The sequence below is a fragment of the Drosophila simulans genome, chromosome 3L (genome assembly GCF_016746395.2).
Source record: "Drosophila simulans strain w501 chromosome 3L, Prin_Dsim_3.1, whole genome shotgun sequence".
Lineage (NCBI taxonomy): Eukaryota > Metazoa > Arthropoda > Insecta > Diptera > Drosophilidae > Drosophila > Drosophila simulans.
In genome coordinates this window covers 2,280,987-2,522,570 of record NC_052522.2, presented here as the reverse complement: position 1 = coordinate 2,522,570, position 241,584 = coordinate 2,280,987, and the positions used below count along the sequence as shown (strand labels likewise).

General features: G+C 43.3%; 17 protein-coding genes and 2 long non-coding RNA genes across 65 annotated transcripts; 12 read left to right on the top strand and 7 right to left on the bottom strand.

Moving 5' to 3' along the window:
• The first annotated feature begins 7,435 nt into the window (after nt 1-7,435).
• Nucleotides 7,436-43,327, top strand: LOC6736500. Of its 18 annotated transcripts, none has more exons than XM_039293733.2 (16): nt 7,436-7,749; nt 12,513-14,020; nt 22,942-24,061; nt 34,248-34,268; nt 34,372-34,858; nt 34,916-35,345; nt 35,409-35,761; nt 35,822-36,021; nt 36,081-36,258; nt 36,395-36,403; nt 36,630-36,683; nt 36,795-37,395; nt 37,974-38,781; nt 39,058-39,194; nt 39,647-39,915; nt 39,981-43,327. In XM_039293733.2, exons 2-16 carry the CDS (start codon nt 12,520-12,522, stop codon nt 40,245-40,247), a joined length of 6,435 nt encoding a protein of 2,144 aa, XP_039149667.1. In that variant the 5' UTR covers nt 7,436-7,749; nt 12,513-12,519; the 3' UTR covers nt 40,248-43,327. The 18 variants fall into 18 exon arrangements, with proteins under 18 accessions (XP_039149667.1, XP_039149668.1, XP_039149670.1 ...); XM_039293734.2 differs by having other exon boundaries at nt 36,072-36,258; nt 37,992-38,781; XM_039293736.2 differs by having other exon boundaries at nt 36,072-36,258; nt 39,689-39,915.
• On the top strand, nt 21,642-22,846 carry LOC27208200. The gene has a single exon (XM_016183812.3). The coding sequence runs from the start codon at nt 21,730-21,732 to the stop codon at nt 22,795-22,797; it is 1,068 nt and encodes a 355-aa protein (XP_016030071.1). The 5' UTR covers nt 21,642-21,729; the 3' UTR covers nt 22,798-22,846.
• Nucleotides 43,328-44,905: 1,578 nt separating the features above from the next.
• On the top strand, nt 44,906-49,153 carry LOC6736499 (purine nucleoside phosphorylase). 6 transcript variants are annotated; one of them, XM_002083333.4, is made up of 5 exons: nt 44,906-45,397; nt 45,814-45,942; nt 47,400-47,471; nt 48,064-48,835; nt 48,903-49,153. In XM_002083333.4, the coding sequence occupies exons 1-5, from the start codon at nt 45,267-45,269 to the stop codon at nt 48,987-48,989; spliced, it is 1,191 nt and encodes a 396-aa protein (XP_002083369.1). In that variant the 5' UTR covers nt 44,906-45,266; the 3' UTR covers nt 48,990-49,153. The 6 variants fall into 6 exon arrangements, with proteins under 6 accessions (XP_002083369.1, XP_016030052.1, XP_016030049.1 ...); XM_016170387.3 differs by lacking the exon at nt 45,814-45,942; XM_016170384.3 differs by lacking the exon at nt 47,400-47,471.
• Nucleotides 49,154-49,594: 441 nt separating this feature from the next.
• LOC6736492 (supervillin) lies at nt 49,595-160,405 on the bottom strand. Of its 22 annotated transcripts, none has more exons than XM_039293719.2 (19): nt 159,781-160,405; nt 132,663-136,704; nt 103,188-104,772; nt 99,602-99,933; nt 96,501-97,022; nt 95,625-96,073; nt 95,379-95,478; nt 93,367-94,969; nt 88,573-89,135; nt 87,446-87,568; nt 83,219-83,693; nt 63,968-64,241; nt 63,614-63,769; nt 53,645-53,786; nt 53,074-53,584; nt 52,852-53,009; nt 50,778-52,796; nt 50,468-50,715; nt 49,595-50,408 (listed from the first exon to the last, which is right to left on the bottom strand). In XM_039293719.2, exons 2-19 carry the CDS (start codon nt 136,537-136,539, stop codon nt 50,169-50,171), a joined length of 13,377 nt encoding a protein of 4,458 aa, XP_039149653.1. In that variant the 5' UTR covers nt 136,540-136,704; nt 159,781-160,405; the 3' UTR covers nt 49,595-50,168. The 22 variants fall into 22 exon arrangements, with proteins under 22 accessions (XP_039149653.1, XP_039149651.1, XP_039149652.1 ...); XM_039293717.2 differs by lacking the exon at nt 159,781-160,405 and adding an exon at nt 150,489-151,325; XM_039293718.2 differs by lacking the exon at nt 159,781-160,405 and adding an exon at nt 150,489-151,325 and having other exon boundaries at nt 96,501-97,019.
• Nucleotides 56,156-59,823, bottom strand: LOC6736497. Of its 3 annotated transcripts, none has more exons than XM_016170699.3 (2): nt 59,809-59,823; nt 56,156-57,788 (listed from the first exon to the last, which is right to left on the bottom strand). In XM_016170699.3, the coding sequence occupies exon 2, from the start codon at nt 57,643-57,645 to the stop codon at nt 56,698-56,700; it is 948 nt and encodes a 315-aa protein (XP_016030046.1). In that variant the 5' UTR covers nt 57,646-57,788; nt 59,809-59,823; the 3' UTR covers nt 56,156-56,697. The 3 variants fall into 3 exon arrangements, with proteins under 3 accessions (XP_016030046.1, XP_016030048.1, XP_016030047.1); XM_016170701.3 differs by lacking the exon at nt 59,809-59,823 and adding an exon at nt 58,306-58,615; XM_016170700.3 differs by lacking the exon at nt 59,809-59,823 and adding an exon at nt 57,919-58,271.
• Nucleotides 59,279-62,445, top strand: LOC27208729. Its single transcript, XR_001601015.2, has 3 exons — nt 59,279-59,575; nt 59,700-61,542; nt 61,613-62,445. It is a non-coding gene; the product is annotated as an uncharacterized LOC27208729 (long non-coding RNA).
• On the top strand, nt 70,131-72,539 carry LOC6736495 (probable cytochrome P450 4d20). The gene is made up of 5 exons (XM_002083329.4): nt 70,131-70,645; nt 70,715-71,101; nt 71,277-71,346; nt 71,409-71,605; nt 71,672-72,539. The coding sequence occupies exons 1-5, from the start codon at nt 70,483-70,485 to the stop codon at nt 72,379-72,381; spliced, it is 1,527 nt and encodes a 508-aa protein (XP_002083365.1). The 5' UTR covers nt 70,131-70,482; the 3' UTR covers nt 72,382-72,539.
• On the top strand, nt 73,147-74,133 carry LOC6736494. Its single transcript, XM_002083328.3, has 2 exons — nt 73,147-73,609; nt 73,675-74,133. Exons 1-2 carry the CDS (start codon nt 73,196-73,198, stop codon nt 74,023-74,025), a joined length of 765 nt encoding a protein of 254 aa, XP_002083364.2. The 5' UTR covers nt 73,147-73,195; the 3' UTR covers nt 74,026-74,133.
• On the top strand, nt 122,758-127,346 carry LOC27207748. The gene is made up of 3 exons (XR_001600540.3): nt 122,758-122,986; nt 123,083-123,260; nt 126,931-127,346. It is a non-coding gene; the product is annotated as an uncharacterized LOC27207748 (long non-coding RNA).
• On the top strand, nt 148,240-148,979 carry LOC6736490. The gene is made up of 2 exons (XM_016170389.3): nt 148,240-148,773; nt 148,830-148,979. The coding sequence occupies exons 1-2, from the start codon at nt 148,306-148,308 to the stop codon at nt 148,977-148,979; spliced, it is 618 nt and encodes a 205-aa protein (XP_016030045.1). The 5' UTR covers nt 148,240-148,305.
• Nucleotides 149,001-149,647, top strand: LOC27206260. Its single transcript, XM_002083323.4, has 2 exons — nt 149,001-149,350; nt 149,412-149,647. Exons 1-2 carry the CDS (start codon nt 149,066-149,068, stop codon nt 149,526-149,528), a joined length of 402 nt encoding a protein of 133 aa, XP_002083359.1. The 5' UTR covers nt 149,001-149,065; the 3' UTR covers nt 149,529-149,647.
• On the bottom strand, nt 149,597-150,028 carry LOC27206662 (mitotic-spindle organizing protein 1). Its single transcript, XM_016182464.3, has one exon. It carries the CDS (start codon nt 149,909-149,911, stop codon nt 149,663-149,665), a length of 249 nt encoding a protein of 82 aa, XP_016030043.1. The 5' UTR covers nt 149,912-150,028; the 3' UTR covers nt 149,597-149,662.
• Nucleotides 160,406-161,597: 1,192 nt separating the features above from the next.
• Nucleotides 161,598-162,713, top strand: LOC6736488 (uncharacterized protein C7orf50 homolog). Its single transcript, XM_002083322.4, has 2 exons — nt 161,598-161,914; nt 161,970-162,713. The coding sequence occupies exons 1-2, from the start codon at nt 161,758-161,760 to the stop codon at nt 162,644-162,646; spliced, it is 834 nt and encodes a 277-aa protein (XP_002083358.1). The 5' UTR covers nt 161,598-161,757; the 3' UTR covers nt 162,647-162,713.
• On the bottom strand, nt 162,697-165,508 carry LOC6736486 (nucleolar MIF4G domain-containing protein 1 homolog). Of its 2 annotated transcripts, XM_039293747.2 has the most exons (3): nt 165,411-165,503; nt 164,515-165,285; nt 162,697-164,461 (listed from the first exon to the last, which is right to left on the bottom strand). In XM_039293747.2, the coding sequence occupies exons 2-3, from the start codon at nt 165,068-165,070 to the stop codon at nt 162,777-162,779; spliced, it is 2,241 nt and encodes a 746-aa protein (XP_039149681.1). In that variant the 5' UTR covers nt 165,071-165,285; nt 165,411-165,503; the 3' UTR covers nt 162,697-162,776. The 2 variants fall into 2 exon arrangements, with proteins under 2 accessions (XP_039149681.1, XP_002083356.2); XM_002083320.4 differs by having other exon boundaries at nt 164,515-165,508.
• Nucleotides 165,509-165,675: 167 nt separating this feature from the next.
• Nucleotides 165,676-166,373, top strand: LOC6736484 (39S ribosomal protein L23, mitochondrial). The gene is made up of 2 exons (XM_002083318.4): nt 165,676-166,075; nt 166,137-166,373. The coding sequence occupies exons 1-2, from the start codon at nt 165,782-165,784 to the stop codon at nt 166,293-166,295; spliced, it is 453 nt and encodes a 150-aa protein (XP_002083354.1). The 5' UTR covers nt 165,676-165,781; the 3' UTR covers nt 166,296-166,373.
• Nucleotides 166,325-167,011, bottom strand: LOC6736483 (thioredoxin, mitochondrial). Its single transcript, XM_002083317.4, has 2 exons — nt 166,738-167,011; nt 166,325-166,675 (listed from the first exon to the last, which is right to left on the bottom strand). Exons 1-2 carry the CDS (start codon nt 166,917-166,919, stop codon nt 166,429-166,431), a joined length of 429 nt encoding a protein of 142 aa, XP_002083353.1. The 5' UTR covers nt 166,920-167,011; the 3' UTR covers nt 166,325-166,428.
• Nucleotides 167,012-167,233: 222 nt separating this feature from the next.
• LOC6736482 (E3 ubiquitin-protein ligase MARCHF6) lies at nt 167,234-171,282 on the top strand. The gene is made up of 3 exons (XM_016170392.3): nt 167,234-169,088; nt 169,147-170,556; nt 170,733-171,282. The coding sequence occupies exons 1-2, from the start codon at nt 167,532-167,534 to the stop codon at nt 170,542-170,544; spliced, it is 2,955 nt and encodes a 984-aa protein (XP_016030018.1). The 5' UTR covers nt 167,234-167,531; the 3' UTR covers nt 170,545-170,556; nt 170,733-171,282.
• A 5,076-nt stretch (nt 171,283-176,358) lies between these two features.
• Nucleotides 176,359-178,600, bottom strand: LOC27209216 (P protein). Its single transcript, XM_016184686.3, has one exon. It carries the CDS (start codon nt 178,491-178,493, stop codon nt 176,421-176,423), a length of 2,073 nt encoding a protein of 690 aa, XP_016030017.1. The 5' UTR covers nt 178,494-178,600; the 3' UTR covers nt 176,359-176,420.
• A 22,589-nt stretch (nt 178,601-201,189) lies between these two features.
• Nucleotides 201,190-224,514, bottom strand: LOC6736481 (G-protein coupled receptor dmsr-1). The gene is made up of 5 exons (XM_016170675.3): nt 223,998-224,514; nt 223,597-223,781; nt 208,070-208,298; nt 203,236-204,338; nt 201,190-203,135 (listed from the first exon to the last, which is right to left on the bottom strand). The coding sequence occupies exons 3-5, from the start codon at nt 208,135-208,137 to the stop codon at nt 202,870-202,872; spliced, it is 1,437 nt and encodes a 478-aa protein (XP_016030016.2). The 5' UTR covers nt 208,138-208,298; nt 223,597-223,781; nt 223,998-224,514; the 3' UTR covers nt 201,190-202,869.
• Nucleotides 224,515-241,584: the final 17,070 nt, after the last annotated feature.

Sequence of the window (241,584 nt, the reverse complement as noted above, 5' to 3'; positions counted from 1 at the left end):
GTCTACTTAAGGTTGAGTCAACTTTGATTCTGCCTTTCTTTCTTGGCTTTGTCTCGGCCGTCCTGTGGCATTTGTAGTTGTCACGCCTGCTGCCCACAGACTGCAGTCTCAGTCTGCATTCTCCAGCTGCAATCCATCTATCCGTACAGGGGGAGAAATTTCTATATATCTTTTTAAATTCGCATTTTAAATCTTTTTGTAAGAAGGACCTGCCATAAATGACCTATAATACATACGAATCTCAAGTTTCATATCAATCCCAGTGCTGGATTTTTTGCCGTGCATCTGCACGTTTCGGTTGCAACTTCAAGTTCTACATCGGTGTGGCACTTTATCTTGACAGTGACAGGCGACGCGTGGCCATAAATCAATAATTTGCCCCAAGCAGAAGACACCCTGCGAAACCTGGGATGTGACAGGAATCAAAAGCTGAAATGGACGAGAAGGGATTCTGTGGATCGAAGCTTATTTTGAGTCACTGCTGCGGGCTGAATGCAAATTGGAACATTTGGGATTGTCAGCCAGATGCAATTGGGATAACTAAATGGGGATAAGAGCGAGGGAATCATTTGATTTGAGGGATACGAAATACTGAAGATAATTGGATATTATAAGGGCTTGTTGACACAAAGTATTAATAAGCAGCAAAGGAAATGCTATCCATATTTAAAAGAACATAAATCATATTGGCTTGTCACGCTCATTTAAATGTTGTGCATCCGCTAGCCCGAAATTTATTTAAATCAAGAACAATTCGTTTTAAAGTTCCTTGAACTTGTTTTTGCGCCCCACTGCAGTGGCCATTAAAAATGTGTGTCCACTCAGCGGTTATGACAGTGCTCCACATTCGAAGGCAGTTGTGTAGAACCATATGCAAATATATGTATATTCAAATATGTATCTTTCAGTGGTCAGATACATTCTATCAGCTCAATGCTAATGTTTGCATTACGGCAGGATCCAATTAAAAGCAAACAAACAATTGACGAGTGACAATTTAAATGGGCACTCTCACTCGGATAAATAAGCATTAATTAAATCGCAAGAGGAGTTAAACTTTTACACATTCAAGCGAGCAAACAAAGGCACAAAACCTACGCAGTCTGAAGTAAAAAAGCGATGATGACGGCACAAAGTTCATGTGAAACTAATCGATGAATGGCAGATGAATTAGAACCTGATAAGTGGAAGTGCGCCGCTGTGCCGTGGAGATAATGCTAGTGTTGTGCGAAAATTGGAATTTAATTGGTGTGAATCAGCTGATAAGCCAACGCAACCCCATCCCCCACCCAATCCAACCCATTCCAACCCAATCCAAGTTCAGTTCTAGACATCGTGACTGTCACGAGGATTGCACAAGTCGGGGGAATGGAATCGCAGCTGGGCCACACGTAAATTACCCACTTTGCGGCGGCTTGGAAATGCAGAATTTTTCCATTTTGCGTCTCAAATGTTTGACTGCACTTGACTCTCGAGTGGGAAAACAGCAGACATGGGGTAGGGAAAATGTGGAAATTGTGGGTGACTGACTGAGTAGTTTACTATCCAGCCAACTTGGCAATTGCAACAGCTTTGCCTTTTTGCACTCTAAGCGGATTTGCTGGATTTGCTTTCCATATATTCCCAGCCGTGTGTTTGTTTTGTTTAGTGGGGGAGAATGGAAAAAAAGTGTGGCAAAAAACGCAAACTGCATTGCAAATGAATGGAAAACTTCGTCTCTAGTCTCCCCTGCCTTTAAATATTATGAAATATTCTGCACCGTGTGTGCAAAACCTTAAAAGTTCAAAGTCGCCAAATGCTGAACTTTGAATGGGGTGCCAAAATGGTTTCAGTTTTGTGGGCGGGTGGGTGTGAAATGGAATGGAGCTGCTTGAACTTGCAGACGAAAGCGATTACGACAGGAGATTTGTGTAAATATTTGTTGGCCAACGGAAATTGGGCTTAAAGGATAGAAAAGTGATGACATTTGTGGCTGGGAGCAGCTCTTTGCCTAACATCTGATGATAAGTCTGATGATTAGAATAGTTCTGGAAATGAAAAGTGAAATAGAACCATATGTACGTACATATACATTTCATTGATTGAAAAAACTAATTGAGGGAAACCTAATACTCCCACAATATTTACAGCCATGTGTGTTTTCCCATTGAGCTTAGTAGTCCAAACAAAAAATCGTATACATTTTCCATTCGCATATCAGCTTTCATCTGCACCTTGTGATACCTTGATTGTCGCGTAGTCAAAACCTCCATTAGCCAAATTACACTTTCCGCATTGGTGAAGAATACTTGCCATATCTCCACTAAAGATAGAAACCACCAGCTATTTTTGCTATCTCAGCAATCGTGCATTACACGGCACTTATAGGAAACTGCAAGTGATCTTTGTCACATTTAACACGAAAAAGACACAAAAATTGAGGTTGGTGTAATTATTGTTTTTACTTTTTATGGATTGTTCAACTTTTGCTTTTTTTAGGGCCAGGCGTTAAACTCCATTTGGCCACGCTTTAACTGGTTTTGTGTGTGTTTATTCGTAATGTACTTTGTACTTTTTTACTCTGTTGACATTGTCACGCTCTCACCTGCCACGAAGGGGGAGTTTGGGAGCTTCGACCCTCGGAACGATCTTAGTTCCGACGGCTCCGTTCCACGGTTTATTTATTTCACTTATTTATTTTCGTTTTCAGCCATTCGCTTTCATCTGGCGACGGGTGAAAGGGGTTAAGAGCGAGCGGCTTGGCGACCAGCTGTCTGCCACGCATTCGTCGTCATTTATCAAAAACGTCAGGAGGATGGAAAAGCAGGGGGAGCAGGTGCACTTCTGGGGGAGATCACAGTCCCCAAGACCTTTGGTCATGGCCATGGAGTCTAGTTTTTGTCACAGTATTTGTTACGAGTTTTTAATTTGCTTTACTTATGAGTTTTAAAATCGTGTTAATCGAGTTTTGTTGATTGCAACTTTTAGTCGGTATTATTTATGAAGCTTTTAATTTGGAAATTGCAATTACATGGCATTATGTTCGACTTTCTTGGGCTGAGACATGAAGATTTCGTCCAATTTTATGATGTTAGATGGTTGTCCTTATTCCCACTTTTAACAAAGCCTTTAATTTACATCAAGCTATTGGACACCTCGTTTTGGGGCTTGCGGTTGTAATCCTTTTTGCGCCTTTGGGTTGCCACTTTTTTGGGTCATTCTATACCCAAGTTGATTCAATTTCTCAGTTGACATTTCATTTCATTTCGTTTCGTTTGCTGAGTCGGATATTGACCGTTGTCAAGTGGAGGCTTAAAACACGAGTTCCGTTTGGTTGTGGCTTGGATTCTTTTTCTATGGAAAGCCCTGCCATCTACGGACGTGTCCTTTTAAGTCTTTATGGTTAGGCTTTGCTGTTGTCTCTGTTGGCTGGAAACTGTCATTGCACTGAAAAATTTAAAATCTAAATTGTATTTCAACATAAATTTCAACATAAATATTATTAGAACCTATACCTAAACCTTAAGTACTCGCAACAATTTGATTTATCTACAATTATGTTGCAAGATTAATTTTTTTCAGTGCAACTTTGTTCATCTCTCTTCTTCACAATTAAAAATTCTTTGTGCACTGGCCACGATTCGCACTCTGGCGGAGATTGAGATTGACTTGTCCCAACATGGAAGGCATGAGAAAATGTGTGCTCCTCCTCTCGGGGATTCACTCGTCCATCAGGTGGGTCAGTCCATGTGGCATAGAAGGCATATGGTAAATGGAGAAAAGGGGCGGGGTCGGTCACGCAAGGCGGCAGTTAGAGGAAACCCTATTAATGTCAAGTTCATTGCCACAATCCATCATTTGAAGAGTGAGAGCGGGGAAGGGGGGAGGCAGTGGATGGATGGATGGCAGCACTTTGCTGCTGGTGGATTTATTATTATGGGCAATATTGTGCAAGCTGCAACATTTCATTAACTTGGCCGGCTGCGATGGAAACTTGTTTGCAGAGAGTTCCGTCTTTGCTGGCGGATTTGTCCAAGTTGGCCGAACTTGATATTGGCCAGACTTGATTTGGAACTGAATATTGGGCTTATCTGGCGATAAGAGCGCGTGATTTAGGCCCCAATCAATAATTGTCGTCCAATAAAATATTTATTCTGTATGTATAATTTGGTGTATCTTATCTGGGAGCCACGTGCTGCCGCGATGGCAAGTCAAATTCAATTTGACAGCGTCGAATGTGCAATTAAAATTGACATGCAACTTGTACTTAGCTGCGCTCCTTGCAACTCACTTTGCAGAGCCTGGAAAAGCAATTTTCCGCAGCGACAATAAATTATGAGCTTGTCTAGTGGAAGAAAGTGGTGGAAAGGCCGGGAGACGCGGGGTGGAGCACAGGACTTGTGAAAGTTGTTAGAGGCCTTATTTTATCACCGCCACTTTGCATGTTCATCTACTTTATGTACGGGTAACGCCCTGAAATGGTTTACCTATACCTTTTCTGTAGCTATTTTAATGCTGCATTTCTTACGGGATTTTCAATTACTTTAATGGCTTTCGTAGCTATTCCAATTGTAATTGCAACTCCTGGCTTATGACGATTATCTACTTGGCCAGCCATAATTATTATTAACCCATGACGGTGGGGTATTTGGCAATTAAAATGGCCGTCCCGCCTCCATTTAATGTAACACTTACATGCTTCACTGCGCGGGTAATTTACCAACATTTTTGCTCAATTTATTTCGCATGCCTAACTTATTGTTATTATCATTCCGATTTTCGCACTGCGCACTGCAAAATGTCTTGCCAACGCGCACTAACGTGGCTAAAAACGGCTTATTGCGGGCTTAACTGTGAATTAGAAATACTTTTCCCGATTGCCGTCAAGCTGCGATGATGGGGCATGCAATCTGATAATTCAGCTGATTATGAGGCGGAAAATGTGTGGAATGTCTTGGGAGAATCGGAAATTGAGAAGCACTTAACAGATAAGTTATATAGAACGAATTCTAGCGCTGGGAATTAGTTAGTTTAAGAGTGAATAGTACTTTAAAGATCCGCAGATCGGTATTGTTATGAACTCTTGTTTATGTGCAAGGGTTTTTCTCTTCTCTATCGACTGTAGTTTCTAAACGACCTTTCAACAAACATCAAAAAGCCACCCACCTGGCTCACTTGACTGCCCATTTAATCCGTTTGGAAACAAGAAGAGGAAGGCTTCTAACATTTTCCCACCGGCTGTCACTTTTTATTGGTCTATCCGGAGTTCGGTGGAGCAGACATCCCACCTAAAACTTGGTAACTCGGCAACTTGGCTCTTAATAAGGCAAGACAGCATCGGCGAGAACTTTTCTGGTTCGAAACCAATTTCTGGCATTACATGGCCTCCACGGCGGCGGAGTCAAGCTGCTCATCTGTGTTTTAGTTTTAGCCTGGCTTTCAGTTTTAGCTATGGATTGGGCAGCTGCTTCTGCTTCTGGCTCTGCACCGTAAAAGGTCATGAAAAAGTTGTTTACTTCTTCCTCCACAGACAGACCTCGGCCTGAGCTTATGAGGCCATAAAAAGCCAAAAGAATGGGGAGTGCGATGGGGGAAAAGACCAACACCTAGCCGGGTTCGTAATAAAACTAAAACACGACATGTAGCTAACATGGATGTGTTTTACACGAGAAACTTCAAACGAAAAAGGCCAGCGCTTTTGTTAATTTGCTTTTGTATTTAGCAAGTCTTGTAAGAGTTACAGTGGAAATCTTGATCAAGGCATGTCGATCGGCCTTGATGCGATGAGCACTCGAAGAGAAACAACCTCTTGACGCATTTTTGTGATTGAAAGTTATGACATCTAATAATTATAATCAAGCCAGCGAGCTGTTTTCGCTGTTTCGCCGACACGATTTATACGCATCTCGATAGCCAACTTGGTAATAATCACATATGGCTCGAACCGACATCAAACCGTTATGAGCCGACGCAACCGCACAGACCTCTTTTCCTGATTCACTCCCAGCGCCAATAAACCCGGCCAGCTAATGACATAGGCTTTTGGCCGAGAGAAATCTGATTGATTGTAATTAGAGGCACCGCAAGACAGCAGATTCTAATGCCAACTTATTGGCACTTTCAGCCAGCATCTAGTTTATGAATCGCAAATGTCAAGCGGCAGTTGACGGAATTGCGTGTTGATTATGAGGAGGATGTTGCAAATGGGTTTTGAAAAGCAGGCAACTTGGCCAGAACGACTTCGTTCACTGTGCTTGTAAACCTAATTAAGGTGTCATATATTCTATAAATATTTGCACATCTCACTGAATAAATTGGCTATAATCAATATAAATTATTTGCCTTCCTTCCGCGACTTTCCCTTTCCATTCCACACTCTCTTACAACTAATATATAGTTAGCAAATTATGCTCTTGAGGCTATTATCTGGTATCTGCCACAACTTTGCGACCTGCCTCAAGTAACTCTGTTAGCACGACTCGTATTTCAGTTGTATTTCTTCGTTTTGTTTAGCCATTTGATTACACCCACAACGATTTTCTCACGCACCATAAACGAGTGAAATTGTTTAACAACAATAAATTAGACAATTACAATGCGCTGAATGATTTTCAGCTGAAGTTGTAGGCGTCAGCAAAAGGCAGAGGAAATTTATGAGCTTACCTTGGGTCCAAAGACCCCCGAAAATAGAGTTTGTAGGGGGCAAATTAAGACGACACTTTGATTACCTTACCCTCCAAAGCTAATAACATTGTTATTGTTGACTGATGACTGCTGACGACTCCAGCTACTGGAAACACGCTGTCTGTTTATCAATTGGCCGGACTTTCTCCCCGGTTTTTGGTTTCAGTCGATTGGGCGCTCGTCTTGAACTGTTGCGTTGTGTTTTTGTGTTTTCTCCCCTTTCCAGTTGCTGCAGCTCCAAATGAAACTAATTGCTTCCGTTGGCAACATTTCACCTTCAGTTTTCCGGCGAGAAACCCTACGGCAAATCCCTCGAAGGAGAGCCCAAACTAATTTCGTGTGCCCCGGAGGGGCAACTTAAAAATGTGGCAATTCTATTGGGTTTCGTTGGCCAGCTTTCGGCTGTTTTTCGGTTCATTGAACCTGCAAGTGCACAGAGAAAAATATTATAATATAAAATAGGTATCTTATAAAATCATATTAAATGTGATTAAAAGCAGTATGAGATATGAATGATTCTTAAATAAGACCCATGTACCTACAACGCTTTAAAATAAATTGTAATTTTAAGCAGTGAACTAGTACAACTGTTTACCATGCATCACTTAAGTTTCCCATTTCTGTTAACTGCATTTTCGCTCTCCTAACTCTTGTTTGCGTTTGTTTCTCCGATTGTTTTTTTCAGAAATTTGCATTTTCATCTTGCGCAAAAGGCAAACCAAACAAACAAAAAATGCTGACACCGATGAGGCCAGCGGTGGGTTGATTGGCTGACAACCACGACGACGTCCACGGACGAGAAGAAACAGCTAGACACGCTTCAGTGCATCGAGTGGGAGGAAGTGGAAGTGGAAGTGGATTTGGAGTTGGCAGTGGGGAGCCGGAGCAGGCTCCACTTGAGTTGAAAAAAAAAACTGCAGAAAAAGCGCACTACAAACATCCCGCCACAATGACAAATGTTTGGAGCGGAGCCAGGCTTTAGGTGTAGAGCAGGTTTAATCAAACAACAAAGGAAGAGCCGAGGAGGCCAGCGAGGAGAAGGAGGAAGGAGGACACCACATAGCACCTGAATTGGCCAGGAGAAAGGTGAGTCAACTTTTGGCTATCGCCGGGCAATAAATCCAAGTGCCCAGCGGGTTTATGGCGAGATTAATGCAACTGTGGAGTGCTCGTAAATTTCAATTACACATCCCATATATTAGTTTTAGGAAATAATTACACCTTGACTAACATAAAAACACATTTATGAACAATAAAAGTCAAATATTTAAAGATTACATTATTTATTTTAATAGTTTTTACCGCTTTTTTACCATAAACTAGACTTTATGCATGGCCCAACTTATAGCTGATGAAGCATAATCCCATCTGACAACTCGTATGCTTAGTATATGGAACATTTGTTCCATAAGCCGTGGCAAGTCCCCTTCCCAAAGCTGCCACAACTGTTTTTTAGAAGCCCATCATCTCCCAGTTAGGCCATAAAAAACTCGCTAGCACATACACACGTAGCGAATCCTTAGCCAAGTTTGTAGATCCCTGGGCTCCTTAATTATGCACACATGAGACTCATTCGGGGAAAACGCGAGGACGATGGCGCCACGTTGAGGTCTAGTTTATTTGGACACCACTCGAGGGTAGCAACAAGAGTTTGGCAAAATATTAAAAATAACTTTCTGAATATATTCATAATTTAATAATAAGCAATTACAGGATAGGTAACTTCTTGGGTGAACTTCCGATCGACTTCCATTTTTAGATGAACTTTTTTTTAATCCCAAATCTGCATTTTAATGTAAATATTTTAAGAATCCCCTCAGTACAATGTGGAGCATATGGAGTAGGTTGCTACCTGAGGTGGAGTGTATGCAAATGCTGTGCCAGCATCCTGGGAATGCTTAAGAATAGTGACTCGCCAAGCCGGCGACGACAGTGTCCTCCACCCGATTCCAGGCCACTGACTCACTGGCAGTCATTTGTCAGGCTTATAAAAGTCAATCGGTTCGATTATGCAAATGGATCCCGGATCGATGTGTGAGGCTCTAAACACTTTGGAGCGCTGAGGACGTATCTCAATTGGTTCTGGTCTGGGATCTGTGGAGTGCGGTGATGGAGCTGCTCGTCTGGTTATTCAATTTGGCAGGGCGCATCCTTTGAAGACTCGTTCGGTGGGGCATGCATTTTTGCTCTTGCACGTAGGCACAATCCAGTTTGGATGCGGAATTTCAGAAGTGGGAGACTGCCGGAGTGGGATCGCGAAACCCACTCTTGGGGGCCACCTCGTGCAGACTTGCCAACTTGTTTTCCCACCGTTTAATTGGCATAATTTGTCTAACAAGACCAGCGAACCACAGACAACACACAATATACACACAACATCGAGAACAACTCGTTTCGCATTCATCGCCGCTGCGGTAGCAAGGCGACCGTATCAAAACATCTTGAATTGTTGTGTTCTCGTTTAATAAGTGAATGTTGTTGGCTGTTTTTTTTTATATATTTCTCTGTTCCTTCGTTAGTTGTGTTACTAACCAGGCCTACGCGGAAAATGGCCTGGTCTACAGGTCTGTAAGTCTGTGTGCCAGACAGTTGTCACGACCAGCGAAGGTTGGGCTTCGAATCCAAATGAAAGAAATACAACTTGTTAAGCACACAAAAGCTGGAGAATAATACTAGGAACTACGGCGACTCTTTGTGAAGTAGCGTCCAAGGTTGATCTTTGAATCAAGAGTCATAGATGTAACTAAAATGCTGACACAGAAAATGTGGAAAAAATACATGAATGAACTTATATCTTACATCATTACAAAAGTTATTCCAAAGGAAGTGTTTTTTTGGCAGACAAAACATGAGCTTTGAATTCTTTTTAATTTAGTTATTTACTTAGGTACAATGTATGAATGATCTATATAACTTTGTTATAAGAGGTTGTCCTCTTGTTAACCCCGATCTGATTGCTCAGAGCAGTGACTTTGGTTCCCGACATTATCATCATCACCATGTCGTCATCATTACTGCTGTTCCGATTCCTTTATTCATATCATATTAAGAATCATTTCCCTGGCGCCAAGCTTTAATTCGTGTGAACTGGTGGGCAACTCCAAGACCTCCCAGCGGGGCTTCCCATCTCGCCTTCGCCTAGTATATGGTATGGCTTGGTGGAGTACCATCCACGGATCCACAGAGCGCGTAGGTAGGTGGCTTCACTAATTGCTACCAATCTTTTGTGCCCGCCACTTCACTCCACTTGCACCCGGTGTGCCACTGCCATTCACAATGGGGCCATCATTTCATTGTTGACATTGTTTTCTTGTTCACGCTCAAGAGACTGAATGTTGACGCAATTATAACACATGGCGTCGTCGCTGGCTACCTGCTGCTCACCTGGGCCGGCCTCCTCCTGGTGCCAGTCCCTCCTCCTCCTCCATCATCTCGCCGGGATCACGTGTTTGAGCTAACGAGTGCAATTTAACATTTTGCCGACTGCAATTAACATTTATGCAAAAATTAGAGAGACAGGGGTAAACTAGTTTTTTGTCATTTGCAAGGCGTAAATTGCAAATTATGATCGTTATCGTTATGATCGGGGGCATTTAGCGCTGATTACAGTGCTCTAATGGGGTGTCTTAATCCGTATTTATGCTAATGATAATGGTGACAGTTGTGCTGAGAACGAGGGTGCGGCAGAATGGATTCTCCGTCGTTTTTATAATGCAAATTACTCGGAAACTGTAATAGATATTATGGTTCACAGTTGGGAATGGTGTGCATCTTTTAAGAGTAAAACTAAATAGTTTTAAAAGGCATATTGAACCATTAGGGGATATTATAATCGATAATTCTCTGCTTATCATATATAGAAACTATATGGGCTATTCATCATCTTGCATTCACCCTTGAAAGCCCTCAATGGGAGATCTTGCCATGAACTGTGTGCTTAAATTGCGATGCCAAAAAGCCAAGGACAAGGAGCCATGGAGGGACCCCATGGGGTTGTTATAAATAGCAGTGTAGTCTGCCAAACGAGCAGCCAATACCACCCCAAAAGCTGCAGGGATTGTGCACTTGAGTAGCTTGCTGGTCGTGTCCATGTCGATGTCCTTTCACGTCCTTGCCTCTCTGGCCACTGGCAGCGCCATTCATTTATAATGAGGGTGGATGGTTGTGGATAAATGGAGAGGAACTGTCATTAAATCAATATCAGCTCGGCAGCCAAATAAATCTGCGAGCTCTTTAAACATTTACCACGAATATTATGCACTGAGTGCAACGTCGTTTTCCCCCGGGAAGGAGCAACGCGGCGGATGCGTAATATTTTAAGTGAAGCCTTTACGATTCAACTCATCCGCCATGTGGTACGGGTGATTTTGAATGATCCAACGACGGACGAGATCATCGGCTATATTTATCTCGCCGTAATCTTTATCTTATCCACCTTATTCCATCCTTATTCGCGGTCACATGCATTGTGCATTTCGATTAGATTAGATTAGTGCCCATCCGTCGCCATTGTCTCGTGTTTCGGGCTCTGACTTTTGCGTCGCTTCCATATTTACAAGACACAAGACCCCGGGCAGATATTTGCATAGTGCGGCCGACTGTTCAGATCCGACCTTTGTCTCGGTTTCGGTCGCTCCTCCTAATTGTGTGGACATGGGTGTGAGTTCACTATCGGGCCATTTGTTTACCTCTTCGCTCGTGTTTGCTCTTTTCCAGCTAGTTAGGCGCGTATTCTTATTGACTTTGCGATAAGTTTCGACTGTCTGCTGCGTTAAGATAGTCTGTGTGGCACAAACTGCGCTTTTTTCGCCTACCGCGCTCTGACACACAGAAAATACACAGAGAATTATGATTATAAAGAAGTTAGTTATGTTTAGGCGTCTTAATTAGGTCTGGGTGGGGTAATGTTTATAAAATTAGTTTGGCTCATTAGCGGAGATTAGTAGGTTTAAAATTCTACGAGCAGGGTTAGATAGCTCTACTTTATTAGCAGTTATGAAGTTGTGTTTAATCTTTTGTAAAATCCCACTACAGATTGTTATAAACCATTCTTCATAGGAATATTTCCCATTGCCAGTAGGGCATCTTGCGGCGCCAACCTAGCCCAACTCGTAAATCAATACCGCCCGAGCCGATAACGGTAACCACTACCCTATCACCTACACCTCATCGCATAGCTTTCAATGTCGCACCGACATTCCCCGCTCTCCGGGGCTCTCCGTGTCTCTCGCGGCCTCTCTTCGCCTTTCTGCAAAGAAAGCCCCAGTTGGATACCATATGGCAATGCCGTCTCTTTCTCGCCGAAGCACCAACAACTGAAATTTGTTCACTTTTTCAAAGACTTTCACACATCCAACACCTGGGAACTCAGCTGGAAGACGAGGGAGCAGGGACCGGATATTAGGGGGCCCATCCATATCAATGGAACCTTAATTGTGTTTGATGTGCAGAAAATAACAAACATACGCATGACAAAGGAATAATCATAGAAATCAGCAGAAAGTGAAGGTGAAAATCGCCGCGAAAGTCAGTCAAATCGATGAGCAAGAAAATGGCAAAGGTAAAACTGCAATAAGCGTTATAGTTACCCATCGATTTTATCAGTTTGTCCATTAGGGTGCGGCTGGGTTGAATTTGTATCATAGATAACTGAATCTCTTAATAAACAAGACTTCCGATAGTAAAGGAAAAACACCGGAATACGCACCAAACATTGTTTTATAAGATAATTTTTTTTATTTTCTGGCAAGTTGTTTTCACCAGAGAAACGTTGCATTAAATTGTAATATTGGATAACGAATGATCGAACCTATCTATTCTAAACAAAATTTTCTTTGAATTCTTTGCAGTTTAATCATGGAGAAACCGATGCACCATGCACCCGCACCCGTGGGTAAGGTGAGCCAGATAGCCAACATCTTCCAGCGCAAGCCCATCGAGATCCAGCCGGTGGAGCAGCTAAGCGCTGTGGCTGCCGCCCACGCCGCTGCCGCCGCCGCCGCTGCTGCTGCCCACCACGCCCACGTCCAAGGAGCTCCGGCGGTGCGAACGGAATCCCACTCCGCCAGGTTCAATAACGCCCGGGCTCTGTTCGAGAAATTGGGCGTGGAGTCCAACTCGAATGTGAGTTCTCGACTGTTGAGAAGTGGATCGCGGGAGGACAACTTATGTGACGGCTCGGATCGCTCGTCATCACGCTCCTCCGATCGCTCGCAGTCGCCGCCCAAGCGGAGGACTCCGTTTCCCTCCGGGGTATCACTCGTTCACAACAACAACAATGCCGCCATTGTGGCCCAGAACGGAGTACCACCAGAGCAACGCTTGAGCAACAGCAAATTTATTGTGGAACCAGCGGCGCAAGTGGTCCCCACCTCGGTGGTCAAGTACCCGCAGCACAATATATCCCGATTGAAGTCGGAGGAGCCATCGCCTGTTCCACCACCGGCCAGCGGGTCAGTGAGTGCTCTGTTCGCCAGTTCAGGCGGTGACAAGCCGGAGAAACCGGAGCGGAAGTTCAATTCACGGGAGCTGATCGAGAAGCAGAAGAAGTGGACCTCCCATTTTACCAAGACCAAAACAACTCGGACGCACAGCGATCTAAACCGCTGCGATATCATACGTACAGTGCCCGGAACCGGACTGATCATGGATAGCGAAAAGGTGGCCAAACCGGCAATGGAACCGCCACAACCTCCACCAAATGCCAGTCCCAATCCGCCAATGCGAGCGCAGGCTCCGCCAGAAATCAAGCCAAGGAGCGGGAAGATTGGCAGTCCGGTCAAGTCGCCACCATTGCCGCCCATTCCGGCGGTCAAGCCAAAGAACGTGAGTCCGGTAAAGTTCAATCCGGACAGGGTGCGTCAGTCGCCGACTAAAACTGCGGATAATTCTCCGCCTCCACCTCCGGCCAAATCGGCAGCTGTGCTTCAGCGATCCCTGATGCAGGAGCAGCAGGAGCTGCTAAGGAACTCCTGCGATCAGGGAGTAGCTCCCATTCCGCCGGAGAAGCCGCGCAAGAAGTCCGTAGATCTCATCGAGGATACTCTGCCCTTGACCAATTGCTCCACGCCCTCATCCTGCGCCTCGCCCACCAGCTCGTACTTAATGCAGCCGGCCAAGAGGGGATCACTGGACGGCGGATCCGGAAACGGACAGTATCCCGGCAATGGACTCAGTGGCAGCACCAATTCGGCCACCTCTGGCTCACCGGTGGCCAGTGCCTCCTCGGGACCTTCGTCCCCAGTTCACACTGAAGATGAAAAGCAGGAGAACGAGTCCACGGAGAAGTCGGAGATGGAGTACTACCACGGAGGCAACTACAACAGTGTTCCCAGGCGACGACGCAGCGAAAATGAAGGTGAGCTTCTTTACAAAGATAATATAAAGCATTCCACGCAAAACAAATTATTCACAAACATTTTTGGTAGACAAAAATGCATACAAAAGCAAAACAATTTCTCAGGAAAGTACTAAAAAGCCAAACAAAAACCCCGCTGATAACGTTGATAAGGTGACAGGCCAGAATATTTTCATGAATCATCATGGAGCTGATAGTATTTAGATTAAATGTGTAAATAGATAGGGGCTTGCTAAAAGGGCTTTCCAATCTTATTATACGCCTTGTCTACGGACATCAAAGTCAGGCTAATCCAAGGAAGTTCTAGTTTCCATGTTGCTCCATTTTGTTGTGGTCTTTTCCTTCCTTTCTGGCCATAATTGATAGCCTTGTGAATCAGGAACCAGAAGCAACTCGTCTCAGGGCATTCTCGAACTTCCTTTATTGCGAAGTTTTGAACTTTGCTGGCTTGAGTTCAAACACCTTCCAGACATTCTTGTTTAGGTGTGTGTTTGTGTGTGTGCTGAACTGCCAGGTCGACTTCATTGTGCAGTGGCCTCCTGTTGTCCTCCACTGGCCCCCAGCTCATCCCCAGCCATTCCATTTCATTGCATCCCACATTCATTACAAGTTTTTCTAAGCGGTGTACAAATCGTGACTTGCGCGCCGCCCCAACTCCGCCCTTCCACCGCCCAAGACCCTTCCTTGTCCTCCTGACACCACCTCTTCAAACTCGACTCTGTTGCTGTTTCTACACTGGGAGAAAATAGAGTAACCTTATGAACTGCAGTGAATGGAACTTACTTTTAAACCATGTGCCATGTGCCTTTTAAAAAGTTACCTTTATTTTTCTGCGTGTGCTCTGGAGGCAAATTCCAATATGGGTCAAACACAGCAGGCATATCAAATGCAGCCCCCAACGACAACGGCTCGACAACATTCCAAACGCTGCTGCCCGCCGCCCGCCGCCATCCGAGCATTCCGCTGCCCTGTTCCCTGGTGCACTTCATCCTCCTCCTCGAGTGCAATGCTCACAATCTGTCGTCGCCCATCTTCATGGTCCGAGGCTCGTTGGCGTTTGGCGGATTTTGTTGGGATTCCCGCCCCCTCTTGGGGTCTTCTTCTTGGGACTCTGCTCTTCTAGCGACTCCGCACATAAAATTGTATTAATGCCAGATTAGGAATTCAATGATGCGTTGCTCCTCTGCCTTCTCGTCCGCCATCCCAAACCATCCCATCCTGCTGCTGATTACAGAATTGGAATTTGCACGCCGCACTTCCTCCAGCAGCCTCAGTTCTCAATCTCAGTTCGATTCTCATCCCGAAGATACCACATTTCGATGCTCTTTCGGGGGAGTTTTATGACTGGCGAATCAAGATGGCATTATAATGAAAAAGCGAATAAGTAGGATATATTGAAATTTTGATCATTTCTGACTTAAATAAAATGCAGTTGATATTACAATGGATGTTAATTACATCATTGTTGGCAACATGCCCGATTTATATATACAAATATAGCATATAGTTGGCAAATTAACATATTTTGCTTGCTAATTATCTGATACTTGGCTGTATAATAATATAGTATAGTAAAAAAAACATAAGCACTTTGGCACTTAAAGTACCCTATAATATTTGGTTTGTAAGGGTATTTAAATTTTTTGTAAAGTCATGTTGTTTCCACTGTCTGCTTTACTCCACGAGTTGTAGCTTCTGCCGATTATTGGTTATCTGGCGATGCGAACTGGGGTCTGGAAGTCTTTTTAATTCATAAATGGCAGTGTTGTGTGGTTCATGAAGGGGGCGTGGCGCACCTTGATTTATTGATTTAATGGCTGCGGAGGGCGCAATGGAATTAAGTGGATTGGATTATGTGCTCAAGTTGGGGTAGGTTGTGTCTGCAATTGCCTAGTATGTAGTATGTATGTTTGAAGTTCCAGTTTTTCTTCTCTTTGAATGGAGTGTCTGTCGTTTTTGCCCATTTCCCTGTACTCGCCTATTCCCGTGCTCTTTTAGTAGACCAAACGCAATTTTTACAGCATTTTCTTGTCAAATCGCTGACACAGCACCCGTCATTTGCTTAGCGCCATCTAAATGCAAATGGGAATTTGCTCTATAAACATCATATCTACAGTGAAGACACAGTAAGCTGAAAATGTGTCAACTTTTGATATAATTTTATTTAAACCTTAAGGTAGTAACTAGTAACTAGTTTCTCAAACTCGATGAAAGGAACGTTTTCAACTAATATTTTTAAATGAATCACTGTACCTTTGGCCATACCCTTAACGAGTGTCAGACTCGAGACATGACGAGCACACATGAATGGGGCACGGACTCATTGGGGCTAAAATGGGGGATCGGGGGCGAAGTGAAGAGAAATAGAAACATAGAGTCGAACGGAAGGCCTAGGCTTCTGTGCTGCATGGCACATTTTGAATGGCCTGCGTCCGCCTGTCACATTCAAGAGTTTATAAATAACGCGGAAAATACTACTCAAATACAACTGCGACGCCAACGAGAAGAGATGGGTGCTTTCAGGTGGGGGAAAGTCCCAAACTGTGCACTAAAAGAAACTTAAAGGAAACTAAACTTCCTTAGTATTATTGATAAAGCATATTCTTGATTGCTTAGCACCAAAACACTAAGTTCTCATAATTACAGAAGCCGAGCAACTCTACAGTTTTTTCTTTTAGTGCACAATGTCTGCCGCCGTCTGTCAGTAAATTATGCCTGCCAAAAGTTGCCTGTGCTCCACTTTATATATCAGCACAATGAAACATGATGGGCACAAATGTTTTATCATTATATATTGGTTAATCCCAAACGGAAGGTTTTATTTATCACAAATTAAAAGCCGCTCAAATATAGACAATATGTTACGAATAGTAGACTGGTAGAAAAGAGGGGGCTCGGCTGCATTTGTGTGTGTGTGCCGCCAACGCAAACAAAACGAAAACAATGAAGACAGCGCACACAATTTCCAACAAACGATGTACGCTTTTATTCACAAAGAGCACTAATGCCGACAAATAAATGGTGTCTTTATCGCTTAGAAGTTCCTTCTATTGAAAGTCATCATTATTATAATTCTTTTTCAAATGTTATTGCTTAAAGTCCCTTTAGTGTTAACTACTGTTTTTTGCTCGGTGTATTTTGCCAGAAGAGGGTTCCTGTCTTCGCTAAAGTCACTGCAGCCCTAGTATTGGCACTGGTGGTTCGAGTCTCAGCTACATTCGTGCTCTCTTAGTTTGCTTATACACCAGAGCTTAGTCTGCCGAACAACAGATGGCGCCAGTAGCAAAACTGCTTGCACTGCTTATGACAACTGTCGATAGAATTCTTGTTTTATTTCAAAGTATAAATAAAAAGCATTAACAACTGACTTAAAACTATTCAACTGACAATAGCAAAAAAAACCAGTTAGTTGAGAATATAGTTATAATATATATGTTGTGAATTTTATAGAGCAATTTACCGCAAGAGTTCAATGATCCAATGTCTTAATGGAAGGCGCGTGGGCTTTTCGACAGCCACTTGCAGACGTTTCCCCTCGCTTTTCCTCTCCTTTGTTTGCCTACTTTGACCACCCAGCATCTTCGCATTTTTCTCATTTATGTTGTAGTTTTTTTTCACGGTTTTCCGTCACTTCTTTTCACGCCAAACTGATGACGTCCATTGCGAAAATGTGCTGAAATATGTTCACATCGAGAAAATCATCAACGCGACATTTCGCAAGAGAGAAAACTCTTTGGAAATCGCCACAAACGCAGTGTGATGTCCAAATTGTCAACTACACTGAAGGAAATTGTGTTAATTTTCCTGCAGATAATTAATTTGATTTGCAGCTCTTTTTTGTTTGAACCATAAAGCCATAAAAGGTTTATTTTTGATGGTTCCAAAAAGATATACAGCAAATTTCCTACTCTGTCGTTTTCAGCTATTTTCTTTAAATTTTATTATTAGATATCACTAGTCGAAAAATCTGTCTCGACACTTGACTGATTCTCTCGGATTTCTGGCCTTTCCCAACATTTCATTTTGCGGATTTTGAAATCTGGCAGCTTGACAAGCGGCGACCCTCGAGAAGAATGTGTTCGAAAGCCACTCGGAATACCCTGTAACTTGGCTGCCTCATGTCTGGCCCCAAAAAACGCACGGCGGAGAGAGAATGATGCGCCGATCGGTCGATCTCGGCTATATGCTCATTTTCCACGCTCTTTTCTTCGCGGCGATGCTGAAAAAGCGAAAATTTTCTGCGGTCGTTCTTCAGTTGATGTCGCGTTGATAAGCGGGCAAGAACTTTCGCAATAAAATCGAAAAAAGAATTCGAACGCGTAATCGGAAGAATTCCCAAAACAAAATAATTCAAAATATAGTCTATAGTACAGTGAAGATAATCCGAAGCCGTGCAAATCAAAACAAATTATTTGCCGCACGTTGCCCCGAGGCAAATAGAAAATCGAAATATATAGTAACCATGAGCTAGGGGCGTGATTGTTGTGGGTTTGTTCGATTTTCGAGGGGCACGTGAGGTGTCAGATTTGGCTTTTTTGTCCCCCTGGCTGATAACAGATCCTCGCCTTCGGAGTCTGGAATTGTCTTGAATGGAGCGGAGAGCTCTGGCTTTTTCTTGTCACCGTCGTTTTGATCAGTTGACAATTTGAACCGCGCCGGGAAAGTGCTTTCATTGAATGGCGATCCTCTTTTTGAATCAGATCTAAGTGTGGAGGTATTCATTCACTTGCAACTTTACACATTGCGTAATTGATTTGAACTGAAATTAAATTGCAAACTGCCCGAGTGACCCTAATATATATTTAAAAAGAGTTAATTGATGGCGGGCAGAAAATACAGATGTAGAGAAAAATGTGCAAAAAGAACGCAAAAGATGCAAGCATCTGCCAGCTGTAAAGTATCTTCTGGATATCGAAAATTATGGAAGCCTTTCTTTGTTTCGCCGGAGGTTCAGCGAACTGCATTTTGTTGTGGCGACAAACAAAATATTCAAAAAATTCATTCACATTTGTGGGAAGTTTTTCTTGGCATGGCAACAGCCACCAGAGAACGTTTAAACTTTTCCTATACTTTTTTTCCCATTTTTCTCGCACTCTTCCGCTGCTTTTTCTCCTTTCGCCGAGTTTATTTTCAAATTTGAAATTGTATGCCACAACAAAAATGTTTGCGATTGTCATGTGTTTGCAGTTTTCGCCATTCAGAGGTTGTAAAATATTTCAGTGTTGCCTTTTGTTCCCTCAGTTTGCCTGTTGCTGCTGGACAGAAATAAGGAATGTGGCCAAAAGATATTCTCCGACTTGCATTGAGATATTTTCCTTGGGCTAAAAAGTGTCCTCAAGTATTTAAAATCAATTTCGGTTTTAAATGCATTGAAATATTTTCTTCGTTTCCATTTGAATTTTATTTTGTCGTAATTCAGTTTATTTAAGTTATAGTCAGTGAATCACTGAAATAGTTTTCTGTCAATAAAAACTTTTAGATATAAATCAAAATATATTATTAAGAGGCTGTGACTATTTAAGAATTTTTATATTTTTTCGAAACTTGTTCATATGTCACAAACGAAGCATTTAAATTTGCAACTAACAGAATTTTATCTTCCATGGAAATTTGAAATATTTGTGCATTCGTTCAGATTGCTGTTTATTTTTGCTTTAATGAATTCCCAGGAGTTTAGCCTGCTCAGCTATTTTGCAGGACATGCAGAAGATCTTTGTGTCCTCTTTTTAGCCACAGAGATTTAAGACTCTCCTTTGTTTTGGTCTCGTTTGTGTTTTCATTATGCATATCTGCATTGTCAGGACTTTTGCAAGTTGACCCAACAAGTACACAAGCGCCGACTTTCTATATCACCCAGCCAGCCCACACACTGCAGCTGCCTTTCTTTCCGGGGATTCCCCTTCTTATCTGTGGGTTTTTGGCACATTTTGACAGCAACTTCCGTTTTTTGTCTTGACATTTCTTCTGGCGTCTCTTGCAAAATCTTCCTTTTCCCTGTTTTTGGCTTCTCTAATTTGCCGTTGCTTTGCTGTGGTTCCTCAAACAATTATTTTTGCATTTTACTAGTCAAATTTTTTCATGGTTTTAGTGGTCGTTCCTCAAAGTGAAAAGCAAGTGCCTACATTTTTTCACCCATTTTTTTTTTAGAAACTCAAATCGATTTTTTGCCTTTGATTCATTGAAAGCGTTCGTTGAATATGTATATATGTAGTTGCATTTTTTCTATTCATTCATTTTCAATTACTGGGAAAGTTATTTATAAACCTTGATTTATTGAAAACTTTTTCCCATTTCGTTTACCCCCTTTTCTGATTTGCCATTTGTTACTTCTCATTAATTGTCTTTTGTTTGCTTTTATTCTTTTTTTTATTCTCGTGCCATTTTTTTTGCAAAGCATTTATTTTTGGCCCGGTTTTTCATTAATTTTCGCATCTCATTATACAACGCACACACAGAGCGAACAAAAGTGTGATTTTCCCCTTCGATTTTTCATCGATTTCAATTGCGTTTGTTTACGCCTCCCCCACTCAACGGCCGACCTTCGGAATTTGGCTTGAATTTTCATCAAGTTTATTTACTTGAACCGAAACAGAAATCACACATACGCCGCATTGGCCCTCGCCAGCTGCTCTCGCTCGTCCCGCCCCCGAAACTGACCTCAGTTCCCCGTTTGCATTAAGTATTCATGCTGGTCTTAATTAAAAGCGCACGCATGTCTAATTGGCATTAAGCATACGCCAGGGTGCACTTGACCAGATCCAGCACGCTGGCCAATTCCGGCCCCTGTGGTCGGTCAACTGGCAGCACCCGAAATCCTAGCTTTGCTATCATGTCTTCGACAGGCCCTCTTCGCTGGCAAATAATAGCAGGTTTATTGGGGCAAGGGACATATACATGGTTACTATATCAGAACCCGTGGCAACGTATTCGTTTTCAATCTTAGCTAATTTACCATATTTTTATACTTATTAATCACAAGATGTGTGTCTCAGAACATTGAAAAGTGGTAGTGAATTGAATAAAAAATGTGTCTCAGTTTGCGAAAACTTTGTCAAGCCTGTCGAGGTGGGTACTAGTAAAAAGAAAAACGTGTCTGCATAAAAACTATAGTTAAACACAAATATTTAAAATAACTCGAAACTTTTATACGTCTGCGCCCAAGATAATTGGCAAACTTACAAAACTTCTAAGACATTCCACTGTCAATTGGAAAATGCCTACACGTTTTACCAAAAAAAAAAACGAAATGTATATGTATGTGTCGCATGTCTGCTCCATCTCCCCACTAAAGATCCCCAAAGGTCCAATTCAGAGATGTATATACACATACGTGTATTTGGAGGCGGCTATATTTATGCCTTCCGTTGACAGCTTTAGCATCAGCACCTACACACGAAAATAGTCTGCAAAGTCCCAAAATACAGAAATGTGTATATGAAAGTTGCGATTAGCTCTGATCCATTAAGGCATTCGTGTTCCCCGGCAAATTTGTGCATAAATAAATAAATTAGGAACGCGGACGATTAATTAAACAATTCATTGAAAGTGTCACAATATTTAGCGGTGAATCAACTATCTATGTTTTAAAGATCAGGAATGTGCAAACTATTTTAGTATCGAAGGAACCTAGGAGAATCTCTGCCCTTGACATTTTTGGATTGTTAGATCAAAACAAAATTAAATACACACCCTAATAACACAAATGAATTATGCCAGATTCGAAAGTAGCGAGTAATAGAAGGAAGAGTAATAGCCATGCCAGCCTGCTCCTAACCACATCCTCCACTCATGTGCAGCACGCGGAAAGTGGCCCTCGAGGTAGCGCCAGGACGCCGGATGAGAACGACCAAAATAGCTCGCTGCTCTCCAATGACTTTGTCCTGATGCTGGACTGCTCGCCAAGTCCACAGGATGTGTTCTGCGAAAATACGCCGGAGTTCAGGACTTCGTGGCTGTGGCTCAACAAACTGACCACCATGCATTGCCACACCCTCTACGAGCTGCGCATGCGCAACGCGTACATGAGTCACTTCAGTGTTTGCCTGAACCAAAGGCGACTGACTGGCGTTTTCGAGCAGCCTCCGCCGGCGGAGTTGGCTTGGGTCGACTTCTCGGAGAAGCCAAAGGCTCAGCAGTGCCCAAACCTGACTGAAATGCAGCGTTCCTGCGATCTGAATCAATCCCCTCTAGCCGCAGTGACCTCCTCCTCTTCGTCATGCGACTGCAGCGGTAAACGGTCGACATCTGAGTACTGGGACACCTTCTCGAATTGTGCTCGTCCTTCCGGCGGGACTATTGAATCCATTTCAAAACCACAACTGCAGACAAGGCGACGGCTCCTCCCTTCCGTTCCCACGACCAGTGATAACGATGTGCGTCAGCTTTACAAAAACCAAAAAGCGAATTTTCGTTCAAACCAATCTTCTACCTCTGCCACGCAATCGTTCACCAGTCGATCTCAATCTTCGCCGTCTAAATTTTCACTCAGAAATCACAAGCCAAACGCTTTTCAAAATTCCGATAGTCAGAAGTCACCCGAAGATGTTCGAAAACGTATGATCGATTTGATGGAACTTATTAGGATGGAACTGCGTGGTGAACCGATTCTGGATAAAAAAGACATTTTGGAGGAGGAGTTGAAAAGATATAGGAATTTCTTCGAGCTTCATTTGCAGGATGGTGTGAACTTTGACCCGCATTCCAACTCGGGGCGTGTTCATGTGCTTCTCAACATGCAAAAAGATCTGATAAGGATGCTCAAAGAGGATTTGGCATAATGACATATGTTTCAGAATAAGTTTCATAATAAAAGATACCATTTTGTAATTTTTTTAAAGTTAAATCTTTTGGGATATTTAAAGCCTTGGTAGTTTTCAAATATAATCTATGTATATATTAATGGTTAATTATTGATCTTCCAGGTCGCAAATCTGTGGACGAAACTTCGCCATCGACCAACAACTCCCAGCAGCAGCAGCAACATTCCATTCCGGGCTCCGCCACCGGATCTCCTCAGCGAGTGGCCAACAAGCGCAGCAGCATCACGGTGAACATGCCAGCCGCCGGTCTTGGCCAGCGTCCCCCGAGCATTATATCGACGACCAGCCAGGACGAGGGTGGCTTCAATGAGTCCATGCCCGAACTGAAGGCCAAGCTGCAGCCCGCCTACGACCAGACGGAGGAGCAGCCGCACAGCCTGAACTACGTGGACGTGGGCTATCGCCTGAATCCCGACGGAAGCGAAAGTCGCGAGGTTTACGGATCGGAGGCTGAACTATACGACACCGCCAAGGTGACCGATATGCAGCGCAAGTTCCACGGAGCCAATGGTTTCGGCCAGGAATCGAGCACGGTCTACGCCATTATCAAGACGGATGTGCAGGAGTCCCAGCCAGTGGCTCCCTCAAGAGGCGTTCTCATCCAGTCGCCCAATTCTTCCAGCGTGGAGGGATCTCCCCTGCATCGCGGGTCGTATAGTTCCCCACCCGTGGGAGTGGTTTCACCTATAAGGCGGCGCAACAGCAGCAACCAGGATCAGAGTGTGGGTGGTGGAGGCAGTGCCAAGTCCACGCCCCAATGTTCTCCCGCCCGTTCGGCCTTGGTGAAGGGCATTGCCCCCATTGCTTCCATCGATGCGCACGAAGAGGAGGAACTAGATCTCGTAGAGGAGGACGAGCACCTCGCCGTTGAGTATGTGGAGGTGCTGGAACTCCAGCAGGACGAAGAGGAGGAAGAGGCTCCGGTCCTTCCCGAGCGACGAGCTCCAGCTCAAGGCTCTCTGGAGCTTCAGGACTTGGAGTATGCCGATACCAGCGCTGGCGAGGATGAGGAGGACATCATAAACCATCTAAAGGACGGCGATGTATTAGATGTGGAACTAATCGACGATGTCGTGGATGAGGTGATCAAGGTTCATGTGAATCATAGTGTGGCCACTGCTCCTCCGATTCAAGCTGCTACTCCAGCTGCGGCGATTCCACGGGAGGATAGCCTGCCGGATGACATGACCGCCGCCGAGGCCGAAAGATTGTTGAGCTCTAGGTAAGTCACTTCAAAGGAATTTATTTTATTGTCTGTAATTTAGGCATGTGTCTTGTTTCTTTTATGTATTGTAATGTTTACTTTGTATGTACTCAAAGACTAGCATGTTACTCTTATAGTTTTATCATGTCAATTAATATAATTTACTTATCAGTGTAATTTGATTATCCTCATTATTTATTTCTACATAATGTGCATTTATGTATTACCTAGTTATTGTGTAGTTTATTGTAGTCGAAGCATTTTCTTAGATTTCTCACATTTTCTGCCAATATTCATCATTGGAAGCTAAGCTATTCCTAGTTAATCAGCATAAGTACCCAAATAAAATAGCAACATTTACCTTTGCCCATTCTGTTGATGCTAAGTAACCATCTCATTAGCATTTTATGTATTAGCCAATAATTAATCTAGAAATCCAAGTATTTCGTAGCAGGCGGTATGCAGTTTCCCTGCATTTTCTTGGCCCTGCTTGAACTTTATTCACTCGCTCACATATTGAGCAAATATTTACTTTGCACCACCACCCACGTCTCCTCTCCTCTGCCAGGTTACTATTCATCATCAGCTTAGTCACCTTTCAGCGCCGGCTTTGTTGTAATTGTAAGCTAATCTGTCGCTTGTCAACTGCTGATGCACTCGCCATCCGGAGTCTGTTCCGCCCGGAAGTGTTGACTCCGGCGGAGTTAAAGTTGCAGTAGCAGTTGCAGTTGCAGTGTGAGTGCACGTGAATACTCGCTTTGGTGCAGCTGAGCTGCATGCTGATGGCCTAAGCTGATGCCACTTTAAACTGCCAAACTCTTTTAACTATTACCAACTCTAATCCAGTCAACTGGTCCTAGTCGTTGGTATTAGCTGAGGTAGTGGATTTGTGACCATATTCGATACTGGATTTCTAGAACTTGAAAGATTGAAATACATAGATGCTGTAGCTATTCATGCAGTATAATGTTTTAACCCTCAACCCTTTGAAAGAAAGCAGTCCAATACTGAGATCTTCGCATGTGAACCCAGAATGCTCGAGTTCAAACACGGCGGTTAAACGTTTAAGTTTATCTAGATTTTCGCAGTCATTTATTCTCGGCCTGGCTTTCTGCGATTCAAACGATTCGTGGCTGCTCCCAGAATTGACTTGCCATTGATTTATTGTCTACTGGCAGGGGAACCTGAGCTCCAACGCACCTCCAACCCGTCCAATCTCCACCTCCTGCAAGCTATTGCACATATTTAAATGCAATTTTCAAACGATTTCCCAGCAAGTTGTTCCCATTGCAATCGTTATAGTTTTTGTGCTTGCTATTTTGCGCTTATTTGCGTTCAAGTTTGCGTTCGGTCTTCGACGCTTTTGTTTCGGGGCAATTTATTATGAGCCATTACCAGGAAGAGGAATTACGTATCCTTGGCTTGGCTTTTTCGCCACCTCGTCGTGGAATTTTCACGTTTCGCACGCAAATAAGCAATTTCGTTTTAGCCGCGGAAAAAATTACACTTAACCGTAGTTTCTTTGGCAATATGTGTGCTGCGCTGCATACGTCAATTAGTCGACCGTTTTTTGGCCCTTTATTTATGAACGCTTGCCGTGTGACGACGAGCTCAACTTGGAATGGAGTGGAAACCAACGAACAAACGACCGAGGCTTTCCCGTCGCTTTTCCACTCGTTTTTCTCTCGTTGTGCTCGTCGCCGCCGCTCGCCTGCACTTTCCACTCATTTTCCGCTCCTGCGTGTCCTGTGCAGTTTTGTCCTGCATTCGCGGAGCCACTCGAATCACATGCCCGCCGCTCGTTCATCCTGTCGCATGGCTGGAAAATCGTAACGCTGCCGAAATAAGAATAGGAAAACGCAGAACGGCAAACGGGAAATTCCGCGCGCGAAACGAAATCCGTTTTGGCTGGCAAAAATAAAGTGGCAAAGGCGTAAAAACGCACGAAATGTGAGGCAATCTCTCGCCGAACATCGTTTTAATTAACATTTTCGTGCTCGGGCGCAGGAAATAAGTTTTAATTAAACTTTAAGTCGTCCCGAGTTGCCAGTGGAACTGCAGCTGGAGGAGCAGGAGGAACTGCTGTAGTGTCAACACAGTGCGCCCGCCGTTTGGTAGGTGAAAAATATTATTATCAATATTTAATGTTCGCCATCGCTGGCACTTTTCTGCCTGCTGATGACATCTTGCCGCCGTTCCGATGACGATGATGATGATGATGACGAACGGATCCCATTGCGAGGATATATCCGGTTATGACTGGCATTATCAGTGCCTTGTTGGCCTTTAATTAGACGTCTGTCGTGTTGGAGAGTCGCACACATGCGTCGTAAGTCTCGTTAGTGGCCAGTTTTCAATTTTCCGACTTCGGTGTGTCAATAGGCAGGCGTACTTACGGCTAACCAGAGCGATGTCTACTTACCCCCTTCACCAATTGGTCCAATTGGCCAGTTTCCGTAGTTTTCCCATCGCATGCATTAATGGCAATTGGTCCTGGCCCTCTCCTGCCTATGATTTGTTTGCCAACAGGACGCTTTTGTGGTTTGACATGCTCGTGTATTTCAAGGATATTCGGAATGAGGCTTTTGCGGTTAATTTGGCACTCGGAGTCGATTAGCCTAATCACTGAATATCACATTTAATTACGAACAAACAGTTTGATTGATACACAGTTTATTTGCAGAGTTACTCTTTGTGATAATCTAAATAGTTACACAAAGGCTTTCACATCGATATAAAATTAATATTTGATTATATGGTATGTTATTTAATAAAATTGTCATGCGTTTGACTGCGTATTATGTTAATCAAAATTTGATTAGATTCATTTGCCAAATAGTCATTACTACTTAAACTAAGTGTTAGGGTAAATCAACAAAACCTTTGAAACATTTCTCTTACTAAGAACAACTAATTTGAATATATCACCATTTGACAACTTCACTTGCCACCCATTTTCCTGATTAAACATTTTAATGAGTTTTTTGCTGATTATGCATCCCGTCTCCTTTGGCCGTGCATTCCATTTAGTTTATTCAAATGAAATTTGTGTTAAGTGTATTCGAGCGCAATCACAAAAACCAACAAACGGGGAATCCCAGCGCTCCATCCCATCTCCTCCATCATCGTCACATCCTGGACGACATTGCCAAAGGCATCAACAGGGCGACAAGTGCTAATCGCTCATTTGGCATTCAATATGCTGGCTTTTCCCCGCCCGAATCTCTGGGTTTTCCCCCTTGGCTTTTTCGGTGGCGGTGGAAAAATCTCGGGAAAATGCAGAGCGGGTGGGGAAATGCATTTCAGTCAAGTTTGCCTTTGGTCTTCGCTGCGCTTTTAAGCTTATTTAAATTGCGGTGGCGACTTAAGCCACAGGGGGTGTGGGCGGGTGGTTTTTGGGATAGAGGATGGAGCTGCCTGAGTGGGTGGCTGGGAAATGAATGGTGGGCTATAAGTGCATTGTGCAAGTGGTTTCTGTGCTTAGTTAAATTGTACGAGTGTCTGCTTTTACGTTCAAGTGACAGCAGCAGGAAATGAGTTAATGTGGGATCGGATAAGTCAAGGATTTGTCCTGGAAATAAAAAGCAGTAAATGCCAGTAAATAGACTGAGATGACATGACATGACATTGTGGCATTGCTTCCACATACCGAAATAAAATGTAACCAATTGATTTAATCCCCCAAAGAGAAGTGGTGCAGTAAACTCAAAAGTTTTCCACCCAGTTGTTATGGCATACTTTTCTGCACAATTTCCCCCTTCAAAGGGAAAATGCTCCCCAACTATGGGACCCTCATGCTTTCGAGAGTCCTTTGTGTAAAGTACAATCTCCCCATGATTATCGCCTGTACAATTAACATAACTTCAGGGCTAGAAAAATGATTTTATCAGGCGCACGGAACTTTCGGATGAACTGAAATAAATTGCATAATTTCAGCCTGGAAAAAAGAAACAATTCGCCTGCGAGCGGCAAAAGTGCAAGTTGGTCAACTAATTGAAAAACTTCACGCCCCCTGGGAATGCTTTTCGAAATGCAAAATTGAAATTCATTTGCAGTTGGCAAGGGAAATCGCACATACGCAGCGTTGTCGCAAGTGGCAATTGCTTAACTCTCTGATCTCGCCTTTTTGGCATACAACTCTCTCTCTGGCACTGGCTCTTTCGACTAGCCCGCAATTTACATAAATTGCAGCAGCGACAGCAGTTACGGCCATGTGTTGATGATGTCCTTGTCGTCCTTGGCCAAAAGTCGTGGCCAGAGGAGCAGCAAGGACCGGGACCAGCTGCAAGTCCAACTCTCATTTATCTTTCGGCCAAATGTTTGGGGCTCAACAGGAGCAACTCTTTGTGCCTCCCTTTTCCTTCTCTTTTTTTTTTTTTGGCAGCCTGCCCAGCTGAGCTCGCTGTCCCCAAAACGTTTGTCCTTGACACAAGGCCTGTTCTCCGCCTCCACCTCCTCCTGCTCCTCTTGAATCCTTTTTCTGGGAGGCAAGTGGGCCAAATTTTCGGGCAATTTGCTGGTCAATTGTGGGCCATTTTCGGCATTGGCCTGTGTAATTGTGGAGTACTTTCAACTGCACTCCAAACAATCATCCTATAGTTCAGCATAGTTTGAATAGTAGGAAATTCAAAACGATAGGAGTCCTGAAAACACTGAAAACACTGAAATGCAAATGCCTTCATTTCCTTGCTGACTCTTAAAACCCTTAACTATTTTGTAGATGATTTTAATAAAGCTTTTTGCTTTTTCTCGAAGTGTCCTTGTTGCAGCGGCATGTAGAACTGAAACAGATTGCAGGATTAACTTTCTTAGCGGCTGCTACTTCTCTTGCCGCCGTTTTTGGATGACTCTAGCTGTTGGCCATTTTCTAGTTAACTTGGCCCTTTGCTCTCAACATTTTTTCCGCTCCCCGTTCGCTGGCGACTTTCCTCTTTTCACGCTTTCTCAATAATTTTTTTGTATTCGGCGGTTTTAACTTTGCCTTCTATTTTCATTTCGGTTAGTTTCTGCCTTTTTTCTCCTGGTTAGCTTGAACTTTTGCTTTTGACTGCATTTAAAAAAAGTTTTTGGTTTCGCGTTTTTAGTGCTAGTATTTCTTTCGCTTTTATTATTGTTGCCCCCGCTTTGCTGGGGCGTTGTAAACTTATTTGTGTGCTTGGCTTATCGCACGCCCCTGTCCTGCCCACTTTTGTTTTTTATATTTTTAGTGTTTTTATTTCCACCCCCTGCGCCACCCGCTCAAATGCAACCAAAATGGCAACAAAGTGGGTGGCACTGGGCGGCGAGAGGAAGTGTGCAGCAAGTGCAACGCAAAAGTTTCGAAGGCAACTTGGAAATGGAGCACGAATGACGCTTTGGCCCATTTGTTGGTATTTATTTCAATAGTTCTTGAGATACTCTACGCTTAGAAGGGAAGCCCAGGGAAGTGGTGACTATCTGAGGGGGTTTAAGTGATTACAATAATATTTTATACAAATCAAAATAATTACAAATGAGAGTTGAGATAAATTATAGTTGAAACTTATTCAATGAAAAGTAAATTCGTGATTATAAAACTACTTAATTCAAAATAACTCGTTTACCCTATTAACAAGAGAAATTTCTCTCAAAAGTCCGGCATTCAAAGGCTTGGAAATCATTGTGAAAGTCCCGAGGGTCTTTTCCCAGCGACTTGTGACTGCGATTGTTGCTGTACCTCCATTAGTCGCCTCCAGCGATTCCTTCAACGTCGGTCCACTAATGCTGCCCCCCATCCGATATGAAAGCAGCTCTTCAGAGGCGACTTTATGGGTGGTGGGACGCACCTTTAGCACTTTGTTTTGTCCTGCTGACTGTTGTCCTGCTGTCTTGCAGTCCCTGGATCCTGAGTTCCCGGAGTCCTGGTGACTGTTTACCCAGTTGCTCGCATAAGTTTCAGTTTGAGGCAAATACTGCAATTTATAGCCGTTGCGTGCGATGTGTGACGTTCCTGCTAATTCGGTGGGTAAAGCCGGGGTGATAAAGATAAATAGGTGAAGAGCCCGGGTGTTTTTATTTGCCACGTTGATTGCCTGCAAGTGGGAATGCATTCACTTTGCTCGGGTAAAGTTTCTGCAAAAGTTTGCATTTTAGTAGCAAGTTATGGAATTTTTATCCTCCAAACGGGAGTTTTTTTCCCTCCCAGCGTTGAGAGGGCGGGCGAGTTGTGCCCAAATTATATTTAAAACAGTTTTTATATTCATATTTGTGTATGCAGAGCACTTAAGTTGTTGGCATCTGGCACACCGCGCCCTGCAAAAAAAAAAAGAAAGAAAAATTGAGGCAAATAATGTAGGCAGGTAACTTTCGCTTCGAGCTGATTAAAGGAAGCAAAGTTTTTCATTTTGCCGTAGATTCATCGAGCGTTTAATTACCTCAATTTCCTGCACAATCTACCAATGAATGGGCAAATGCAAAACGTTGCTGCTGGATGCTGGAACAGTTTATCGCATTGTTGCCACTTGAGTCGAATGGGTTTCCAATTGAACGTTGCTCATACGCCATGTTGATACTGTTGACATTGTTGTTTCCATTTTCTTGTTCATATGCGGGCCAACACACAGCCGCCCACACTCGTCCTGGAATATAATTGTTGCCAAGTTGTCATTTTCAACATTGTCATCGTGCTCGCTGCTCACTGCTCCGGCTCCTTCCACTCCACTCCACTCCCCCTGATGTCCTTTGTCATCCTGTTATCATCCTGCGTTTGTGATTTTTCTTGCTGCATACTTTGGTGCGCACGCAGTAAATATTGTTCCCGCCTGATTGTTGTTTCTGCCGGAGTTCTGTAGCTGCTGTGGAATTTGTGCTCTTCCCGTACGTGTTCGCCATGATAAAATGGGGTTTTTCAATTTTCATAGTTGCCCTGGCGAATGCGATTCGCTTTGTCCCGCCCGCCTCTGTGCATTCAAATTGATATTGTGTATATGATTGAGAGCTAAACGGGTTAACCTCTGATGTGTTGGCCCAATTTATGCAGATAAATCCGAAACGATAATGGCACCAAACAATTGAAAAGTCAGCCGCAGAGGTTTTTCCATGCATATGCGCAATAAGTGTACAGAAATATAACCATTCTCTTTAAAAGAATACCATTATATTCGTTTGTCCTAAAAGTATCTTATCGCCACTATGATACGGCTTAAACAAAAGCCAATTTGATAACCGCACCCACTGCAAACACTAGCCAATTTGGGATGTATTTCTCCCCTTGAACACGCACATCGTCACATTATCCTCGTCATAGCTCACCTTGACTTGGTTTTGGCCGAGTGCGGGTTCAGCCAGGCCAACAACTTTCTCAGTGTTCTCCACTCCGCCAAAGACAAGTGTCTTTGAAAAGTGCTGGCAAACTGGACGAATGCAGGATGGAGTCTAGTCCAACGCCTCCCAAATCGAGCCAACTGCTATTAATAAACGAAAATGCTCGTTGTAAAACTCACGAATGACTAAACATAAATTCTGTTAAATTTATCACAACAATGGAGGGCTAACCAAGTCAGACACATGACGTCATTGTGGGCCAGGGCCACAGCCAGGAGCAGCACATGGAAAACTCACTCGGAGAGCGATTCTCCACAGGGAAAACGAACGAGGCGACGGCCCGCTCTTGAGTGAGTTTAATCCGCTCTCGGTTTGTGGGGCAAGGCTTTTGCATTGCGGTTTCCCGCTGGCCGTTGTTATTTAAATTAATTATAAATGTATGACGAAACAATGAGCAGACTGACCTTGTTTGCGGCTCTCTGTGCAAACGCCTTTTAATGGCACTTGCCATATGTCTGTTGCTTTTTCCTAATCAACTTGTGCTCCAATAAATAGGAAAGGAAAAGTGTTGGAGCGCACACCCTTCCCTTTCTGCGTTTTCCGGCTTTTCCGCCTTTGTTTACTCGGCACAAACGGAGAATTCCAAGCGTCGCATAATTGCATTTGTCTTTCGCATTTTATTTTCGCCGCAAGTACAATGGGCAAAAGGAGTAGTTTCGTGGAGAGAGCTCTTTTGTTAAAGAAATTGAGAAGTAGTCTTTCAAAATGTAAACCAGAGTGATAGATTATTTAAATTTTATTATTTAGCTTACACTATACATTTTTAAATGTCCTTAAAGTTTGATGCCCATTGCCGGACTTTTTTCCGCTCGTAATTATTTTCCCGCTGCCGTCGATGATGAAACTTTGTCATCGCTGTTTCGCGCGTCGCACGCGGCGTATGCGTAATATTTTGTTATGCATGCAACTGCGTTCGCTTTGGGCAACCTGCAGAGGTGTGGTTAAAAAAGGATTGGGGGTGTCCCACATTCCCCAGCAATTAAAAACGGTAGCGTGTTATTTTTATTTTAATTAAAAAGCCATAACTCTATGCTAATTCCTTTTCGTTTTTCCTGGCTGAGGGAATCATTTGGAAAGAGAGGAGTAAGCCCTCCTCGGACTAAATCCGTCCACCTCCACTGGCAAACCCCTCCCATAAGCCGCTTAGTTAGCCGCTGGAATAAGTTTGCAGTTTTTGTTTGGGCCATTTCAATTGTTTTTGTTGATTGTTAGTTTTGTCCAAGTGGTCACGAAATAGAGAGAACTATAGAGATTTCGCTTGCAAATCGCTGGCTAATTGTTTTATAGCATTTTATTGGATTGCATTGGGGCTATCGAAACATCCGAATTGTTTTTCAATGGACCACCGTTTTCAATCGAAACCACCGTCAACTGTTGGCAATATCGTTGAATTTTAGGCCATTTGCAATATGTTTTTGAAGCCAAGCTAATTACAGTTTGCTGCGCTGCGTGTTAAAATGCCAATTGCAATTGCAATTACATAAATGCACTGCAACTCCGCTGGAAAACTCATTTAAATGCATGGTGTATCTGTGTGTCAGCACCTGGGGGGGAAAATGGAAAAGTGGAAAAGCGGAAAAGTGCCCACTTTGGGCCGTTGCTCCACTGTTTGTTGTTGCCTCACTGTCTGCCACTTGGCTCTCATTATCAACAACATAATCAACCACTTGCAACTACTAAGGCTCTGTGTGTTAGTTTCAATGATTAGCCGTGCTCTGAATGCACAGGAAAAAACTATTTCCAATTAAACTTGTCCCTAATACTTAACATTTTAGAATAATATCTTATAGAAAGCGTTATTTATTCATAGAAATACTTAATGATATACCCACAAGTTCACCTTACAATTCTTTTCTTGAATGTATTTTTTTTTTGATAAACAAAGGATATTGCTTTTCCTCCTTCAATTTCTCCCTGTGTGTGGGCTCGTCCTCGTTGTCGTTGTCGCTGGCAATTGTTGGCAGTAATTAACAAACACTGCGATGGGTAGATATCCACCTTACACGTGACGTCACGCACAAGTGAGAGTGACAAACACTTAAACGTTAAATGCACCCAGCTAACTGAACTGAGCTGAGCCGAGCTGACAACTGTCTGCCTGTGCTACCTGTTTTCCTCACTTCAGGTGCCATTGCGTGTGCAACACGGCGTATGCGACATAACTTTTCACCCGATTTTCCACCCAACTCGCTTGGGGCTACGTGCCCGTGTAAGCGTGCATGTTTAATTTGGCATTGCGTACTTTGCGGCGCTGGCTGCAGTTTCTATCAGTCGTCAGTTTTACTATTTTATTACGTGCAATTAAAGGGCGTCTTGTTATTAATTTAAGGTGAAATGACGGAAAATTATCAGCTTAGAACTAACTTCTATTGGCCGTGCTCAAGAATTCAGCTAAACACACACAATGCCATCGAAGTTGTCAAAGAATTAGCTAGTTAAGGTATTAAGTTTTAAGATAGCTACAATTGAAACGAGTTTGAGGTGACCAATTGGTAATTGGATGCGAAAAATGGAAGCGGTTGCCTGGGAACTGGGAACCCAACCGCTGGATGGTGTGAATTAAAAGTGCATTACATTTTAATTGCACGCACTTGTCGACCGTTGGGCTCTCCACTTAATTACTGTTATTATATGCACTTTAATTTTATTTACACGCTCGTTGCGTTCGCAACGTTTATAAATCTTTAAGCGCCACATAGTTATAGTATGCATTTATTTGTATTATTTAAAATGATTTGCATGTTTTCATTAATTTTTCATAATTTTGCATTTCTCACTTTGTTTAATTTCATTTATTTATCGTAAATTGCCTGTTTCTGTTGTGCTTGTGTCCTGTCCTGCATCCTGTATCCTGTCTGCGTAGCATTTTGGAAAACAAAATCAGGTTGGTCCTGTCTTTTCTGTGCATTCGTCGCCTTAAATTCATCTTGATCCGCAGAGGAACTTTGCTAAAACTATGTTTTTGTTCTTGTTCTGATCCGCAACAGACAACAGTCGCTGCTGTCGGACGAACAGGCCAAGGAAGTCGAGCAAATACTCAACGCCGCCCCCAGCGTGGGCGTGGCAGTTGCTACCGTTGTTGCCACAGCAACATCGCCGACCAGCATCAAGAATCTCATTGAGGATTTGCCCGGGCAATCGGCAGGCGCCGCCAGCGAGGAGCAGGACATTCAAATCGCAGCTGTCCCAGCGATTGTCGAGGAGGACGAGGACGAAGAGGAGGAGTTCCCAGAGGACGACGAGGAGGACCACGCCAGGGCCGATTTCAACGGCGGTGACGCTGACGGCGATTCTGATGACGTTGAAGCCGTGGACATTGTGGGCTATGGCCATGCATCCACAGCTCTGAATGCCACCTTCGTCAAGGCCGACAGCACAGAGACAGAGACCACCACCACCACTCCTTCGACGGCCACCACAGCCACCACTCGCCACGACGACGACGAGCCCGAGTGGCTAAGGGATGTCCTAGAGGTAGCTCATATCAGGCTTACACTAGAAATGTATAATACCACAATTGTCTCCCTTTAGGCACCCAAGCGCAGCCTAGAGAACTTGCTAATCACCTCCGCCACTTCGTCCAGAGGACCTGGTCAGCGTGAAGAGCTGGAAAACGGCTACGATCTACATGAGAAACATTCCGATCTCAATCAAACGTATATTACTGGTGGCGAATCACTGCACGAGTCGATAGTTTCGGTGGAGTCCACGCAATCAGATGCCACACTCAATCAGACCACGACCATCGACGACAGTATCATCTCCAGCAAGCACAATTCCACCTACTCCCTGGCAGATGCCGAACAGGCGACCAGCTCTACGGTTTTGAGCACTGGGGTTACCGAACTCGACGACAGTCAGTACTACATCCCAGAATATCCGCCAGTGAGGAGCAAGGAGGTACTTGTAGAGGCCGGAGTCCACTACTTCGAAGATGGCAACTTCTGGATGGAAGTGCCTGGTGAGTTGGTCATTCTTTTCTATGATGCCTTCAGCGAATTATTTCTTTTCTATTATTTTTCAGGTCTCTTAGACTTTGACGACGACGACTGTTCTTATCCGCCCATCACTGTACGCAAGAATCCCAAGGTTCGCTTTAGTTCCGGACCCATCCACGTGTACTCGACTTTCTCCGTAAACGACTACGATCGCCGGAATGAAGATGTTGATCCGGTGGCCGCTTCGGCGGAATACGAGCTCGAAAAGCGCGTGGAGAAGATGCACGTCTTCCCCGTGGAATTGATGAAGGGTCCCGAGGGTCTGGGTCTCAGTATAATTGGCATGGGCGTTGGCGCCGATGCAGGCTTAGAGAAACTAGGAATCTTTGTGAAAACCATTACCGATAACGGGGCAGCAGCCAGAGACGGTCGCATTCAGGTGGGCGTTGGTCTAACCATTAAGTCAGTAAGGAAGTAACCATTTTTCTCTGATCTCCAGGTCAACGATCAGATAATTGAGGTGGACGGCAAGAGTCTCGTGGGCGTTACACAGGCATATGCAGCATCAGTTCTGCGCAATACTTCCGGTCTAGTCAAATTCCAAATCGGACGCGAGCGCGATCCTGAAAACTCTGAGGTAGCCCAGCTCATACGACTGAGTTTGCAGGCCGATCGCGAAAAAGAGGAGCGCTTGAAGCGGTTAGTCAGTTAGGGATACGGCTAGTCAACAAATATTAATTGAACTAAAGTTATTTCAGCCAACAAGAGGAGTACCTGCGCCGCACTCTCGACTATTCCGAGGACTCCACTCAGCCGGTTTCGGCCAACTCGAGTGTCTGCGAGGGACCCTCGAGTCCCGTCCAAGTGGAACATCCGATGGAGGTGGAGGCCACCCACTCGCAGGAGGTAGAGTCGCTCAAGCGGCTGCTACAGGAGGTAAGGATTCTAGGGCGTCCTGGGACCGCCAATCCCGACGAGATCTCTCTTACAGCCGTGCTTAACTTGTGTGTTTGTGTGTTCTCTTCTCTCTCCTTTTGCTGAATTTCAAAATTGTGTGGATATTGAAATGCAGCACAAAGCGGTAATTGGATTTGAAAATATCATTGAAAACAAAATTTTAGATACTCAAAAAATTGTAGAGCACATTCTTAAAACACTTTGATACCTATTTAGTTTTTTTACGTTAACTAACTCGTTGATATGTTTGTTTTAGGTTTGAAGAATGCGTTAAATAATCAATTGTATTTAGTTGTTGCTAGTTTTTAGTATACTTATTATTTTCCCATTATTTGTTTTTATTTTCGCAGAGCGAAATGGGTTGCCTGGTTAAAGAGGAGATTATTCAAAATCTTAAACGAAAGGTTTGTTTTCAGTTATTTTATTTATTATCCTAACATCATCTCATCCATCAATTGCACAACCTTTTTTAAGAGTAAAGTACGGCATACTAATATTTTTTTACACATTCCCAGCTGGTCAAGCTCGAGACGACGGGAAATGAGAACGAGCTGCTTAGCGAGCGACTACGGCAAAGCGAGCGGGAGCTGGGCAACATCCGGAAGGAGGCGGCCAACCTGCAGAACATGCTCCAGCAGTCGCAGGGTCAGTATATGGCGCTGGACAAGAAGTACAACAAGGCCAAGCGGCTGGTCAGGGAGTACCAGCAGCGGGAGCTGGACATGTGCCATCGCGAGGAGTTCTACCAGCAGCTGCTCCAGGAGAAGGACACCGAGTACAATGCGCTGGTGAAGAAGCTGAAGGATCGTGTGATTAATCTGGAGCACGAGCTGCAGGAGACGCAGCGCAAGGCTGGTTTCCCTGTGGGCCTGCCCTACGATAGTGCCACTCTGAAGCTGACGCCCCAGATGATGCGTAAGACTCCGCCAAAGCCCCTCTTCCACAAGCTCGAGACGGAGCTGTCGGATACGGAGATATCCGATCTCTCACCCGACGGCGATGGCGTTAAGACAGCCACTGTGGAGCGTAAGGTTCCGGTCAAGGACGAACTGGATGCGGCAGTGCCGCAGCACGAGCTGCTGGATAACTCGGTTAACAAGACCAAAATCGATCTGGGTGAGTCACCACCATTAGATATTTTCTTATCAAAAAGCACCTTTTACTCATTAACTACAAGAATGTCATGGGTTTTAAAGAAAGTATGCTTTGAATATCACAAATGCACTGTCGTTAAGGATATTCTTTTTTACCTTTAATCCAAATGATTACTTATTCAATGCTCAAGTTTAGAACCATGATAATCCTGTTTTAAGTGAGCGTTCCGTTCTTTGTGCTTTGAGCTTTGAACTGCACCTGAGCTAAAGATTCGACCACTGCTCCTCCTCTTCATTTCCCTTTGCTACTTTCTTCTTTTGTGCTCCGTCATTGTCATTCTGTGCTAATTGTTATTCTCTTTCTTTCCATTTCTCTCGATTTTATTTGATCTCTGTGTGCCGTCTGTTCACGTTCGTTATATCGTTGTTCATGTTTGTATTACGTTCTTTGCTCGTTGTGTTCTTGTGACTGCCACGCCTACACGCTGCGCCCTCATTTTGCCCAACTTCAACAATTCGAAAAAACCAAAATCAATTCGAACAACACCAAATCAAACCAAATTCGCACCCTGCCAATTGAAATCGGTTTTAAAACAAAAGCCTCCCGTGGTGGTTTAGCCAACCGCCAGTTGCCCTCAGCAAATGGAAACAGTAGCACATCGAATGGAGCCGCTGTCGATCTGGGCCAGCTTTCGAATGGGAACCTGCTCAAGCGCAGCCGGAGCAACAGTCGCAGCTCGGACTGCACGCTGGATGACACGGATGAGGAGGAGGAGCGAGAGGGATCGGCATTGAACCTGGCAGGGGCTCCTGTCGCCCATGAAACCATCAGCCTTTCCAATGGCAACTCGCATCTGCTGGCCAACGTGAATAATCTGCTGCAGCACCATCCGCCAGCAATGGCCACTGTGGTCGCTACTCCCTCAAATGGCCACCTGGGCACCACCACGCCCATTCTGTTGAACTCCACCTCCTCCGCCTCGTCTAGTTCGTCCAACCAGTCGACGGCACGTGAGGCACAGATCAACCAGCTGTATGCCCAGGTGCACAAGGATCCCAGCAAGCAGCAACATCAGCAGCAACAACAGCAGCAGGCTCAGGCCGTGACCACCAGTATTCCAAGCATTTTCAAGAACGCTTTGGGTTCTCCGGCGGACAACGGGCTCAACGACTTTCATCGCGGCAGCATGACCACCTTTGGAACGGGTCCAGCCACCAGCAGCAATCGTGATCTCAACAGCTCGTACGACTCCATCCTGGGCTCCAACGATAAGCTAGCGGAGAACGATCCTGCAGAGAGTTGGATGTATCCCAGCAGGAGGCGAGTGGCACCAAATGGCAGCAAAGTCCCACTGCCAGGATCCAGCTTTACTGATCAACTCAACCAGGCGCTGTCCGATCGAGAGAGGTGGGTTATGGCTCCATAGAGAGTTGGTGGGACAAAGAGTATTATGTCCTCGAATGAGGTTTCCTTAGAACCGGAGACTATTAGTTACTTTAATGATCTACTTAGTTACTTATTGTGTTCTCAGCCAGGATACAAAACAATTTATTTCCCACCGATTTTTCCAAAACAAATTTTACAATTATTATGAAAAGCTTAAAATCTGTTAGAGGGGAAAACTAGCAAATGGAATTAATAATAAATTATGAACTCTGTTATACGGTTGCTCGTGCTTTGCAGGCGACTCGGCGATGGATCCTCGCGACATTCCAGCGACGATTACACGGAGATTAACAAGAGCCAGAGCGCCGCGGCCATCAACTGCAAGACGCTGATCAACGAGATCCGCCAGGCGGTGAACGAAGCACAGCCCAAAGGTGAACTATGACCATCCAACCAACCAACTAGACCAGCACAATCCTCCGATTCTCTCTAGCAAGACCGTAGACTAACCCGTAGATCGATCCCAATCCCCAAGAGAGCAAAATACGTATCATGATCATCATCTCATTTCATACAGATCTGTACATATGTTTACTGTTCAAAAGACTTACTTAACTAATCCAACACCGTTGTTTCGTTATAACCATTTTTAATATGCGAAGGTTTTGAGAGTTCATTGCAGCTGTTATCCGTTTACATTACTCGCATTTCCCCATATGTATATCTCTATAAATATCTATGAATGTCTAAGCTAACCCGTTCAACCGATACCATGTGCTCTGCGTCGCAATGCCAATGGATCCAGTGCGATCTTACTAACTCTGACTTTTCTATCTCTCCGCTTCTTTCTCCCTCGACTAACCCATAACCCGCAATCGTTCCAAAGTTAAACAAGTCGTTCCACAATCACTCTCCCCGCCCGGCACAGTGCCCTGGCAGCAGCAGCACCACCAGCAAATCCAGCAGCAGCCGTCCGCCCACACCACCGGTCCTCCGTCGCCCACCAGCATGTCCTCGGGATGCTCCTCGCCCGGATACTCCCCCAGCCGCACCCTGGACCTGTCCGGTTCCAGCTCTAGTTTCTCCGATCGCAAGGCGATGGCAGCTGGGTACACCTACAAGGGTGGCCCCGTTCACGAATGGACCAAGGATCAGGTACGTCCAAGGATACTACATTACTCTGCCATATCTTCTTTAATGACTCCTTAACGGCACACCAGGTGGGACACTGGCTGATGGGCATCGAGCTGGAGCGTTACATCCCCGTCTTCAAGGAGAACAACGTGGAGGGCGGAGCTCTTCTTACCCTGGACTCAAAGGACTTCAAAACCTTGGGTGTCTGTGGCGACGACAAGCATCGGCTGAAGAAGCGTCTTAAGGACCTGAAGGCCAACATCGAGAAGGAGCGCAAGGACATGGAGAGGGAGCGAAGGGAGCGCGAGAAGGCCATACGCAAGGCCGAGAAGAAGGCGGCCAAAAAGAAGTAGTTGAATTCTAGTTGATAAGCATCAAAGTAGCCAAAAACCAAAAGCATACGCAGTATATATTGTAGTCTATATACATACATGCATACACAACACACACAAGGAAAACACGCGCGTATATATAAACATATATCTATTCGGTTATATATTTATATGCATGTAATGATAATATAATTTATTTGTACAACATACATCTATTATACATACGTACTACATTTTAACCTATCGAACCTAATGGCAACTAGACGTAATTATTCTAAAGGAATGAAAAGCAAGAAAAGCAGCAAGTAGCAGATCAGGGTCAGGAGTGGTAGTGTAGCAGTAGATCTCGGTTAGAAATGACCCCGAATCCCACACTCAAACCGGGCCCAACATCCAACCGATGGCACTCAGACTTCCCCGACTAAAAATCGAACTCACAACCAAAAGAAGAAGCTAAGTAACTAACAAGAAGGCGTTGGGCTGACTGATTTTATGATTAATTTAAAAAGAAAAACAAACAAAAGGAATTCTTTTTTAAAGCCAACCAAAACCAAAATGAACCATTTGAATTGGAGTTGCAAACAAAAGCATAGAACACTTAAGGAATTCGCTGAACAGACTTGAACGGTGTAAGAGCTGCTTCAAATAAAATACGGAATATAAGGTTAATATTGTAATAACGTTTAAGTTAATGCAAGGCAGCACCCAAGGGAGTGTCTCGTTTTTCTAATTATTAATCTGTGTAATTTAATGACTAGCGCATATTCAATAATATTCAATTCTAGATATACATATACATATGTGTGTGTGCAACAGTTAGTTGTCAAGACATTTACGAAACGTACTGTACTATCCCCTAAAAATTAATGCTAAAGTATTGTACTGTATGCTATGCCTGAAAGTCATTTAAGTACTTAAGTAGAGAAGCTAGTGGAAGTGTGTGTTTTCTGTTACCAATCGGGCTGCCAGGAAACTAACTAACTAACTGAGATGCAGTCGGTTACTTTTTCGAGCAGCTTCAGCAGCCAAATCAATGCAAAATGTCCACCCAAATTTGTTAAGCAGCCAAAAAGAAAAAGGAAGCAAGCTTCAAGAGCGATTTCTATTCGTTAGCAAGTATGTCTGTGTGAATGGGCGTGATTGTAGCTTTAATTTCAATTTACTTTTTGTATAAATATTTATGGAACCTTTAGTATTCGTATTTCATATTCTTAGTTGTTTGTATTTACTTCGTGTACTTGTGTTGTGTACGTAGTTTTATTTACCTTATAATTTCGAAATGTTGCAATAAAACCGCATACATATGCCGGTGTATGTATAACAAACCAAGGCTCCTTCTACTTATCAGATAGCATCTGGTTAAACAATTCCACTCCCTGTGAATGCAACACCCCCTAATCGAGGGCCACAACAATCCAACCGACTTTGATTTATCGAGGAAAACCAAATTTAGCAACTAGTCCTTGGTTGATTACCAATTAGCATATAATACTTATCAACATACGTATATACGAATACTCTCTTCTCTCTATCACTCTGTCTCTATTTGACTTTAAGACCCCGGCCGCGGCCAGGAGGAGACTCCATCCCACTGGAATGGAGGATCCTGTGGACCTGACGGCCGGCAGCGCATAATCACCGCATGTGTCTCACTCGTCTCGTCGCAAGTCCTTAATATAGCTTTTGAAAAGCTCGCCTCTAAACAGTGCCACCAACGAAAACAAAAGAAAATCAACCGTTATTACTTACGAAAAAACGATAAAAACACCTTTAAAAACGAATAACTAAATCAGTAAATTCAGAGGCGGCTCGCCTGCGATTTTGAACGCAAGCTTCCGCTTTTTTTTGGGCATCCGGCCTTTCGAAAAACCGGTTTCAGGATCGCAAGCGTGCCGTATTCCAAGATAATTGTTATTTTTTTGAATATGTACCTCGGTTAAAGTTTATTTTTGGGTAATTGTTTGTAAGCGTTTTTTACACCATAAATAACACCATCAAAAAAGAAAAGAAAAATGCAAAAAAAAAAAATCTATCAATCAAAAACCAGTTTAAAATTCGTAAAATTAATGATACAAGTAATTTAGCTGTTGCCCCGAAATTCTCAAAGAGTAGGGGCCAGTCGCATAACATAAAAAACGAAATGTTTGAGCCTACGGAACACATTCGTGCCTTTTTCATTGCGAAAAACCGTCCCAGAACCAGAATAACCGATCGGAGGATACGAATACCATCTATTCGGGTCTCTAGTGGATACTATCAACTTCCGAAATCGTAGAGCCCGGAATCCTCTGTCACGAATACGTTGAAACATTTAAATCCCGCAAATGCCTTAAATCAAGAAAATTATATTACCCCATTAGATATCCAACATTACTCAGTTCGCTTGTAGGTTTTGAAGCATTTTCGAAATAATTATTTTAGTTCTCCGTTTGCAAACAAAGTTGCCTGGATTTTGTGGCCCCGACACGTAGAGGTGTGAATTTATCTGGAGTTTCCACAAACCATTTCTCTCTTTTGAAATATTCCGAAAACCTTGTTAATTTCATTATGTTTTCCCAACCGAATGTACTTCGTATTTGATTTGGTCGTTGTTTTGTTTCGTCCTATCAGTTCGGTTTCTATATTGGTTTGTTCAAATCTAGTTTGTGTTTCTTGAGTGTACTGTTTATATTTGCAATAAAATTAAGGCGGTCCCAGCAGATAATTAAATCTTGGGCCAATCCCCAATGAGGTGGAATTAAAAAGATGTTTATACAACTATACAAAATAATCTATTCGTCGATTGGCCAGCTTGCTTCAATCTCTGTTGCCATTTTATTGATACTTTCACGCATATAAATTGGAAATTAGATTACCCTTCCCTCAAATTATAAAAACAGAATTGGTCAGCGCAAAAAGTATTGTGAGGGTTCATAGAAGAAACACTACACTTAGCAATTAATGCGACTAGCCAATTATTATTGATGACAGCACTGCAATTAGCTAAACAAGTAAATTGAAAAGTAAAAATCGCAACCAAATCTCTCAAATCATGGAAAATAATAAATCTCAAAATCAGTGCTAATAAATATACTCTGAAATAAACCTAAATATGAAATGAATTTCTTGTTTACTCGCCTGACAATCTCTTATCTGTAATCCTGTTCAAAAACAACATCTTAATGGGTTTGTTGTACTGCACAAGCCGGGAAAATGGGAAAGTCAGTCGGAAATCGAACATAGGAAGATATATGCATGCTTCATGGGAAGAGGCCACCAACAGATACAAAATTCGAAGCCTGAGTGTCGAATCTTCCACGGAAACATGAATGGAACATTTTTGAGCATTCGTGGGGTTTTTCTTATCATCTGGGAATTTTCCACTCACTTATGTTGCCTGCATCTTGCGCAGAGGTCAGTTTTTATGGTCTCTAACTAATGTTTCGATTTTGGTTGTATTAAATATGATTATACAGAGTATTCAAACCTCGTCTTCCTTTCCATTGAAATATAGTTCTCACGGAATCTTGTTTTGATTTAATTTCTGCCTACGGTTGATAAGTGAAATTGAAAAATACTTTCACGAACAGAGAACCTAGCAACATATATTTGTACTATTTTTCCGATTCCGAAATTGATTATTAGCTGAAAACAGCAAGTGTCTAGTAAGAGTAATGGCATTTTCCTTCATAAGCTTAGCTGTAATTTTTTAACTGTCTGGGTATTCAAATAATATTGTGCATCTGACGCTGATTGCACTTTTGCGTAATGCTATCAAAGTTGTGCCCCGGAATAACACTATGCTATTGCCATCAACGTCACTGCGACTAAGCGCACAAGAGAAATTTGCGACCCCCATGAATTGATAAGCTCTTTCATATTGCATCCTTATCAGTGTTGATATTATTTTCCAACTTTTTTCACATCGTAGGCCTATTGTTTTGCTAAAGAGCTCATTATTAGGTTAAGTACTTACGGGTGCGACTGGGATCTGCTTGGCAAATCTCTTATCGCGGTGATGAATGGGTTGCTGGGTGATTCAAAAGCCAATCCCTATTACAACAGACCAAATCGTGTTGATCCCAAGGTGTCTGATGACCTGGTAAAACTTTCCGACTAGCCGACTGATAAGCCAAGTCAGAGGTTAGTGTACGAATTATAGAAAATTCTCGGCAAGTGGCATGTTTTTCAAATGGATTTAAAAATAGAATCACTGATTATATTGTTTGGCGAATACTTTGCCTCTTAAAACAATCGACAAATGACAATATTTCTCCATAAAGTTGACTTAATTCACTTTTGCTTCCCAGGTGTTTCTCTAAGAACTACACCATATCATATCAGAAGTCCATAAAAACCTTATCGTGAACACTTTTGCGAAATCATTTATGGTCCTCGGTTACGTTTCTTATCGAATGTGTAACTAAAAGAGTTGTTTTCCTTCTGCGCCACACACTTTCTTTCAAATATTTAAATTCGCTCAATTCAATTAGTTAGGAGCAACGATTCCGGCAGTATACGCGCTAAACGATTTTAAATTGAATGCTGAACAACCAGCGCCGGCAGAGGCTCGGCAGAGCGTCGCTCTGCATCCCCAGAGATTCCGATTTCGATTCCGAACCCAAATCCGAAGCCGAATCAGAGCCAGAAACAGAATCTTTTCCTGAAGCCGTGCGACGTCGACTGCGTCGGAGCTCCAGTTTATAAACCCTCGTCCACCAGTCGGCAGCGTTCACTTTACAATCAGCGGTCGAGCAGGCAACAAACGTGAAGAAAGTGCACATAGTACCACACCAAATAGTATATGTATACCATATCATCGAGTTCTGGACGCGGCCATAAAATATCATTTGTGAAACGTAACGAGATTACAAAAGGAATTCCAGTTCCAGATTTCTAAATTAGTTTTGATTCGCGAAATAGAAAACGTGCACAGTCGATTTTATCATAACTTGAAGCGCGAAAGTCACATTTGCATAACCAGAAGAAGCGCGTCCGAGGCGATTATATAATTGCAGTGTATTTCGATTGAGCGAGAGCATCTCCAACTCCAGCTGCACAATGACGGGTTACAAGGTGGCCAATGGCAATGGACACAGCAATGGAAACGGAAGCACGAAGGGAGCAAATGGAACCAACGGACACAGCAATGGACACAAGTCGGCGGACTACACCGCCCAGGAGAATCCCACGTAAGTGGGGAGAGTTGTTGGTTCGAAGTTCGAAGGGACATAAAAAGGGGGTATTATATCGGAGGCGCTCACGCCAGCGGCTCGTTAACTACAATCAGCTTTAATTGAAACTTCCAATAGTTCTGGCTTCAATGCTTCGCGGCTTCGCCTTAACCCCACTGCGCCACCTGTCCTTCTGCACGCCTCTCTCCCCCTTCCTTCCATGCTAAAGCTTGTGTGACCCGCTTTTCAAGGGGCCGAATCGATATGGCCTTGGCTATCCAGTAGGCCCTGCCAGTAGCCTCACTCTATGCCTGAATCAGTCATTTAGGAAACTCGCTCCGGCCTACAGGAAACCAAGTTCAGGCACAGACCCCAACCAAAATTCGCTGCCTAGTGCGTAGTTCTAAGGGCTAAGACTTCCAACCAACCCGCAGAATGTGCTCCCGCGACTGTTGCTCCGGACCAGGTGGCTCCCACCGAGGCAACACCTGCGCGGACAAGAAGGGCGCCAAGTCCGGCAGTATCACTGGCGAGAAGATCATACCCACTCCACAGAGCCTGCTGTAAGTTGATTTTGGTGTCCAATTAGGCCAATCCTTAGCTGTCAGTGTGGTTCATTCGTTTCGATACCCCAAAACTATATCCCTCGGCCCCAAAATGTGTAACACCGATTGCTGTTCGAATCCCAAAGGCAAGGCTGGCACCAAAACCGCCATCAATAGTACGGATTCGTCAGATATCATACCAACTCCAGAAAGTCTGCTGTAAGTCCAAACTTTGTTTACTTCGGGCAACCTAAATCAAAATTCAAGTGACGGAGCTGAATCCTGTCCTTGATCTTTCTGCCGCTATCAAGAAATGAACTCAACTTAGATCTCTTGAATTTGAATTAAGACATTCCAGTATTCCAGGCTTATCAATTTTCGTCAGTCGACGCTGGCTACTCATTAAAATCCCATATGAAGAATCTCTAATCTGCATATGATTATATGGAGTGGTTTCGCCTAGGTAGAAATACACAGTAGAAAACGTATATGTATTCGAAATAGTCAAGTGTTCAGGAAATATTTTTTTAATTAACCTATTTCCTCATTATTGTAGAGTTAATATTTTTAGAGCACGTTTTTAGCAGCTGGACGCTCTTTAGAGTGCCTTGTTTTAATTAGTTATATTTTCTCTATGTACCAAACATTTTGCTGATTAAAGCCAAGATTGCCAGCTGCTTATGTAAGTGTTTAATGGCCAAGTTAACTGGGAAATCGGCTCCCGCTGATTGGCTGCGCAAAACGGGTGTGTTCCCTGATCTTGACATAGGCCTCCACTTCGTAATCTTTGCCTCAGATACGGGTAATTGGCCAATGGTTCGATAAAGAACGCAACTAAAACATGTTGCCGCATTGATTAATTTCGAAACTTGTTTCCATTCCGTTGGAATCACAATGCTGAATATTGATGAAGCGGCGAAAACGCCGCGTCGCGTGTTCAGATCGAATTTCCATAAATGTCTGGCTACCAAAAGACCAATTTATTAAGGAATTGTGGCTAAAGTTCCCAATTAGTGTTAGTTATGCGTGATTATAGGTTCCCGTCTTAATGACGCACTTTATGTTTACTGTTTGGAGGCCAGCTTTTGTTTTTTCCATGTAATACTGATAATGCTCAGCATCATCGTCATCCCCGGCTTATCAAATCATTTGAACTGATCCGAAAACAAACACGTGGGAGGTCACGAGTTCAGTTCTGGTAACAACATCTTAACATAACTCGACTTGCAGTTCAAGTTCGAGCAACTTAACCCAGAACCAGCTGAATTCTTTATGGATCTAATAGCATTTAATTGCTGTTTTCGAGTTACTCGATAATAGCAAGCGAGGCAAGCAGTCATGACAATGTTACCACATTCTTTTGATTGCCAAGAAAGACCATAAATGATAGGGGGTCCTTATCTGGGTGCCTTCATATCCGTTTATCACACACCTTTGCCAACCTACTCAGCAACAAATCTTTTCCACAATTGCAGCGGAAATGGAAAAATCCAATGCGAGCTAACGCACGAAGAGCTACGAGCCCTTCGGGTTCTCAACGAAGACACGTTTGTAGACCAATTCTTCTGAGTTCTGTTTCTCTGTGTTCAATCGTCATTTACCTTATTATTAAAATACATGTATTCACAGTACTGTGATTGGCATAAGGCTGTTAAGAATCTTCAAGAAGACACTTTCAGTTCTTCAAAGTTATTCTTATCCATAAATTTTGTATTTGTCCTTTTCAAGAATATCTATGTAATTCGATATGTGTCCATGATCTCTAAAAAGTTTTTAGTCTTCTGAGTTCTCACTGTATATTATTTGTGTTGTTTTCTTATCATATCATCGAACTGATTGTACATAAATGAATTATTTGTTTTGATAAAACTTCGATTGGTAACTGAATCTAATTATATTCCTGTGTGGAACTTCATCAATTGGCAAATGTATCTTATTTGTTCCCTCTGGGAACTCCATTCTTCATTTCATTGTTTACCATCGTGGCGAGTAGATGAAAAGAATCTCTGGCCTGTTAAAATGTACCCATTTATTGCAGTTCACTCGTATATTTTTTCCACTTTTATTCGTTCAAAGATCACACTGCAATACTCACCCAAACAAGATGTAAAACTAATTCCCCATTCTGGTTTTCGACAGGTATCCCTATGAGGTCATCGAGGAGATCGCCGACTTCATTACCAAGGGCTCCGGCATGCGCCCCAAGATCGGCATCATCTGCGGCTCTGGGCTCGGCTCCTTGGCCGACATTATCCAGGACCCGAAGATCTTCGAGTATGAGAAGATCCCCAACTTCCCGGTATCCACAGTTGAGGGCCATGCCGGACGACTGGTGGTCGGCACACTCGAGGGCGCCACTGTGATGGCGATGCAGGGCAGATTCCACTTCTACGAGGGCTATCCGCTGGCTAAGTGCTCCATGCCGGTGCGCGTGATGAAGCTGTGCGGAGTGGAGTACCTGTTCGCCACCAATGCGGCGGGAGGAATCAACCCACGGTTCGCGGTGGGCGACATCATGCTGATGCATGACCATGTCAACATGCTGGGCTTTGCCGGCAACTCTCCGCTCCAGGGACCCAATGACCCACGCTTCGGACCCCGCTTTCCCGCCCTGGTGAACTCGTACAACAAGGACTTGATCAACAAGGCCATCGAGATTGGCAAGGCCATGGGCATCGAGTCCAACATCCACGTCGGCGTCTACTCCTGCCTGGGTGGTCCCAACTACGAGACCATCGCCGAGTTGAAGGCTCTGCGCATGATGGGCGTGGATGCGGTGGGCATGTCCACCGTCCATGAGGTCATCACTGCACGGCACTGCGACATGAAGGTGTTTGCCTTTAGCCTCATCACGAATAAGTGCGCCACCGAGTACAGCGATAAGAAGGACGATGAGGCCAACCACGATGAGGTGGGTTCCTAGAGTCCTACTAGTTAATTAAATCAAGCCACTAACTTTCAAATTTATTACCATCTAGGTTATGGCTGTGGCCAAGAACAGGCAAAAGGCCTGCTGCGAACTGGTCTCCCGACTCATCCGGGAAATCCACATGGCATCCGCTTAGGTAGCGAAGCGAAGAAGAAGTAGCGTTGGATTCTAAATTTAAAAATAGTTAATTCTCTGAGCTCGCATCTAAGACTCACATGACACGGATTGTCCAAAATCTTACAGTATAGGCTTAGGGAATAGTTTAACTAAATTATGTAAAATAAACTAGCTATATCACAATTTTAGCACATTTTCTTTGTTGTTGGGTAAACATTTATAAAAGTCTACGATTTGATGACATACTTCTGGGCGGCGAAGGCGAATCAGTAATTTCAGAAGGCGGCTAGGGTCAACTTGCTCCCACCACAAACTTTTGTTTTCCCGGCGTGAAGATCGCGAAATTGGGCACAACGTGCTCAGTTTTGGCCAACTTTCGGCAACTTCATAGATATCTCACCAGGCGAATCTTAAGATGTTTACGGAGTTATTGTATACTTTTGGGTGAGTACTATTCTATAAAACGAACCAATATTTGCACACTTTTAGCTGCATAGAACAAACTCTACACGCAGTATGACAAAAATACCAGGCAAACAGAAATTCCAGAACAGATCAGAAGAAATTCAAGGTGATCGATTGATTCCCCAGTCTCCCAAACTACAAAACAAAATCAAGGGAAAGTTAAAATATAATGAAATGTTATTTAATAAAAATTAAATATGCGCAATAATTTTTAACATATAAACACAAATACATAGTTATAAAATTAGGAAATAAAGCTAACATTAAAATGATTTCGAATTGAAAACAATGACATAACGAGAGAGCTCGTTGGTTTTTTGGTGTTTGCAGAGATTGAACAAATGCAATTTCGTTAAATCGATAAAATATTAAATAAAATAATGGTAAAACAACTCAACTTAATATTATGTACAGGTATACGATATAATAGAACTCGAAACTCCGCACAGCTACCGAATGAAGCGAGTTGAAATTTATTGCCTGGCATCGTGCACTTGCATAGTAGTCGTTACATATATAAAGGCTATGTAATATGTGTAAAATAGAGAGTACATAGGGATATGCGCACGTGTGTATATGCTATACTAAATAGGCCTATAGAATACGATATTTCAGATCTGTCTGTGTCCGTTGCAAAAGCATCGCCGCCTACAAAATGTGCTTATAAAAGTGCTTGGTTTGTGTTTTGTGATTGTGTTCAAGTCTATAAAGTTGCATTGTGCCTGCCTCTCTCCTAGAACAGCCCTCGCTCCTTCTTCAGCTTGGTCTGTTTCCAGATGGGCAGCTGCTCGAATTCCGCCCGGCTGCATCCCAGTGCAGCCTGGAAGTCCTCCGCATTAAGGTAGACCTCCAGGCGGGTGGGCTCCACACCTTCGGGCAGCGGTCGGGCTTTCAGAACTTCCAGGGGATACTCGGTCTGCGTCATTTGTGCCAGCATTGTGCCGATCGATATGGAAGCATCAGTTCGCCCATCCTGCAGGGGGAACAAAAACAATAAGCACACTGCATTTGATTTGCTGCTTCCCAACTTACCTCTTCGTTGATTTCCCTTACATCCGGACGTTCTGTCCAATCGGGAAATAGCGCCTTGAAGGCCAGTGGCTCCAGGCCTGCCCACACCACCTGGCCTTTGATGCCATGGAAGGGCTCTTTCTCGTTCTCGCCGTGCTTGGCACGCCAATAGTCAACGGCTGTCTCGAGGGCAGCACGTCTCTCTGAGATCCAGCGATTTACTCCAGCGCGATTGTCGTTGGTGGGACTGCTTCGCTCATCGGTGTTTACTAAAAGTAAAGTAAAAAGGTTAATTACTATCCAAACACATCGTTGACTATACAGTACGTACTCTTAACATCTTCCAGAGGCCACCATCCCATCCAGAGCCACAACTCATCGCCGTCGTCCAGCAAAAAGATAGTCGGCTGCCTTGCATTGTACAGCTGAGACTGGCTGAAGGGATACGGACTGTGCAGATCCTGGCAGCGCAGCGGATCGCTCAGTTCGAGCGCTTTGAAAACACCCTGGGTGCTGGAGAAGTTGAAGATCCTTATTTGGTAATCGAAGGACTTGGTGGCCTTAAGCAGGCTGCCATATTCATTTCTTTCATCCTTCAATCCCAAGGCCTTCTTGCACTGATCGTCTTCGGAACCCTCCTCCACCTCAGTTAGGTTGGCAGTTTCGGCGCTGAAGAGATCTTTAGGCACCGTCTTGATCAGATCCTGAGCAACCCCTACAGCCACATTACGCGTATGAGGAGCACTCTTCGATCCATGCCAGACAATCACATTTCCCTCACTGCCGTGAATTAACAGCATGGAGCTGCGTGATCGCAAATGGCTGGACTGGCAGACGACTTCCTTGATGATGGTCTCCTCGCTGACGTTGCCCTGCAGTTGGTAGAGTCTCCACTCGCTGTGCCTCTCCAGACATTGCTCCTTGCGTCCACGATGTTGCCACATTTGCCGGAACAGACGTACGAAGGCTGTGCACTCATCTCCCTGCGACACCCGCATTTGTGCACCTTTCTCCTTGTCCAACTCCACAGTCAGCAAAGCAGCGGCACCCTTTTCGTTGGCACTAGAGTCCTGTCCTTGCCAGGTGAAATAGACACACCTGTCCCGACCCACTGTGCTCCTGTTCGACACCTTGCCACTGAGTTCGCGAACCGTGACCGAAATCTGATAGATCCAGCGCACTATATAGCTCTCCGCCGAGTAGAAGTGACCGTAGTCGTTGCGATTATTGGCCGCATCAAAGTTGAACTCGTGAATCTGCCATTTGTCCGTTGACTTGGTGATCACATCGAAGTGTCGCATAGTGTCCGTATCGTAGTAGAAATTGCCACGCCCCAAGTTGGCCTGCTCGAGCACCAGATTTGGTTCCTGGTAGGGTTCTCCTTTGTGCAAAGCGGTGCCGTTTAAAGCACGCACCATATGCACTCCGTTTGAAAGGTAATCCTTCTCTAGATCCTCGCGTTCTATCTCTGGCCAGTCACTGAACTTCTCCTTGAATAGCACCGTCTCCATGTTCTGGGTGATCTTGCCGAGAACACACCAATCTGGACGCTGAGCGCACCTTTTGGCATACTTAGTGTTCTCACGACGACCCACTATGCCGACATAGTTGAGGGGATTCAAGTAGCAGTCGGCATAATCTGCCGAATTCTCAGCACCAAAGTGTTCCTGGGCCAATCTCATGGCAGCTCGCTTGGCATCCGAAGGTGCATTCTTGCCATTCCACACATACAATTCGCTGCCAAAGTCAAAGACCAAAACTTTACGCGTGTCCAACATGTCCACCTTGGGGATGCAGCCCCAGAATTTCTCCAACGGAATGAGCGCCTCATCCTGGTACTCGTAGATCTTGTTAGTCTCGATCAGGCTGCTTTCGAACACGTCGTCTTCATCCGCATGACCGCATTCGGCAATATCTGATTGATCATCCTCTTTTTTGCCCAAAAGCTGCCAGAACTGACGCCACTGGCGCTCCTTTAAATACTTTCCATCGGTCAGGATCACCTCCTGGGTAGCGGTGCATCCGAGATCCTTGTTTTCCACAATGGCAGCGCAGATCTTCTTGCTCCGGGAGATCTCAATTACGTTGGCGAAGGATCCAACGTAGCGGAAAAGCTGCGATCCGGCCACCAGGATGAAGCAATCACCACGGTTCAGGGAGGTGTGCACGGGTTCCACCAGTCGGGTTTGGACATGGGTGCGCCCCTTAACATGAAGTAACATCACTGGCTTGTGGGGTAGCCACATCTGCTGCAGTGGAATTGACGAGGAGCGCAGTGCCACCGACTTGAAGTCCTCGACGGAGGCCAATCCGGCTATAGCCTCTGCAGCCAAGTTGGCATTATGACCATCTGTGGAATCAATAACATTAGTTGGGCTTTTAATTTGGCTGTTGGCTTCACTTACATGACTCCAGCTTAAGGCGCCGTAGTTCTCGCTCAGCTATGCCCGACCTCATTTCTGTGTACTCGGAGCTAATGTCATCACGAGCAGCTAAACTCTTGAGAGGATTGCGTGCAGCCCGTCGACCCTTGGGCCCCTGTATGTGTCGCTTGCTTACCAAGCTGTATTAAAAGGAAATTTATATTTTGAATTTGGAATTCACTCTCTCTGAAATTTGAAATTTACCGCTCAGTAGGCTTGATGTCATCGAAGGCGCTGATCTCCAGCTCAACGTTCTCCTCCTTCTTCGGCTTGGAGGAGAAGAAGTTCTCGAAAGTTTCCTTGTCGTCCAACCGGTGCACCTGAATCCTGGCTCCCACATTGGTGGGTGCTGCGGCACTCTTGTTGTTGGCCAGCTCCTTGTTCTGCTTGGCATTCTGGGGGGAGTTGCGCTCTCCATCGGACTCCGAGCTGCTGCTGTTGGAGCGACTCAGGCTGGTGGGTCCCTCCTCCTCGGGATTCACGCTCAAGCTGCGGAGTGCGCTCTTGCTGGTGCTATTGGTGCTGGTGCTAGAGGTGACCATCATGGAGGGGCTCTTGGCCAGACCAAGCTGCGGCTGATTGGCGCTGCGCACCTCCAGCATGGGACACTTTTTGGCCGCATCATTGGCAGATCGCTCGAATTGAAGCTCCACGGGGGATTGGGCCTTCTTTTGCAGTCGACCGGCGACTGTGAACTTCTTGGCATCGGTTTGCTCTACATGGTGTACATTTCATTAGTATTACACTCTGTTTTTCACTGGCTATAAGCACTTACCTATGCGCTGCTTCCAGTTCTCCGAGTTGCACTTGAGTTTGCTCAAACGATCGGAGACCTTGCCGCCCTCCAAGCTGGTGGGTATCAAAGGTGATGGGGGCAGTGGTTTGTCCGACAGCGAGTGGGCCAAAGATAGCGATTCCTGAAAAACAAGAGTTAGACGAGATCGTGATTACATTCACTTTCCAAAAATTTGGGACCACCCACGCTCTAAGCCCCAAATATGAACGCGTTTATAAAGAAATTAACCAAGTTTTAATAGCCTCCAATATATGGTCAACAATCTCGCGGCCTTATCGGCTGGGTTGTTCCCAATTCCAATGAGTCACGGGCCACAACGCTTCTGTTTGCCAAAGGTTTTTGGATTGAGGAAAAAGCTTTTACCAGTTTTACTTTTTCCATGCCTGCGATTTAATAGCTTGTTTGTTTATTATTAGCGATTGGCGATTTTCCAGCTGCTGCGTCGCATTTCCCTGGCACACCTCGAAATCTGAAGGCCTCTACAGCCAAGTACGCTCCATTAGTGACCCGCAATGGATGCGCCAAAGTATCGGGAACTCGACTCGAGTGTCGTTTGCTTTGCTGCCGGCCAGCACAATGCCAATCTGGCGACTGCCAATCGCCGCTTGGCTAATTGCGCACCTTCGCCGAAGCTCCAGAGCTCTAGACCCGCGCCACTGGAGAGCTCCGGCGGGAGACAGTGCGCGTCATTCGATTAGATAAGGCTGCACTGCGAAATATCGGGCTGGGCTAGGGTCGAATTTGGTATAGGTTAGTACCAGAGCATCAGGATCTGTGTAAAAATGTTTTCTGATCATAATATTCTTGTCATTGTAGAATGAGTGCAATTATAACATTTTATTATATTTGTACTAGTTTTTGCAGTTGCAAAATAAACTTTTATGATGGACAGTCCATAATGTACAATGTATGTAGTTCTTTCTCCTGGTGTTCTGTACTCTCAATTCAGTGGAAAGATAAGAACCGAATAGCTGCCGATATGGAACGCGGTGTTCACTCGACTTCCCTGCACTATTGATTTGTTTACATTCTGAAACTGGCAGTGTCTAGCGAAAAGTTAATTCATGTGTTTACACGGGCATCAGCATAAGTTATGGCGTGACTGAAATATCGATAAAGATATAAAACAAGCGTATCTTATCTGACCAAAACTGTGTCTTTGGGTGAAGTTCATAATCGCATTATCTTGTTTAATGTTGTCAAATCTGTGTTTGATTTGCTTATGCAATGTTTAGGAATGTTTGCGTATGTTTGTTCGCTGGTCTTTAGCCTTATTTGTGCGCCCCTGTCAGTAATTGTGCTCTACAATAAATTATGATAATTTAAAGCCTGAATGTCAAACGCTGCAATCGAAGAGACAAAAATAGTAGCCAGCCTTGAGGACCCTCTTAACTCTTTCGCCACAACGACGTATTTCTCTTGAATTTCAGCGTGTGTCATACGAACCTCTCGGAATGAATCATCCCGTACATAAATTGATAAAACAAATAATGGAACTCGAAGTGGGCAAGAGCAGGGGGCTAATGAACAAGGAAAACAAAGCGGCGGGACAACAATTTGATTAACGAACGATGCGATTGAAACCGAAAGGTAGAATTCTTCCGCTAGAGGAGAGCCCAAAAGTGATGTGACCACATCAACCAGAAAGGTATGACGCCACAGAATCTCAGCCAATAAAGGCCAATTTACAATATTTTATTGGCCGTTGTGCTTATTTGCGTCGCTGTATTTGGTTTTCGCATGAGATGAAAAATAGATATATTCAGCAAAACTACAGAAAATGTTAAAATTAGCATATGAACATATTTATTTTTCTCTGCTTTTGGTGGAATTTGGCAACCGGTAAAACTAAGCCAAGCCAAATCAAACCAAATCGAATCGCTGCCAATTAGGCCAAGTTGAGGTTGCCAATTGCTTGATGGTCAAGATCAAGTGCGGAATGCGTGGGCATCTGGCTAATTTTGTGGCTTCGCTGTGGAGAAATAAACTGGAAAATTTCCCGGAACTCGTGTATCTGTAGAGCTGCTTAATCTAAAGTTCCCTGGGTGCGGCCACATCAACTGGAGAGCAGCATAATGGGATTGATAAGGTCGCCCGGCTGCGGATTTATTGTTCGTTCTTGTTTGTTCAATGGAAGGAATGTTCCAAGGTTCAATGGAACTCACATCCCCAGAGACCTTTCACCGTAGGGTATCTGGTGTATCTTCTGCTGTTGCTCGTCGACATTATAAATCCCCATCGAATCAATCAAAAGCCACAGCAACGAAATTACCTCACATCACAATCGTTTTGCGGTGAATACTTTTCCCATCTCCCAATTTATAATTAATGATCGCTCCAACGTTTTGATTTGCGTCAATTTATTTGACAAATTGTGTTTGGGGCCAAGACACGCTTGGATGGTCTTGCTAGACTTGCCAAACTGAAAAATAAATTAGCTGGCAGCTGTGCCGGGCTAAAAAGGTGCAAGAAATAACTAGATGGTCAACGTTCATCTAAAATTGTTCGCATGCCCAAGCAGCTGTGCATACGAAAATATACAGTGTTTTCTCTTTATTAAGAATATACGACAATAAGGTGTGTGCGCTGCATTTGATACAGTTCTCATTTATAACATATAGTACATTTAACGATAAGTAATACTACCATACAAATTCATGTTTATTCATAAGTTAATACGTACAATCAGCATATTAGTTTAGCAGTACTGTTCTCTGTGAATGAGATGCTTCGCAATTTGAATTCGGTTTCCAGACACAACAAACGTTTTTATACAATTGATTGGGATTCTAAGTACAGGCTTCGATGCCAATTGCGATTTGGGTTGGAAAGTCTTGACTTTGAGTTGCTTAAGTTTCCGTCGATTAAACAAACAAAATGCGGGCGGTTTCCTGTGGATTTGGGACTTGGCAAGGTCTCCGGTGGCTTTGTTACCTGGACAAATGCCTGGATGGGATGGGAGTTCACCTGGTGGTTCCATCTGACCCTGGGGGATGGCACTATAGAACGTTCCTTCAATCCCTCCGTGCTCCTCATCTGGTTTCGTTGATGTACGTGGTCTCTTCGATACACGAGGCCTGCTCTTCGTTGAGGAGATCGGTGATGGAGTAGGCGGAGAGGGGGCGAGAGAACCTCCGCTCGGAGAGAATATCATCGATGCTGGTCACCGGCGACAGGCACTGGCAGTCCGGGCAGTCTTCCGGCTCCTCGGCACACCGGGCGATCACCTGGAATATGTCCTCCATGCTGGTCTGCAGGCACAGGGAAGGCGGCTTCCTCAGGAGAACCGGAGAGCGGGAGTGCTCCGGTTCCGGGGAACTGGAAAGCGGGGAGGCCGTAGATGGCGTGGCAGAGGTACCACGAGTTCGTCTTGGAACCGGCACTGCCACGGGCTCCCAATCGCTGTGGCCGGATGACTTCTTGGAGGGCTCCTCCTCCAGTTCCTGCCACAGGTGCATCGACTGCTCGATGTGCTGCAGCTGGGCCGAGAGCTGACTGGAGATGCTGGTTTTCCGCGAGGCGCAGGGCGTCGAGTCCCTGGACTCATCGCTTGCTCCGAACATCCTGATCTCGGGAAGCGTTATGGGCGCAACTCGGCTCACCTGGCGCGTGTTGCCCGTCTCAAACATCCTGGCTATCTTGGTGACGTTGCTCCGCTTCACGGGAGCTGGACTTGGAGGTGGTAGCTCCGCTTTGGGAGCCACCTGCTGACGCTTGGGATACACCCGGGTTACTGGCTTCCTGGCCTTGGGTTTCACCTTTCCGGCGACCTGCTCCTGGCCCAGGACGTGGCAGCATAGCTCTGGGCCGTAGCAGCGGTGGAACATGTTCCTGTTGGCCTCGTAGTCCGCGTCCGCGAAGCGTTTCATCCGGATGAGGGACTTGGGCAGCAGGGTGACTACCACGTACGAGACGAGGAGGTAAGGTAGCCATTCCGCATACTTCCAGGCGGTTTCCACGTATTCCGTGTAGTCCGTCATGCTCGCTTTGTTATCACAAATTGCAATTCGATTTGCTTGGCGGGTATTTATTAACTTTTACCTCGCTTTTCCGCTGATATCGTTTATTTCACTTTTTTTATATTGTCGATAAGGGCAAAGTTTTATTATGACATCACATCACTCTGCAAGGGGATTGGTTAAATAATGGGATATTTAATTTATTTTCACGGCTGGCAGAACGGAACACATTGCAAAATATTTACTTGGAGTTTTTATTTATTTAGCAATGTCTTCCGTGACTGGTTTATTTACTTAATTCGCGTTTTTCTTTTTGTGTCCACACAAATATATGCATGTATGTTCTCTTTATTGGTGAGAGTTCTGGAAATTATTCAGATTTTGTTGGACGTTCAGTTTTTAAAGTGTTTTCAAGAGCTGGTCATTACACTTCGCAGATTTTGGTTCTTTCTTTTCAAATATTTTTAGGTATTTATGTATTATTTTCTTGTTTAAATGTTTATTCAAGCTTTGTTTTGAGTTTTGCAATGTTTTGTACCACTTCAGCTCGAGTTCAATTTGTTTTGAATAAAAAGAGCTTGGTAAGACATTTATAAAATTATGAGTGACACTCAAAACATTGCAAACTCGCATTCAAAAGTTTCGTAGTTTTAAGGATTACATCCTCACACACCCACACACCTTTCTTCAAGTGGTGTCCACTGCGCTTTGCACTTTGCGACTGCAGCTTGCATTAATATTTATATTTATATTTTCATTAGTGCGTATTTTTATCTTGGCCCGACATCTGATATCCCGAGCTTTATTTATTTATTTATTTAGTTGCAATTTAGTTTTTTGCGAGCTGTTTCGGATCGGATTCTTTTGTTTCTTCAGCCGCTTTTTGTATTCCGTTGCGCCTCGCGGTCGTTCTCCTCTCTTCGGCTCCTCTTTTCGAACTCAGACGTGAACGCGAATGCCGATGCGAAATTCAGCGGTGCGATACGAAACTGCTCCCCAAAGCGGGGAGCTTTTGCTCTCTCGCTCGCTCGGCTGCTCTCTTTGGCGAGCGCAGTCGCCTTGCGCTCGCTCTTCAAGAGAGCAAACCTGCTGCACTTGCGCAGAATTCTTCTTGGCAATCTGATGATGCTGTTGCGCTGTTGTTGTTGTTCGGTCTGCAATTGTTGTTGTTGTTGTTCTGGTTGGGTCTGCTTGGGTCAAGTAGTTGGTCATGTCTGATAAGAGCGTGCGCGTGCGAGGGAGCCAGCGAATGGGCAACTTTCATTTCAAAGAAGTTCTTTCAGCAAACCTTAACCCTTTGCGAATCTTGTACTAAATAATATAATTTTTGTATTTTAAGTTAATATTTATTGTAATTTAATATGATTATAGTTCGCACTCATATTTTTTTATTTTAATAGCATGTTATGTTTTTAATGTTTTTTTTAGGAATATATCTCTCTTGCAAGATTATTGTAAATATTTGCAGGGGTTTCCACATTTCCACTGCGCTCTGTATCATCTTGGGTGCTATTTGCCTGGTTTATCAGAGACGCGACATATGCAAACAGCTCACGTAGGTAAATAAACCAAATATAGAAAGGCACGATCAACAACAACAAGCGGAGCAACTGGGGTGCCTCTTTGTGATTTATGGGAATTAATTGCTAATTGTTGATTTTGCCCCCTTAGAAATTTGTGTCATCTTTCAGTAAAATCTTCCCATCTAATATAGACATTTGCATCGCGACTAGATGTGAAAACAGATGCGCTTTTTTGATTTCAGAACACATTTTGTGTCGAGCAAAGTGAAATACTTATTTCTGAATCATTTGCGTGGGTTCTGGTTCTGTTTCCGAATCTTTTCTACGCGATTTGTAATGGCCAAAGAGATTGCGGTCACTTCGGAGATTTCATGTCAAATCTTATTTTATTTTGACAGTCGCACTTTGAGAAAGTTTTGTATTTGCAGGTGGGTGGGTAGTCTTTTATGTATTTGTGCCCATTTGTGCACACAAGTGGAATAGCCAGCCTTGAAACACTTTGGTATTTATATATCGCTTTTCATAATTTCATATTTCACTTTTTCTTTTCAGCCGCTGCCAAGCGAATGCGAACCAAAAAAAATAGATAAGTAAAAACAGTGCCATTCGCTTCCTGTTGCATTCGACAGTTTATGCAACTCAGGAAACCACTTCGCATTACTTTTTATGCAACTCGCAGCGGGCCTCCAGTTTTATTTTTATTTTTAGTTGCCGCTTATCAATTTTAATGTCAATTGAAACCGGCAGCGGGTAATAATGCATACTAATAACAATAGCAACAAAGTCTGGCGAATCGAGAGCTTAAATCAAACTCGAATTGCCGCTGCGAAGTGCGAACCACTCGCTTCCAAGTCGCGATTCAAACTGCCTCGTAAATTTACAGACCGCCGAAGTCGGGAACTCGGAAACTCGGGATCGCATCGTAGCGCATTGGATCGGATTCTTCAAAAGCCGGGTCTTCGAGGAAAACGAAGCTGCGAGTCTCCGATGACGAGGAGAAAGACGAAGCTGCGAAGACGTCAGCTTAGAAGGGTTTTTAAATTAAACTAAGCGTTGTAAACAAGATCATTGTGGGCATGCCGTAAAAAAGGGTAAAATATAAAAAGGGTGAATTTAAAATGACAAATATCAGCTATAAAACTGAACAAGTATTCGTTCTTTGTAATTATTTCTCAATTCTTATTTCGAAATTCATTATTGTTTAAGTCTTACTTTTACATTTTACCAAAACTTAAAACGATCATCTGTATACACACACATTTTCTGTACACTTCGTGACTGGAATGTGACCACATAAAAAGGGACAACGAAATTTTTGGGCTGGGCCCACATCTGCCCAAGCTGATGAGATGAATCACCAGAAAAGAAGAATTCAACCAAGAAGGCCTAACGCGAAATTCATTTAGTCGCACTAAAAATAAACCAATGCAAGTTCAGCAACTTGAGGCACAATGATGTAATTGTCTAAAAATTCAATAGCTGCCAAGAAACTAAGAAAAAAGGTAGAGGATCGAGAGCAGCAAGCCACCTTATCTCGAGAAGTAATGAATCACACACAGAAGCAATAAAAGTAATCAGCAATAAGCAGGCATTCTTGCAGCTCGTAGATACATCAGCCAGATACAGATACAGCAGCAGATATATATATATATACAGATACAGATACAAACGGGGAAAACAGAGGGTCGCAGTTGATTTTAGAAGTTTATGAACAGCTCGGGCTACTGCTGTTTTTCTGCCCCTTTCCGCCGCTGTTGTCACTACAGCGAGGAGGGCATGGACTAATGAACAAGTACAGCAGCAACATCAACAGCACCGCAGCAACATTGCGGCATTGCAGCAACATCGCAGCAGCAACAATGATAATGAAGTAGACTGCGGCGAGCTGCAGCAGAAAACTGCAAGTATATCAAATTTACAAAACAATTTACAACAGCATGAGGCGAGGCCTGCAGCTGGAAGATGAGCACGTTCAAGATCTCCAGCCGGAGATCAAATGCTGTGGACCCTGCGAAGCCCCTAAAACAACAACTTCTGCCAGTTAGAAGCAGTCCAAAAGCAACCTTCGGTCGCCTCCTTTTCCATCTTTATTTCTTCGCTTTGTAATTGTTGCTACAGTTAGGGAAAAACGTAAGTAAACTTCTTAAAAACATATATTTCCAAGAGGCAAGTGTTTGGTTTAATCAAAAAGTTGAAGATCAGACGAATTTATTTGAAAGATAATTGCTATAGTTTAGAGACTTACTGCCTACAGCTTAGGAACCAAACGTATATTTTTGAGTTACATTTTTTCTCGGAGTGTCTGGTCTGGCTGCTGTAGCTGCTCTTGGTTTGCTTTCCCAGATGCTGCGCTTGCCACAGCCCACAAGGCAAGTTTGGAAAATTATGGCAAAATGTAAGTTGGCAGTTGCCTCCAAATTGTGAAGGCAGGAGCAGAAAACTAGACACTGTCTATATATTTTTAGCTGCCCTCTTGGAACCGAAACTCCTGGATGCTGGATGCAAGATGCTGGATGCTAGATGCTGGATGCTAGTTGCTGTATTCTGGATGCGGCACTCTGGCGGGCCCTTCATTACTATGCGCATTTTCATTTGCTCCGCTCGTTTGCTCACTCGCTTTCTGCGATCGCGGCCTGATAAATTGTGCTAAATTACAAAGATTTCTTTCTGCCTTGACACGCGCTTGGGGACTGCGTCAAAGAGTTGGGCAGACTAATTGCGCATACGCCACCTGGGACGTCTGCCAAACAGCGCATGAATTCGAGTGTCTCGCGTCCATCAGAGCAGGGAAAACAGAAATTCATCTTAATTATTAATAAATTGTACTATAATGGGCGTCAAGTGTCGTGGGGCGGAAAATGAGGGTAGAACTTTGGGTGGGGAACAAGCGAAATGGGCACTCCCTTTCAGATGATGTATCTTCTCTAAATATACGCTCTGCACATTGACCTTGTCCTGTCGCCAAGCACACAGAAAATAATACTTTGCAGTTTGTAAAACAATGTAATGCAAGTAAAATTCTCGCAAGAGGAACCCACACAATTCTTTCTCTCAGTGCACTGAGCCACCATGAAAATAGGGAACCCAAAACAGTAACAGCTGTAGCAACCACAACAATAACAAAAGCGACAGCACTTGAAAACTCATTTGGCCTGAGAGTGGGGAATATAATATGCATTTTGTTTGGTGTGTGGGTCAGAAGATCGCTCTGACACGATTTCCTCACAATTTCTCCACCCAACAGACGATGGGATGGTGGGCACCATATATATACACATATAAACTCGTATAAGGAGGCGGAGTCCCAGTAATTAAGTGTGATTACTTCGGCGACTACTTTGGGGAAAGGCGCGAAAAGGGCGGGCGAAGACTACCCGCATAATTATGAACCAGAAGTAACCGTTTACCAGAGAGAGAGTTCACTAAACTTCATGTCTCGCCAAAAGCTAGCGGCAATTTTCAATGGATCGGCTAATTGACAGTCCAAACGGAATCGGATTTTAAACCAGGTCTGATAGCAGCAGCCGCAAAGTGCCCATGCCCATAAATAATAAGGCAAAAGCAGGCGAAGCTCTTGAGTTGGCTAGTGAAAACAGCAAACTTGCCAAACTTGCACTTCCCCCAAAAAAAGGTGCAAAAGTTCGTTTTCGTTTGAAAATCAATGCAAAGTTGGACCATGGTCACCCTGAAAGTATGCAACATTTCTTACGAGATTCGAACCGCCGTGTGTTGGCGCTATGCCCGAAAGTATGCAACGTTTTTGTGTATACTACATGTAGTATACACGACGTATACGTAATGTAAATTTATCAAGTACGACAGACAAACTGCAATGTAAAACTTAAAATAAACATTAAAATTCTTAATTACTTAGCAATATATTATAATGTATTATAATGCGAATGAAGATGCCAGTGATTCATTTTCTTATCGAATATTTCATTTTCGTAACCGTGAGACATTTTACAGGTATTTAGGTTCGGTAAGTATAGAATGGCCTTCTGTAGCATTATGATCCATTCTGATTATTCATAATACACGCAATTCGCAGAAAGACCTTATCGCGATACCCACTTCATTTACGTCACTTCCCTCCTCGGATGTAAGTCACACACATCATCCAGATAACACCCCCAGCCTCATCCTCATCCCTCCGCGATCGGTATCACTTGCACTTTTCGCATTATTATGTCATTGCCGTCAGGTTTAACGCTCAGTTGGCATTGCACGAACAACGGGCACATTGCAGAAATTGCATAGAAAAGTGCAACAACGTTAATAAACAAAACGATTAGCAATAAGGAAACCATTTTCACGCAATTGCGATCGAGATCGAGATCGGATTCGTTGCGGTCCACAGCAGACCACCGCATGCATTGCAACTTAACCTATCTTCCAGATACCATATACACTACATACTCCATATTCAAGATTGCAGATACCAGATACAAGTGGTGGGTACTCACGTTTACGAAGTTTTCACGGTGCACATCGTCGACTTCGTCGCGCTTCGAGATGCGCTTCTTCCAGTCGTCCTCGCCACTTTTGTGGAGTGCCGCCAAACGCTCCGCAATGGAGCCGGTCTTCGAAATCACCAAAGAGCGCTGATCGGGGCCCATGACCTGGATAAATGGATAATCGATAATGGATGGTTGGCATCAGCTCACACGTGAATCGGTTCAATTGACACTGGGTCAGATACAATTAGGGGGGTTCTTTGTTGAAATTATCCAAGGGAATTGATTCGTTCTTGACTCTTTGGGATTTTTCTACTTAACATCTAACCTCTTCCGTCTTCTTCAGATGGATACTAGACTCACCTCGGTTGATGATCGTTGAACGCCTTGAAGAAACTGCGGCAGAGCCGTTGGGTGCGATGAGTCTCCCGAAGCTTCTGCCTGCTCCTGGCCGAGATCCTTCTTATCTGGCGATTCCTTGGCGGAGGATGTGGTGCTGCTGCTACTGGTGTCCTCCTCCTTGGCTACATGACGCAACTTAACGAAGCCGCCGCCGAGGGGAAGGGGTGGTAGCTGGGGGCCAAGGCCGATGGGTGCTGATATGCCCGAGTGACTCTTGCTTTTCGCAACGATATTGCTGCAAGAGAGAGAAACAGACGATAGACCGTTAAAAAAGTGCGCATAAAGTGTGGCAATTAAGGTGCGAATCCACGAGATATGAGATAAAGAGCTTCGAGTGCAGATACGAATGCATGCAGGAATGGCTGAAAACGTGCGTTTTCCTCAATGGACTCCACAATCCGTTCCCATTTTCCCCATCTTAATAGGAAACTCGTGACATGGCATTTTCCCGGCCACTAATGAACGAGTGGAGCTGCCTTATTCGAACGTCCCTCTTCGAATAGAATGCACAGGAAGCGATCGACAGTCAGTCGGCCTTTTATTTCTGCTGAGATGTTTGCCCTCCTCTGCAGCCAAACCAAACCAACTTTCTCCTTTAATAGGGGACCATCCATGGACCATGGATTTTATTAGGCGCTGGGCAGCGATTTTCCTCGCAGTTGGCAATGGTATTTTCTTCTGCAAATGGTCATCGGATCGGTTATTGTTATGGCTGGGTCTCATTTTTATTGGCCGTCAGACGTTGACGTTAAAAAGCCGCGGGCGGCTAATGAGACAAGTTGATTGCTTGGCTCGGGGGATTATCCTCTTAGCCATTCAGTTTCCTTGTACCAACTGACATTTTAAAGCATGTAAGACGGTGGAAGTTGGGGCAAACATATTATTCTGCATTATTCATAAGCTCCCGGTTTATGAATTTATTGGAATTATGTTTTGCCAATAAAACAAATTTCAAATACTTGTTGAGGGACAACACAATTCATTATTATGCTCGCTAGAAATGGCATAGAATTCCACTGGAATCGTTATTATTTCCCGCACATTTCATTCAGCACTTCCATTGATCAAAAGCTGGGCTTTGTCTCAGAAAAACAAGATTCTATCTGTATCGAATGCAAACCGCCTTGTATTCACTTTTTTTTTTTAGCAGCACCGTTAAGAACGACTCGGAGATTTTTCATAAACTTCTGAGCAGACGGTTATTAGTCACCGGACACGATTCGGTACATTTTGATTTCTGGATTCTGGCCGCCTTGAGAAATATCTCAAAGCGTGAGTCAAAGTCGCGCGGAAAACAAAACCCCAACGAAATGGGCCCGGCATTTATATATGTCACGGATTATTCGGAACGACAGGCGGCATTCAGAAACCGCTAAGAACTCGTTTGGTTTTCGATTTGGCAATGGCCATGCTAAAGGAAAAACAAGGCGCACTCACATTTGGGAAATCTCTGCACGTGTTTTCCTTACTACGAGAGGCACTGGAAAAGCGATTGAAAAGCGAACTGCACGCGACGAGCGAACCAAGACGAATGAGCAGGCAGCATGGATTGGGTCCCAGTACACTTAGGTATCTGAGTTCCAATCCCGACGAGGCTCGCCACCTGCGAACCTACGGCAGGTAAACAAACAGCAAAACTGCTGACAGCTAAATTGCATATTAATTTGGAAAATTTTTGACAGACCCGCGACAGGCAAACGCTGACCAGGTGCTTGGTTTTCGGACCTCATCTACCTAAAATGTCGGACAAAGTGTCCACTGTTTGCTGATCGTGTGTAAATCCGTTGAAGAGTAACAGGATGACTATATCAGGAGCGTTTTAGCACCTTACATTTTATTATCTTACTTCAGGAAACCGAAGAAGTTTTGGAAATATTTCCTATGCAGTCAGGAGGACATCAAATCAAATGTAATATCTCAAGAATCTCAGAATTAATAGCACTGAAACTGTATCTCTAAGCTAGAGTCTCCAACTGAAATCCAAACGAAACTAAAACTCGATTTCAATTACCATGCATAACCGCATGGAAAATGGCATTGGTAAAGTTCAAAGTTTAGCCACAACCGCTGAGACGTGAAATCAAAGTAAAAGCCTGGCTAATGGAATAATGGCAGAAATTGCAGACGCGGTGGAGTGAGATTGGGATTGGGGAATATCTGCTGGCCAGGAGCCATAGGTCAGAGGGCAGACACGCGAGTGGCTCCTCCCGGGCTTGAACTTCTCCTGTTTCCACAGTCGATAGCTATAGTTTTTAGTGCAGTAATTGCCCTTTGGAAAGCGTTTAGCGAGCAATTAGTTTGAGTGCCAAACTCCTGGGTGCGGTGAATGGACATGCTGAGCCACACCCTGAAGATACATACAGGCGATACCACCTCCATTCCACACGACTGACGGACAGCTCAGGGAGCTCAGGTTCCACGGAACTGAGACGCTTCTGCATATAATTAGAAGCCATTCCGGGGATCGTTGATCAGCAGTCCACTTGCTCGCTCAGCTCACTCGCGTTTTGTAATTGAATTACCCAGTGCGGTAATTAAAATTGAAATTTCTTTGGCCAAAAGTGAATGTGAACCGAGACTGAGAGTGATCACGCGATCAGTTTGGCAATGCGGCAGCGGTTTATGGCGACTTAATGATATAACAAAATGAATTGTTTTATAAACTATTTGGCGCGGCATAAAAAATGGCACGCCATCCAGCCATCGCTTTACGAGGCCCTCACACGGAATGATCTCTAATGGAGTTGTAAGCCCACAGATTCCCTCAAGGTGTTGAAAATGTATGCAAAAATACCTCATATAGCTCATATAAATGATGTGAAGAGTGCCTGCTGCACTCCCGATCACGATCAATGCCAACTCCCCGGTTCCTAGAGGGTCTCTGTCATTGTCTCTATGTCAAGTACCCGGTTCGAGATAAACGATTTAAAGGCAACCATAAATCAACGGCCGTGGCAACTGTTGAGTTTGAGCGGTTTTTTAGCAAGGTTGCAGCCGCAGTTGAGGCTGAATAAGTATAAATAATAATATCTCACAGCTAATAATACTAAAACATGATATATTCCCAACAGAAGTATCTGACTTGATGGCAAACCGCAAAATGATATCAGGCAGGCCATCGAGGTGGATCGTGTGGCGGCACTTAGAAAAATCTACAACAATAATTTTAATTGTATTCGACTTATTTTAAGAAAATAAACACAAATATTTGTCTAAGATATATGACCATGGGACTATTTACAATTGCTATGAGTCTAAAGTGATCTTAAGAAGAAGAAGGCACACTTTTTTCCCAGTGCAGCCATATGAAACTCAGGTGAATTGCCGGTAATGCATCGCGTCATATAAATCATCAGGTAAGCAGAAATTGACTTATGCAATGAATTATGGCAGAAAGCGAATGGGACTCACAAAAGTCCCAAGAGCAGCGATTTTGGCAGCCGAAAGAGTGACAATTATCCACGAAGGCGCCAAGCTCCAAGTTGATGAGAGCAATGAAAGGCAATGAAGATCCGGACAATGCGCGGAGATCTCAGAGATCCGAGATCCAAGATCGGAGATCCCAGATCCCATAGTTGGCCATATTCAAGATCGCGTCGGGTTGACTTTCCCACGCCGCAGATTGCCCGCTTTTCAAGTCCGGAGGAGAGCAGTTGAAGGCGGCGGTAATGATGCAAAATTACGACGTCAACATGGGCTTACAGCTTTTTCGCTTTTTGCTTGGCTCTTTTGTCTTTTGTCTGGCCATTCGACATTTCATTAGGCCGGCCCAGTGGAAGGTTTAAAAGTAGTTACCAACTCGCGGGCCTTTTGTTCAGCAGTTTTGCTTATGCGCCCAGATGAAAAACTTGCTTAATTGTTACTCAGAGTTAAAAGCTACAAACAATTTCACCTCAAGTTCAAGGTGTCGCGACTTTTTGGTTGCTTTGTGAAATCGAAATTTGGCAATGGACTGCACTTATCTTAGCGAAAAGTTGTTTACCTCATCATTCGCACTTGGCAGATTTTCCCTTGCAATAGATGTATTTTATATTCCATACTTTGTTAAAACTTAAAACTTTATAGTTTTTTGACCTTCAACCTTTCTGGGGTTAACGCTTGTCAACATTTGCCTCCGCAACTTTGTTGCGGAACTCCTGCAATCAGCTGCTTTTGTTTTTCCACGAGCAGGCGCAGTACCCCAGACACGTGCTGTCGGCAGAAGCAACCCTCGAGTGAGCAGCCCCTGTCCACCACCCATCATCCAACGCCCAGAGCCCCACCCACTGGGGGATCCCCAGACGTGTTATTCTTTTGGTTCCTCGGTTTGCCGGTTGCCGAGACAACGCCGAAAATGCGTTAAAACAAAACTCAGCCCGGCTCTTTGTTCGATGCCAATGGCCATGGATGGGGGTGTTGAGTCCGGGGGAGATTGGGTGGATTTTTTGGAGTTTGGGGGCATGGGTAAATGGCAGTTGAGTGACTCCGTGTGTTGACTGCAGCGGAAGCAGGAAACATGCGTTTTTTGGGCAGGCCAGACAAAGGAGTTTCCTCGAATCCCACTTACAGCTGGTTAAGATCTGGGATGCAGCTCTATATGAATCCCATTAGGGCGGGGAAATCCATATTTCACTGGGATTGACCGTACTACGTGCCTGTCACGGCTTTTTCCCGGTCTTGCAGATGGGCGTGCACTTATTGATTGAGTTTTCCTATATATTCTCCCCAACTCTGGGACCCGCATAATTACCTCTATTACTCCACCATGAAATTCTTGCTTCAGTTTCCCTGGGAATAAAGTGAGTCGACGTTTTTCAGATGGTCTACAATTTGGCCGACTGTTTGCTTTTCTTTCTACTTATATCTGGTATCTTCTATAGAACAGATATATATATATATTTGATGTGACGCTCCCATTTACCGTTCCGCTGGCGTCAGAGGAACCGCGTCATCGTCGCGGAAAAAGGTAAACTTCTTTCGGTCTTTTCGACGTTTTGATAACTTGTTTTGTTTTCTGGCCAGGCCCACGACCATGTCGGCGGAACATGTGCGGATGTCATCCGAGTGCCTTAATTGACCGCCAAGTGAATGTACTTGCTACGACTGTCTCCGGTGTTCCGCCGACTTGTGCCCGTCCACATCGTAATATCGCAATGGTTCCGAACCCATGCCCCCATCCCGGTCTTCTACTTCAACTCCAATGAACTCTGCCGCCAAGTTCAACGAGTTAACCGGGAACAACGGCAACCAGAACTACGAGCAGCAATCGCAGTCCATTCAACTGAAGACCTCATACACTCGGATAAAATAGCATTTGGTAAACAAACGAATTTATATATATTATCAACTTTGAAAACAAATTAAATAGATTAGGATTGATAATGTTTTCAATTACACAGTCCCTAAGCTATTTTTATATCAACAAGAGATAAATATTTTTTATTTCGATTTGTTATTATTACTGCCCGTTTTTCCGAGTGCAGTCTTGAGGTCTGGCCTCGTGTGTTGTCGCCTCGCTCCGATTGTCACAGCTGTTTTTTCTGGCGGGAATGGTGGGATGAGCTGAGGAGCTGGAGGGCTTGGACTGGTGGCTTGTCAAGTGCCTTGTTCTGCTCATCGGAAGATGCTACCGTTTCCTGGGTGCCCTGCATGTCGCCAAGTCGCGAATTTGCTATTTTCGAGGGGTTGGTCTGGTGCATAAATTTACCTTTAATTACCAGAGAGAATTGAGGTGTGAGCCTTTTACTCGATCGGCAACTTCACACACTGCTGTTCTCATTTTAAAATTGTTTAGCTTGGGGTTAAAAAGCTCAGTAATTGCGTTTAGATTACGAGGCAAAACAGCAACTGAGCTGCATTTTTAGTAGGCAGCAATGTCCAATGACAAGTACCAGAATCAAACGAAAAAGTAGACCCCTTTTTGCAATGACTTTATTAATAATTGAGATTATAATTACTTTAGTAACTACCTAGCAAAACTGGTATTTTAGCACACATTTAAACGTACATATACCAATAACTCAAGCTACTCATTTTATTCACTATATCGATCGCTCACTGTATACTTACACTTTACACTTTCAATATCAGCACTTGTTCACTCGACTTGGTCACTTTGACTATCTGTCAGAGCAAAAAGGCCGTTTTGAATGCGAATCGCATACCGCGACTTGCAACACTCGGACTCATAATCAAAACACGACTCATATGTTTCAACCAAAACCAGTTCCCCGGAGAGGAACGTGCTGAGAGCCGGAGAATCCGATTATACAGAGAATATACTATACGTATAGTTTTAAAAACTGAACTGAAATTGCGCTTGGCTGGTCAAGCGGCCGGTTATCATCGCTCGGCCCAAACAGTTGATCTACAAAAGCTGCGGCATCAACAACGCAAAAAGTGAAACCGAATTAAAACAGCCAACTCTGAACGGATTCGACTCCAATCCGCGGATTTAATCACCCCCAAAAGGTCATCACAACAGTAGCCACAGTAGCATGTGGCTGACCTTGATCACGGGAGCTCTGATCTTGCTCCTCACCTGGGACTTTGGACGCAAGCGGCAACGAGTCCTCGCCTTCGAGAAGTCCGAGATCCCAGGACCAATTTCCATTCCGATCCTGGGCTGCGGTGTCCAGGCTCTGCACTTGGGAGCGGAGAGTGAGTTCTATCGATCACAAGAATACTACTAATATTAAAAAAAAAAACTAACACCTTGAACCCTTTCAGACATTATCGGATGGGTGGGGGAAAAGTTCGACAAATATGGCAAGACCTTTCGTTTTTGGATCTTGGGCGAGTCCCTGATCTACACGAAGGACCTGCAGTACTTTGAGACCATCTTGAGTAGCACCACTCTCCTGGAAAAGGGTCAACTCTACGAGTATCTGCGACCCTTCCTAAACGACGGACTTCTCGTTAGCACGGGTCGAAAATGGCACGCCAGAAGGAAGATTTTCACCCACGCATTCCACTTCAAGGTCCTTGAACACTATGTGGAGATCATGGATCGACATAGTGGCGTTATGGCGGATAATCTGAGGAAGGTGGCCGATGGCAAGACAGCGGTGGATATGCTCAAGTATGTGTCGCTGGCAGCTCTTGACGTGATAACAGGTGAGTCGAGATGAGATTAGGATAATTTAAAATGTCAATTAAAATAAATTAAACTTGACTTTTAAATAAGTCGCACCTGAATTCTGGGAATGGGTTCTGTTTACTGGGCATGTATAATTTACTACACTAAAATACATGCTTATATTTAGTATTGACTTATTCAATCTTTTCGCAGAGGCTGCCATGGGTGTACAGGTGAATGCCCAGAACGACCCCGATTTTCCCTACATCAAGGCGCTGAAGAGGTGGGCATTACATATAATAAACTGAAACTCGCTAAGACTTTCCCCACTTCCACTCCCTTTAGTGTGGTCTATATCCAACCGGATCGCATGTTCAGGTTCTCGAGGCGCTACAACTGGCTGTTCCCGCTGGCGGCACCTTTGCTGCACCGCCAACTGCTGAGCGATATCCGCGTCATGCACGACTTCACCGACAAGGTCATCAGCGAGCGGCGAGAAACCGTGCGGCGGGCTAAGGCCGACGGCACCTACCGACCGCTGAGTGGGTGCACTGACTCACCAGGAAGTCACATGCCATCACTGCTGACTTTTGTCTAATCTCTTGCAGGTCTGGGCGATGCCGAGATCGGTAGCAAGTCGCAGATGGCTCTGCTGGACATCCTGCTGCAGTCGAGCATCAACAATCAGCCCCTGTCCGATGCGGACATACGCGAGGAGGTCGACACCTTCATGTTCGAGGGCGACGACACCACCAGCAGTGGTGTGTCCCACGCCCTCTACGCCATCGCCAGGCATCCCGAGGTTCAGCAGCGCATCTACGAGGAGTTGCAGCGCGTCCTGGGCCCGGATGCATCCGCTTCAGTGACCCAAGCCCAGCTACAGGACCTGAAGTATCTGGACTGCGTGATCAAGGAAACCATGCGACTGTATCCGCCAGTGCCTGCCATTGGTAGGCACGCGCAGAAGGAGCTGAAGATCGGAGACAAGACCATTCCCGCCAACACAAGCATCTACCTAGTTCTCTACTACGCCCATCGGGATCCGACCTACTTCCCAGATCCCCTCAGCTTCAAGCCGGAGCGATTCTTGGAGGACCAAGAGCAAGGCCACGATACCTTTGCCTATGTGCCCTTCAGTGCGGGACCCAAGAACTGCATTGGCCAGAAGTTTGCCGTTCTGGAAATGAAGGTCCTGATCAGCAAGGTCCTCAGGTTCTATGAACTGCTGCCCCTTGGAGAGGAGCTCAAGCCCATGTTGAACTTCATCCTGCGCTCAGCTTCGGGCATAAATGTGGGTCTAAAGCCCAGGAAGTCGTAGAACTATTAAAGTTTTCAATTGCATTGGGGTTTCGGTTAAAGGTAACTGGGATGTTCGTGATACTTAGCATGTAAGCATTATTATCTAATCATTAAATACTTGTAACGCTGTTGATTTATTGCTAAATAAGCTGATATTAACACTTCTTTCAAACACAACCGTATTTTATTGATGATCCGTAGAATTGATATTAGCTTAATAACTCAGGGGTGAAAACTATTAATAGTTTTTAAATAAATCACTTACTCATCCGACTTTCATTACAACCCCTTAATCGCAATGCGACTCGCCGAGCTTATTGTTTCAATATTTGCGATGTTTATAAAATTAGGCCCCCAAACAAAGGGTATTTGAACAGCGGATGAGCGTGGCGCGCCATAAAGAATCCCGAGTTTATCAACGTAATATACTGTATTTACCTAGGGCCAATATTAACCAGCTACTTAGAAAGCGTTCACACCGTGGAAAGTTATTCGCGGCCATTGTGAAGTGCTCTCCAGCGTCATATAAAATATGAATCGGAGCTGTAAATGGAAAATGAAATGCACTGCACGGAAGCAGTAAATTCTCTGAGATCCCATTTCAATCAAGCCAGCAGCCTGGTGTTTATCTATGGTTTATCATTGGCCAAAAGATAATGCGCCAAGGCAATAGAAAAGTTTTGCAAAACAGATAAGAGCATCGCGAAAGGAAATCACATAACATTCTTATCATCGCGCCTGTCAGCCGCATCGGGTTTGCATATAAAAGAGCTCTCCGCCGGAGGCAGTGCGTCAAAAGAGCTTCTGTCTCCGGTGAATGGTGAATATCTGCAATGTGTCCCGAGATGTCGTCCGTGAAAGTGCTGGCCTCGCTGGCCGTGATCGGTTTATTGGTTTTGTCTCCTGCGGAGGGTATCAGCCGACCATTGCCTCCATACGTGGGTCTGCCCACCCAGGATGGCCTCACGCGTCTGTTCCTTAATTCACGGGTCACGCAGACAGATCCCTTCGCCTCGGTGGCATGTTTCGGTGGCTACATCGGTGAATCCAACCTGATCGCGGAGCTGTACAGTGCCAACTACACCAAGTGCTACAATGCGGCGGCGGACTCCAGGAAGGGTATCGATGCCGACTTCCTGGCCACTCGCAGGACTATCCGACTTTCATCCGAAAGAGTTTGCAGCGAGCTCAGGGCTTGCAACAATATTAACACAACCCTCGCATCCTTCCAATGTCATGCCAATGTGGTAAGTGGACCCCCTTTAAACTATGAAACAAACTTGCACCTACTGTAAATTCCCGACCATTTCAGGGCTCCAACAACACTGTGTCCACCTACAGCATCTCGGGTAACGCCTCCGAGTCGGCCAGCGTGCTGGAGGAACGCTACCGAGTGGTGGATCTGCGCCACGGCCAGTGCTGCCAGAGGGCGGAGCGGCACTACGTGGAGTCCACTGCCAGGAACTACAACTATCTGCAGGCCTGTCTGGATGGCCGCGCTAAGCCGAAGCCCATGCCCAAGCCCACATCCACGACCTCCACATCGACCACCACCACCACCACTACCACGACCACCGAGGCACCCACCGAACCACCAACCACCACCGAGGCCCCTTTAAACGTCGAGGATCAGTTCAAGCAGCTTTTGAATTTGTTAAACTAATGCCCACCAAAGTGTACAACTTTCTGAAGGAGAAGCTTCGCAATTAAAGACAGGGCAGTCGCCAAGCAAACAATCCTTGGGCAAACATTTGCCCAACTCGAAATTCAACCCTCTGGCAAATAAATTAACCCTGCAAAAAGGGGTTGAAGGATTGAGTTTCGCAAATGGCAAAGAAGAAGGAATTAGCAAAATATTTAGACTAGGAAAAGGAATATCCTGGCAATTTGCTTGTGTCAGTGGAAGGGCTTTAAAATTGTTGACCTTTAACTAATTTCTAAGTGCAAGCTATTGCTGTGCGGTTTTCAGAAACTCATGAAACGCATCTCGCTCGCCTATAAATGACCATAAGTTTAGAGCATGATTGATGAGATCCGAAGAAAAGATTTGCAGCCCCAGGCTTTTCCGATTTCGACACCTCAAGGCGGAAACGCTTTGATTAATGATACCGTATAAAGAAATTATTTGAGCCAATAATGAGCCAAATGCGAAATAATTCGACAAGATCTTGAGATGGCAGAGCTAGACAAAGGCGAAATTATTATGCCATTTATGGCAATGAAAATCAAAGTGGAGGAGCACACAGAGCTGGCCAAACTGGAGAATGGCCATAAGCCATTGAAGCTGGCCGCTCTTTGGTGCCAATCCCCATACCCAATCCCCAGTCCGCGATCCCCTGCCCTTTTTACCAATCAAAAGAACACGTTTGGCTTTTATGGCTTTCGGGTTTTTGTTTTTTTTTATGCTTCTTTCCCTTTTAAGTCGATGGCCAAGTCGGCTTTTCTCTGTGAATGCCTCCGCCTTCTAGGGCTTGAGTAGCAGAAAGAAAAGAACGAGATTCAGGGGAAGACAAAGACATGGCCATAGACGAAACACCTGTTGGGCCCAGAGCAAGTGGCTCATTTATTAGCACAATTGGCGTGGCATTCGACGCTGGACGCTTTTTATGGACCGGCCAGCAGAACCGCGGAGCAGTATGCCACTTATGTGCAATTCCCGGAATGCGATTACGTCAATCTGGATGCGTTTTACTGCAGACAAAGGGGAGTGGCTGGCTATCTGGCTGGTGGGTTTCTAATTTACTTTTGCTGCGAAACTAATTAAAATGCAACTTGTAGTTGGGTGTTTACGACGTGGCCCCTGATAATTGCCGGTGAAAATCCCAAGGAATGCTCAAGGGGTGTGGCGATTATGCTACGTAGACTAAGGTGATAAAGATTGCAATTTATAAGCCACTACCACAACTTAGTTAATTAATTTAAGCACTGCATTGAAACTTAATTGATTTGACCAAGCACCGGCCACCATTACTCAACTGCACAAATTTCCCGCACCGGCTTTCATCCGATACGACCGATGTTGAAATGCGAGGAATTAATCACCTACTCATGTGAGCTGCAGAACGCCATTCCTAACCCACATTGACGGCACAATTTACGCGCTTCATTGAGCTTCGCCTGAGACTCTAGACTCTGGACCCACTCAGCCATGGCGAAAATTGTACAAAAATAAACAAACACAAATGCCGCACGAAAATCTGAGGCTTGTCAACGTTATGCATAACCAAACGAAACGAGTTTTCCTCGTCCGAAAACGTGAACTTTTCGTTTTCATTGGGCCACCGGCTGAAAATTGGGGGAAATGTGTTAATGCAACGTGAGAGCGCCAGTGAAAAATGCTCAATAAATATTTGCGAGTGTTTTGCATAAATAAATGAAAATTGCTTATGCCAAAAACGAAGCGAACTGACAGCCTGGCCAATTAAGGAAAAGTTGCAAGTGCGATGGCGGCATCGTTGTCGCCAAAAACAAAAGCCACGAAAACATGTGGCAGTCAGTAAATGAGGTGTCGAATCAATTAGATCCTGTATGAACTATAACTTTTAAGATTTAAATGCAATGCTTAAAATGCCCAAGAAGTTGAAGGCTTTAAGAACATGCCGTTTATATCTATGTATCCTTTAGATATTATTATCATAATGTGCTCATTATCTCAATATACCCTGGCTATCCGTCTGTTTACAGGGTATTTAACCAACTGTACGTAAAACTAGTTTGCCTGGAGCTGAAAAAACCAACAACTGAAAGCGCAGAAAAGGAAATCGTCGCCCGTCGTCATCGAAGTTGTGGTTGTTGTTGCTGCTGTTGCTGCCTTTTAAGGCTTTTTGGCGTGTTGCGCATGCGCCGTGTATGCTATCAATTTCAACGCAGCTGTATGGGTGTGTGTATCTATGTGTCGGTGTATTCGGGTCATTCGCATTTTCACATTTTAAGGCGTAAGTTGTTTTTGGTTTTGCATGTTGATTTTCTTAAGATTTCTGCCTTGCAGCCTGGCCTGCACTTGCCGCCTTTTGCTGTTGCTGTAGCTGCCAGTTGCACGTTGCAAGTTGCAACTTTTACTGTCAGTGAACACACAGGGAGCACGCCCCGCCCCCTTTTCCTGCTGTCTTGGCCAAGTTTGTGGGGCCGCCTGTTAATGGGTAATGGCATGTTGTTGCTGCCCGATGAAGCGATTTTTGCTTTGTTTGTTACTTAATTGCGCCAAAGTCATTAATAATCGATTAACAATTTATGGCGAGAGGATGCTGATGATGATGGCCGATGGACGGCTTCAAATCGCAGGAAACTGGGGAAGGAAGTGCTCGGGCCTTCCTTTTTGATTTAAAGAGAGTATGTTATTTAGAAGATTAAAAGGCTATCAACAGACGCATTTTATGGAGACATCATTTAATGCCAGAGACTTATTAGATTTGCTACTTTTCCCACTTTCGAGGATATTCATTTTCAAAAGTTGCTTCAAACTTCTCGATAAATCAATGGAAATATTTGTTTTTGTGACTTTTATAGCGCTCACTTATCGACATATGGAAGTTCGTCTGCGAATGTCAGCTGTCTCGCTTTTCAGCGTAGAAGCCTAAGCACCGAGCAACAGGTGTCTAATTGATTGACTGACAAGCGACAGTCGACAACCGACAGCCAAGATGGTTTGATTGGGGGTCTGGGAGTTGGATGGGAGCTGCAGATCCAGGTGGAGTTGGATGTGCAAATGGAAATGGCAATGCACTGACAGCCAGGGCCAAACAATGCAATTCAATATATCAAAGGAAACCAGCTCATTGTTTGTCACTCTGTCGCCCAGAAATCGATAGTACGCGATAGCAAGTGGCCTGAATGCTGCGCACATCAAGGAAACCGAGGCTGCAGTACATGCCACGTAGTACGTACGGAGGAAATTGAATAGGCAGGCACACGAAGATGCTGCGCCAAACCGAAGGACTGAAATAATAAATGCCCAATGATGATATCTATGACAGGCCAGACAGACAAAGGAGCCAAGCCAGCAGGCCCAGCACAAAGAGTTGCTTTCAGCTGCTGGAAGATGGAGTCCGCAATCGAGGGCAGTGGGCAGGGGATGGGGCACCTCCACTTTGCATTCGCTGGAAGCTGCACACAGAGAAAATCGAGATTGCAATGAGAGTGCATGAAGTTCCAAACTGACAGTCGCATCTTATAGATACAATTTGATCACGCAAATACAGATATATCCATCAGAATTTAACAAAATTCATGAATATCATTTATTTTAGGAATTAAGCTCTTCTTTCGATGAAAAATCGCGTGATTAATCTCCCAAGAATACCACAAATATTTTTCCAAGTATGAGGACCAGCTGCAGTTGCAGATTTATGAGCGCTTGTCAGACAACAAAAGTAGCGAATGCGAGTCCACGAATCCACATTGCTGGGCAGAACTTTGTCCGAAATGAGTTCATTGTACGGGGACGCGAAGGAGGTGGCATTCCTCCCCAGAACGTCCTCCTTGAATGCCCCGGCTAATGAGTTGTCAACTGGCCTGATGAGTTTTATTTGCCAGCCAGACAGGCCAGGCAAACATAACGTGCAAATAGTGAGGAGCCCCGCGGATTTGCATATTATCCTGGCGGGTTTGTTGACTTCGCGAGTGTCAAAGTCAATGTCGGAAAAACTCCGTCTGGGACTGTTGAAGTGACAGTTTAAGTGCATCTATTACGTCTCCTGCGCCCTAAAAATATAAAATATGCGCCCACAAAGCGGCGACTCACGTTTCCGCTTCTGGCCATAAAACCGAATAGATTTATGACCATGGCCACTATGGTGGCGTCCAAGCATAAAAGGATGTGATGCGCTGGCCGAAAAATGACTCATGAAATGTGCAACTAACTGCCTGGAAATCCGAGGCATAGCGAATGGAGAATGCCATTGAGTAGCTATTTATTTGTGAATTCTAAATGGGCTTACAGACTATCGAGTACCATAAGCTAGAAACATTAAAAAGCTATCATTCAACACAGTACAATTTTTATTTATTTCCAATACTCGAATCTCCTCGAGAAACTGCTCGTTTCGACAGCGTTTCTATCGCCTCCAACTGTTGGTAATTAGTCCTCATTAAAGTCATATTAAGTCAGCTAAATCCACGAAACCAATTTTTGGGTTTCGTCATTTCCTGCCAGTGAATTTTCTAGTTCGGTTTTTTGCTAGTTGTTTTTTTGAGTAATTCGAAACCAATTGCGAAATCCTCGAGTTTTTGGAGCACACGAGCCATAAATTAGCTGGCCCAAAAAACTGAGGGGGCATTGATGGGGTATTTAATGAGCTGCGAGTGTGGGAGATGTGTTTCATAATGCACTCGATCAAGGGTTTATCTCCCCAGTAAATCCAATTAAACGATAGTTGGACAATCAACGCCACAGGCCAATTTGCCCCAAAAGCACTTGGCCAGACAAATTGAGGAAGCGGAGCATTTGAAACTGACAGTAACAGCCAGCGGTAGATACATTTTCGATACAGAAACACACAGATACAAAGATACACAGATACGACAGCTGTGCAAAGCGTAGTCAAAAGGCCAGAGAGGGAAGCAGCTAAGCAAACAGGGTATAAACCGAAAGGAGTCAATGTACCAGAGCCCAGCGATTGTGTAATATTTTAGACAACTTTGGGAAGGCAAATGCGATTGGATCGGGAATTGGTTGGTCGCAGGACCAGGACCCATAAAACTTTCCCGGACGCGAACAACTTCATCAATCGACGCTGTTGCTGTTGCTGCTCAGATTTTTCCAATAAAAATAATATTTATAGCCCCGTGGAGGGGGAGCAGAACAAACCGAAGCGAAAACATAATTAATGGATCAGTGCCTTGGAATTATGTGAGTTTAATGGTTGTGTAATCTGGAAATGCATTCTCCAGCACGCAGCGCAGCATCCAATAACATGCCCCCAAATGGAAATGTTTCTCCACTCGATTCGGGGGCGGGGATATCGGCTATACTATATGCTATATGGCTATGGGATGCCATTATATCGGATCAGTTCAGCCGCAAAGCTTTCCGTTTGATAATGCACCATTCGATCACGCGGCGACGGCGGTGGCGGCATTTTTCAATTAAAGCCAGTCGATCGAAGTCGCCATATGCACTCAGGCAAATGGCTTTTAAGCATAGATATCTGAAGGCAGATCTTTTGTTTAAAAGCAAATTACATATCGGTCCGGAGAAGATTATCCATAACAACATAGGGTCTTATGGTATGATTTCTACCATGAATTACTGTCTATAGAGCTTACTGCTTTATGTTTAATATATTTATATGATTATTTCTTTGTTCACTGGGCGAGGCCCCTTAGTTTTTCCAGCTCAACGAACTGGCTTCTCCCGCAGAACTTTTGTTTCAATCCGCCTCGCTTATTTGCTTTGGCTCATTAGCGTTTGGACTCACGTTTTTCCTATACACCGACGTGATCGGGCATTGCTATCTCCATCTCTATCCCTCGGCTAGTTGCCCTCTCTTTCTTCGTTGTGGGTGTTGTGCATGTGGATTTGGGGTAATGGTGATGCACATCCACTTCCAACACTTTCCCATGTGTAGCATGGAAGTGAAATTAACCCCAAGTGCCCCTCGACTATCATAAAAATCCGAGGCGATAAGCAGCACTCGACTGTCTATTTATGGCCAATCTACTGTTTGTTTACAAATGAGCACTTTGCCATAAAAAGGGAAAACGAAGAGGCGACTTCTTATCTAGGTAAACTGCATAGGCATATTTTCCAAGTGTGGAGAAACCTTCCTCAATTACTTTTCCGAGTATTTCGCCCTGTTGAAATATCAAACAGAGCTAATAAAGTTGCTACTAAACAAATGTCAATATTCCTTGAACAAATTTGATATCCAATAGGTATTTATTTGTTTTTCAGATCCCAGGTACTGACCAGTTGTATAATCATAAGTGTTGAAATTTGAGTCTAATCGGTTTCCCTGGAAGCAGTGACTGCACTATTTTCACTGGCGATTAACTATTATTTAATTGGTTATGGGCAGACACGCTCGTCATTAAAACACTAATCAAAATAAAACAAATTGCAAACTAATTTCGTTTTCATTTCTCGCCCATCAAATGGAACCGCCAAAAGAAATTCGCCACGGGCCAAAACGAACGAGAAAAAAAGGTGAATAAAAGTACAAATTATGCAAATTCATTGAAAACGAAAGGCATTCTCCAACAACTTAAACATTTGATTCGCTCCGCATTTGATTATTCATTAGCTACGATTTTATTGGATTACCTGTTTTGTGGGGGAGTTCATCGGCGAACTGAAATTATGCAATACAACTCAGAAATGTTTGAATGAACAAATATAGAGTTAAAATAAATTGCTGGAGGTAAAACTCTTATAATTTTGATTGATTTCATTTTTCGAACGTGTCTGCTTTGGATATTTATGCAAAAACTGGCCTGAATTTGGGACCTTGAACTCAGAGACAATAGACACCAAACACTTGATAATTAAAATCGACTAAGTCAACAAAATTTGGCTAAAATTGCTCAAGCGAGTCGAACTCTAAAAACTGGAAAGAAATAAAACCAAAACAAAAGCATCGGCTGCAAACATTTTTTCGTACAGATCGACAGAGAGAGAAAAACAATAGCGAATCCGAGTGCAAGCAAACACGAAAACAACAACAATGTCTGGACAAGAAGCTTAACAACAACAACAAATCTGTGGCGATAGGGCGATACACTGAAAAAATAAGCTGGCCGTTAGAGAACCCCAAAGTAATATACTAAATCCATTGAATTCTTAAACTTTAATGGAATTTCCCCAAACTGATAAAGAAGTAAGTTTTCAATAAAAACATTGGTACATTTAAATTCTTGCATTTAGTAGGCATTTAGTAATCTAAAAATCCATTACTTATAAATTTACTTTACTTCAATAGCACAATACTTCTTCATTACTTTTTAGCCCCAACTTTTTTCAGTGCATTGAAGTCTGCAGAGGTTTCGGTGAATCAGCAAAATGTTTGAATGGAAACAAAACAACGATTTTACAGTTTTTTTCGGCTGTTCGACTGCAGGTAAGACAAGGAGAACGGGAGTTGGAGCGAGACGGAACCTGGCAGATGCAGCCCTTGCGAAAAATAAAGGAACTTCTGGTTTTTGTGAGAATCCTCTCTCTCCAATTTGTACAAACCTTTAAGGGACTGCAATAAAAGCCGCTGTTTCCGCTGCAATTTGCACTTGCACTTTCAATTGCCAGCAATTGTTTTAATTAAGAAGCAAAACCTTCATTTTGCTCGTTGCAACGATGAATTTCAATTTATAATTTTTACAACCGGCACAAAAACGCGCGCGTTTGCAAAAGGTAAACAACTAAAACGTAAAACACGTATTTGCACTGAAACCTAATAAAATCGTTGTACATTTACTACAGAATATATTCCATCATATTTGTGCGGCACTAATATCCGTAACTTTTGTTGTAATGTTTCATAAACAAAACCCGCGTCGCAAACAGCTGTGCGTCGTTGCTTCTTCTTCTTTCGCGACGCTTAAAAACGACCGTTCGGGGCGAAAACTGTTTAAAAATCGCGCTGAATTCCGGTTTTTGCCTGTTTATATACGGCACAGAGTGACCAGTTCCACTGAGGCGGATAATGCTGCCATATTATTTTTGCACACAGCTACTCTAATTCTCTCTTAAGTACATTTCCTTACTCTCTTTCTGTTATGTTGTACGAGATAAAAGCGCCAGTGCGGCAGAAGTTGGAAACTTGGGTCGATGGTTTGAAACTACGGAATTACCAGTAATGTTAAGGTTGACATTCTGCTGGGTAACATTCAAAGTACAGCTTTTGTTAAAAGAGTGAAAGACTGTTATAAGGGAATAGCAAAATCGATTCGTATCGTTATCGATATCAAGTTTGAAGCAAAAGAGGAATTATCAATTTGCCATTTGAAAGTTTGGCGCGAAACGACAACTTATAATACTTCAAACTTTTGGGAAATATAAGCAATAGATTATATTAAACTCCATGCTGTTATTAAACATTCAGTTAGTAAGAAAGAACAGTTAGTGGCCAAACAAAACTACAGTTAATTAGGATTTCCGTCAACTTTATTAATGTTTCTTTTTATTTGATTTATCGGCTTTTTCGCATCACGTAAAAATATATAATGTGGCAATAATATATCGTTTAAACAAGTTTTCGATAAAATATATTATTTCTTGTGTATATATCAGTTAATTTGTTTTTGCACAAACGGTAGTAAGCAATGCAAGTTTAAACTTAGTTTCTAATTTTTTACAAAATGTCTGGGCTGAAGAAGCTTGTAAAGGGGTGCTGCTGCATGAGCAACACTTGCTGCTGCTGCTGCATGAGCAACACTTGCTGCTGCTGCTGCTGTTGGCCTTGTTGCTGCGGCGGATGCGGCTGATGTTGCTGTGGCCGCTGGCCAAGTGGCCAGTAGTAGCTCCTTGCCACGGGCTGCACTCTGACTAGGAATCTTTTGTTCGAGTGCGGAAAATCGGTTAAATCGAAAGCAAAAGTCTCTTCGGCAAACGAACACAGGGTGTGGAGTGTGGCGGAGACATATACAAATGTTCAATACAAAGTGATGAACGTCTAACTAATGTAAATTTCATCTCAACTCGACAATAATTGTAAATATTTAGTTTTACTTTTGGGAACCAGTCTTGAGGAGCACACACATTTGATGCATGTGTGTTGCTGTCTAAACGTTATGTCTACATATACGATTATAAAACCACGATGCCGCGGAACGTCGCACACTTACAGCAGGTTAGTAATAGCTATGGGTTAGTGCACTAACACACGGAGCACTGGACGAGGAGGAGCAGGACCAGGACCAGGACTCACCCATCTGGCTGATTCTGCTGCTGCGACTGCTGCTGTTGCTGCCGGCGACGTCTGGCCACAGCGCTGTTCTTGATTATGGCCTCGATCTCGCGGCCCCCCGAACTCTCGCCTTCGGATGCCGAGGCACAATTCCCGGCTGCATCGTCACGGGCCAGCGATCGAGGTTGTCCCAAAGTGGAGAGATTCCGCACCAGGTTCACGGCATCATCGTGCTTCGGCGTGGAGTTCTCCTTGGAAACGTTCCTCAGGATCTGGGCTAGATTCCTCTGTGGATTGTCCACCTCATCACTGGCTGGTCTAGTGGCATCTGCCGAGGTGGCAGACTTGCGGAGATTGGAAACGGTCGCATGTGTGGAGCGTTTGAGCCGGTTCTTCAGCTCGGCGTTGAGGTCCACGGGCATTAAGCCGCGTCCCATACCCAGCACTGGCATTCCCGTCTTAAGAATGCTCTTAAGTGGTTCGGTGCTGGGTTTTCCTATAAAATATTAATTTTCACAAATTAATTCATGTTAAATTGGCCAAATAATGACGTTTGTGAAGTCAGTACGAATGCAGCAAATCAATCCTTAAAAGCAGGCAAAAATCATAAATAACATGCTCAGTCACTGCTTATTTACAAATTTGAGAAGCGAAGAGAAAGGCTCGAGGCCACAAACATGCTCAAACACGATAAAGTACTTACTCAGCATTTGAATTTTACCTAATAGTGTGTACCTCCCATTCTTTAGCACATTTCTTGTATTTATTTTCTTGGTGTAACAACTTCCATTAATTAAATATTACAATAATAATAATAAATGTAATACATACTCATCATAATATAATTCCGTTTAAGGTACAATTCGTTTTTAAATGTAAATAAAAAGTAGTGTATTATGTATAAATAAGCACAAAGCTGTTTCGCATAATAATAATATAGGATAAAGGTAAACTGGAAGGCTTTGCTGGCCAGACATAATATACGAGCCGTTGGGAATAAAACTGTCTCTCGGTTTAAATACATTTCTAACATACATAGGTTTATTTTCATTTATTACTTCGTTTTCGCTTGACATATCTGTGGAATTTTCGTTTCGTTCAGTTTGTTTTCATTATTGGGATTACTGTGAGACAACTAGAAACTTAATAGCTTGGAATCGGGATCGGACGCATCTATCACACTGAGCGCGGACCCACACGAAGAGAGCGATATTTGTGTTTGTGTTTGGGACTTCGGGGATTTGGAAAAATTGGGAAATTTTGAATGCTCGGCCAAAATAGACAATTTTTCAGCCCAGTAACTCGCCGTACAACAGCTTGAAGTTCCTGCCAGCGGCCCGGAGTTCGTCGGGCGTGACCTCAATGTCCTCGATGCTGGAAATAGCGGCCTTCCGCCGGCCGACGGGCGAATGTGCTCTCTTGGGACTTGGCATGGCTGTGGGACTGGTGCAGCCGCTGGAATAGTGATCCATGGACAGGGGTCGCGTCCTCTTGAGCAGCTCCCGCCGTTTGGAAACCACGGTAGTGATCTGCGGTAGTTTCACGTGCGCATTGGTGGCCTCAACTTGGCTGGGTGGCAGCGATTGGGTTTTATGCAGGGTGGTCGTGCTGTTGCAGGTCTCCTTGACACCAAAGTACTTGGCAAAGCGATCGTCCACATTGGGCGATCGCATTCCTACGGTCACGGAGGTGATCTCGGTGGTGTGTCGCCGATTGACGGGCTGTGGTTGCGGCTGCTGTTGTTGCACCAGTCGGCTGATTTTCCTCCGCATCTCGGACACCCTGGGCGGAGCGCGATCCTCGTCTTGCGACTGCTGGTGCTGCAGATGTTCCTGCTCATTGGAGGCGCAGTTCTCCTTGCCCGAATCGGAGCCACTGTCGCTGGTTCCGTTCGCTAGCTTCTCGATATGTGGTTTATCCTGCTGCTTTTCTATGAAGGGAGACTTAACCTTGCCAATGGTGCGCGAATGAACGGACAGGCTAACGGGCTCCAGGCTCTGCAGCTTGACCATGCAAGAGTTGCTCCAGCTGGTGCTCCCACTTCTACTACTGCTGTTATTGTTGCGATCACCGCGGAAGGTATCGGGCAGGACTAGCTTTCCCACAGTCCGTATGCTGATGCGTAGGGGCGAGGTGGACGGCGGCGGATCGGTGGCGGACCTGGTCAGCACGTGGAAGCCATTGTGCTGGGGAGACTCCCTCTGGACTGGCTCCTTCTTCCTCAGCTTGACCTCATCCTGGACCACCTGCTCCTTGACCTCCTCCTGCTCGGGCTCGATGATGCTCTCCAGCGTGAGACTAGATGGCTCCTTGTCGTGGGGAATCGGAGAGTAGTCCATGGGCGTGGGCGTCACACTGACACTGCTGGCGGATGTGCTGCTCCTGGGAGTGGTGCGATCGCCGGGCGGACTCCTCGAGTAGCTGCTGGTGCGACTGCGGTACCTACCACCGGCACTGGCACTTCCACCTCCTCCGCCGCTCTCGCACAGATTGCTGAAGAAGGCCAGCCGCTCAGCCAGCGACAGGGATGAGGGTTCTATATGGGGTTTGGTTTAGGGATTAGTTTTTGCTAGAGTTAATCCTTGTGGTCTTTGCACCACTTACGCATTGCATTTGCACAGTCTGCTCGAACTCTCTGTCACTAGTTGGAAGTTTATTAAAGTCTAAATATTCATTGCTGCTGCTCTGGCTGCCTGTGGTTTCTTTCAGATGCGGCGACTTACAAGACTCAATGACTAGCTGCGCATTCGGTTATATCCGCTGCCCACACTCAAATGCTGTCGCTGCCGCTGCTGCGATAATGCTATACATTTCCCGCACCACACTATCATTTGCAGCTGCCTTTATCAGGCCCTAGACAAAGTGACCGACCGACCGACCATCACAAAAGATGATTTGTTCCCCCGCATAACTGAATCATAGAAAGTTTGTCTGCCGTTTGCAAAGCAATTTCTATAATTCGCCACTTTTTGCGCCATTTACGCTTTTTGCTTTGTCCACCACACACACACAACTGCCATCTTCTCGATTTTCATTTTCATCTGTAACTTTCGATATTGGTTCTTCCACAGCGCTTTCAATTGATATGAACTTTCTTTGTAAGCGTCTGAGTGACATGTTATGTGTGGGTTGTTCGACTGATAAACGCAAAGAAATTATGGAAAATTTAGTGAACATTACTTATGAGCTCTTTCGAGCTTAAAGAAATCATAAATACAATATAAGTACAAGTAAAGTTTGAACCACTCTTCTGAGTTATGTATGTGGATAATTAAAAATTAGCTTATTGATTGCTAATATTTCTTTGTTAAAGGCCCTTAAACATTTGTGCATGCTAATTATATATCAAGGTCAACGCCATTCCACCTTATCGGCAATACATTTTACTGCCTGTTTTTAGGCCAAACCACAAAGAACATGACGCAAGCTCACATCTCTCGGCCATAAAGCATACCGATAAGTGATATGAAGGAGGCTCACCCATTTTCAAGTGTGTCAGGAGTTGTGGTGGATGACTTTCAAGGAAGAAAACGCCATTCGGGTAGGCGTAAAAAATGTTGTTAATTAAGACCGTTAAATTATGAACGCTTAATTAACTGCGCTAAAGAGCCCGATGGAAATGTGGCAAATAAATATGTAAAAATAAATCACGCGCGTCTTAGATTACATAAAAATACAGTTGTGGGGCATAAATTATTATTAGTTTTCTCATGCGGCAACAACAACAGCAATAAAACAAGTCAAAACAGCAACAGTAACGAGGAGTTAATTCATTTGTTAGAGAACTCAAACTGGCGTAAATAATGAAAAACTCGTAAATGAAAACCCAATGTACGCACATGCATGGAAAACCGAACTAGTGTACAAATTTCTTTTGCATTTTTCCATTTCTTTCATTGCGCAATTTGGCGTGGCTGCTTTTTTTGCATCCCAAAGTCGGCATTGTTTATTTTTTATCGGCCAATGCGAATTTGTTCGAGTTAATTATGAATTAGTCTCAGGCGAGTCAATAAAAACTATATGAAATTATAGAAAACACAGACACAGTAAGCAACAACAATAAGTATTTTGTACATGTTTATCATTCCAAATGAGCATCGTGCAAATCAAACGTAAAAGATAAAATGGCCAAGTTGAGGAGGAGGAGTTGAAAGCCGGAAAAGCTGGAGTATATCTCTATGTTCCCAGCTTATCTGAGTTATCAGTCTCCTCCCTTAAGAATCGATTAATATCCATATAGTTACTCACCGAATTCCGCATCTATCGTTGCATTTGGGGTGGACTGCTCGTCACTCTGCATGGAGTTGCCGGCTGCACTTGAAGACACCTCCGCCGATGACGCTGGTGGAGATTGACGGGTGGTGGAGGTTCCTGAAATGTATGATTTGATTACAATGGTTGTACTGTGCCGCTTGATGGTGGTAGGCATATCTAAGTTAATAAATTAAATGTTGTATCCCAAAAGTGTTGCACAAACAAGAATAAGAAAATTGTTATGTGCTTTCTCTTCGAGTGTACTACTAATAACGTTCAAATTTTGGCATAGTTCTCCAGGCGGGCCTGGTTACTATTACATGACTTCGATACGGGCTCGATAACGAAAGTCTAATCTAAAGTGACCTGCACCACAAACCCCCGACTAGCCCCCTTCCTGTGTCCCATTCACCTGGTCACAAATGTTGCGCAACACGCAAGCCTCAATTAGTTGCTGATTGCCGGAGACGGCGACTTTCCGAAGTGCGGGTGAGTGTGAGGCAAGTGACACACATTTTACAGCTTATTAACTTGGCCAACAACCATGAGAGGCCTGCCGTAACAACACCGAGCTAATGGCAAAATCTGGCAAGCACTCTGGAGTGGGCTCTACACACATTGACCAGCAGTGGGGGCCCTAACTAATTAATATTCGCAAAGGTATGGCTTTTGATGGGGCTCTCAAATGTTTAGGTGTTTGCTTAGTGTCATCCAAAGTGGCCCATAAAATAGAATTGTCATAAATTATTTACTAACTAACTCCAATCGTTAAGCTCTATCTATTTATTTTCCTATCAACTAACTTCCTTCGCTACAATACTGCTAACTCCACAGAAAAGCACTGTGGCCCTAGCCCAACTCCAGCTCTCATCTACTCCCATTCTGGCCACTGTGGTCTTGGCCTTCTTGTTCCGGTCGGTTTGCGACATGGGGCAACCAAGTTCGCGGTGCCACCGGTTCACTTAGCGGTCGCTGCTCGTCTGCTTTATTGCTTCATGCTAATTTCTGCGAAGCCAGCGAATGACGACGATAATGGCGGTGCTGATAGGTGGGTGAATGGCATCCCGACCCACAAACTCCCCATCAGCAGACCTTTGCTATTATTTGGCTACTATACTAACCCGTTGCCCGTTGGTTGCGCGACTGCTCCTGCAATTGCTGGAACATATTGGCCCTGGCCCGAACGCTGTTGCTCCGCGTGAGGCCGCTGGCCGGTGTCATGGTGGTTGCGGTGGTCGCGGAGGTTGAGTTGGCAGATGCGGAAGCGGCTGTCTCGTCGCTCAGCGACTGGATGGCCGAGTCCTCCTCCAGAGCGGACATCTCAAAGATGTGCTCGCTGTCCGTGCCGATGGATAGGGTTAGCTGCTCGCTGAGATTGATGCTGTCGTTCACCGAGTTCTGGCGTGCCAAAGCGGAGCCACCAGTAGCCTGACCGGCCAGGTGGACAACTCGCGGCGACTGCAGCGGTTGGGTGGAGCTGCGGGCCAGGCGGAACGAGGATCCCGCTCCCGAGTTCGTCGACGAGGATAGCAGCAGTGGCGCGGGCACGTGGCTGAGTGGCTGTCCGGTGATCGGGGAAATCAGCGGTGGGTGCGGTGCGTGGGTCAAGCGGATGTCCAGCGGCTTGGTGGGCTTGAAGGCCGATGTGGCCGAGATGTCGAAGGGCGCGGAGTTGGCTTTGAAGCTGTAATAGAAGAATATATACAAATCAATAAGCGCAGGTCAACGATGGTTTTGGTTTCATGTTTTAATATCATGTTTTAATATGTCAATTTTATAATTTATGGAGAAATATTTGTATAGCATATACATTGTTTGTTTTCCCCCGGCGCAGAAATTTACATAACAACAGGCTTAATACACTGTGAATCTCTTTGTGAACATTCATCTCTATCATTCTCCCTCGGACATAATTATAGGCAATTTTGGCCAACTTAATTGTGTTTTGGTGGTGAAACTTTGGCGCTGCCGGCTGCTGCTGTTGTGGATTCACTGCGCGCCTCCAGGGGAGCGAAGGTAAAAGTTTACAAGCCCGTCGATGGCCAGAAGAATTAGCCAAACGGTTTCGGCAATAAAAAGCCAGCAGTGAAAGGTAATTGAATTGATGATAAGAGGAATAAAAGCTAAATATATGTAATGCCGATTGTGTGTATTTATCCACACACAGGCTCTCTGCTGCATAAACTTGCAAGTTGATCACCCTCCAAAGGCCTCTTGAACATTTTCTTTCTATATTTAGTACCTCACCTACAACTTGTTCGACTCTCGACTTTTTCCGATATTTGTTTTGTTTATCAGGCCTATTTTCCACGCCTGGCGCACATCGAATGTTGAAAAGAGGAAGCGGAAAATAACAAAAAGACTAAAAATATACAACATTTTAATGCAACAACTGGCTAATTGGATTTCAACTGAGGGCGATGGAGGCAAAAACGGTCCGTGAGAATTCTCTCGTTGGAATTTCGAACACTTCGAGGCTCAAAAAAAAATAATGATTTGCGGCAACAGTTGTCGAGAATTATAGCAAATATATACGACTGTAGATTTCGAGTGATCTAATCGAAGAGCAGCGGCGGTGCTATTTGGCCAAAATATATAAAAAACTGCTCTCGGATTTTGCCAATCTAGCGGATACACAAACCGCAGACATTTGGCGGAATATTTCACGGGCAAAAAACACACATTTAGCACGCAAATTATTGCAGACACTGGCATTGCTATATAATTTAAATATATTTCGCAAATTTGGCAATTTGTGGCACTCGAATGTTGGAATTTTCATTTGGCTGCACGACTGCACACTTTCATGGAATTTATTTTTAGCGCATTACGAAATATATACATTTCGAGAGCGAGAAAACTAGCGATTCGTGGCACACATCTTCTCACTGAATTTCCACGGATTTTCCCAAATTTCATTTTATTGACTACCTTTTTCAATTCACACGCGGTTAGCGAGCTCGTCTACCGGCAACTGGCCAAGAATTTCCGAAGGGAACGTGGTTCTCCTTCCACTAAGCACACACATGCGACTATAGGGTATAGTTACTCCCTACTATCTGGTTCTGCACCTGATAACGCGAAGACCGAACCGAACCGCCGCGATTTGGATGATAAATTTATCAGTTAGTTTCGATTTCTTCTGCACACACTATTCACTGTTTATTTTCCTATCTACGAGGCGGGGAATTTATAGTTTTCCGATACTCAAATTCGAGTTCTTTACGTAAAATACAATTTATATTTCAGCGCTGCTTCGGATACGTGAAAAGTGAAAAAGCGATCGCGAGCAACTGAGCGCAAAAATTGTACAAACAAAACGCCGAGCTGAAGAGCAGAGAACGTCGGCAGAGGAAAGTGGTGGGGAGGTGCTGCTCTGCCGCAGTCGACGTCGCTGTCGGCAAATTTAAATTATTTTCAGCTTTATTTTCTTGCCTTTTTTATTGCCCGTGCTTTATATTTATTTTGGTATGGTATTTTCCTTCTTTTCCGCCGTCTGTCTGGGAAATGTCTTCGTTGGTTTTTCCTTTGCGGTGCATTTTCTTTGACTCTTTCGTTTGGGGAAAGAGAAATCTTCGGCAAGGCAAAGAGCAAAGCAAATATAATACAGCTATAATACTAAAAACTGGACATCATTCAAAGTACAATCTAATATGACTAATAATCGTGCTTAAAAATGGCAAGGCATAAATAACTTCACTCTTAACTGCAACATAAAAGTGCATTGTTTTTGGCCCTGCCATTATGCATAATACTCATTTAAAGAATTTGTGAATGGACCGACCGTCTGAGGTGTGACATACATGATTTATTTATAGAAAATGCAGACATGCAGACAATTTCTCAATGGGCGCATAAAATAATTATTTCCCCATAGGGAAACCTGCATAGATCTCGCCGCAAAGTTCGTTTTTTTGACATGTTTACGATTGGGCTATTAATGTGATTCTTTTTTAGCCGTAAAACCGAAAGGCAAAGTCTCGTTTGTGGCTGACTAACTGTTACTTTTTCGTTGGCTATCTTATCGGGAGATTAGGAAAGATACAGCATAACTTCGAATTGGACATTTATGAGCTGTATCGATTTAATCGGCCAACACATGTCAGCGTGCACTTTTTTACTATCTCAATGCTCAATGATTACGATTCGAATTTTTTTCGCTTTTGCTTTGGACATTTTTTTGAGATTGATTTTGAGTTTTCTTGTTACCGTTTTCTAATATACGCCTCAAACATTTTTTCGCTCTGACGTCGCTGCAGCAATAACATGGAACGACTGCCGCCCTTCCGGGGAATCCTCCTGGTCCAAAGGTGCAGACACGGAAATTCGAGATAGAAGATACAAAAGTATCTGTATCTGAACGCGTTCGCCCGCTGCAAACTACTGAATGCAACTGGCGAATATGGACAGCATAAATTTCACGGCACGAAGCGTCGGCAAAAGTGCAAAAGATATTGACAATACCGTTCGCTGAATGCAAATGTGACAGCCAGCGAGAGTGTGAAACAAAAACAAAAGCCTTCCAGAACAACCTGGCTTATGCTGTTATTGTTGGTTGATTTCGCTGTATTGTTGCTTTTTTGAGGGAAGGGAGTGCCAGAGTGGAACAAAGGCCCCCCAAAACACAAAACAACAATAACAATAATAACAGCCAAACACTCACTCACCAACAAGCACATAAAATGCTGACATAAAAACACAGTTAAACAAGAACGGGCAACTTTGAGGCGGCGCAGGTGGAAGTGGCAAAGGAAGTGGAAGAGGTGCCACTCTATCTTCTAGTCAAAATTCTAAAATGCTTTTAGCAAAGAAACTGGGTTTACGAGCACGACATTGGCCAATCCGCGATTCGCAGAAATTGCCCATTTCAGGTGGGAATTCGTGGCCAACAAGTTGGTAAGAGCTAATTGTTTGCGAACGATGGTAAGATAGTACTTGATGGTATCTCATTTTGGTTCTAGAAAGACTAGGAACAAATATTTCCGCACATATGAGCATATTTCTTTCTATGGATGCTCTTCCAAACTCGCGAATCCAATCGACCTTCGATAATCGCTGGCCATTACTAACCTTTATTTGTATTTCGCACAACGCCGTGTTCTTGTTGGCCTCAATAGTTGCGCAGGTAATTAGGCAAGCAATAAGCTGCTTAAGTGACACTAGCAACAGCCAGTCGGGCCAATAAAAACTAAAAGGCGGCAAAGAAAAGTGAATGATATGACAGCGGATCGAATTGAGGTCAGCAGCCATGGAGGATTTCAATGGCTTGCTCGCCAACGAAACTTGTTGACATTTGGATGCGGAGCAATGGGAAAGCAATTAAACTATTGCCAAAATATCCGCGGGCGAAATGTGTTGAAGTTTCCATCAGAATCGGCTAGTTTATGGCTACGTGTTTACCGGAGTATGTCCACAGTAAAGTTAATTAAGCCGATCATGACTGGATTATAATGTCGGCTATGGCGCATGAATGGCCAAACAACTGGTACATTTTCCAGTTGACAATGAGGCGGGGTTGTGGGCACCATGATGGTATAAATATTTATAGGCTCGGCCAAGTGCCAGCCAGAAATGTGCTCGGCGGACCAAAAATAGCAATGAATGCGAGTATATAGACAAATATTGCTCCACGCAAACACAGATACGGATACGGATTGGGATTCGGATTCGGGGGCTGGAATTCTTGGGACCAACGAAGCGTGAACTGGCGTTCGCTGCAGAATCAGTTGACAGCTTGACGGGCCACACGACGTATGCGCAATTTGTGAGCGAGAATGTGGCAATTTGAATGGAAATTCTGGAAAATACTGTCCCGACAAGGATATTTATGAAGTTTTTCATATCATCCATATTCATAGTTTTTCATAAAGTGTAATACTCCTAAAACGGAGCAGTAGCAATTAGTTTTGACTTACAAGCTCATCTCCTCGTTGGTCACGGGTTGCGTTTTGTACCGCTCCCTCTGCAAATCCCTGCGCAGCACACTTGGCTTGAGAACCCTTGGGGTGGTGGGTGCTCCTCGCTCCGCTGACGTTGCCTGCAGTGGCGATTCCCAGCTGCTGTTGGCCCCACCCGCCGCACGGGAAGTGGGCGTCGATAGCATCTCCATGCGCTTGATCCGCTCCGCCACCGATATACTTGTTGGTGTGGTCACGAAGTCCACCGGGGTGCTGGGAGCAGCCTGCGAGGTGGCGATGGCATCCAGTGCAGCTGCCAAATCCATGCCAGGCTGGACATCTTGACGTTCCAACGAACGGGTGCGCCTCTTTAGCAAACTCGGAGAAGTGGTGGACTCCTCCAAATCATGCAAGGCTGAACCGAGCGACCGACGCTTGGACGGCGAGTCTGTCTTTAGGATTGACGAAAGGGAATCGTTGACCTCGTTTTCCAAGCCACTCAAATCGAACTCCTCTCGACTGCTTTTACGAGAGCTCTTCAATATAGGACGTATTTCGTGTTCATCAGCCTCGCCAAAGGATTTCTTTTTGAGTATGGGCTTTGGCGGACGCACAGCCTCCTCGCTGGAGGTGCTCTCCTGCTTTAGGATCGGTCGTATCTCATGCTCCTCACCATCATCGAAGGTGATTCCATCATGGGCAGCCAGTTCAGCAGCAGCCAAAGTTACAGCTTGCGATATAGAAACATGCTTGTGGCATCCTCCGTCCGAAGGTGTTGATAGCGAGTCCTTCTTCTTCAGGATACTGTGTGGCTGGCTCTCCGTGGCCGAAGGGCAGCCGTCGCTCTTGCTGCTGTCGTAGCTGCTCTGCTTGAGGATTCCATGAGCCTGGGCCGGACTCAGTCCAGTGCCCGCTTCCTCCAGGGAATTCCTCCTGGCCGACTTAATGAGAATACTACGTTCGTCGGGTGAATGCGAACGGGAGTAGTAGCGCGATTCATCTAGACTCGATCTCTTCTTGAGTATTCCCTGCCGTTTGCAGCGGCCAGCTCCAGCCAAAGGATGATCCACCACGCTAGAAGAGAAGGTCACCGGCGAGGGATTGCTTGAAGCACTGGAGTTGCACTCGCCAAGTCCAAGTTCCTTCTTCTTCAGTATGGATACAATTTGGTTTGGGGCAGGTGGTGAATTCTGGCTTGTTGCCCCCAAAGCAGCTCCTCCCTCATCCGTGCTCTTCCTGCGCATTATGGCTGACATTTTCTGGTTATCATCCACCGAATGCTGTTGCATCTGCGCCTCCGATTGCTCAGCAATCTTCTTGATCTCGGCCAGATCGGTTTTGGTCCTTTCATTGAACTTCTGGGTGACGTTGCGAGCTGCAGGAGTATGAAGTGGTCGTGGTGCAGGCAGCACAGCAGTCATGGTGCGTACCGGAACCACCGGATGACGAACGGTTGGTATGAACTGGAGATGGGGTTCGGATATGGAGTTGGTTGACTCGCTGCAGGAACTCTTCTGCGGCGTTAGCAAATCTCTCAGGGCGTCATCATCGCCCGGAACCAGGGGACGAGCCATTCCCAGTTCACGACGTCGGCGTCGGCGTGTCGAAGATGCAACCTCATCTGCAAGAGAAGATCAGGAATTAGTAACCACTCGTTGGATCTCATGAGCTAAATAAGCAGATTCTGGACATAACACGTGCATAACAATAAGTAGGGACTCAGCACAGCTTGGATTTTAACATATTTTACACAAGTTCTTTCGGTGAAAAAGCTTTCTGGACGCAGCACAAAATGATTTAAGTGAATGTGTTGAAAGTGGTATTTAAAATACGTATTATTCTGAGGCGATGGTTGCCACATGACGCTCGAAGATCGAATGAATCATAATGAGGTCTCTCCTCTTTGCTGCGGACTCATTGGAATGCTTATTCAAGCTTGAAGGCGTTCCAAATTTGGTGCCCTGCTGATCATCTCCCCTTGCTGTTTGCTGTCGCTGCACTGCATCCGTTGCTGTTTCCAGCCAACTTACCGCCATCCTTGGTGGCTTCCTCGGTCAACGAACGATTCAAATTCGATTTCCGTTTGGCCGACTTGTCGCGATCTCCCAAACGGCGTGGTGACACTTCGGGCTGTAAAATATAGATGGATTAATATAAGCAATTAACAAGAATTAAATTTCAGGAGATAAACCACTTTAGAAGGTTAAGAAGGTTTCCAACTGGACTCTTTAACCTGTAATGTGGTTTACTTCATGAAAATTCCAGTTTCCGCTTACTGTTCGCTTTTGCTTTTGCACGGGACTTAATTGCAGATTAGCCAAGTGGTCACGTCGGCCATTCTCCGTGTCCTCGGTGCTCATCGTGGAGCTACGTGGTCGCATCCTCAGAGTGCATTCCGCCGTAGCCTTGGGCGGACTGACTGCTCCACCCGTGAAGTGCAGCTCGCTGAGACTCTGCTTCATGGAGATGCCCGAACTTACGGCAACCAGAGGCTGTCGCCTTTGTGTGGGCGGTGTGTCCACAGGATGGGAGGCAGATCTCGCGGGGACTCTGTTCGCAGTGGCTGACGCGACTGGCTCCGAAGTGAATCCACTGGCACCTGGCGACTTGGGCGATAGCTCCGAGTTGCTAAGACGACGTTGTGCTTGGACTCCTCCGTTGCTGGAGGCTCTTGGCGAAACGGGCGAACTGTAGCGATGGCGCTGCTCCTCTTCCTTCTTTTTATCTGCGGGTTGGGTTAGAAGAAGGGGAAACACACACGATATTGAGGATGATGAAATGCAGGCGTGGCAACACAGAGAAACACGTACAACCATTCTCTACAATAACTATTACGAGTTTCAACCGACAGTTGGTAATAAGATGAATTGAAATCTGATATTGTTATTAAATAAAATGTAATCTTAAAAATTGTTATTATAGACACTTTCATATATAAAATCGATTATAAAGATATGAAGTGATTTTAAACCTTTGTTTATTGAGGTTTGGTTGCATGAGAAAGTTTGTGTGTTACCAGAAAACATAAGTGCACACAAAACAAACTACAGTGGTTAGGCTACGGGGGTAATGGATTTGGACAGATGGAAAACCTGATGACCTCCACCAATTCGGGGATGAAGATGGACTGGTAGGAGGAGGAGGAGACTCACCAAGCGCGGCGGCGCGCAGACGACTCGCCTTGGTGGTGCGAACCGCTGGCGAGGATTGGGGCGAGGTGGTCGAGGAGGAGCAGCTGCCGCCGCTCAGGAGCGGACTGGCAATGGCCTGCGGAGGCGCAATGGTGGACTGGCACTGGCTGCCGAGGAGCAGCGGCGACAGCGGATTCTTGCGACGCTTGACGGGCGAACCAGCAGCAGATGTTGCTGCCGTGCCGCTGGATGTTGCTGCTGCTGCTGCTGCTGCAATGGACGTTGCTGCTGCAGATGCGGCTGTCTTAAGCACAATTAACGGGGCTTTGTTGGCATTAGCTAGGGGCGGCATGGGCGTGGCGTGTTGCTGTTTGCTATTGTTGTTGCAAGTGCTTTTGCTGCTGCTGCTGTTGCTGCTGATGGTGTTGTTGCTGCTGCTGCTGTTGCGTTGTCGCGCGTTGCAGTTGTTGTTGGTGCTGTGGCTGTGGCTGTAGGTGCAATTAATACTGCATTTGCCAGCTTTTCCTCGACTTTGGCTGTCTGCTGTAGCATTTTGATGTGTTTTTTTGTTGTTGTCATTTTTTAGGAGGGTAAAATGCGTGGAGTTTTAGTGAGACATTAAAGCTTATGATTGCTGCTTGTTGTGGTTGCTGCTGTTGCTGTTGTTTTGGTTTTGGATTGCATAATGCAAATATGGGTGTCTGGGGGAAAAACTCGGCTCCAATCTAATGGCTAGCTGGCTAAGATTGATTGGTGTGGTGACAAACACGAAATAGTTGCGAAAGTCTCTGGGACAAAAGAAATGCATTAGGCGCCAAACGAAAGTTTTCGAGTCGATCTCAGGTCATTAGGTCTCTATTTAACGATGATGTATTAGCTTTGCTGACTTTATTGGACATTAAACTGACAGAGCCAGCGATTAGATTATCGTCCAGCGATTAGATTTCGTTCACAAATAAACCAGAATTTATGACTCGCTGAAGAGCTCTGAGTGTGGGAACTTTGTGTAATGGTTTCGAATCGAAAATACCATAAAAAGTATTATCTCAAGTCTGGGCATCGAATTGATGAGGAATCTGTGATTTCCCCATAGATTCTTTGCAAACAAAACAGCTGGAAGCTCTGTAATCCATTTCAACTTTGATGTTTTGGCCCCCAAAGTGGTGGCTTATGTAAAACCCCAAAGATTTCATAATCCACCCAGAAGACGGGCCAAAAGAAAGGGGCGAAAAACATTTTTCGGCAAATCATCTGCCAGCATCTCCGGGTTCCGCCCGTTCATTGCCTTCTGCTGGCTGTCAGAGATCAGTGAACGCTCTAAACTTTCGGGGCGATCGTTGGCCCTCTAGACAGCTCGCGAAAATCAAATTAATTCCACATAAAATGAATCAAAAATTGCCAAATTGGTAAATATTGAAATCAATACGCGCAGTGGCAAAACAAAGGCCGAAAACAATTGAAACGAAATCGATACGGCTGAGCGATCGATCATAGCCATCATCAGCATCATAGTTGTTTATTGATTTTTTAGCAGCTGCGCGTTCGTTCTGTGTGGTCGCAAATGCTTACTAAATCTATTCGATTAAACGGAAACTTCCCATAACCATCGGATCTATGTCAACGATCTTCGGGCGGACTTTCTCAATCCGTTATGCCAGACGCACAGAGACGACTGTCAAAAATTTATGAAACCCTTGTCCAGCCATTGATAATAAACCCGGTTCCGATCCGATCCGTCCGATCCATTCATTGATAAATAAAATGAAAATTGGGCACAGCTCTCGTCGTCGAAGAGCGGTCTGGTTGGGTTTTGGGTTTTGTTTGGGGTCTATTAGCAATTTTATGGCATCTTTCATTTGCCTAAGTTGCGTGAAGACTGGGCATCGATTTTATCAAATGACAAACAATTTTATTCATTTATACAGAGGGAAGGTTTGCGAAAAGCATTTCTGGGGAAACACTGACACTCATAATGCGAATAAAAATTGCGCAAATTATCTTCTTATATAATAATTCGGAATGTTAGACTTTTCTGACATTCGAGAAACCTCGGCAGTCAAAACATTTTGGAATTGATTCGACGACTTGAATCGAGTTGCTCAATTGCAATTTGATTTAAATGTTTTGACCGAAGGCCTCATGAGCCAAATTAACATTTGTCTAGAAAACGTTTTCGCTTGATTGGCAAGCCGACAAAAATCTAATTTAGTTTAAATTGCTTTTAAGTGTTCCAAGCAAAAGAAACAGAAACGAAGCAACACGGCGACTCGCCTCTTCCGATGATGGAGTTTTTGGCTTTATTTTTCGGCTAATTTGCAGAAAACGTTGACAGGCCCACGGTTCAGGGCTGAATCGGCATGGGGCGGGCTAATTACCGAACTTTGGTTGGGAAAGTTTCCCCAAAGAACTAATGAATTTGTAATGTTCGCAAAGTGGGCTAAGCGAAGGTAAATTGAAGTGTGAGATCAGAAAACGATCAAGGCAAATAATAGCCAGCCAGCGGAGAAGAAATGATTTGTATCTATTGTGATACTAAGGGTTCAATGTAAGAAGATCGTAATATTGTAATCCAACAACTGATGCATCATTAGTCATATGTAAACCTTGAAAAATTGATGACTGGGAATGATGAAAGGCTTAAAAATCATTACATAGACCAAAAATGGCTGGTCTAATTTTATGATCTACTGAACTGTGTAATTAACCTGTACCAATCTAAGCAGTAATTAAGAAGGAAATTTCGATTATATAACTACAATTTGATTGGTGTTGATCTACAAATTTATAATGATAAATGGAGCTCAAGACGTAATTTGATATTAATATCCCAAATAAGTTGCTGTGTATATATAAAAGGTAAATGGGATTCTCCTCCTAACAATGAAATTCGAACAGGATGCGTGGAGTAAGCGGGAAGAGAGTTTCCCAAGGATAATAAAGAACTCTGCCAAGGCCATGAATGGAAAACTGTTTTTTGGAAGCAAAGGATCAGTAAGCGGGGTAGCAAGGACATAACAAAACGCTCATGGACGAACTGGAACTCGAAACACAAACAGGCAACACAGAGACGTCACGCAAGCAACAACGAAACACAGATACAGATTAGAGACTCAAGGACTCACCTGAGTGGGCAGATGCAGTGGGGCAGGAGCCCAGGACGATGTCTTCTGGCTGCGGTGGCTCGACGGTTAGAGCCTTAGGAACTTCAACTGGAGGATCTCGCTGCTGGTCATGGGTCATCACAGTGGTGGCTGCCGTCTCATAAGCGGAGCTATTCCCGTTCGCCGACGAGGATGGTGGATCGGTGGCGGCAGGAGCACCACCTGGCTTATTCCGTCTGCGGGTCGGTGAGGGTGAACTGCTGGAGGAGTCGTCACTGCGATGCAGCGGCGGAGGTGGGGAGTGTCCGGCGGAGCTCTGGCGACTGGCGGAACGCGTGGTGCGCGTTATGAATCTGCGGAGGCGGTTGGATTACGTTATTATATTTGCTGGCTCGAACTCCCCACATAAGCGGTTTCTAAATTAATTTAGTTACACGGAAATAAACACGCGACGCTGCAGCAGAAGTATCAGAACACCGAAACAAAATACAGTCGCTGTGAAACGAGATATCCATTCGACAAATCGCAGATACAAAGATACAACTCTCGAGAGTTCCGCTAAATGCGGCACGGCTAGACGGCAGCAAACACGCTCGGCAACTGCCGCCGGCTCGCCCAGCAAACACAGTGGAAACCCACGGAGCTGCTTTTTTGTCGGTTATTTGTTTTTGTTGGTTTTCGTTGTTGTTGCTGTTTTTTTTATTATTTGGGTTTTGCCGCTTGGTATCTTGCAGATACACAGAGAACAGCAACAAAGTCACTCCGCCGAGCAGCGAATTCACTCAAAAGCGAAAAGAGAGCGCTGCAAAATTCGCACATTTGCGCCAGGTAGCAGCGGTATTTGTCAGATACAAGATATATCTGTATATGCACAAGCCGTGGCTCTATCTCCCGACCGTCAAAGAACAAAGCGTAACAAGTCTGTTATTGTTATGGATTGGTGTGACTATTGCACGCATGCGCAAAAGGCGGTGCGCAGGTAGCTAGCCAAGAGTATCTCAAGCGGAGTATCTCGAGCAAAGTATCTCAACGTCTGTAAATGATAGCCACATTTAGCTGAGCCACTTCCTCATCCTCGGCTGACAATGCATCTTTTGCCCATATCTGTTTAGCGAGCGAGTGAAGAATTTTGCAGCTTGTCGCAGACATTCAATCAAGCGCAAGACTTCGTCTAGCTGCCCGTTTTGTCTGTCAGTTTGTCGGTTTGTCTATCTGTGAGTTTGCTTGTATTTCCTTTGGTTTTTGGTCAGGTAGACAGGCTGCACATTTAAATGTCGCGACGCATCAATGTCACTCTTTTTGCTTTGTGTACTTTATGATGTCTCGTGCCTGGCAGTCTTACGGATACACAGATACAATATCTTTCAGTCCGTCCTTGTAGAGAGGTAGGGCATGATTATATCGATCGTCAACACGGGAAAGTCTCCCGAGGGAGTGATATTCTAGTATCGCGAAAGTAGGTTAGGGGATTAACCCAAAGAAAAATAATATGTCTGACTTTAGGATAATATTTGTATAAGGAAGTCCCACGATAATTGTTATGAAAACTGGGATAGTTGGGTTGAGTTACACGACTTTGCGGGCTTAGGATGTCTGCTTCATTAGAATGCGTAGTCAGATACTTGGAAAGAGGAAGTGGGAAGCTTAAAATGAAATCACAGAAATAACCCGTTTAACTGAAAGGGAATTGGGTTGAATTTAATTGTTTTCTAGATTTCGATACCGCAATTTCAGCAATCAACATTTGGGCTGGACTTCTTGGAACGTCTTTTTCAAGGGTATTCCCCGGGCCCTCAATCTCCGCTGTGATCATCATTACGATCTTCGTCTGCCATGCGCACAGTTTTATATTCTTGATGCTTGACTTTGCCCGTTCGTCAAATGGAAATTTCCATAAATTGTATAAATTGCTAAAGACACATATGACGTATCAGCTACTGGATGTCCGAGAACTTTCCAACCCGTTGGAAAATCTCAGGGGAAAAAGGAAAAGTGATAATAACCAGTTCGTGGATGCTGTTTTTTTTCATCCATTTTGGTGGCTTCACGTTTTTTGGGAGTCGCCACAGCTGCGATGAAAGCGAAACCAGGACTAGACCATCGACGATCTGGGCCAGGCTAACTGGCAATCTGGCCACCAACTGGCTGGCTATTAAACGGATACCCAAGCAGACGCAGCAGGTGATCGGATGACGGTGTTGACACCGCAAACGGCCCAAACGGGGCCCCAGATAAATTCCACACTTAATTGCTGTGCATTCAAATTTTTCCTCGTCGAGATTCTACATTGAATGCATTTTTAGAAAATTGTCTCTTTGGCTCTTTTCTTCTCTTCCCCAATCTTCATTTCTTTAATGCTGCGCGTGTTTTTTATGAGGCATTTTTGTAGCGAAAGCCCATTGGAAAAACTTGTCGCTAGTTTCGGGTTTGGCTGTAAAACAGGTGCTTTCTACGCCGGATTTCTTTCGGCGGATCCAAGGAGGATGAGGAGGAGGAGGAGGTGGTGGGTCCGAGGTTGGGGGTCATTTTCGGAGACAGCGACAACAGCGTCAATGTGCCATTCGCTTTGATATATCACATTATAATTGATGGAACCAAACACCGGCCGCCGCTGCGAATTGCACTCCACGCACTGACGCGATTGTCGAAGATGTCGCCGCCGCGATACGATACGATCCCAAACCGAAGCCCAAAGACCATTCCCAATCCCAATCGCAATCTCAACCCCAAGACAATGAACCACGTAACACCCGACGGAAAAGAGGCGAACAATACATGGATTTCATTTGTTAACAAGCCCCCTGCCTCTGTGAATCTCGATTTGTTTGGGGGCCCGGCTTAAAGAGGGCCGCCAAGTCGCATTGTATAACGCGACGTCGAACAATACGAGTGAAGATGGCATATGGATCTCAACAAGAAAGAGGTGGCCCACAATACATGCAATTTGTTTTGATTGTGCGCCAAGGATTATGGCGGTACAGGTGCAGCCTTAAAACGGATTAGACTCTCAGAAGTGGAGAGAGTTTAGCTTGGAACTTAGTTCCAGCTTTAATAAAATTATACACACAACCAAAATCGCATTACATTTGCTGTTTAATCAGCCACAACTTCCGAGAACACAACGCTTTCACCCTCAACGGTAATCAGCTTGATGACCCTCGAGTAATTCCAATCAAAGCACACACAATCACAGTGGCGGTTAAAAAAATAGCACGAAAAGAAAATAATGTGATTTGGAAAAACACTTTTGTACTATAGTGGTACTCTGGTTAGAAAGAAAGTGAGTTTAGAAAAATACCTTTTAGTTTACAAAAAACAAACAAATTATATATCTTATAATATATGTATTATAAATTGCTATTTTTTTAGCCCCCGCTGTTCATCGATGCGTAATTAACCGACTTGGAATAACTAAACATGGTGGGGGGGCTTCGATACCCAACAACACCTGCCTGTAATCAGGACAACCTTTCCTCGGCTAACGACTGGCGAAAAGGAAGCTAATTATGCGCGTAATTGCCCCCGCAACAGATAGAGATACATTTAGGGACTTGTGATGTTTTTGGGGAGGTGGATTCCATGCGGGGATGGGGTCCCTCCGGCTTACCTGCGCGCGTTGGTGGCCTGGTGGTGCTGATGGTGATGAGACTTGGGTTCTACTGGCAATGATTGATGTGCATGCTGATGATCGGTTTGATGGTCGGCCTCGGGATCAGATTGATCGTAGCCATTCGCGCCGTTCAATAGATGTGCCCCCAAGCTGACCCCCTGGCTCCAGCGTTCCAGGGTATCGTAGACATCCCCCTGATCGAACTGGGTGGTGCTGTCGCACTCCTCAATATCCAGGTCGTGATCGTCAAGAGTGTTTCGGATGGCAGACAGAGGAATCTTGGGCGGTTCCACAAACAATCGATTGGTATTCACAGGCTCCCCAGCATCGTAGCTCTGTACTTCCTTGGAGGCGGATGCACTGATATTGCGGACCGATGGCTCCAGGCTCCTGGCCAGTCGCAGATTCAGTCGGTTGGAGGACGACTCCAGGGAGACATCACCCGAGAGTCCTTCCTCGGGTGGCAGAGAGGTGGCCTTGGCATTAAGATTGGTCACCTTGCGACTGGAGTGGAGATTCCGCAGGCATCCCTCTTCATCGCTGCTGCTGCCCGCGGGCAACTCCTTGGATGCTCCTAGCACAAGATGTGTCTGGTGTCCAAGCTGCTCTAGCTGTTGTTGCTGCTGCTGCTGCTGCTTGGGATTGCCACTGCTGCCGCCCGAGTTGCCGCTGCTCATCGGGGGATTGAGGTAGTGATGGTGGAGGGGCCAAAAGGTCGCCAGCTTGTCGGTTGTGGCCTTAGGCTGCTCCTGATCCTTTTTCTTCTCCTGCTCGGTGCTGCTGCTGCTGCTGCTGCTGTTTTCCAGGTTCTTCTCCTTGCATATTATGTCATAGAGGGCGCTAATCGGACGCGATTCACTGCGCACGCGCACCGCTCGACGGGATCGACTGTGGAATCGCTGCTTGTGCCGGCTGTTGCGACCGGATCCGCTGGGATTTACTACGGTTGGTGGTGGACTAGCCTGCTCTACGGGGTTACAACTACTGATGGTGGCGGTGCTGGTGGATGTGATGGGGGAGTGACTGGCGACAACGGGTGGCTGCTCACCACCTTCGTGGCCGATTGGAGGTTCACCTTTGGTAGGGCTCGCAGATCCCTGAGAGTATCTGAAGAAGCGTCCCTCGCTGCCGGTTCTCTGCTGGCTCCGACGGAGTCTTGAGTGGCTGTCGCTGGACGCAGAGTCGCCACGAAAAAATGTTCCCCTGGCCGGATTGCTTATGGGCAGCGGTGGGTCCTTCGTGGCCGTGGAGCTCTTTGGAAACGATCGCTGTTCCACCAGCTGGGTGCTCGGAGTACTGTATACACTTCGATAGTTCTCGTTCAAGGCGCCCACATCCGATGCGTTCGGCGTGTGGATCCTCAGCTGGAGATCCGTGTAGTAAGCGGGCGTGGTGTGGTGGTGGAAGTGCGGATGCTGACCACGATACGACTGGACTGGAGCGCTCTTCTGTGAACTGGAATCCTCCGAGTCCTTGGTGGTCTGCTGCTGCGGTGGCTTCTGTTTCAAGGGCTCAGGTGGCTGGCAGCTGGTCTTGGCAGTGGCAGGTGCTGTGGATAAGTCACTTGAGGCCGCAATGGTTTCTGCGAATGAAAGGGGAGAAAAAAATCGTGAGTCAGAGTGGGCCAAATGAAAAGTAATGTTAACTCAATTCCCCCAATGGCATTTCCGCTTAATGCAGCAAGATGTCGCCCAACTGGGGATTATTACACTTAGAAACAGGGAATTAAAGAAACAGTTGTGAAAAGTATGCAATGATTTAATTCCATAGCCTTTTAGATTCAAAATATGATGGTGCACTTTCATTACATTCTTTTAAATGTGTCTTACTTATTTTCATATTTTATTTTTTTGAGTGTACAGTTCCCCCTTCGCTTTCCATCCGTGTGTTTGCTTTTCTAATTCACTTTTCCCGCACCGCACTTGGCGCGTAAAAAAGCAAATCTTGGCAGCAATTAAATTGCACCTGAGCACTCGGATTAATATATTGCATGCTCTACAGCCAACCCAGAACGCCCCCTCATCTTGGGCCGCCCCATGCCCACCCACTAAACACCTACAACCGTGTCAAGGTGAGGTGAGGGTTGCCTGCTTTTTATAGCCAAGCATCTGCTCTGCTCTGGCAATGAGTGCAGTTTCTGCTGGCCGCGTACTTTTGGCAGTGACTGTGCATGTAAATGCAAATCTCATTTGACAACTGCCAAGGCATGAGCGATTAGTTATGCTCTGTGTGAGTGGGGTAAAAATTGGTAGAACAGGGCCAAATTAATCTCATAAGTGCGGAGGGAACTCAAACGAAAAATTTGGTTATTTCGTTACGGAAAGTAATGCACGTTGTTATTTCATATAACCAACTTATTTGACAGCTGCTGCGCACATTTCAAATGCCAAGTGCCCAAATGGAATTTTACGAATGTGCTCGAATAAAATACCGGCCTTTTTGGCCAAATGCTGAGCAAATGCAAGAGCTCGGCGAATTTTTTGTGCCTAATTTATTATGACAGGCAGTCGAAAATGAGGAAAAATTATACAAATACAATTAACAGGCAAACAAGAGAGAGTGGGGAGTGATCTGTGGGATATATTTGGCCAGCAATTACGAATGCCCAGTGAAATTCAAATATTGAAACAGTTAGCACATCTCAAGAGAGCAAATAGTAGTATAGTAGTAAGATCGCATATCTTATCAGACGATGAGAGCAAACAGCCACAAAGCAAAAGTCAATTTGTCGATCGGAAAAAATAGAAATACACAAAAGAATGCAAAACATGGCTAGCAATTAAGTCAACAATAATCACAAAGTTATAAAAAATTATATATTTCGCATTGTTTGTAAATATTCAATTCAAGTAAATTGAAACCATTTATAATTAAGAACCGATATCAACAATGTATTTTATTCTACAAAAAAGTACACACAAATATTTGTAATTCAATTTGGAAAAAGCAGGAAAAGCAGACGAGTGTAGGCGAGATTGTGTCATAGCTTCAACTCTACCCAATAAACCGCCCTTTAATTCCAATCAGAAATTAAAGGGCTTGTTTAACCCCTATGCTGTCACATCCCACGCTCAATTAAAAAAGTAAAACAACATGTTGCCAAGCGCCATTCTTTTTCGGTTCTCTTAATAATTGTAATGTTTTTCTTTCGTTTTTTCGTTTAAACGAATTTCTTTCTGAATTTAATTTAGCAAAATCGCATGGGATTCCTAGTCGCGTCTATTTTTTATCACCTGCGAAACTTTTCTGTGCCAAGTCAAGTGCAAGAATACATTATAATTGGCAGTTGTAGAGCAAACCGTATAAAGACGACAAATCTGGTGGGAGCTGCGCACGTGTTAAGCTATTTTCCGAGAATCGCAAATGCCATGGGGTGAAAAAACTGCATACGTAGTTCGGTATATTGAAAGTATTGGTTACAATGTAAGGCGGATGTTTCGTAGATATTTGACATAAACAAATATGGAGTTTATGCGAAAAATTAAGAACATTTTCCCCCGACTGTGAAACAAGGAATGTATATAAAAGAATGAATATTGAACGCAAAGATAAACACAAGAATTGCACACCTCTCGTGCTTATCTCGCTAGCCAATTTCCTTTCCGGGAAAAAACAGAAATAATTGAAAGCAAATATTCGCGCTTTGGTTTTTGTTTTGCCAACACGCCACAAAGATGTGAAATGTTTAAAAACAACAAGTCCGAAATTGGCATTCTGGATGACAATGGCCGAGAGTTGAATGCACGGAGCTCCATGGGGCTGCGCTTTTGAATAAGCGGATCAAAAACGTGGGATAAAAACATTTCGTGTTCGCCAAAATATTATATTTCCCGAATGCATTTACGCAATGGCTAAATCTGGCCATAAACAAATTGCAAGTGAAAATCCTGCGAGGCAAGTTGCCAGCGTGGGATTCTCCAACATATATATGAATGGGTTGCATGCCAAAATCCAAATCGAAACCAGAAAAATAAATAAACCAAGCCGTTGGCACGTTGCCTTATGGGCTATACGAGAAAACCGATTTGCAAACAGTTTTTGGCCAATACTTTTCTTACGGCCCAACTAAGAAACTTTGACTAATTATTATGGGCAGTAAAAACAGCTGGTAGTTCGGTTCGAGTAACCAAAACGCTTCCAGCCACAATAACAATTACACATGCAACACACTAAAGACAAAAAGACCAAGAAACAACAGATGCAATAACAAAGTGCTGTCAACATTTTTGCGGCTTCGTTGCGTTGAATTACCAAACGCTTCTGTGTGTGGCAGCCAGCTCAGCCAGCTAACTGATTGATCGATTGGCTCTTGTCTTCTTGCGTCTTGTGCCGCAGTCCCAGGTTGCATAATTAATAAGGGGCAGGGGCAGGGACAGGGGCACGGCTTAAACTTGCTGCAAAAATATCATATTGTCAAGGCAATCCCAGTCGGAGGCAGACCAGAAAAAAAGCTGCACTGCCAGAAATTAGGCTCGAAAGTAGTGCAGGTGACTCTAAAGCTCGAAAGTTAAATTTAGCCAGAAATGCTATAAATTAATCATTCTGATTGCATATCAATTAAACGCATTTACTTCAAGATTTTTCCACATCATTTTAAAGCATAGCCCCGTTTTCTTTTTGCAAATGTACTCAGAAAAGCCATCCAATGCCTATAAATACGTGTGTGGCTGCAACGCGAGGGAAAAAAACGACGAGGGACGAAAAAGGCAGAAGTTGAATCAATATTGAGGAAAAAACTGCATTTTACAGAAGTGGCTGCCGTCTCGTTGTTTACAGTTTGCAGTTTGCTGCTTGCCGCAGAAAAACAGAAGAGGCAGGCAGCGAAATGTTGCAACGTCGTTTGGGATTATTTTTAAATGCAAGGGCATGCTGCCCACGACCAAATGGACTCCCACTCTTGCCCCGCCCCTCCCCGTTGTGGCTCACTTTTTTATGCAACAAGCACACATTTAATTATCAACAGCCAGAAAACCCCTTATCGACAACATCGGTCATAAAGCGGCCCGGGTCTTGATGGGCTTCCCTTCTTGGGAGAATCTTGGGAAACTTTTGACGAGTGCATCATCAAATTGTGTAATTTTATGTTTGGCAATCAAAAGCAGTTAAAAGAACGCCTGAGACATGTGGGTGGCAGCATCGCAGGAAATTGGGTTAAGAAAAGTTCTTGAGCGTGGGTTGCAGTCGATGGAAGTGGATATTAAGCCTGGGTATTCCTCTCTGTATATCTTTTAATGGATAACCCTGGGCGAGTGACCCTCAATATGGCTTGAGTCAACACATTTCTTCAACTTGGTAATCGAAACCATAAGTACTCAGTTTTCGTGAGCTGGTGAAATTTACACTCGAGGAAAACTGCTGTTGTTTCCCCCGATAAGCTATGGCCAAGTCATGTCTAATGGTGATTCCCTGTTGGTTTAGTATGCATCATCCTCCGAATGAATTGATAGTTAGCGTTTATCGAAAGCTTATTTATAGATTATTTTACGATTTTATGTTGGCAATTTATTTATTGACCCAAGATATTTTAAGGCCTAAACCATCCGGGCTGCACATGTCATTTCTAACGATTTATAGCATTGCAATGAATCTCGCATCATAGGACCAGTTTCAATCATTTAAGGTAGATTACATAAATAACAAATTAATTCCCCCTAAGTAAATTACTCCATTGATAGCCATCGGCACTAATCCGCTTGGTCAAAGTATCTTTCTCGCTCGTTCTGTGCCCAAGATTGGATAACAGGTCGTTATACACAAATGACCTCTGATTGGAACAACTTTATAAGCAGGTTGGGGAATCGAACTGGAGCCCTCCTCTCCTCAGCGCTTAAGCCCTTTACAATCAAATAAAATGGCCATACATCAAGACTTAGAGAGAGAAATATGCACAGACAATCGAAATGAAATAAAAGCTGGCCGGACGGACCAACAATCGAGCGTAAAACAAAGGAACACCGCACACACCATAGACAAATGACAAAATCTTTCTGGGTCCGGGTTCGGGTAACTTGTCTCGCTTTATCGACAACTTTGAAAAAAAAAACAATTTTTTTAGACAAAGAAGGGTTGGGGCAGAAGAAAAATATAAGGTAAAACAATACTCCAGCAGGTGAACAAGGGCAACACAAATCGTTAACAGTTATTAAACAATAATCCAGTAAAAACAAGCGCATTTATATAGGAAATACCAACGATAGCTGGACAACTGCGACGCCAGCGTTTAAAAATAACCAATTGGAATGAAAACTGATTCTTTCGGGGCAGAGTCTACAAGTTGCCATAACACTTTGATAAAAAATTGCTATTAAATAATAAAACTAATGAGCAATCATTAGGAGCAATGAGTAATAGATAAATATCATTAATATATATTGAGATTGCAGCTAAAGCTGGGCTACAGATTGATTCAGACGACACAAAATCACTGCGAATCTATTTAGTTTATTTGCTCATTCACAAGTGCAAATATATCTGGCCAGCGCACTGTGTATCTTACAGATCCGATCTTTCAGATTAGAGAATGATTGTGCTACCTATAAATAGCACTTCTGTTAAGAGACACATTGGATCATGGAATGAAGGTATTTTTCCTGCTATATTTACAAACTGCCACCCATCTATCTCATAAAAGCGCGGCGTATCTGACAGATACCCGCTATCAACTGCGTAACGCTGTCCGGAATGTTTGGATACTAACTGCGATATCGGGGAAAATCCATGGCGCCGCTGCTTTTGCTGCCGTGCAGATGGTACGGCCGGTACTTCTCGGGGCTGTCCAGATTGAGAACACCCTCCCGTATGAGGCACTCCTTGAGGGCCAGCATTTTGTCAACCTGGCTAAAATTGGCCCGCCCCAAAACGCGGTCGTCTAGCTTCTTTTCTCAGATCTTCTTGCGGATTTTCTTATTTTATTTTAGAAAGTAAGACATACGCGTCAAGTGTTTATTTTGTGTAAAAGCGAAACGTTGCTGGGGACTTTTTTCTATTTTTTTCTTCTTTTTTTTTGGGTTTTGCAGCAACGAGGAGGCTGCACTTGAGGCGAAAATAGAAAAGCGCTTTTCACTCGCGTCAACGTTACAACAAGAGACACTCGACGTGTCGTCTTCGCTTCGCTGTTGTTTCAGCGATTTCCCGTATCTTTTTATTTTGTTTCGAATAATTTCCCAACGGCTTGGCCGTCCGTCTCGGCGCTAAACGATTTTGCGACTGAGCGGCGAACGCTAGACAAAAGTATCTAGAACTCGGGGCTGCCTGTGTGCGCTGCGTTTTCGTTCTTTATCTCTTACTCGGCGAAGCAAAAGAATTAAAACAAAACGCGAGCAAGTGTTTGTGAGTATCTGTGTGCCCCGAGTATTTGTATCTGTGTGCCCAGACTGCCGCTGTGTTTGGGAGCTCCGAGTAGAAGCAGCGAAATCAAAACAAAATAGCCAAAACAAAACGAAAAACGTGCTGCAACGGTAACTGCCACAAGGCGTGAAAAACCAAGATGCCGGAGATGGCATGAAAGTGGAGATTGTGGAGTGGAGCGGGGAAAAGCTGGGAAAACTCAGAGGCCGAGATGCAAGTGTTGAAAGAATGCAAAGGCATCGATCTGCTGATGGGTCAGTTGGATTCATGTTGCACTGTGCAATGCTATCAATTCTGGGATCAATTTAATTATTTAAACTTAAGTAAATAAAGATTACAAGTATTCATATTTTCTAACTGAAGAAGGTAATATAGTATAATAAATAATTGTTGCTTGCTGGTAAAGGAAAAGATAGGCATAAATGCAAATAAATATTAAAATGGAATGGAAAATAAATATTAATTATGGAATTGTTTATCTTCTAGTTACTTCTCCAATACCAGATGCTAAAACGGAGACCATCCACGTGACACTGTGCCACTTTGCAGAATGGCAACGGTACCAACTGCAGATGGCGGGGCATGTCACCATGCCACACCAGCAATCCAATTCAAGCATCGGGAAGACCTGGGGACTTGGCCAGAGACAGTGGTAGCAAGGGATCGGATCGGGGGACGCGGGCATCGTGTGCTCCACATGATGGCTAAAATAGCAGCAACTAGAAACAAAGCTCATTAAACGGCAGGAGAGCCAAAGCCAGCAACAGAAACAGAATTGCGGCTGAGGCATTATCTGGTTTATGAGGTTGGCCAACGGTAAACGCAACTTGGGGCGTCAGGGGGGCGTGGCTGGGAAGGGGGCGGCGGGGTAAGCGGGATGCAAGAGCGGACACTAATGAGTGCGTGCCATAATTGGCGTAGCCCAGCTTGGAGGATGCGTTGGTTCAGCTGGCAACTGGAATTGTGGCAACCTGTTTGCGGCTAACCTGTCGTATACTTAATATTCCGAAAACAGCACAGGCCCCATTACCACTAAAAAGCCACCGAAAAGTTTAGTTTTTACCTTGTGCATAGGGAATACAACATATCACATTGAAAGCATTTGAATGGATGGATTAAAAAGATATTCCCATATATAGTGCGCATTTTCGCTAAGTGCACGAGTAGCATAGAAAACTTTTACTTTTGGCAAGCTCGCTTTTCAACCTGTGTGACACGCACATTTTCCAGTATTTATGTCAGTTTTTTTTTTTGTTATTTTTAGGGGCTGTTTGTGTGTGTGTCTTATGGCAAATGTCAAGCGGTTTTGTGCTTGAACTTTGACCTCCCCTATACCCCTTATATTTGCATGTAAGCGAGGGCAACTTCGCTCGCTCTCCTCCACTCTCTCGCTCTCTCTCGTTTCTTCGAAGCGTAGGATTGGATTTTCACAATTATTATATCAATTTCGATGGCGAACCAAGGCGAAACTAGGCGTATGCGCAATCTGGCAGTTCAGGCACGTGGCTCTGGGGTCAACGCGGAGTGACGTGACCTCATCATACACACTCGTCTATTCCACGGCGATATCGCATCGGAGCCCCGCAAAGTCAACAAATTGAGTTTGCCTTTATGGCGAGCGAGCAAAACAAAAACTTCCGCTGTGGGTGTCAATTTATGTGTGTTTAATATGACAAAAGAGCGGTGGAAAGCTGTGAAAACTTCCTGCCACTTAAGCCGCTGACAAATTGAAACCAGTAAGCGCCACCCAGCATCGGTTGCATCTTGATTTATTAAGCGAAATCATTATGTCTGGAAAGCAGTCATTTCTAGCCGTGTGTTTAGATCACTGATTGCGCTGGCTCGTTTGCCGCCCACTCGCAATATTCTGTTCTTGCGCGTTCATTTCCGTAATGAGTTTGCACTCCTAGATATTTTTTACTTATTCATTACACCCGCTACAAATTGTATTTACACATTTTCTACAGCGGAGGTGAGAATAATAGTACTCTAGAATTTCTATAAATGATGGTAGTAAATGAGCTAAAATAAAAGTCACCAAAAACTAAGGTATTACAATTAGTTAAGTATTATTTAATTGTGAATATATAACTTTTATAGTATTATGTATTAACCCATAGCTGTATGCATTAAACTCGCTTTACCCGAGTCATGGCCAAAAGCGGCAAGTTGTTTTTTCTTTTGCCAGTGCTCGCTTTTGTTGTCTTGCTATCTCGCACTGTTGTTGAACATTTATGATGTAAACACGAGCGCAGGGAGGGGGGAGGGGGCGAGAAAAGCGGTCCATTAGAGTGGGAAATGTACATGCACGCGGCCAGTTAATTAATTAATTATTAATTCCGAGCTTACTCCACCCGCCGCCAGCGAGTTCAGTGTGTGAGTGATGCGAGCGAGCGACAGTCGAGATTTTTCGCATCTCATGACGCATGATTTATGCCAATAATTGGGCTTTATTAATATGCAGCATACGTGTCGTATGATTGATGCGCCTGCGAAACGCACTCGTGCAATTGAATAATGCATCACACGAGGTCCGTTCTATAACTCAAGTCATGTCAACTGACAAACCGAATGTACTGGAAAAAAATACATATCTAAATGCCGAAGAATTCTTGCTATAACTTGCCATTTAATAAAGTTATTAAATCAAGCTTTCTTTAGTTATGACCAATTTCCTCCTATATATGTATATCCCCCGACTGACATAAACACCAAGAAGTCGGGACGCAAGCCAAGTAAAGACGAGACCAAACAAACCATAAAAGTGTTTGCTTTTTGGTTTATCGACCTTTTCATCCATCACTGGCTGCGCCCTTTCCACTTCTCCACTTTGCCACTCGCAGTTTGACAGCCACTGGGATGTGGAAGAGTGGGGGCCTAGAATGTGAATAACATTTAGTGGCGCAGCCACAGAACGCATTATTTAGCAATGAAAGTGGATTAGTTGCAAGCACACCTGATGCCACCTGACCGCAGCAACCTACTTTTACTCACAGACGAGAGGTGGGCGGCTGCCAGGAAAACCATGTCAATACCAGCCACGCCCATTTAACCGGTTTGAAAGGCGTCAAGATGAAACCAATGACAGGATGCACGTGCAATTCAACATATAGATATCTTAAAGAATGTACTTAAATATATTTTTTTATTTTATTTATATTTATACTGAGAATGTATTCCATTTGGAATGTGCATATGTATAGTTTAAATCTTTCTTTTGAAACACTCTCTACTTTTTCTTTCCATGTTCAACCAGATCCCAGTGAATCCCACCAGGAGCCTGTTTTTTTTCGAGGCGAGTGGGCGGAGTGGCATCGAATGAAAAGTGGGCGAGCACAAGGTCGCAGGTGGGCCATTCTGATAGCGCTTTTCACGCCGTCAAGGCTGGGATGCAGTGCAGCATGGAAGATGGCCGCGGGGCAAGTAATCAAGCCATCGAATGGAACGCGTTGGCCGCCGGGCAACTAACTTGGCCATCATTCAGATTGAACGGGCCCATCCAATCCAAGCTGTCGTTGCAAATGCCCGCCTTGTTCGCACTTTGGCGCAATTAGCCAAGACAATTAAAGCAGCGCCAGAATGAGCAATGAGTTTGAGTTTAAGTTTGTAGTTTATACAATGTGCATGTGATGCATGGCAACGGCGATGGAGTAGAGTGCACTTTAACAGACACAAAGCGACAAGCCAGAGACACCAAATGCAGTTGCCATGACAGGCAACTCGGAAAGTAAATTAGCCGGGCAGAAAGAAAAAAAAAACAGAGGAAAAGCGAGGAAAACCGAGACTGAGAAAGCAACTGGCTGAGGAAATAACTTGATCAACAATGTTATAGCATAATTGCGCAGTGCCATTTAATCACAATTAAATTATATTTAATTTGCGGCGCATGACAAGAGCAGAAGCTTTCTGGAACAGCCAAACAGGATATCCAGGCAAATCCGTGGGGAAAATTCCAGCGAATTGCAGTTAAGTGTTAATTTGCGCTGCCTTGGTAGTTTTTATTACCAATAAATGCGTTCGTTAGAATAGAAACTTAATGTAATGAAGTTAGCATCTGAAAAAGCTCAAAGTACGGCTTATTTATTTCCAAGTATTCAAGTTAGATAGATTGCAATTTCAGAGAACCTGCTAATGAACTCACATCAGCTGGGTGGCTAGGGGTGAATCCCCCTTGAGTACATTTCTATTTGCAGATAAGCAATCACCGGACTGATAACTCTTGGCCACTGATGATGCTGATGATGACGTGGGTGCCATGTGGTTATCCGTTGTCGGACTGACGAACATGGCTGGCATCTAACCGCCGACAGTGAACACCCGACCAAAAGAACCACAACTTTTTCGAACAGCGACGTCGTTAGGCGAGTAAACAGTTTTTGCTGTGGGCGCCGGAAATAAATTGTGGTACTTTTTCATTTGGATTTTTTATTTTTGCAAGTTTAGGGATTAAACTATTTTGTGGGCGGTTGTAAATGGATTTTGCATAAGCCAAGGTGTTGAATAAATAATAAATAACAAATCATGCAGAATGCAGGAAATTAACATAGAAAAGGCCGCTGGCCATTAAAGGCAAAGATTTGGGCGCTGTATTTATTATTTAGTTTCAAGGAGAGATTGCCTTGTTCAATTTCGCCATAAAAGAATCTTTCCTACATCCAGCACTTGACATGCAAAGTCCGATAATGGTGATGTCATTATTGGTTCGGTTTATTTATCCATGAAATTGGTGTGCCCACCTTGGCGGAAAACACTAAAACTCTTATCTAACAAGGCGCTTTGTGGTTGGCTCACAATATTTATTTTTTCGCAACGTTCCCGAGTATTAGGGTCAAGTTTGCCTTACACATTTATTTTTTATTTTTTGTTTATACTACCATCACCATTTTCGCTATATTTTCATTCTTATTTTTCGCTTTCCTGGCCGTTTTTCCCCCACTGCGAGCTGTCTTTTGTTGCTTTCAATTGAAATTTCAGCGTCAATGCACGTTGCAAATTACGTGGCCCTTGAAGGTGACAGAAGTGAGAAAAGTGCACTTTGTGATGACTAGGCGATGCATTGCACTTAGGCAAAGGAGCCCCTGTCATCGTATTATTATGTTATATATCAAAATAATATTTAAGTGACTCCAAATCATACATATTCATAATAGTAGTATCAAAATGCTCAACAAAACTTCTGATCTCCGTGTTTTATTTATAAGTTTAAAGCCACAGGCCCACAGTAACAGAACAGAGTGAATTAATTGCTAAAACAATGTTGCTAATCAGCTCAAAAAAAATGAAATGAAATGAATGAATTGCAAATTGAGCGCAAATCACGAGCAGATAGCAAAGCGTTCGGAAAATGATTCATGAATGCAAGCAAATCTGCTGCAATTGGCGCTGGGCCTGGGAAAATGTTCACGGAAATGCGAAAATCAAATTTGATTGTTTGCAAATTGAATTAGGCTGCTGCTAAATAACCCGATAATTGACTTGTGACTAAGCCAACCACCGCTGATGATGCCATCGTGAAGAGTCGCCTTCCCCTGGGCCAAGTTAATATCGTTTTTGTGAAGTGGACCAGTTCCATTTCCACCAACATTTTCCCACGACCGTGCATAAATTTAAGGCGCCTATCGAGCCATTTAAGATACTCGATTGGAAACGGTGCGAAATGAACACTTTTCCATAAACGGACACACACATAATTGATTGATCAATAAACTTAAATTTATATGCAAATTGTTCCAATTACGAAGCGTTAAAAACACAAATCCCAAATCAAAGCAGTTATGCAATGAAGACGCTCGTAAATGCTGAAACAAAATAAAAGTAAAAACAAACACAAAAAAACAAAACCGAGGGGCACGCAGACAAATATGCAAATTTAAAATGCAACTTCGTTTCATTATGCTTGAATAATTGTGAGTGGAAGTTTGAATGCAAGCCGAAATGAAGATGTGGCTGCCGAGCAGCGAAAGAGATTGTTCAAAACCTAATTACCAAGGCGTGACATAATAATCAAATCCGAGTAGACAGCGAAAAGATATCCGCCACGTTGAGATATAGGAAATATGAATAATATTAACACCCAAGAAGAAAGAGAGAAAGGTAATGATTATTGATGTTATAGTAGCTTACACTGCTATTAAGCTTAATCTTGAAAAAACTCTTTAAAGATGGGCTTAAAATGTAGGTAAACAGGCCGAAATAAAATGGGAAAATGTAACTATATTTTCTGCTACTAAGGAGATCTCTTCATTTAAGTAAGATAAAATACACCGAATTAGAAGCTTTTGTTATTAGTCTCGTCGCATATCGACTTGAAAGTTTGCCAACTGTGCCAAAGTTGCGACGGAGGGTTGGGATGAGCTGGGAAATGCAATATGAAAGTTATGCTTGCAATGCACTTACTGGGGGCGCTGTTTGGGGAGGCCTTCGGAGGAAGTGGGTGGCCCAGGGACTTAGTGTGCCAAATAGTTTCGGAAGGGCAGTGAAAATATGCAGGCGGCAGGAAGTGCAAGTATGGAATTCAATTACGACTAAGTGCCCGAGAGCCGAAAAGCTTTAAACGCAAAATAATAGTATTCTTTGGGTTCAAGTTTATGGCGCTTTTAGCAACGAGAGTTGGGTAATCCAAATGTGGTTATAGCATTTGCTTTCAAGAACCATTATCACGTCGTATTACACCTATTCACCACTTGTCACTCAGCCTCAACTTCCATCAATTTGTAATCCCATTCCGTTTACTCGAACCTCATTCATTCGGCTGTCAAAGAAAAGTTCATTACCAACCCTGGAGCCCAGCCGCATTTCCGTTCTCCCTTTCTACCAACAAGGACGAGGCGGGGGAGCTGTCAAAAATTGTATCCCTCACACTCTGGGACAAAAGATGAGGCCACAGAGAGCAAACCAAGCTGAAAAGTATCTTTGCCAGCCGTATCTTTCGATGCCACACATTGACAAAGTCTCATTGTCGGCGACTGCTGGTGCACGAATCATGGATGAGTACACCCAAAAACGCTGGCCAAAAATGGCTGTCACCGAAATTCGCTGAGCTCTGTCACCTGACAGGCGATCCTGTCGTGCCCCGCGATGTCCTTCCCCGTCAATCCGAGTCCTCGATGGGCCCCAAGTGCTTATGGCACATTTATCTGTCCCCACATTTGTTTTGTTTGTTTACTTAATAGATGTTAGGGCTTGAGCTCTGCTTTGTATATTATTGACAGACAGAGTCTAAACAACAAAAGGTCGAAGGACAACACAGGGAGAAAATGTGTCTATAATAAGTTTAAATGTAATTAGTTGCAAGACATTGCAACGAAGTTAAAATAAGTTAATTTTTAATGAGATTATATTTAGAAAGAGATTTCTTAAAAGGCGCTCATATTATAAATTTTTATAGCTAACCTACTGTTTTCTGAGTGTAAGGACTACTAAGGGGATTCCACCGACGCAGCCTGACATTCGTTACAGTCGGCGAGAGGTGGGCGGTGGGTGGTGGGCGGATTTCAGTGGGCGGCACGGCGGGCTTTCGTCAGTCAATTGAGCTGACAGCTCACAGGAAGTGAGCGAGGGGAAAGGAAATACCAGCGGAAGGAAGACACACTCAGTGAGGCGACAGTTTTACATAGTATGTCTGTAGTCGGGGGAGGGGGGAAGAGAATCTCCATCTGCTGACGTTGAAAAGTCGCGCGTTTTGTAAATGCTATTTACGGATTTATCGATCGAATTAATACGTTTAAGTGCTGTTGGGACAAGGCACGCTTTCTAAATTGGCTCTACATTTTAAAGCAATCGAATTAATCAATGAAAGTGAACTACTGACATTTGGCATTTCGCCTCCTGCTTGCTGCTCGTTTCGTCAATCTGCTCCTCCATTTTGTTTATCCTTAATATTACTCATACGCCCCGTTGACGGCACACATAAATCACAGGCGCCTCAAACTTTCGTTAGCTATTGAAGGCGACTGGAGAATTCCGTAATTAAGCGAAGCAGAAAAAATCACCAGCGTGAGATTTATTAAGCGTAAGCAAGAAAACAAAAACGCATAAATTTTTGTTTGTCATAAAACAGGAGGGCATAATCGCGGAAGAAGGCCATCCAGCACCACCTCCTCCGCGTTGCCTTGGCAATGGAATAGCCAAGATAGAGTGGGTGGTTGGGTGGACTTGAAGGTTACTCTTGGCGAAGAAAGATAACCCTAGCCAACTCGGAAAGTCAAGAAGTACATTTCGCTAAGGGAAGCGCAGCAAGTCGGGTGACCTTTAAGGGGCTGCAATTGTTGCCACAGAAACTTTCAGTTTTGTCATGGCCACAAATGAAAGTAAAAGGTCACATATTGTTGAACGAAATTTTCAAGTGGAACCACACATATGCTAAGTGCTATTACTTACAATTATAATTTGGTCTGGATTATCGGGGAAAAGTTCTCAAAAGTACTCACATGGAAATACCACACAATATATGCAACTTATAGTAAAAGCGAGTGGTTTTTAAAGTAAAATGTCGAATATTGTCAAAGTGGGATGAAAATGAAAATCCAAATTATTCACAAGCGGAACCACATTTTCTAATTTCAGCTACGCCCACACAAAAAGTGAAAGAGCGACTAGAAAGAGTACTATAATTAAATAAATGAAAATTAAATGTATTACGGTTAATTATTGACTTGCTGGCGGCTTGGAATAATTAAGCAGCGCAGTGCTGCGTTTCCAAAGATAGAAAGATACATCTACCATTTACGAAAAGATAGAAAGATACATCTACCATTTACGAACAGATAGAAAGATACATCCCAGCCACTGCGGTAGTAAAATTTTATGGCATTTCGCTGATGGCTGCGCAAAACTGCATTTTGTGCCGCGTTTCAGCCAAACCGAGATGAACAATTAACGCGCTCAGGGGCAGACAAAATTGCAGTTGCGGAGTTGTCCGCCAAAAAGCCAACTACCAACAGCCGCCAACGGGAAAAATTGCAACAAATTCCTTTAGTTTTGTAATGGAACGAATGGATTCTAATAATGGCAGTAATGAGCGGCATTTTTCGGCAGATTTGATTTGCAATTGTGCATTGTGCAATGCAAACAATTGAAAACAGCCTTGGACAAGAAGTTTATGAATTCAATGAAAATTGAGAAGATAAAGGTTGGCGGAAATGACAAGAGCTACAAAGCAAAGCAGAAATATGAAAGCAAAATGATGTGGGTTCTTTTGATAATGACAACATAAATAATCCAATTATAATAAACTAAAAGCAACAATGGAAATATTCAGTTTTTTGTATTTTCTATTTCTATTGTATTTAGATTTAGATTAAAGTTTGAATTTTCAACCAACTATCAGTTTCTAATTAGAATAGACTGAAAATGAATAATCGACCGAAGGCCTAAACTTTCCAAAATTAAACTGCAATCGGGTAAAATGCAGTTGAAAGTTGGATTTTGCCATGGCAACAACATTAACAACAATCAAAATAGTAACAATAATAGTAGTAACAATGGGAGTACAAACAACAATAAAACAAAAATAACAACAAAGGGCGCGCAAACAAAACGCACGCCTCAATGCTCCAAAAACAACAACAACAACTCCCCAACAAGAACGAAACAACAACAAACCATCAGCAGGTGACTCCACCTCTCTCTATCCCCCTCCCCCTTTACTCCATTCACCACCTCTTTTCATCGACAGCTGCGTACAAAATAATAGTTATGCCCTTACAAGAGATTTTGAGCGAAGTTGATTTTTGACTTCTCAGTGAATATTTCTTCCACTCCTTTATAGATGAAATGAAAAATTTACAAGTTCCCCAAAGAAACAACTATTATTTTGTGGATAGCTGTATTTTTATTCTGAGAGTTCAGATGGAAAAAAACGCGATTCTTACGCTCGTCGAGCAGTGAATTAAATTAATACAAATTCGCGCAATAAAACGCACATGAGGAATGTGTACATTTATATTAAAGTAGCCTAAGCTAAAAATAAAGACAACTTTTGATAAGCCGCCGCCTAAAAATAACAACAAGACAGAGCGAGCGAGATGGAGCACTCGAGAGTGACAGAGTAGGTCAGAGGCTTAGTGGCCTCTCGCTCCCTCTTTGTCGGTCAAGTGTAGATCCGAAAAACATTACAAAAAAAAAAGGAAAATAAACCGAATTTAGAGCTTTCAATTTTACCGTTTATACGGCTTTAAGAGTGAGTGAGAGGTAGAGGGAGATTTCAATCTGTCACATTCTATTTTTTTATTCTGTTATTAGCTTTTCACACTCCAAAAAATGTGGTCTACTTTTCAAGGTTTAAATCTTTTTCACAACTATTATTTTCCAGAATTAATAAAATATTATGTATATTTCATTGTGGAAAATTTCTATTTGAAAGCGGTGTGTTCTTTTTACTTTTTTACTTACAATTCTTTTCAATTCAATTCCAAATTTTGATGGTTTGCCGAAGTAAAGTGTTGAAAATGTTATATTTATTTGGTTTTCATTCAGTAAACTGCAATTATATTATTCACCGCATGCAGTTTATATTGCATTTTTTTCGGTTTTTGTTTTTGCCCAACTTTTGTGTATTTTATGTGTATTTTTCCGTAATGCCGCAACTCTAAGCGGTTAAATCGAGCATGACAATAAGCGAAACAATCGGCGCGGATTTGAAACGCATTGCTAAACTTGTTTACGGCAACAACAAAAACACACACTAGCACACGCGGCCGGAGCGGAAACTCTGATCAGAACAGAGACAGAACTCTCCAATTGCATTTGCGACGTCCAATCGGAAGGCCGACGATCCAACAGCGAGCAGGGCAAACAAAAGACTGAAGTCAGCTTCAAGTTGGAAGTTGCCGCTGCGCCAAAAGTTGCTGCCGTCGGGCAACAACAACAGCAACAACAGCCACAATGGCAACAACGACAACGATCGACCGATCGTGTCTACCGATAGCAATTGTACGAGTACACCGGAAACAAAAAGGGGTCGAAAGTACTTTAATGAAGGTAATTCATTTATTGTTATAGCTAAATAACCCAACCAATCCCCTATGCATTTATATAATATTTATAAGTTGAATAGCTAAAGATAACAAAAATGTTAAGAAATCAATTATATTACTTTGACATAAAATATTATACAAAAATAAATAAAAAAAGAAAGCTTTAAATTTCTTCTATATTTGATCATATTTATGTATATAAGATAAAGATGTATCTTTATTTCTTGCAGTGTATCAGCGAGTGGTACGGGCGAGTGTGCTTGTGTGGGTGTTTGCAGTGCAAGAGTCGAAGCAAAGAACCAGCAACAACAGTTACGAGTATTGCTGAAAAGGGAAAGGGCGCTCGGCTCTGTCATTGCGAAAGGAGTGGGAGCGAGTGAGAGAGAGATGCTCGTCGGAGATATATCAACAAGTCAATGCCAAATGTTTTTTATTTTTATTACTTTTTTAGTACCAGACTAATTAACCTATTAATAGGGCACCCAAACGAGATGGGGTCTTCAAAAAAGAATCACAGACCATGCTTTTAGAAAAATATAAGCCTATACTTTACTAAAATAATTAGTACAATTGCTTAATTTGCAGTTTTATGAGTGCTTTGCTGGATATATATCACATAAGCACTTATATAGTTGAATGCGATTTCACACATGGGTTGTTTTCATTCGGTTACTGGTTTTTGTGCTTATAGATAGGCACTACCAATAATTTATATGCAAACCAAATCTATTTGAATGGAAAAGCTTGAAATTTCACACAATCTAACCTTTTTGTTGCATACTTTCGCACACTTTGTTTGTCACTTTTTTTTTTCAAAACACTGGCTATTTGAAGAAATTGAACCCAGTTAACTGGGTTAAGAAAAGCAAGTGACACATAGAAACCATGATCTCGAAAATTACACGTATTTAAGAACTCGAAGAATTTCTAATTCTCGGTTGACCAGTGCACTGATTTCCTACCATTCCGCACAATTTCCAGTGATCACTGCTCTCGTACCTTAATGACAGAATCTGGTGGCCAATGAACACCTATGCACGTTGCACAGGTAAGGAAAGTTGGCAATGCAGGTGCCGTTATGAGCGATGCAATGGTCAAGAATTGGCCATGATCTCGGTCGTTCGTAAAAATGATGAAAAGCTCGGAAAGCACGGAAATGCCATAGAAAATTGCTTAATGAACCGTTTCGCTGCGCGTCTGCTCCAAATGGCCTTCGTGGCCATCATGGTCATAGAATCTCTCGCTCGTCACCCAACCAGTCCAATGGATCACAGTGGACCGAACCAAACCAAGTCACAGAGCGAGTTCAGTGCCATTAGGCAAACTGCCACCGAGAACATTTCCACAAACTATTCCCCATACCGTCCATAAAAGTGGTTAAATATGTATAAACACACAGAACACTTCACATATCTGCCGGCGAAACACGAGAATATTTATTGCGTAGGAAACCCTACCGAGATGATGCTGAATGTAAGAGAAGCCAAACTGCACACTGAATTTTCCGGATTCTACCTGCATGCTTTTATTTTTGTGTATTATTTTATTTATTTTTTATATTTTGCGCAGGCGGCACACTTCAAATTGCGATTCGGTTGGGATCGGAAATCGAAAAGGGGACAGGAGAGGTGGCTAAAGGGGATTGGAGCAGTCTCGATGGCTGGTGATGAGGTTCCAAGTTTAATGGTTGCAGAAGAAAAAGTTTAAGATGAGATTGCATTTGGAATTGGACGAGCCAGCGAGGCAGGTAAATCAAACCAGATGCAAATAAGTGGAGGCAAAAAGAAAAATATTGAAAACACTTCAATCAAACTCACTCGGATAATGAGGCATCTATTGGAAATGCGGTGCATAGAAAAGTTGCGAGAATCATTAAGAAAGTATGGCCTTAACAATGTGGAAATCTAAAGGCATCAGATGATCTCAGTACCCTGTACTTTCACTGCTCAAGGCGCTTCTCTTAGCCCGATTTTTGGTTAGAAACTTTTAAAAAAAGCCATTGCGAATTTCTCATGTTTATATGGCAAATATTTTCCTTAAACATACGTTTTATTTTCGAGTCATAAACGCTTATACGACCGGCAGTGCCAATGGCTTTTCAATAAACGGTTCTGTTTTCATACCGACCATAAAAAGTTAAATCGCAGTAAACCCTTAACTCACCCGAAAACAGAAAATAATAAATAAGACAGTCGTCGGGGCGAAGGTCGAAGTACTCAAAACTGGTCGTGACTCACCTGTAAAGAGAGGGAAAAACGGAAAATGTAAGTTATACTAGTTCGGAAAATTAATCATAAATCATTGCATGTTAATAGGCGACGGCAAAAAAGTTACATATTTCAACAGATAAATTGGAGTGTTGCGAAAATGATGAAGTCACGTCGCGCGTCTTGTGGCACGTGCCTCAAAAAGTAGCAAAATAGCGACAAAGCATAATTAACTAATTAATTTGCCAGACAGCCGGCAACTCAAACTGAAAAGTTGAAACGGAGCGGTGGGAAAAGTGGGGGAGCTAGTTTTTTTTTATGGGTGGGCGTCTGCTTCTGCTTTTTTGAGTGAAAAGCAAAACTTGAGTGAGTGTTTCGATCCGGTTCCCTTGTAACTCTTTCATTTGCCATTCCTACGTTTTTTTGCTTTTTTTTTTTTAGTTTTTATTTGCAAACATTTCAATTGCTATTTGTCAGCGTTTTAGCTCTTTGTTTGCTCCCTATGGTTTATGCCTGTTTGCTCGCTCTGGCTTTTTATGACTTATTTCGCTTTGGACTTTTAATTAAAGTCCGCTTTTATGGCCCCTGCCAGTGGCCAAAAAGTCACGTGACATCGTCGCACAATGTCCATAAAAATCTGGGCAAGGATGCGAGGACTTGGATTACTGGCGCCTGCTGAATGATCACCCGTCTTATGCTAAACGGATGACTGTATCATATTTCATCCGGACTCGGATCAAAGGGGAATGGGTAGTAGTCATCCGCCTCGACAGAAGTCTTTAAAATGCTGTTATTAAATCGTCAAAAAAAACATGAATGAGGTTAATCCAATTAGGCTTTATATGGCTCAAAATGATTGAGTAACAATTTACGAACAAAAAGATGTGACCTCTTAAAAATGATTTACGAAGTAAGTTCGTATTAAATTAATTATGTTAACAAATATTTAGCCATATACTCCGTAAAAAGGTAATTCGCTTTATCGCTTCAGACCCATCCGAAAGTTAGATCTTCATTCAAAATTAATTACCGAGAAGTACTACCCCAGAGCTATACATACATATATGAACACATCCATCGTTCTTAAGTTAATAACACTCGGCCAAAATGCAAATTAGCAACGAGAACTGGCCAACTTTGTAGCGCAATTTTTAGGCAAGGGAAAAACTTTCTAAACGGCCTGCCCAAAAATGTTGAATTATGTAGATTTTATACCCTTTTTCGGGAGACTAAAATCGCAATCATAAGCACACAGGACCCACTTCAAGCGAAGGACACTTTTTGTGAGCTTACCTGCACAGACCAGGAATTTGGCTCTCCTCCCTTTTGACCTTTAATGCCCACTAATTGGCCACGGGTTCAATATTACCAAAATTCTTGCGTAAATATCCGTGTTGGAGTGGTTGGACTGGTCAAAATCGAGTTCGTGGGGCGTGTCTGGTGTATTGAATTCGAATCGAACAGCGAACGTCGAACGGAAAATAAAATCTAAAGATATTCATAAAAACATATTTTTTGTTTATCTTAATTCTTTTTAAAACAATAACAGTCGCAGCAAAGCTACGCTGATCGAAACTAAATTGTTGAAAATGCTTCATTAAATCGCTTTAGGCCGCACATCTGTATAAAAAGATAGTAAGTTACTATCGATAAAATCGCATTTAAGACCCACTTTTCCAATTCGATAGCATATGAGTGCGAATCTGTGTATCTTTCTATCTCACCCACTTTAGCTTAAACATAATGATGCCGCGCGAATGCCGAAACCACCGAAACAATCAGTTGCCAATTTGCTGGCAGAGCCAAATGAATGTTGAAATACTTTTTGGCTTTAACTGTTACTTCGTGCATACGTGCACAAATAACCGTTATAATGCGGCTTTATAGCCACAACTGCCGACATCCAGCCGATGATGAAACATAATTATGTTGAATCACTCACGTATCCGAAGGATACCCAGAGCAGCGAAACGGTAAAATGTATCTGTAGGTGGCAAATGACAGACGAAGCTGAGAAATTCCCAAAATGAAAGTGAACGGAAACACCAGCAATTATACGGCAAAATCCCTAAGAAGAACCAATCAGCTTAAAGTCTTCCCTGCAATTGTCAATCAATTTGCTTCATTTCCTTGAATTTCTTCTCCACATTTGTACCTGAAATTCAGGGAAGAACATTTCTCTTGCATTTTTACTCATGCACTGAAAGGAAAACCTAACAGGAAGCTCTTATTTAAAGCCATTTTTAAATGTCTTAAGTACTTAATATTCAATGGTAATACAATAGATGTAAGGGTAGCATATAGAACCCAAGAAGCTAATAATATGCTGATGGCGTCCTTAAATTTCTTCCTGTTCAGCAACATTAAGCCCATATTATGGCTAGAACCAACCGAGCAGCAAGTTGAAAAACGTAAAAATAGCCACATAAATGTCCTTAGCCACACAATGAGTCGTGGAAAACGCCGAAATGGAAAGGAAATCCCAGCGTCCGCTCATTGAAATGAAAATGCAAATAAGCCAAAAGGCTGCAACGAGAAGCTGATGAGCCGAAAGGAAACTTCTGCACTCTAAGCAAAAAGAAAAGAAAAACCAAATACATAGCAGTGTAAGGCAGTAACAAAAGTGAACTTGAGCCACCAAAATGCGTTGAATATCGCGGGGGCAGATGCCAATGGTAGTGGTGATGGTGATGGTGAAAGGGGGAAAAGCCAAGCGAGTTCAACGCACCAACAAAGGCGGCAACGGCAACAATGGAAATTGGCCAACAAATGTCAGACGGATCCAAAACAGGACAAAGGCGTGTTCCAGGGGCGGAGGCGGGCGTCGACGGGGGGCGTGGCCATGAGCATGTAGGAGACATGAATTACGCACTAAGTGAAATGAATTGCAAAAAATTATACGCAGCAAAGCGACCAATCAAAGCGGAAATAAAGTAACTCCACAACTTCAAACAGTCGTTGTGCTATACATTCCGGAAAATTCCGCGTAACTGTTGCTGGCCAGAACGGATTTTCCAGAGAGTTTGGGGTTTCCCTCCACGCGGACACGTGCATTTCCCACACACTCCGAACATTAAGCACCGCCGACAATGCGAAAACTTTGACAGAACGCACCTTGTTTGGCTTTTGTTTTGGGTTCTTTTCTCTAGGTTTCCCTTGCGTTGCTTCTAATGAATTTCTCTAATAACTTTTACGGTGATTTTCATACAGGTTTCGCTCTAGATTTACGTAAAGTACCCGACTCGAAGGACACGAATCACACTTGCTTGCGCCGCCACTTCCGATTCGTTGGAGAACTCAGCGCGAACTGAGATCCGATGAGATGATGGCTTGGCCACAAGGCTGCAAAGAGACTGGTTTCCCATGCGATTTTCGCCACCATTTGGCAGTAATAAAGAGGCAACAGCAGGAGCGGCAGTAACTGCACTAGCGACGACCACGTCGACCAAGTCCTGAGCGCCCGAACAGCTGACTTTTTCAGCCGGTTTTTGTTAACGGCGAATTCGGGGGTCAGAAAGAGAGTTAATCGCAAGCTCACTCTTCAAGAGCAACGAACAAAGTTCTCTAAGCAAATACACATTTAAAAACTGGTTGAATTTGAGTGAATTGTGCATAGTAAATTTAACTCTTCATAAGAAAGTGTTTGTACCCTTTTTATATTCCTATAATACAAAATATTAAATTAAATTCATATGCATTTTTAAATTTGTAAAATAACTATTGAATTAATTGGATTTTTGTATTTAAAAAGTTGTTGTCAAAACTCCGTTTTTTAGCCTGGCAATGATATTTAAATGCTCTCTAAGGACTCTTTTTTGGGTTGTCCTTGCAATTCGCCCTGGTCAAAACTCTCTCTCTCTCTCTCAGCTCATTTTGTTTGTACCTGCGCAGTGGCAAGGACCTCGCAGTCCCCAGCCCCCTGAGCCTCCACCCTCTCGTTACGCCCAATAAAGCAACTACTACAACAGGCTACACAAAATTGAACAAGTTGCCTACCCCGAAAAAGAGTTGCCCCTTAGTCTAAATTTATGTTTGTCCAAGTTCCCGACTGTAAAATTTTCTGGCGTGCCCCATTTGATCACTTTGGGTGGGAAAAGTGGGTGGGCGATGGTGCAAAAGGGGCAGAAGGGGAGTACGAAGTGCAACCACAACAATCTGCGCAACAGAAGCGACAAAACAAACGCAACCCACACTTGACCGCATGCTTCGAGTCGTCGACTGGCAATCGAGACCACAAAATGCTCAAGCACTGCGAGAAAAAGTGTCACCAAAATTGGTCATTCCAGTGGTATATAACCACATAATAAATATATTCAAAAGGATCAAACTGATCTGAAGAATTCAAGATTTTATCCTTATGTTTTGCATTTATTTAAGTATTTTGAACGTTATTATTAGTATGATGATGCCATAACCGAGATATTATAAATATAAAAAATAAATAAATTTAAAAATTGTAGCTTTCAATGTTTAATGATCAATTTGTTTCTCTGTATTTTTACACACATGATTACGAATGTTGCGGTGTACCACGCGGCGTATGAGTAACGCTGAAAAAGGGGAACGCCTGTCTTGCCTGATAGTAATTATCGGGCACAAAGGTTGTCAATGAAGCGTTTGCCGCCTCCGCTCCGACGCCCACTTGGACACGCCCCCTGGGGGTGTTTCATTCAAGCGAATATCGCTCATACGCCCGCTGGGCTTCCCTGGCACATTTAATGGGGTTAAGTGAGTTATGATTATTTCAGCGATAGAAGGAGGCAAACATGCAGAAAAGGAACTCCAGGACATACACACTCGCACGCCCATGTGGTTGGTTTATTTATGGCACAGCCCTCCTTTACTTAACCACATTTTGAGGTCCTTGGAGCTGAGCTGCCAACCGAGTCCCGGCGTAGACAAAAAACAAATTAGAGCCGGGTGACATTTTTATTGCTATTTAGCCTGGTGTGCCAGTGATTTTGTGTGTGTTTGTATAACGAGAGCAATGCTCGGCTTCCAAGGTAAATGAACTCTTTGTGGAGAATTTTTCTTGGCTTAAAACCTCATTGTTGTGGCTGCTTAAAGTCGAGGCAACACTTCCGTTGGCCAATTTTCAATTACCCAAGAATCCACAGAGATTGACGACATAAATCATGTCCCGAATCCCACAACGACACAAACGGATCGATAGCAGAGATTTAAAAAGAAATACGTACATCCCATGGGCCTCTGCTCCCTGCGACTCCCGACCTAGCTTAAATTACCCGACGAAATCATACACCTCATTAGGCAAAAAAGGCCAAACATAATTATGAAAAAAGGACCCAAATACAAAAGCCATAGAACACAACAATAAGATGCCAGAGCAAACCCAGGTCATGCAGTTGAATGTCCTTTTTACGCCACAACATCACGAACCGATGGAGGGCCACAAGAAAAGTTCGAGCAGCTCCTTGAATTGGTTTCATTATGGGGCCACGACTTTCCCTTTTTGTTGTTCCTATTGCCGTGCGACGACTTTAGGCTTTAAGCTCTAACTTTTCTATTTTCAAAAGGAAAATAAATACCTTTCAGGCGTGTTGCAGTGCTCGTCTGTCTGTGACCCCACGAGACAGACAAATTGTAAACAAAATTCCATACACATTTATCTATACGGCCGAATTTTTTCCCAACATGCCTAACTTTTTTATTTGTTTTTACACTTGCAACTAAGTTTGAGCTAGGCAAGTTTTTTGGTTTCTACTCTGTCCACTAAAAAGTTTTTTATTCAACTTTGTCTGGTCTGCATTTCTATTTGATATTAGGCATTTCGGTTTGCGACGTTCATGAAAAGTTTTCAGAAATAAGTTTGGTTGTGCTTTTAAAAATTCTTTCTGTGATTGCCCACTAATTTACCTTAAATTTTGTAACTATATACATCAAATTAAAACCTTTGCAATTTAATAACTTAGTTGACATACTCATCTACACAAATTTTACACGGCATTCTACATTTTGTGAAGCGCCACCTATTTCTGAAAAAGCTTTCGCCACATGCAAAAAACAACTAGCGAGGACGCAAACCAACATAAACAGCTTTTCTTCCTATAAATACCCGCTGAAAGTAAAAGGTATTTTTAATTTTTCTTAAATTAAAATCTGAAAATTCTATAAAAATATTTAAGCAAATTTCCAATAATATTAGCAATAATCCATATTAGCGGCGGCAACAACATTTAAATAACATATTCCTTGCGATTGGCGAATTTTTGTCTTTTATTACGAAATGTGTTAGTCAATCATGGAGAATTAAATGGGGCAGGAATAGGAAACTCAAACTACGCACAAATATAAATAAATCAAAAGCATTAGCAACGCAGAAAAGGAAACTAAAACAAAACGTTGTCAGAATCGTAGATTGTTTTTAAATAACATTTTATTAATATAAGTTTCATTTGCTTCATGGCTCCTGCTTCCATTTGTCTGGTAAATTATATAAACATTTAAATTATAGCGAAATAATGAATGCTACGTAAGAAATGGTTCGCTGTCAAACTTAAACTATTAAATTTTGAGCTGAAAATATACAAAGAGATTTTAGAAAATATTTTTTCATTAGTAGATGGTAAATGTAATTTTCTTCTTTCATTGGTAAATTATTTTCGAATTTCTCGTTCATGTGCTTAACATTATTTTGGAGAGTACATATGGTGGATTAAGTATTTAATTGAATAATTAATAGAGCATTATTAAGTAAACGTATAAAAATCATTGGCACAAGTTGCAGTCAAATTAACAATTAATTAAGAAGGAAAACGAGGAAACTGTGTTAAAGAACTAATTTGTTTTTACCACGGTTAGAGAGCATTGATGAATGGTATAATTTTCGTTTGCAATTGCACAGTGGGCTTAAAAAAAAATATAATAAACATAATTTTCGATTCGTATAGTATATGTAAATTGCACTTAACATAGAAGTTGAGAATACTTTTGGTTCTTCGAAATAAAAGCTAATTTAAACATAAATGTACTCATATGTATGCATATTCATCCTAGACTAATTACCGTAAGTGGAAATTTTAAGTGCACTTGGTGGCTAATTCATAAAAAATCATAATTTTCTCTCTTTCCAGTTTCACCATAATTACAACAAACAATATAACAGCAACAACAGTCGGGCCATAAACGGCGCACTCAGGTGAGCGCAATTGCAATAATGATAATCACACCAATTACGATCAGGCACAAAGTGAGCAAATCGTTCGGTGTAATAAGGCCCACAGTGCAGGCGACAAATACGTGCTCGAGTGTAGTCCAACCGCCCCGCGTTGCACCACCAACCGCTCCAGCTGCCTCTGGCGCCGCCTGTGGTGCGAGTGGTGCCACAGTTCGCACCTCGCCAAAAACGGAAAGAGCCTTGCAGCTGGTGGACGGCCGTTCATCATCATTAGCGGGATTCGCCGGAAGTCCTTTGCGACGACGATGTGTCTGGGTCTCAGTTACACTGTCTTCCTCTTCATCTGCCTTCTCTTTACCGCCTGCCTGCATCTCCTCGTCGCCTTTGTCATCGCTGTTCATCGATTTAATGGCTTCGTTGAGTGACTCTGATTTAATTACTGGCTCTGCTTGCGTTTCGTAATTCACTTTCAGCTCGGAAATGCTCAGGTTAAGTTGCGGGGTCTCGTAAACGATGCTCTTGCGCCGTGTGAACGGCATTACGGAGTCGCTTTCGTCAAGTTCTAGTTCCTCCAGCTGGTCGTATGAAATTTCGTTTAGTCCAGTGGCGTTAAGTTCTGTGGCGTCAAGATCTATGCTGTCCAGCTCGTTATAGGTTTCGTTAAATTGGCATTCGCTGTTTTGTTCTTCGTCAAGTCGACTTTCGTCAAGTTCTGTGTCCTCAAGATCTAAATCGTCTAACTCGTCAAACGAAGCCTCAAGCATTCTGTCAATGATTTCCGATTCGTCCAGTTCCATTTCGTCTAGTTTAAAGTGCATCTCATCAAATGCAGATTCGTTAAGTAAGCTTTCGCTAACCTCAATTATAGCGGAACCCAGGCCATCTATTTCATCTGGCGTTATTCGTTGCAGCGTCTCAGTGGTTACATTGTAAACCTCTTGACTCAAACTAACAGTTTCGTTGAGGTTCAACTCTTCAACTACAGATACCAATTCTTCTTGCGCTAAGCTGACTTCCCCCATTGTTGGTTCTGTTTCTCCGCTACTCTCTCTAGACAAATTTAAAGTGCCCGCACTAAGACTATCGTTCAGTTCTATTTCTTCCCGTAGACTCTCCTCTAACTCCTCCTCTGTGGGTAAAGGCGGAAAGTCTTCTGTTTCCAAACGACCAGCATCTCTTAAACACTCCGTGTCCGTCTGCTCCTCATCCGTTGACTCCGAAGCACTAATGGATACCTCGGATACGTAATGCTCCCTTACTTGAAACCTACTATTGTAAGCGGTCTGCAGTTCCAGGGAGGCATTCGCATGGTTCGCCAGGGGATAATCCGTGAGACTAACATTCCCAGAATCCGGATTGGAGGAGGTCTCTTCCAGAGAACTCAGAGAATCGAATTGAGTTAAAGCAGCATTCGCTGCTCCTTCCGGCAGGGGACTTGCCTCTCCATCGCGATCCATTACTATGCGAATCTTGCTGGCATAAATCCTATTGAAGTTCGGCGACAACTTTAGCGTGGACTCCACCTCCTCGTGATCCTGCTCCGGAATCGTCTCTAGCTTATAACTATGGCTACTACAAGTGCTAGCATTATCGTTAGAGGTTGGATGGGTGGTTGAGGCTGAGGTGGAGGTGCTAGTAGTAACATCAAGTTGAACATTCATAACGGGATTAGTAGCGCTATTAGCTGAATCGAGCTGGGCGGGATTAGTAGTATTGGCATTGGCATTGGCAGTATCATTGGCGTTGGCGGAATCGGAAACAGGCGAACTCGGGGCCTCAGTGGTGGCGGGATCATCTCCGTTACCTGTGGCATTACGCGTCAGCCGGCTGCGACGCTGCTGTTTCGGTTGCTCCTCGATGCCGAAAATGGCGGCCAGCTCCTCGCTCGAGTTGTACTGTGAAGGTGAGGATGTGGAGGAGCAGGAAGCTCCCCGCTCCCGGTTCCTGCACCTCCGATCACCCACTGGCGTCAACTGCAGGGGTGGTGGCGATACCGACGGGGCGGATGGCTTGGACTCCACACTCGGATTAGTAGTGCTACTGATCGTGTTGCTCTGACTCGTGCTCATCGTATTGGTGCTAATGGTGGTGCTCTGCGGTGTGGACTGCACCTCGTACGAGGTGGTGCTAAAGGTCTTGATCGGATCGGTGCTTGGTGCATGGCAATCACTGCTCTGCGACTTGATGTAGTCGCTGGAGGAATATGGATTGAAAGAGGTGATGCTCGAGGAGAGCGGACGGCTGGCGCGCGAGGGACTCGACGACTTGGCCAAACAGTCGCTGCTTGAGCTGAACGAACTGGCGGTGGTGCTCACATTGGGTGGGAAGCTCCCGCTGCCACTCCCACTCGTCAGACTGGGGGCGGTGGTGCGCTGATCATCGGTGGTTGTGGTTGAGCTGCTGCTCTTCGCCTGACGCTCGCACTCCTGCATGATCTTGTCAATCTCCTCGAGCGTCTGGCTCTTGGCTTGGGTCTCTGGAACGGGACAAACGAGAGTGGCATCAGCGGCTGCTCCACCCGTTGCGCTGGTGGTGCGGTTGCTCATATTACAGGTGGCCAGGTTGTCGTAGTCCGGATTGTTGGCCAGTTCGCTCAACTGCCGCATGCATCGCCTGGCAATGTGCTCGATCTTGTCGGATTGTATGGGATCTAGTTTCTTGATAAGATGCGGCATCACCAGCTGTTCTCCGCCTGGTCCAGTCTTTGTGGTCTGCCTCACTTGGAGGGCCTCCTGAACTACCACCGGTGGTTCTGTGGTCACTATGTCCTTGAGGATCTTCTCACAGACCGCATTAGCAGCTTCGGACACCTCATCGATAGCTCGGATGAGTTTGCCCTCCTTATGTAGTTTCCTGAGGGGCTTATCCTGAGGTTCCTGACCCTCCTGTCCCGCATCTGGCAGAGTTTCGAGCAGCATTTGGCCACAACGCTTGGCTGCCTCGGAGACGGCTTCAATCTGCTGCAGTTCATCCTCTAATCTCTGTTGCTCGGCATTCAACTTTGGTCTCGCAGCTGTGATCAATGCCTCCTTACGAAGCTCATGGAGTTCCTGACTTAGCTTAATGCTGCTGGCCTGCGCATCCTGGGCAATCTTGTTAAGAGCATCATCTAGCAAGGGTTCAGGAGTCAGACTCTTTCGGGGAGCTGGCACAGGCGCTGCCTTGGGTGTTTCCTCTTTGGACAACCGCTCTGGCAGTTGGGCAATAGCTCCTCCCTGACTGGGATGCCTAAACGGTATGGGGTGGTGCTTCCTAGCCAAATCCAGTTCCTCGTCCTGAGCTTTTAACTTTCGGAGCAGATCCAGTGTGGCGGGTACGTCTTTGGTATTACTGCCATCCTCACCCTGCAGATTGGACATGCTGCCAGCTCTTTCAAGGTTGCGAGTCAGCTCCATGTAGCTCTTGAGATCTCCACCAGATGGTTTCGCAGCGTCTCTTTGGATCAGATTGTATATGTTGGCCGATTGGGTTCGAATAGCCCGTTGCTTCTTTTGCATTGGGTAGACAAAGCTGGATTTGGGACCAGGAGGATCCTTTCTCAATGAACGCACAGCCAGATCATCTTTAATGATGTCAGGAGAGCCACTCTTCTTCTTAACCCTCACTGGCTCCACGTGAAGATAATCCGACTGTGGAGCAGGCACAATGGGTCCCACTGGTATGCCGAATGGAGGCTGCTTCTCCGATGGCCGATGTTGCAGATTGGCCAACTGTAGGTTCCTGAAGGCCACATCATCTCTGATTGGATCTGGTTCTCCGGTTGGCGAATCTTCATCCTCGTAGTCATCAGCATGCGCCAAGGCGAACTTTTCAAAATCACTGGGAGTTGGCACGCGCATCTTGGAGGAAATATCCAGCTTTGGCTCCTGTTTGGGCTCGGCTGGTTCAGTGAGTCCTAGAGACTTGTAAATGGCCTCCAGTTCGTTGATGGCCTCCTCCAAATTGGCAGGCTTCTTGCGGGGGAAGTAAACAGGAGGCGGTGGTGCCACTGCTGGTGTCAAGCTCATTTTGCGCTCCGGATAAACTGGGGGAGGTGCCTGTTGATGCTGCTCCCTCTTTTCTGCCACGTACTCCTCATATTTGTTGGGTAAATCCTCGCCAGATCGCCTGTTCTGATAATGGTGCGGCATTGAGTTGGTCTTGTGCACATCCCGATGACGAATCTCCACATAGTTCTGGTTCCCATGCTCTTGTGTGGGTTTTATATGCAGACTCCCACACACTATGTTATCCTGATTCGGCGAGGGATTGACTGGTGGCGCAGTCCTCTTAGGTTTCTGCACCTCGGAGTACATTGGCATGGGATAGGTTCGAAGCTCACTAAGTCGCGAGCTGGAGAACGACCGCGGTTTGGCCAAGGGCTGCTGGGGAGCAGGACTTGGTGTGGGTAGCCCACTCTTAGAGGTTCGCAATATGCCACTGGATGCTGGCACTCCTGTATTGTCCATCCTGCCTGCATCCATCATGTGTATGGGCTTCCTCGAGCGTGGCGTTGCATCTGCCACATAGTGGAAATCAATACCATTCGGCAGGGATTGCTTGCCAGGATTTGCGTTCCTCTCGGATCGAGTTATGAATCTCCTGTGATGGGGTTGCTGTTGACTCACTGGTGCACTGACTATTGACGAACTGGGCTGGGAGTTGAGTGAATGCACCGACTGGTAGTGGGGTGGCTGCCAAATGCGATCGTCCGACGCACAGCGACTATTGTGATCGAAGGCGTAGGACACGGGACGCAGGTCGCCAGAGCTGGATCCAATCTGTCCGGAACCTCCAACATGCACTCTCCTCAGCGGATCTCTTGGAGGCGGTGGCGGTGGCAATGGCTTACTCTGCATCCTCCCATTCATGTTCTGCAGGTGTATGTGACTGTCGTAGCTGATGCTTCGCTTTCCATCGTTCTGCATCGCATTCTGCAGGTTCTTCTGGGGCTGCGGTTGCCACTGGACATAGCCAGTGGAGGCGTTCGTTGGCTGGTAGATGGATAAAAGCAGTGGCTGGGTCTTGTATCGCTGCTGGGCTACAACGGGTGCTCCGCCATGACTTGGTTCGCCATCCCGGGACAATCTCTTGTAGTAACGCTCATTGCGGGCCGCTCGACTGCGTCGACTTTGGCCAGCAGCGGAACCCAGATGAATACTCTCATCGCTGCGGTATTTGGAGAACGTGGAGGAGTTCAGCGAGATCAGTTCCTCCTCGCTGGAGTGAGCTCCTGGTGGCTTGGGACCTCGCTGCGCCGATCGAGATTTGGGCTGCTGGTAAGCATTTCCCTGAGCTCCAGGCTGCATTAGTAATCTCCTGTCCAATGAGTTACTCGATCGCTGATAGTAGCCCGGCTGATTTTGATAGTAGGGCTCCGGTTGTATGGCCTCCAAAGGCAAGAAGAACTCATTGTCGATTTGCGGTTGGGGTGGATGCGGTGGAGCCTGTTCTTGCCGCGGACTCACCACAATGTGATCGAACTTGCTGCTACCTCGTGATCCTTTGCCATGTTTTCCCTTCGGCTTGCTGCCTGACTGACGCTGGGCAGGCACAAATCCCGCCTTGCGATCTTCCTCGCTGGAGGAGGCACTCTCAGCCTCCTTTTTCTTGCGAAAAAGCCTTCCGAAGGACCACTTCTGTTTGCCAGAAAGCTGCTGCGAGGATCCTCCAATGCTGTGATTGCCCCTTAGCCGATCCATATCCTCTTCCTCGTCCTCCTCCTGGTGGTTGTGGTGATGGATGTCCGCTGTGGTTGTGGTGGTCGTGATCACCTTTGAATCGTGGTCGTCGGCGCTGTTCCGGTCATTGGTCAGCTGAAGCTCCCTGGGCAGCGGCAATTGTGGCCGCCAAGTGGTCTGAACAGTCTGTAAATGAAACGAGAGAAATAGAGAGTATTTAGTTGAGTTTACTCAAACGCAATCAAGATAAATGAATGTTTTATTTGCCCGCAACTCGCGGAACCGCGAGTCTGATAAGATTTCATGGTGCCAACTTGTGTTAACTTGGCCCTAAGACCTCGAGATAAGCAAACTCAGTCAGTTTTTAACGATCTTTGCGGCTATCTAAAAGGTTTAAGCTTTTTTACGACCTCACGTCGCTTGCATTTACATGACAACCAGAATTTAAACTCCATCTGATTTAGGGTCGTTGGACCCTGGGTTTAGACAAATATTTAGGGCTTCTCGTTTTTCCCAGTGTAAGAGACATCTAACTTCAATCTTTTTCCACGTGTCAAGTGCGGTTTTTTTTCTTCCTAAGCGAAATCATTTGCATACGGCTCCCACACAGTACTTGCACATAAATACTCTTTTTTAGTGAATTCAGAGCGGAAGCACCTTATTATCATGGCAAATTAGAAGTTAAGCGAGCACTTTGAGAAGTGACTTAAATACAAGCTATCTAGATAAACCCCTTGCCACTTTGCTTATACATAATGCATAATGTATTGTTTGGTTCCTGGAAACATTTCAGCCAATTCTCTCGTGATCCATCAAAGCTTTTAAGACCCAAGGAACTATTTAATCTTATCTGCCAATCCCATTTGCCAATTGAAAGGCCCCGCAAACAAATGCTGAAACTAATTAATTTAATTTATTTTACAGCCCTCTCCATACAATTTTCATTCCGGTTTATTTTTTCTTTTTCGAGGATATTAAACGAAAATAAACCAAATTGCGTGTGAAATTCGACGGGGAGGGCACATATATAATATTTGTTTATACAGAAAGCTCCGCAATTGGTCCGATTTTGGGGCACCAGGCGGCGTGTGGGATCTGGACGCATCATTTCCGTTGCTGACGCCATTCGAAATAGCTAAGGATGACGGCAAATGATATCGGGGCAGAAGAATATCCCAAAGGGTAACACTTGCTTCCCTCCCAAGTGGTAAACAATGATTGAGGAAACATGAGCATAAAGAGATTATGCTCGTGTCGAATGACATTCGATATCGTTGGCATCTGTTAGCGAACTTGAGGAACACTTGGAGTTGTCATGGAAAAAATTGCCTTATTAGCACCATTCAGTTTTAATTCATTTGAAAGTTTTTCGATATTAAATGATCGTGCTTCAACAAAATGGATTACTCGCATCCATTATTCATTGAGTAAGAAAACTAAAAGTCATATGGTCGTTTTTTAGTCTTTTTTTATCTTTCATAACAATTCAAAGTCTCGTAAAAATTTTAAGAACTTTTTCGATAGAATTTTAAAAACTTCCAAGAACACATGTCTCATCGTGTGGTCACCACCATTCGCTCACTTGTCAACTTTGATTTACAGATGGAAATATATGCAAGACTTCCCCAAAGATCTTTGTTCCTCGGCGTGATTCACAATCGCTTTTTAGAGGCTCATTATAAAATCTGATCTAGACTATATTTATGTAAATTACATGAGAACGTTGACTGGGGAATTTACGGTCTCCTAAACAGCTGCGTAATGTCGGGCAATGTGCCAGTAAAAATCATATGCGGCTGGGTAAGATGGCCAACGCAAATCACTCATACGCAATGGCGCAAGCCGACCAAACAACAATAGGCACACATATCAAACGTGCGATTGTATCTCTGGGGAAACTATAAATAAGCACACGCAACAACTCCAGATGCGAAACCGAACGAGATTCCCGAAACTCAAATGGCAAATCCCCAAAAAAAGACGGGCAAAACGAGAAATATTTGAGAAAACTTATAAATAAAACAGGCAGCAAAAGTACAAACTGGGTGGAAATAAATTCGCGCGATATAGATCGAGGTATATAGAAGGTCCGATTCGATCCGATCCGATCCGTCACGAGCACTCGCGCTTTCTAGACTGATTACGGCTAAGGAAAATCTTTCCGTGAAGATCGATTCGCAGGCGACTAAAAAGCTCCCAAAAGAAGCTCCCCAAATGGGCAGAAGAGCACCTATAGAACTTAAGAGAACCGGCGAATGGGGTGAAGAATTCCCAAGAGTGCGTTTTACATGGTTGGGGCAAGAGAGGCGGTGCTCTAGAGGAAATCCCTTTAGTTAGTCCCTAGGCCGTAGGCTAAATTTCAATTAAGTAAACAGCAAAGCTGGAAACTAAATTGATTTTTCTAGCTTGCCCAAATCGGGATCATTAAAAGTGTATTACGATTGCGGGCAGTCAATGAACTTTTACCCCGCCTTCGGGCTTTTTAATTAAGGCCGAAAATACACAATTCAATTAAGTGGGCAGGGAAAACTCTGCAGGTGAAGGCGGTTCATAAATTCATCCTCCAGCGGAAAAACACAGGCTGCACTCAGAAATAAATTACCCCAAGATCGAAATGTGTTTTCCCTTCTAAGTATTGTGACTAGATTATGGATTTTTCACCATTAATTCTTATAAAAATATAATTGAATTCGTAAGTTAGAACTTTAAGACCATATTTCACTCAACTATTTGTATGAGTGTATGTCACCTTTTGTTTGTGGTTCTGTCACCCGATTAACAAGATCATTAATTTCGGGAGAGGCGAAGGGAATATGTGACCAACTTCTGGTTATGAATGTTCCCGAAAATAGCATCTCTATAACACTGATCGAAGATGTTCCACTTGTGTCACATAAATATGTCCGAATGATTCACTCGGCTGGTATATAAAGCGATGGCTAATGCAATTATCTGTAGTCCAAAGGTAGGAAAACTGTTTAGACAGCTTGGAAAATCGAAAACAAGCCCCGAGCTATGCGGAAGATCTAGTCGGTGGCGAAACTAAAGTGCACTCGAAAGTGGGTGAAGTGAGTTCCATCTAATTATAGTCGGACATTTGCTATATATACACTGGGGAAAGATCAGACGAGCGAGGAACGCGGCAATATGGGTCACAATCCTCGAGAACTTGGGGTAGAGAACTACCTGGGCAAACTGGGATAACCTTGGATTCCCCAGCTTCAATCGCTTCATTAAAAATGTATTCAAATCGGTTTCGCTAATTCTATATTCGCAGCTGTGCGGCGAGAAGTTAATGAACTGAAACACGAATTTTAATTACATGTTTAATGACTTCAATTTAATATTATCGCTGCTCGTGGGGCGACTTCAAAGCTGCCAAGATTTATGCGGTAAGTGCTGTACATTGCGAGGGATAAGTGAAGTGTATTTATAAACTTGGCAGCGTTGTTTGAATACCGTTTTAAGTATCTGCCACATCCGCTTGCAAAAGCATCTCTGCGGCAGCCAAAAGAAGTTGAAATATCTGTGTCAGAGCGGAAAATCCCCCAAGCTTATCACACACATTATGCAAAAAAGCCGCAAAAAACTCAAATGCCGAGCTGAAATTAAGAAATTTCTGCGCGGAGCTCAAGTCTTGAGGCTGACAGAAACAAGTGGTTGGGCTCCACTTGGCTCCACTTCTAATTCATTCGGGATGGCCCCCGACAAACGAATGTCTCTGTCTTCCAGCGGTTCGTCTTTCGAGCATGCATAATCTATACTAATTTCTATGCTCGAAAACGCGGGGTCAACAACACGCCATCAGAACTGACCAACTCGGCTGGAAAAACTCCGGTTGAAACTCCCCCGCTCCCGGATTTTATTATTATTATTTATATTTATGCACAGCACGTGTTGCACTTCTTGGCTGCAAGTCAGCATGTTTGTTTATCCCGACGAGCTAATGACTAGTGCGTGATATCGCTGATGTTGCCACATTCCCATTGTTTCGACAGGGAATCGCCGAAGGGAGGAGTATCTCTGGGGTAGCCGGGTGAACCAGGAAGTACGCTCAGCTAACATCGCTCTGCAGCCTTCCTCGCATTTCAAATTATGCATATTTTGTTCATTTTTCACGTCGGACGAAGCCGAAAAATGTGAGAATTTGTTATGCTGATATGCTATGTTTTCGGGTTGGGGTTAACTCAAGAATCCTATGAAAGCCAACTGGGGAATATAATTCTAAAAGTTCATTTTGATCATTTTTCTTCATCTAGAAATTGTTTGCTTACAACTATTTTCTCCTACAATTAGTCCACAAATTTCTTGTTATACATAGGCAATTTTCCACTTGGCCAAAACATGTTTTCAAAAATTTCTATATTCCATAGATTCAAAACTTTTCGCCACTCAGCTCACAACTTTAACAGACCATGAAAGCGAAAAACAATTTTTGAAAGCAGCCGCCGGCATTAAAAGTGTTTTGTGGCTGCTGTAATTTCATAAGAAAATAAAAATTCTGCGTGGCCAACGCATGAGAAAATATTTTGCATATCTAAACGAAAAAAAAACACATAACACATAACAAACAGACGAAACTTGTCGCTTTCGTTTTCAAATATCGGGGCGTTGAACTTTTCCCAGAAAAGCCGCGTTTGACATGGAGATCTTGGGCAGTCGGCCGGTGGGCCCCCGATTTTACCTATTGGTTTACACTTCACCTTTCTGGCTGTTTGTTATACAAAACCGACTTTCACTGGAAGTCATTAATTTTCACCCAAACTCGAGTGTGAGCCAAAGAAATCAGCATTTGATCCACAGACACACACATGTAAATCGATTTTTAATTGCTACGAAATGTGCGTTGGGAAACTGGGGAGCCTAACAAGCAGGTGGTAAGTATGCATTTAAATTTATGAAAATTATGTGTCCGATTATAAATTCAACTTCTGGGAAGGGGGATCACAGATTGAGCTGCAGAGCCGGCTAATTTGTAGCGTTTAGTTAACTTCGATTCGATAGGGAAACACAAAATCTGCATAATTACGCGAAACTCTCGAAGGCCTTTTGCGTAAGCTTATGTGGGATTTGGGATTTCGTTTTGGATGAATGAAATGTTAATCGGAGCAACAGGTTCACTGGAGATGGCTCAATCCGAGCTTATATCTCAGATTTGGAACTCTGAATGAAGAAATTGGTAATAGTAATGTGAGTAGAGTCGTACTTCTAAAGGAAATATAAGTTCTTGCTTAAAGTGTGAGTTTAATTAGCACCTTAAGTCTTAGCCCAAATTGATTTTCTGATTCAGTATGGATATGCAATTAACGCCTTAATTTGTATGTTTGTTTATAGAATTCGTATCCCTCTGTCGACACAAAAGACAGAACAAAGTCTTTCAATGGAAATATTAAAAGTTTGTTTAGCTTTGCGTGGGCTGTGACTAAAGACGTATAACTTTAACGATCATTCAGGGTTTGCAGGGAAATCACATCAACGGCTGGGGAAAGATTTCAAAATAAACACAGACAGCGATCTTTGTTAGAGTTCACAAAGCGGAGCATTTTATTGCGAGACGAGCCAGAAAATGCATTTTTTGCACGCTTCGCTTTAAGCGGTTGAACTTGTTTTTTGTGCTGCTTTGTGGGATTAACAAGCCATTAACACGTCTCGAGTACTTTCAGTCCCAAGACCTTGACCCAGCCATCTGAAAAAAGGAGGTAATCGACGGGTAAGACCGAACTTCAATGTCGAACGAGGCGTATGCCGGAATTAATTATGATTTGCTAAAGGCACTTGTTCAAAAAATTGTACATTATATACTAACACGCCAGAAACGTGCATCTTCTTGCGCTACTCAGCTATTTCCGTAATACTTTCGGGTTTAAAATACTCAAAATGGATTTTGCCATGGCCCAAAAAAAAGAATTCACATCATCATTTTGTTTATAATGCGTACACACAAAAATTGAGCGGCAGCCAAACGAGATTTTGAAGCGTATTTTATTATTTTATTTGGCGTACACGTAATTATTTTGGAGGTGTGTTAGACGAAGAATGAATAGGTTTTTCGGTAATGAATATTTTACATTTAAAGTTGTGTGATTAACGAAGTAAACAATGGGTATAGTTCTTCCTTGTAAGAGTAAGGTGTCAAAATGTATTTGATTTTCTACACAAACCAGTGAATGATCATTTTTACTCAGTGCTTATTTTCAAAATATTATTTTTGTGTGTATTTCGTTTTCAATTTTTTTTGCTCTGCTGACAGACAGTTCAGTTAAAAGCTAGAGGAAATTTCTTTGGCAGAAAATCGAGATGTGCAAAAATTATAGAATATATGTGCAAAGACCGCATAGGAATATATTTAGTTAATGCCGGCAAAATCTTTGAGTTTGTATATATACACCTGAGATTTGCGGATGAAAAATGTGAATCTTTCGCGAATGAATCACTTTTGAATCAGTTGAATCGTTTATACTATGTGTGCCGAATCAAATAGTTAGTTCTCGTTATTTACGAGTTCCGAGGGCAAGGCCAAGTTTGGCATCATTTTAGACTTTGGCTAGACAAGTGACTAGTTCGAATAGAAAGGAAGCTGACAATTTGCATGCTAGACCAAAGGCATTAAATTAATTTCGCATATCGCGAAGCTGTTTCTGACATCCTTTGAGCGGGAAAAATAGCCGGAAACTAGCATTTTACATATCCGCTCGGCAACAAAGACCGCAATTGAACGGACAGTGATTACGGTTCGGTTTAGTCGAGAAATTATATGGTAAACTTTCAATCTTCACAGTCAATGGATGCCAAACAAACTGCGAACATGGCTACATGGATACATTGGCACATGGATACATGACAGGTGGTCTAGATTTTGTGGCCCAAGGTTCGAGCCTTCATTGCGGATTAGTTGCAATTATTGTGGCCTCTTGACATTCTTCCTTATGAAAGACAGCAGCGGTCAACACAAAACTCAGCACTTACGCACTATCGATTTTTGCCTGGGCTTAAACCTATTAAAAGCCGCCACTTCCAAAGAGTGTCATCGATTGGTGTTTGTTTGTTTGACAATAAAAGTAGCCGACATCATCGTATAGAAAGATACATCAGCGAACTTGCCCCTGAGGGGCTTCAATTAAATGACCAAATGGCCAAATGACCAAAGGGACTGCGATAAAGAGCAATAAGGGCTAAACCGAGTAATTAAAGAGCAGCCCATTTGATTTTGTTTGTTTTGTCTTCTTCCTGCCCACCAAATTGTTATTGAACTTAATTGGATTTGGTAACTACTTGAGCCGAAATGGATGAGAAAGAGTAACCGAAACCCCGAAGAGCAATCAAAATTGGAAAATTGTTTTCTTTATATAAGTGCATTGAGCAACGAATATGGATTCAGTTGATTTTAATCGGATTTTAACAAACTGTTGGTGGTGAGCCACAGAAAAGTGCAATGAAAGCAAATTGCATCGTAAAACGATCTCGAAATACTGCAGAAACAATTGTGCAATAAAGTAGAAACAGCTAAAGAAAACGCTGCGATTCCGAGTTTTAACTCAATTTCATTTCTAGATCCAAAGATATCAATCTAACTCAGTGGACCACACAGTGGTTTTTCTAGTAATTTTCCATTTTATTTTCCATCTACTTTTTACGACACAATTTTTCCACTTAATGGCAAAGATTTACTCTTCGTCCGCTACGATCACGTAACAAATTTCATTTACTCAGCCGACGTGCGCACTTCAATAATAAAATGCGCTTGAAATAATAAAATCAATTGGAATCACGCTAAGAACAAGCCAACACTTTTAGTATACTATAGTATACACTTTACTTAGTTTCAATATTGTAGAGTAAAACTTTTCCCTTTTATTCACTTTTATCTGAATAACAAGGAAAAAGAATCGAAACTCCATTCGACATGCCATTCAACGTGAGCCAACAATTACACAACTCTCGGGCACCAAAAACATGGCCATAAAAAGCCCATTTCATCAATGTCAGACGCAGGGGATTGCCCTCATCCCCCGATTCCCCGATCCAGCTCCAGCTCCACCTGGCATGTGTCATGGGTACATGGACATGCCCATCAGCATCAGCATATGAAACGTTTTTCACATTTTGTGATTTCTTTTTATTTTATTTTCCAGCTGGCACACGTGCGGCAATTAAACGAGCAGCCAATAATTTCGCTTAATAATACACAAAAAATACTTGCATGGCATGGGTATAGTGGTTCAATCGAACGTAATTATAGTACTTAAGGTAATGTTTTTTAACGCATTTCTTCGCAGACTTTTGAAGGTCATTGGGTAGCAGCATTTGCATCGATTAAATTAAATATAGATAGAGGCACTACAACAATAAAAGTAATGCCTGCCTCGGACTCGTGGCCTCAGTCATGCCAAGTTTATCGATGGAGAAAAACACGAAAACAAGTTTTCCTCGCGGCTCTATCGAATTACATTGGAGCGTGAGTTCCGCTTTTAATACGATTCTAGGTGGGAAATATATACGCCTGATTCGCTACGTTAATGTTAAGACCCGTAAAAACCCTTACGCCTACAAAAAAAAAAACACCTCAACAAATGGTTATGATCCACGCCTCAAAGGCAATGAACTTGAACCTCCGTAAAATATTCAAATTCAAAGGTTTTCCTCTTTTCTCCAATTGATAGGGCATGAAATAAGTTTGTCAAAGATAAATCATCCTCACCAGATCGAGAAGAAAGGCCAGCGAAGAAAGAAACAGGTAGGAATCAAAACCGTATAGTATTTATTCTTTCTTTAGCCTGGCATTTCAAGGAATTACAGAATCCTGTTCTCTAGTTTCAGGTAGTTGGTGTGGGTGTGTCGTCTTATTGTTTCTTGCTACATCATAAAATGTTTGTTTGGAACGAAGGTAAAAAAGGTATTTTAGGGATGGTTCGGAAAGGGTTTCCTGAACTTTAATTGCGTGTTCAGGACCTCGAGGTAATTAAATTGATACATATTTCATGTCAGGGGAATGCGGAATTATATGGTCCACACCCCAGAGAAAAAGTAATCCCAAAGAGGATGAAAGCCTCGCCCAAAACACAAACAGAATTCCACAGCGCTAAGCCAGGGATTTATTCTGGCCAAGATCAAATGGCCAGTGACTCCTATAATAAGGCTCTTATTACGCACCCAAACGAACCCATCCCAATTCGAATCCAAAACCACAGACGACATTTGAGGATCGGCAATGCGCTCAAGTGTAAATCTGGAGCAAATCCATATCAATATCAATATAGATCGTCTCGTCTTGCCCAAGTTGTTGACCCAGTGTAACGGCAATCCAAGGTTCTAGCGATAGCCTAAGCATCACATTCACTTTAGAAACTTTAGAATTTTTTGTTGGCTCTTGCAATAATAAAAAAAAATCTTGGAATAAAAATATGTCGCATTTCTGATGTATGAGGCTTTCTGTTCCGAGTTCTTATCGACTGAGCCACAATATCATTTGTCAAAGTGTCAACTCCGGGCATTGTTTGTGTTTATATACGAGCATAGTCTGGTGTGGCATCTTCGTTTCGCCCTTTGTTTTTTCGCTGTCTGTCCGAAATCTGAGCATTGAAAATTGAGTAATATGCACGGGTTTTCGGTATGCGGGCCTCTTTGGAGATGGGTTAGTCGAGATTGGCGGCCAGTGATGCGGCATTTTATAATAATGCAGAGAGAAGAACGATGAGGCATGCTATGCGAGCACTGAAGATTGGGGATTGGCTTTTTGCCGTTGCAGGCAGGTTCACGAGATTGAAGATTCATTGCTTCTCTGACAAGGCCGGTAGCCCAAAGTGGATAAGGGGCATGCAGTTAAAAGTGATCAAGATTAGCGCTTGATGGAAAGTCAAGGTGAGCCGGGTTTGAAAAGTTCTTAGATAGTCTTCGGCTTAAAAGCTTTTATACAAGAATCCCATGGATTGTTAGATGTAAAGTGGTGTTTATAATGGCCATAGGTTCATTTTATGAACTCAGATTTCTAAACCAAGCACACAGCGCGGCAAATCTTTATAAATTAATATTGTCGCTTTAATTGATCTTTCAACCATTTCTACAACATCAGAGATTTATAGTATTCTCTTAATAAACAGTTTTCACTCGAAAAAATCACCGTACATAAACATTTCAAACACTGAAATTAAGCAACGTTCGTTAATGTAATCAAATTAAACCGTTTTTGGTAACCGATCTCTAGCGAATTTTGCGCACTTGACACCTGAAGTGTCGTCACCTGTCGCACGAGCAGACCTTTCACAGAAACCCAGACATTTACAGCCGTCAATTGATTATACAATTTACCAGTAAAGTTACCAGTTAATGGTCTCTATCGAAAAATGTATTAACATTGACCGCAGTCAAAGTTGCAATTTCACACGATTCGCGGGGAGTGAATAAGAGTAGAAGAGAGACACCCACCTGAGCAGACTAATTGCAGGTGGGCCCACAAGCGAGTTGGCGTTTTGGCCAAAGAAATTTCGTTGTGGTGCTGATTTATGCTCGAGTGTTTTGACAACAGGCCGAAGACTTTCAAAACGATTTATTTGGCTTTTTGCAAATCATTTTCCAAATTGAAATTGGGTTAATTGAGCTTGACTTTGAACAGTTAAAAGGGTAGAGGCATTTTTGTGTGTAGGCAGTTGTTCCAGAGAAATGTGGATAGAACACTGAGAGACGCAGAGTTTCGGAATCGATCTGTGTGAAGTCGTAGAAATGCAATTTGTGGTTTCAAAGCGTCTTGAATGAAAGCCCCATTCGGGCTCAACGCTTGAGTAGTTTGGCCTGAAGATGCTGGAAACGGGGAGAAATAATGGCTTTAAAATGGTAATGCTGATACGCTCAGGTAAATAAGTGGGCAAGTGGATCAATTCTAAGTCTTCTCAATTCATCCGCAGATGCAGAGAACTGTTAGAGTGTTAGATGTCAACTTTCCACATGATCGATGAACCATCAGGAGTGGCTTAAGAATATTCCAAGCGAAGTCCGCTAATCAAAGAACTATCACAATAGAACCAAAGATTTTCACTTCATTAGGTGCGTCTTTGTCCAGGGAATCTTTGGAGATACATCGGCATAAGCCATAGAACTCCATGCTATCCACCGTTAAATTGTTTTTCGTTCGGCATTTTCGTAATTTACTTGATTAAATGCATTGATCATTAGGCGTTCTCCGTCGAGAGCAAAACTAGTTTACAGAATCCAGATAGTGGCAGGAAGCTGGCACACAAAAATGCTCGTCGAAGGTAAGCCACATTTTCAACCGAAAAACACAAGACCCAGAGGAAAGACAAAAACACACAATGAACTGAGGAGACACCTGCCGTAGTCCAAGCCGTTAGCAGTTGGCTACTGCCACACAATGGACCCAAGTCGAAGTCGAGCTGGAGGTGGAAGTGGAGGTATCTGGTATGCAACCTGTAGATATGCGCTTTATAATTGCATGAACCGCTGCACCAACTGACCCACTTCGGCACACCACATAGACTCTACTATACTATAGAACCCCAGTCTTGGGCACCCGCAGTCCGGCAATAATGAAGCTTGTTCTGCGGCTTCTGTGGGCCCCCAAATAAAAAAGACCGAAAATAGAAAAATGAATAGGCTAAATTAGTTTAAAACAAATGTAAGCCCGCATGAGCGAACGAGTTAAGGCGATAATTTATGCAATTGCCTCGAGTCTTTGAACTTTTCAAACGAAACCAACAACCCAGCAAGCTTTTCTTGTTTGCTTTGGCACCTTAGGGAAAATTGAAAATTAGTAGTCAAAAAGTTCAGCTTTTCAGCATGGATTCGCTGCTCCAGAAGATCTCCGAGTTGTTTCATAACTTTACTTCCCCCATTGCAGCGGTGGTATACAGTCCTAAGAATGTAGAGAACGCAGAAGAAACCAAAACCTCTGCAAACCAAATACCAGAAGCTTTGAGCCAGGAAACTGGGAAGCCGGAAACTGGGAAGCCGGACTCTAAACGCCCTTCACCTGATACCACTGAACCCCTAACCTCTGGTGATATTCCAACCCCAGATGTCAAGTTGCAAAAGTTCAGGGAACAAACAGCCCCACATTTAAACTACGAGCTAGAGTTTGTTAACTTCGTAGATCGCAACGCCCCTCAGGGTCTGTCGAAGAAGTTAATGGATATAATGCCCTATCTGGAAGTCAGCTTTTTGTCCTGGCCAGCGTTTTGGATTTGGCGCGGATACAACTGGCAGTCCGCACGGAAAACGGAGAGAATCGCTTTTTACATTCAAAGGGTTCGAAATACAGCAGTCTACCGTGCAATTAACCCATTAAAAACTATTCATTTCAGACCTATCAACAGGCCAAGCTAATGCAGTTGGCTATCTTAACCACTGGTCTGTTCACGATATCAATGGGTCGACCTGCCGGCATACCAATAGAAATGCACACAGTGCACAATAATCAGGAAGAAACAGATGACATCGGAGACTCCTCTTAGTTCAGGTAAGCCTTGATATATGTTTCTGTCCAGACTTTACACACACACAATACACAACTTTCGGTCGAAAATTAAACCTTTTGAAGATGGGCATCCAAAATTATTACGGCAATCTGAAGGAGAAGTTCTTGACGAGGCTCAAGCGAAAGGAGGAGGAACCAGCCAAGCCAAGAGCCCACCCACCTCGGATGCATAATCTTGGCGAGGAGATACGTTTACTGGTGCATTCGCAATCGTTTGAAAAGGCCTACAGTACTGCAGCACCATTTCTTTTCGCCAGTTTGGGGGCGTGGCCGGGCTATTGGCTGTTCAGAGGAATGGATTACCATGTTCATCGATCGCACATTCCATTGCCCATCTACATAAGACAGGTGAGTCGTTTGCTGCTTCGGTTTGCCATAAACTTTTTAGCTAAACACATTATCATCTTAGACCTACTATCAAGCCAAGGTGGTGCAGCTTTTCATTATCTTGGCCGGCACATATACCGTCTTCAGAAACGCCAGTCGCTTGCGATTGATGAATGCAAATAGAGTGGGCCCGAATTGAAGCCTTCAAAAATCATGCAATGGATGTCCAAGAACCAGCGTCTTACAAATTTCGGAAACAGACCATCGGAGAGTTGAACTTTTAATTTAACAAACACAAAATATAAACACAAAAATACATTTTACATGCATTTCCTACAAAGTTGAGTCTGTTGATGCAGACGATTCTCCGGAATCATCATTTTCCTTATCTTCATCATCTTGAGCCTCCCTTCTAATGGTCTGGATTACTTTTGCTAGTGCGCCACCAGATACACCATTGTCCACCAGTTCGATGCAGATTTTAAGGGATTCCTTGCTGAGGCCGGAGTTCAGTACATCCGATATGGTTTGCAGGATAGTCAAGCGAGTGTCTGATTTATGTTGTGTCGGTTGTTCTGACATACTTATTGCACAAATTTTGATATAGCTTGATATGAACTCTGAATAAATATCTAAATAATTTAGGCGCAATGCTGACAGTTAACTCAAAAGCAATCGATTGAGTGTATTATTTACAAGTGATTAATGATCCTTGCACTGTCAAAATATTTGATTTCCCTTCATAATCCCAGGCTGGCACATTTGTTCTGCTAACCCGAACCCCGATGCCTAACCGTAATCCACATTACCAGCTGTAAATCGTAACACCGTTTCAAGTTCAAAGTTCAGTAATGAGGCACCTGCTCCAGTGAACCCCCATTCGCTCGCCATCCGATCTGCCCGCTGCCAAGTGGAAAGATAAATTAGCTACAAATTAAACAAATTATATACGCCAGAGATGCGTGCCTCTCACAGCCACTTTGAAGCAGAGGGGAGAATTGTAAATGCTGAAGAAATCTCAAATCTCAGCTGGCGGACAATTAAAAAACGCTTAAATGAAGATCTTTTTCAGTCGGCAAGTGCAGTGCCGCCAGCATGTGATAAGTAAGAGCAAACACTTAATCGTGAGAGGGGGATCTATTGTATCGCTTGGCCTCACCTGTATGAGATACATTTTCCGCTTTTTTTCGACGCTCCGCACAACGAATGCTAATTATGCAGCATCTGATGTGGTGATGATGAAGTGGTTACTGTCTTGCTCTACTTGGAATGCAGCTCACTTTTCGTATGTTTTATGGGTCTGGTGCAATTGCGATCAATTGGAAACCGAAGAGAAGGCGATCTCGGGACTTTTTCACTCAATGAAAATCAATTGAAAAACGTTTTCGCTGCAAAAATGTAGAACTTCACTTGGTAGCGAAGCAATTTACAGCTTTAACTGAGGCGTTCAAACTAAAACAGTTGGCCGTGTCTTATTGTACAGTTGTATATAGTCGGGCTATATAAACGCAATTAGTCAGCAGCACGTAAACACAAACTTAATGAAAGGCAAGTGGGGTAGATATTGAACTCGCTTGTCTTGTGGCAGTGAAATTAGCCCGATCGAAGGGGGTAGTACATAAACTTTTCAGAGGGTGTTTCCCAGCTTAACACACTTCGCTTGCTATGGCAATAGGTTTGCAAATGCCTTTGCAAGGTGTTCACACCGCACAAAATCGATCAAACAAATATTTTCAAAAACGATTGGCCAGCTCAATGTATGGGAACTTGAGCGGTCTTTTGGTATTTCGAGGTTTCTCTTCGCTATTTGTTTATGCTTTATTTATTTACACAAATATGTACAGTTCGTGGGTTTAGGTTTAGTGCGTGGTTTAGTGCATATTTTAGTGTATTTGTCATTTGAATATTGTTTTCTAAATTATTATTCGTAAACGCGTTTGAATGACCATCGTGTCTGTGAGTTGAGCGCGAACTGAATTGAAATTCCGCTGGGCTGTAGCTGCAAAGCAGCTTGTGGATTGTATCTTATGGATTCCATGCAACCTCATCATGAGGTTCGCTTCGAACATGTTTGGAAATATCTCTGATAGCCGCCGGATCAAACAGGTTGCGCACGATTGGGAATGTTCGGATATGTTCCCAAGATTCCAGGGGCTGCACTTGAAATCGCTTCGACATTTCTTGATGTCACAACTTCGGAATTCGGATTATTCTGGGGATGGGATGGAGGCGCCCACTAGGAATTTAGTTAATTTGTTGATTATTCCGAGCACCGTGGATGGGGCAGAAATTGGGCTTAATGAATGCTAAATGGTTTAAATGGGTGAAAAGACTAAGGGATGAATAGCATGGGGCGAACATACGTGACTTGGTCATGGGTTAGAGTTGGATCATTCGTACTTTCATGATAGTAAATAAAACTAAATGGTATTAAGGAAAGTGTGTATAGCTTAAACTTTAGGCACCCTTTTGCCTAGCCCAGTCATATTCAACCCAAACCCAAAACCTCATAACTATTCATCTCTCCACACCCTGGCGCAAGTCTCAGCTTGTGGAACGCATTGCAACAGGTTCGCCGGGCATTAAAAATAAAAGCTGCAGAAATCCGTAAGGCGAAAAAAAACGAGACCATAATAATTAATACCGATCGGCCGAGAAACCCACCGAACTCCGCCAAAGGAGAGAAGTGCGTAAGTGAAATAAAGAAAAACAGGAAATTGTTGCGAAATATTTCATAACCTGCCAGCGAGAGATGACAAAACTGCGGATGGATCTGCATCTTGTGAAGAAATTTCACCCAAATACCAAGGTGAAAGGGGTGTGGTGTCTTGGCCAATAATCGTTCACCCTTGAAATCGGCTTGAAAAGCAGCATTCAATTGGCAAAAAAAAATATATGAAAATGAAAAGGAAACTTGCGGCCAATTTCATTGGCCATGCCTGCCCGATTCTCTGGCATCTTGTGGCACAAATGTGTGGCACCGTGATAAATGCACCGAATAAGACGGGAGAAATAAAATCAAAATGAGCTAAGACAAAAAACCTGCAATCAGCAAACGAAAGTGAAACAAAAGCGCCGACGAGCGAGCAAGAGAGACGGGGAAAAGACATCGGGAACGCTCAGCGAAAAACTTGCAATTTCCATTTTAAATACGCAACAACTTTCGGCTAGAGGCAGGCTGCCAGCCACAAGGAGTCCACCTCGTTGGTCCACCCCGCCCCTCATGCAGCTGCTCAAAAACCATAAAGGAAGGGGCGGGAGGCAATGGGTCTTAGGACCAGATCCAGACTTACACTTAGAGAAAGTGGCAGGAATACATTTAGTAAGTTTAAATATCTTAGTTGGTCTGTGTAAAATGAATCGTAAATGAATCCTTATTAATCCTTATTTAGAGAGAGCCACATAGTATCCTTCATATGAATATATTATTATGTTCAATGCAATATATCGTTTTCATCGTGTATCCATGAACAACAAACGACTTGGGCCGCAAACTCCTTGACTCGGCGATTTGTTGTCTGTGGATCGTCTGGCTCTTGATTGGAGCTGCCCTCCAGGAAGCGGACGAGGAGGAGCAGGAGCAGGCGAGGCAGGAGGAGCTTGGCAAGCCGTAGGAGTCTGGGCGGATTGGCGCTCTTTTGTTGGGTATGTCATCAGCATAAATTTCGCCTCGCATTCATCATAATTTCCATGCATTTAATTTGTATCATAAATTGTCTGCTTTAGACTCCTAGAGTCTGACACTGAGATTGCAAAGGGCCATAAATGCTGAGATATGAAAACTTCAATTAGTTCTGGGGCGGCAGAGCTTTGCGTTTGCCAAGTTCCCAGCAAGTTCAACGAACGACTGGCATTTTCACTTTCACTTAAAGCAGCAGGGAAATGGGAAATGCAGGTTCAATGGTCACGCACTTGGCAAAACAGCAGCCGCAGCAGCAACACAAGCTAATTGACATCCCTAGCCGGTGTCTGATTACCCAGCAGATTTTGCAAATGAGCCGGGCAAACATTGGTAAAAACAAGCCCAGACACTTGAGATACAACGAAATGCATTCGCCAGATACAAAGGTACTGCGATGCAAAGATACAAAGACACAAATTCACTCGACGCACGTTTGAATGCTGTGCAGCACGGCGATCAATAACAACAAAAGACTGGCAGACTGTCTGGGCCGAGATGGGATGGGATCGTTGTTGGCCAGGTTAAAGATCGTTAGGCGCGACAAGGGGTCAGGTAGTAGTAGTGGTGGTGGTGGTAAAGGAGATATGTTCGTATGATGGCCACGATAATCAAGGAGTGGAGGGTATCTCCGTTCAGTTCATTTTCCACTTATTTCGCTAGCCGCCTGACCAAATGAGCCAATAACTTCATTGGTGAGCATAATCATGGGCTGCATTGATTGGAAAATCCATTATGCGCCTCGCTTTTCAGACTGCACATGCTAATGGCTCCCTTTTTACGAGCCACTTCCTCGCAGGAACCGGGGATTACGCAACTCCTCCCCGGGGGGAAGTCCTAAGTAAACAAATCAACTCCGTTTTTTATTGACTTACGCAATGATTTCCTTTAACTGCCTATGGCCCAAAAACGATATCGGTGGAACTTACCTGCGCGGCAAGGAAGATCGCAGACAGATGGCATTAGTCATATGCGAGGTGTACATGATATGCGTGGAAATGATTAAGCAATTTCCGTTGACGTGCCATTTTCCAAATGGACCAGCAGAGAGTGAGAGTGCGGCGATAGCGAAATGTGTATCTGCAACTGCAATCGCTCATAAATCAAGTTTGCTCCATCGAGGCTTACGATCGTTCGGTTTATGGCGACAGATTTTGTGGCCAACCAAATGCAGTTAATGGTCAGGAATGTGGCGAAATGTGGCGAAAGGGAACTGCCGATATAATAGAGAGTTTCGGTTTCGTGTCGTTTTTATCTGGTGTTTAAGCGAAATGATTAGGAAACCAACTCACTAACAATTTTGCTCCAGATACTTGGGTAATTATACAATAGTAATCAGTGATTTATTGCCCCTAAGATTCCTGCAATCCTCAGGGTGTAATGGACTCAAATATGAGCAGTGAAGAGCATAATTTAAGGATCGTTTCCTTCGTGGCCATTTAATATATATGTAATAAGAGTAATACCTTAATTTCCCACGCCAATTATCCCTGATCTAACCATGCAGCTTCCTTGATGCAATTCCCCTCATTTTCCCACACCTTTCTGATGTCTCAACTGGCGGTTCTCAAGGAAAACAAACCGCAGATCATCTGGCTCTACGCCTGTGAGTTCCACCCCCAAACAACTCAAACACCTGCTGACCTGTGGCGCAATCTTTTTCCACCGATTGATGGATGGGACACTGTCAGGTAGTCGGGGGCAGCCACCAATCCAGCAGATACTTTCTGCCACATTGGTGTGAAATTTCGTTTCGTCTGAGGCCGCTCAAAGATATCTCTTTGAGGCGTTTTTGGAGCCCAACAGACCCACTCTGCGCCAAGTTCAATGGACGCTCGTTGGCAGACGCAGAAAAGGGTCTCCTTTTATGCTTCTTCAATTTTATGGACAGTTAAACAATTATATTTGGTATTTACAACCCGCCAGACGACCATTCGAGAGATACGCCATGAGAAAGATGATGCAATGCGGCAATCGACCAGCCACTCGCGATCAAAAGAAGGAGGAGTAGATGGCTTCAATCCAAGGAGCCGACCAGCGACAATCTGCCACTTGGCACTTTCGATTTTCGCTTTCGCAGTTTAAAAAAGAAAACATTTTGTTGCATTTTTTCCAGCTGGTCACGTAACGAGACCCAACAGCCAGCCAACCATCTGACCATTAAGAAATTCTTGAGGGTTGGGTGGGTGCTGCAATGCCGGGGCATTTGAGACCTGAGCAACTGCACCCGCACCCACCCAATCGAGCTGCCACGCCCGGGCGGCATAAATCACTGGGGAAAAGCGCAGTCCATTCCATGGTGTGTGCATAAATTTAATCGGGCGTTTTATATCAGCACCTCGACGTCGAAACTAGAAGACAATGCGCAATTCGCCTAAATATAGCCCAGACTTCGAGTCCGTTCGTCATGCCAGATGCAATCTAAATGAGAACCGACTCCCGCTCCGGATCGACAGCACGTCCAGATCTCAAGTTATGATGGGTTATAGTTGGGGAAAAATACGAGTACTCTACACCAGATACTCTGCTGAATTGCAAAAAGAAATTAAGAAACTAATTCGTTGATGAAATCTTGAAATTGAGGGAATTCCACATTCACCTACTACTTAGGAATCTGCCCTACCCAAAGTCATGTCCACTAAACCTTACGCATGTCTCGTAGAACGTACGCATCGATATGAAGAGACAGCAAAGTACGTTTGAATATTAACGAAACAAAAAAAACAAGATTTACCTATCCAGCTGCTGGTTTTGATTTTTATTTTAATTTTTTTATGGGCTCTACTCATGTATTTTTATGAAATCTGGCGTTTGTAGGTGCGCACCTATGATGTTGTTATTTCTGGTTTTGGTTTTTCTTGACGATTTCGGTTCATTTGTAAAATGCTCACGTGCCACGGATTTCTTGTTTGCCTAGACAAAGTTGTGGAAAAATAAAAAGTAGACATATATGTGTATAATAGTGAAAAGAATGCCATGGAGAGGCACGTTTCGGGCTGAACGCAGTTCGAGAAATTTGTTTGCCTATTTTATGTTGATTCCTATGACGGACCCTAATCCGCGACTGCATCCTATGGCCGCCCATGGCCAATCCTTGACGTCTGACGGAGGGGAGTGCCGCTCGCAGTGTTTGCAAATTAATTGCCAACTTATATGCAAATATCATAATCACCATTCTTCAATTCAAATTACATGGCTGGCGCAGCACATAACGATCGTGTATTCCAGGGCTCTCGGCAAATCTCCATGCAAATTCAATTTGATCTTTTCTGCATTTCTGTCGAGGAACGAAAAACAAGGCGCGAAACGATTTTCCAACCCACGCAGCGATATCGAGTAACAGCAAACGTGTTTGCATGTGAACTTGTATGAAATGCCAAGCTCGAATTGGGTTACAGACAATTGCCCGAACGTAATTATACCAAAAGCCCACAGAGCACCAAACAATCTTGTCCCCATATGCTGACAGCCGGATTGATTGCTCGGCCAGGTTTTTGGGATCTGAGGAGCAGCTAATAAGCGGGCAAATTGGGGAGAAACCTCCGAGCATTATGGCATTTTAAACGGAACGACAGAATGGCAGCTGAAAACCAGAAATGTCGATCATTTGCTTTGCTGTGTGTTTAGACCACAAAAAGCTCATTTCTTGGTAGGGTTCTTCTTGTTAATGTTTTACCAAGACAGTAGGAACACCACTAACCTGATATTTTACAAAAATATGGTCAACAAAAATAGAAACTTCTTCATTTAAACCAGTACAACCGAATCGAGAATAAATCTGTCAAGCTAAGCAAACAGCGATGATCATCTATCATAGTCAGGTGAAAACAAATAGAAATCTTAAATGTGCTGTGGCCCAAAGCAAAGTCATTAAGTTGTCTGAAGTCTAACGCATTAACTTCTCATCCCCAGATGATCTAAAATCGGATTAGTGTGATATCTAGGCCAAATCGCTGTAATAGTGCTCCAAAATTAACAAATTCATAATCAAATTTGGTATGCTGAATGTTAATTTGTATCAATTTGTGGCAATTTGAATGAAGAAAGAAACTACTATTTTTCCAGTTTTTCGCCAGGCACGCCAAATCAATCAAACCTTAGCAGTCGCACATGGAGCAAAACAATCAAAGCATTATCGCAAAAAACGGCGGACTGCAAAAACCAAAAAAAGGAAAGATTAATGAACACAAATGTACATTAAATTGGTTGGCCCGACGCACTTTCACTTTCCTCCATCGAACGGGCCGAGAAAAACCGATAGGGCAAAGAAATTTATAGTTGGGAAACTAACCATCAGATACTACGAACCTACTTGACCCAATAAGACCCACCAAACAAGCACACGCAATGCAAAACGCATTGGGATATCGCTCGTTGTCCCTGGCAGTTGTTTAATTGGATTGTTTATTGGGTGAATGGGGGTGGTTGCCATGCTCCCAGCGGGTTGGCCTATCTATTCCCGACCTCAATGTCCGCGAAATTGAGTCAACCCATGTTGCCCCCGTGTACTGACCCAGTTCGCCATATTTCATGCTCAATTTTACTCTTTCAGGGTCACGTGAAACCAAATGGACTAACTAAAAGTGCTCGTATTTTTGCAACATTCCCCAAGGCCTTCCTATATCGCCACCGATGTCGTCAGATCGGTGGATTATTTTAGCTATCCCGCTGTTGTTTGTCCATTCTATATCTGTCTGTCGGTCTGTCTACTAAATTAATGGAATTCTTTCTGCAAAATTTATTTAAAGACATTTTTGAAAATCTCTAAAAAACATTTTAAAATATGTTTGGGGTTTTCTTATGAGAAACAATATATAGAAAAGTTTCTATTCTAAGGAATTCACTTTAGTTTTCGATAGATCTTAGGAAATTTTATTAATACAATGCACATTTAATGCACATTCTTTATCAATAATATATTTTATCCGCAGATCATTGTACTGTTCAAGAGTATATTTAACAATTTCATACGGCTCGTTACACCAAGAATTTCAACGCATTTCATTAATCTTTGTGGACGTTCCATTATACCCGACTTGACCGTCTTGCTCTGTCTTGGCCAGACAATTTTTCATATTTTAACGAGCTAAAATTACGCGACTTATCGTAAAGGGACCCTGATATTATATAGCTATTGAATGCGGTCCAAGTGTCACCCCCAACAATCTGTCACAATTTATTTAAACACTTGCTCCCCATGTCGTTACTCTGTCGGCCGAAAAACAAATTGTATTTGCGGCGATTGTTTTTTGGGATTTTCTCTGAAAACATTTCGTTGACGGAAGTGCGCGTGTCGGCGCGACGCCATTTAAGCCAAAAAATGAATATGGCCTTATAATGTGTATTTAACGATTCGGAAAACAGGCGAAAAGGCAGGCGGTGCATTAATATTTCAGTCGCGTTGCGAACGCGCAAATCTGTGACGCCCTCGAGTCGCCAAATCCTGACTTGCATTGAGAATCGGAACGACGTTTAATTTCCCTATATAGAAATCGCAATATCGGCAAACAGTAGCACATACATATAGGTAGATATCCACATATAGAGAACATATAAACCAGCCGGCCATCAACTAAACGGCCCATGGCCTGCATAAACAATTTGACGTCAATTCGAATGGAAAGAGAACAGAAGTATCTGACTTCGAAATCGAGCAAAATCAAAATAAACCCAATGAATGTGTATTTTCATATTTTCGCCTCACTTGCGCTTCAGGAAATAAATCAAAAAGCTCATGGAAAGAAACCATTTTAAGCTAAATTATATACTGCAAAGAAAGCCGGCAATTTGTTTGCTCATAGTCTGGTCAGAGAATTTACGACCCAACTATCTGTGGGGCTTGAAATTGCACTCAACCCCTAATGGAGAATGACTCAACCATCCGACAACCAACCACCGATGAGCCAAAGGGCGTCTTTCGTTGGCCAACTTGCCAAGTTGCAATGGGCAACATTGAAAAATAAGTATGCAAAGAGCAGAATGTTTAGCCGCTGACCCTTAAAAAGCGATATTTGACATTTGTGCTCGAAATATACATTTAACTAGTGCCGCAAGGCAAAGTGAAAGTACAAAAGAGCATTTAAGGGGCAAGGTATGTGCCCGAATCCAGGGTATACTATTCGATTCATTACTCATCAAGATGGAAATATTAAATATTCCCATTTATTAGTTTCTGATATTTCCAGAACCGCAGGAATGATATACAGCCCCACGAATTCCACTATAGCCCAAACTTTCAGGGGAAATGATGTGTAGCATCGATTCATTCATATTAGACGAACGAATGAGTTTAGTTCGAATACATATATCTTATTTTTGGGGGGCCTTAATTGCCGACGAACTGATCCATTTTTAGAGGAGAACTATTGGAAAAACACACGCCAGCGGAGAACGGCAGAGGTGAAAAACGATTCAGAAGATGCGGCTGCCAAATAGATACAAGTTGCTAGCGCATACGGTAGATACAGATTTGAATCCGAATCTGAATCTGAATCATGATGGACGCACACAAGTGGACCTGGGCCACACCTCCCCTCCTCAGCTGATGTAATAGTCAGTCCAACGGATGTGCCGAAATGTTTATAAACAAACAAGGAAATTGCACAGAGAGAAAACGAGCATACAGATCTTAAATTGGATCATGGATAAAATCAAAAATGATTTAGACTTCAAGCAATATTCAGATGTGTTCCTGAATTTTTAGACTATTAATAACATTATGTTCCTAATCAGAGGACAGTTCCAAAAAAAATGTGGGTTGACTTGAACTTACACTTATATCGCGTACTGTCGAGCATTTACAACATGCCGAGCTTCATCATTCCAGAACAGAAAGTTGAACGATATATTCTGCGTTCCGTTTGGGGTTGGCCTTTCAGGTGGGTTTGTTTAGGCCGCTCACGTTGTCACAGAAACCGCAGTCAGTGGGGGGTTAAGTAAAAAGTAGGGTCCGAAGTATGTTAGAAAGTAAAACGCGCGCAAAACAAATGCCACTATATTGATTAGTGGAAAGGCACAGGGGAACACACGCGTGCAACCGGCGAAGTTAACCGGAGTCGTTAGCCTTATTCTTTTTCTATTTGTTGTGACAGCTCGCTGTCTGCACTTTTGTTGTTGTGACTGTGGGCAATCCAATTAGCCAGTAAAGATGCCGCCCCAACAATCAGATAGTAGTGGCAAATACCCCAGATATTCACGATATATCCACCGAAAAATTACGGAAATATCTTTGGGATTGTTTCGATTCGGAAGCCAAAGAGATTTGCTTAGAACTTGGGATAGAAACGCGTGGAAAGCCACCGAAGACCGCGACGGAAAAGCGGAAAACGCGAGGGAAAACGCGATGCGACCGGGAACACAACCAAAGCAGAACTGAATGGCCAGCGGAGGAATCCAATGGCCAACAAATTCTGAGGCGATCCCTGAGTGAGAGCTTTTCTCTCACTCGACATGGGCGGAAAACTGAGAAAAAGTCGGAAAATGCTATTTTAGCCCATGCCGGAAAACCACTCAAAGAGCCAAAGCATAATGAAAAAATTATGTGTGAACATTTCGACGTAGCAAATTGTTTACAACGATTTTTGGGTGGAAGGCGCGCCGGCGTTCAGCGGTTGAAAATAAAATTGCAATTGGCGAGGAATTTTTAAAATAAATATTTCCGGGATATATATTTTAGAAAAAATCGAGATGTGTTTTATAGAACATTTTAAATTTCAACTATAACTTCCACATGGATTCAGTTTGGCCGACCTAAAGATATTTTTTGTTCGACAAGCATTCATTAACAATCAATTTGATTTGGAATGTACATATATTTGAAAACATAATAATCCGCCCTCGCAAATCTAAGATAAAACGGTAAAACGTGTAATTGCCTAACTTATAACGGTAAATTTTGATGGCGGCTTACACCCACACTTGTACGTACCTTGAAAAATGCAGCTGGAACGCAGGACCTTGCGACCACTCCACCAAGCAATCAACAGCTGTTGCAGGACACCCGCCTTCGCTTTTATCAATATGTCGCCTCTCCTTGCTTTTATATTTACATTTGGATATTTCCTCGTCGTTTTAAAACCGATAAACAGGAATTTTCATTTTTATTTGCCGGTGACACACACACAAATACACGCACGCACTGCCGAAAACACAAGCACACGCGCAAGTAAACAGTTGCATTTTGCCGGCTGGATTTGTTGTTGCCGCCGCCAGATGAAAAATGGAATATGGATAAATTGCGCAAAAAACTTACCTGTAATATGGCTAATACCGCTCTTTACTTTAATCAAAGCTTTGTTAACTACTTAATAACTCTTACATTAATTAATCACAACTATCACACCGGTTTTATTTACGCGCCTTTAACACGACACGTATTTCGTTGATTTTGGCGCGATTTCGTTTAAAAAAAGACGGTGGGATGGCATAGGCGCTGACCATACACACGCGAAATGCACTTTTTATGATTTATAGCTTGTTTATTTTGTTTTGATTATTTATTGTTAAACGAAAGCTAAAATTTGGCTTTTGTTTGGCGCCGTTGCCAGATCGATTGTGGTTAGTCATATGGTGAGCCTGCTGCCAGACTGCGAGAGCAACCCACTTTTTAGTGTTGGCTAACAGCGGTATTTGGGCCCAGCCTGGCAACGCCCTACAGAAACACATTTTGTTTGTAACTTAAGAGGATTTTTAAATTTTCTTTTGAATAACTTAGTGTACAAAGTTAATTTTTGAACGGCACACTTCTGAAATGGCCCGCACTGAACTGGAGAAAAAGGACAAGCGCCAGGGCAAAAAACGCAAGCACGAGGTGGCTGAGAACCCTGAACATGCGGCCAGCGACGACGAGGTGGCCGACAAAAGTCTGATTCTAGCTCCACAGGCAGATCAAGAGGAGGCCGCAATAGGTGGGTTTCAGCTCAAATCTATATCGGCTATGTGTAACATGTCCAACATTTACAGATAAACCCGCCAAGAGGCGGCAAAAAGAAGCAGAAGTATCGGTCACTAAGAAACGTAGCAGGAAAAACCAAGCTGAGGAGCAGGTGGCCACCAGTGGAGGCGATGAAAGTCTTCCTCAGAAGACCCAAAAGAGAAAACAGGTGCAGGATGCAAACGAAACCAAAAAGCTGAAACGCAGCAAAACGCAGGAAAGTAACTCGGAAGACAACGACGATGCGGACTCGCAACCCACAACAGCGCAACTAAAAGAAGCAGCTCGTCCGGAGAACGCTTATGCAGTGGTTACCGTGCGCCAAAAGAAGAAACAGAAGCACCAGCAGCGCCTCGAGGCCCAAAAGAGTCAGAGCTCCAACAAAGATGCCAAAGTCAACAAGGAATATCTCCTAAAATGGAAGGAATCCCGCCAGGATTGGAAGTTCAACAAACTGCGACAGATTTCCATACAACAAACCGCCTTTGATGTGGAGAAACTGGATGAGGAGCTGTGGCCAACTGCTCTGGAGTATTTGGCCAGTTCCCAGGGAGCAGCGCGCTCCAAGATCAGTCAGTTGGCCGAGGAGGTGATCCAGAAACTGGACAAGGAGGGCGAGAGACTGGAGGACGAGGCGGAAAGGCGAAAGCTAATCGAGTCCACGCAGTACCAGCGGGCACGCGATCTCCTCCAAAGCTTCGACTAGATTATTATGTTAGTTGTTAATTTTTGCCTTAGGAATAAATTACACATGCCTTCCTATTTTACAAGAACTTGTTCTTGATTTGTTTTATAGCATCCTCATTATGTATAACATTTTACAAATTTACTTATAACTACAGGTCCACATAGGCTAAAAGTTTGTCAATGTGATCAACGCGCTGCTGCAGAAGCTGTCGATCCTCGTCCTTCAGCTTAAGTTTGTCCAGCTGATCCTCTTTCAAAAGAAAATGCTGCAGGAAGAGCCTTACGCTTTGCTTAAACTGCTGCAGCTTGGTGTTTTTGGCCACTCTTTCGAACGTCTGATAAATCTCGCGTTCATCGTTAGCCAAAAGCAGCCTGACCATCACTTCCTTCATAAAGTAAAAGCTGAGCTTGTCCAGCTGCATAAAGTCCACTACTTTGAGCACTGACAGCTGCAGACCAGCAGCTAGGATTACTTGCTGCAGAAAACTAGCCAGGTTGCGAATCTGCGGCTTGGAAAGCTTATCGATATCATTGATTCTGTCCCAACTGGCAAACTGGAAAGCCAGTTGAAACTTTCTGTTGAATTGGCAGAACTTAAGGGCCAGATGAGCGTAGTAGGGATTGGCACGCTTCTCATTCAGAGCGCAATGGATGATCACATAGGCCACCGCTCGCTGGTCCTTCAGAGCCAAATGCAGAATCTTCTCAAAGGCGTCCACATAATCGGCGGCACTCATGACGATGCAGAAGATATTCCTCCTTTCGGCTGTGTTCATCTGCTGCTTTCTGGCCAGCTCCAGTAGCTGGTCCGCAAAACCTCCGTTGGCAGACTTCGATGAGTTCTTATCCTGCTTTTGCTTGGCGGATCCCATCTCATCCAGATTTCCCGTCCAGGCGGAGCCCACAATCCACCATTTACCCACTTTATCAGCACGCAGGAGGTCCTCCAGGGTTATGTTCAGAGTCACCACGTAGCGATCATTTTTCAGCATGGCCTTAAGGCGCTTTCGCAGATTCTCCGCCAACTCGGGATCATACTGGGGCAGCTTTTGCATGTTGTTGTTTTTGACAGCATTCAGAATATCAACCATGAAACGCAGGCGCGGATTCTCTTTCAGTTCCAGTGGGGCACTGGCAATTTGCGATTGAACTTTTTGCATCATGGTCTTAAAGGCCAGTGGATCGTCCTTGCGCAGCCGGAAGCCAATGGACTGGAAGATCAGCAAAAGGCACTCCACGCTCTTCTCGCAAAGATGATCTGACAATTTGCCGATGAGCTCCATCAGCAAGTTCAGCTCGTAGATCTTGAAGAGGTACATGTAGCAGAGCACCAGTACTAGGTTATTCAGCTGCTTATCCTCCACCTCCAGGCTAGAGATGTTCTTGACGTAATCATCGAATAACTCCACAAAAGTCTGCAGGAAATGCGCTCCAATCTCGCTGCCCACCTGGGCATGTAGGTAGGCCAGCAGCACCATGTGTTCCTGCACCATTCGCTCGTTGGTTCGCGTGGAGCCCAGAAGGGCTTCTTGAATTAACTTGGTCAGGGTCTCGTTCATGTTGTAGCGGGAGTTTTTCATGTACAGCTCCTCGATGCCGGCGGCAATCTTGTGTAGATTCGCTTCTGACAATCGATTGAGCAGACCTTTGCATTGCTTCAGAAGGCGAGCTAGTATCTCTGCCTGTTTTTCACTTGATCCCGCGCTGGCTGCCATCAAAGCTCGCTGATGTGGCGGTATGTACTTTTGACCGGCGGCTGAGGACTCGAGCTCCACGGGATCAGGCAGGATGTTTCCCTCGGCATCGCGTTTACGTCCGTAGATATCCTCTTTAACTGTAATTAATTCGTTAATTAAATGAATAACTCTAAACGATGTATGTACTCACTTTTAGGTGCATTCTCTTCCTGCTCCGAATCCTCCTCGCTTTGTTCTTCCTCTGCACTTAGGTCTTCATCATCATCTTCACCCTCAGAGCCACTGTCATCTTCTGGGAAGTTATCCATGGGCTCATTTCTGTCCTCCTCATCCTCTTCCTCATCGCTCCACATTCCCTCCTCCTCCTTTTCCATCTCCTCCTTCAGCTTTTTCTTACGCTCCTGCTTCTCCTCCCACTTCCGCTTCTCCTCATCGTCATCCAGGACAAAGTCAAGCAGGTAGTCCAGGCCATCGTTGAACATCTTCCGGACCAAGCGGTTTTTGTCCTTGGATTTGTTGAGCTTCAGCTTCTTCTCCAGCTTGTTGATCTCGCGATCATCTTCCTCGTTCTCTATGCGAAGTTGCTTGATTCGCTGCTTCTTGGACTTGCTCTCCAGTTCCTTTTGCTGGCGCAGTTCCTTCCGCCTGACCGCCTCTTCATCCTGTCTTTGGATGGCGCCTCCTGGCGTTTTCTTCACTTTCTTTCCCAGAGGTTCATAGACTTCAACCTTTTCCCTTGCGGGCATCAGAGCATCCACCTCCGCATCGCTGAAATCCGAATCTATGGACTCGTCATCGTCACTGTCTATTTCACCGGACAAAAGTTGCTCCTTGGGTATTTCATCTGGATTTATTATTTTCGGCTTCTGGCTCCGTTTCTTCTTCTTGTTTTTGCCTAGCAGCGACTGCGCTGCCAACGCCTCTGCCGCCGCCGCCACGCGCTGTGTACCGTTTGTTTTGCCTGCGAAATAAAGTCGTTTATTCTGCTTTTTGAACTCCGACTTCTGCTTTCTCTGCTCCTTGCGGGTCAAAGGTTTAGCTTTCGCCTCCTTTTTCTTTATTTTTGCCATTTTCAATGGCATTTACCAGAGATTTCAGCTGAACCGAATTTTAAAATTGTTGTGGTTGACAATCAGCTGTTCAAAACAAGTGTTGGACAACCCACGTGCTTTTACACGGGTGTAGGTAACAGCAGTTTGAGAGGAATCTGGATTTAGTAATATTATTAGATAATATAATATTTTAGAAGTGGTAAAAATGTGGAATATTTTATAGTTAACAGCATAGTAAATTAAATTAATAATTACATTAAGTCTTAGTTTATAATCTTACTCGACCCCCTTGCCACGCCTGTGTCCGCCCGAAACCCTTGGCCTTTTTTAGTGCATTTCATAAACGCACAACAATTAATTTAATTTTTGTATTCTTGAATTAGAATCTTAGATAAGTGAGCAATTATGTCCACGAGGTGGTATCCCATCTACCAGCGCGGCAATCCGCAACTGCGCGTTTTCCTGCCCAACTTCTGGATGAAGCTAATCCGACCCACGGAGGAACAGCCGCCCAATGTGGTCACCTTTTCGGTGTCCATGGAGATGACCAAGTACGATGTGCGTAGCTATCTGGAGAAGATCTACAAGCTGCCGGTGGTGGATGTGCGTACTCGAATTGCCATGGGCGAGACCAAGAGGGATCAGACCTACGGCTACATCACCAAAAAAGACGATGTGAAGCTGGCTTATGTAACATTGGTATGGCCCTCTAAAAACCCCCCATTCAATGGATATTCCCAATGATATTTGTGTATTCCAGCCCAGGGAGGAGTCCTTTGTCTTCCCCGACTTCTTTTCCGAAAAGGCTGAGAAGCAGGCCAAGGAGGAAAAGTCGCTGGATGAATCGAAAGCCGGCTTCCGCAGATTTCTGGACAGGAACAAGAAACGACCCGGCACTCCGGGCTGGTTTTCCATTTAGTTCTTAGTCTGTAATCTTAGTACTTTTCGTTTCAACGGGTAAATAAACATTTATTTCGAAAGTCCGAATTAACCTAAAGCTCAGCTTTATTTGCGAGGAGCTCAACCTCCATTTTTTTGGGATTTCTCGGTTATTACTTGGCCTGCTTGACGGCGGCGGCAACCCAGGCGCGGATTTTGTCCTCGTCCTGGAGGCCCACCATGCGCTGCACCTCCTTGCCGTTCTGCAGCACCACTAGCACGGGCACGGCGGCCACATCGTAGTCCAGAGCCAGTTCGCTGTGCTCATCTATGTCCACTTTGGCCAGCTTGATGGAACCGGCCTGTTCTCCCACAATACTCTCGATGCGCGGGGTCAACAGCTTGCAGGGGTTGCACCAGCTGGAGGATTACAATATAAACATTAATATGCCATGTCTTCAGATTAAAAATATGAAAATTACGTTGCGAAAAAGTCCACAATCACGGGCTGCTGGCTGTTCTTTACTTTCTTGTCGAAGTCCTCGGCGCTCTGGACTTTGAAGATCTCCTGTCGCGGCGCAGACACTGACAGCATGCGAATTTGCTGGCCGCTAGTCAGACGACGCGTTGTCTGTCCCAGAATGTTAATAATCTGTCGCTGCATGGCTTATTTTCTACAATTTCTCAGTGCAAAAAGTTCAGCAATTGATTGCAAAATAATGACAAGGGAATCAGAACAACAATGAGAGGGGAGTTGCCAGATGGATTGGTATTGCCTAATGATGTGTGTACACACTGTTGATGAAACTGTTACTTCCCGGTCACTGTTTGCATAAGTCGTGAGAATTTATTTTATATTTATTAAGTTAAATAGTTATATTTATTTAGCAAGACTATGTAATCTTTTTGAATTTTTAATTTATAATAAATAACGATATTTCGTGCACTCAATCTAGTTGGCATCTCCGCTGTGAAAATAATCACCAACTTCATGGTGTGCACACATTGGCTATACTTTTTTTGAGAAGTAGTCTTGTTTTGTTTTGTCGTAATAATATCCCAACTTTTCGGTTAAAATTCTATTGTTACAATCGTAATACGGTCCGTAATCATCGAAAGGTTAATTGGCGCACATAAAAAGCGGGAATAATCGTCTTAAAACCCCCGTACCCTCGGGTCAATTACGGAAATTGTCCAGCGAATTTCGCAAATGGCCAGTGGAACTTTAGTATTTCAGTCAAACTGAAGACCAAGGATCAGGGAAAAAGCTATCAGTATGGACGACCTGTCGCAGGGCGACATTTGCCGCGTGTGCAGATGCGAGGCACAGCCGGATAGGCCTCTATTCTACCCGTGCATCTGCACGGGATCGATCAAGTACATCCATCAGGACTGCCTGATGCAATGGATGCGCTACTCGCACAAGGAATACTGCGAGCTGTGCAGCTACCCCTTTAGCTTCCAGCCCATCTATGCACCGGATATGCCGCGAGTCCTGCCGCTAAAGGATGTCCTCGTGGGACTGATGTCCGCCGTTCTGGGAGGCGCCCGCTGCTGGCTTCATTACACCCTGGTCGGGTTGGCCTGGTTCGCAGTGGTGCCGCTGTCTGCCTACAGGACCTACCGATACCTGTTCCGGGCGAGCTCCTTCGATATGATTCTCACGCTGCCCTTCGACATCTTCTCCGTGGAAAACCTGGCAGCGGATGCCTTTCGGGGCTGTTTTGTGGTCATATGCACGCTTTTGTCCTTCATAGGATTAGTCTGGCTGCGCGAGCAGATCCTGCATGGCGGCGGACCCGATTGGCTGGAGCGTGACGATGCCCCCCTGCAGGCAGCGGCTGCTAATCCGGCGCCTGCTCCCGCCGCCGAGGCAGCTCCACAGCCCCAGGACGACAACAACAATGCAGACGACAATGAAGCTCCGGTTCCAGCGGGCAACGAAAGGCAGGGTGCCCAGGCCCAGGATGCTGCTCCAGCGCCTGCAGCTCCCGTCGTGGACGCCGATGCCGATGAGCAGAATTGGAATCCCATGGAGTGGGATCGGGCTGCCGAGGAGCTCACCTGGGAACGCCTGCTCGGACTCGATGGCTCGCTAGTTTTTCTGGAGCACGTCTTCTGGATCATCTCACTGAACACCATGTTCATCTTCACATTCGCCTTTTGTCCCTACTGCGTGGGCAACTTCATCCTGAGCTCCATGGATCTTCTGCAGCCCGAGAAACCACTGCTGCACTTTCACGGCCTGATTACCACGCTGTTCGGTTACTGCTGCATTGGATTGACCCTGGTGGTGCTGCACTTCTTCTCCAGAGTTTTCCGCCTGCGGAGAGTCTGCTGGTTCATTGGATTGTGCTATATTGTGGTCAAGGTGTCGTTGCTGTCGGTGTTGGAGATCGGAGTACTCCCGCTGATTTGCGGCTGGTGGCTGGACATCTGTTCGTTGCCCCTACTAGATGCCAGCCTCAAGGATCGCAAAGAGAGTTTTAGGGCTGCTCCGGGCACCTCACTTTTTGTCCACTGGATGTTTGGCATGGTATACGTTTACTACTTCGCTGCCTTTGTATCGCTGTTGCGCGAGGTCCTGCGACCGGGAGTGCTCTGGATATTCCGCAATGTCAACGATCCTGACTTCAGTCCCATCCAGGAAATGATCCATGTACCAATTGTGAGACACATCCGGCGGCTGGTCGCTTCGGCTATGATCTTTGGATTTGCAGTGCTCTTGATGCTATGGCTGCCCATTAGAATTCTGCAGTTGGTTTGTCCGGACTTCTTGCCATATGCACTTAGTGGCGATTCAGAGGTCAATCTGCAATTGCTGCTTTTACAAGTAAGTTACACGAATACTTATTTGAATGTAAGTCAACAATCTAAACTCGCCATTCCAGATCGTCTTGCCGGGCTTCTTCGAGCAGACCCAAACACGCATCTGGCTAAAGGGCTTGCTGCGCATTTGGTGCACAGCGGTGGCCTGGTTGCTGGGCATCCGAAGCTACTTGCTCCCAGCACCGGAGCCGGAACCTGACATTCCCGCTGCTGGAGAAGGCGTGGAGAATGCCGCTGGCGAAAATGAAAACCAGGCAGGCGCGGCAGCGCATGCGGCAGCCCAACCACCAGCACCACCTCCTCCACCGCCACCGCCAGTGGAACCGGCGCCGGCACCACGAAACCTTGCCGCCGCCCATCAGGCCATCATGCAACGGGATGCACCCGTGGGATTCCAGCCGTACGACAAGCCATCGCTGTTCGCTATCCGTTTGTGTGCCCTGTTGGCACTCATGTGTTTGTCCATCGTTTGTGCTGCCATGTTGACGCTCACGGTTCCAGTCTACATCGGTCGGCGGCTGATGATGCTCTGGTCTGCCCAGCCGGGTGAGAAGGCAGCCGGAGCGGCAGCCGCAGAAGGAGCGGCTGAAGTGGTACGAAATCTAGATCCAATCGATCCGGAAGGAGCCAGAAAGAACGAGCGACTACTGCGCTCGCATGAGCTGTACACCGCTGAGATTGGTGGCTACCTATGCTGGATTGTCTGCCGGGCAGTAGCTGCGGTGGTCACCCTGCTGCCACAAGGCCGCGCGGCTATTGTCGACAAAGTAAAGCACTGGGTCCGAGTGGCATTGCAATATGCCCTGCCCGTTCTAACACTCCTGGGAATCTTCGTGCTGGTTCCGTTGCTGATTGGATTGCTGATGGAGTTGGCGGTGGTCATTCCCCTACGCGTTCCACTACGCAAGACACCCATCCACTTCCTATGGGAGGATTGGGCGCTGGGAGTGCTCTACTGCAAGATAGCCATCGCCTTGACGCTGATGGGTCCGGACTGGCACTTGAAGCGGGCATTGGAGCGAGCCTACATGGATGGATTGCGCGATTTCGACTTGAAGTTTGTGATGCGGGACTTGGCTGTGCCGGTCGTTACTACCATTGGTCTGGCCCTGGCCATACCCTATGTCATGGGACATATGATGTTCCCGATTTTCCTAGCAGACGCCTATGCGCAGCATGTCGTCGCACGGCTCGTGTATCCCGTAAGCTTCATTGCGGTGGGCAGCATATGCATCCTTTTGTTCCAGATCGACCAGCTGAAGAAGCTCTACCTGTCCATCAAGGTGGATAAGTACCTGGTGGGCCAGAGGCTGGTCAACTATGAGCACCGCAAGAAGCAGCAGGAGGAGGAGAAGGAGCAACAGCGGGCGGCCCGCGAATTAAGGGCGAACCAGGAGAGAGATCGGGAGCGAGATCGGGAACAGTTGGCCCAGGAGCACGAGTTGGCTGAACTTCTGTAACGAGATGATCAGGTGCGAATCGTAGGCTTTTCAGTTTCTAATTTGTGCGACAGAAGGGGAATCAATAAATTATCAGCTCACGAAGGCTATTAGGTTTTCACGTATCAAATTGTTAAACTCTTTGAAAATGATGGCAATCTTGTGTTTCTATCTTAAGCAATTAAAGCATGTCCAATTTCTATTTGAAGATTTTTATTTCAACCCGACAAGGAGAAGGACACCATGATGTTGAAGATGTTGAAGGCTCCGTGCTTTTTCGTCGTGGAGATGCTTCTGCTGCTAATTTATCCCTGTTTACCATCAATTGCTCTGCGAAACGCAAGGATTTGGAAATTTTGTTCTAGCTTAGTTAATTTTTCCCCTCTTTGTTTTACGATTAATTTGTTAGCTGCAATTGTTGTTAAATCCTTACGCTACACAGTTTATAGATCCTAAGTTGTATGATATTTTGACTTCCGCCACATCCGCACTGACAGAAGTAATCGATGGGCAGCGATTAAACCTTGTATTAGAGCCGTATGCAGAAACTTCATCTGGGAGCTGTAAACTTTAGGAACTTTAGAGAAACCCCCAGATAAACCAAATCCCATATGGTGAAAGTGGTGAAAAATGAATGGATAGTGGAATAGAAAAATGAACATTTTCGAGCTAGCTTTACGAACTGTAAAAATTACATATGTAACATTATAAATATAACTGATTTAAAATTAATTAATAAATTAAACTTTAAACTTCAAAGGAGCCTTCGAAATTGTTTTTAGATGATGGCGACACAATCTTTCTGCCAACAAATTGATCAAGGCATCTGTTGTGCCAAGTCGAAAAGAAATATATACAGACAATTAATCAACGTCCAAACATATTAAATGAAGCACCATAATGTAAGTGGAGTCAATGGATGAGCGCTCCGCTCAAGTGAGCTAATCATTGAATTCGTGCTGAGTTGGCCAGGAGCGAAGTGATGGGGGCGATGTCAATCATACGCCCTGTGTGCCAGCGGCAATTGACAGAAACGAGTCTCGCCCACGGCACACGTATGAGGGATGACCAGCTGGAGTGGAGGGAGACCGGCAGCAGGGAGATTCCAGGATGGTCGCCCCGAAAATTCCTGGTAAAAAAAGCTGAAAAGTTGTTCGCTTCCCCCAGCAAAGTTTCGACTGTTGCGAATTTGTTGTGCGACAAATAGAATAGAATAGGGAACAGAAATAGAAAACTTTTCAATGTTTGCAACTTAAATTGTTTTGTGGTTTGACATGGCCACCACGACCACTCCTCCCACACACACACACACAGAAAGCCAAGTGGCTTATGTGCCGTGGCTATTAAAATGTATGGCAGGTCCTCATCCGCCGCCAGTGCCGCCCCTCCACGACTTGGCCAAATTAAACACTTAGCAAACTTGCAGATGGCCGAGTCGCAGAGATAAACAAATAATAAAGCGAAATCAAATAATTTGCATTATGTCAAAGTTGAAAGTTGCCGAAACATTTTCCCTGCCAGCGCGTGCTTAAGTAGGAGGACCCAGCCAAATGGGAATACGGCGTTTTAAAGTTGGCAAACTTTGGCGCGTGTTGGAGTGACCCACGGCGGGATCGGGATAGTGGATCCATCGCCCAGATTTCCTCCGCCTGCTGCCAGGAAGCGAAGGGTTTGCGTTGCAGTTCATTGAACCAGTCACTAGATGCGAGTGGGTAAATTGGAATAAATTCCATTTGGGCACCGCATGATGACGATTGACTTGAATAAATTGTTTCTTAAAGCTTTACAAACATCAAACTTTGTAATAAATAGTTAAATAAAATATTTTGAAATATCTGAAGCTGCTTGATTGGAGGAGCCCAAAGGAAATAGTTCATTAAGTTGAATGGCTGCAAGTCGAAGTACTTTTAATTGGATTTCCAACTATGCGAGTGCCTGGCAACGAGGATGAGATGCAGCGAGCGCATTCTCGTCGCACCTCCATAAATCAATAGTCATCCATGTCGGATGGGCCATTAATAAAATCGCACATAATTCGCAAACATTCTCCAGGCTGACAACGCATCAAAACAATGCAATTTTATGGCTCCATCAAGGTTGGAATAAAGTCCATATTCGGCCAGCAAAACTTGGTAAGCGTAAACGGATTTTCAGCTTTAAGCTGTTGCCACATTAATGCTCTTTTCCCCTTTGAGGGGGACACAGAAATTCCGGCAGGACCACAGAAAATGCCACAAAATGCCAGCAGGCAGACAAATAAAGTTTTGAAAATGCCACTGGTTGGGTAACAAAACTCTCGCCACTCCAGTGGAAAACACACAGCACTTGCCAACTTGCTGCCTATCAATTTATTTAGAATTTCATTTGAATAATTAAACCAGTCTCGCTTTCGGCCATCGTCCATCTCTATTCGACCATGGCCCAAAGAGGGGGAGTGTGATTTGATTACTTTTAATAATGTAAACAGTAAATGTCGAGCTGTGGCCAATTCGAAATGTGGCTGTGCTGCAAATTGCATTACTCATTTCCATTTTGGCCCATTTGGCCTTTAGTTTGCTCCCTTTTGCTGGATTCAATTTCCGCAGAAACCTTTCAATTACCACTTATTAAGTGTTTCGGCTCTATTTGATTACAAATAAATGCAAAAAGTTCCGACTAGCTTTCGTTCATTGCGATTATTTATTTATTATGACATTGGGCTAATTCACCCTAATTTGCGCTCGGATTTCCGCGGTTCATTTTTAATTACCACTGCCAAGTCATCAAATTTATTTTCCTGCCTCCACCACAGGGACACATTAGGAGGCAATTTCAGAAGTTGCGGAAGTTGAAAAAAGAAACACATTCAGATGAAGATTTCAGCCACTCTTGTCAACAATGCCTAATGTCATTCGCTTTTTCATCTTGAACTCTGAACCGAGCGTTGTTGTTGCTAGAAATTAACAACTTCATATGTCAGCCGTGATAACTTTGTGCCTCTGGAAGGGTGGAAAGGCATTCATGTAGAGCTCGGGAGCGGCTTACGCGGCTTTATCATTTGTCGCGCATTACGGGGCGTATGCGTAATGTGGCAGGGCGAGGACTTAAAGCCGAGCTCATTTGCATGAATTGCTCCGCAGCTTGTTATTGTTGTCGCTGCCGCTTGAGGCTCTTATCAAGCATAACCAACACTTCATAAATTGTCTAAAATTAGCCATAAAACAAAGCAAACAACCCGTCCAAGTTGCTGTTGTTGTTGTTGTAGTTGCCACGGTTGCAGCAATCTCAAGAGTGTAGCAACCTGCCCCACCACCACCACCACCCACCCACTTGACACCCGCTTTAAGCTCGTTATGCTTTATTATAGCCATCATAGGCATCCGGAAACCCTCCTGCAAATCCCACGGACGTGGCAACTATGTATCCCTTGAATGGATATCCATATCCAAACATGTCGGTTCTGGTTGCCACACTCGCCCGTCGCTGAAGTGGCCTTTTGATTTCCGTTGCCATAATTTATTATTTCTGCCGGCGCAAATAAAATAATTTGGATAAAAGCATCGCCATGGGAAACGCGAGAGCGGTCAGTCCTAAAAAACACAAAGTAGTTAACCACCGCAGAACGAAAACAAAAACAGGAAAACAGGAAGTGAGATGGTCACCACCAGAATTCCCTTCTCAAGTAATCCAAATAATAGAATATGTGCTTCTCCTAAAACTTATCCTTTGGCTTTAATCTTTATTTACTCCAGCACAAATATGGATTTTCAAGGACTCCCTTTTAGCAATAAAAAGCAGATAAGTTTATATTATTCAGGAAAATCGTTATTCTAATTTTTAACAACGCTTTTATTAGCAAAGAAACCACTTTTGAGCAGTAAGGAAACCGTAAACAGTGATCAAAAGTTTTTACATTTTGCATAACTTCCTTCATCGTTAATATACCTCAAATCAAGAAAGGGTATCTGGTTTACCGATAAAGGAAGGGGATTTGGGAAAGCTGAATACCCAGGCGTATTTATTTACTTTCTTGGCTCCTGCCAACCACAACAATAGACCAAAAAAAAAAGCCCAGCCCAAGTTCTAACGCTACCTTAAAGATACATAAAAAAGTACATCCGCATCGGACTTGGTCCGGGTTAAAGTTCGAGTTCGGGGTGTTCCTTTTTTATGGCCAGCAGCCGTTGGCAGCGTCTGATTGAGCGTGAAGTTGTAAAACTTAAGGAGTGCTAAGTGCCCGTGGTGCGACTGCTGCTCCTCGTCGGGATTACGGCCCATAAAGCACGCATGTCGGCGCCAGGACTCGACTGGGCCAAAAAATTAAATATGCCTCACAGAATGGGACATTAGAAAGGTGTGCTCGTGGACAGTGTCCACTGCAGTCGTGGATGGGGCAGATTTATGAGTTGGTTGGGATCGGGCAAGTGGGTACTAGATGGAGAGATTAACCCGACTTACGAGCCACTTGTTCCCGCAAGCTTGTAAACTCATTTTTTTAGTTGGCCATAATTTAGTTGGGCTAATGGGGAAGCTGAGAGAAGGGTAAAGGAAACCCTTGTTCCCTTTGGGGACATTTTCGGGACATTAAGAGCTAAAGGTGTAGTCTCAAGCGTTTAAAAAATAAAGAAAAGTAGAGATACAACTAAAAATATGAGTTGAAACAACTAAATAGAAGATTGGTAAAGAAAGAGTCATCATCATTTCATTGAATTCTTTACAAACCACAAGCATACATAACATGCCAGCTTTTCAGTTATTCTCTGACCCCAATATTAAATTACTGATATGAATAAATCCCCAATCAGAGCGCCATATAATAAACTAAGTCATCTAAACAACATCTGCTTGATATGGCCGAAAAGTGATTTTTCTCGATGCCAACTGGACATATTTGTGGCAATCAAATGAAGCTGCATAAGCATGACGCATGTAAGCCCAATATGTAAATTCACAAATATGGCATGCAATAAATACAAAAGCCATACACATACAACTGAGTAGAAATGCAGTCGAATTATATGCCAATCGGGTCGGGAAAGGGGGCGCAGCTCAATAAGGACTCCAGATGTTTTTCGCTATTATTGCGACTGGGTCACGCACTTTTTGCTCGATTTTGGTCCTGGACAAAGCGACGCCTCTGTGGAAGCCATAAAATTCGAACGCACATAGCGCTTTTTCGCCGAATTGTCTGGCGTCTGGATGTTAGCATACTTTTTATGCAAAACGAATCAAAATCCAATTATAAACCGAGAGCGTGTGTGTTAGCCGAGTGCTGGATGGGGCCAAGGGGGGTCCTTCACGGGGCTCCAAAGGACACAGAAACGCCAACTGCATTGCAGAACCCAACAACAACAGCACTTGGCCAGGCGGTAATGAAAAATTCAATTTGGTAAACAAAAGACGCCAGCGAAAACGCGATTTAATATACATGCGCACATATGTGCGAGCAAATGCATCGATACGCATTTATGCACTGAGAAAAATGTGTCAGCCCCGACGTACTAATATACAATATAGGAATTTGTTTAATATCTAAGTAAGTATATTCTAAATCCAGAGTATTTTCAGTGATAATACAGCTATGAAATTAATGTTAGCATATGGCTGGATAGCACTAATTTCTCTCAGTGCATGTGTGTATGTCCGCCATGCACGCGTTTTCCAGGCGCCAAAAACTGATGGCCCCTCCGACTGGAAAACAATGAAACTCATTTGCATTTTCCCCCGCTCGTCGGAAAATGGTGTTGTGCCCTAAACGGCAATTTCAATGGTTTAAGCAAATATTTGGTGGGCCAGCAGTTACCGGCCAACAAATTTGGCATAAACGCGTACATACGGTAGAAAATATTAGTGAACTACAAAACAATCTTTAAAATGTGGTATAAATTTTATCATAAACAAATGAAAGCTTTTCGAATCTAATGCCAATCAAAAATTGAGTGGGCAATAATTAGGAAAATCGAGCAGATGACAACGGTGAAGAGCATGATAGGGAATCCAACCACAAAGAATGACCTGAAGCTGATCTTGTAGCCATGAGCTTTGCCCACCACCGCGGCGAACTCGTTGGCCAGGGAGCCCAAGAGAGTGCCATTGGCACCGTAGCTGGTGCCCATGCTCGTGGCCCAGATGAGCGGCAGTAGGCGTATCTGGCCCTCGTCATATACGACCATGTCAGTGCAGAGTTTCACCATGATGGGGGCCACCGCCGCATTGTGGATAAAGGCGGAGAGCAGGGCCGAAAGCCAGAGGATCAGGAGCATGCCGACCATGGTCTGGTATGACTCGTCCACTCGGAGGATCACGGACAGCACCAGAGAGCCCAGCCAGTGGATGAGGCCCAGTTCATCGACGACCATGGTGAGAATGAAGAGAGAAGCGAGAAGCAGCATGATGCCCCACTCGACACTGGCCATGACCTTGACGATATCCTTCTGGTCGATCAGGATGAGCAGCAGAAAGGCGGACAGAATTGATATCCAGCCCAGAGAGGCTCCGGGAATGGCCCAGGGAACCGATTGCAGAATGAAGCAGAAGGCGGCAAAGCCCAGGGCCAGGAGGGATTCCACCAGCAGCACCTTCTTGCGGACAAAATTGCTCGCCTCCAAGGTTGCCAGCGTCACGAAGTAGCCCTCAGCCGGAGGGATCATCCTGCTCCTTGGCTGTCTTCGCAGTTCGGCGATCCTCAGCTGGATATCAAATGAGGTTCTGATATTCTCTCGCCGCTTCTTTGCTAGATTCAACTGATGTTCGTCCAGGATGTAGATCTTCTTATCCATGGTCCAGTAGATTAGGCCGAAGGTAGACGCCAGGCAGATCAAAGCAGTCGGGAGCATGAGTAGCGAGAAACGAACAAAATTTATCCCTGCGGACTCCACCATCTTATTGGTCGCTATGATGGTATTGGGTGGCCCACTCACTGGGGTAATAGACCCTCCGATATTTGCATAGATTGCTACGATGATGAGCACCAAGGTGGTCCTCAAGTCCATCACCTCGCATAGTCGAATGACGGGTGGGCAGAAGAGAAGCACCACGGTGGCATTGTCCACAAAAGTCGAGGTCAATCCCACGAAGAATCCCAAAAGGCCGATCAGCAGCCAGGCATGACCCTTGGCGATGCGATAGGCGACCACGGCCAGGTAGTCAAAGAAGCCTGTATCTGCCATGCGCGATGTTATTACCATATTGCCCAGCAGGATCATCATGGTCTCCCAGTCCACCCAACTCACTATCGTTTCCACAGTGGGCCTGTTCCCCAAAACGGTGAGCAGGGCCAGGGACATAGCTGTTATGAGCAAAGTGCTCAGGATACGGTCCGAAAAGTCCCAGATGATAATGGCATATAGACCAATGACCAGGAGGGCGGCATACAGTATACCCAGTCCGTGCTTCAACGGAGTGCTGTTCACCGTCACGAGCAGACCCACCGGATCCTTGCTCATGCTCTCGAATGAGATCACCGTCTGCGCAAAGGCCCAGTCATAGACGGAGCTCTCAAGAGAACGATCATGTGGCAAAGTACGCTGGATCAGGGACCTCTCATGTTGCCATCCCGAAATGGAGAACTGAAAGACCCTATGAACCTGCAGGTACTTCTTCTTATCCGTGTACATGTACACCATCCACATGCCAGTGCGCCAAAGGCTGCGGTTCATCCCTCGATCGCGCCACTCCAATCGAACTCCAACAGCCGAAAAGTTGGATGTCCTAACCCTGTGGTTCGTCAGATACGCATTTATGGCCCCATTCAGGCGTATCTCCACGGAGTCCTGCTTCATCTTAACATTCCGCAAAGCCGTCTTGTTGGGCATCACGGTCACCATCGACGTGGTGAGCTCCTCAGGCGTGTGGAGAAACAGGATGATCGTGGATCCGGTCCAGAGCGACAGTAGAATGACAATTCGGATGATGCGAAACACATAGCCAGTGGTAGAGTCCCGTTCTGTTTTCCTTAGCCTCAAGCGATATTTCTTGATAATTGGATTCATGGTCGGCCATATGGATCAAAGTTACTTTGGGAATGCACTAATATGAACATTTGAAGGATAAGTCAAACATCAGTTTCAGTTTCGTGATACGAAATATATATGTACCACTTAAAGTGCTTTTAATCCATTTGATTAGAACCCAAAGGGGAAGCACCACAGATTTTTCCTTCTGAGTTTTCAGCACTTTTCCGTTCAAGATGTTGTGGCAACATCAGTTGGCCGCTGAGCATGTTTGTGAAATGTGGTCTGGCTAACTTAATAAGGAAACTCGAGCCCATTATGGTTATTTTCCAACCGGTCAGCGTGTGGGTAATGTGTAGCCACAAACTGGGAAAAATGCAAAGGGAAAACTTGAGTTCAGTGTAAGTAGGCCAAAGTAGGTGAAAGCCATTTTCCCAGCTGACCATCAAAATTGTAGCCGTGATGTGTGGAAAAGCGGAAATTGTTGCATTGCAAACTTTTTAATAACGCCGCAAAATGGACGGAGAATGGAAAATCCGACATAAAGCAGGAGCATTGGATTGCCATATGGAAATGGACAAAACAGTATTTGATGCATGACAAATCTGGGAAAATTGTTGCTATTCTTCCTGCTGTTTGTTCCTATATAGCATGCTATATACCATGTATGTGTAGAGAAACTTTGCTGGCCAAACAAACAATGGGTGTCATTCAAGAGGATTATTCAGGCGGCAAAAGTTCTGAAAATATGCATATTACGCCCATGAGGTGGGCGAAAAGTATCTTCAATACTTTCAGCAACTTTACTTGCATCTTTCGCCTTCAAGCTGGGTCATTTTTCGATTTTCCCTGTCCCCGACGACACATATAATCCACTTTAGTTTTCCCCACAATTTGTCGCCATGCACGTTAATCTAAATCAGCTCTTTCAATCTGGTCGCTGCACGTGCCGCAGATGTGTGAGATTCCACATCCCAGATCCCCCGGCAATCTGCAACAATTTGCCCACTTCATTCGCTCTGTATTTCCATTTTTTAATTCCCACAAGTGGCCTGACATCAACTTTAAATGGCAGCGCGGTTAATTGGAAACGAAGTGCACTGCAGACTGTCTGAGATCCGCTTCAAATAGCAGGCGGCGTAATGAAAATGGTCACCGACCCATGCAGGTGTTGCTGTTGCCTAGGCAATTAAATGGGATTTTCACATGCCATCAATTTATATCACCGGCAATGAGGTCTGAATTGTTTGACACAAGTCAAGACGCAGCTGTGGGAAAATAGCTTGGCAAATTCAAGGCTAAAAATCTAAATTATAATCGAGTTATCCATAGAACATTGCCAAAAGGACAAGCAGGGCTGAGAAATAATTCAGCTTTAAATGTGATTCCTTAATTAAGTCAGGCTTGAATCCGAAACAAGCCCATTTAAGATGATACAGACATCTTCACAACATTTTATGACTGAATTTATGCAGTTTTTGGCCTAGTTTTTGCAGCTTTATGTCTGCGAGAGTTGTTTTTCCTGCACCATCCACCGATGTTGCTGCCTAATTAGTCATGTGGGCGGAAGGGTGGGCGGCGTGTGATGACTGTTGCCAAATGTTCTGACCCTTGGCATCGCACAAGTGTTGTCACCCCAGTGTTTTAGCCAAATGTCGACAGCTGGCAAAGCAAACCCCAAACGAGTCCAGCATGGAGCACCGAAGCCCCGAAAAACCAGACGACTGGCGGGTCGACACTTTGACAGTTGTCCTGTCGTTCGAATTTCGCACGGGTCACGCCCACCTTAATGTGGGTGTGTGTAGACTGCGAATATAATACGCATAGTCATGTGGGGCAAACGATAATGGATACTCTCTCAAAAGAAATTTAATGAATTACTTGCAAATATGTATTTATAAAAATCTATACAATTATTTATAACAATAAACAATACTGCATAACAATCAGCAACATAAGAAAATCAAATATTCTGAGCGCGTGGTGTTCATTTTTGAAGCAAGGTTAGAGTATTCGGGACTCTGCAGGATGAAGCTACCTTCTGCCATCTATTATGTGCTTCCGCAGGCCTCTTCTGGGTAAAGGTGGACAAAGTATCAACTGGAAGCTCCCAAGAATGGCTTAGGCTTCCATCCAGGAGCTCATTACCAAATACCAGCGATGCAGCGGCAGCAGCTGCTGCTAAACGCCTTTGAAGTCGACGGCTCGGGGGCCAAAGGAATCCCACGGATACCGGGATCCAGTTATCCGAGGTGCAGATGTGGATGAACTAATGGTTATGGTTATATTTCGGAGGCGCAAGTGGGCTTATTCGAATTTATTGTGGGAAGTGAAGGCGCCCAAAGCTCCAAAGGGGGGGCGTCTCGCATGGGACTCGGATCAAAAACAATAATTTACTTGATTTCACTTTCGTTTCACAAGAGTTCAAGTGGCGTGGCACGCGGCTCAAATTGTGTGGAATTAGTGGGTGAAATGGCGGGGATTATTATACAGAGCTGACTCCCACGGCTAATTGCCAACCGCTGGCATTAGCTAATGAAAAGTTTGCCAATTCGGGCGAAAGCGAGATAAAGGAGCTGAGTCCGCTCGTCTGTAAACCTATTTGAATTTCGAATGCGTGGAAAGCCCACCTACATTCCCAATTGGCAAAGTTTTGGATTGATATATCGCCGCAATAAATTGTTAAAAATTCAATGGAAAATTGGTTCACTCAGCTTCGTAACATATGGCCCTTGCTGAAATTCTGAAAAACTCCACCACTCGCTGACTGATTTATGAGCGCATGTAAAGCCATCGAGTGTGAGCAAAAGTTGGGCGGCAAAACTTTTCTGTCCGCATTATAAAGATGCTAATCCCAGGGACAAGTGCTCCTCCTGCCCGCCGGATTGTGCCCACTCCGAGCTATCCTGACGTCAGCCTAGCCAGAACAATGGAAAAAGCAGCCCGAGCTAACGAACTCTTCAACAAGTGCTCATGAATGCAAATTGTTATCATGTTGTTGCGGCCATTATATATGTGTAAATATATCTCTTACTTCTACGATGTGGATTATGAAAATAGGAACGGCCATTTGCATAATTGATTTTAAAAATACGAACAGGATACGCGGAATCGCCGTGCAGCTCTAGCTGTCCTTTAATTGAAAAATAATATGTACTGACTGAAGAGACAGAAGGTGGAGTCCTCGTCCTCGTCCTCATCCGTCGGTTAGCTTGAGCTCCTCCTTCCGGAGGCCACCTTCGTGTGGACACATGGCATTTTATATATCTAGCCTGCGGTGATATTTCCATTTGGATGGGGGAAAGCGGGCGGAAAATAGGAGGGAGGAAAAGCGCCTGCTTCGGCTGGCCTGTGAAAAGTTAATGATGTTGCCAGCTAGCTGGGAGCACACATCTTTCAACATTTACGTTTGTAATTAAATTTTGTAACAACTGGCAGGCATTTCGCAGTAATTGCATTTACCATTACCATATAGACTCGTGCTCAATTTGGGCCCTTTTAATATGCAATTAAACGGTTATCGTAAGCCGTCCTGTCCAGAAATGGCCATCAAATGTGGGTTTCATCTTGGCTAGGTTCTGCAGATAATCATTAAATTTAATATGGATTTTATAGGGGTAACCTGAGTGCTTAAAAGGCTTTGCCATCGAATTAGCCCTCAGTGCATTTTTTATATATTTTAAATATATTATAACAACACATTTATCGCATTTATTTGAAACATTTAGCAGTAAGTGTATTACTCACTTCAATTATGCGCTTCTCTCGCAGATGCCATTTATCCCGACAGCCATAATTCGATTTACTTCATTTGTTTATTAAAATATTATAAAGTAATGCCGCACGTCATTCGATGGGCACAACAAAGGGCTCGTTAAGAGCACGTCGCCTGATTAACTCGGCGGTTAAAATTGAAAAATAAAACGAATTTTTAAACACGTGCGGCATATTATGGGGCAACTTTCCTGAATTTCGCGCTGAAAAGCAAGCTGCTTTTTTGTTGATTTGGTTTCTGACTCCGTTGTTTGTGTTTCCACCAACTATGAAAATAAATACAGAGATGTTGCGCTGATTAAATAAGCAAAAATTAAATATTCATAAATGGAAATGGTTAATAGACAAGCCAATGCAAACAATAAAAACTGTAATTTGGCTTAAAATAATTAGCCTACTGATTTTTACAGCTGATAATCCAATAATTGGCAATTCCCTAATTACACGCCAGTATCACAAACTAATGCAATTTGAATTGAAACTAAATTTACTATTTAATTGCTTATTAAAATATTGCTACTTTGAATTCACATTTCTGTTACATATTTTTCTAAATTTAATGCCTCAATTCGGGAGTTTTAAGTGACCCTTTTCAGGGCCAAACACACATTTGCGACCGTTTGTATGCCTTTGTTTGGCCAAGTTTGTTTTTAGGCCCATCATCATCATTAGAGACAACCCACGTTTCATGTCTAGCCGATTGTCTCATTTGTTTTTGTTTCATTTTTTGCATCGTTTGTTATTTCTATGGTTTTTTCCTTTTGCCATTTTTGTGTTTTTTCTTCGGGTTTGCTGGCAGTCGAAAGGGATGTCCTCCAAGCTTTGGCTAATTAATGGCAAATTTTCCTGTCCCTTGCTGGCGAAACCCACTTAAATTGATCGATGACATTAAACTGTTGTCATATCAAACAAGTGGGACAGAAATGCTAATGAAATGTTTGGCCTAGAAAAGTATCTGCAGCGAATGGGAGAAAGTGGGCGGTTAAATATAAATATTGCCTAACAACCACTAATGATGTCACACTTTATGGCTAAAAGTAAAAGTAATAAATATATGTACATTTATGGCAATGAGTTCAAAACTAAATTCTATGAGTTTCCATTTTATATTATAAATAAAAACAGCAAATACATGCGGTTGTATCTTGTGAATATCAGGATTTAATATGTTTTATAGCCGCCAGAAATTGGAATCCTGGGATTACGAGCTTAGTGCCGAATTTTCCGCAGCCGCCTGCACATCGAAATTATTTCCGCAGGCCATAACTCTTGTCGCCACATCATCATCGGCATATTGCGATGGGAGGTGGACTGGATGAACAGGACCACCCGCCCAAATGGTTGATAGGTCAGAGGTTCAGAGGACTCTAATTGATTCGTTTTAAGCGCAATGATTGCGGTTTTTGGTCGATGGCCAACATCGATCCATTGGATTTGTGGGCGACGGCGACTGTGTGTCCATTAGATGTGTCATAAAACGCTGGCCCAGCTAGAGTGGGCTCAAAAGCCTTTCGGGCTGCGTAAATAATCTAATTAAGCAGGCCCAGATTGAGATTGCTGGCCATAAATAAGGCAATCTCGGTCCGCAGGGCAAGTCATTAAATTTATGGCCACTGACCGCGCCGAATCAAAGCATTTCATTTAGATTTTAATGGTCAACTCCTTAGGCAGGTCCTGTGCAAATACTGATAAGCTGCTGCGGCTGCCGTGTCTTAACGCGAAAAATCAACACGAAATTGACTGGCAGTGCCAATTAGCATTTTTCACAATTAATTGGTAAACAGCGTGTGTTTTCATTCCCTCTTATCGGCGCATTCAACTTTCAGTGCCCCCCGAGATTAATTAAAAAGGTGGGGCTTTAAATCGAGAGTCGTGTGCAAAGGTCCCGACTGGCAATTAACTGGCCGGGGATTATCGGATGTAGTGGGTTAAAAATGCAATGTCCTGCGCCAGGCAAAGGTGCCATAAATCAGTTGGCAGAAAAAACAGATAAACATGGTAGGGGACAAGTATTAACAACTCTTTAAATCACAAAGGCAAGCCCAAATTGTATAGTTTAAGTTATTAAGTTATGATCCCAGTATGGAGTGTTTTTAAAAAAATAACAATGAAGAATCCAATTGGCTAAAAGATTGCTATTCCAATTTCTAGTCCGGTCATAACTTGTTGCCATTTCCTGTCCTTTTGTCCACCTTGCTCGTTGTCGACTTGTCATGCAATTTGTCCAATTATCACAAGAAAAACAGTTTTGTGCAAACGAAATTTAATTGAAAATTTTAAAGACGCACAGCAAATTGGCAGAGAGCAAGCAGACTTTGGAATTTATTTAGTAGACCAAACAGAAGGGAATAATTTCGAGCATAGTTGTCAGCCATTTGGCGAAATGTGAATGTAAATTTCTGGGATTTTCGTGCAGAGGACTGAATGCTTAATGATGATTCAATTGAGGGACTTTCGCGCTATCCCTGTAATCCTGCGACTCAGTCTGCTCAACAGTTTCTTATTCATGGAGTGCATTTTATGCGAATTTTATGCAAATTAATGGTCCTTTAAACACAAGCAACAGCCGATGGATATAAATGAACGAAACCAATGAAGCTCCAGGCCACGACTTCGCCTGGGATTTGGCCAGTATTAAGTGTACTACAATATTGGGTAATTAATTGGTGAGTACCATGTAAGGCGACACTTCAATTCGTGTTCGTTCGGAATAATCGAATTACAGCCTACACTGAGGGAAAGCCGGGGCACATTCATCCATTCATCTTTCATCTGCGCTCACCTGCTGCATAATTGTTGAAAAATGCCGCCAGCATCGAAGTTTTCGTCTGCCGCCTAATTAATTCTCAATTGATTTTGGGCACAAGCCGCCGGCAGACAACTTTTCAGATACTTTGTCCTCCGTCTGAGCTGAAAACTTTTCCGACCCTCCGTTTTTCCGTTCTGCAGTCCTGGACTGCAGTTAATAGAATGCATGTTTTGGCCAAGTTCTCCTAATTAGCTGGCCCGTACTCGAAGTTTTAATTATAATCACTTTGCTCGGCAGCTGCTGCAGTTGCCTCTACTGACAGTTAATTGATATTAAGTATGCGCAGTGTGGGCGCTGCAAATTTCCTCGGCTCCTTGGCTCCTTAGGCGGTATAGTTTGGCCCCACTAATGGCCAACGTCAGGTTTTCCGGGTAAGAGGTAAGCCCCGGCATGCAGTTTAATTAAGACCCGTCCGATGACACCTGACACATTGACTTGGCCAAAGGACCTCCCAGCAATCTGAACGATTTTAATTTTCCTTTTCTTGTCTCAACTTCCAACTTGCAGCGCTAGTTCCTCGTTATTTCTTCCTCGTTTTTCCGCTGGTCCAGCGCGGAAATCGCGGAAAGTGGCAGGTGGAAAAGCGGAAGATATTCGAGCAAACTGCAGCAAATCGTTGGAGTGGACATGCAAACACAGGCTTTGCGTGTCCTTTAGTCAGCAGTAAATCTCACGACCAAGCGGTGGCCAACTTTTATTGCCACATCCACCGCGCACCATCTGCCGGGAAAAAATCAGAGATGGGAAGGATCTAAGAAAAGGTACGCCGTGCTTAAGTTTGATATTTTTCATAAAATAAAATAATACGTAAAACACTGTTTTTTATATGAAGCATTTATTATAAACTTCTATTTTTTTTTAATTTTTAAATTACCTTTAACTTTACCTTTGAACAAACATGTACTTCTGTCATCACTATCAAGCAATTGGCAGTAAACGAAATTCCCAACACGAATACCAAGTTCAAGGACTCGGAATTGTTTTCATTTGCTCCTTCTGCCTCTTTTTTATGTTATTGCATTTCGTTGGGAGTCAGCTTAAGGTGCGATTATCTGCCAAGTGGTTTATGCTAATAGGTTTGCTGGCTTGTTGTGGTTTGTTTATACCTGTTTGCAGTCCGAGCCCAACGCAATCACTATTTATGGCGCCCCCAAGACTAATTTCAAATCAAATGTATTCAAAACTATGGAGCTCGTTATCTGCAATTATTGGCTTAAAGCCAAATTTGATATAAAAGAATTCCTGAATGTGGAATGCATTTTGCAGACTGACTCCCACCGACCAATAAATGCATATGCGATTTCCTTTTTTGGCATCACACAGAAACAGGATCCCACACCAAATCCCATTTATAGCCCGCAATCAACGGGCTTAACAGGTGAACAAACACAGAAACCAGCTAATGACAAAATCGGACCGGGAACAAATAAACGGACACAAACACAGCGGAAGTTGTTATGCAAATTTGGGTTTGCCAGCGTAAATCCCTTATCGGTCACTGTAAAATCCCAAATAAGAGGACTTTACTCGTTGAGTTTTTGTAAGAAACTGATTTTATTTGGAAATATCTTCGGTTTAACTAGGTGACATGAGAATCGCATCTTAAAGTAAATGGCCTACGCAGAGGCCTAAGTAAATAGTCCCCGCCTTATCGAGGTCCCACGCTCGGGCACATCTGCCTATCTTGAGCGGCGAGGACCTTATCTGTGGTCTCCCGCTAAGGGACTATTTTAGGAGGCGGGGAACGATCTCAAGTGACTGACTCATGTAGTGTGCACATGTTTTTGAGCAATGCACCCATGTCGCCTTAGATAACAAAATCCTAAATATAATTTATCGCTCTCGATTCATTTACATAAGATATGAACGGAGCCCAAAATTGTAAGTCTTTAAATATATTCGTGTTCATGTGTGAACATTCTGCCAAAGGGCCAGCAAAGCTGAGATGTACATTAGTATATTAGTTGCATTTATAACAGCAGTGGACTGTATTTATTTGATATATGTTCATTTATTTTGCAACTAAGATTTCAATGGGCCTAGTTTTTCTGGCCTTTAATTTTATTGGATTACAATTATGGTTTATATTATTTTTAATTCAACAATTTGTACTCAATTAACTTATTTTAAACATTTTGCTTTTTCTATGTAGAAGTACATTTTCTATTAAACAACGATATAGTGGACTGTATATTTTTATTTGTTATATTATTTTATTGTTTATTTACTATTGATATTTATAGTACTGGCAACGGACCTGCAAAGGTTATTGCTTGCATTCTTTGTTGCACAGCACATTTCCGTATGAAATATATTATTAATACTATCATTAGTATTAAAGCAATAATTAATCCAGCATGTCCGGAAATATGATGGAAATGTAAATCTTTCAATTTTTGATGGTTCTCTTTCATAAATTTAATTTCATTATTCAATCGTTCAAATTCCTCAGTATGATTTAATATTGATAGTTTCAGCGGATCCCAAATAATCTTCGGCACTTCACTAACTTCTCCTATATAAGGTGTTGATAATAATTCTTCACTTTCGGACTGAATGTTATGGTGGGCAACTAGAATTTTATCGTCGGTTCTTGCCGTACAATATGGCGCAATGCTTAAAACTCCTTGCTGAGGCAAATCAAACAATTCAATTTGAGAGCCAGTACATTGCAGACGGACTTTTGAATTCGCAGGAACCTTAAACAACCAACTACTTTTCTTTTCTAACTCTACCCAGTAACTTTTAGAGTCGACTACTGTTTTATAGATGCAGTTCGCCGCTTTATCTGGCTTTAGAGGCTGAATCTCACATGCATTATCATTCGCTGAATTCCAGGGCCAACTTCCTTTGCATATTCTCTTATTTAATTGCCATTTCTGACATTGATTTAATGTGGCTTCCGTCATTATGTGATAGGAATCTATCTCAAAATTATAAATTAAATATTCGGACGTTGTATGCACCTTTTCCACCTTTCCTAAAGGCCATCTTGCAGGATGACAATTCTCATCCTTTAATAAAACTATTTGCCCTTCTTCTATATTAGGAATTTCCTTTTTCCATTTATTCCTTTGCTGGAGCGTATGCAAATATTCACTTTTCCACTTAACCCAGAAATCTTTCTTCATTTTTTGGATAAGTCTCCACCTATCCAAATTTCCGATTTTTTCATCTTCCATTGGTTCGACTATTTCTAAAGGTGGTCTTCCAATTAAAAAATGACCTGGTGTTAAAACTTCTTGTTGGTCCTTCTCACTAACTATAGTGTATAATGGCCTTGAATTTAAGCATGCTTCTATTTGACATAAAAGAGTTGACATTTCTTCGTAAGCCAAAATAGTGTCGCCGATTATACGCTTTAAATGGTATTTCATTGACTTAACTCCAGCTTCCCAAATACCTCCGAAGTGAGGTCCTGCCGGGGGAATAAAATGCCAATCAATCCTGTCCTTTTCAAGCTGCGCTGCAATCGTTATATTTTCTTGTATTGCATTAAATAACTCTTGATCTAATTTTCTTGCAGCTCCTACAAAATTTGTTCCGTTGTCTGAATAGATATTGGAACATTTTCCCCGTCTAGCAATAAATCTTCTGAGTGCTGCTAAAAATGCGTCTGAAGTTAGATCGCTTACCATTTCTAAGTGTATGGCTTTGGTGGCCATGCAAACGAATACAGCAACGTATCCTTTAAATGTTTTTTGGCCACGATTTCTTGAACATTTAACATAATAAGGACCTGCGTAATCTATTCCAGTATTAAGAAACGGGAATGTCATCGTCACTCTATATTTTGGCAAGTTACCCATTATTTGCTGAGCTGTATTTTGTTTATACCTTGCACACGTTACACATTCTCTTAAATACTTTTTTAACGAATTTTTCAACCCGAAAATCCAATACTTTCTTTGGATATAGTTTCGCATTAGGTTTATCCCTCCATGCAATGTTTCCTTATGAGCATTTTTTATTAATAAGCTTGTTAGGTGGCATTTTTCTAAAATGATTGGATGTTTAACATTAAATTCTGCATTGGAATTTTGCAATCTTCCTCCAACTCTTAGAACCCCATCCTTGTCCAAAAATGGATTCAATGACAATATTTTATTATTTGTCTTGATTTCCTTTTTGATTTTAAGGCACTTTATCTCTTGCCTAAACTGGTATTCTTGTTGTTTCTTAATAACAACTGTTTCCGCTATTCTTATCTCCTTTACTGAAATAATTGATGAATAGGCTTTATTTCTTGTTTTCATCTGCACGAATCTATTTATGTATGCTATTATACGTATAAGTTTTTCTATACTGGAATACCTTTCTATTAATTCGTAAATAGGATCATCTATTTTGTCATTTAATACCGTATTTATTAAGACAGGTTCTTCTACAGACTGCTGCCGAGGCCAAAGTTCTTTTGGGTCTGCTAGCCATTTCGGACCTTTCCACCAAAAATCACAGTTGATCAACTGGTTAGAATCCACTCCCCTGGATGCTAAATCTGCTGGATTATCCTCTGACTTAACATGATTCCATTCAGTATTTTTTAATTTCCGAATGTCATCCGTTCTTCTTTTTATAAATTTGATCTTACTTTGACCACTGTTAATCCATGCTAAGGTAATCGTGGAATCACTCCAAGCATAGATCTCCATTATATTGTCAATTGATCCTTTTAGTCTTTGGATTAATTCACTAAGCAGGTGAGCTGCACACAGCTCGAGTTTGGGAATTGTCTTCCTATTTTTTATAGGGTTGACTCTACTTTTGCTAGCTATTATATTAACATGAGGTCCTACTTTAGCATAGACTACTGCAGCATATGCTTTTTCGGAGGCGTCCGCAAATCCGTGAATCTGAATGACTGAAGAACTGTTTGAATTAATCCACCTTGGGATTCGAATATTCTCTAACAATAATAAATTTTCTTTATATTTTTCCCAATAATTTTTATCTTCTATGGATAATTCCTGATCCCATTCACTTTTATTTATCCAAAGTTTTTGAATAAAAAGTTTTCCTGAAACCGTGACTGGTGCCAACCATCCTAACGGATCAAATATTTTTGCTAGCGTTGATAACACAACGCGCTTATTTATATTTTTTGATTCATCATTACAATTTACGCTGAACTTAAATAAATCATTTTGAGGTTCCCATTTTAGTCCTAAAGTTTTAACACATTCATTTTCGATAATATTGAGAACCTTATTGTCCCCTGTGTCCTCCACAGTGGTTAATATTTTGGAATTGTTGGAAATCCATTTCCTTAAGTTGAATCCAACTTTCTGCAATTCATGGAGAATTAATGTTATTAATTTATTAGCTTCTTCTACCGAATCAGCTCCAGTCATTAGGTCATCCATATAGAAATCATTCCTAATTATTGCACTAATAACTTGGTTTTTACATTTATCTGCAATATCTACCAGAACCCTGGTAGCCAAATATGGTGCAGATGCAGTTCCGTAAGTGACTGTGGTTAATTTATATGTTTTAATTTTTTCTTTTGGAGAATTTCTCCATAAAATATATTGATATTTTTGATCATTATTATCTATTTTAATTTGTCGGTACATCTTTTCAATGTCTGCCGAAACAACAAATTCCCATTTTCTCCATTTAATAATAATGTCAAAAATATCTTTTTGAACTCGTGGCCCAACCCACATTATGTCGTTCAAACTTTTGTTATTCGTAGTTTTTGCTGAAGCATCAAAAACTACTCTCAATTTGGTCGTAAGGCTTGAATCTCTAATCACTGCCTGGTGCGGTAAAAAATATTTGCCTTCATCACTCACTTCAATCATGTGTCCTAAATCCATGTATTCATTCATGAATTTAGTGTAGTCAACCTTAAGTTTTTCATTTCTTTTTAGTTTTTTCTCCAGATTCATGTAACGAGCTATCGCTTGTTTCTTTGAATCTCCTAAGGTGACATCCTCCTTGAATGGAATTGACACAATGTATCGCCCATCTGAATCTTTTTTTGTCGTTTTGATAAATTTATTTTCACAGATTTCAGACTCGATATCATCTTTTTCTTCTTCTTCCACTTCCCAGTAGCGATCTAACTCTTTTATTTCTATTGTTGTGGCTACAATGGTTTCTTTTCCTTTGGATTTTTTACATCCAGAAACTATCCACCCGAAATCAGTTTTTTGCCCAAGGAGACCGTCTATTTTTATAACTCCATTTTGCAGAATGTGAGTATATACGTCTGCTCCAATGATTAGATCAATGCGACCCGGTTTATTAAAATCGGGGTCGGCTAATTTAAAGTTCTTCCATTTTTTCTGATCAACATTAATCGTGTTGACTGGAAGTGCCTTCATAAGTTTTGGGAGAATAATTGCTTCAATTTCTAAATTTTTCGGAGAATTTCTTATCGAAATAACCGCTTTGTGCTTGGAGATGCACGTTCCTGTGGAAGATACTCCACTTATTTCAGTATGAGACCGAAATTTTTTCAATTTTAGAATCTGTGCAGACTCTTCTGAAATAATTGTGCTTTGAGAGCCACTATCAATCAATGCTCTTAATTGTTCAAAGCCTCCATACCTCGACTTTACTTGAATCAAGGCCGTGGCCAACAAGGCTTGACCTGTTGTTCTACACGTATTCACTTTTTCTGGATTATGACCTGCAAAGTGAAGTAACGTGTGGTGAGGTTTACGACAAGTCGAACAAAGCTGCTCGCTTATACATTTTTTACCAAACGGATGCCTCAGACATCTTAGGCAAATCCCATTTTTTCTTACCCAGTCAGACCGTTCTGCTGGATTCATTATTTTAAATTTATGGCATTGAATTAAATAATGCCCTGGTAGTTTGCAATATGCACAATTGTCACTATAATTTTTATTCTTGTTATTATTAATCATTTTCTTTACAGGTTTTACTTCCTGTGAGAATGATGATCTAGAATTGAGCCTTTGCTCTAAAAAGTCCATGACATCAGAAAGTGCCTGTATTTCTTTTGTCTTTTTAACATGGCTTTCATATAAATTGAGTGATTCTTTATTGAATTTCCGAAGAATTATGTGAGCGAAAATTGCATCCACATCTTCTGGTAATTGTGCCTTTAATTTTATAATATAAATTGACTCGTTAATCGTGTCAATAAATGTCTTTATTTGCTTATTGGATTCTAAATTTAAATTTGGCATATCCATAAGCCTATTCATATGATCTGAGAATATGTTTCTTTTATTCTCATATCGCTTGGTCAAAAACTCCCAAGTGGCTTCATAATTTTCTCCAGAGCCGAGCAGTAAATGAGTAACCACATTTCTGGCTTCTCCTTTTAATGCTGACTTTAGATAATTAAATTTGAGAGAAGGACTGAGATCCTCTCTCACATGTATGAGCTCTGTAAAGAGTTCATTAAAAAGATCCCATTCTTTGGAATCACCAAAGAAAGTGGGAATCTGTATTTTAGGCAGGGTTGGTAACTCCTCCGCCTTAACAACCGTCGACATTTCAGCTTTATTTATTGTGCCACTGAGTCGACTATTAATGGCTGTAAGAATATTTTGTTTGTCAAATTCAAGTTCGCTAATTTCTTCTTCGAATAGCGAGCTCTCAAAATGACTATTCACCTGTTCAATCAGGTTATCTATTTTATGCCATAAAAATTCAATTTTATTTTTCCTTATTTTAAGGAAATCTGGACTACTGTCTATTAGTTTAGACGTATCTTCTAGATATACTCGAAATTGGCCAACATTATTTCGAAATGCCTGCTCTACTTTTAGAGCGTTGTTTTGTGCTATACCCTCTTTTTCAGGGTGACCACACATTTCAAGGTTTAATGTAGGGGGAGGGTTTGATTTAGGGACAGTGTTTGATTTAGGGAAAGTGTTTTCTACCGACTCGCCCTTAATTTTTTCATTTTTATTTTTAATTTTTTCTAACACCATCATTATTAAATCATACTGCTTCGTGTTAAAATATTCATGATCGACAACGCCGATCTTTAACAAATTGCTATGATTAGCAATGAAACATTTTTGAAGCTCATTTAATTTTAGAATTTCTACATCTGTTAATGTTGGTTTTACTTCCAACTTTCTAATTTCCAAAATAATTTCGGACTGCTTCTTAAGGAATTGAATAGTCTTTTCTGACATCATTTTGAAAATTTTTTGTAATTTCTTAATATATATAGTACGTGTATATGTATTTTATATGTATTTATATATATATGTGTGTTTGGATAAACAGAAAATTCTTGTTTTGACTTAGCTGATGTCGTTGTTGTTGCTGCTGCTGTTGCTGCTGTTGCTGCTTCTGCTGCTGCTGTTGTTGCTGCTTCTGCTGCTGGTAGAGGCTCCTTTGAATTTGACTTCCTTCTCTTCTTTAAGGCTCCGTCGATGTTTAAAGATGATTTTTTTTTTTTTATTTGGCACGTTTTATTATTTTTGTAGTCCAGTCAGATTTTTTGTTTTTTAGCCATTTATTTCGGCATTTATGCTCTTTTGGCATATACACTGCACTCTATTTATGAGCTGATTTAATGCTATTAGAGCATTTATAAGGCACTTTTGTTATGCACTTTTTAATTTCACAATTGCTGATGTATGGCCTCAAGCACGCCTTACCACAATTTATAATGGTACACAAAGCAACCTTTAGCTATAGACTATAAGGTGCTTGTTTTAAAACATAAAAGATTCTTTTGTATCTTTTTGCTTTTTATATTTATACTCTGTTCCTTACCTTTGGTAGGGGGAAACAAGAGTCACTTATTTTTGCTACCTTTAGCTGTAAGATGCTTAAAGGAGCTGGCCTTTCTCTGAGTTCCTTACCTTTGGTAGGGGGAAACTGCAGAGTCGATTAAAGGCTCGATTGACCAAATGTAAAAATTGCTGATGTATGGCCTCAAGCACGCCTTACCACAATTTATAATGGTACACAAAGCAACCTTTAGCTATAGACTATAAGGTGCTTGTTTTAAAACATAAAAGATTCTTTTGTATCTTTTTGCTTTTTATATTTATACTCTGTTCCTTACCTTTGGTAGGGGGAAACAAGAGTCACTTATTTTTGCTACCTTTAGCTGTAAGATGCTTAAAGGAGCTGGCCTTTCTCTGAGTTCCTTACCTTTGGTAGGGGGAAACTGCAGAGTCGATTAAAGGCTCGATTGACCAAATGTAAAATCCCAAATAAGAAGACTTTACTCGTTGAGTTTTTGTAAGAAACTGATTTTATTTGGAAATATCTTCGGTTTAACTAGGTGACATGAGAATCGCATCTTAAAGTAAATGGCCTACGCAGAGGCCTAAGTAAATAGTCCCCGCCTTATCGAGGTCCCACGCTCGGGCACATCTGCCTATCTTGAGCGGCGAGGACCTTATCTGTGGTCTCCCGCTAAGGGACTATTTTAGGAGGCGGGGAACGATCTCAAGTGACTGACTCATGTAGTGTGCACATGTTTTTGAGCAATGCACCCATGTCGCCTTAGATAACAAAATCCTAAATATAATTTATCGCTCTCGATTCATTTACATAAGATATGAACGGAGCCCAAAATTGTAAGTCTTTAAATATATTCGTGTTCATGTGTGAACAGTCACCAGAGCCCATATCCCGTCCAGCCCGACATGATCGCGGTCGGTCATGCCAAGCGCTCCGCGGATTATGCAATAAAAGGCCAATAGCTGTCAGCTCCCTGCCGGCCACTTTCAATCTATGCATATTGTTTAAGGCCGCGCTGCAGCCGCTTAAAAAAGAACCAGCAGATAAAAGGGAAATCGGGTAGCGAAGTCCACGACAACTTAAGGCGATTGAAATGTCAACGAGCGGGAACCACTGCTGGTGATGTCGAAAGTGGAAGAGCGTGGGATGCAGCGCCATCTAGGCTAAAGCAAAGATTTCATTTCGACGCTTTTTTTCCCCTTTGGAACATTTTTTGGGCTAACATCATCTCAAGGATATCGTTGTCGTTTCGGCAAGCGGAAAATTTCTACTATGCAGGTGGAGAGGCGAATGCTCTACAAAAATTGGAGTTCCAAAGATCATAATTGATCTTCAATAAGGCACTATTTCTCGCATTTATAATTGGAGGAATCAAATCTTTTTTTAAAAATAGTGAGTCCAGCTGATTAAGTGATGAAATAGGATATCCGTTTACGTGTAATACAACCAAAATGAAGCAAGCCCCATGTCGTTTTACACTTACATACCTCCGTTTTGCGTGCTCTTTTTTTCTATTTGCAAGCATATTTTGGCAAATTGCCCGCGTCATATGCGGCGTATGCGTAATATTCAGCGTACGCCACCAAGAGTCCTTGGCTGGAAAATCTCCCTAATGGCACTTAGGAGCTAAGTGAAAACTTTGCAGCTTACATTTTTTCACCCACGTTCAGATAGCTGGATGTTGTCATGACAGCATCGCTTTAATTAAGCCCGTTAATTGTTACACATACGCCCCGCCGCACCTTGCACAATTAATTTAAAAATTCGCCAAGGGTCAAAGTTTTAAAGTTTTTCCTTATCTCGCCAGTCAATGCCAGAAGTCAAAGAGGAATACTTAGCCATTGTTTTCGGAACTTTTATTTTGTCTTTGACCCGGGCAGATTAATTAAGGGTATTTCTTACTTGACGCCTTTTTTTTGCCGGCGGCGGAACTGAGTGAAAAGTTTGAAGAATATTCCGCTGCAAAACTAACTTTGCTAACAGACGCCATAGTTGTTTCTCTTTTTTCAGCTTGAATATGTTTACTATGTTCGAGCACTTAAAGTTGAGCACCCGTCAGATGGTTGAGTCGCAAAATGTTGAGCAAATTTTCACACCACCGACATACATAAGTGGCAACAAACCATCTCTATATAACCATAACGAGTGTGCACTGCGCAAATAAATAGTTATCTAAAGAAAATGTTAGGATTATTTATACACTTAGGGGGAAATTCAAATGAAATTCACTGCCAACGTGTCTGAAAGTATGGTTGTATTAATAGAAATGACACTACTGCATCTGAAATATATTGTTGCATACTTCGGGGCGCTCGAAGTAGTGATCATTTTTCTTGCTCTGCAAACATTCACCATCATGTGTGTGTGTTAGACTGACTGACTTGTTCGGCTTCTTGCCAGGTGTTAAAAATGACGTTAGTTGGCTGGCTTTGTTGCTGGCTTTAAGCTGCTGCCTATTTGTTGCATCTGCCCCAGCAGCTTGTTGCTCGATTTATGCAAATTGAGACGGGAACACGAGTGGTCTCGAGTAGAGTGGCAAGCTGATTTTGCAGCTTTGTAGATTGGCCCCACGCGGATGGCGAAAAGATGAATGAATGCCGAACGGAAAAGTGCAGCAAAACTATGATTTCTTCTTGCCGAACAATAAAATGTGAAGTGCATTGTGAAGATTCCACGTTTGACACAAAATTGCATTGGCATCAAAAAAAAAGTATATGTTGTCAAGAGGGAAACAATAAGAGCAAATAATCCAATCATCTCAAATTTTGAAATTGTAGCTGCGCTCGACTCTTTCTTTATCCCATTTTATTTCTTTGACATTTTCGTGCTTTTTGCCCCTTTTTCGTATGAATTTCCAGCCACACATACATATACACATATTTTCTTTCCTCGTTACCGCATAAAATATTTTTAGCCATGGTTACGAGGTCATGCTCCTCTGTACATATCAAGTATCATGCCAAATTAAACTAAACCAGTCAAAAGACAGTATATTTGCGATAGGTTCAAAGAGGTGAACAGCAATTATTTTAAATGTGGTTTAGGGCAATTGCTTTGATGTGCCAAAAGTTGGTTATTGGTATGGAAACCAGGGGATTGGTGGTGAGTTAAAACTGTTGAAGTTACTCGCTCCGTTCGGTTGCCAAGAAATTGAGCCGGCTTTAAATATTGAACATATTCGGTGCCTAATTCATTCGATCAAAATTTAATCGAGTCACGTAGCGCGTCAACTAATTGTATTAATTAACTATTAATAAACTTTCAAGCTGTTGCGCGTATTCATTTGTTATTCAAAATGTGCAGAAACATTGACTTGCATTAAGCGAAAACGTTTCTTTTTTTTTTGGCATTTCGTGAAGAGTTGGCCAGCATGGCAGCATTCTGACTAATTTATGTGCGCGCACTTCCGACGCTAGTTTAAGCCAACAAAAAGGCCCGGGAGTTTTTGGCCATTTTATTTGTGGCAATTTCGCTCAATTACCACAGTTAATTCCTGGCCCTTTTTTTGCCCGCTTTCCCCAGTGAAGGTCCATAAAGCTAGTAACATTCGGCCACTTTGATAGAGCGCTCCATGGGGCAGAAATCCCCTGCTCGTACTCGAAATCTCTCAGGGCTTGTTAATTATTTACATCAAACATTTTTTGGCCACTTCGTGCTGCCGTTTCGTAGAGGTCGCCATAAATTTCAAACGGCGAGCCGGCCATTTTTTCCGTGCTCATGTTTCATTTTGTTTCTCGGCGGATAAACACAGGTAATGAAATGGCATTTAGGTAAGTCGAGCGCGACACTTCAGTTTCTATACGAGAAAATTAATTGCCAAAGAGGAAGGTAAATTAATTGAAAGGTAAATTTGTCTTCTAAAATGAATTTATTTCGGGTACAAGCATCTTACAAGCAATGCTAGAAAAAATTGATTTATTTTGGTATAGGCTTAAATCAATTTTCCGGGTCATAAACTTTTGACTTTGAAAAAAAAAAACAAGTTAAGACGAGCTTAACAACTTTCTATATGTAAAATAATAAAGAATCCACAGGAAATGGAACAAAAGCAATAGCCTGTCCTAAAAATGGTAAACATCATAATAAATGGAATTTATGTTTATTGATTTACGGGAAAACAATTGTTTACTTACTTGGGTATTTTAAGCTTGTAAAATGGGGAATTTGTTTCGAGGTCATTTATGCAATTATTACAAGCTATTTTCAAAACGTATCTCTTTGCATGTCCTTCGATATTCCAAGAAGGACTTCAAAGCCGGTTTTTTAAACTAATGCATCTGGGGAGCTCTCAAGTCACTCGAGCGCGGCGTTAAATCTCAAGACACAAATCTGCTGACCAAAAGAAAATCCCACCAACTACAGCTACTGACAATTGACAGTTACATGAAAGCTCTGGTAGGAAAGCGGCAGAGACATTTTCTTTGAAAAATTGTTGGCTGGTCGGAAAAGCAATTATATGTAAGCTGAGTTTCGCCCAGACAGGGTTTTGGCCCATCTGCTGCTGCTGCTGTCCCGCTGCAATAATTTGACAAAGATTGAATATCCCTAAGTATGTTATTTTCCAGTTTCTGCGAAATGGCCGGCAGACTAGAACATTAAGCTGATTTCCACCTGAATTATTTAGGAATGCATTAGGCCCTGCTATACGTCTGCCATTAGATTAATTGCCGTGGCTCCTATTGCTGCTCCATCAAATCGGATCATCACGAGTCTGCAAATCAGAAATGAGTCTGGATAGAATCTCTGAGTTTGGGTTTTCGATTCGATTCGGTGCAAAGTGCATTTGACAAATCACTTTCGGCTCAGTGATTTGCGTGGTAGCAAAAGTTTGCTGGACCCAAAATATTCGACTATAGGTATGTATTTTTTTTGTTATATTTATCATTATTTATATATACTTATATACTTATATATACTTATACTTGCCCAAAGTGACCTCGAATTTGATCCTCTAAATAATTATAACAAATAGTGATTCCCAGAAGCGACTTCATAAATTAGCTGCTAATCTGTGGCCACTCGCTGAATTTCGCCGAAATTCGCTCGGCAGATATTAATAAACAAACTGCTTTTGGCATCATACGGATTACACATCCATGTGGCAAGCAATGGAGTGTGTGCACACACAATCCCTCATCATCGTGGTAATCAAGAGGCAGGGATTTTTGCCAGTTATATGCCAACATGACGTAATTACGTTAATGAGCCTCATTAGATGCGCAGTAGCTGCAGCTGCGGGATGGGCAAAGGATGGGCACCGAAAGGGCAACAGTGGCTGCTCCGCTGTTGGCTCCACAATCCCCCTTCTCCGGCTAAGTGGCACGAAAAGTATTTTAAAGCGGTTGCAATTAGGGGCACGATGCCAGGTATTAATTCAGAGTACCCATGCAAAGGGTTAAAGGCCTTGGGAGACATGCACACAGAAGACGTGGTCTGGTATTTCCATTTCCATTTCCATTCGTGTTTCGTATTTCGTATGTCGAGTGAACTGAATCCGGCTGCCAGGATGCTGCAGTGATGCAATGTTCCAGGACGACTGCTGCTGTCAGCCCCTTGGGCTCGGATGAATCAAGTTCACGGCTGTGTGGCTCAGTGCTGGCAACTCATGGTTACATAAAGCGGGGAATTGCTCGTAATTAATTTAAGCACTCAGCGATTCAAATTTAATATTCAACTGCCAGATGAGATATGAATAACTGGGTAGCCAAAAAATATGCAGCTATTCAACAATGAATCCCTTGGACCTTCGAGCTCAAACTGAATACCTTGCGGCACATATGGTAATATTATAGGAACATCTGAAGTTCTATACTATAACTATATCACAGCAAAAGATATAAGATACAGCCAGCTCAGCTGCGATCGAGACCGGAATGAGACCCGCTGCTGGGCCAGTTTGAAATCATGTCATTGGCAGAAGCAGCTGCAGCTGCCAGCTAATTGTAGTCAAATCCATTATGCAAATGGGCGCGGGATGAGGGGTCTGGGGGCGGAGGTGCTTGTGGGGCAACTCCCTTTTGGCCACCGTTTAAGTGGGGAACAGAGGAGGCGACTGAAGATTGCATGCGCCACTTCCCAAAAAGGGAGAGCTCTCGGTTGCCATGGCATTGTGCTGCCCGTTGCGTTGCTACCAGGAATTTCCTTTCACCACCGAACACCCAAGTGCAGCAAAGCAGGTGGAGGATTTGGGTTGCAGCCCTTTGAGGGCCAGTTCGCTTGTGCAAAGTTTTTCAATCAATTTTTCATATGGAAAGTTTGAAGCAGCAGCGCCCGAAGTTGCCAGGCCCACGGTGCGTATACTCAACAGGTTAACATATGACAAGAAGCATTATTAAATTAATATATAATTTTTCTATGAAGCATACGGAATGAATTCAAGGCCACTAAAGACCATTTAAAGGCGGTTAAAATTTTTGCCTTTTTCCTATATGCAATCGTATGGCGTTCCTTTCCAGTCGCAGCACGTTCAAATAATGGCCAAAGTTCGGCCTAACTGCCTTCGATAAAATGTGTTTATGAGTGCCGCAAGCTGGTCCCGCACCGCTGCATTTTATGGCCTGGTATTCGAGGGCCAAGTTGCGATTCATATTTAATTGAGCACGGCCAAATAAACAATGGTGGTAATAAAAGCGTAGCCAATTGTAGCCGTCAAAATGGAGCATTAATTGCAAAATTGTAAACTTATCGGCGGACAGAAAAGGAGGCCCGAAGGTGGTGGGCTTATAATTGGGTAAAAGTAGGCCCAGGTAGGCGTCAATTGAGTTAATTAGCAGATTAAAAGGGAACAACCTTTAAATGGCTTCATAATTCAATAAGCAAAAGGGCGGAAATCAAGGTAGATTGGGCTTGGGTTGCGATACTTACCAGTACGCGTACAGATAATGAGGGGCGTCAAAAGATGATTATCCTTGGCGAACCCGTTCAACTTGGCTTTGGCCCTTTTAATTTTAACTTCAAAAAGTTACTGGGAATTTTCCGCTGAACGCGGTCCGCTAACTTTAAGCCAAATGAAATGTTACAAGCCCCGAGTCTTGACCGCAACTAACTTGTCTTTTAGACAGCCATTTCCATGGCTTATCAGGGCTAGTGCAATCTGAAGTAATCTTTTATTTTGCACAACTACTCGGAACTAGGAAAGTTGGCAGCCAGCATTTCTCATCTTTCGCCGAACTCCTGCCACGTTTTCCCAGCTCGTTTTGGGCCATAAAGTTTTGTGGCCCATTTCTCATGCTTATTGTTTTGGATTCCCTTCCTCCTACGAGTAAACATTTCTATACTTTTGTGTGAACTTTTCCCTGCGGTTCGCCGTATTTTCTGGCTAATGCAAATTAAACTTTCCTAAAATATGTTTCAAAGAGGAGCTCTTGCCCGCTTTATTGGCCTGTTTCATAAATAAGAGAAAAACTCTCATAAGTTATTTAAAAATTATGTCGGCTCGTAATGAAACAACTTTGGTGTGTTCAATTTAATTTTATTATGTTTAGCGTTTGCTTAATTTAAATACCAATCAGTGAGCTTTTCAATTCGATTTAAACCTTTTTGTTATATATAAAACTTAATTACGCTCTAATAAACCTTTTGGTGGCTCTCGATTGGTTAATTGAGTAGCTTAAATCACACTTATCCGTCAATCTAAATGGGCATAACAAACAACAATTAATCTATTATTTATGCTTACTTTCAGTAAGCAAAGTGGCAACTTTATAATTTAATTCATTTAATTTAATATAAGTTCTTTTAATTTAGCAGCTAATTTAATCGTTGTTCAAGCAACACACAGTTACATATACTTGGTGTATTCACATGTACTTATTCGTAGTTTGATTTACGTGTTTATTATTAACGAGATTGAAAATATTTGTCGGGGCTCAAGTGCAAATACTTCAATCACCATAATTTATGCGTTCGCTGGCCATTTGTCATTCGTCGAGGGGCTTAAGCGATTGCAATTTTCCCAAGTGAGGAAAAACTGCAAATGTTTATGCAATGTTTCATTGGATTATTCGGTCAGCTGCAGTGACTGCCTTAAATTATTTCCCATAAATTCAGTAACCCACGAATCGGAACTGAATTCCCGAGTGCGTTCAAGAAAACTATAATTTCATTCACAGCCCAAATTCCGATTTCCAATAATAGAATTCGCAAAGTATTTCATTTACCTACGCACCGCACTGCAACTGCCACTTATTTTTCCAATGCCTGCATCGATATCAGGTCAATATTTCTAGGACTTAATTGCCATTATTAAAGATACGGACATAAGTGTGTGTGTATATATGTATAATCTGTACAACAACTTGCAAATATTCTGCTCAAATCGTTGCCGAAAATTCGTAGTTTTGAGTGAGTACGTGTGTTGCATACTTTATGCGAATGAAATCAGCATGAAAACGCATGGGATCAAAGTGGGAAAGATGCAAAAGTTTACTATATTTGATTTGATTCATGCCGAAAAGCTGAACAGCTGCGTACAATTGGGTCAAGTGGGGAAAATAAAACATTTTCCATGCTTTTCTATACTAGTAAGCTAAAGCGAAAGTTTCTGAATTGTGTTAGTTAAATATACAGATAGATGTACGAAACATTTTACAAAACTATATATTTTTTGACTTTGATCTTTGTTGTGACACAATGGTAACTATTATTGTGACGCCAGCTGTAGCTTATACGAGCTAGTTTATGCACAGCATTTTTACAGCTTCTACTTGACTGTGAATGGGGAATAGAGTGAAGTCAAACGGTGCGTATGAGTGATGAACCAGCGTTTTATTATTATGACTGTACGGGTTTTACGATTTCCCACCAAAGTATGCACATAACTCGTGGCTATCTGGGGTTCTTACACAACTAGTTTACTTTTTACAAGGATAACTAGGCATATAATATGTACTACTATCAGGGTTACTACGTCACAATGCGAGCTTGTTCAGCGGTGTACAGCTGGTTCTCCGTGGCCCCGCTCGCCTTGTTCACCACCACAACGATGGCCTGGAACGCTGGCTCCACCGCATCGTTGCAGGCCAACGGAGCACCACCTCCTCCCACGCCTCCTTCGCCGGAGGAGCGCCTTCTGCCGCGTTTCAGGACACTCAGCAGGCGACTGAGCAAAGTTCGGCGGCCACGACTCCTCCTGTGCTACAGATTTGTCACCTGCGTGATGTTGGTGGTCGTGCTGGCCATCACCACCTGCGGCTGCTGTCGTCCCTTTTCCAGGACAGGTGCCACCGCAGAGCGCTCAGCTCGAGCAGCTGCCATCTCGTCCTGCGCCACCGGCAGCCACTTGTCCAGGAATTTCGGACGAAAGAGCAGCGTGAACGTGGTGCGGAATTGCTTGCTCATGGAGCAGTACAGAATGAAGTTGATGCTGGAGTTGATCAGGGCCAAGATATCCATCAGGTCACCTGGTGGCAAATGGTCAAGGCATTGGGTTATTACTTCTTATAGGGAAATGGGAATCTGTAGAATATATTATGGCGTTATGCATAGTACATATTTACTTACTCAGTCTTAGGTAGCACTGCAAATAGAAGACATCTCCGAGCACGGCATTCAGCAGACCCATAATCCCTTGTGGAAATTCAGTGATGAGGAAGAGGAGTAGCACCGCCAGCAGCATCCTCGTGGTGCGATCCGTCTGCTTTTCCTTCTCCAGAGTTTTGCTATTTTTCCGGGGTCTGTCCGCTGCTTTTCCATTGGCCGGTGATTTGGTTCCATTACTGGCAGCCGGAGTGGCGGGCTTGCTGGTGAGCTTCTTCCGCCGCCGTTTTGCCTCCAGCAAGGCCAGGATTAATCGAACCGACAGAATGGTGAGTGCTATGCAGGGTATCAGCTTAATCACTACACTGTATATGAGAAAAGTGGCATTTTGCAGCGAGGCGTTGTGCAACGCCAAATCGCTGTGGTACAGCCTATAGACGGTAACATTTCGCACCACTGGCGATGGCGTGGGTGGTGCAGCGGTGGTGGTCGATGTCAGCAAGGAGCTCACATTCAACCACACGGTTTCGTTCAGTGGTGCACTGGTAGGCGTGGCATTCAGGGCGGCCGCCCGGGCACTCAGTAACTCATTACGGTAATCGATTACGTACTGGGTCATGGGAATGGAGTTTATCACTTTGCCATTCATATCCAACTGATCCACATATTCGGTTATGGCCGTGATCAAATAGAGCGACGGCGACACCACCAGTACACACACCACATAGGCGGTGGTTATCGTTATTATAGTGGTTCTCATACCGCACCACACGCGATTCTTCTGCGGATAACCCACTGCTATATAGCGCCAAACAGCCAGGGTTACAGTCAACCAAATGGAGATGGTGTGCAGCACCTGGGCGAAAATCGAGTGGAACTTGATGAAGCAGGCCCAGCTGTAGCTCAGCTTCTCCTCCCGCGGCAAACTGTCCGTCAGGATGTAGTCGTGTATGGTGTAGGGTATATACTCCAGCATAACTGCCAGGTCGGCCACGGCCAGACCCGTGAGTATGGCATTCGTGGGGGAGCGCATCTCCCGCCGGGTCAGCACAATGATATTCAGGGTATTCGCGATGGTGCCCAGGATGCAGACCACCAGCGACACATAGCCATGCATGTTTTTGTAGCTGAAAAAAAGAATTGAAAAAATAATGAATAAGCTGTGAGCTTAACTATTTAATTCAACGCAACAATATATGAAAATGGCATAATAACTTCCTAAGTCTATTAATCCATTAAAATTGTTTGAAAAACCAACCCATCTTGTGACATTCGTTTAAACAAATTTTATTTTTAGACAATTGCCCAACTCTCTGCAAGGATCCAAAAGTTATAACCCAGCACGGCAGAGAAGTATAATAAAGACACAAATCGAAATGTTGTGGGTGAGTGGCAGGCATTTCCCAAATTATGTTTCTGTTATTATGCTCTAGTTAGCCTTAACCAATTTGTTACTTCCATGTCTAGTCCGCTTTCTCGCAGCAAAGTAGGCAATAAAACCATCCGAAAGCCATTTCCGTTGACTTGCCAAGCAGCAGCGTTTGCAGCACTGAGGCAATAAACTCTCGGGTGCCTAGGGCTTAAGCCAGCCACGCCCACGCCGCCCCCTTCTGGGATAAACATTTTACCAGCTTTTGTTTAGTTTTCGTCGAGCGCTTTGAGGCTAAAAAAGGAGGAGGAGGAGGAAAGGCCCAGGCGCAGGAGTCAAATTTCTGGGCAAAGTTTCAGGGAATTCGGCACAGGAAAAAAGCGAGGCAGCCCTCAACGGTTTCGGTTGGGTTTTGGCTTTCGGCATTTCGCCCTGTTTATTTTTTGCCTTTGTGCAAGTTGCAGCCAACAAATTAGACTTAGCATAAAATTTATATAGGAAAATGCGAGGCGAGACCCACAAACACGACACTTTAGCGCCTGCAGGATGCAAGTCCTGCGGCTGACTGGTGGGGAAAAAATGTTTAATATACTCCGAGCTCTCCAAATGGAGTGACACGTGTGCGTCCTGCTGGCGCTGCTGCTGGTGCTGTCGGTGGCAGGACTTTAGTTAAATTGTTTATTGCTGTCGTGCGAAATTCCCCATTCACTCGAAACAAAAAGGGGATTCCTGGCCGAACGACAGTTTTATTGGAGAATCTAAGCCAAATTTGTGGGCAACTTTTTAGTCGTGTTAGCCCACACTGCAGGTGGTCGGTCTTATGCAATCCTGGCCGAATTTCCATTCCAATCTACATAGATGAGAGCTTTTTGCCCGGAAAATGCTTGCCAGTTCATATTAATTTGTTTGCGAACCAAATTTTTCCGAGCCATCTGAAAAAACTTTCTGCACCGGCAATGCAATCAGTTGTAGTGGGAGGAAAATGTCTCTATTATTTCTAGGTAGCTAGAGTAGAAAAACTATGCCCAACTTGGCGTAAAACTCTCGATTCTGAACTTATACCTTTCGAAGGGATTTCATTGAAAAACCCGGGATCCCCTGGATTACACAGAAAGAAATAAACGCATAAGAGTGCTACTCAATAACGTGTCTGAATGTATTGGCAAAAGAGAATTAATGTTATACTTTTATAATTATTTTTAATATTTTATAAATGTGAAAGCTTAAAAGCCATGCCTTTTAGGTAAATTGATATAGTTTTTACAATCATATGCATTTTCCGGTGTACCACTGCTTGTTTTGCCTAGTTTTCTCGGTATTTGGGTTTCATTTCGACAGCTAACTATGCCTGATTTCTGGGCCAATAACTTTGAGCCAGTACGCTCCACCTGGAGCCCCGATGCCATCCTGGTCCAAAACAATTCCAGGACTTCATTCATGTCGTCGACGTTTTTGTCGTTGCCGCCATTCATCAACATGGATTATCAAAGGCCATAAATTAGACTCAGGGATGGCTGGGAGTCTGGATTTTTAGCCAGGTGAAATCCTGCGACGACGAACCCAAGACCGTACAGCAGGCAAAGTTTTTGTGAGTTTGATGAATGGAGTTGTAAATTCCCCAGGAGTTAGTTGGCCGACAAGACGAGGGTTGTGCCGCCAAAAAGTGTCGCCGGCATTCGGAAAGCGTTTCAATTTCGCTGTTTTTGTGGCACGTAGACACACCTCACTTCGTATATATTTTGTGTATCCTGTCCATCAGCATGAGAAGCCTTTAACATGAAATGCCAGACGATGTGTGCCTATTTGTTTTATTTGTTTGGGGCTTACGCGGCCGCAAAAAACGACCATGCATTTGGTAAATTAAATATTTTCCGAAAGCAATTTTACACATTTTTTGGGTCTTCGGTTTTTGGGGCTTTTTGGCGTTTTTTTGTATTCTTTTCGATGGCTTTTCTCGTTGGCAACGGAGAGTCGAACGCCTTTGTGCGTTCTTTATTATTTATGTTAATTGCTTGTTTTGTGCGTGTTATGCTGCGGTTTTTCCTTAGCTTTTGAGGCCCTTTTCGCTTTGCCATTAATATTGCGTATACGTCACGTTGCCGCCAGGGAAAGGGTTCTTCTTCGATGTGTCAGTGTGTGACACATTGGCGTTTGAATTGTATACTTTTTTTCGGGTCTTCTGGCGTTCTGTGCTCTGGCGTTCTGTCGTTCTGGTGTTCCTTTGCCGCTTGAGTGGCGCCTGGAGACGGCTGAGTGGGTGCTTTTGGGGCGGTCTGCGTCTGTCTGGGGCGTGACAGCGTCAAGTGTCGCCTCCGCTGGCAATTTGGCACGTCTTTGACACAAAAGTAAATGGCCAAGTGTTCTGGCTACACATCTAATTGCCATACAGTCATCTTTCAAACTCCAGCTACCTACCACCTTTAATTAAAGCGAATGCGGCATCGCATTCTGGGCTGCTGATCCTGTGGCCAGCCACTTTGTGGCCATTAACACTGCTGCTGGCCAGGCTCGCTCTAATTAAAACTAAAAGCCCTGGTCTAAGTGGCGACCCTCGGTGGCTGTTTTGCAACCGTAGAGTGAATAATTCGCAGTTCACTCGGAGTTCACAACTTCATCACGGCAAATAAATGGCTTTTAATGATTTATATGCCGATTGGATTATGTTCTTAATTTATGAAACTAAAAAGAGAAATAGCGTCATGAAAAACTAGACATTTTTGCATGGCCCATTAATCAGTACAGTTTATTACGATAAATCAGAATTAATAAATTTAAAATTCTGGTCGTTTTGGTAAAGGGAAAGTGTTGTGTTACTTTAATAAATAACATATTTATTTAAGAGTAACTAAATAGCTTTGTTCGTAGTTTAGATATGATTTTCTCTACAGAAACTTGCATCGTCACCTTAATCGAAGTCTAATCGGTAAATGCACAATATTGATAGGTTTATTGGCCAATTGACTTAACTATTTATTATCGCTTACATGTATGAACTTCGGAGAATGGTGACTCGGCTTGAATTACACGAATTCAATTTCCTAAACCGCCATCAAGTTTTTAGGGCCGCTTTTAATCATCATCTCGAGGTTTTACGACCGACTGGCATGCAACGAATATATAAATACGCGCAGACCGGATTCACTTTTTTATGGGTGCAGCAGATGGCCACTTGGAGGGCCCGCAGGATATGGTCAATTAAATTGATTTCAGCCATCAATTGTTGACCTTGCTGTTGACAAATCTGTTTTTTGTTTTCGTTCTGCTTCGTCGTTTAATCGCCCGAGAAAATTGTACGGCAAATCAAAATTGAAGCTCCCCCGAAATGGGGCGATAATCGATTTCTGAACGATTCCCTTGCCCCAGCAGCTAATGGCTATGATGTTGCCACCACCGACCCCGCACCCAACTGTTGGCTTATGGCATTGTTGTCGCCATGTCTGGTGGAAAAGCCCCTTGGCCTTGATCGTGACATTGGTGAAAGTCGCTTACCTTGTGTGAAAATTATCCATGCCGCTGCCGCAGTAGAGCGGCTCAGTTTCATTGTTGCCACCGGCCATTGTTGCAACAGCAACAGCAGAAGCAACGGCAACTGTTGCAAGTCCTTTGTGATTGCCGCCCGTCACTCACCGATGTTGCAACTGGATTTGCTGCCAAGGACAGCCGTGCAGAGCCGCCTTCCCAGCAGATGCATTAATAATTTATTATCAACGGGTGGCCCCTGCAAATAAGGATAGAGATAGAGATACATTTAGAGTGGGATAGTTAGAGGCGCCATTGTCCAACTAGACGTATAATTAATGCAAGTTGTAAATTGTTGCGTACATGGCCGTTACCCCATCAACTAATGTGATTAAATATTGCATGGAGCACAGTGCTGCTGTTGTTGTTGTGGTCGCATGGTGGCTGCCCTAAGCCGATTAGTGAATAGCCAGCAAAATGTATATATATATATATTTTCCCAGCATAGTGTCTGCAAATCGGGGGCTTTTCCTTTTATCTACTCCGTGCAACGCCTGCTGAGAAGGCTGCCTTGCAACTTAATTAGCAGCGGGAAAAGTGCACTTGCGGCGAGGATAAATGGGGAAGTTGAGATAAGGACTAGTTAGCTACCCTCCGAAGAAGATATTTATGTGGCAAGTGGCTGACTAGAATTCCGAAGGAGTGCTTTCTCTAATGGAAGCAATGCAAAAGAAATCAAGAAATGAAGCTCCTATTCGAATCTCAGCCACTTTTGAGCCGCAAAGTTCAAAGCCTTAAAAAACCGAATTCCAGCTGACCTAGGATGGCCCATAAATAATTTCATTTGGCCAACGGCTGGGCTCATCAAGCAAGCTGGAGGAGATCAGGATGGACCGCAACTGAGTGGCGAATATAAAATATCTGGAGCCGTCGTGTGGTCTAAATTAGATTTGTATGGCTGGAGCGTGGTCAGAGATAAATGCCATTTTTCTTGCCTCTCCTTTTGAGGGATTCTTTTTTTGAGTTCGCCTTGTCCGTACAATTTCAGTCGGACGTCGGACGTGGGCAATATGTTATCTGCCGCCCCGTTGCTGCCACCAAACTATAGTACGAGTATCTCTGCGTGCATGCTGCAACAATTTCCTTGCGCAAAGATTTTAATTGCATTTGTTAGGCAGCTACAGCTGCAGATGGCAGCGGAAAAGCGTTGGGAAAGCGCTGGAAAAGCGGGGGAATGCGGCTGCAATTAACACGTTCCACGAGGCACAGAAACCGCAAAGCCAGCACACTGTTTAAATATGCATAGAGGGCAGAGATACAGTGGAAAGCGGAAGAAAAGCGGCGGAAATTCACGGAGAACGAGCAGCTAATGTGCAGGAAGCTTAGTAATTTGATTTGCAAATTTCCATTTGCTACCAATTTCTTTTTTGGCGTAGCCTGTAAATAAGCCAAGGGGCTAATCAAGTACTCAAGTGGCTAAAATGCAATTTATTTGGGCTCGCTGCGTGGAAATTAAATACTGTAGCCACATCAAATGGCGGTGAAATTAATTGATTGATGCTTTGCTCCGTTTGACTGATGTAATTGTTGTGCCCATTATTATGACACAAGACAAATGGCCAAGTAATATTAATTAAAATCGTGCCGCGCCATAATTCGATTATATAAATTAATTGCCGCTTGATGAACGCCGTTATGCAAGAATATGCCGCTCAATCCCCATGGTTCATTCGAAATTCGATACAAACTGCTGCCGCCCAGAGGAAATAATTTTGTATAATTGCGAATATATAGTGGCTATATGAGGCCGGATGATTGCTCCGTTCATCACGAGTGTGCCGATGCGGTTGTGTGTGTGTTGGGTGTGTGCTGTGTGTCCTGGTGAGGTGACAAATGAAATGATTAATGAATGACAGCTGCCGGTTGGCCGCAGATGTATGCTATAATTTTTGCAAACAATGGCAAAGAATAATACGCTGTTGCTATGCAGAAAGTCTGACAGCTTAACAGATTACATGGTAGCGTAATGAGAGAAATTGGGGATGCTGAACTCTTACAATAATTATAACAAATAAATTCTAGGTCAAATAGGGGTTCTTGCAAATGTTGTATACCTCAATCAAGTTCTAGCCAGAAACATATTATTCATTTGTGCATCTAAGTTGGTAGTGACTTGATTGAGATTACATATTTTTGCTGAGTGTGGACCATGAAAGGCAATCTAATGGCGGGCCAGAAAAGCATTTTCATTTCAGGACAGAACAGGAACAATGAGAGCGTAAATAAGGCCGTCAAGTGGGTATAAGGTGAAAGCGAAAGAGGAATTGAAATCAAAACTTATTTCCGCATGACAAGAGGGATGCACGTACATATACATCAGCTCGATAGTCGGTGGTGGTCCAAGGACCTTGGTGCTTGGTCCTCGTCCGATAAACCAGTTATGTCACGCCCATATTGAACGGATTCGTGCCGCCATCTAAATCGCAGTGGCAGACAGGACAGCAGATATGTATGGGGAATACCCGGAGAAGAAACAGCACAACACATCCATGGATGCTTTAGGTGGCAGGGGAGCCGGAAAATGGCCAACAATCGCAGCGAAATGAAATTCAAGCTGCGGGGAAATCTTATTTTTGATTCAAGCCAACATTGAGTTCCGCTATTTGCTGCTCTTCAAACTAATATTTGCTCCTTATTGATTATTGATTGATTGTTTTGCTACCCTGTTTACTTTTCCTTCGCCAGCTGTTTGTTCTTCGCTCTGTATTTGCATTTTTCTTCTTCACGTAAGCAAACTTGTTATTCGCTGCTTGTTTGCTTTGCTTTCTGCAGTGGCATTATTTTAAATTGTTTTCTAAACGGTTAGCCAAAAAATAAGAAGGCAGGAAGTGCGAAATATCGAGACCGGAAATAAGCAGAAGTCATTCCCCGCCACGCCCGCCATGTGAAGATGGACAGCTGGAGTTGCTGCTCGAGTTGATCAAATTTAAGATAAGTGCTTTCGCCAGCCAAGTGGAAGGAATGCTTACCCTCCAACAATTTGGCAAAGTAAACCTTAAAGCTGCTGACCGGGAATTTAATGAGCGAAACTCTTGGCAGCTCGAGTCTCGAGCAGGCGGAAAACAAAAAGATTAGAATTATACTATGCCATTAGTGCTCTCAGCTTTTCAGCGTATGCAGCGTGTGTCAAGTGCGTCGAGCGAAGATAATGGCCAAGGTCACACGGTGAAAAATGGGAAAATTATAGGCGTTCTGTGGCAGCACGTCAGTCTTTCACATCCCATTTAAAGGTGTCTAAAAGTGTGCTTTATTTTGCACACGTCAATGGGACTTTAATTTAAACTCATTTCAGGCTTATACAAGATGATAGTTCTCTTTGAAACCAAGACATATTTGCCACTGCACAGCTTAGCCTTATGAGAACTCAGCCCCCGCTCCTTGAGACTCTTTTGCCGGATGTTTTGGGGGGCATACGGGGATTCCCCGGCGAACTTTGTCACCCAAACCGCTGGAGGGCTGCAGCCGTTTGTCACGACGATGACTTGATGGCGACGCCACTTGGCTCACATGGACACGAGCTGCCAGTCATGGCAGCAGTCTGAGAACACAGAGTGTCTGGCCTGAGGAGTGAAATGGCGGTTGTGCATGGGCACACAAGTATAAATACAGCTAGAGCCTGCTAATATTTGTGTCAGGTTGTCTGACTTCCCTGCAAACATCCTGTCAAAGTTTTGTTTCGCTACTCGACGAGAAAGAATCGCTAAACAAAAATCTGTTCTTGTCGATGTAATTAGACGACATGCGAATCGCTCGTTCGCCATGATTTCGGCACGTTACTCATACGCACAGGTGGCCGCAGAAGCCGCAACCTTGTGATACACATGCTGCGCAGGCATAATTCAAATGTCATCCAGTTGTCATTGTTCGTTTGGCAAATTGCTCGCTGCCTTCGCGAAAAAATTTCCATGGAAATGCTGTCGCAGAAATTGGAGTGTATGTTCGCCTGTTGACTGGAATTTGTGTATCAAGCATACGTCATGTTGTCTTGTCTGAGTGAGTAATTCGCCAGAAACAACAAGATGGGAGATTGCTAAAATGGAGGATACTACTAGGTGAGTGGGTAAGCCCAGGGCTAATTTTAGTCTCAAAGAGTTTTAAGTATTCAAAGCAGGGAAACTCGCAGACGAAATGGAATTCTGTCTGCGGGGAATCAATTGTTCAACAAATGAGATTGAATTTCGAGTAAGCGGATCATGCAGCTCTGGCATATACATAAGCAGGCAGTGGTAACATTAATCATACTAAATTATAATCTGACTATGTTACTCGGCTGTATTTTAAGCCAGGTATGTGTAATTAACTTCATTGTTTTGGCCAGCAAGCAACCGCATTAGCTTATCAATGCAATTACACATGAGTTCATATTGCACCCACCCTCAAATGTTTGACAGAATTTCGGTTTCGCTTTCAGTCTGCTGGCCAACATTTTAAGCCCGAACCTCAAAGAGATAACACTGAATGGGATGCATGTTTTGGGCCGAATGGAAACGTGTTGCCTGGCAGACCAGCAATTTGTTGCCGAAAACTTTGGCACATGTGCAAATAGTTTCGGGTGGCAGTGCAAGTTGCTTCACTTTGAAACAATGCTGCTCTTAATTGAGTGGCAGAAAGCAGAAACTCATGGTGTTGAAGAAGGTTAAAGATGCAGAGAATGGTCCCTTGATTGTCAGCAATTTGGTCGCCCGTTGGGTTTGGTAATTGCCTATCCATTTCACGGTTCTGCCAACAAAGTTATTAGGAAAGTAAACACCCACACCCCTTTCAATAAGCTCAAGTCAAGCATGAAGCACGTGTGCCCGCGGTAAAAATACCAGCTTTGTTATTGGTTTAATTCGCTGATAGTGGCAAACAATTGAGGCCAAAAAAATAGTGCTGCTATGTAGTTACTTCAATGAAAAGTAGTACAATCTACATATACACCAATGGTAAAACTTAAGCATCATTATTGTTCATCTCATTAACGAGGTAATAATCCACAAATCGGTATGTAAAGTCATGCTGTGAAGGCATGCTAAAAGGACCATTACTTCGACCTTCTCTGTTCGCTAATAAGCAGGTGGTTCTATTTCCCGCCTTTGGCCGGGGCAATAACAATTGGCCAGCTTGTCAAGTGGCTGGCTGCCTGGTTGGTCCTGGCCGCGCCCCTTTTCGGCCCGCCCGCCCTGTTTGCTTAGCCATTTTGTTGAATGGCACTGCTTGACTGGGTCGCCTGAAGAGCCCGAGTTCTGGAGAGGTCGTCGTCTATCATTAAAGCGAGGCATTGGGGCGCAACGGAGCCTTGACAAGGTCGGTCTGTCAGTGCACTCGGTGCCAAATAGCATTCACCACCCACCGCCCACCGCCCACAGCCAGCCATTGAAAGGGCGAGACAAGGTCAGGGCGAAGGTGTGAACGTGAAATGAAATTATGTAAATAGCGAACGGCAAAGAGTAATTAAAAATTTGATCTCGAGAAGTGTAAATTTGTTCAGGCAAACGGCGAGTCGTCAGAATAATTGAAAAAAAATTCCAGCTACTGTTTGCCTACTTCTACTTTTCTCAAAATTTGGTTAGCAAAGTAATCACTTAGCCGGCTACATTTAAAGCCACTTTTAGTCAACGTCTTGCACTTCCGCCGCCAGAAAATTGTTTGCATTTCGCCACAGTGCTTTGGGACAGGAAATGCGTTTTCTCTTGCCCGGCAAACAATGGAAATTGTAAAATAAAAATGGTTTGCCTGGCCGCAAAGTGCAGATAATGACGACGGGAAATGCCATAAAACCAGAACGGAAGTGACACTTATCGCTGTGATGGTGTAGGGATATTTCCAGACCAAATTCAAGGCAACTCAGCACACATTTAAAACGTACTTTAAGGACTCCTCAGCCTTCATCCACCAGCAGGTGGAATCCAGAGGAGAATCGGCCATTGATACCGAGATAATAACTCAAATGAATTGGTTGTCGAGGGCCTTGGGGCCCGGGTCCTTTGAGACGCTCATCGGGCCCAATAAAAACGCCAGGATGGCAGGACATTGTGCACTGATTTGCAACAACAACTGGGGAAAACAGCAAGAGCAAACAGAGACATCAAATGGGGCATTCCAAGGAGCAAACTGCAAAACAGATGATTCCGGCATTATCATTCCAGCTCAGTTGTGGTTCTACTGCTACTGTTGCTCAGCGTTAAAGTAAACGACATTAATGGAAACATCAAAGTAATTTGATTGCATTTTCTCCCCCACAATGGATATGAATGAGCAGTGCGACGCTCTGGCAGCCCAGCGAATGGAGGAATTCTCATATATATGGGGTGTATTGTATAAGTTGATGGTTACACAGGGACAAAGACTATCTGAAAATAGTACCGAAATCAAAGTTATTCCAAGAATTGAAAAAGATACGAACTCCTTTACAAGGAATTTTAAGAGCCTAGTAAATTCGTTTTCCTTTCAGTTTCCAATTCTTTAAAGTGTACACATTTTCCGCCGTGTATCTGTGTGTCTCTGTGCGTATCTGTGTGTCTACCCCTGGGGTGTTTGTGTGCGTGTGGGCTGCACGCATAAGTAGCAGGCATGGAAAACGGGCTTCTACCAGTCTCTCCCGCTGTTCTGCCATTGATATTTCACCGCCTGCTGGGCCAGCGCCCCGCCCCCTTTTCACCAGCCGCCCTCTTAATGGCATCTCATTTTCATGTGTGTTTTCCACGAACTACAGCTCGCTCTGCCTCCATTTTCTCGGTCTCTGTTGATGCTGTGTTAATTTCATTTGGCCAACACAAAAATAGACAACACGAAATGGAATATGTCCAGCAATGTAATTGCCATGACCAAAGCAAATAAAATTAGGGCCAAGTCCGAGGACGATACGAGCTGAAGGCCACACTTAAAGTAGCCTTAGCCGAAGGACTCGGCATATCTATAATCATAACTCATAGGCAGATCTCACCAGCGAATGGTGGAAAAGGCTGCATGGCCACAGGCAATAAAAGGACTTGCGAAGCCAAAGGACGATTCAATTTGGAGGCCGAACTTTAAGAGGATTTAGAATACTTGTAATCACATTTAAAAATACCACACAAAATTATGCAAATTAGAACGGCTTATCAGCAAATGGTTAAGTGCGGAGGTTCTGCGCTACCCAAATCACTTTTTTTCCCACAGTTCTGAACCCTTCGCACATAAATTATGGAAAATTAACCCTAAACGACTCATTTAATAAACATTTTGGCCTACAAATGCACTCAGCTGACTTAAACGCACCTGAGACTTCCGAGGTGTTTGTCATATTTATTTATGGGCCCGACACCATTTTATTTATTTATATTCAAATTTATGGCAGTTCTGCTTAAATCAATGTTAGTTCAGTTCGTCCCATTGTTCCTGGCGATGATGGCACCCTAAATTATGCAACACCAAGTCCTTTCGCAGGACGACAGAAGTTGTGGGTCTTCTGCGCCGCAGGCCTTATCAATTCCAGGCACAAACACATGTCCTTATTTTCGGTATGCAAATGCGTCCACCCACGCAGATGTTTGCGGTTGTTTGTCTCAACTACACTTTTTTCGTCTAAACTTTAAGATGGAACCGCTTTTTGGGGCAACCGTTGTGTCAGCTGCCTGGGGATTGCTTGACATTTGAGTGGTTGACGGCGCAGACAGAGAGTTCAGGCCAGGGGTCAAAAAATAAATCGAAACAAGAGTTTGTTCTCAATGAGTTCTGTGCGTTTCAATTCGAATCACTCAAGGTTCTCATGGCTCTGGAACGGACGCTTGAAAAGGCAAGTCTATAAAGTTGAATATGAAATAATGTGTTTACCTAAGCTCAATCTTGACAGGTTTAATGGAGCAGAGAAACTTTGAACTCTTTGATAAGTTTAATAAAGTTTTAGTATGGGCACTCGGCCCATTTAAGCTTGTAAAGATTTTTGAATGACACAATTTTTTAATAATAATGGGATGAAAATGAAGGCATAGCATTTGCTACAGGTGCATTTAAAAGATCCTTCAAAGCGCTTATCAAAAATCTCATTTAATCCAGGAAATTGTGATGTGTCAATGCTGGGTGGCCAACCTTAATTTCCTAGTTATCCGTTACTCTGGAAATATGTCTGAATCGCCAAGTCTCAGTCTCCGACTTGTATTATTTGCTTAACCCCTTCTGGCCTAAATCAACAAGCCCACAATCCACGTTTTACTCTTCACACCAAACAAAAAGATCAAGCTCACAACACACAGACCGGCAGCCAAGTATTTTCACGCGCATTAGCTGCTCGTTTTCAGAGGCTTTTCCCCGGCAGGGTGGGGGGTCGGGCGGAAGAAGTCCCTGGGAAAATATTTGGCCTACGTAAAATATGCAGAAAGTTCATCATGAAAGCAAATAAAACGCATACGCCGCGTGGGCCCTGTCCAAGGGGTGGCTGTCAAAATATGAATAATGGCGCAGCCAGACGAGCACCTCGGATTGGTTGCCCTTTTTTTGGGGGCTCATTCTTTTTTTTTCCACGCTTTTCTTTTTTTTTTTTTAATAGCAGCTGTAAAAAATTAAAAGCCTGCAGCTGCCTGCGGCTGCACAGGAATAAAAAGAATACTGCCAAGTCAGCTGTAAATAGCTGAGCTCCTTCGTCCTGCTCCTCTGCTCCTCAGGTCCTCGTCATTCGCTGAATAAATACCAGCAAGGTCAAGTGCGTGAGTGGGCGCCTACTTTTTCTCTACAGAATACAGAGAAAAACATTTAAAGTGCAAATTTCTGGCTCAACGACATATTTTAAACGTTTAAGGGAGGTTGCAAAGATTTGTTCAGATGAAGCATTCGTTTAATAAAATCAAATGCATTCTTGTATCTACATTTTCAGCGGCTTTAAGATTGATGAAATGTTTTTCTCTTGAATATTATCTCAGTGCATCAGATCGTGGGAGGTCTTAGAATATAAATTTTGCATGAGCCCCCGGATGGTTTGGGTGTTTTCTGCTGACCACTTGACAAAATTTGGGGCTGCCTTCGATGGAGGAGGCGTGGAGAAGTGAAAAGCAGTTCGAAGTTTATGTGCCTACGTGTCGGCCATAGTTAATTTATTATCCATGGCGGGGTCCTGTATTTGTTCCCGCACTTTAAAACATTACGGCTGTCTGTGCTGGCAGCTTTAATCAATTGCTGGGAAAGCTTTTTATCTGTGCTGTCAGGCGAAAAAGCAAATTATGACAAAATGTAACCATAAAAGGCGGCCAAGTCGCAGAGAGTGCAGGCGCAAAGTTACCCTGTCCCCAGAAATGTGCACGAGATTTGTGTTACAAATGCTGGTTTATTAAGCCATGGCTATACTTAGCACATAAATACCCGCCATGATGACACTGCCAGTGGCAGAATCCTGTGTCATTAATCTCCCATTCCACGTGAAAATTGGCCAGGACCAGCTCATCGCATCGCATCGTATAGCACCTAAGTCCTCGCTTCTGATTGATGGGTATCCATTTGCAGAGCTGTTTTCGTTGCCTTTATATAGACGCATAAATCACATAGTCTGGTGCGTTCGTGCATGCAATTTGCATTTAATTTTTAGTTAAGCCCTCGATGAAATCTAGTTTCGGGCGATTATTTGTCTGACTCAGCTGGAAATCGGATCGAATGTCGTCGCCGGGCGATAAAGTGGGTGACAAATTGAATGGCATTTCCCGGGTATCCAAGGATTCGAGTGATTCGGTGATACTTGGAAACCGGAGTTCGGACTGCGGACTGCGGACTGCGGACTTTTGCCTAATTAAGTTGCCCATCTAATTTCGCCAGGCAGACGGACCAAGGCATTAGCACTTCTCTTCACATATCATCAGCAGGACGGGCTGGACTCGCAGGACTCGCTGGACGTGCGCCAAATGTCATCAACACTAATGGAATAATTTGAAATCTACTTAGCTGGAAAGCAAGGACAATGGGTGGTCGAGTTGGCCGCTCTTCCCGAAACTTTCCCCCATCAACATCTATCTCAGCTGCGTTTGTTGATAATAACATTATTTATGTTGTTTTAATTATTTTACGCATTTTACCACAGAGCATTACAATGAACTCGAAGTGGGCGTGCCGCTCGCCGCCCCACGCTGGGCAGGATTCTGCCCTGCCCTCTGCTCGCCTTTTGTAGTTCTCATTAAGGACGAGGCGGGCTAATTGAATTATGTGAGTGATGTGAGTGGCACAGGGTGTCCATTAACTTGTACAAATTGCGAAGGACTGCAGGTTCGAAAGGCTTAAAGACAAACATGTTTTCGCACTTAGGAGATTTGTTGACAGAGCCGAGAAATTCGCTTGTAAGTTCCCATGTACTTGGGCAAATTTGTCTAAGGAATTGTCATTCAGCTGGGGGCCCTAAATTGTGTGCTTTATTGGGGTTTCTTATTTATTGACACCCTATATATATGTACATTGTACGTGCATGTGCTATCATTCAATCCACAAAGTAAATATGGCATTACTCTGCATTTACACTAATCGCAAGTTTACTACTGCCGATAAACGTGACAAACTTTCATAACTCTTGGCAAAATAAAAAAAAAGAAACAAGTAAATATTTACCAAACCCGAAATGTAGCCACATAAAAGTAAGAGCTCGCATAAATTGATTCACTCGTTTGCTTATTATAGCCAACGATAGCCCAGTGAAATTAGTTCGAGGGAGTGGAGAGCCAATTAACTTTGGGCCAAGTCGAAGTTTGTTTGTAGAATCGGTAAAACAATCATCAAAGCAGATTATTGTAATTGAGAAACTGTAATGGGCACAAGGTCAAGGCAATTCCTGATTAGAAGGAAATGAAGCCGAAAGGATACAAAATAGTAAGTAATTCTGATTTGCCCGAAGGTTATGAGTGAGCTTAAGGTGATTTTCTATAAATTATGAAAGTAACTAACTTCCTCTTAATTATATTATCAATGCAATTAAGTAGTGCAATACTTCACTGCTACATTGGAGTCTATCTTGTTGCACTAATTTGTACATTCCCATTTCGATTAGAGATCTGAACTAGGACTCTGTGCAATTGCCCATTCACCAATTCTGCCTCTGTGATAAGAGGGCTTCGAATCCTTTGACATGCGAGTATCGTGCACAATTCCCTTAATTATGCGCCGCCAAGTGAACCGATTGCACTTTATCGGAATGAAGCACGCACTCGAAAAGGTCATCAGCCGTCATCGATGGCTCGGATCCGGATCCTTGGACTAGTTTATGACCCAATTATGCCAAAGTGTCTGGCAGTTGGCGATGCGTTTTCGCGCTATTGTAAAACCGCCTTTACATCAGAGCGAACAGTTCGGGCTGTAACCATGATTTGTTTGCTTGACTTGGCTGACACGAAGCCAAATGGCACACGCACACAGGCCGATGAAGCCAGCCCTTTGGTCCGGAAAACTTTGTTCCAGATACTGGGAAAACCACGGAGGGAGCTCAGTAATATCAGAGATTTAAGAAGGAATTAATAAAGTTAATGTATCTTAATAAAATTTCTTTAATAATGGCTGTGTTCTATCCATCGTTTAATTCTTCATTGGAACTCCTAGTTAAACCATTGTGCCAGCTTGGAATTTATAACTCCTGATTTTTCGTTCTCTGCATAGCATAGTTCCATCGCTTTCGCCTTGATTGCTGCAATTGCTTGGCAATAAATAAATGACGGAGGCGTTTGCAGTTCCAGAATGCTGTCTATTACGTGCCTGGCAAGAAAGTAGTTAGAAGGCGGCAGAGTTCGCCTCCTCCATTGAAATGTAATTTAAATGGGGCTCCGTAGCCCCGTTTTACGTGTTGGCCTGGTCGGATCGCTGCTGCGGTGGTGACATTTATGCTATTGCCAACCGAAAGCTGTTATTTCGAGCCTCCCAGCTGTGGATTCGTGGAAATCGTGGAAATCGTGAAAATCGGGCGGAGGAAACCCTTTGGCGTTTGGCCGTCTGCCAGGCAGCGGAACGTCCTGTCATAAAGGCAACTATTACGGGGACACTTGATGGCGTCCTGGACGACGGGGATATCCTATAATCAGCAGCAACGGCGACTAATGGCAGCACTTAGAGCTCCTGGCCAGGACCTTCTGGCCGGACTCTCATGAAACTGTGATGAGGGCAGGTCGAAATGATTTCGGCATACTGTTAAATTCATTGGACACATTCAGCCGCACTTTTAATGGCCCTTTGCTGTGGCCAAATGTTGCGGATCCCGATGAGGCAGCTTCATTAAGGTGTCCCTTTACGGGCTCCACTTTCAGTTCTGAGCCCAGCTGAACCCAGCCTTATTGAGATAGATTATTAAAACATATTCCTTTACATTTTGATTATATTTCGAACGAACCAAACAACCTGTAGTCTGATTTTAACCGAAAAAGAAGCCAAACTAGCATCGCTGATTCAGTCCTGTCACGTCGCAAGCATTTTGGCTCAGCTTGTACGACATTTAGCAATTAAGGGCGGAGCTTTGGCCAAATGTTGCAAATCATAATCACAGTTTGCGCATCTTTTTAGGCGTTTCTACTTTTTGCGAAAAATTTGTTTGCATTTTGCCGCGCTGCTTTGCAGCTTCGCTCCACTCGAGCGCTCATAAATTATGCAGGAGTCGTCCTCTGGTTATTTTTGTTGGCTTTTTTGAATTTATGATGCCAACTTAAATCGCGAATATTCCGCTCTCTGTTTGTGTTCACTCGAGTTGGTGATGTTGTAAAGCGCCTCAAGTGTTCGCCACCAACATTTTTGTCACAATTTTTGCTGTCTGGGCGAAAGTTTTCACTCTTTTTGTTGGTGTTGTTAATAAATTGTCGGTTGCAAAGTCCGAAACAGGAGTCAACTTTTCTATGACTGTGTTTTTTGGATATGGAACGAACGTGGCTCGAGGCAATTGCGTGGGTGGAAAAGTAGCCTGTGCAGTTCAAGTTTTCCGAATCGTTTTCCAGTTGCCATGGTGCTATTTTTTTGTATTGTGGGTGGGAAGCTTATCAAAAAATATGAAATGCAATGCAAACTTTTTTGGTATTTCAATTTTACTGCCATTCAACAGCTTGAAATAAAGTTGTTTAAATGCATTCTATTTTGTTTGATATTTGCAATGATAAGTTATGCTCGAGCGGCATTATGTGTAAACCAGTTTTTTTTAAATGGAATGTAGTTTGGTTTCATGAGATTTTAGTATAAATGGAATTCGTACCAACCAATGCAAGCAAACATAAAATGTTGTACTCTATCTTCTGTTTTGCCAATGAGAGTGGCTTTAAAAAAACATGCGCGATATTAAATAAAAATGTGCCTGGAGGGAAATTTCTGAATATTTATTTTGTTGGAAAAAAACGTAATGGGAACATGCACCGAATTTAATGTTTCAATTGCCATAGCCATCTTAAACGCTCTCGCCCGTTGGCAGGACTGAAAGTAATTTTAATGTAATTGGCATTACGTGAGGGGGATTTGCTTGGTATTTTTGGCATATCATTTTCATACAAATCTGATGCCAGGCACAGGCCATAACCACCCATAACGGGAATACCACCCTTCCAATCACGACGAACGAGCATAAAAAATAAGCATTGCCTACAACTAGGCGCTCACCAACACACACACACAGACACACGCACACAAACGCACCCGCAATGATGTCAAGGCAGGTCAACTTTTCGAAAAAAGAGGAGAAAATTTGGGGGACAGATTGGAGTGTGGGAAAACAATCGAAATCAGCAGCCCCCTTATCACAAATCAACTCAAATTACGAACTCAAACACGCAAAAAATGAAAGCCAAAGGAAATATTTGTGCGTGCATAAAACAAAGGCGAAAACAACCACACCTACACACACGTAAATAAATGAAATTCAATAGGAATAGGAAGAGCCGAGGAAAATCTCTACAAAATTTGACTGCGCAAATAAAGTAATATACAGTCAATAAGGCAAATCGTCAGACTTGATTTGGATCATTATTACGCATACGCCGCGTTATGCAAATCAGACAATTTTCTCCCTGGGCCAAAACAGCGCTAGTGAAGCGGATATAATTTATAATTTATAGAGGAAAAAACGGCTGAAAACGTAAAAGTAACAAAGTGCCATATCAAGTTTGACGAGGCAGTTTCCACCAAGTTTTAACCAAGGCAAAGTTTTAACTGATTTTTGATTAAAATCTTATCGTATCACGGCGGCAGGAAGTAAAAGTAAACCGAAACCGAAACGGAAACTTTGATTAAATTTCCCGTCAAAGTCATCCCCAAAGTCTAATATATTGAGCGCCACGAAGAGGCTTTAATTAAATTTTATTTATTTGTTGTTTCAGCAAATTGACAGATGACTTTGTTTTTCGTTTTTGATTAGTTTTCGGTAGGCTAACGAGGAACAGAGGAAAATCCAGTGCTTACCATAAAAAAACATATATTCATGGCAAACATTTTTAGGAACGGCAGTGTATTCTATTGAGGACTTGTTTATTTTGTGGGAAAGCTTGTTTTTCCAAAAATGTTCACAGATTATCGAAGAACTAACGAAAACGAAAATGCGTGCATTTTTTAAATGAATTGTGCAGCATAAAAAATGTATGTATTTCTTTGCCAGAGGATTATTGTTGTAGGTTTATTGGTTTCCCGAATATGTAGCAACTATTAGGAGACAAGTTTATAGAGCTAAGCGGACTAAAGGATTAAATTGCAGATGGACTGAAATCTTTAATTTGGCATATAATTCAGACGCTTGGATTGCCTAACGCTAACAAAACCATTTGCAATTAAAACTAAGCTAAAACATTAGTTTGCTTTGCCAGTTTATTTGCCGAAGGCTTTGTTTTGCATTCTCTGCCACTCTTTTCCCACTCTCGAATTTTCTTTTATGTTTTCCGATGTCACGTGCAAGCGGTCAGCTCTTGTATTTGCCTAGTGCCATTTTGTGATTGTTTGCATTGTTCCAGGAGCAGGACAAAGTCACTGTTCTGTTGGCTTTTTTTATCTTTCGTTGATAGAGAATTCACTGGAACTTGATGGCGGGGACAATGGACTGCCGAAGGGATGGCCAACGGAAGTCCTTGAAGGGTTCCTGCGAGCGCAGCTGAAGGACCTGACCCCTTGGAATCCTTCCTTTGTCAACATCCGAACTTCCACTTGGAAGGCAAGTGTTAAGCAGAAATGCCTCAACACTCCATTAATTTCTCCGCTGGAAAATGACAAAAAAGGAAGCAATCTCGTTGCCCAATTGACTAGACTGCCATTAAGCCGGATAAATTCGCTGGAAATCTGCAGAAAATGCGACTTAACATTACTGCAATTGTTTGATAAGCGTTCAATTACTCTCATGTCGAAGGACTTTCAAGTTGAGAAGGAGTCTCCTTCGAGTAGCTTTAAGTTTCTCACAATTTATGAGAGCCACTCGATCGGGCTTTATTTATCGGTGCCCCAATTTGACATTTAACTATTTACAAATAAAAGGACTTCAGCTCCCATCGCCGTAGATTGCGACATTTATTGCACTGCGCACATAGGTTGATAATTTATTGCCACAAATAATTTAATGGGTTGACACTTACTGCAAACTAGAGCCAAAAATGCTGTTCCCACGCCGAATTATGCAAATTATTCAACAGCTGTTGTGCGAATATTTCATTTGCCTAATGCATTATTATCATTTAAATCTTGTGTTGGTGTTCACGATTTCCGTTTCATTTACATTTTTATCGATTTCTTGTAATTTATGAAGTTTATTCACTGATTTCTGTGGATAATATAACATTTTTTTTTACATATTTCATAAAGATAAAACTAGAAATATTCCATCGGTTAGAGAAGAAAATGGAAATTTACATAAATCTTTACAATCTTTTCATTGTCATTTAAGATTTAGGTGAACTAGCTCAAATTAAAATTACCGTTTAAAAAAACGAATTTCAATTGAACAGTTATATTTTAATTTATTTTTAATTTCACTTACAACTCTTTAAAAAAATGCAAAATAGATTCAATAAGGTTCCAGCTTTTCATTCAATGAATGTTATTAGCGATTTATTTTTAAAATTTCTTCAACACCATGTTGATAAGTTATATGTTTGAAATTTGTTGAAAATACTTTTCACTTGAGTAAGATAAATCACTGGAATTCAGCTAGTAACGCAGCCGCAGCGCACGGAACGCAAAACGCAACTGAGCCGAGTGCATGGAAGTCAACAAATCCGCAGTGCACGGTTCCGTTGCGTCCAAATCAGTTCTGTTCTGTTCTGTTCAGCTCAGTTCGGTTCAGTTCAGGATGGTTCGGGATATAGTATTTACTTGGAGGGACCGAAGCGCCGACGATGCGAACGCCACCGAGAGGCGATGAAGACTGTGCGCGAGTGGCGGCGGCGCCAGAATCCGCAGTCTCGGGTCGCCTAACTGGCAGTTACTGCTGCGTTGCCAACTGCTTCCTGTGGATCGCATCCTCGGGTTCCACAAGCAAAGACAGTGGGCAAAATCAAACGCGATGGCAGTCTGCAAAGGGACGCTCTTAGGCCGGAAGTGGCTCTCTTAAGTGACTTTGTGCTGCGCGTGCGCAAACCGGAAACAGCTGTTCCGTGCAGCCCATCAGCTGCTGGGCACCATTTTGTTTATGTTTTGATGGCGTTTCCTTTTGGCTCTCGCTTCGGAGTTTTCCTTTCGCTTTTCCTTTTGCGTTTTTCTTGAGACGAGGTTAAGGTCAGGCCAAATTCTAACAACAGATGGCGTTTTGTTGCCGTTAGGGCCACAAAAAGTGTCGAAGGATACGGGTCCCAGGAGCAATGGTAGTAGTGGTAATGGCTTCCACTAATTTATGCACTATGGCCCACGTGGCGTATGCGTAACACTGCCAAGTACCAGTTGGTCATAAATCATCGTTTGAGTTAAAGGTGCGAGTGGTTTGGTGGTTGGGAAAACTTTAATTTATTGCTGGTTTGAAATAATGTTTCCAAGGCTGAACAACTTATTGTGTGCAGTACATATTGGTATTATCCTCTATCAAGTAGCCTAAATCCTTGAATTAGTGCTGCTCAAATTAAGAGCGGCACAAATGGCATTCTTTCTGGTTAAACTAAGCCCCCGAACAGCTGCCAATCTGTGGGCTCGTTTCTAGTGCTTTACCTAGTCCCAAATAGCCGGCCATTTGTCAGGCAAACACCCGTAGATTTTAGTGGCGGCTCAGACGCTTCTCAACCGTCTGTGGGCTGAATTTATGGCCGGTTCCCTTTATGCAAATGGGGCCGGCGAAAGTGTCCAAGTGGGAGTGGAGACGCCAGCGGAGAAAGTGTCGCCTGCCATGTTCCAGGCGCATGACAATCACTTTTGCTTTTACTTGTTTAATCCTTTAAGACGTTGTCTGTCGCCCCACAGGCAGTCCCTTTCTTTTGCGCCCTTCTTTCTTTGCACTGCTGTTGATTTTGGCCAAATTGAATTTATAATGCTGGCGGAGGTTACTCTATACGCCCCAGACAATTAGGAACCCCAAATGCGAGCTTTTAAGTTGGTGCCGAACCAAGAACATACATATTTAGCTGTCCTTAAAAGAAAGATAGTTAAGATTCCGCATGCGAATGAAATTCATTAAAATTCACATTACTAAATCATAAAAATTTTATTTTCCTATTCATTTAAAGAATCGAGTTTATAATAATTTCATAATTTAGTTTTTAAAGTTATGTTTTATGTCTAGATGGCAGGTATATTTTGGCCATCGTAACCCGAAATGCTGTGATTGCTAACGAGGGGGAGTACTTCCGTTGTGGCAAAAAGTGCCTCCGGATTTGGAACCACCAAATGGCCGCTGGGAATGCGGAGAAAATATATTTCACAATGTGCCATCGTTTTTCGTCGTATTTTCGGGGGTGCAGCAGATGCCCTAATGTAGGCAAAAAGTTTTCCCAGCTGCAGGAAATGGTTGGAAACTGCAACAAACTGCATAATTAGTGAAAAGCTGGGTCAAATGCAAATCACGAAGAAAATACTGATTTTCCAGCGCTGAGGAAGCAATGAATTTCTGTGAAATATTAATATGGCGATTAGATGGGTTGGCCCGCCCTTAAATGTGTTTAATGGGCAAAACGTGCGGGGTTGAGTTATTTATACATAAATTTAGGCAGCATTAGCTAAAAATTAAATAGTGTATCCAAGGGGGAAACAAATTTCTAATTAAATTATTCAGGAGAAAACACTTGCTGACAACTAAAGCGAATTCCTATGAAATATTGTTGCTATCTATTGGTTTCCACGAAACACGAATAAAACCTCCATCGCCTGGCATGTTTTTCAATTAAATAAAACAATTTATCGCTGCATATTCTGCGAATATTTGCAGCCATAAATAATGGACCGAAAATTGGAATGTAAAAAACAAGCATTGTTGCTCGACGAAGCGAAAGCGTATGTGAAAGTGTATAGAGCCAACGAATTGGAAATTACCTTGTAAAATTTAAAAAAATCAAAATCAATATGGAAAGGATTTAACTAATTTAATAATCCTTCAGTCATATGTGTTAAGAATGCAAATATATTTTTATAGAAGTGTACTGATCTGCTGCGTTACTCTATTCGATTTTCCACACACGTATTTGGTTTTAAGCGAGTGTGCATTGTGCTGACAGCTGGGCCAAAATTTGCATGGCACGCGCATATGTTCATGCCAATCAACTTGGCCTAAAACCAAAGGCAAGACCGCAAATCTATATTAATATTTTGCTTTTAATTATACCATGAAATTTTTGTTTCATTTTTATGGTCGAGAAATGCTCTCTCCTTTAATATTTGAGTACTTTGTATACTATTGCTTATCTGATGCGAATAGCAATTGACCTATTGAATCGTGATAAGCCCACTAAATGATTCGGCGAATTGAAGCCTCATAAATATTTAAACTACAATTCGTTTACGTAATGTTTGCGTTACACAAGTTGTCATTTTGCGGAGGGGGATGAAGTGCATTGTTGTTTACAAACAACACGTCAGCGGAATACTAAACATTTTGCTTGTAGAGAGAAAGAAATGTGTCAGCCAATGTTTCGCCCAGTTTTCAAACAGGAATTGCCAACGAAAGTCAACAAATCCCAGGAGCGCAGCGCGGTGTTCTCGGCGCTGGGAAAGGGTGAATAACTTTTCACTTTGCAATATTATCTTTCACTGGTTTATTCAGAATTTTTCCCCCGCTCCAGTTCCTGAAAAAATGTCAGAAATTCCAGCTGTAAACAAAAACGTATAAAATAGAATTGGCGCCCGCTGACAATATCCATATCCGACAGCCGAAGCCAAAATTATTTACAATAACAGCTAGCCATAAGTCGTGGCGATTTCGATTTGCATTTTATTCGGAGCGTTGGCGTTTACGGCCACAAGGACACTTTCCACTTGCTAATCTAAACATAGGAAAAGTACGGCGGGAAAACACGAAAAAACAGAGGTGTGGTGGCACATAAAATTATGGAAAATCCCAAACGTAAAAGTTGTCACGGGCAGGCAAAGCCACAGAAATGAGTTAGCACGTTTTTCGGAATTAAAAACGCTGCAAAGGCAAACAACACAAAAGGCAAATAGAAGCTCGACGGGCAGCAAAGAAAAGCGTCTGAGCAAGAAGAGGAATAAGGAAACAAAATACGACAGTAAATTTCCCAGTTGATGGAAGCAGCGTGCTGACCCACGTTGCCCAAATTTACTTTAATGCGGCTGAAGATTTAAATTTATTAGACGAGCGGAGCAAACTAATTTATGCGAGCGACCACAAAATGGCAGCGGAAACGGAAGTGGCGCCTACCAACGCTGGGCGTGGCCATGCAGCTGGGCGGGAGTCCACCGCCTGTCAACAAATTGTGCGGAGTCCGTGGTCAGTAAGGCAGAAACTTAAAGATGAGCAGAAACAGACCGAAATGAGTTCCAGTTAATACACTTAGCAGTGTTGCGCATTTGGCTTCTTTACAGCTGGTCGTAAATTATGAGCTGGTGGCTGTACTTGGAAACCTAAATTTCCATATACTTTTTGACTGACTTTAGTTCTTTGTATGGCTGGAAGCCATGTTTGTGTTCTGTGTGCGCCAACACTAACCCATCAAGCAGGTTCTTATGTCCTTGAACAAATTTTCCGCCCTGACTGTATCTCTCGACTTAAAAAACACAAATGCAGCGCCCGGGGCTGCTGTTCATTTGGTGTAACCAAGTCGAGTGCTTTTCCTGCTCCGCACTTTCCTCAAACAAAAGCTCATTAAAGGACCTCAGCCTCATTTTCGTTGCTCGGCAGCTGCTTCGTTTGTCATGTTCCGCCGCTAAGTGAAATGTTGTGCCATTTGCAAGTTGAGTGAGTTGGTCTCTCCTGCGGTCTGAGTTTGCTTTAGATTCAGATACAGCAAACCCTGCAGATATCCTGCACGACTTGTGGCGGATGCGTAAATCGGGTCACGGACATAATAACAATAAACCCGAATTGTTCAGTTGATTAATTCAAACGGGAGCTGGAAAGAATTTGCGGTCACTTCGGTGGCAGTTCCTTCAACTCGCCTTCAACTCGCCTCTTTGTGCGTGTCAATGACTGTGGGTCGACGTCTCTGGAAATCAATCTGGATGCCATGCGCTCATTGAAATCGAAAGGCGGCACGTAGGCGTCGAGTAAACAACGGGCATTCGAAAACGTCAGGAGTTAAAGAGTTTGCTAGTTCTACAAGTTCTGAATGGGACTTTCTGGTGATAAATGTTAACAGCATCTGCAGCTGGCAAACTACACTCCCCAGATAATTGGCAAACTGGTCAGGTGTGAGTGCACCGAAAGAAAAAAAGGACTATAGTTCAGCCAGCATTATCCATAGGATACTATGGTTTGAATTCACTTTTAGATGACTGTCATCCGCTTGACTTCCACGAAATGTCAGACCCAAAATGTTTCAGTACTTTTATCGCACATCCGCAGCAATTTGGTTGTGGTCAGTTCTCGTTCCATTTTCGTCCTTTTTTGATGCAGGTCCTTGGGCCTCGTACCTTGGAGAAATCTGCGTAATGGCGAAGTGACGGAAAAGCCAGTTTGCATTTTTCAAGAGCTTTCAGCTCAGGCCGGCCCAAGTGTTTTCCTTCAATTTTCTACCCGCTTCGTGGGCGGTAATTTTTCTTGGCTTTAGTCTTGACGGCTAGGCATATTAATTAAAAGCAACAGCTGCATAATTTAGAAGCGCGGCGGTAGAATAATTTAATCAATGCCCTTGGCCCTGCAGGTGTTCCTACGGGGCGTATACGTAATTCAGTAATTCAGTAATTCACTTGCTAAATCAAATGATAAAAGTGTTGGATAAAGGTACAAATTAGTCCCGAATGCAAGTTTGCTGGTTGCTCATGCAAAATTAATTATCCTGCCTGTGAAGTCGTTTCGCGAAACTTTTCCACTGAGAGCTTGTTAACTGCTTGTAAATTATTAAGTAGAGCGTATAACTCAATTAAAAGAAAAATTTCCAAAAATAAATCAGTTTTGTTTGCAGAACTTATTCCTTGGATTTCCTAATCGGAATTAATGTAATTTCTGACACTCGAGGCTCCTGATTCATGGCCTGCTTGCATTTTAAATACGCATTCTTAAACGAGAACCTCGAGCATAACGACTCTTGTGACAAAAGCACGGAATCCATTCTGTGCACTGAATTATAAATAAACCGCATAAATAAGCCCGAAGTCAGCAGCAAATGTAACAGCCACCAGAGCCACATGCAAATGCCAGGCTAACAAAACACAACATTCATTTCAATTTCAGCTAACTGCGACACTCATAAAAATTCCAAACATAAATCGAATTAGTAGATAAAATTGCAAGTGAGTTGGGGCACAATGGAGATAAAAATAATAGGAGTCTTGCCTAAAGAGCAATACATTTCTAGATATATCTTTCGATTGCAGTCATTTTTTGAATATTTAAGAATCAACAAAACAATAAAAGTGGTGAAAGAATGATTAAATTCAATACGTTTGGCAAACTACGTTCTTAACTTTATGAAATAAAAGCTGTTTCATAATATTTGTGTAATCCCAAGTCACTTCCAGATTAAAGACAACAATTCGGAAGCCCTTTAATCATATAAAATTAAATTGAATAACCATTTCGGGTGGCGGCTTGCCTTTAAACTTTTCCTTTGCGTGCGAGATATGAAAGTTTTCCTGATAGTCACGACGTATAAAACTGACACGTGCCTCGGATGCGAGTGTGCATAGAAATTCGGACCATTTAATTTTCAGCAGGCTGACTTTAGTTCACTCGGGCTTCCTGCTTGGCATTCTGGCGGTCTGTCCCTTGGGTCAACAATCGAAATTAAATTTTCGAATATGCGCTCAACATCTTGGCAAGCTGTAAACAATGAGCAATTTTCCAACTGGGACAGGCAATATCTTCTGATGAAAGCGCCCGAGGTCCTCGGAAGTTGTGCCAAGTGTGAAAAGCTCGGGAAATTGGTAGGATGGCGAGGATGGGCAGCATGGGGACTGCCTGCCAAGTTATCTAGCATCCGGTGCATAAGATGCCATAACTGGAAATTAATTTGAGGGCATTCTATCGATCAGCTCCTTAAAGTCACTTTGTTCTCGACTGGCTGAGTCCTTTCAATGCCTTCTCCTGCGGTTAATTACCATTATCATTTTTGCCAAGTCACCTGAAGAGTCCTTCGACGTGGGAATCCCCATCTGCACCCCCATTTGGCAGTCTGCGGTGGCTGCAAATATTTAATTATACACTCAACCGCAGAACTCGCAGAAGGCTAATTGGCCTGCTGTTGCTCCAGAGACGTGAATGTGTGTGGGTTTTCCGGACTGAAGCATACTTCCGGGAGTTTCGGGAAAGTTTCACGGTTTCTTATTGCAGATTTTTGGGCAGGAAATGGAAAAGAAGCTTCTGTTTATTTTCATAATTCGCCTGGCCAACGGGCATTTTCCAATTGTTTTCACAGTACGCTCATCTGTATTATTTCTACGTTTGCCTGCCATTCAAAAAATACAAGGCAAATAACAAATTCGCCGAAAGTAAGTGAGCAAATAAAAAGTTTAACTTCGAGCAACTTAATATGTATGAAAAGCAGGAATTTTTTAACGAACGTAAAGAAAAGTTTTTGAAGGTCCACAATAATGGAAATTAAATAAAAGAAAAGTACACAGCCAGGGGGAAACATGAGAATACTTCTTTCTCGTGAATTTCGAGGCCAATTATTCCTCACTGTACCAAATCACTGTTAACAATAAAAGTCCATTCACATAAGTAACTTAAGACTTTCATTATTTCGGATTAATACTTTCACTGCCACAGTATTACCTCGGTATGTGTGAAGTTTGTTGGTCGAAATTCGTAAATATTTTATATCTGCAAGTCCCGAAAAATATGTCTAGTCCGCAAATGAAATAAATTACCCGTACAAAATAATAAATAGAATATTTGCAGAACAGATGTGGCCCTAAATTTATTTTCCTTCAATATTACGTTTTCGTGATTATGTCATAAAATGCGTATTAACTGCCACAAGCCTGGGCCCCAAGTGTTCATTTTGGCAGCGGAACAATGATTCCCCTGAACCCATTTTAAAGTCAAAAGTTGGATGGAGCCACACTTTGAGCCTTCGTCAGTCACGGGTCGAAAAGAGGGTCGAGAAGTGGGCCAGAACCGCAGAACCGGCCCAATGAGCCGCTTTCGGCTTAATGGGCGGCATAAATCATAAGCCAATTGACTGGCCGACTGCCCAGAGAGCCATGAATGACTCTAGTGCTGATCCCTTTTATGGCGTGCGGAACATTTCAGCTTCATTTCAGCATCATTTCGTGCAGTGGCTCCACTGCCTACAACATGTTATTATTTTTTCCATTTTTCGAAAGCCTTTAAATATTTTATAGGATCGAATGCTTGAGGCCAGGCACGTTGTGACACTGAATGAGGAAAAGGCTTAAGTTGACAGAATTTTCAACTCTTTGGGGGTTTTTGTTAGTCCCGAAATTAATGAGCTTAGTGCGCCTAGGGAATTCACCACAAAACATCTTCGGCTAATGTTTATTAATGAGTAAATCTGGCTTTGATTTTGAGCGGCGATTACGCAGAGTTGTTTGATGTAATCTTAAATACCGTGGGAGCATTTGCTAAGCAGAAATTCTCCAGAGTGGCAAAGCCAAGCCACAGAAATTCCTTTTGTTCTTCTTTGTCAGCGGCACACACATGGCGTATGATTAATGTTTGCCACAATCTTTGCGTGCGTTTGTGGCACGATTTGAGATTTTAATTAACTAAGTCAAACGATTTTCTGCGGCTTAGCCAGCTGCAAATGTGTTATTATTGCCAAATAACCGAAATGTACTCGCTCAATCGAACATGCAAATATCGGCTCTAATGGAAATTTATGAAATTCCGTGTGCAGTTGGTCCATTAACTCGATTAAGCTGCAACTGATGTGGTCTGGATTCGTGTTGGTTTTGGCTTGTGGCTTGCACTCGAAATGCGGAAATCAATAACCGAAATTAAGGTTCGAATTTCGGATTGACGACTAATTTATTCATCTTTTATTGCAACTCATTCGCGCCAATGGCAGCTGTACGCCATTCCGTTGAAGTAATTAACTCAACAATTCAAGTTGAGTGCCAAATCCCGAGCAAATAAACGCAGGCACACAAAGCTGAGCCTTCAGCAAATGTCGGAGGAATCCGAAAGATGGGGAAATGGGGCTACTTTCGGGCCTGGAGGAAAAACAGCAAATATGTAATGAAGTCACGTAAACATTTTAATTTGGCATTAAGGTCCCTTACTCCCACGTTTCATATACATACAATTTCTGCCGACCAAGGAGATTCCTTCGCGTAACGAAATGCGTTAACGCGTTAACTTATTAATAGGGATGGTAATTGGGGACTCATAACATTTGTCACTGGACCGGCGAGTAGCGACTGGATTTTCCTGTCTGTTTTTAGTGTTGGCCATATTTTGCACACCTCTATTTGACCCTTGAATATTTAATGCTCGTTCAATGCGTATGCGGATGTCCTTCGACCGCCTTTTTCGATTATATTTATGTTCGCTATCCCTTTGACCGTATCACAAAAATCAATAGATAGTTGAAAGTTGGATTTACTCTGCGTCTTAACAAATTGATCAAAGCAATCAATGAAGTTGAAGAAAAGATTTGGCAAAGGTCAACAGTTAGCGGACGGAGGGCTTATATAATCTTATTTCCTTTTATGTGTTCCTTTAGTTTGTTCTTCATCAGCCACTAGTAAAAGTATCTTTTAGTTGCCAAAGCTCATTGTGCACATGTAGCACATTCCTTTTTTTTTTACTCACGTTTCTATAGCTACATTGAACACATTTGGCATTTGCATTTGTAAAATATTCTCTTAATCACTATTGATTGAATAAAAATCAAATATTATCCCAGTCTCACATTGTTTGATCAAAATCAATTCCAATAATTTATAAGCCCCTCCAAACAGCTTTCATCTCGGCGCTTCAAATCAATATTCCGTCACATATCCATAATTAAAAGTACTCATACGCAGTGTGTCCCTGCTATTTTCCGACATTTTCACACGAATGTGAGAAGCTAAATGGCTGCTTAACAGATTATTTTCCATGTTTGTGGACTTAATGGAGTCCATTTACTATAAGAACAACTTTAATGTGGAATCAATGCGCCATCAAAAATAAAAGTACCATAAAGACGCCTTCAAACTAATTACAAAACACCAACAATGGGCTGCGCACAGGAACATTGACAAAAAGGAAAACTTTTCCCGGACGAACCCTAATAAAATCAGAAGCTAAAACCGCCTGTGGCCAAAAAAGGTGAATCCTTGTGCGTGGGTAAACTTTTTAAAGCCATTAAGTGATTTAAAAGTTTCGAAAACAGTTTCGGGCAACGGCTAAAACATGTGGGCACAGCCTAAAGTCGCTAGCTCATTTTACCTTAATTGTGTGGGGGACTTATCACAAAATTTTCCACAGGCCATAGGAAATTGATCGAATTTAACATTTCCCACTTGGATTTCCCGTGGAGAGATGACAGCCGACATCGGGAATCAGCATCAATCCTGAAAGCATCGAAGCATCAAGGGTCAAATCAGACCTCACTCCCCGAGACATTAGCATGTTATGCTCTACCTACCGCAACACAGAAACCAACACGCCATCCAAAAGATGCGTACACAGTGAGAAATCGGTGGTATAACAAAATTATATATTAAATATATTCATTGCTGAATATCAGAGAAATTGTGTTAGACACTTGCAGGTTAGTTGGTTAGTTCTGAAGCCATTTTATCCGAAGATCATGGCGTGGATAAAGTTATTTTTCAGTGTGATTAAAGCACTAAGCTAACATTCCTTGACGCCTTCAAAGGAGCCACCGCAGAGCTGTTAGACGGGAAAACAGGGATTTTCCCACCGCCGGAGATTTAGATGCAGACTACTCAGATGGGTGCTGGTTGGATGCCTGCATATTGATTTAAGCAGGCGCCAAGGCGAAAGCTCCCCGGATTCGCATTTAAATTGAAATGCAATCAAATCGAACCTGTGGGGGTGGCGCTGAAAACAAGCGGGCTTAACAAACTACTCGCTGTTGGAGTTCAAAGACTTGGTCGGGTAAATATATGCAAATGCAGCCAGATTCCAGATCTGCTTGAGTCGTCTCCAGGTCACCGTCGAGTTATCCGTGGCTGGCAGTGCAAGAAGGACAATCAAGCACTCCATTGAACAGAATGGCGAATGTCCTTGTAACTTAAGTCGAGGGCTTAATGCCGTGTCCAACTTCAATACCCCTGCTAAGTCCTGGCCAACGGGATTTGCATTAAAACATCATTTTTTGTGGGCCCTAATATAAATCGTTCTGTTTGACAAAGCGGTGATGATATGCAGCTTTGCGAGGGCTCATTAAAAGCAAAAAGGTAATCACAGAGGACAAAATTAATGGGCATCCAACTGTCAACTTTATGAATCTGTCTGTCATGAGTGCACTAAATTCTTTTGTGGCCATACTTTTATCCCTGGGCAGACAGGCTTACCTCGCTCAAAAAATCATGAAAATCATCAAAGTAGCAATCTTCTGGGCGTTCACAGAATTCTCTGAATTATGTTGCTTTTTAGAGATAATAAAAACAAAAACAGGCTCTTTTATCCTTAAATTTCGTTTCGGGAATGTGAAATATCCTTTAGAAAGTGGACGGTCATTTTGCACTATCAAAGAAAAGATTTTCACCCAAAATTATTTTGACCCCTCATCGTGTGGAAGGGGTCCACAGAAATTTGACTAATTACAGTTTCCTGGCCCAGACAAACACACCCAGTGGTCGATGGATGGACAGCCCCAAATGCGAAATATTCTGTTACGCAAGACCAGCTGTGCTAATTATGCTAATTCCTGGCATTTCCAGGCCGGCCAAAATCACATTACGCCGAAAAGTGGGCGCTGCAATGGAACATCGTTCCATGTAATTTACTATAAATAACATTATATCTAATCGGGCCGGGATTCAGGAGCTCCGACCCGTATTAGTTGCATTCATTGGCTGCAATTTGCATAATGATGCTGACTTTCGGGGGCACAGACATCAAGCCGGGCTCAAGTCCCAATTATGTCTGCTACATTTTGTTTAATGCCCTCAATTTGCCAGCTCAAAGTTATCTCTGCAGCATGGAAAACTCCCCAGGCAAACTCGAGTGGATTGCAATCCGTCGGTTGCCCAGGATATTCGGCCAATTAGTGTCCTTGTGTGGGCTGCTTCTGCAGTAGACCCCACTCCAGCTCCTCCCATTCGTCACACGGCACGTATGCGTAATGTAAAACAATTTACGCTCAACTGGTTGCTAGCACTATGCAACAAGTTATTCAAAAAGTTATATACAAATCTAAGCATTCAGCTCAAGTGTTCTTATGTTAACATACCATTTTAACTGATTTAATTACAAACATATTTAGTATTTAGTTAGTGGATATATTAAAAAGTAAAGTATTTGTTGCTAAGTGTAATATGACCTGTGACCTGTTGTCTGAGTTTTAAACTTAATGGGTTTTTAATGGCAAGCGTCTCAGTTGGCGAATGATCAAAAATTTACAAATTAAGAACAGATTAGGTAGGTAGGGCGCCTAACCATTAAAATACTTAAAGTAGCAGGTTATATGCCTCAGCTTGAAAAATGAACAAAAAGTATCTGAAGCCTTAAGCCTAAATCCTTTAAACCTCTTTCTGCCACCGTTCAGCCCTTTGTGATATTGAACTCTTTCCACTTTACCTTAACTTCACCAAAAGGTATTGTTTTCGTTTCATCGGAATTCCAAATTTCGAGAATTTATGCCCATAAAGTCGTCGTAGTGAAAGTTATGATTAATAAACTTCTAAATGCGCAATGGAAAAACAAACAAACACAGCGTGCCATAAAACGCACATAATAAACAATAAAGTTTAGCCATCTGCGTAGTTTCTTTTAGGACAATAGACGACCTTGAAGGGCCCACAAAATAGTTAAATGACGAACCGGGAAATCCATTTGCGAAAGAGCTTCTTCTGTCACTTTTGCTGACAAAACACCCCTTCGCCGGCTGATTGGAAAATGTGCTCATGTAAACATTTTGATTGCTTTCCTTGTTTCGAGCTCATTAAGATTTAATTCGATTCCCTTACTCCAGCGCAACCTTCTTGAATATTGTATCACGTGCATAATGCGTGTGTCCCGAAAATCGTTTTGTTTATCTGCCCCGTTAAAGGTCCTGGCTTCCCATAATCGTTTTGTTTACAGGGCCTCACACTGGGAGTATCTTTTTTTAGGGCCATTTCCCCGAAGTACTTGTGTAGCAGTACCGAAACTGCAGATTGCATACTTTGGGAAAACGCGGCGATGGCTCAACAAGTGGGTCGTGAAAATCCGCTCTGAAAATCTTGACTGAAAATCGCGAATCATATTAAAGCTCCCTTCACCCTATTTTGAGCAAGGACCTCTGCCAGGACTTTTGCTTCGTAGCCTCAGGGTCATGCAGCCCAACCATCGCCATTCAGATTCGATTGCAGCACATTCGTGACCTGGCCGGTTTCCGATTGCGTCGATTTGTTAGTCCGCAAGTTTGCGGACCGCTGACCTTTCTCCGCCGCATTTGTCGTACCTGACCGCAGCTGCGAAAACTTTCATTTACGCTGACCGCTGTACTTCATCGGATTATGAAGGATGTTACACAGATTTCCATATGCCAAGAGGCTCAATAATTACATTAATTTGCTATCGAGAATGCCACTGCAATGTGGTTAAATTGATTTTCTCAGAAATACGAAATATGGGAATTGTGGAATAAGATACCCTTTAAGGGATGGACAGAGATATTTACGCATACCAGTAATTATTTTAGGTATTTTTCCGTATTATTATCTACGATGGTCGTCCAATTGTTAGTAGCTTAACTCACGCACACCCTTTTGCTCGCTTTTTTTGGTCAAAACAATAAAGAGAAAAACTTACCACACACAAGTTGTAATTTTCCGCTTGAATGCGATGGGTGAATATGGATGGGTATATACTCCATCGTATGTGTATGCTGTATATGCAGGCATGAATATTAATGCCGTATGAATAAAAGTTGCCTTTTGTGCGCTCGCATTCATTACGCAATTTTGTCGGCTCGGCGAGGAAATTCCGTGCGTTTTCCCGCAGCATTGTTTCCTATTAACTGCTGTTGTTTGTCTTTCGTATTAAATATTTGCCCGCGCGAAGGCCATTTACTCTGATTAATCTGCACTTAAGCAGGCGCAGCGGCCCAGTATCAGTGCGTCCAGGATCAGAGGACTTAAGCTGCTTAAGGATTCAGCAGGTGGAACAGATTTCCGTGTATGATTCATGCGCCAATTCCATTTCAGCTAATTGCCCCATCAATTGGTCTAGTCATAGCCCAAGTTGGAGGACCAGAATGGTGTCCAAGGGTTCGCCTGGCCCGGGGTTCAATGATTTTTTCATGATAATTAAACCCAAATCCTCCATTTCACTTGGGGACCCGCGGGCATAGCAACTAATAACTTGACAACTGGCCACGCTCCAGACGGATTGAGTTTTCAATTTAATTAAATCCCGCGTCAAATGAAAAGGGCCTGGGAAAGCCGAAGGGAAACTTTCGCACCATTTGTCACAAAAGCAGCGGACCATTAAAACTGAGGCACAAGTGTCAAGGGCCAGCGAAGAAAAACCAAGAAAGACATACTATATATAGTACGCCCGCATTTTCAAAGACGAAAAAAACTAATTCGCATCAATTTCAGGGCCATCAAGTACGCGATTGGGCACAAAGAAAGTGAGAGTAAGCCATCTCAGATATCCGGTCTTGGCTTTGTCATCTGACAATTAGATCGCTGAACTCTTTATGGCCATTCCAAATGAGGCACTTATGACTTAAATTATGTCCAGTATTCTGCCCTCTACCAGTTTCTCTTAGCCAAATTAAATATGTATATGCATGAATTTGTATATACACCTAAAACGCTCCCTTTTCTCGAAATGTTTCCCTAACCGATTCAAGAACAAAGCATTTATCAATCCCTATCAACATTTACTCCCTATTACGTTATTGCTCATTCAATTGCTATCAATTTAAAAATAATATTTACACACTCGTATTTTACGTTTCCCTTTTCCGTGCTCTTAAGGCCAAATTTTGCCGCAGTTCAAAGAGGAAAACTGGAGGGTAAAACCCAAACACGAGGCGCATATAAACTCTCGCATTTTGTAGCCCATATGACTTGGATGACTTGGTGGGTGGGGATGCGGGTGTGGATTCAGTGGGTCGGTGGTTTGCGGCAAGGCAGTTTGCCTCTGCTCGCGACATGAGAGCTCGCATATTTCCCAAGTGTTTTTTGGTGTTGGCGCTGCGGTTATGAGCTGTTTATGCAACATTGCGCGGTTCTATATTAATATTATTAAATATTGAGGTTCCTGGATATTGCCAAGAAAGTAAAGTGTATTGCAAAGAAAATGCGGTGATTGCAAGCTGAAATTCGATTCATCAAAGAGTGAAAGAGTGTGAAAATTGAAGTGTGGTTTCTAACACGAACTAAACGAACTCACTTTTAAGGACTTCATATTGAATAGGTCTTCCATTTTTCTCTCAAAAATGCAGAGTAGCTAAAATTCGTTAAGACATATGCTTGTTTTTGCCCTTTAATTCCGATTAAGCAATGCATGTAATGCGCAGTATGCGCATATCATATATACATGTGCTCCATTTGAATTGCTTGGCTGGGATCTTGGAATAATTTATTTGCTGTGGCATCTTGCGAATATCTTTCCAAGCAATATTTGATTAAAAATGTGCATCTTGTAAACATTGTAGAACAGAAAAGAATACTCATAATTCAAAAACATACCATACAATATTTCAAAGTGTCCTTTCGCTTTTCCGGCTGTCAGCAGTCCATTACACTGCGCTCAAAAAGTTTGCACACTCTAATGTGTTTGCTGTCAGCGTGTCAGCTACGCTGGGCGCCACAGCAAATATCCTTTCCATTGTTCGACATTTCTCGCTGGCTTACATCCTGGCTGGATGGCTGGATGCCACGCCCCCTGTCCAGGTGCAGTTGGGGCTGTTGTCACATAAATAAAATTAAATGCCCGGCATAAATAGAATGTCAGCTTGCTGAATTTCAGTGCTGAAATATGGCAGCTGACCACATTGCGACGCTTTTTTGTGGCTGTAGCTGCTGGTTCGCTGCAAGCCTTTAAGCCTCAAAAGCTCGGACGTGTCAGGCTCCGGTTTTGCCCAACACTCAGTTGAGCCATCAAATCTAATGACAGTCATCTAAAACAATAAGGCGCCCGGCTCTCGTTCACCGAGCAGTTAATTCTATTAAAATGTCAGTCGACGACAGCCAGCAGAAGATCTCGTTGCCAGCTGCTCACTGCTGGCCTACTGTTGTCTTCATTTGCATGTAAATACTTGGCAAAAGACACTGGGAAAAATAGCACTTACAAATATATGAATTTTGTTGGTAAATATGGTATATATCCTGATTAATACATCAATGTGCTACGAAAAGAAACATCTTGCTGAATATAATACAAATTTGGTGGTAGTACTTATATTCGTATTAGTAATTTTTCTTCAGTGTATAAATCGAAGGTTCTCAGCGGTGTTGACTTGGCGAGGGAGCCTTGTCGGTTTACTGAAAGTGTTTCTCGAACGATTTTCCACTCGAAATGCAAACATTTAGGTGCTGACGCAAAACGTTCATTGCCCAAATTATACAAAATAGTTTAGGGATGTAAATTTATTTGGCAAGCAAAGTATCTGTTGTTCGGCGGGTATGTGTTCCAGAGCGGCACGTGGACAAGTCCGCTTCCCAGACTTTATTTTCCTGTATTTTTCGGGGCTTTTCTTGGGGCTGCCATACGGCTTTAAATTGGCGTAGCATCAAAAACTGTTTGACACAACTGGGTCGGTCCTCAGCCTTTATTTTCCGTTGTTATGCTGGCAAAAACTGGTTCAAGGAGACAAACAATTGCCACGCCGTCGTCACCGCAAAAATGTCGTACAAAATGGAGCAACAACTCAGTTAGCGGTGCACCCACTCACAGATACGCACACATGCAGCCGCGAACGACACACAGATACACACGCATACAGGCACACGCGGCACGGCTGTTGAAGTATTTTCAGGGCTCACGGGACGTATGAGTGACAACATTCAGTGCAACGATGTTTTAATGAGTTTGGCGAATTGCAAAATAAAGAAGCTATGATATACAGGAGTTTAGAAAAGAGTTTTGCACAATTGAGGAAATGCTATTTATCTAACATATGTATTTACATAAACAAACCATGCGATTTCCAGCGGTTTTCTTTGAAAATAAAATGTTTTACAGAATGTTACTTGTGTTATCTGCATGCACATTCATTCATTAAATTCAGTTGGATGCCCAAAGTTTCAACATACCTGCAAGAATATCCAGCACAGACCCTGCTGACAGGTGCTTTCCAAGTTACCCCTGCCAACTTTTCCCTAGCTGTTCCTTGTTCCTTGCCGCTTTTCTTACCTGTAGACACCTTCAGCCAATTGGTGGAGCAAGAAAAGCAAAAGGCGAGCCAAACAATTTATTCAGCCATAAACAAGGAAAGTTTTGCCCATTTTCGCATACTCCGGAACAATTGTTGTCGAACGGTCGGCGGTCACGCCCCCGCCGCCTTTAACTGGGCCACTGGCATCCGTTCGCCATCCGAAATGACAAATAGCACGCAACAGGGCATTTGTTGCAGTGTACTGAAGTATTGTAGTTGTGTAGTGTTATCCTTGTTTCCGTTTGCCGACTGTGTGTTTAATGAGATTTGGGCCCGCACCAGTTGTTTGCATTTTTTTACGACTTTTTGGCTCGACATTGCGTGTTTTCAGCGGATCGGCAGGCCAGAACATTGTTTTGTTATTGAAAAGCAATTAAGTCGGCTTTAAGGAGCAAGCGGCTCAATTTCGGGGAAACTACAGAGTTGGTCCTTCACTTTTTGGGGTCAATAGCTCTTTAAATTCAAAGGGTTTTTCTCGAGCAGTTTTTCCAAGAAGTGCTCCCTTAATTTGGAAAT

Coding starts and splice junctions, on each gene's coding strand:
- LOC6736500 (XM_039293731.2), top strand. CDS start 12,520: ATGGAGAAACCGATGCACCATGCACCCGCACCCGTGGGTAAGGTGAGC. Junction 35,346..35,408: donor CTTCTGGATGGAAGTGCCTG/GTGAGTTGGTCA, acceptor ATTATTTTTCAG/GTCTCTTAGACTTTGACGAC. Junction 36,022..36,071: donor AAAGAGGAGCGCTTGAAGCG/GTTAGTCAGTTA, acceptor ATTGAACTAAAG/TTATTTCAGCCAACAAGAGG.
- LOC27208200 (XM_016183812.3), top strand. CDS start 21,730: ATGCCAGATTCGAAAGTAGCGAGTAATAGAAGGAAGAGTAATAGCCAT.
- LOC6736499 (XM_002083333.4), top strand. CDS start 45,267: ATGACGGGTTACAAGGTGGCCAATGGCAATGGACACAGCAATGGAAAC. Junction 45,398..45,813: donor ACCGCCCAGGAGAATCCCAC/GTAAGTGGGGAG, acceptor ACCAACCCGCAG/AATGTGCTCCCGCGACTGTT. Junction 48,836..48,902: donor ATGAGGCCAACCACGATGAG/GTGGGTTCCTAG, acceptor ATTACCATCTAG/GTTATGGCTGTGGCCAAGAA.
- LOC6736497 (XM_016170699.3), bottom strand. CDS start 57,645: ATGACGGACTACACGGAATACGTGGAAACCGCCTGGAAGTATGCGGAA.
- LOC6736495 (XM_002083329.4), top strand. CDS start 70,483: ATGTGGCTGACCTTGATCACGGGAGCTCTGATCTTGCTCCTCACCTGG. Junction 70,646..70,714: donor TCTGCACTTGGGAGCGGAGA/GTGAGTTCTATC, acceptor GAACCCTTTCAG/ACATTATCGGATGGGTGGGG. Junction 71,347..71,408: donor TACATCAAGGCGCTGAAGAG/GTGGGCATTACA, acceptor CACTCCCTTTAG/TGTGGTCTATATCCAACCGG.
- LOC6736494 (XM_002083328.3), top strand. CDS start 73,196: ATGTGTCCCGAGATGTCGTCCGTGAAAGTGCTGGCCTCGCTGGCCGTG. Junction 73,610..73,674: donor TCCAATGTCATGCCAATGTG/GTAAGTGGACCC, acceptor CGACCATTTCAG/GGCTCCAACAACACTGTGTC.
- LOC6736490 (XM_016170389.3), top strand. CDS start 148,306: ATGGATTCGCTGCTCCAGAAGATCTCCGAGTTGTTTCATAACTTTACT. Junction 148,774..148,829: donor TCGCTTTTTACATTCAAAGG/GTTCGAAATACA, acceptor TATTCATTTCAG/ACCTATCAACAGGCCAAGCT.
- LOC27206260 (XM_002083323.4), top strand. CDS start 149,066: ATGGGCATCCAAAATTATTACGGCAATCTGAAGGAGAAGTTCTTGACG. Junction 149,351..149,411: donor TGCCCATCTACATAAGACAG/GTGAGTCGTTTG, acceptor TTATCATCTTAG/ACCTACTATCAAGCCAAGGT.
- LOC27206662 (XM_016182464.3), bottom strand. CDS start 149,911: ATGTCAGAACAACCGACACAACATAAATCAGACACTCGCTTGACTATC.
- LOC6736492 (XM_039293717.2), bottom strand. Junction 96,074..96,500: donor TCTGCGCGCCGCCGCGCTTG/GTGAGTCTCCTC, acceptor CCCAACCCGCAG/ATAAAAAGAAGGAAGAGGAG. Junction 52,797..52,851: donor GCGCCTTAAGCTGGAGTCAT/GTAAGTGAAGCC, acceptor TTGATTCCACAG/ATGGTCATAATGCCAACTTG.
- LOC6736488 (XM_002083322.4), top strand. CDS start 161,758: ATGGCCCGCACTGAACTGGAGAAAAAGGACAAGCGCCAGGGCAAAAAA. Junction 161,915..161,969: donor TCAAGAGGAGGCCGCAATAG/GTGGGTTTCAGC, acceptor CAACATTTACAG/ATAAACCCGCCAAGAGGCGG.
- LOC6736486 (XM_002083320.4), bottom strand. CDS start 165,406: ATGCCATTGAAAATGGCAAAAATAAAGAAAAAGGAGGCGAAAGCTAAA. Junction 164,462..164,514: donor GGAAGAGAATGCACCTAAAA/GTGAGTACATAC, acceptor AATTAATTACAG/TTAAAGAGGATATCTACGGA.
- LOC6736484 (XM_002083318.4), top strand. CDS start 165,782: ATGTCCACGAGGTGGTATCCCATCTACCAGCGCGGCAATCCGCAACTG. Junction 166,076..166,136: donor AGCTGGCTTATGTAACATTG/GTATGGCCCTCT, acceptor TGTGTATTCCAG/CCCAGGGAGGAGTCCTTTGT.
- LOC6736483 (XM_002083317.4), bottom strand. CDS start 166,919: ATGCAGCGACAGATTATTAACATTCTGGGACAGACAACGCGTCGTCTG. Junction 166,676..166,737: donor ATTGTGGACTTTTTCGCAAC/GTAATTTTCATA, acceptor GTAATCCTCCAG/CTGGTGCAACCCCTGCAAGC.
- LOC6736482 (XM_016170392.3), top strand. CDS start 167,532: ATGGACGACCTGTCGCAGGGCGACATTTGCCGCGTGTGCAGATGCGAG. Junction 169,089..169,146: donor TGCAATTGCTGCTTTTACAA/GTAAGTTACACG, acceptor TCGCCATTCCAG/ATCGTCTTGCCGGGCTTCTT.
- LOC27209216 (XM_016184686.3), bottom strand. CDS start 178,493: ATGAATCCAATTATCAAGAAATATCGCTTGAGGCTAAGGAAAACAGAA.
- LOC6736481 (XM_016170675.3), bottom strand. CDS start 208,137: ATGGCCGGTGGCAACAATGAAACTGAGCCGCTCTACTGCGGCAGCGGC. Junction 204,339..208,069: donor ATGGATAATTTTCACACAAG/GTAAGCGACTTT, acceptor TCTTTTTTTCAG/CTACAAAAACATGCATGGCT. Junction 203,136..203,235: donor GCAGTGCTACCTAAGACTGA/GTAAGTAAATAT, acceptor ATTTGCCACCAG/GTGACCTGATGGATATCTTG.